This window comes from Stegodyphus dumicola, chromosome 5, assembly GCF_044657685.1.
Source record: "Stegodyphus dumicola isolate Sdum_Otavi_A_Nest chromosome 5, ASM4465768v1".
Taxonomy (NCBI): domain Eukaryota; kingdom Metazoa; phylum Arthropoda; class Arachnida; order Araneae; family Eresidae; genus Stegodyphus; species Stegodyphus dumicola.
Window position 1 is genome coordinate 1,282,807 of NC_140772.1, and position 288,358 is coordinate 1,571,164.

General features: G+C 33.5%; 1 protein-coding gene, 1 long non-coding RNA gene and 1 pseudogene across 14 annotated transcripts; 1 reads left to right on the top strand and 2 right to left on the bottom strand.

Annotated features, from left to right (window-relative positions):
* Positions 1 to 13,334: 13,334 nt before the first annotated feature.
* LOC146997006 (uncharacterized) lies at positions 13,335 to 172,688 on the top strand. Of its 10 annotated transcripts, none has more exons than XM_085816420.1 (5): positions 13,338 to 14,095; positions 28,232 to 28,268; positions 75,026 to 75,088; positions 110,531 to 110,668; positions 171,509 to 172,681. In XM_085816420.1, exon 5 carries the CDS (start codon positions 171,612 to 171,614, stop codon positions 172,443 to 172,445), a length of 834 nt encoding a protein of 277 aa, XP_085672546.1. In that variant the 5' UTR covers positions 13,338 to 14,095; positions 28,232 to 28,268; positions 75,026 to 75,088; positions 110,531 to 110,668; positions 171,509 to 171,611; the 3' UTR covers positions 172,446 to 172,681. The 10 variants fall into 10 exon arrangements, with proteins under 10 accessions (XP_085672553.1, XP_085672549.1, XP_085672547.1 ...); XM_085816422.1 differs by lacking the exon at positions 13,338 to 14,095 and adding an exon at positions 20,543 to 20,618; XM_085816423.1 differs by lacking the exon at positions 75,026 to 75,088 and having other exon boundaries at positions 13,337 to 14,095.
* LOC146997007 (uncharacterized) lies at positions 23,425 to 104,935 on the bottom strand. Of its 4 annotated transcripts, XR_015041055.1 has the most exons (5): positions 104,778 to 104,935; positions 91,782 to 91,916; positions 83,040 to 83,245; positions 66,795 to 67,034; positions 29,046 to 30,133 (listed from the first exon to the last, which is right to left on the bottom strand). It is a non-coding gene; the product is annotated as an uncharacterized LOC146997007 (long non-coding RNA). The 4 variants fall into 4 exon arrangements; XR_015041054.1 differs by lacking the exons at positions 29,046 to 30,133; positions 66,795 to 67,034 and adding an exon at positions 23,425 to 24,786; XR_015041056.1 differs by lacking the exon at positions 66,795 to 67,034.
* LOC146997008 (uncharacterized) lies at positions 125,103 to 127,286 on the bottom strand (annotated as a pseudogene).
* Positions 172,689 to 288,358: the final 115,670 nt, after the last annotated feature.

Sequence of the window (288,358 nt, forward strand, 5' to 3'; positions counted from 1 at the left end):
AATTAAGCGTTTTAAATTACATCAAAAACGTTAGTAAAACTTAGGATCCTTACATACTACCCGCCAGAGTTAATTAGTTTGAAACTGAGGTCTAAAACGACCTTGTTGAAAACTTTTAGCTCTAGAATCTAACGCGAGGCCAATCTTTTACAAACATTTCTCTCTAGAAACTAAATATTAAAAAGTCGTTTTTACATTATCATCTCTATGGACAAGTATTTTCATCTGTACTGCATCTATAAACAGGAGTTTCTTTGTTGAAATCTGGTTCCTTATGGAAGGAAAACTAGTTTAATGAAATGTTACACAATCAAATGGCAAGTAACTTGAATATTTATATTTCTCCTTTAAAATTCATATTTCATTCATGATGTTATTTAATTATCTCCCCGTGCTCTCTGTCTTGTGTTGTAAAGAAAAACACCAAACACGAGCGTGTCTATGTACAAGTGTTCAACACTACCGCCTGCAATCAAAACACTAACGTGTTAAAATTCAACATAACAAGACCTCAGAACACACCTTATATTCATCTCTAAACCCTGAGGTACTATTCTGAAAAGTGGCTAACTCTGAAGTGTAGCGTCAGAGAGCCTAACTACATTCATTCAACCTTTATCACATATTCACAATAATTTGCTCTTTTTACAGTCACACGAATAAGTTAAAATTTTTGGCATTACTCTAATATTTTTACTTTTAACATATCACAATATTTCTTAACTTTTAAGATAACAGTTCACATTGTATATAAGGACATATTAACATGCCGTTAATTTTACGCATTTTAAAACATACATTAGTAGTACATTGTTAACTTCTATTCTTTTCCAAGCAAGTGCCAATTCTACTGCATTGAAATTCTACATTTCAAAAGTCTTTCAGATTAAAACTTCTTTCTTGCCAGAATCTTTTAAATAAAATTTTATACAATAATTTTTACAATTTTCTTAAGGTACCTTTCTCAAAGATTATCAATGCTTTTTCAATATTCAAGTATTTACACATTCCTATAATACATTAATTTTAGTTTTACTCGCGAGTAATTGAAAAACAATACCAAAATAGGTAACAACTCCTTTCTCGCCTTTTTGGCGATAAAGGTAGGCCTCACATGAGGTAAAAATTCTTGAATTCTGCCACTTGCAGTAAGATTGAAAAATTAACTTACGGTTTCAAAGTAACATAAAGTTTTACTTATCTTTGTGATATTCAGACATCCTTTTTTCTGCCCAGTCCTGGAAGGTGGCGAAGACTACTTTCTGGTTGATCTTCCTTCTTGTGCGGGTTCGCCCTTCGGTTCCTTCCTCCATGAGCTTTCTTTTTCTTCCAGTTCGGTCACCCTTGAAGACCTTTTTCTTAGCATCTGCCTGTGGTCTCGGCCGTTTGATGGCAGCTGGTCTTGGCGGAACCGGGACAACTGTCTCTCGTTGTTGCCTGGATCTCGTTGCTGGCTGTTCAAATTTTTCTTGCGTCTTTGCATCTGCAGCTGGTCTTCCTTCATCAATTCGTCGACATTTGCTGCGTAGACTCCTATCCGATGGGTAGATCTTCTGTTTTGGAGCCGTGTTATAGTTGCTGTCATTTCTCCTGGCTTTCTTTGCATTAGTCGTACTTCTCCCTTCTTCATTCTGGGGGTGGTCGTGCCCTCTCTTTTCTGGTCGGTGGAGCGACTTCTTTTTCTTGTTACCTTCAGTTTTCCAACGGGGGAACTTTCTTTTCAATTGCTCCTGTCTACTAATGGCTTGCCCTTGGGATTGTCGTTGTTCCACCTCTGGAGCTTGTGCCTGCCGTGCCGGATCCTGCAAAAGATCTTGAAATAGTGGCATTTTATTACGATTATAAAATGGTTTTATCTGGTCTACGTTTGCGGTGCAGGTTTCACCATTCCTGGCTTTTAACACCACTAAGCATGAGTTACTTTTTCTATGACATATGGTCCTTCAAATCGTGGATAAAATTTGGCAGTTTTATCTTCTGGTGCTGAAGAAAGTTAATGCTTAATTTTTAACACTTCATCTCCTACTTTATAAGTTACTCCCCGTCGTTTCATATCATAATAAAGCTTCTGTTTTCTCTGTGCTACTTCAGTGTTCTTTTTTGCTTCTTTAATTTATTTTTCTATATTGCCCATTTTAAATTCTGGGGCTCTTTGTTGAACATAAAATAATTTATCTAACGGCGTTATAATCTTTCTGCCTAAAAATAACTCAGCAGGAGTTTTGCCCGTCGTATCATGTTTTGCGGTCCAAAGGGCGAAACCTAATTCATTGACATAGTTAACACAGCTTTTATGAAAATTTTTAACATAACTACGGACAATTTTCATTACATTTCTATTGACCCGTTCCGCTATATTTGATTGCGGCCGATACGGGACCATTTTTAAATGGCGTATGCCCAGTTTTTGGCACATGTCTTCAAATACATTACTTACAAATTGAGGACCATTATCCGATATTACTTTTAGGGGCGCCCCGTATTTTAAAATATATTTATTTAAAATAGAATCAGTAACTAATTTCGCGGAGGCTCGTTTTAAGGGAACAATTTCGATCCACTTACTAAAATGATCAACCATAACAAGAAGATAGCGACATTTATTTAACTGACTTTTTGGGAAAGGGCCCAATAAATCGATGCCAATTATTTCATTTGGAAATTCGGATTTAATACTATTTAGAAACCCGGCCGGGCGGAAATTAATATAATTAACTGCTTGACATGTTGGGCAGGACTGGACATACGCCCTTGTTAACTTTTGCAGCTCAGGAAAATAAACTGCTTCGCGTACGCGTTGGATGGTTTTTCGAATACCAGCATGAGAAGCTAAAGGGGAGTCGTGTAACTCCTGCAGTATATTTAATCTAAGACTAGCTGGGATAACAGGTCGAAATTCGTTGTTGGAATTCGTAGTTTTTGTATAAAATAATAGACCATCTATTAGTTCGTAATGGGCCGCCCTATTTCTTATCGCCACAATAACTTGGTGGCTAAAATTTTCAGGATCCTTTAAATAATCATAAATATTTTTAAATTCAGGATCCTTACCCAGTTCGGTTATCACAGTTTCTCGGGAATGTAAGTTACATGCTGTGAGCATTGCCACCTTTACAGTATCACCTTCTTCATCTATTTTTATTCTGGATAGGGCATCTGCTACGATATTTTCCTTTCCGGGGCGTGTGCTTAATTACCAGATTATACTCTTGTAACTTTATTGCCCATTTTATTAACCTTGGGGATAAGTTTTTCCCTGAGTACAATCTAGTTCCCGCCGCATGATCAGAATACACTGTTATTGGATCCTTTCCAAAATAGACTCGTAACTTTTGCACTGCTAACAGAACTGCAAGTGAATCTCTCTCAGTCGCGGAATAATTTCTTTGCGTTTGATTTAAAGTTCTACTAAAAAATGCCACGGGCTTCTGATTTTGCGAAAGTATCGCTCCTACCGCATAATCCGAAGCATCCACTGAAATTTCTAAATTCTCATCGTTTTCAGGAAATTTCAAAACAGGGGCTTGCGTTAATGCTTGCTTTAATTTTTCGAAAGAACTATTGGCTTCGGCCGTCCACGAGAATCTTGCCTTTTTCCTTTTTAATTTTAACAATGGTTCAACAATAGCTGCAAAATCTTTTATAAAACTCTAACTTCAATCTTTGGAAGAGTCAAATTTTTCACAATAACTGTATTTGTATAAAACTGTATTTGTATATAAGAGGACTTTTCTTGGCCTTCGGATTTCCGCACCCTCCCGTCAGCAGAAATCCGTTTTAGTTTAAATTTTCTTTCTTCCTTTCCATGCCTTCCTTGTTTTTCCGCTGGCCTTCAGACTTTTTTTCTGGCTTACTATTGAACTGTCGACGTTCGCCGGTTGTTTTTGGATACTTTTTGGTCCTTGCCCTCTGATTCGATTTGCTTCCGTAGCCGTGTTCTTGCCTTTGCTGTGGTCTTGGCGCACCAAATCGGCTTCGTTGCTCATACTGGCGTCTTCATTCGATGTCCGCGGTTCTTCTACTTTCAAACTGGATTGCTAGCTCAAAAAACTTTTCCAGTGTAGTCGGATTCCATAATTAAATAAAGTCTTGTACTTGGGGTACTAAAGTCGGCAAAATCACTTGGATTATCTCAGGATCCGGACGGTTTCCATACAAGAGTTTAAAGACGTGAATTTTTCTTAAAATAAAGGTGGAAAGATTTTCGATTCGTTGCTGATATATACTGAAGAGTTCCGTTTCTAAACTTGCACGATCTCTTACGACAGGGAAGGCTTTTACTAAGGCAGTCTTAAAATTTTCGTAAGTATAGGTGGGACTTCGCGCTTGAAACAAGTGTCTTCTGCCTATACATTTGAACCAATTAAGCGCTTGGCCCCTCAAAGCGCTGGTAGCTAAGGTGACTTTATGGAACTCATGGACTGGATACAGCATGAAGTGGTCGTCCAATTTTTCCAAAAAACTGGTTACCGGTGAGTTTCCATTAAATGTTGCTTCTGGTTTCATCAATGCGCGCATGGTCTGTACGATGTACCCAAATCCTTCCAGGGCGGCCGCTGGCATTTCTGGATTCTGAGCCGCTTCTGCAGGCAACAAAGGTTCTTCTTGAAACTCGGCCATGGTTATTCTTCTTCGTCGGGCGCCACTATCAGGACTTGTATTCCTCTTTACTTGCTTTGAAAACATGAACTATCCTGACTCGGAACAGGGAGCTTACTCAAGCTATGTTTACTAAATTACGTGATTCAAATCTTATTTATTGCAACAACTTAAACTGTTATGTCACTTTCAATTGCACAAGAGGCCCTTGCTTTTATAACTGCATTTATTTGTGGAACACTTCCTTTTGCAATAACATTGTGTACATACACTCCTCTCTTTTCAATCTACACCAGAGCATATCTGTGATTGTCGACATACACAGGTGAGGGTCCGAATGTAGAAGAATGTAATGCAATATTCGATCTTTCACCGACGTATTTGGTGAAAGTTAACATTCTCCGGTGAAAGTCGACATTCTTTAATTTCGGTCTTTCAAGGTAACATATTTTTATACGATTATATACATATACATATATATATATATATATATATATATATAATATATATAACACTAATTCAGAAGTCAAACAACAAAAATCAGCGTTAATTTACAAAATTTTCACAGGACTAGTTTCGATGGTTTTACCGAACCATCATCTTCAGCTGCAAAACCGCAAATGAACAAGATAGGAAATAATGTTTAGATAAGATAAGAAAGCCTGGACAAGAATAAGCAAGTGGCGTCATCTGTTGGCGAAACCAGAACTAAAACATAATTTCTCTAAAAGCCGAAGGCAAATTTGGATTGGAATTAGGATCGTTAACTAGAACAGAAAGATTTTTATGAATGTGAAATGCCTCTAGAAAATCCAGTTCTCCAATGGAAGATGTTTTTTGAATAATTTTGGCAGCAGAAAAATTGAAAGTGTGATTTTCGGACCAACAATGTTGAGCAACAGAAGACTTCTGTGTTTCCTTTTTCCTAACATATGCCTCATGTTCTTTGACGCGAAATTTTAAGGCTCTCTTAGTTGGCCAATGTAAATTAAACCGCACTGGCAAGGAATCCTATAAATACCCCAGGAATTCATATCCGGAATGGGGTCCTTGAGTTTAGAAGTTGGAATTTTATTGATGGGAGTGTAAACAACCCGAAAGTTAAATTTCTGCAAAATATGTGCAACTTTATAGCTAATTGATGGAAAGAAGGGAATAACAACAGAATTTTTATAATCTCCTAAAATAAGAGTGTGGCTTTTAGTGTGTTGAGATGAGAATTTTTTAACTGCTTGATTAATAATGTTAGGTGAAAAGCCCCTGTCAATAGCTATTGCTTTTAAATAATTTAGTTCTTCATCAAGGGCTAGTTTGGAGGAGCAAACTTGAAGAGCACGGAAAACATAGGAATAAAATGAAGCTAACTTTTGTTTAGTCGGATGACATGATTTAAAGTGTGGTGGAAGGCAAACCGATGAAGGTTTACGGTAAACTGTAGTACTGAAGTTGGATGTGTTGCGTGTGACCAGAATGTCGAGAAACGGAAGAGAATTGCAAGTCTCAAGTTCAAAAGTGAACTGAATAGCAGGATCAATAGAATTCATTGTTGAAAGAACTCTATTTAAATCATCTTTATTACCTTCAAACAGGGTAAAAGTATCGTCTACGTAGCGGAACCATGCCGGGAAGTTTAAAGTTTCAAACAATTTTGATTCATAATAATGCATGTAGATATCAGCCAGGATGGGACTGAGGGGGCTTCCCATGGCTAATCCCTCAGTTTGCTTGTAATATTTATTTTGGAAAACAAAATGTGTTTGTTTCAAACAGAGTTGAGTGAGAGAAATTAGCTCATCAATTTCGATGCAAGAGAAATGAAATTCGCGAAGTCTGGTTTCTAGACATCTTAATGCACCCTCCACTGGGACATTGGTGAATAATGATTTTACATCAAAAGAAACCATGAGTAAATTACGAGGAGAAATGTTTTTAACCTTTTTTACAAACTCTATTGAATTTTTTATGGTGTAAATGTTATTGTCTAATAGAGTGGAAAATCTAGAAACTAAATATTTAGCTAATGGATACGAGGCAGTACCTAAATTTGATACAATAGGGCGGAAAGGAATACCGCTTTTATGAATTTTGGGAAGAACATATAATCTGGCACAATTCGCAACAGATGGGATAAGCGAATGTTTTAAGTTGCTTGAAATGATTTGCGAAGATTTGATCGCAGTTTTTATTTTGGATAAGTCCGAAGGTGAAGGATCTTTAGGGATCGGATTAGCTTAATTTAGCTAAGCTTAATTTTGTTGAATATATGCTTTTTTTTTTCTTTTCAATATTCTTTAACACGAAAAAATATTTCAGTCCCCTCAGTTTTGTGTTAAATGACTTTCACTGTATATCTCTTGCACATAAATCCCTTTCTTACATAAAATATAACTGTAAGTATAGAATAACTAAATAAATTGTAAAGGAAGTTTAATTAGCAACTATGAAATCTTAAAAAAGTACATAGTATGAAATTTATAATGGCAAACATTAAAAATAGATGAAAGTAAATAAAATTTAAATTATAGAATATACTTTATAAAATTAATAATAAGTGGTTAAAATATATTTTTTAATTACTTAAAACATAGAAGTTATTTGGCAGAGATTGTTGGATATGAAATTACTACTTCAAATTTTCAGATTACTATTGTTCATATTTAAAGTCTCAACTTGCAGTCTTAATCCACATAACAACCATTGTAAAAATCACCCGTTATCATATTCCAAAGATCAGCAGCATACATTTTTTTCAAAATCGTGCATAATATTAAATATTGGCTTTTGATAGTCAAGTTGATACAAATAAGATGAACTGTTTTTATGATTTTAGACTAAGTTTATTCTTACATTCACTTATTACAATATTTCATTTTTTATATGCTCGGCTATCCAAAATTTCAAGAGCTTTCCGGATATTTTTTTTGTCGAGTTTTTACTATACATACATTTCAGCATTTACATCGTCAAAATTGCACAGACATATACTTGAAGTGAATTTACTTTTACAGCTAAACACAGGAACTGGAAAACAAAAAGTACTTATTCGGAGATTGTATTTCTTTTTCGTTCATGAAAATCAAAGTTCATTACACAAACATGCATTCACACTGCACAAGCATGTATGGAAATTCTTAATACATTTAGTAAATAAATCAGAAAATATTTTAATGTATAACAAATGAATAGTAAGTAACTAAGCTTTTAGTTAGTAGTTAGCTTTTAGAAGTAGTTAAACTTTTATAAAACAGAGCATAATAACACAGTTACAAAGATATTTAATGTTATAAATTTAGGTAATTTAGTAAATTTCAGTTGTTCATCAAAGCAATGAATTATGAAGTTCCTTGTGTATCTTTATAAATGAACTTTATTGCTGTTTTAAGCAATTAAACAACTGTTCAAGTTATTTTAATAATTTTGAAATATATACACTAAAAGAAACAATAAAATGTATTAATCTATTTGTCAAACTTGATTTTGGCACGAAAGTCTGCAGAATGCTTCGTAGTTTTTAAGCACATAGAGGCACTGCAATTCTTATTCCTTGATCTGAAGTTTTCTGCAATTTTTTTTTTTATTATTTAAATTGCTGTATTGGCACACATATAATTTTTGTATAGTGGCTTCAGATGTGGATAAGTTTTTCAAACACTTTCGTTTATTTTACTGGCGTCGCTGAATTTTGCGATGAAATGCAGCACATTTATTGCCGAGTATCACCTTCCAGACTTTTCATACTGTTAATGTATACATCAGCAGTGAATTATTCTCCTCTTTCCTCAAATACACTACGGCGTTAAACAATAACCATTCACTAAAGATTTTGCGTAAATTTCCACTCATAATAATTTAAATTGCGAAAATCTCACAATTAGCACCTAAACACACTATTCAGGAGTACAATTCTTTCGAAAGCGCACCGTAGTAGTCAAAAGTGGGGTAGGCGTCTTGCCAAACTAGTCGATATTTCCGTGACGTCAAAAATTTGAAAAGTGGGGTAGGGTTTGGAAATACGCGTCTCCTTCCCTATGAGTATTAAGATATAGGTACTTTCGCCTCAGACGAAAGAAAAAAAAATTCTGGGACTTGTATATATTATTTTCCATTTTTACTGTACGATACTGTGTCAAATCTACGATAATGTGTAAAAGATATGCCAAAATTATTAGTTGCTATTATAGCTTATCCAACGAAAACTTCATCTGTGGCCGATATATGGCGTTCTAGTGACCCAGTTATTGCATGAGAAATAATTATTTTTTATTTCATATATTTGTTCATGTGTTTAATTATTTTATAAAATTAACTTTAATATTTTGTTAATATTCATATTTATATTTAAATTTCTTTATGCTGAATGGCAACTAGTTCTAGTTCTGATTCATGATTGCTAGGTTTTGGTTTCAAAACGTTGCTCGTAGCGTCGCATTTCGATAGCTGGAAAATAAAATGCAATAACTTAGCTATTTGTTTATAATTCATGCTGTTACTAGTCATAAATTAATTTTAAACATTAGTAGCCAAGGCTACATCGTGGTGACCCTGATTAATTTTCGAAATGTCAACAAATGACTCTTCTGAAACTGCTATGAAAGATACGATACAGTCACCGGAGCTTCATAAGGTGAGTGTGAAAATACCTCCTTTTTGGATTGATAAACCGGAAATATGGTTTTTTCAAGTTGAAGCTCAGTTCAAACTTAGAAATATCGTTTCAGAAGAAACGAAATTTAATTATTTAGTTTCACAGCTTGAACCTAAGTTCGTCGAAAATATTTGGGACATTGTAACGAACGATAGTGCCACAAAATATTCGGATGCTAAAATTAGGTTATTACATTTATTCAAAGAAAGTGAAAATGTACGGATTAAACGTTTGATTACTGGTATCGAACTTGGAGACATGAAACCAAGCCAACGTTTGCAGAAGTTGAGATCAGTTGCTACTACAGATGTGTCTGAAAATCTAATCAAAACTTTATGGCTGGAGAAGCTACCTGACTCCATAAAAATATATTATTAGTTAGTGATGAAGATGTAACCAAGTTAGCGTCTATGGCAGATAAAATTAGTGATATGAATCGGAAACCAGAAGTATTTAGTACTAATGCTCCTTCTGTTCCCGCAAATGATTTGTTGCAAAGAATTACCTTTCTTGAACAAAAAATTGATCAAGTAACCATTCGCTCAAGACGAAGGGACTCGGATTTACGTAATTCACGTTCACGATCTCGAAGCCAACCTCGTAAACGATATGACCCTACTGGCAAATTTTGTTTTTATCACTTTCGTTTTGGAGCAAAATTCATTCTAGAGAAATGCAAGCCTCCGTGTGCTTGGGTAAAAAACGATTTCAAAAACCAGGAAAACTCGAATCTGCAGTAGGTTCAGCGGCAAACGCTGCTGCAGAAAATATGAAGGATTGTCGCAAATTTCGTTTATTCGTTCGTGACCGAAGATCAAATTTGCACTTTCTTATTGATAGCGGAGCTGACGTAAGCATAATTCCTGCTACTTCACAGAATAAATGTAAAACTGAATATAAACTGTATGCAGCTAATGGCACAGATATTTCCACTTATGGCATAAAAACGCTAACTCTTGATTTGGGATTACGTCGTGATTTTCAGTTTCCATTCATAATTGCTGATGTCACAAAAGGTATTTTAGGAGCTGACTTTCTTCACAAATATAAATTTCTTGTCGATATAAATAAGAAAAAATTAATTGATGGCGTAACACAGCTTTGTGTCCAGTGTGATGTCGCTGCTATTTCCAGTGATTACTCAGTAACCACATTAAATAAATCCATAAAAATTTTCGATTTACTGTCGAAATATCCCGAAATTTCTAAACCTAACCTTTTTCCTACACAAATTAAACATGGTGTTACACATTTTATTTCGACTGTTGGTCAACCCGTTTATTCAAAGGCACGACAGCTCGATCTAAAACGCTTAGCTATAGCTAAAGAGGAATTTAAATTTATGCTTGACAATGGAATAATTCGTCCATCAAACTCCCAGTGGTCAAGCCCCTTGCACCTTGTTACGAAAAAGGATGGTTCATATCGTCCTTGCGGAGACTACCGACGATTGAATGCGCAGACGATACCTGATCGATACCCAATTCCTCGCATTGAAGATTTTCATCATATTTTAAGAGGTACAAATATTTTTTCTAAAATTGATTTATTCAAAGCTTATTTTCAAATTCCCATTGCAGAAGAAGACAAATGTAAAACGGCTATCATCACTCCTTTCGGTTTATACGAATTTAATGTAATGAGTTTCGGTTTAAAAAATGCTCCTGCAACGTTCCAAAGATTTATTCACGAAGTCTTTAGAGGATTAGAATTCGTTTTTCCCTATTTAGACGATATACTCATTGCATCCAATACCCATGAAGAACACGAAAATCACCTTAAATTAGTTTTCGAAAGATTACATACATTTGGGTTAAGAATTAATGTTTCAAAATCTGTCTTTGCTGTTCCCCAAATCGAGTTTCTAGGCTACCTAATTACACCTAAGGGTTCCCGTCCTTTGCCAGAAAGAGTTCAAGCTATTACTAACTACAAACGACCAGAAACAATTCATGAACTTAGAACCTTTCTTGGAATATTTAACTTTTATCGTCGTTATATAAAGGATGCAGCGAAGAATCAAGCATTGTTACATGCGTATCTCAAGGGAGCTAAAAAGAGGGACAAACGTAAAATCGAATGGACTGAAGAAGCTGAAAAACAGTTTGAAACGTGCAAGAATGACCTGGTGAACACGGCACTGTTGTCTTTTCCCAATTCTGAATTACCTCTGGCGTTCTTTACAGATGCTTCAGATACGGCGATTGGCTTTGTGTTGCAACAATATGAAAACTCCTCATGGAAGCCAATAGCATGTTTTTCTAAAAAATTAAGTGATACTCAGCAAAAATATAGCACCTATGATAGAGAACTATTAAGCATATATCTTTCAGTTAGACACTTTAAGCATTATCTAGAAGGAAGAGTATTTACAATTTATACAGATCACAAGCCCTTAATATTCGCCTTTCGTCAAAAACTTGACAAAGCAACACCTAGACATGCTCGCCAACTTCAATACATCTCCCAGGTTTCGACTGATATCAAATATTTAAAAGGTGAGAATAATATTGTGGCGGATACGTTATCTAGAGTTAATGAAATTTCATCGATAGATTATGATAAAATAGCTGATGAACAAACTCAAGATGAAGAACTGAAGAGTTTGCAAACCACTACTTCCTTGAATTTCAAGCAATGTTCTCTACCATCTGGGAAATATTTGTGGTGTGATACATCAACTAAACATGTTCGGCCGTATATTCCTCAGGCTTTCAGAAAACACGTCTTTCAAAGAATTCATGGTTTATCACATCCAGGAATAAAATCGACTATGAAATTAATGACATCAAAATTCATTTGGCCTAACATAAAAAAAGATGTACAGTTGTGGACAAGAACCTGCATTCATTGCCAAAAAGCTAAAATCAATCGGCACACCAAAACAAAATTAGGTGATTTTGAAGTATCACCAGGAAGATTTTCAGTCATCCATATCGATCTCATAGGACCACTTCCACCATCTAAAGGGAATATTTATTGTCTTACTTGCATAGATAGATTTTCGAATTGGATGGAAGCAATTCCTTTAGAAAATATTTCTGCTGAGAACGTCGCAAGAACCTTTTATAGCAACTGGATTGCGCGTTTCGGAACGCCAAGTAAACTCATTAGTGATCGTGGATCCCAATTTAAAAGTGATACATTACGAGCTTTCTCCAAAATCTGTGGCATCAATTTACAACACACTACTGCCTACCACCCCTCGTGTAATGGCAATGTTGAGCGCCTTCATCGAACATTGAAAACAGCATTAAAAGCCCACAACAACATATCTTGGACGGACACGTTACCAACAGTACTTTTGGGTTTGTAAACTATTCAACAGCACTATTCAAGAAGATACCAATCATTCTATTGCGCAAGTAGTTTATGGCCAGAGTCTCAGACTTCCTGGCGAGTTTTTCAGCGAACCAAGTATCCAGACAGCATCGGAGACTTTTGCTAATAAACTCCAGAAACAGATGGAAGTTGTTGGACCGAGACTAATTCGTAAAAATTCATCTGAACAGATATTTGTCCATAAAGACTTAAAAACTTGTTCTCATGTGTTTCAGCGAATAGATCGGATAAAAAAAACCTTTGGAACCTCCTTATGAAGGACCATTTCCTGTTATTGATCGCAAGGACAAATATTTTACTATTAGCACAAAAGGAAAACATGTTAATGTATCCCTGGATCGCCTGAAACCAGCATATATTTTAGCTGAGGAAAATTCTCAGTTGATACAACCTGACTACAGTAATTTGCAGAGACCGGACTCAAATTCGGATGTGAATCAAAAACCTTCTCGCACAGGCAGAACTATACGTTTACCTGTTAGATTCAAGGACTGACTAAATTATTTTGATAGTGGTTAACACTGCAATACTAGTTACTACCTATTTCTCCATCTTCGTAACGTAACTTAGTTACTGGTGGGGGAGTAGTGTAGTGGCCCAGTTATTGCATGAGAAATAATTATTTTTTATTTCATATATTTGTTCATGTGTTTAATTATTTTATAAAATTAACTTTAATATTTTGTTAATATTCCTATTTATATTTAAATTTCTTTATGCTGAATGGCAACTAGTTCTAGTTCTGATTCATGATTGCTAGGTTTTGGTTTCAAAACGTTGCTCGTAGCGTCGCATTTCGATAGCTGGAAAATAAAATGCAATAACTTAGCTATTTGTTTATAATTCATGCTGTTACTAGTCATAAATTAATTTTAAACATTAGTAGCCAAGGCTACAGCGTCACCCCTGATCAACTTCTTCACTACTGAAGACTTTGCACTTTTATTACAAATGCATACGACTTTTCCAGTTTATGGAATTTAACGAACTTTTACAGGTCCTTAGGGGATTGATAAACATGTAGTGGTAAAGGCCCTCGGGTCGAACACTACTTAACGAATAATGATCTCTGATCTCCCCGTTGAATCACTATTATAAATGTTCGTTTTACTTTTCAAACTGTTGCCACCAAATGTTAGAGTCTTGCATTATATTTGAAGAAATTAAATAATGAAAAATTAGAGTAGCTCCTAAACACTATACCATCTGGGGGGCAAGATCTTTTTATTATAAATTAATTTTAATAGAAAAGTTATTTTAACATATGTGCGTTTAAGAAAAAAGAGCAGGGAAAATTTCCCAAAAACGCAAGCACATGAATTTTGGCAGCATAGTTTTGTCGAAAATTGCGCGATTTGGCAACGTTGAAACGTAAAGCTGATTCGCTGGTTGTGTTTGCGCCAATGAACAAATGTGTTATTTACCGTGTGCTTTTCTTTTTAAAAGTTCCGAGACTTCAATGGATATTGATGCGGGTGATGAAGAAGAACGCTTCAAAAGGCTTGCTGTGTATGTATTCACTTATATATATATATTTTCAAATACACAAAATATTGGTAAAAGTTTACAATTGGGTGCCCCTTGTTTTTTGGCGATTCTTTTTTTGATGCCAAGATCGGCACCAGGAAGGTACAATTTCTTGATGGTCGCTACACAAAACAAAAATAAGAAGTCAAAGAATTGTACAGACTCTGTGTCCATGAACACATTGATCTGTTTTCACTTAAAAAAAAATCCTAGAATTGCACAAACTAGGCATTGCGCACTGCCTTAAATTTGCCCATGTACACATCAATCTATTTTCATTTAAATAAAATCAGGAAGCTAAAACAGAGTTAAAACTATCATGGTAACCAGAAGTAAGGTTTCATCGCCAAAATTTAAAAAAGTTGTCGTGAAGCGAAGGGGCACTCAGTTCTACGCTAGAGCGAAAATATTTATATTCGTGATCTGTTTGTATGTAGGAATTCAATATACAATTAAAGTAAAATGTTTGATATCCAAATGTAATCGAATATGTGTAGTTTCCTAAAAAAGTGCCAGAATATTTAAATGTGCGAAACTAAAAGTATAAAATGTTAGTTTCCTTGAATTATGCGTTTTCTTAGTCTTCATTTTACAATAAATCCAGATGTTAAGTATAAGTTCAAAAATAGGCTGACTATATTTTCGTTATGTCACATGTTATATTAAGTTGACCATTATTCTTCAGAACTGTATGTTTAGCTTAAAATGCTCGTTAAAAATGGGACAAAATGCCATAACGCACAAAATACCTTAGATGGAGCTCACACTGTAAATAAACTAGAAGCTCTTAAATTTGTTATTAGTTTGCAAGTAGAAAAAGGGAATTTTTTAGTAAAATTTTTGGTGAATCTTCGGATTATGGTAACTTGGCGAAACTTTGGCGACCATCCCTGCTACAGCAACCTGCTAGTTTTTTTTTTTTTGGATGCCATTTTGTTTTCACGAAGTAAAGCCATGTTTTATTTTATTTTTTTTTTTTACTCAAAATTTTTTCCAACAATCTGCTAGCCGAATTACGCTTATGCTAGAACTTTTATGGAACAAAAGTGCTTAATCATGACGAAGATTAGGTGCGAAATTGGGAGGAAGTGTAGAATCGCCCACTGCTTGCTGCGTTTTTAAGAATTGCATATACACGATATCTATGTACACATCAACCTATTATAACTTAAAAAAAATCCCAGAATTGCACAAAAATGGCATTGTGCACACTTTGGTATTGCGCACACAAAAATGACTTTATCCATGTACACATTGACCTATTTTCACTTAAAAAATAAAAATTAAAAAAAAAAAAAAAATTACAAAAATCCAATTCTTCTTACTCTTGTAAAAAGCACCAAACAAATAAGTGGGCGATTCTGCACTTTAGCAGCGAAATTGTTTCTAAGTGCTTATTAGCTAAAATCCTGTTTGGAATTTTCCGGAAAATGTCACATGACATGTTTCATGATCTCTCATTTCTCTGAGACAAAATAATCTGTGATTCGAACTGTGTACTTCTCAGATTATTGCTAAAATCCTAGCTAGTAACCTTTATCACCTTACTAAAATGTCACCAAACTACCTGTTACCATGTTCCAAAGATTAACCAAATTTTTGAAATGATCTTTCTGAAAATTTCTAAAATCATGTATTTAACAGCTTTTGACACTATAACATATTTTCTGAAGCAGGGCAGAATTTGAAAGGTGAAACCTCTTGGAAAACACACAAAGATGTCTTGTAGAATATAATACAGTATTATCAATTAATTACATAACTGCTTTTCTCTTACTTGAAGCAGAACTTTACTAATCTTGTGAGATATTTAGTCCAAGACAATTTAATTATAATATTGGGTACTTTTCCATTTCGCCGGCGCAAATCTCGCCAAGCAGACTTTATTGGCAGCAACATACAGTATACACATAAAAAATTTAACCAATGTTAGTTTTAAGAATTTTTTATTTTGAAGGCATAAGCATTTTAGTATGGTTTAAAATTTTGTAAAAAACCAATAAATAAAGACAATAAATTTGTAAAAAGACATTAATTTAAGAATTTACTTTGCTTTCATCCTGATTCGCCGGTTCATATCACGTGACCCCAAGTGATCTTATCTCATGTAAACTACGCTACAAAAATATAATTCTCTCAGTAATTATCTACATTCATTTCAAGTTAAATCTTATGGAATACAAGTTCAAATGCAAGAATTATTTTAATTCGTACGAATAGCTTACTCAGAAATTATGTAAAACCGCAGTGCTTTACTTCGCTAGTGCATTCTCATTAGATTTGATGAATTTAACCCTTGATTTTCCTTTTCTATATCTTTGCGTTCAGGTGAGTGGTGTGATTGCATCGTAATTAATTACCGCGAATGGTCTTAGGGCAAAAAATTTAACTATCTTGTAAAAATTCTATGTAATTGTATGTCAGTATTGAAAGAAACAATCAATCTGATAAGAAATGGCTGCGACTTGTTTTGAAAATGAAGGGTAAAAGTTTGCCAGCGAAGATATTCCGCTTGGCATCACTTGTACCATTATTGGCGACTTTATCGTTTGTGCCGGCAAAACGGAAAAGTACCTAATATTATTTTTCAAACTTAGGTATATTTATATTGTAATAGATGAGTAAGAATTAAGGATACAGTGGATATTTAGCTGAAATATGCTAATCAGCCTAAATGCTACTATTTATCCAGTAATGTTAAATATTTAGGAAGAGAAAAATTTCCACACTTTTTTTTAATAATTCAGGATCTTTATTGATTATTTATAATGGGGATATTTCCATTCTATTTTATTTCTTTCTTCCTGTTAAATAGTCTTAAAATTTGTTTTAATTAAAAATAAATAAAAGTTGTAGATTGATAGAAGCTTTCCGTAATGTGAAACAACCTTTCCATGAATACGTTTCTTCCCATAATGTTATGCAATTGCAACTTTAAAATATTAGATTATGTTAATTAAAATTTGGGTAAAATCCTATAAGAGCCCTTGCGACAAACTGGGAGAGTGCAGAATCACCCACTGCTCCGCACGTTTCTCAAAATTGCCAACTTGAAAATAGCAAGTAAAAAAATTGGGGTAGAGTAGACTTTAAGGTACCCCTTGTATTATGGTGAAGTTGTTGTTTGATTTATCACCAAGTTGTTGTTTCATTTATGGTAGCCTGAGTAGTTGAATGTTATGGAAACCCTATTGTGACATAATCAGGTGCATGATTCTGGGAAATTTTGAATCATGGGATGTTTTGTAAGCGTTTTTGTGGTGTGTGTTGGTTTGATTCTTTAGACAGTAGAATGGCCGAATGTAGTAAGATTAATTTGAAGTTTCTGTACAATTTGGAGCAAAAGGGGAAAAGAGCTTTAATTGACTGGTGTGTAAATGTAGGTTTACTTAGTAGCCATTATAAGTGTTTTGTATGTAGGAAGGATATGCGTCTAGTCGAACGTAAAAATCGTTTAGATGGATTTGAATGGGTTTGTAGGAAGAAAAGTTCAGATGGTCACTATGTGAAGTGTTCGATCAGAAAGAGTACCTGGTTTGAAAAAAGTCATTTGAGTATGATTGATATTTTGATTTTTACGTGGCTCGGGGTGTACGAAGCGAACTCGAAAATCATGGTAAGTGAATATTTGCTTTTGGTAGTGCTTAACTATATAACATGTTTTTTCTTTTCTATGTTATTTTATTTTTTGGTTTAAAATGTATTTTATTGAGATTTTGCATTTTTTTCCCCTATATTGTAGAATTTGGTGCTCCTTTGACTTTTTAAGTGTAAATATATCAATGTGTACATGGACAAAGTAAAGGGAGTGTGCAATGCAAGTTTGTGCAATTCTGGGATTTTTTTTAAGTGAAAATAGGTCGACGTGTACATGGATAAAGTTAAAAGAGTGCACAATGCTATTTTTGTGAAATTCGGGGATTTTTTTTTTTTAAGTGAAAATAGATCGACGTGTACATGGATAAAGTTCGTGAAATAATGAAGTATTTATGACCTAAAGGGTATCAAAATTTACAAAAAAAAAAAAAAAAAAAAAAAAAAAAAAAAAAAGAAGCTTAATATTGATTTGTTTGCCTTATTAAACATTTCTCTCAATGCAAGTTGTTTAAGTTGCTCCGTTTGTTGCGCTAATACATTCTCTTTAATTCTGTAGACAGGCATAATCCTTTGCTTAGTTACATTGTTGAAGTCCTGTAACTGCTGTTTCGAGAATTCCGATTAACAAAATTTTCTCGTTGTCAGTAACTTCTCTGTCACTTTCTTCACTATCAGTAGCGTATTTTCTGGATCTAGAACTATACTACAGATTTCGCCATTCATTAATTGATTGATGATTGAGAAGGATTGTCATCACAATGAAAACTTCTTTTATATCATCCTCATTTATTACAGCTTGTCCACATTTCTTTACAAAATCCGTTAATTGGAAAATTTCGCCTTTGTTTTGCTATATCCGAAAACCTTTAAAATTAGTGGCTATCATCATCAAATTTAGCTATCCTTCACTGTACATATTTGGCTATGCATCATGAGCTTGGCGACTAACGACAAGTTGTTCTGTTAAATTTTATCTTGCTTCTATCACGCACTGAGACAATTATGCCTGAATTATATTAGTTTTGTTATTTATCATACTTATGTCTATTTCTTTCACATGCTTAAGGCTTATTAGAGTTCTGAATAAATAAATTCCCACATATATTTCAGCCTTATTGAAGGCCGGCGCTAGATATCTTACCGCCTGATGCAGTCTCTGTGGGTCCTAAATTCTCCGAGTCTCTGCAGCCATACGAGCCCTGGTGCTGGTTCTGGGTTTATGTGAATAACAAATCAATTATTCTTAATTCAAATAGCCATAAATTTAATCTTTGAGTCTGTGAGTATCATCAACAAAATCTATTTTTATCACATGGAAAGAAATGTTTGGTAAATGTTTCCTCGTAAACATTTTTTTAGCACATTTAACTTAAATCTGTAATCATCGCCAAGCGTAATGTCAACATATAAGGTTACCATACACCTTTATTATTCAATTACTAACAAGAAAAATTGGGTACTTTTCCGTTTCGCCGGCGCAAATCTCGCCAAGCAGACTTTATTGGCGACAACAGACAGTATACACATAAAAAATATTAAAAAAATCTTAGTTCTAAGAATTCATTTTTTGAAGGCATAAACATTTTAATATCACTTAAAACTTTATAAAAAGCCGATAAATAAAGACAATAAATTTGTAAAAAGACATTAATTTAAGAATTTACTATGCTTTCATGGTTCAAAATCCTAATTCGCCGGTTTATATCACGTGACCCCAAGCTATCTCATCTCACGTAAACTACTCTACAAAAATCTAATGCTCTCAGTAATTATCTACATTAATTTCAAGTTAAATCTTAATTTGGAACACAAGTTTAAATGCAAGAAATATTTCAATTCGTACGAATAGCTTACTTAGAAATTATGTAAAACTGCAGTGCTTTACTTCGCTAATGTATCCTTATTAGAATTGATGAATTTAACCCATGACTTTACCTTTTCTATATTTTCGGCTTCGGGTAAGAGCTGTGATTGCATCCTAATTGACTTAACTACTGAAAATGGCCTTAGACATAAAACTGAACTATCTGATAAAAATTCTATGTAATTATATGCCAGTATTGAAAAAACCAATCAATCTGATAAGAAAAAGCTGCGACTTGTTTTGAAAATGAGGCGTAAAAGGTTACCAGCGAGAATATTCCTTTTGGCATCGATTGTACCATTATTGGCGACTTTATCGCTTGCGCCGGCAAAACGGAAAAGTACCAAAAATTGTTTAGGCATCGCTACATGAGTCATTACTGAAGTTGTCATGTTTTGATAAACATGCGGTGATGAAAGGAAAGTATAATAAATAATGATTCCCAAGGTTGGCGTCAGATCAATGATGTATCTATGTGGAATGTTTCAGTTTGAGATGTGTACCATAAAGCGGATACGCAGGAATAAAACCAAGTTACTGATCCTGATCGTACATATTTATGCTAAAAGGTTTGTTTCTTCAATAACAATGTATTTCATTTAGTGTCAAAGTGAAATTAAGAATTGGCACACTCCAGATGTTTTATTATGCTCGGAGGGGGGTGGAATCAAATGTGCATGCGTAAAACTTAGGAGAAAAATGTTGTTGGTGGTTTTGAGGTCCGGATTTTAGATCATTTCGGATAATGGACGTCTGGATTTCAGACTTTGTACTGAATTTCTTATTTATTTTGATTAATATAGCAATTGGATTATATGGATGATCTTTAACTTTGTTAGAGATTTCTTGCTGGTAACTTTATGCTTTCTTGACTACTGTTATTATAATGACTTTTGAAATTGCTTGTTTTCATGAATGTGTTTGATTGATTTAGAAATTCTGAATTTTCATCCACAGAGAACCCGTTAGCGCCGTTGCTGTTTTACTCGCCAAGTTCACCTATGGTTGATGGGCGTTGGTTATGAGATATTAAAACACATGGAAGTAAGCCGCGTAAACATGATATTTAAAGAATATAATCAAAGTAATTAAAGAATAAGTAACATAAATTCACGTTAGCAGAGAAAACAATATATTAAGCATACGAAAGTGAAAATTCAAAATTAACTGGTTAAACACGATGCACGAAAATAAATTTGTATTTAATTCAAGTTAGCACAGAAAACAATATGTAAAGCTTAATGGAAGTAGAAAAATCATGTAATATTGAGCTTTGTAATAATGACCCTTTTTCTTGGCAATTTCTTGGGAAAATTGAGATCTGTCTTTGAATATCTTTCAGTATTATAAAATTCCAAAATATTTATGTTTTTAACAGTGCAGTTTCTAAAGAAATTGTGAATTTACGATTAATATCTTCATTGCATAATTTTAAAGTACTTCCAAAACTACGATTGAAAATCCATTATGATCGCATAAATGAAATGAATAGATATTCTCATTTAAATAGAAACTTAATTGCAACTGATTACATAAAAGTTTTTTTAGTAATAAATTATATTCTGCTCTGACTTATTTTTTTAAATTTTATGTATATGTTCATGTATTGCACGAAAAAACCAACATATTAACTTTACATTTGGCATATCGATTTTTATTAAGACTTGCTTTTTTGCATGTAACCAGGGTTCATAGCGGTCCTTATAAGTGCTTATAAGTCCTTATATTTGAAAATAAAATATAAAGGCCCTTATAGGTGCTTACTTTTTCTTTAAAGCCCTTATTTTTTTGTTTTTAGTGCTTATTTTTTGCTTTTAGTGCTTTTTTTTTAATGAACGCGCTATTTTCCCCCTACCAAAGCCGAAACTAAATAAACAACTTTTCTTAATATTGAATGTCAGGTGGTGAATCATACTCCCGGAAATAGCTTTTCCCCCTTTCTCTGCATTAACATAACCTTTGGTGCGCACAAAGAGTACAGACAGGTGCCCGTCGTTATATTGGTCAAAGAATTGCGAAAGCAGTAGAAAATTTCGGTACATTCGGCATTCTTTTCCTCTCACCCAAATACTATACACGTTTAAATTTCTATCCAGATCTTAATAATTTGCATTCTCGTTCCGCTTGGTCAGTTCATATTTGTGTTTATTATGATCATTATGCTTATATTATGAGTATATGTATGAATGTTTATAATAACAGTTGCAGTAACTGCTGAAGTATAGTAAACTTCCAAAAATGGTTGTATTTTAACACAGCGTTTTAGGAATAATACTCGGAATGGCTTAAATAAAGGGAAAGTAATCGAATAGTCAAAATAATTTAATTTTTTTTGGCCAATACATTATATAGTGCGAAGATTGGGAGGTTCTCCCCTTTCTCCGCAAAATCTCAAATATTGAAACTGTTACAAGTTCGCTGCAAAACAAGCAACGGACTTTTTTTTTTTTTTTTGTCACTTTCCAATCTGGATTGAATAGGACTAAAAGTTCTGTGGTCTACCAACCCAAGCGAAGAATGATTCTATTGCGGAAATTTAACGCCGTCTGTTGAAAATTAGAATGAAAAACACCCCAGTTACTCATATTTAGTTCTTTATTCTCCCAATTTCAGCAGCTGTTGATTCCGATTGCGTAATATCACGTAGGGAAGAATTATGGCACACGTATTGTGCAATAACGTTTGCGATATTTCGCAGAGATAATTAATTAATTAATTTTGATGTTCTGTTTGAGATTTGTTTATGAACACTTAAAAGAGTTTTACTGTGCTTGCTAAGCAGAATATTTTTCAGTTCCATTGGTTTATTTTTATATGATTCACATATCAAAATGTCAAAAGCATTTATTTAGCGGAAAAATCTGAAAAGTGGCTACAGTCAACCCCCCCCCCCTCCGTTCCTCTTTTTCAAGTTACGCTCAACTGTCCGAATATTCGCCAGTTTCCAAGTATGCGGCTTAGTTAAGCTTTTACTGTTAAAGGATGACTGCATGAAGCAAATTTCTGTCTTCTGATTTCAGAAATGTTCCTCTTTTTTACTTAAATTACTTTGCTTGCAATATCTGTTAAGAGAAAACTGATATACAATGAAAATTTAGAAAATATTCAGAATTTAGATTTAAATTATTTAAATATTAATATGAGTGGAAAAATAAATTGTATTTATTATTAGGTTCCAAGCAAATACAATAAATATGCCTTATTATTATTTATTTTCTCTATTTTGAACTGAAATTTCATCATTAAATCTTGTAATATAGTTTAGTTCTGCATAGTTTTTTTTTTTTTTTTCTCTCATTGTAAACTAGTTCTGTAAATTGAACTGTTATTTAAAATTTAAAGGGAAAAAAAAAAGTAATTATTTTCTATGGTTGAGGTAATGCTTATTCTCTCTTAATAAATACTGCATTTCTCATATTTTAAATTACAAGTCTAATTAAGGTTATGCAGTTGTGTATAATGTCATTAGACAGGTGCTTATTTTTTTTCTTAAAATGTGCTTGAAAAGTGCTTATTTTTTTAACTAAAATGTGGCTATGAACCCTGTGTAACTCATAACGAGAACCAAGGAATATATCATTTTTTGTGCACTGCTTTGCAACTGATATACAGCTCATCAGCAGCTAAACAGTAAAGTGACTGAACTCTGGTACTGATTCAGAAGTCAAACAACAAGGTAGTTTAGTTAGCCAAGCTAATGGGCAAGTTGTATGATTGTTTTCATGGTATTCCCAATATGTAACGTGGATTCAAACCAGTGTCCTTCAGAAAGACCTCCTTGAAGGCATCTTTTCTTTTAGGCAGATATCTCTCCCATGCTTTTCCATAATTTAAACAAACCCAAATGATGTATGCTGCTAAAAATTTTATTTAAAGTCCATATTTAATAACATTACAAAAATTGCAAATATGGTCCAAGTTAGATCATTTTTAAATGCATATATTTATTTTAATTACACTAATTGTATATATTTATTATATGAATATTTTAAATGTCCATTTTATCATTAATTATTATTAATATATTTATGGACAACATTTCTTTTTTGATTGTTCTGTCCAATGTATCCTTGATTTTAATTTCACATTTAAATTTTCACACCATAATTTTATAAGTCTTCTGAAATTTAGTCACAGTTTCACTCAATTTAACCGCGTAGTTCACAAATGCAGCATAAAAACTATGTTAATATCAGTCACCAAGGATGTATGGATTAGGTTTTTCATGCATAACCATGAGTTTTTGAGTATCCATAAAACTATTCTGTCATTTTAGAGAATCAATAATACTTTTTATTTCAGTTTAATCATCTCTTTGTGTGTCACACCTGAAATCTTCTCAAATGTTATTGTTTTGTTTATTTCATGCTTATGACTGCATAAGAAGACTTAAGTGAAACAAATGTGTCACAAGCAGTGACACTGAGATGTTATTTCACATATAACTGAGAAGTACAGCACTAATTAGCACTGTAATTGTTAAAGAAAGTATCCTGGCTTGTAAAAAGCTTCGTTGCATGTAATGTGAACTTAATAACTTTATCATTTTAAAAATAAGAAGGGTTTGTGTGTACTTAATTCAATATACAAAGCATGTGAGAGCTAGCTGAAAAAGGCATGCTTTTGTGAATATTTTCTAGGGTAAATAGGCTCATGGAAAACCACGAAAATGTCACAAAATTCACAAAACACATACGAAAAAAATAACCTGCACAACCAGCTCGTTTTTCAGGATTTGAGCCGAGATTGAACTACCACTATTCAGCCTTCTTAACCACTCGTAGGACTAAATATGTAATATGTAATATCATGTAATCAAAAGTTAACTATGTGTTGTGTAACAGGATTGCTTTCTCAAGTATCGAGGTAGGAAATACTTAATCTATTCTTTTTTTTAAGTGTTTGGTCATGGTATTATTCATTACATGTACTTTCCATAATTCATATAGAATATTAATATTTCTACTACAAGTGTCTTTTTTAAATTTTTAAGTGTTTTGCTTGTTGATATTCTCAAAATTGTATCTGATAATTAGTATAATAGGTATAAATACAGTAGACATATATAATCGATCAGGAGTGGCTAAACTTTATGTCAGTGAGAACCACAACTGCATATTTACATCATAGGTGAAGTAGGTTTCAGACAGCAAGAAATGTCGATTCCAAACAATCATTCAGTGACAGTCTTAGTTCAATAAAAGCCATGTGCCTGTAATAAATTAATGAATGCATGACTTTTAATACATCCATTTTACATAAACATTTTTTCAATGTTATTTTTATCAATTTACTTGTAAACAGTTTAAAGCATTTTATGTTGAAACAACTGCCTGTCTTTCATAGTATATTTGACAGTGCCAATAATTTTCAGTATTGAAATTCTATTCAGTAGCATTGTTAATAAAACTTTTGAAGAGTCATTTGCACTTGGATTCATTACACAAGTAGTGGTTTGCTCATTTTGATGACTTTGAGTATCCATAAAACTATTCTGTCATTTTAGAGAATCAATAATACTTTTTATTTCAGTTTAATCATCTCTTTGTGTGTCACACCTGAAATCTTCTCAAATGTTATTGTTGGAAAAGCATTAACAATATATTATCTGGTTAAAGTTTTAAGCCATAAATATTGTTTTTCTCATAATTTTAGATGACCATACCAATAATAAAAACATTACTTAATTAATTATTTAAAATGCATATTTTGGCAGGTGATGAAGTCAAAATATTTTATCGGTTGGAAACCTCATGATTCTGTGTGCTTAACGCTACGTTAACAGCCATGTTACCAATTATCATTAACCCCTCTCCCGCCATATTTTCTTCCACAAACTAGCATCTGTCACCGAAAACTTCCTTTATTATATGAAAATATTTCTATCTATTTGTTAAAAGTTCATAAATAATAACGTGAAAATACAAAAAAAATAATAATAAATAAGTGAAGAATAATTTAAATTGGCAAATGCGAACAATGACGGTGATAATTCAACAAAATGAACGTTAGAGGAATGGTTGCAACCTTCTTACAAGCGAATAGGTTGAATCTGCCGGATTACCAGGTTTGAACTATTATCGCCAAAGTTGGCGATGTTTACATTTGCCGGGTTCTTTGCGGAAGTGTTCCGAAATTCTAATTAGATGTAAACAAATTTCATTTAATAATAATTAAATGCCGTGTAAAGCTTCAAACTTATTTTTTTTTTAACTAATACTTAAAAGATCTAACATTGTGGTTCTCAACCTATTTTGCCCTATTCCACCCCTTTCACCATTGCTAGAAGATCATTCCCATCATGCCCTTCCTTTTCAGTACTTGAAAAATGCATATATATATTTATTTAGATTGCTTTTGAACTTACTTTATAAATTAAACCAAAAAAAGTACAGAAAATGTTGGTACCAGGATTCGAATAAAAATAGTTTTTTATATTTATAAACCACAGCTGCCAACTCTGCTTTTTCTTCTGGTCTCCTGGTAGATCACCAAATCTCGATAAACTTGTCTCAGTTGCAACAAACAGGGCGAAAAGAATGACCGGGGTAAGAAACGTTTTTGTTATTATTTTGAAAGGAAAAATCAGTGACAAGATCTTACTTACCATTGTATCATTCATCAAGAAGCGCTTTGTGCTCGACATTTCCAGAAGAAATTTGCAAAGTTATGGAATTCATAATTATATTATTGTTAACCTCATTATTACTACAGCTTTTAATCATCGCCAGTTTAAAGAATTTTTAGTTGAAATGGAGAGCGAGTACTCAGATCTTCTGCTGAATAATAAAGTGCGTTGGTTATCAAGAGGAAATGTTTTGAAATGTTTTGCATCCTTATTAACAGAAGTTAAAGCATTACTCCTTGAAATGAGTGTTTATAATCCAGAACTAATGAATGATCAGTAGATCCAAAAATTTTATTTTATGGTAGACGTTACATCTCATCTAAATCAGCTTAATCAAAAAACTATAGGGAAGAGGTGTGTGTGATTATGGCAAAGCCTCGAGGGCTATCTGCATAAGAGGAGGGATGCCTTCGTGGAGGACTTTCTAAGGGAAACTGGCTCGTTTTTAACACGTTACACATGGGGAAAACCACGAAAATGCCCATGCAGCCAGCCCGTTCGCGGGATTCGAACCTCCTATAGGGAAGAGGAAACACAATTTTTCTGATGTTGGAAGAAGTTATTTCATTTGAAAGCAAATTATCTCTTTCTGCTCAAGATTTTTGAAACAGAAACTTTGGTTCACTTTCCAAGCCTGTTGAAACATTCTCAAGAAAATAGATCTAATATTGACATTTGCCATTTCAAAACAACAGTTTTATGACAGAAGTTTTTCTCAGCAGGTTTCAGGAATTCTGAATCAGCAAAGCAACATTAGCCTTTGTTAAAAAACCTCTTAATACTAGTGCAACGGAATTGCATTTCTCTGTTTAATATTCACATTGGCAACTCTGAAATCAATTGCTGAATTTAAAAAAAAAAAAAAAATTATGAAACTTGAAATTTGAACATTTTAAGTGCTGATGTAGAAACATTGGAGAAAAATAAATGTGTGCTTAGTTCACAGCACAAGTAATCTGGAGAAGGAAAACATGTGGAATAATATTATTCCCGACTCATGTAATCAGCTTAAAAAACTAACGTTTGATGTTTTTCTTATTCGAGTCTACATATTCATACGATCAATAATTTTCAAGCATGAACTTTTTGTCAAGAGTAAATAGAGAAGTCATCTTATTCATGAAAACTTGTAATAAGGCTTAAAATGAAAAACAACATACAAAATGCAAACTTTTCAAGAAGATGCAAGGCCATTGTTTACATTAGTGTTTTGTTAGTCATTATTGCGATTCAAGTTTTTCAATATATTGCAATTCTCTTTTATCAATAAAATAGTATCGTTATTAAGTATAATATCAAGTTTTATTCGACATATATATATAGTTTAACTAAGACTTAAAAACTGAAATATTGAGTTAATTTTAGGGAGTGTTGTGGAGCGAAAAAAGATGTAGTGTTGAGAAAGGTATAAGATGGTTTGGACATATGCAGAGAATGAATGGAAGAAGATACTTGAAAAGAGAATACAAGTATTAATAAATACAGTGCTGAACTGTTGATAATTGACTCTGTTGACTAATGAGTTTGCCTTCACTGGCCAAAGGGATATAAAACTGAACTGAGAGCAAATTGTGTGCCATCTCAAACCTTTTCTGCTGCATGTACTATGCCCTAAAAGGCTGAATTGTTATTATGCCCAACAGTGTTATGTTGTTATATGTAAAGATTTTAAACAATTATTTTTTTGTAACTGTTTCTGAAATTATTAACTTAGTGTTTTATGTTCAGTTTCAGCAGTTTTCTTAGTGTTGATTAAAGAGTTACTGTTTATTACATTTGCTATTCCTTATTACTGCACTAAAGGCTATGATTCTGTATACATTAATTAGCAGCATGTTTAAATTCTTAGTTAAAGGTCTTCAATTTAGTTTCATAATTATTTATTGTATACCTTCTTCATATTCATCTTAAATTTCAGAAGAAATTTACTTCCCAGTTTAGTCCTTTGAAGCAACTTATATGTAAATATTGTATAGCATATTCTGTTATGTACTGACTATTGAAATGCATTTTTATTTCTTTTTTGCAGGACATTTTGCAGTTTGAAGTCTCTATGTACTACTGAGGTAAAAAAATTCTTTTATATCTAATCTGAAAATGAAATATTTTTTCATAGGCAATAAATTCAGTTCTTGACAACTGCATTCTAAATTAGAATTTTAAGCACATGTGAGAAAACAGGAAAGTGCTTTCCAGTATTTAATTTTAAAAAAAGTTGAATTTTTATTTTCAGAAATCATCTTAAATTTATTTAATAAAGATCATGGCAAATGATTCCAAAATTTTTGGTGCATGTTTTACTTGTCCCCAGAACTTTCTGAGTTGTCCTGCTGTGGATAATTTCTACATAACCACTGAATTTCTGTGATTCTGATTAATTCAGGCTCCTAAGAACTTGATGTTTGTGTCATTATTTGATTTTTAGGAAAGTGATTATTCTAAACCTCATGTTTATAAAAAAATTTACTGTAGTTTGAAAATATGAGTCTTGGATGATAATATCAGCGACTCTTTTAAATATAAGCTACAACTTGCTTAAAAGTATCTTATGCAGTTAATGCCACTAGATACCTTTCAACATAAAAAACATCTTCAGAATTATTTTTATTTTTTGCATTTGCTGCAAACATGAAAGAAAAGAAAAATCTTATAATTAAATTTTGTTGCTGTTAAACATTTCTGTAGTAGAAGATAAGCATGTTTAATTTATAATACTTTTTATGTATTGTTTGACATATTTAGAAGTATTAAATATGTATATGATGCACAATTTTGAAATCTACAAAATAAATTTTGTTGTATATAAAATTTAATTATAAATATTGAAGTAAAATAACAGACAATAACATTGCAAAATTAAAAATTTACTCTTACAAACACTTCAAAAAAGTGAGAATAAAATGCATTAAAAATTTAAGCAATATTTTTTATAATTTAAAAAAGTATCTCTTCATATAGTATTAATAAATACAGTACAAAGTTCGAAATCCGCACTAGCCGATTCCGGATTTGGGATATTTCCAAATCCTGTGGGGGGCTGTAAAGTAATGTTGCTTTCTTACATTAAATTCAAACAAATAAATTTGTAACAAGTTTTTATTTTTAAGCAATAATATAATCACCCTCGTTATCAGCAACCTTTTGCCATCTAGTATGCAGATTTCAATCCCAGATCAATAAAAATCAATTGGTTTTTGAGTAAAATATCTCAAGATGGCATTTTGGACATCATCAAAATTTTGAAATTTTTTGTTACTAAGAAAATGTTGTAGGGATTGGAATAAATGGAAATCCGAGGGTGCGATATCGGGCGAATATGGTGGGTGAGGCAGTACCTCCCACCCCAATTCATTATGTTTTTCCAGTGTTCGTCTTGCACAGTCGTGTTGCAGAATGACGCCTTTTCCGTTGACAATCGCCGGATATATTCCAATTAAAGATTGGTTCACTAGATCCAATTGTTCAGAATAAAGGTCTACATTAACAGTTTTTCCAGATTTCAGCAATTCAAAATGAACAATTCCACGAATACTCCACCAAATACCCAGAAGTGCCTTTTCGGGATCTAAACCCTTTGTAACCCCTATTAAAACTGCCTTTTGAGTTTTGGATTATCATATAGGACTTATTTTTCTGTCTCCACTAATCAAGCGATCAAAAAATGGTTCTGTATGGTGCCGTTGAAGCAATACATTGCGTGTGATGGATAGGTTGGCCTTGTTCTCTTCGGACAGATTATGGGGGACTCAGACACCTGCTTTGCTTATTTTTCCATTCTGCTTTAAATGTTTTTGGTCGACCAAGGTTGGTTAAGAGTGTTTGACAGTTCCTCGATTGTTTGACATTGATTTGCGTCCACTTCTGCCCTTAGCATGTTGTTGTCTATCGTTGTTGTCGACATGCGTAGAAACGACATTACTTTTTGGTCCCCCTAATAATAGATCATCAATTTAAATCTGGTAAGATGGCATGCAGAAATTATACAATTAAAATTATGAAATTGTAATTTATGAAATAAAGAACAATTATGATCTAAAGGGTATCAAAATTTACAAAAGAAAGCTTAATATTTGTTTACTTTATTAAACATTTCGTTCAATGCAAGTTGTTTAAGATGCTCCCACAAAAAATTCAAAAAGTTCCTTTTTCTTTTTTCTTGTGTCATATACAGTGGACTTTCCAATGCCATACTCCTCACATAATTTTAAGACGAATATGCCTGTATGCATTTTTTGCAGCAATTCCACATTTTGTTTAATGGACTTCTAAACATGGTTTCGCTTTGTAGATCCCTTTTGTAACTCCAGAATTGGAAACTCTTTTCGACATAATCGAAAGTTCAAGCTTAGTTTTTATAAAATTTCTGTAATAATAACAGTCTGCGAAAATTAATAAACTGGGTCAAATTAGAAGGTCAGGGAGCAGCGCAGTCTGCTACATTAATTTAAAATGCCTTAGAATCAGTAATGATAATTTTAGCCTAACTTAATAGCGTGTGTTATACGTTATTGGCTATGTATCACAAGATTGGCAACGAAACCCAAGTGGTTTCGCTAAATTTTGTCTTGCTCCTATAGCGTTCTGAATGAAGCCTGAATTGTAATAGTTTAGTTTTTTACTATACCTACGTTTATTTCCTGCACATGCTTCAAACTAATATGAGTCCTGAATAAATAAACTCCCACATATATACTTAAGGCTTTATCTAGGGCTGGCGCTTGAAACCGCCTGGTATCGCCTCTACAGGTCCTAAATTCTGCTGCAAAGCGCTTTTGTAAGTTCTAAATTTTAACCATGCCTAAACTTTGGATCCCAGTGCTTTCCCTAAATCATAAATACTTCTCATCCCTTAATTTTGACACTCGGTGCTTTCCCAAATTCCAAAAATTTCAACTTCCCTAAATTCTGCCGTCCAATACACACATATCTATAGTGCAGGACGGGTTTAAAAATTTTGCTTTTAATTTTTAGCCTATTATTATGTTTTTTTTATATGTATGTATATAGGCATAAATAAATGCAACAAAATAAAGAACAAGGTTATAAGGTATTTCTCCCGCCTTCCTAGCATCCCTTCGTGGTATAGTGGTTCTGCATGCTGAGCCGGTATTGTCAGAGGTCCGTGGTTCGATTCCCAGCAAAGGCGTTGTTAAATTTTCATCTTGCCTGCTTCCAGAAAAAAATACCTAATGTCTCTAAAGTGGCGCCCGAATTAAAAGGGTGTTTCATGAGGATTCTCTGCGCCCAGGATTTGGCGATTGGGTCCCCTAAAAACCTCAGTCGCCCTTTCAAAAGGGGAGTATGTAAGGTATTTCTCGTGCCTTCCTAGCATCCCTTCATGGTGTAGTGGTTCTGCACGCTGAGCCGGTATTGTCAGAGGTCCGTGGTTCGATTCCCGGCGAAGGCTCTGTTAATTTTCATTTTGCCTGATTCCGGAAAAAAATACCTAATGTCTCTACCAGGTATAAAATATGAAAGAAAAAAATCTTAAATATACAATGTTCATTAATATATGTATATGTATATAATATCAATATAAATGTTAGGTTCTGAAGCAATTAGAAAATTTTTAATTACTCATACACACACATATATATATACATTTTATAAGCATATATAAAATAAAGCGATTTTTAAATTACTTATATGGTTTGTTGTGGTTTATTTAAATATAGCAAAGCACTCGACGGCTATCTGCCTAACGGTAAGGATGCCTCTGTAGAGGACTTTCTAAGCAAAACTGGATCGTATATGCGTTATACATGGGGAAAACCACGTAAACGCCCATACAACATGAAAATGGATTGTCTGGTCCGCACTTCTTAAGCAGAAGTATCACCAGAGCCAATAGGCTAAGGAAATTTTCAATTTTGGAGCAAGAGCTCAAAGATCAAATAATGCCAATTAGAATTTTTGAAAGACCTAGTTAGAATTTTGAGGTCTTCTGACTAGGAGATGTGTTGGCCTCGCCAACGTCTTTATTGAAAAAATACATTACATAGCATGTTTTTATATTTACAAAACAAATTATTTTTTGAACATAAATTGAGTTATACAATGCAACATAGAATGATAGGAAGAACAAAGTAAAGAATCAATATTAAGTATTACAATAATTAAATGATTAATAACATGGCAAATAAAAGTACAAAGATATTACATGATACGATTGAATTTACAAGTACAGATCTAATTCATTGTGATATGAGTATTCCAATATAAGTACAATAATATTATATAATACAATCAATTTATAAGTACAGATCTGATTCATTATGGTATATGTATTCCATAAAACTTGATAACAAAGATCGTCCCTTGTCGTTCTTAATTAGTTGTTTTAGAGTTTCTAAAGTTATATTTTGTTTGAAAATTTCTCTACGTTTTGTTGATACACTGGAACAGTCTATAATCATATGAAGTGCATCTGCGGATTCACTACCACATTGACACTTGCATGTAGATTCCTTTAGTTTGAATCTGTTAATATAAATCGGAAAGGCTCCGTGATTAGTGATAACTTGATTTAAAAAAAATCACTGAAATGCCGTTTCTCCGAAACATTCGGTAGAAGTGTGAACGTTTGTTGTCCTGATGCTATTACTCATAGGGATCTTGCAGTCTAGGTACGTGTTCGAGTAAATCCCTTGTTTGGCTAGCTCGTCGGCTTTTTCATTGCCGGCAGTGCCTTGGTGTCCTCTTATCCAATGAAGCTTTGCTTTTGTAAAAGCCAGTAATTTCTTTATGGCGATAATGTTCTGATTATAGATATTGTATTTATGGATAGACTTTAAAACAGCCTGGCTATCCGAATATATATGCGCAGGACTGGGGTGTGATTTTAACCATAGTAATGCCGACTTTAATGCTAAAGTTTCAGCTTGATATACTGTACTAGTCTTATCCAGTTTAAACATAAATTGATCGTGACAAACTCCATTCATGAAGGAACAGAAGCCAGCTCCAGTGCCGTCTTCACTTTTTGAACCGTCCGTATAAATTTCTAAACCTTTATTGATTGGAGGCTTGTTGTCCCATCCGAAGACTTGAATATGAGCTGGATGAGAATGCCATTTAGGTACTGGGAATTCAATCTGATCCCGTGAAAGTTCTAAGTCCTCATATTTAAAGTCAGTCCATCCTCGTTTGGTACGTTGGATGATGCTTTCCATGTCCAATTTAAGATCAAGCGGCATAATTCCAGCAATCACTTGAAGAGCTGCAGTAGGGGCAGTCTTATAGCTTTTGGTCATTGCAAGAAGTGCTATGCGTTGTATAGAGTTTGTTTTGTTTCGCATTTTTACCGTAGGTGGGTACCACCAGGCAGGACATGTGTATACTATGGTACGCTCTATTGCACGTTTATAAAGTTCTTTCAGAACTGGTTTGGGCATCCCAAGTAATCTAAGAAGATTGTTCATTATTTTACAAACTTTAGATTTAATATAATCTAGATGAGGTAGCCAGGTAAGGCATTCATCTATGACTATTCCAAGATATTGAATGGATTTTTGTTGCTTAATGGTATGATCGTTCATCTTTATTGTCGGTGCTGAATAGGCTGCACCACGCTTTTTGATTGCTATAAACATAGACTTTGACTTTTCGGGAGAGAATTGAAGTTTGCACTTGAGTGCCCATTCTGATAGTTTTTGAAGCGCCAACTTTGCCTTGGTTTGAATTTGCATATGCATAGATCCTGTTACTAGGAGTGAAACGTCGTCCGCATAAGCTTGGATGTGGATTCCATCTTCAAATTCGAGTTTTAAAGCTATATTCATTACTATATTCCAGAATAGTGGTCCAGAGTTGGATCCTTGTACACATCCTTTTTCTTGTTTTATGGAGTATTGAACATTATTTATTTCATAGATTATATGTCTATTATCCAATAAACTTTCAATAACTTTATAAATATTTAGAGGACATCCCAGATTGCGGAGTTCCTGTAGTAGGAACGGCCACCAAATATTGTTGAATGCACTCTTGATATCCAAAGAGATAACGTTGGTGTAATTATTATTACGTCGGTTTGCTTCTATTTGTGAGACTATGTTGTCCTTGATGGCATCTGCTGAGCATTTTCCCGCCGTGAAGCCATATTGTTGTTCACTTAATTTGGAATTCGATACTAAGAAATAAGTCAATCTGTTAGTGATTAATTTATCATAGACTTTACTCCATGCGTTAAGCAAGCAAATAGGGCGGTAAGCATCAGGAAGCTCACCATTTTTTCCTTCTTTTGAGAATAATACTAATTTCGCTGTCTTCCAGCAGTTAGGAAATATTCCTCGACGGAAGAGTTCATTAAGTAACGCTACTTGTAATTGTGGGTTAGCATAGAAAACTTCAGCTATAATTTCTTTAGATATATTGTCCATTCCAGGTGCTTTGCCTGGATTGAGGGATTTGATAGCATTTTCCACTTCTGGAATCGTAAACGGAACATCATTTATTGAATTATATGGATTCCTTAAGTTGTTACGAATTGTCGTATGAAACTCCGTGTCTTCGCTGATTATATCTTTAGGAAAGTGGTAATCCATTAGGAAACGTATAGTTTCTTCTATTGTGGATGTAGAGGGGATTGCATAGTCCCCTTAGCAATGTCATAGTGTACCCCGAAGGGTGAACTAGGACTTAGACGCTCCAGATATCTTTTCCAGGTTGTTCTTTTGGCTTGCATAAGCTTTCTTTTATAGAGAGCAAGGTCTTTTTCATAGACTTGCTTATAGTGTGCCCTTAGTTCGTCATCATGAATACATTTGTGATAACGCTTTCTCAAAGCGAGGATTCTTTTTCGTAATATTGAGAGTTCCGGGGTCCACCAAGGGACACCTTTGTGTTGAGTTTTAACATATTTTCCCTTGGCGTGGGTTGCCAAGTCACAGTATTCCTGTATTTTCTGAGTCCACTTAATTATAAGTTGATTAAGATCAACTGTATCTTTAGGCAAGTAAGATTCCATTGAACCAAAAAAGTGACCAATTTTTGCCTTCAGTAAGAGCCAATCCATTTGTGTAAGTTTATATTTGACTCTTTGAGTTGAGCTAGAATGTTGATACGTAATTTCAAAAGAGATATAACAATGATCACTTAAAGTGATACAGTCCATAACTTTCCAATTATGAATGAAAGACGTGGAAGAGATTGATCTGGAAGCTGTAATATCAATCCAGCTCTTTCCCCTTGTGCAGTTGTAGGTAGGGGGACCATCCGGATCGTTTTCAACAGCCAGTCTATGCATTGTTAAGAATTCTCTAAGTGTGCGTTTTCTGGGATCCTTGAAGGGGGAGCCCCAGAGCACACTTTTCGCATTTAAGTCGCCAAGGAGAAGAAGATCATGTTGATCGTCAAAGTAACGTTCAGCTAAGTTTAACAGAGTAGTTAAATCTGTTAAGTCCGTTATAGGTTGAGTATAACAGTTAAAAATGGTTATTGTCCTATGTTCAATCTTTAATGTAATAACATTTAAAGTAGAAGAAGCGTAAGTATTCAGAACCGTAAGTCGTGGGTTAACCACCACTGTGGCTGTTTTGGGGTGGTCATTTGGAGAAAAAATGTTTGAGTCGGAAAGCCAGACGGCTTGTCATTGATACAGTATGGTTCTTGAATAAAAATCAAGTCGTATTCAAAGATACAAGTCTTTAGTTGTGCTGTTGCGACATGTGATCTCGCTAAATTAATTTGCAACGCTTTTATATTTTGAATAAGTTCTCTAGCCATAATTGATTTTTCTTCGAAGATCTTCAATTTCTAGCTGTCTGTTAGGACAGTCTTTTGAGAAACTTGAGTGCTGCTCGTCAAGGTGCTTATCACTATTCGCATTTCTTTCTGCACAATGAATACATCTTTGGTAGTTATTGTCACAATTTTTGTGGGAATGTCCCACTTCTCCACAATGTCCACATGCCTCTTCTGTTTGGCATTGTTTAGAAATATGTCGGTATTGGCAGCATTTAAAACACTGCGTTGGTCTGATGTATTCTCTTAAATTGAAACGTTCCCAATTAACGCACAGTTTGCGTAACTTAGTAAGTGTTTGAAAACCTCCGGTGAGGTTTCACAAACCCAATGATTTCCGTTCTTATGCTTGATAGGAAATTTAACCTGTAGGCCATCACCATCGATGCCTTCGTTTTGGGCTAAAATGGCTTCCTTAAGTTCTTCCTTAGTCAAGTCCCTTGGAATATCATATATTATAATTTTAGGAAGCCTACGTGTAGGACGAACAATTTGTAGGTCCTTTTTAAGTTCTGGTACAGTATTTATTTCATTTTCTAGCGTCTCTATGTCTTCCGCTTTATTGGTCTCTATTAAGAGACCACCTTTTGCCTCATTTTTAAGTCTTTTCACTCCAATGTGGAGCTTTGTGGGATCAATAGTTTTTAAGAGCTTCTTTCTGATGTTGTCTGGTTTATCCCCTTCATTTGTGGGGTATAAAATAGTGACATGTTGTTTATCTGGTTTTCTCCATGTTTTGGATCGGTCACGAGCTGGACGTTTAAGTACGTCCGCATAAGAGTCTTTAATGTTTGGCGTTTGATGAATTTGTCCTTCCATGTGTGCCATCTCGACACACTGTTCAGTTAGAAGGTTGAACATCAATTGAAATTGATGTCGAATATCAGCGGCTACTGCCTTGTTTATGCCAGAAGCTTTATTTGTCAATATTGTCTCTAAGGTGGCAATATATGCCTGTCCTTCTTTGAGAATGTCTTTAGAACTCATTTTGATGTAGGTAGAGTTATTCAACGCTTAACTAAATAAGATGCACTGGGTCTGTAGACCGACCTGGTACCCTGGGGTTCACACCAAGTCAGTAAGTAGTAGGCACTTTTGCTCAGGCTTTCGACCCTCCTTGGAGAGGGAGCCCCCCGACCTTGCCAAGGTACCCGAGCACTGGGAAAGCACGAATGAACAGGTGAAACAAATATTCAAAATTATATCAATTTTGCACATTAATATCGCATTTCAATCGCATACAAATCGTATTTCTAATCGCTTTCCCCGGGGAGCGTAAACGCCCATACAGCCATTCCGTTCACTGGAATGCGAACTCCGGACCGAACTATCACTGTTTAGCGGCTTTACCACTCAGACGCTAATGAACCTTCTCCTCACATATACATGCATATATATATTATAATATTTACATGTAGAACATATGTTATGGCGAAATACCGAAATCTGGAGAATGTCGACTTTCACCGGTGAATGTTGAACATATAAGAATATATTTCTTCTCCGTAATTCAGTCACGAAAAAAAGCACTTGAGACTTAAAATAAGAACTTAAAACACACAGTACATTGAAAATGAGAAAGGAAAATAATAGAAGTTAAAAACTTACTTAATTATACAGTGCGTTCTAAATGAGAAAATAAAATAATAGTAATAAAAAGCTTACTAAATTATGTGACTCAAATCTTATTTATTGCAACAACTTAAACTATTATGACTTCTTATGAACTCTCTTTTCGACCTACACCAGAGCATATCTGTGATTGTCGACATAACACCGGTGAGGGTCCGAATGTACAAGAATGTAATGCAATATTCGATCTTTCACCGATGTATGTGGTAAATGTTGTCATTCTCCGGTGAAAGTCGATATTCTCCAATTTCGGTGTTTCACGGTAACATATACGTACACATTAAATTATTAAATTATATTTGCATGTCGATAAATTATATTTACAGGTTGATCATTGATAAAAAATTATAAAATATTGTACGGAATTACTTCGCTTCCTAGATTTTTCGTAAGCTTCATCATATTTCTAAAACAGAATCTAAGTGGTGATCCCATTTGCAAGCTGTTTATATATCTTATTTTTTCTGCACTGAATTATATTTAGAGAATTATTTCACATGATTATAGCTGAAAATGCAGTTTTACAAATGAAGAATTTAAAGGCAAGAAGAGAATTAGGTCCTTTTCTAATTATTCTTGAAGCATTTAAATTAAGAAAAACAAATGGCAGATTAATAGAGATCACTGAAATAAAGTGCTCACAGAGGACAGATTAATATGCAAATAAATTTTAGTTTTCATTAAGTAAAACAGAATTCATCTGGCTTCTGTGAGAAAGGAATCAATCCAAGAAACTATTTTTCTATTTTCGCAATCATAATTTTTTAAAAAAATATTCAAAGAATTCATATTCAAACATTGCAGTCTATTATAATCAGTAATAATTACCTAAAATGCAATTTTAATCAATATTAATTCTCATTTTCTCTTTGATAACCCCTCTTTAGAGTTAAATAGCAGTCACAGCATTTTTCGGCTACATTTTCCTTTATAATATGCTTACGTTTTCATTTACAACTTTTAATACTCTGGGAAAATTTCAGTATGAGAACCCAGAAAATTATTCTTAGTGATGCTAAGATTATTGATCATTGTCATGCCGCTGTGCTTCAAAAGAAATCCTATTGTTTAAAGGTTCATATCCTTAACCTTCCGACGTTCATATCCTGGCCTTAACATTACATTCATATCCTGACCTAAAAATAAAAGCTGCGAGTCAGAATTAAAGGGGTTGCTCATAGGCAACCTTAGTTAAAAAGAAGTTAGAGGAAATGTTAATCAATGCATAATATTATCTTTTGAATTAAACACTAACACACTATTTGATCAAGTTCAAATAGAAAACAGATATTCGGCATTTGATTTGAAAACAGATTAGACTTGCAAACAGATATTCGGCATTTGTAAAGAAAATAAGGATGAATCAATATGAGTTTGTTTTCTGATTGCAAAACCATCTTAAGATACTATCGGATTTAATCTTTAAATTATTCCAATAATATTCAGAATAGTGGGGAGCCACTATTCTTAACTAAAATTCACTAACGCAAATCCTATTTTGGGTTGAAATGATTTTCATTAATTACGTTTTAGAATCTATTAGGTTATTTTTTTATAATACGCCGAGAGGTATTTTTGAAAATGAGCAATGCCTTTTGCCAGGACTCGAACCTGAACCTCTCGAATACGCGCCTAGTGTGCTAACCGTCATACCACAAAGGCATACTGGAAGGAGAGAGAAAATACATTATCCCTTTTAAAGGGCAAATGGAAATTAGGAAACCCGATCGTTAAATCCTGGTTGTGAAGAATCATCGTTCACAACATTTTAGTTCGAGCGCCACTGTAGAGTCATTAGGTTATTTTAAAGGAGCTGTGAAAAATGTGCAAAGGAGTCGCCGGAACTTGAACCTGCACCTCTCGAATACGCGCCGAGTGTGCTACGGTTACACCACGAAGGCATGCAGAAAGGAGGGAGAAAATACCTTATAACGTTAATGAAAAAATACTAAAAATATCTAAAAAGTTAATTTTTTAATTACCTCAGTTTTTGTACTGATAAATGATAAACTATTATAATATGAAAGAACAAAAGGAATAAAATTAATTATTTACTGATATTTGAGAACTCACTTTTTTACTTCCTTGTACGAAGTAAGTTGTAAATAATGAGACAGACAGTGAACGAAGTAAGTTGTAAGTAAATCAAACGAAGTAAGTTGTACTTTTGTAAGAAGTGTCGCAGCCATGAAAATTTTCGGGTATCATATTTCAATGAAAATACCCATATATTAACTGCTATCAGATACAATGAACGATGTTTTTGCATGACATCTGTAGGTAAGAACAGAATAAAGGACTCTTTTTCCCAAAACGGTTTGCAAAAAGGATTTAAAATGGATTCAGGACAGATTTTTTTGTGATGTCTAGATGTACGTATGTAAGTATGTAGCTCGCATAAATCAAAAACGAGTAGACTCAAAACGTTGAAATTTTGTATATGATATAACATGTAGTTGTGCACCTACCTTTTTGGTTGGATTCGGCTGCACCAAAAGTGTATAAATAAGCAAATATACCCACTTTGTAACTCAGCTGCGTGAGCTCAGTTTTTTTTAAAAATAATTTTTATATATTGGTAAATTGTGCATGTTTTGCTTTAAAAATGATTGAATTATGTTGTTCTTATCTCCCAGTTAAAGTTCTTATGCCTTTAGTTAATCTGCATGCAATAGTTGTAGAATTATTAGCTATTTAAAAGTTTTTTAAGTGCGGCTAAGCCTAATTTTTTTTTACTATAGCTGCCATATTTGTTTGCATTTGAAACTTAGCGAAATAGTGAATTCAGTTTCTGCACTTTTAGTGTCTTTTTGCCAAGTGGGACCCAAAGTAAAAGTTTTGTGCACCGAAAAATCTGCCTTCTTGTCGCTGGCATAACTACTTGTTTTTGCGTAGAAACAATAATTTTAATTGTAAAAATTGTTTTTTTTTTAATTGTTTTAATTGTATTTGGTGTTTCAAGTCTCTATATTTTGCAATTTTTAATAAAGCTATTTTGAGGTTTTATGTATTTTTGTCTTGTCGCAAAGTGAGAATTGAATTAATTGAAAGAGAAAACTATCTCTAATGAGAGAGGAAATAAGTTTCAATGAAATGCAGAAAAAAAATGTGCGTATAATTTAATATTCCGCGCAAGGGAAGTCGTGGTCTACATATCAGACTTTTTAATGCTGTGCTTACAACAAATCGTTTGAAATAGATTTTGACAAGTAAATATAGCAGTACAAAATTGGGTGTGTTTCATTCACTATATGCGTAAAGTTCTTGATATTATCTGTATCCATCACATTTAGGAGCTCACTTTCAGTTATATTAATACCAAATAATTCAGTGAAATACTTAAACCAGCTAATTTAATAAAAAAAATTCACACTTGTATTTTCGTACACTGAAAATTTTCTTATCCGTAATATAAAACACAGCACAAGAAATAAATATTTTGCAAAACAGACAATATATATATATATATATATATATATATATATATATATATTAATATTTAATAAGAATAAATCTTATTATGCAAATTTGAAAGGTAGTTCTGAATATTTTTTAATTGGCTGTTACATTGGCGAATGGCAACTGTGTGATGAAATGACTTGAAAAAGTGGTGGCGCTGTCTGTTACAAAAGTAATAACTAAGTACCAAAATTCGCCACATCGCAAGTCACGACAATACCCCTTTCCTGGCTCCCGGCCACTTTATAGTTGAGAAAAACGGGTCATAGCAGTACAGCTGTAAAGTCGCTGAACGCTGGTAGTTTGACCTGGACTCAATTTTGGGCGAACGGGCTGGCTGCATCGGCGTTATCGTCTTTTCCCCCATACATAACGTGGGTATGAGTCAGTTTTCCTTAGACATTTCTCCAGGAAAGTATCACTGCCCTTACTGAGGTAGTGTGCTATGCCGTAATCAAATAAACCAAGCCAAAAATGTGAAGAAAACGACGAAACTGCGATGCAGCTAGGATATGAACCCTGTTCGAACTACCTGTTTTCACCTATTTTTCCGCTTTGCCTCTGGTGAGCTAAATACAATTTGAAATGAATTGTATTAAGGAACTGGCAGAATTGAAGACTTTTAAGATTATATGACTGAATGTTGCTAAACATGATAGAAGCGGTAAAGCCATGTAAGAAATTATTTGACTTTATATGATATATCTCAAGATTTGTAAGCAATAAAAATAAACAATTCTCCCTGAATAAAACAAAAATCGGCTGCGTTTTCTTTCGATCTAGTTCCTTTCCAGTTTGTAGAATTAAGAACTAAATTACGTTTAGACTTTTTAAAGGTTCATGTCGTAACAAGCAAACCTTTTCTTTATGTTTGAACGTAAAGAGCTCTTTGTCCCCGCTAAGGTCTTTGAAATATTAAATTATAAACTGTTAGCTAAAAGTTGATTACGTTCGATTAGTAATTTACTTAAATAAGTGATTAGACAGAAATTATAATTATTTAATCGTCCATGTATGAACTTTTTAAAAGTCGCACAACATATTAAGCAGCAAGTTTTCTGTTTATGCTTCAACCTAAGACAGACAGAAGTCTTTCTTCCCGCAGGGTGTTGATTTTGATTGATGTATTGAGATTACGGTAAAGCACACTAGAGCTATCTGCCTAAGGAAAGGGATGCCTTTGTGGAGGTCTTTCTAAGGGAAACTGGCTCGTATACACATTACACGTGCGGAAAACCACGAGAATGTGCATGCAGCTAGAGGATTCGAACCTCGCCCGAACTGCCAGTGTTCAGCAACTTTTACCGCTCGGCCGCTAGTGGGCCTCTCCTCGCAGGTCGAAAGATCAAGCTTAGAGCGAACAAAGGGAAATTCTGTGTGAGAGAAAGCTAATTGTGCAGCATTTTAATACAGAATTTTTTAAAGACCAGATAAAATACTGCATTAAAAAAATGTTTGATTGGAATGTATTAATTTCTTCTCATTCAAGGCGATTACACTTAATTAACCATTCACTTTTTGTTGGGAATTAACAGAAATATTTCGAAAACTAGATCATTTGGGATACGGTTTATATGCTTTCACTATAAAGAATCAAATTGGAAAAAGGTTAAAAAGTCGCGAAGAAAAGTCTCTTTTCTGTGTTATAAGGGCAAAAAAATATCTTTTACTTATATATGCTATTAAAGAAGTGTGTGTCTTAATACAGTGTAAATTGATGGTTTAAAATTCATTTTATCTGGTAGTATCATTTAACTTTTACAGTGAGTGTTATTTTATCCTACGAGTATCACCCATAAGGAAGGTTTCTTTCTAGCAAGTTGTAAAAAAAGTCGATTGCAAAATTTGTGTCGTATTTTTAACTGCCTACCTTCAAAGTGAAAATCTGATCTTTTGCTTTTGTTTATTATTTGAAAGAAAATTACTAAGTAGTAGCATTATTTTCAAATAATAATTGTGAGGGAAAAAATCAAATAAATATAAATAAAAAAAATTTTGAAAGCATTCAGATTTTACATTACGCCCAAAGGGGCGCTTTTTTAACATTTTGTATGTTACCTTTACTTATTAAATATCATGTTCTTCGCATTTAAACCATAAAATTCAGTTCGTCAGCAATATTGCAAAATAATGTTAAACGGGGCATAGCTTTAGAATTTCCAATACACAGTCTCGCGCTCTGGAGATAAAAATGATTTTTCCTTACAGTCTTGCCGTTGTTCGCTTTGAAATCGTGGAGTTTGTTAATAAAAAATTTGTTAAAGTTTTACAAAATATAAAATCGAGAATTAAACAAATTCTAAATTTCGGCTTCCAAATGCCCATATTTGGGTGGAAATGTTCAGTATTCAAAGTTTGATGACTCTAGGTATTGTTGTTTTATCACAATGCGAGAAACATACAGGGGTTGGACAAAAATATGGAAACACCTTTAAAAAAACATGTTTCTTTGCTTAATATGAGGTAGGAAACCGTTGGCATCCAAAACAGCTTGCAGTCTTCTCGGAATGGATAAATACAGTTCCTGTTTGTTTGCCAAGGGAATATTATACCATTCTTCCTGCAAAACGGTGGCAAGTTCAGATAACGATGTTGGCGGTGGATAACGAGAACGCACTTTCCGTTCCAATGTAGACCACAAAGGTTCGATAATATTCAGGTCTGGTGACTGTGGTGGCCAGGGGAGATGGGACAACTCATCCTCGTGCTCAGAAAACCAGTCCTGGACAATGTGAGCTGTGTGAACAGGGGCTTTGTCATCTTGGAAGACACCATCACCATCGGGGAACAAAGTTTGTACCATGGGATGAACTTGATCGGCCAAAATGTTCACATAAGTCTTGGCAGTCATGTGCTCTGACACAGTTATCATGGGGCTAGCAGAGAACCACGATATGGCTGCCCAAACCATAACAGAACCCCTGCCATGTTTCACTCTTGGCAACAAGCAGTCTGTATTATAGGCTTGAGATGGCGTTCTTCAGACGTAAACTCGGCCAGAAGTGGGAAACAATGTGAAAGAAGACTCGTCAGACCATATTACTCGCTTCCACTGCTCTGTAGTCCAGGCTTTATGACTTAAACACCACCTTTTCCTGTTACGGGCATTAGCATCACTGATGAGTGGCTTCTCAATTGCAGCACGGTCAGCAATTCCCTGTTTATGAAGCTCCCTTCTAATTGTTTTGGTACTCACAGGGTTTAATAACACAACATTCATTCAGGCAGTAACTTTTGCAGCTGTGGTCTTCTTATTTTTCGTCACAATTGCCCTTAATGATCGTCTGTCACGATCACTCAGGACACACTTTCGTCCGCGCTGTGATTTAGCAGATGATGTTTTTCCGCTTTTCAAATATGCGGAATAAATCTTTGATACAGTACCTCTTGAAACACTAAACACCTCGGCTACCTTGCTTACGGAAGCACCTACCATACGTGCTCCAACACTTTGCCCACGTTCGAAGTCTCTTAACTCTGACATAATGCAATGACAACCTCACATAACTACTCCGACAACAACTGAACTGTTTACCACATTTACGAAGTTGTATAGGTGGCGTCAGTAGTCAAAAATGCCAGCGCCACCTACATATTTCATTAAAATCAATCTTTCTTTTCAAACGTGCATTTCACAAGGTGTTTCCATATTTTTGTCCATCCACTGTACATAACATTCATGCAGACTCTTCATTAAATATAACACAACGGGGCTCTAATATTCGGCGGCAACAATTTAAAAAGTGAACCGACATTTATAGTGAGCCAACGTAGAATGCTGAAACGAAATTAATAGTCCTTCTGGGCAAATCGCCTCTTTGGAAAAATAAAAATACAATTTATTACAATGATGGGAACGAAAAGCGGAATATTGGGACATTAATTTATTCAGAAATGCTTATAAGGTATTTCTCCCACTTCCCTAGCGTGCCTTCGTGGTGTAATGGTAGTACGCTGGGCCGGTATTCCAGAGGTCCGTGGTTCGATTCCAAGTGAAGGCGGTTGCATATTTTTGCATCTTTTCTGCTTCTAATTAACCTAATGACTCTACAAGTGACACCCAAATTAAAAGGGTTGTGGATGAAGATTCTCCACACCCAGGATTTGGCGACTAGGTCCCCTAAAACCCTAGTCACCCTTTCAAAAAGGGGAGTATATAATGTATTTCTCCCACTTTCCTAGCGTTCTTCGGGTGTAATGGTTCTGCACGTTGGGCCGGTATTCCAGAGGTCCGTGGTTCGATTCCCGGCGAAGGCGGTTGTTAATTTTTCATCTCTCTGGCTTCCAAAAAATCCTAATGATTCTACATGCTTTATTAATGTCGCTTTTAATTTAGATGATTTTGTAGAGTAAACCATTAGGCCAAATTTTGTCAAATGCGATGTCCAGGAAGCAGGCAACGAAACAAGATTTATTATTAAAAGCTTCTGCAATTTTTTTCTGCTAAAATTGAGAATTAGTTGTTGAATGTCCTTGACGAAAGCCGAATTGATTATTCTGAATGTTGGAGTGGGATCTGACCTTTCAGGTCAGGTCAGGTCATAACGTTATACTTCAAGTTTTGTACTAATAAAAGTACATTACTTGACCTGTTATATTATCCATTAAAGGCCTTAGAAATGTATTGGTGCTTGTCTCATAAGGATGCATGTAAGTAGTAAAATAGATTCCTGAATCACAGTGTTAATTCGAGATGTTGATTACAAAAGTGACATCTATGCCAGGGATGTAATTTCAATTTACTAACGTAAGTCAGAGGTGCTGGTCACGTGTGCTATTTCCGTGATGTTGATTGGCAGAGTCGAGAGATGCTCAAGGTGACATATTTTGCTTTATATTAAAATAAATAATAGACTATTTACAAATCTGATGAATAGAATTGTATTCTAACATTATCAGTAAACTTAGAAAAATATCAGTATGATGATGCTGATGCATGATGATTAAAGAAAAATATAACTTGAGTATAGAGGTGTAGCTGCTAATCGGCCAATACAGTTGCAGATAAATAAGGTAATTCCTTCAATAAAAGTTCATTCAAGGTTCAAAAGAATTGAAGTATAGCAAAAATCTTGAGTAAATACTGAATAATAAAATAATAAAATACGATGATGAGTATATACATATGTTACCAACGAACATTATGATGAATTGTCCTTGGTCTTTTGTACGGCTGTTCTATAATGTAATCGTAATTGCCCATGTTTTTGACGAGATTTGAGGGATGATTTTCGATTTTATTGTAGAATTTATAGACGGTCTTTAGTATTTCTTCGTTAGTTGTGTTAATTTTCATATGTCTATGTAGGACTTCATTTCTTACGAACCACGGAGCACCCAGCATGGTTCTTATGATTTTATTTTGCAATGTTTGCAGAGGCTTTCTGTTCGTGCGTGCTGCTGCTGCCCACTGGCGAACCGTAAAGCATTACAGGACTTATGAGTTGTAAATAGATAATTTTTTTTGTATTTATGCTCAGTTTCGAGTGTCTATTGATTATTGAATATACACTCATAAAAGCTTGCATAGTTTTGGCTTTGGTAGCTTGTGGATGAATTTTAAAATTAAGTTTGGAATCTAGGTTAATGCCAAGATATTTGACTGAGTTATCTGTATTGACCGGTTGATTATTAATGTACAGATGATCGCATACAGGTCTTCTATTAGTGCGTTTGAAGATGATATTAGTACTTTCCTGTGAATTAATTTTAATCTTCCATTTTTGGAGTCAATCTTGGATATTATTAACAGCATTTTGCAATTTGTGTTGAGCATAGGTAAGGTTGATGGATCTAGAAAAGATAGCAGTACTATCAGCATACTGAGCTAACTCAGTACCTGGATAATTTGGGAAATCATTTATATAAATAATGTAGAGATAAGGAGCCAAATTTGCTCCCTGAGGGACGCCAGCATTAATTTTTCTTTTGTTTGAGTAGTCAGAGTTGATTCTAACTTGGAAGTATCTGTTTTGCAGATAATTGAAGATAATGATGATTAGAGCAGGAGGGAAATTGTAGGTAATAAGTTTGAATATAAGGCCAGTATGCCAAACTTTGTCAAATGCTTTTTCCACATCGAGGAAAAGAGCAGCTACTGTTTCCTTTTTATTAAAGGCTTCACCGATCTTTTCAACGATGCGGGAGACTTGGTGAGTGGTGGAGTAATTTTTCCTGAAGCTAAACTGATAAGGAGAAATTATGCTATTATCTTGAGCATATTGTTGCAATCTTTTTTGAATGATTTTTTCAAATAATTTGGAAATAGTAGGTAAAAGAGAAAATGGTGTAACTTGTGGTTAATTTTTTGTCCTTTCCAGGTTTTTTAATGACAATAATAGTAGCAATTTTCCAGACATTAGGGATGTAATTATTCCTCAGGCTGTCATTGAATAAGTTGACAAGAAAGATCATAGCTTTTTTAGGAAGATTCTGTATGGCAGTATTTGAAATTTTGTCATAACCACTGGCTTTTTTAGGATTTAAATGCTTAATCAGATAGAATACTTCAGAGGGAGTGTTAGGAGGATTAGCTGTGCTCCTATTGGAATTAATAAAGTTATGAACTTGTTCTTTAATGTTGTTGTCTTCCGGATGCGAAAAGTTATTTTTGAATTGTTCTTCATAGACATTGCAAATTCATTGGCAATATCTACAGGATGATAAATAACTGTGTTGTTGTTCTCAATAGGTCCAATTTTCTGGTTGGTATTTCTTAGTTTTCTGGCTAATTTTCAAACAGAATGATCTGTATGAGATAAGTTTTCTACAGAGTCGTTCCAGCTGTCTTTTTTAAATTCAAAGATAGAATGATCTGTATGAGATAAGTTTTCTACAGAGTCGTTCCAGCTGTCTTTTTTAAATTCAAAGCATAATTTTTTGACTGTGTAGTCACATCTTTTATAATTATTATGATCTCTCTGGTCTCTAGTTCTCTGCCAGATCTTCCTTAATCTGTTCTTGTTTCTAATTTCTTCTACAATATTGATAGGAAGGGAGTAGTCTTTTTTGGATGAATTTCTAGTTGCTTTATTGATGGCATCCAGAATTTTATTGTTAAATTTAGTAGTTGCTTCTTCTATTAAGTCTGGAGTAGTCATTTTAGCTGCAGCAGAGATATTGTTGTATAAGATATTAAACTAGTATATTTAAAGTCAGTCGAGTTTACTTGAGTAGGCTGTGGGGGCATATAATGCTTAATATTATTCAAAATGAACATAATGGGATTATGATCAGAGTCCAGGTCTGTGATATTGATAAGGTCTGGAATTTGAGGGATATTGCAGGTAATAAGTATGTCTATAACATAAGAGATGTGGTTATTATTAGCCGAAATGTGTGTTGGCTCTGTGGTAGCTAGAATATTGATAGGAGAGTTTTGCATATAATTATACAATCTAACTCCATTACTGTTAGTAAGTCTGGAGTGCCATGCTGGGTGTTTGCAATTTAGATCACCTGCAATGATGATAGGGTATCCCAAGTTGGAGATATAGTCAATTTCGGCAGTATTGATAATTTTTTGAGGTGGTTTGTGCACTGAAACAATTAGATATGGAGTATAATTATTGCTTTAGATTAGGCAGGCACAAGCTTCTATTGTAGAAAAATTTGGCAGAAGATATTCAGTATGTTTGACAGAATTTTTTACAATGATAGCTGTACCTCCTCCACTTTTGTGCATTTTATCATTTCTATAGACTCCATAATTTGCAACTTTGAATTTTTTATTGGGCTTGAGATGTTTCATTGAGTAACATCATATCTAGGTTGTTTTCAAACAAAAATTTAGTATTTTGTAAATGCTGCCTTAGTAAACCATCACAATTGTAGAAAATTATCTTGGTGTAGTTTAGTCTATTAAAATTTGAATAATTTTGGAAATTGTTTGTATTAGTCATTATTGATATTTTTGTAGATCCTGAGTGCTTCAAATCCTACAGTCATTTTGTCAGTGACAAATTTAGCATTACAGAAGTCATCATAAAGATCATATATTGAAGCCATGAAAGCTATGAATTTGTCTAGGTTTTCCCCTGTACGTCGTTCATGCCTGTTATTTATATTTTTTCTCGGGATTGTTCCTTTTTGGCATTAGAATTGGAATTTTTGATGGGATTTATTTTATTTTAAACTTCAGTTGCATATAAGTTAGTGTTTTCAGATTGGTTAGCAGTATCACGTGACCTGTCATAACTTTTTTGAGAGTTTTCTGAGGTAGCATTGCTTTGAATATTTTCCATTTCAGAATATTTAATATTTTTTTATTTCTTCATTGTGGTTATCGTTACTATTTAGATTTCCTGGTCTGCGTGGGCAAGAGATAGAGGATGCTAGGTGCGGTCCCAGGCATAGGATACATTTTGCATTATAATTTTGGGTGCCCTTAAAAGAGCAGAGATGGGATCTGTGATTTTCAGCACATCTTACAAAGAACAGACACTATAGTACCATATGATTCCTGCCGCGCCTGAACACAGCGAGGTGTATTATGACACGCTCGCTGTGTATGATTGTATCGTTGACAGTTATAACACTGGGTAGGCCCAGGTTTAGATTTGTATTTAATAATGCGGACCCATAGTCTTATGATTTTTTCGAGGACTATGGGTCCGCATTATTAAATACAAATCTAAACCTGGGCCTACCCAGCGGTACAACTGTCAACGATACAATCATAGTGATAATTTTTCGCGTTTTCACTCTTCTCATTTAAAGCATAGTTGCTGCAGTGGACGATTTTTCACCAAATATAAACAAATATTTCACTTCTTTTCTCATGATTCACTCTTCCACACATGCAGATGCAACTTTTAAGTAATTTAAGGGGCGTTTTTTTAACATTTTGTGTGTTGCCTTTATTTATTAAATATCGTGTTCTTCGCACTTAAACCATAAAATTCAGTTCAACAGCAATATCCAAAATAATTTTAAAATCAGCATATTTTTAGAATTTCCAAAACACAGTCTCGTGTGCTGGAGTGTTTTTTTTTTTTTTTTTTTTTTTGTTGTTGTTGCCAATTCTCGCTTTGAAATCGTTGAGTTTCTTAATCAAAAAACTCATAAATGTTTTACAAAATATGAAACAGATAATAAAGCAAATTCCAGATTCCCAATTTGGGCTTCCAGTTGCCTATATTCGGATGGAGACGTGCGTTATTCAAAATTGGATGGCACTACGTACCGTTGTTTTATCACAATGCGAGAAACAAGCATACATTTATGCAGATTCTTCACTATTTAATTTCTTTAAATATAATACAGGGCTCTAATATTTGGTGGGAACAATATAAAAAGTGATTCGCCGTTTATAGTGAATAAACGCAAAATATAAAAACGAAACTAACAACCCTTCTTGGCTAACGCCCTTTGGGCTAAAAATGTGTTTATCTGTAGGAATAAGCGCGTTTGAATAGAGTAAGTAAAAAAAAAAAATAAAAAAAAAGTTCAGATTTTAATGATTGCCCAGATGGACTATTTTAAAGTTAATATTTTTTAACAGTAGGAATTATCGATCGAGATGTCCATGGATAACATGGGGACGTTATGTATCTTCTCTATATTTAAAAAATGACAAGGTGTGGAAAGTAATTCTATAAAAGTACTGAATGTTTTTTATTATATATATCATGAACGAAATATGCTTATTTTTTTAAATAAGTCGGATTAAAAAGGGAGGAAAATAATATTTCTCTTAAACAGTTTAGTTTGTTCATGAATAATAGATAGATTAAATATGAAATAAGAATGTCACGTTTGCGAACGGGAACAGACTCGAAATAAATAGAAACGACGCAAAATCTCTTTTCGAGACCAATAGCCCTTTTAAGTAAAAAAAGAGAAAGGTAAGTGGGTACAGGACATTTAGTAATTAAAAATTCAACTATTATTAAAAAAAATGTTTTTTGTAGGTAATACTGTATTAAATCTTTTACGATGAAATTGATAAAACTAATAAAGGATGAAATTAAATAAAACTAATAAAGGAATTAGTTATTTTGTGTATTTAAGTATTTTGTTTATTTTATTTATTTTATCGTTGGAAAATTAAAGTTAAAAATGTCTTGGAACATTGCGGTAATAGGTATGATAAAGAACCAGTTCTGATAGGCTTTTCTTGTAAAACAGCTGGAAGAATTTTAAACTTTTGAAAATATAAGGTTCTAGTTTTTCTTTGTTAAAATGCGTCGAAAAAATTCTGAGATATTTTTTTGACGAGAGAAAATATACAACTTGCTTTTTATAATCGTGGAAAATTGAAGAGAAAAATAAGTGTAAAGTAAGCGTGCATGAAATCTACTAATTCAAAATATTTACTTCGAAATACAGCAGAATTTTTTTTTAAAAAAATAAATTGCGAACAAAGCGTCCAAGGCATTTCAATAGCCGTGGAAGCTGGATCATTAAAAATAATATTAGTAATCTTTTAAAACGATAGCAGTTAAACTGAACGAATATTTAGAAAATCCGCTAATTAAGAAACCGTTGGGCCTATTTTAAGAAAAAATAATTTTCATGACCAAATAACTTGAAATAACCATTTCTCGTTGAAGCGAATTGAAAGGCAAATTTACACTTCGTTAAGATGTTTTGAAAACCTTCAAGGTTCTTCGTATTCAGTCAAATTGTAGGATTTTATGGTAAAATTAACCGGTTATGATTTGAAATTTTACTATTAATCTTTATCAAAATGAAACTTGATGATTATTTAAGTTGATGTTTTGAATGTTTCAGAATTAGAGCTCGCTTACAGTTACATATTATCGCCAGCTCTGCCAGAATTTAATCCGGCTTTAGATATTTTGCTAGCCGACTTTTGAAAAAGCGCGCCGTTATTTACTTAAGTAAACTATTTTGTGTGTAGTATCAGCCTTCTTTACTTGAATTTAAACGCTCAGTTCTATGTTATTTTAAGTACCGGAGGTGGTAGAGTTTCATCTGTACACAAGCAGTGCCTCCTGTTAATTTCAACAGTTCAATAAAAACGTTATTGCCTTAAAAAAAAAAAAAAAAAAAAAAAAAAAAACTTTAAAAAAGACCTTTTTAAGAAACCTTAAAAAAATTTCTGTCATTTGAATTCAAGCTGGAGCGATAACTTATTGTCATTATAATAGGATCTGGGATAGGTCTTACAAGTTTGTTATTGTCTTACAAGTGAAGCTTTTCACATTGAGTTAACATAAGCTTCTATGTAAGTAAAACCCTATGATATTTGTAGGTAAAAATGAAGTCAGCATTTTTGGGAGTGATAGAAATCGAATGGTGTGAGGTATGGAAAAAAAACCCCATATTGAACTTCAAATGAAAATTTTACATTTATAAGGTATTTCTCCCGCCTTCCTAGCGTGCCTTCGTGGTGTAGTGGTTCTGCACGCTGGGCCGGTATTCCAGACGTCTGTGGTTCGATTCCCGGCGAAGGCATTGCTCATTTTTCATCTTGCCTGCTTCCAAAAATGCCTAATGTTTCTACAGTGGCGCCGGAACTAAAAGGGTGTTGGATGAGGATTCTCCACACCCAGGATTTGGCGATTGGGCCCTCCAAAAACCCCAGTCGCCCTTAAAAAGGGAGTGTATAAGGTATTTCTCCCAGCTCCCTAGCTTGCCTTCGTGGTGTAGTGGTTCTGCACGCTGGGCCGGTATTCCACAGGTCCTGGTTCGATTCCCGGCGAAGGCGATTGCTCATTTTTTATCTCTCCGGCTTCCAAGAAATACCTAATGTCTCTACAGGTTAGGTTATAAATATGGTAAAGCGCACTTGTCCAAGGGGAGAGATGCCTTCATTGAGGATATTGTAAGGTAAACTGGCTCGATATGCGCATGGAGTTCAGGATTTACGCCAGCAAAATGCTCTATCTACCGATTAAAAAGAGTCCTGTACCACCTTAGCGCGCGATTTCCGCGAGCGTATTCTATTATAAAATTTGCTTATTTTGGTCCCTTTGTACACTGCGCAAATAAATAAATAAATAAAAATACAAGGACAATTCTAAATCTCCCATTCTACTGGGCCTATTGACGAAATTCAAACTGTATTTTTCATGTCTCGAAAGTGCGACTTATGATATATATTAGATAGAAATGGGAGCTTTAGAGCTGTCTCTTTTTTTTTCCCCAGTGTACATATTTATTTTACTCCCTTTTTACCAGGAATACATACCATATTCCCGCGCATAACAGGCACCTGTAATTTCAAATTGCATTTTTTAATTTTTAGGTATATTCGCTGCATAACGGTGTAGAGTTCTTGGGATTTTTGAAGGAGACATGAAAAATGAGCAGTGCCCTCTCCCGGAGACGTAGCTAAGGTTTTGAGCGCTCGGGGACAACTGAAGATTTTGCGCCCATTTCTGTGTGCAAGAATGGAAAACATTTCATTTTAAAATTCGGTAACATCAATTTGGCGCTCCCTCGTTGCTGCGCTCGGTGACAGATGTCTCCCGCCACTGCCGTCGCCGGGACTCGAACCTGGACCTCTAGATTACGCACCCAGTTGCTAATATACTTCATACTACAAAAGGAAAAAAAAAAAAATGACATCGTATGTTAATTAGCACAAGACACAAAATGTGTTCTAAACCAATGTTTCTCAACCGCCGGTCCGCAAAAAAATATTTGCCGTCCGCGAAATATCCAGCTATGTGTCCAAAAATTGTGCCAATGGGTCGAATTATTAAACTTACCGGTCCGCTAGAACGTACCGAAATATTTTACCGGTCTTTGGAGTAAATCTAGTAGAGAAACACTGTTCTAAACTACAGATAGATATTATTTTTATTATCTTTTTACTTCTGCAAATAAATCTTTCCTTCTACGTAAATTAGGTTTAGAAATTCGATGAATTTGAACAGGCTAGTCTATTGAACATGAAATTAATGGTATATGTCTTTAAACAAATTTTATTCAGCGAAATTTTCTGCAAAAATTTGCATTAAGATCATGTTTATTATATTCATACAAGTGTTTGTGGCTGTAATATCCCAGCTTTACTTCTTGAAAATCGTTAATCGCTCTTTACAATTCAGATGATTTTTTTTTTCATTTAATTCGCATTTGAGAAAAGTTAATTTTTTAAGAGAAGAACTCGGTCTATCTCAAATAATTTATGATAGAAATCTAAACTATAATCACATAACTGAAAACTATTACAAAAAAAAAAAAAAAAAAAAAAATTCCAGCGCACGAGACTGTCTATCGGAAATTCCAACAATATGCTCTTTAAAACATTTTGTGATACTGCTATTGAACAGATTTTTATGGTTTAAGTAAGAACATGATATTTAATAAAGAATAAAGGTAACACACAAAACGTTAAAAAACGCCCCTCTGGACGTAATATAAAAATCTGTTTTTTTTTTTTTTTGAGCCCAAAGGGCGTTAGCCCAGAAGGGCTATTAATTTCGTTTGGCATTTTGCGTCGAAAACTTTAAATGTTCGTTTGACTTTTCAAATTTTTGGCACCAAATATTATCACCCTGCGTTACATTTAAATAAATTATATAATAAAGAATTTACATAAATGTGTGTATGTTTCTCGCTCTGTCTTCAAACAACGGTACCTAGAGCCATCTAATTTTGAATAACGTAATCCTCCCTCGAATATGGGCATCTAGAAGCCCTAATTTGGGATTTAAAATTCATTTTATTATCGATTTCATATTTTACAACACTTTAACGAATTTTTGATTAATAACTGAACGATTTCAAAGCGAGCAATGGCAACACTATAGGGAGAGGGGGGAGCACTTTCATCTCCAGCGCGCGAGACTGTGTATCGGAAATTCTAAAGATATGCTCATTTTAAAATTATTTTGCGTTATTGTTGTTGAATTTATGGTTTAAGTGCGAAGAAAATTTATTTAATAAATAACGGTGACACACAAAACTTTAAAAAAGCGCACCTTAGGGCGTAATGTAAAATCTAAAAGCTTTCAGATTTATAATTAAAAAAAACATCTTTTTTCCCATAAATATTTTTGTTTGCCTGATTCCTAGAAATAAAATCAGGAGTAATAATCACTTTTACTTGGAAATTCTGTTTTCCTTTTACGAAATCGTTTACATTTATCTTATCTAAAAACAATAAATTGTAATTTAAAAAGTTAAACGTTATTGATGCTACAGATTTTCAAATAGTTTTATAAGGTAAAAGCTCCGTTAAAAAGGATGATGTCAAGCAGAATGTAATTGTTTAGTTCATTAAAATCACCGCACTTAGCGTTATTTATTCTCAAGAACTAATAAATTTAGAAAATATTTTAGGAATATAATGATAACAAATTGCCATTTCCTTTATCAGACTGGAGTGAAAAACAAAAAAAAAAGTTCTAGAAATACAATTTTGGAACACGTTGTTTATGTTCAGAGGCTATATTCTCTCGTCAATGTATAAGGCTTAAATGCTTCTGATGAAGTAAAACATGTTAGAGTATTAATAATAAAATACTGTGTAAGAATTTTTTGCAAGCCCTTTTTACTTCCTTGTACGAAGTAAAAAGGAAGTATTGTAATCGCGAAAAGTTTCAGGCAGCATATTTCAACGAAAATATCCATTTTGACCGCTATCGAATGCAATTTAACGATGTTTTTGCGCGATATCTGTACGTGAGGACAGAATAAAATACTCTTTTCCTTCAAAAAAATTATAAAACTGCTTTAAAATTAATTTTGAAGAGAATTTTTCGTCGCGTCTGTACGAACGTATGTACGTACGTGCATGCGTACGTACGTATCTCGCATAACTCAAAAACGAGTAGCCTCAGAACGTTGAAATCTTGTATATAGGACTGCTATAACATTTAGATGTGCACCTCGTATTTTGGTGCAATCGGCCGCACCAAACGTATATTTATATATATATCCACTATGTTACCCGGCTCAGTAATCTCAGTTTCTTTACTCTTATATGTTTGTAAATTGTACATTTTTTGCTTTAAAAATAATTGAATTATGTTGTTTTTATCTTCCGGTTAAGGATTTTATGCCTTTAGTAAATCTGTGTGCAATATTTTTAGAATTATCAGCAATTTTAAAGTTATTTAATTGCCGCTAAGCTTTTTTTAATGGCGGCCATTTGATGTTTACATTTGAAACAGGAGACTAGTGGATTTGTTGCCAATCTAGAGAAACTTAGCTTCGCAACAACAAAGATAACGCCTTCATTTATTATTTAAATCATGCTTAATCCTTTCTGGAATTTTTTCGAGGAAATAAGCGTTTAAAATTTACTTCGTAATTTTTAATATAGATATTTTGAGTTTTTATGTATTTTTGCCTTCTCGCGAAGTGAGAACTGAATTAATTAAATGAGAAACACTCAATCGTCTGTGAAAAACTATTTCTTTTCTTTTCTTTTTTTTTTTTTTTTTTTGCTTAATTTCTTTTATACATCATTCTAGCTTTATTATAGTATTTGAATAGAACATGTGGCAACGATTAGATAATTCTATTCTTTAAATGATATAAATTTTGTGCATTATGAGTTATAATATGAACGAAATATATGAGTTAACTGTTATATAATTATTGGATTATATAACAGTTAACTTAGTTTCCGTTATAAAATTATTATATAAGTTAACTGTTATATAATTATTAATACTGTTAAGTGAACCTAGCGCCAGAGTGTCGCTATGGTAAACAAATACTAGAGTTAATTTTAAAGAATGCATTTATTCTATTGTGGTTTATGCGCTGTCGGCGAAGTAGATTTAATTCAATCCAATAAGTTTAAATGAAATGCAAGAAAAAATGCGTATAATTTAATATTCCAATACAAGGAAGTCATGGTGTACACATCAGATTTTTAATTCCGTAAGAAAGAGAGACTGTAATAAAAAATTCAGATTTTACATTACGGCCACACAGCCGTTTTTTTTTAACGTTTTGTGTGTTACCTTTATTTATTAAATATCATATTCTTCGCACTTAACCATAAAATTCAATTCAACGGCACTATCGCAAAATAATTTTTAAAATGAGCCTATCTTTAGAATTTCCGATATACAGTCTCGCGCGCTGGAGACAATTAGCCCATAGGGGCTTTGTCCCTGAAGAACTATTGTTTTCGCTTTGCGATTTTGCGTTGGATCACTATAAATGTCCGTTTCACTTTTCAAACTGTTGCCACCAAATAAGGAATTGGAACTTAAATTTAAGTAAAAGGTGGTCTGCAGGAATGATTAAATTAAAGATAATTTATTGCAGGATTATTTAAGTCTCAAATTTAACGAAATTTTACTAGAAGTTAAATTAGTTTAATAAGTTGATGTTTAATATTGCTTATTTTTAAAGTTAACTTTAATGCTATAAGTCTGGTCCGTGAAAAATGAAAAGGTGAGGTCCTGATAAATGGGGGGAGGTCATGTTTAGTGGTACAGCTGTAGGTCGCGATGAACGAGGCCAGATTAGATCCGGCGGGCAGTGATGTAAAAAGGAGAGTTAGTTAAGGGTCGCCGGGTTAGGCCCGTGAAGTGCTGGTTAAAGTTTAAAGTTTAAGATTAGAAAGAATTCCTAGTCAAGCAAGCACCTCCGCTTTGGCTTCCTAGGAAAGATGTTAAATGTTCTATCAAGAACGCTCTTAGGTCGCTTAGCAGAGCTGGGGCCCACCAGCGGCCGAGCGGTAAAGACGCTGAACACTGGTAGTTCGTTCCGAGGTTCGAATCCCGCGAACGGGCTGGCTGCATGGGCGTTTTTCGTGGTTTTCCTCATGTGTAACGTGTATACGAGCCAGTTTCCCTTAGAAAGTCCTCCACGAAAGGCATCCCTCCCCTTAGGCAGATAGCCCTAGTGCGCTTTGCCATAATTAAATACACACATACACACACACAGCAGAGCTGGGCTCTGCTGGATTATAGGCAGGAAGTGAATGCAAGACTGGGTTTTCAATCTGAGAAAGTCTATTGAAAAACTTGGCCGAATTTTGCCGAAAAAAGGCATCTAGGGGTAAAATTTTGAGATCGTTATGGAGCACTTCATTCCGGACGAAATAATGAGCATTGGTGAGTATGCGAAGCGTGACGCTCTGGAATACTTGGAGTTTCTTTAGGTGGCTGTTGGCTGCGGTTGACCAGATGATAGCTGCATAGGTGAGGATGGGAAGGATGGTACTGCGATAAAGGAGGATCTTGTTGCTGAGAGAGAGGTTGCTGGTTCGGTTGATAAGTGACATTAGTTGGGTTCTGACAGTTCTTGCTTTGGCTATTGTATAGTTGATATGGGTACTCCAGAGCAGCTTCGCATCTAGATAAACTCCCAGATATTTATAGGAATCCACCCAGGGTATCTCCTCTTCAAATAACCTGAGTGGTTGGAGTTGACTATGGACGTTCCTCTTTCTGGAAAAGAAAACGGTGGCGGCACTTTTTGCGACGTTAATTTTGATTTTCCAGGTAATGAGCCAGGACTCCAAGTCTGTTAAATAAAGTTGAAGGTGATTGAGAGTGGCGTTAAGTGTTGGCTGCTGAGAAATGATGGCTGTGTCGTCCGCACAAAGGGCTAGATCGACACTTGGTGATTGTGGTATGTCATTTACATACAAGTTGAAGAGCGTAGCGCTAAGAATTCCTCCCTGAGGCACCCCCGCCAGGATAGGCCGAGGAGAAGAAACAGAATATTTAACTTTGACAGAAAAGGTACGATTATTGAGGTAAGAGTGCATTATGTGCACGAAATCAGCCGAAATTTCAAGTCGCATGAGCTTGAATAAAATTCCGATATGCCAACACCTGTCGAAAGCCTTTGCTACGTCTAAATAGACTATAGTTGTAGGCTTTCCACTGCGAGATCCTGTGTGAATGATTTCTACTACCCTCAGTAGCTGGGTCTGAGTTGAGTGTTTTGCGCGAAAACCGAATTGTTGAGGAATAATAATATTTCGGTTTCGGCAGAAATCATTCAGGTATCTAAGCAGTATAGCTTCGTAGATTTTACTAAGTGAAGACAGGAGGCTGATCGGTCTGTAATTTTGAGGGACTTTGGGTCCATACCAGGTTTTAGAATAGGAATGACTAAAGCATTCTTCCAGCTATTAGGATAATATTTTAACCTTAGCATTGAGTTAATCAAAACTGCTAGGTAAAATATGAATTTAATAGGCAAATTTTTAATCATGCGATTAGAAATCCTATCAAGGCCAGGTGCTTTTGCAGGGGTGAGATTTTTGACAATTGCAGAAATCTCAGTCATGGTTGTGGTAATGGGTTCCTCAGAATGTGTATCTGAGGAGAGAAATTCTTCAACTTGGTGTTGGACTTCATGCGTGTGCGTTGCACAGGTATCGAACATGAGTCCAGTGTTTAATGAGAATTGTGTTTGAAGACTGTCCGCTATGCGTTCAGCCTTCTCAGTATCTGTTAATGCCATCCGGTCATTGACCGTGCTCATTAGGGGGGGAATGTCATGTTTAGGTTTGCGAAGCCGTGCGCTAGCAACCCAAAGGCTATTGTCAGAAGTCTTTAAGGACTTAAGATAATTTGAGTATTTATCATCTGCGTACTTTTTAATGTCAGACTTGCTCTCATTCTGGATTCTTCGCAGTTGTACTCGAAAGGATTCTAAAAGTGTGTTTTGCCAATCTCTGCGAAGACGGTTTTTAATTTTGATTTTATCCTTAATGAAGTCAGGTAATTTATAGTGATTAGGCCTGAATTTGGGTTTGGAAGCAGCCGTGAACGCACTTCCCAGGGTTTGGTTGAGCCTGTCAATGGCTAAGTCAACCTCCTGATTATCGTTAATTTTGATAGGGGGGAGAATACTATTTTCCAAAACATACCGAAAGTTGTCCCAGTTAGTCGAGACTTGCGCCGGTAAATTTTGATTGATTTTGGTAGTTTTAAGGGTGAGGTGAACCGGATAATGGTCAGAGGACAATTCCGGAATCACTTTGATCGAATAATCTAATGGAATATTTTTAAATAAAGCCAAATCAATAATGGAAGGAGCACCTAACCCCCCAGGAAACTGGTAATGGGTAGGTGAGTTCGGCGCTATAATTTGGGTACGGGCGTCCTGAGCTCAAATTTTGAGTTTATCGCCATAGTTGTTGGCATTGACACAATCCCAACTTCTATGACGGGCATTTAAGTCTCCTGCGATAATCAGGTTATTTGCTACACCACTTAATTTTCTGAGATCAGAGAGAAAGGCAGGTCCCTGTCTCGGAGGCATATAGCAGGACGCTACTGCTATTGGGGGGGGGGAATTTTGAATATGAATTTGAATAATTGTCGCTTCTAGGGCCTCCAGTGGTGGCGTGGGTATTCTAGAATGCTTTAATGAGCGTTTTACATATATGCTAGTACCGCCACCAGCACGAACAGTGTCACTGATGCATACCTCTCTATCATTTCGGTAGCATAACATAATTCGCGATGTTCGCGCTAAGTCCCTCAACCAGATGTACAATCCTGTACGAGGAAGAGGTCCATGTGGTGCTCATTAATAAAATCCCGGACTTCGTGGATCTTGTTCTTTATTCCGTTGGCATTCCAGAACGAAATCAGTAGCTCTTCATCTCTATTTGGATCGTTGAACGTGCTGGTTTAGTTGAGGAGTCCAACGTAGGCCTCGTAGATAAAAAATGCTCGCTCAGGTCCGGTGGAGACTGTCCGTAGCTGAGGCAGGGCATTTCTGAAGGCTTGTAGTAAGGTTTTGTGGTCGATTCCGAACTCAGATGAGATCTGGAATACTCAACGGAGAGTGTCGGTACAGCTGCAGTCCTCAGGAGTTGGGGCTAGAGCCTGGGCCGGTGGTGCTGGCTGTGATGCAGGTCGCAGTGCCGGGGCTTGCTATGTCATACGGTGATCCTCCAAAAAGCGAGTTTTGCGCCAATGTTGGAAACGATCACTTTGTTGGCGACTTATGTATCGGATGAGTGTCATTCGGCCAGCTGGCGTAGAGCCAATTTTCGCATTGTCTTTTAGAAAGGCAAAGCAAGTTTTCGAACCGCGAGAATCCTAAAGACTCGCTTGTGCAGATTATGTTGAACTGAAGAAAATACTTTTCCATTCTCGTATGCAACAAAATCGGTTTAATCCTAATATACGGTACCATGGACTCTGATCTAATGTAAGAATGTCTATGTAAAGAAAGAAAGGTTCCATAGACGTAATGTAAATCAGTTTGCTAGAGTGTCGGTAGAAAGCGGAGGGAAAAACTCGCCAAGGAAAAAGAATGCCAAGGGGATTTGGCGACGGAACCTGACGGCCAGAATTTCCCTTTCCGCGATGTTCTTAGACTTTCGTGATAATTTATACTCGGATTTTCATACTTTTTTTTGCTCAAAATAGCTAATCTATTAATTAATTTACTCGCACAAAAATTATTTTCTTTTCCTTTAAAGGAAATTTAAAACGATATTCGTTTTATGTACTCTTGATAAACTTGACCTTTGAATTTCGCGAGCTCCGGCGACAGATATTTCGCGCATACGGAGCTGTTTCCCTCAACGTTGAGACGGAGCCATTTCTGTTGCAGAGAAGTTTTTTTTATCTTAACAATACATATTTAGTTTATTCTAACCTCCATGTACGGTACACGCAGGATTTAGTGATATTATGATGAGCAGTAACAACAGTTACCTTTTTCTGTCTCTTAGTCTCTGTTTAAGAAGATGTTGGGCAGTAAACCGGTCATTTTGGTGTTGGCGGCAGTTTTCAAAATTCTACCAAGGCCGTAGCAAAGACTAGGATTTTATCGCAAAATCTTTTAAACTTTTTTTTTTTTTTTCATTTTAATAAATGCCTTATTTTTCATTTTGCAGTAAAATAAAAAATCGTAATCAGTCAGTAAAAATAGTAATCGTTTAATCTGACTATATTCGCCAAAATATCATTGATTATGGTAATTCAATTTTTAAGTAATTAACTTCATTTTAATGTTATTTATAGCATTTAATGTTTAAATCCTCTAAATTTATTTATTATTAGTTAACAATACTTTCAAATTTAGGCAAATTTCTCTGGCATAATTCTGAAACTAAATCTAGCAGTATGATGACATACTATCAGGAAATTTAATGCACATATTTTTGTTTATGTATGCTGCTAAATAAATATAAAATACCTGAATTTATTTTAAAATATCATTAAATAGATTTATTTATTTCGTTTAGCTGCAAAATGTCTGCAAAAAAACTCGTTTTTTAATCCAGATCGGGCAGATTCTAATCTCAATCTTCAGTGGAGAAAACAGCTCCTATTATAGCTATAATAGTAATTCTTTCAGGATTTTATTATATAATGCCTCTGATGCAATTGACAAACTTTTGTGTTTACAAATGGTACTATAATTAATTTACTTCTCAGCGCAGCCAACACGCACTATGCGAATAGACTGGAATTTTCTCAAAACACACCTGGAAAATCTGGAAAAGTCGGAATTTCATTATATATATATATATATATATATATATATATGGATATGGTATGTGTGTGTGTGAGAGAGAGAACACGTTTTAATTCTAGTTTGCAGTACATACGGGATTCGGCGGCATTATGTGTCATTTTGGTGTTGGCGACGATTTTTAAAGTCGCGTCAAATGCTGTTCCGTATACTAGGATTTTACCTAGAACAGGGTTTCTTAAACTGTAGGTCACGACTCCCGTGTTGGTCGCGGGACCTGCAGTAGGATGTTGCCAAAATTTTAGCAGTTTTGATATTTCTTTAACTTAATATAATAATTTTACAGTTATCAAATATTTTTACACAATGTATCTGAAAATAAAAAAAAGCTAGACAATACAGACAAAGGGAAAAACGAAAACGTTTCGACGCATTCTTTTTATAATATAAACGTTCATTTTCCTTGCTTTGCACGTGAAGCTGTCATTTCGTTTGTTACATATTTAAAAATTTCACATCGTTCTATGTCTTAAAATTAGAAATTAAAGGGAATGACCTGAAACTGCAATAGTATATTACAGTACAAGTGAAAAAAATTGAGAGTTTCACTCACGCGTGTGTCTTATTTGCGCAATACTTATGGAGTCCCACAAAATTTGTGTAAATATTACGGGGTCCTGAGGTTTAAATGAAAGTTTATTGCAAGGTGGTAGTAGAAAGTTTTCCCTGCCATTTATATAACCGTACTTGCTACAATAAGATATCCCGCCTCTCCCGAGTAGCTAGTCAAATTATTTCGTTTGTCTAAAACTGAAGTGAAACTCATTTCAATTTAAATCTGACAGTTTTCGGAAGCGAAGTGTTTGTTTTAGACTAAAAAAATCACCAGCATTAATTGAAATGGTAACAAAGGATTCGAATTTGCAATGACCAATGCCTTTATCCCCACATCATCAAAGAATTATTTTTATCGCCAAAAAGAGGGTTCCGCAAAGAGGTAAAATTTAGTGCCAAATGTTAAATTTAACAAGAGTAACTGCCTTCTACAGTGAAAAAAAGGTAAAAACACTGAAGGACTTAATTTAGTAAATTTTTTTGTGTCAAAAAAGGGCCAGAATCAATTTTGTGAGGGGTTACATCATGAATTTTGACAAGCATCGACGTTTCCTTGATCAGTGGTTGTTAACAAGAGCAGAGTGAAAACGCTCGAACTTTATGTCGCCAAGTGCTTCGGGTCTGGGAGGGGGCCGAAATTTACAATTAGCAAACGGTGCAAATCCATCCAATGAAATTTTAGTGTAATTTTTAACTGATTTTTCTGATTGGCTAGAAAGGGCACATGACCGTTCGCCACTGACTTCGCGACGAAGTGCAAAAGCTTTACGGCTCATACTAAGGCTATACACATTTTCTCGTTTTAACGAAATCGTGACCTCTCGATATGGCTCGTACTAAGCAGACTCCCCGTAGCGAAGCGGTTCCACCGGATAAAGGTATGGATCCTGTTGCGGACACCTCGAATGCGACGGCCACTGATATGGACCAGGACAATGCTGGTCACGTTCTTACGGAGCTGGAAATTGCTACACTCCGACAAGAAATCGTTGAAGTAGAAAGGAGCATTACTACCTATTACGGAACCATCCGGTACTTATCGGCCAACAGACCAGTCACGGACACGGACTATCATTCGGACATTCTGAAAAAGGAGATAGAAAAGAAGAAGACTCTGCTGGATCAGCTGAGGGGTAAGTTGACTATTGCTCTTTCCCATGCAAGCATTACACAGCCAATCACACAACAGAAACGCAAACCACGTGATAATTCAGTCAGTGACGACGACACGGAAGGATTCAAAAAACCACACAAAACTGCTAAGGTACCCGTAAATGTTGCACCCAACAGTATACCCACCCAAAACAGCTACACAGCACTCTCGCAACCTGACACTCATTCCACCCAACCCACAACACAAACTAACAGCTCGCAAACACCAGATACAAGACTTCCCCAATATAGCACACCTACACCAATTATGGTTAAGCCGATAGATGGCGCCACACACAACCAGTGCATCAAGATACTCGCTACACTGACTAATGCTACATTTTACGCCAAAATAAGTGGAGAATATCTCAAGTTACTACCATCAACAACAGATGATCACAGACAACTCACCACAGACTTACAAAAACATAACATCGAACATTATATCATTACACCCAAGCACAAACGCCCAATTAAAGTAGTTATCCGAGGCTTACCCATTACCACTGACACACATGAAATTTCCACGGAACTCACACACCTCGGATACAATGTACACAAAGTAGTACAACTCACAAGATTCAAAACCAAACAACCCATGCCACTATTTCAGATACAACTCATGCCAACACCAAACATCGACAAAATCTACAGTGAAACACACCTAGGTATGTTCATTATCACAATTGAAAAATACATCAACAAAAACATTACACCACAATGCCACAACTGCCAACGCTTTAATCACTCATCAGACAATTGTTTCTTCTTACCTAGGTGTGTTAAATGCGCACAACAACATAAAACAACAGACTGCCCAACACAAGGTAAATTAGATAACCCCACATGCGCAAACTGCCAAAAAAATCATCCAGCTTCCTACCGCGGTTGCGAGAAATTCCCCAAAAACAGAAATACAAATAACTCACCAAAACACACTTTTACACAAAGCAATAGCACCCCAAATTTCACACAAGGCAGAACATACGCACAAGTCACTTCCAACAATACACAAGACACTAGAAACCAGACACCCAACACTACATCTAACGCGAACATTTTCACCGACATTTTCTCCACACTAAAAGAACTCAATAATATTTTCGGCCACAATAACATATTTAAATTCTTTTCTACTCTCAAAAATAACTTACACCAATTAAAAGCAGCAGATACACCCATGGGAAAACTATTAATTCTATTTACAATATGTGAGGAAGCCAACATCTTTAACTAAAAAAAAAAAAAAAAAAAAAAAACTCTTGAATTTATCGTTAACCTGTGATTAAAATACACCTGCTTGCATGAGACCCCTCAGCTCTATTTCCAAATTCCAACTTTTGCTCCCATTGGACATCACCACCCACATGACCTAAAGGTTTCAAGATTTCTCTCCGCCCATCGACGCCGCCCTCTATGCCTCAGCGCAGCGACTTTCAACCTAGGAGTTAGCCTCCGAATACTTCTCCCCAAGTGCAGGTATCGTCAAATTATCTTTCAACTGGACTGTATGTCATCTATTGCTTATCATTCACTCTGCCTACAGACCCATAATCACTCTGCCGAACAACTATGCTCACAAAGTTCGAAAAGTGACGCACCCTCGATCGGGATAGGACCCTTCCGTCCAGGCGCCCGTTGAAACGAACCTGCCGGTTCAAGGATGATACTAAGGCTATACTAAGGTTTCAAGGTTCTTTAATATACTAAGGTTAGGCCAGGAACGGAAAAAGCGTGCCATTGGTTGCTGGTAGTGACGTCACCCGGGAGACAGGACGCATCGGCCGACGCGTCTGCTACATGATTTTGGTAATGGAAAAAATGTAAACTAAAGCAAAATGATCATTTTATATGTGGTAGATACACCGGAAATACCGGGTATATACTTTCCGATTAAGTATTTTGTTAAAGAAAATGTTTATTTTATGCATAGAATTCGTACGAATGCTGAAAATAATTATAAACATTAAATTCTTTTCGTAAAGGGAAGCCTTAGAAAATGAAAAACGATATTTAAGTTAACTAAGGGAAATAAATATTGTAAAACAAGGTATTTTTCAATATTTTTTCGTAGTATTGTTTGCACTAAATAAATTTTGTTGAACAGAACACATGATGGCATAACTGCTAAGACCATGGTAAAAACATAATAAAAAAGTATTGTTCTATTTATTTTCATTGCTCATGCACTTTTTTTAATACAAATGAACTTTGACATTCCATGAGAAAGATATGATCGTGATTTTCAGTTTAATTTACATATCTCAAGCAAAAATATATATAAAAAGATTTGACTTAACAAATTCATATTTAAATACCATAAAATTGTACAAATTTCTTAATATCCGTCATTATACTTTTAAATAGTATACTTATCACATTCTTTTTAAAGTGAAAAGTCACTTCATACTGATTCACTTCAGATTTTAGCAGAAGTGCATATTTTTTCAGTATAATCTAAAAGTACTCTTATAACCCCTTACACTCCCAAGATTTCTATATAACATTTATCCTGACGTGATTATTTGCTATAGTAAATAATCTTCGATATCGGCATCCTATTCTTCCTTCCATACATTAAAAATGGAACAATTAAAATACATTTTCTTAGACATATACGCATAATAATAATAATAATAAACTTGCCATACATCTTAGTTTCAGCCCACCAGCAGCTGAGCGGTAAAGTCGCTGAACACTGGTAGTTCGGTCCGAATCCCGCGAACGGGCTGGCTGCATGGGCGTTTTCGTGGTTTTCCTCATGTGTAATGTGTATACGAGCCAGTTTACCTGAGAAAGTCCTCCAAGAAGGCATCACACCTATTACGCAGATAGCCCTAGTGTGCTTTGCCATAATTAAATACACCACCACATCTTAGTTTCAATTCAGCCTGTACACAAATTAAATATTTTTAATTACTAATGTATTTTTATCAGGTTGTTTCTTAAAATACTTTTGTTATACTCAAAATATGTGTTCAATATTAAATTATTTTTCTTTCTCTTATAATTAAAAACAAGTTATATGGAATCAAAATTAAAACATATGCAGCAGTTAAATAACACTGAAGAGTATCTACTTACTCTTTCGCTATTTGTATTCTAGCATTATACACAGATTTGTTTTCCTTCAGAGTCAGCTATGTGTAAGTTCACTTAGTTATATCAATTAAATTACATCAGACATATGCATCAGTTAAACAACATTGAAGGAAATATGTTGCTCGCTCATCGATGTTTGCATCATAGTGTGGTCGAGAAATTGTTCTTTCTTCTGAAGCATGTATCAGTTTACTTAGTTCTCAATGCTTAACCCAGACATTGCTTCAATACATAGAATTACTTTTGGGATGTAAAGAAAGTAACCAAAACATGTGAATTAACTTGGATAAGCGAATTTATCAACTAATCATTCAGGTAGTCACTATTGGTAAACACGACACTGAGATTAAATATCTCGCTATAAGTCTCCTTCATAAAAGGAAAATTATGATAAAATGAATAGCACATATTCTGGCATTTTCGATGTTGAAATTATCTGCTCTTTTGCAGCGAATAGTCCATAATTTACGATTACTTGGAAAACGATGGTATGTGATGCCTTGACTTTTAGTTTTCCTTCTATAATTCTGACACAACGCTATAACACAACTTGCCATTTCCGACTAGGTATAAAAGCAAATTAACAACACAAATCAAATGTATCCCAGATCAAATGCAACGAATGTAAACAAACGCCGAGAACTAACGACTGTCACCCACATGACGTCATGCGCAGGTGGCATAATTTTCTCCCTGCACTACGCATCGCTCTTGGGCCCCCCCTGCTAAGGTTTAGAGGAGCCTTAGCTCATACTAGACTTTAACTTTGTTGGATCTAGGTGCTATTCTTGCGATTATAAATTCTCTATATATTTTTCATTGTCTAATTTGATCTAATTTTCTAATTCTTTTTAAGATCTTTAATAGCTTTCTGTTTGATATATTTTTTGTATAATTTTCTAATTCTTTTTAAGATATTTAATCTTAAATATCTTTGTATTTTTGATTTTTTTTAATATAATTTTCTAATTCTTTTTAAGAATCTTTAATATTTTTGTATTTGATATATTTTTTATAAATTTTCTAATTCCTTTTTCAGATATTTTATCTTTGTATTTGATATATTTTTTTATATAATTTTCTAATTCTTTTTCAGATATTTAAGCTTTAATATCTTCGTACATAACTAACCTTACTAACATTTGTATATAAATACTAATTTTTCTTACTAACTATTAACATTTGTATATAATATTTTTGTAAATAATCTTTGTAATAAATACTTTTTTTCTTGCCATTAAAATTTTTGTATTGTAGTATATATATTGTAATTTACTTGTGTAATAAAAATAAAAATTTCTGAAATGGAGTCCGAGCCTTTCAGCTCCAGGTAATGTATATTTGCGTATTTATATTGTTTTATTTATTTTTTAGCACTTCACTCGGTTTGTCGGTACTACCAATGTCCCGGTTAAATCTTTGTTGATGAAAATTAAATTATCTGCATTAAGTTTTTCATAATAAACTGTAGTTAAATTCTTTTAATGTATTGCATCAGTCTATTCTATTGGTTATCTATTTAATTAAGTGTTAATATTTGTGTTTAATTTTTTACATCAGTAATTGTTACTTAACGAAAGTTCATCCACTCATTAGTATGTACATGATTATTAATTTTATTTTCATCGTATTTAAAAGTACAGTTGGCGTCGTTTGATTTGCGTAACGTTTGTCTAGAGCTATTTTGTTAACTATATATATCGTTGAGCATAGCAGCAGAATTCAATTAATTTACTATAAATATAACTATAAACGGATAAATCGATGCTTTCACAGTATATTAGGAAAAGGAAACAATTGGTTTAATCCTCTGTTTGAAACAACGCAGCAAATATAAAATTAGGGTGTGAAGTGCAGAATCGCCCACTTATTTGGCGCTTTTTACAAGAGTAAGAAAAACTGGATTTTTGTCAATTTCCTTTGACTTTTTTACATCAATGTGTACTTGAACAAAGGAAGATGCACATTGCCGATATTGTGCAATTCTCTGATGTTTTTTTAAGTGAAAATACGTCGATGTGTTACCGGATAGGGTAAATCATCTTTATATGTCACAAATTTCATTTACATGATCAGCGCAAACTGATGCAAAACGGTGATATACAATCTTTTCTAAATTTGAAAAACTGAGATTTTAGTTGGAAAATGAGCTAGACAAGTTAAGGTACTGCTAAAATGCAGCTTTGTATTAACAAAACACAGAATCACAATGAACAGTATTTCGATAGACTTGCTTTCGATCGAATTTCGGATCCTTTAAATTCGGTGATATCGGAAAAGCTGTGATAGAAGTGGCGGTACGCCTCAATGCCGTATAGGCTATCTATCTTGTCCGGAAAAGGTCTAATATTTTTTGCCGATTTGAATATTTTTTTTAAAGTTTGTTCAGCATATTGTGAATTTCAGAAATGTTGCATGAGTATATGAACACAAGATTCATGTAATGAGAAGTGCAGTGCATATGGATTGCTTTTGGAGCAAAAGCTTTAATCTGAGCTCCAATTCCCTTTTTTATCACGTTACCTGCTCCATCATAACTCATAGCTAATGTTGCTACCATCTAACCCGGATTTTGAAATTATTGAGATTATAGAATTATTATTGAGTGGACCTGTAATCTTAGCTAGTCTGAGAAAATGTAGGATGTCTTTCTTATCTAATATTTTTTGACTGTTCACAAATCATCTTGTACACCATCATAAAGTTTCCTTATTATTTGAAGTGACTTCATCAGTTATAATGGAATAAAAGTGAGCAATGGTATTGCTGTATGGGAAAAAAATTTCTTTACCTCTAGCACGCAAGGCTATTGGAAATTTTGAAGATAGGCCTTTTTTAAATATTTTTTTTATATAGCTGTTTACTTGAATTTTATGTGATTTATGTACGAAGAACAGGCTATTTGAGAATTAAAGGTAACACACAAAACATTAAAAGAATTCCCTTTGGGTGTAATATAAAATTTGAAATCTTTCAGCTTTTATTTTAATATTTTTAATTTTATAATTTTTTCTAAAGCACAAATGTGAATTACCCCAGAAGGGCTATTAGTTTCAAAATGGAATTTTGTGTCAAATCACTTTAAATGTCCGAAGCACTTTTCTAATTGTTGTCACCAAATATTATCACCCTGTATCATATTTCATGAAACTAAATAATGATAATTTGCATGAACATATGTATGTTTACGCATTGTTGAAAAACAATGTTGCCTATAGTCATTAAATTTTGGATAACATAGTCCTCCACCCGAACATATAGGCACTTGGAAGCCTGAATTTGGAATTAACATATTTTTATTATCTATTTTATACTTTGTAGAAATTTAACAAATTTTTGATTAAAAATCATAGTTTTAAAGTGAGCAGTGTAATTATTTTACATTTTGTAAAAATTTAACTAATTTTATATTGTAAACTGAAATTTAATAAAAGTAGTTAAATAAGAAATTAAAAGATCCAACTCAGTAAGTCAGAGCCGGAACAGCTAATGAAGGTTATGAGACTGTGATATTACTTTTGGTTTTGTGAAACGAAGGATTACTAGGATACTTTCAGATTGAAGTTCTGTAGAAACAAAAGTTTAAGTACCCTCCCCCTTTCTGAAGCTCTTTATTTGTTTATTGACTTTTGCTTATTAAAATGTCACTAAAGGAGATATGAGCAGAAAAACGTACATTCGGAGTTGCGATTCGTATGTTACGCTGTAAGAAAGAAACGTAGTGCCAGAGTGTCACTATGGTAAATAAATGTATTGAAAGTAAAAGTGTTATTTTCTGTAATGTGTGTGGTGTTATTTTATTGTGATATATAGCTATTCATGAGAAATAGAATAATTCAATTCAAGTGTGTTTGGTGAATTGAATTATTCTATTTCTCGTCAATAGCTATATATCGCAATAAAATAACACCACACACACATTACAGAAAATAACACTTTTACTTTCAATACATTTATTTTCCATGGCGACAGTCTAGCGCTAGCTTTCTTTCTTACAGAGTAACATATGATTCGCAACTCCGAATGTGTACAACAAGAATCAAGTTTATCGAAAATATATTTCAGCGGCGATTCTAGTGGCGCATGCGCTATTAGACAAGATTCTGCTCTGTCGCCAAGTATTTCTCAGCTAATACAAAACAAAGCCACTGTACTGAAGATAACACAGTTCAGTGAAAGAGTCTCTAAATGTCAATTACATTTAATGTTGCTGACGCAGACTCATTTTGCGTAGGATGCATATTCATAAATCGTTTCAGATGAACATACACTTGTTCGTGGTGATTAGAGAACCTTTCTTCTAGTAATGAAAAGGCTAATTTATAATTAGAGTCAACTATGGATATTGACTGAACAATACGATTAGCATCTCCTCTTAGCTCAGATTTTAAGTACTGTAATTTGACCACATCTGTTAAATTAGGATTTGAATCAACACTGGCTAAAAAATATCTTTAAGTGAAAGCTACTCGTGTAAGTTACCCGAAAACGTTGGCAAAATAATTTTGGATAATTTAACATTGACCTAAGCATTCGTGAAAACCAAAGGTTCCTATTCAATTTCTTTGGAAAGCTTAGCTAATTTACGATTTAATTCGACTTCTACATCTAAGACAATATCGTCAATCTCTTCTTTCTCTTTTACATAAGCATCAATACAATCAAAAGTCTTTAATCCGGACTTGTCAGGACTTCAGCGATTCCAGATTATCGGTTTTCCCGGATTATAGATCATCAGTTTAAATCTGGTAAAATGGCATGCATAAATTATAAAATTAAAAATATAAAACCGTAATTTATGAAATAAAGAGCAATTATGATCTAAAGGGTATCAAAATTTACAAAAAAATCTTAATATTTATTTGTTTACTTTATTAAACATTTCTTTCAACCCGCGCATGCGTAAAGCATACATTATGCATAGAAATTAGAAAATTGCAACCAGAAAACTATTTGATGTGTATTCGTGATATTTATAATGACGAGGAATTTGATTTAAATCATATCAAAGAGGGAGCAAATCGAGATGAAATACTACATTTAATAAGGAATTATAAGCCGATTAAAATAAAAACATCTGCCATGAAGATGAGGATAGTGCTGAGAGATCAATTTCCAGTTCATTGCACGCCGTGACGTCCCCCCCCCGCAGAGCAGCTTGAAATTGATAAACAGATTTTGGAATGGTTAGAGAAACAAAGGATATGCCTTTATCCATTTTTTGCAGCAATTCCACTTTTTGTTTGATGGACATCGAAACATGCTTTCCCTTTGTAGATTCTTTGCAGCTCCAGTATCGGAAATTGTGTTTGACATAATCGAAAGTTCCAACTTACTTTTATTAAATTGCTCTAATAGTCTAAAAGAAAATAATAAGCCGTATCCAATTAGAAGATTAAGGAACAACACAATCTGCAACATTAACTGAAATAGATTATTTTAGCTTAGCTTATACCGTCCGTTATACATTAAACGCGCATGCGTAAACGTATTATGCATATGCGTAAACGCATGCGCGGAAAATTTGTAGCTTTGAGGTCCGGATTATAGATCATTCCGGATTATGGATGTCCGGATTAAAGACTTTTGACTGCACTTTCTTCAATACATAACCCGAACAAAGAATCGAAATTGGAATTTATCTTTGTCTCGAACACTTTAAACTTATTCTTCAGCACTTCCAAATCACTTCTTTGGATATTTTTGTCGGCAACGTTTTGTTTTAACTTTGTTTTCAATGTATGTTTTTTCGCTGATATCTCCTTTAGTGACCTTTTAATTACCAAAAGTCAATAAACAAATAAAGAGCTTCAGAAAGAGGGATGGTACTTACTTTTTTGTTTCTACAGAACTTCAATCTGAAAGTATCCTATGTAATTCTTCATTTCACAAAACCGAAAGTAATATCACAGTCTCATAAACTTCATTAGCTGTTCCGGCTCTGACCGCCTAAACAATTAATTAAACAACGTTGAACAATTTAATTAATTGTAACAAATTGCCTCAGGCTCTTTTATAAGTATTAGTTTATGTTTTATAAAAATTTAGCAAATTTTTGATTAAGAAACATATTTTTAAGGCAAGCAGTGTAATTAATAAAACATTTGTATTTTAAGTGTGCAAGACAGTCTGTCTGAAATTGTAGCTTTTAAATACTTTTAGTCCAAAGTAGCATTAGCCCAAACATCTAATGATTGTCTGTAAATGAAAAAAATTGCCCGTTTGGACCTAATTTTTATCCTATAAAATCTGAGATTGTTTTCATTATTTATTTGAGGGGTACTGAACCCAAGGTTTGCATAACTTTTCAACCACAAGGTTTGTGCTTACATTATTTTCTTATTTTTTATAAAAAGTTTTAGAAAAGTATTTAAAATAAATGGATCTTATATCGAGTTAAAGAAAGTGCTTACAGATTGTATTTTTTAAATAAGCTACTTATCTTTAAGATAAATGCTATTATTTTTTTATGATGACAATAATAGGAAAATAAGGGGAATAAAGTCTCCTGAATATTTCTTTTTGCAGAGTTATTTATATTAAAATAAATTTCATAATCCTTAATTTTATTTGCATGAATTTCACATATTTCATAAAAAAACAGATGCATATTTGTATCCTATAAAATAATTTGTTAAAATTCTACAGGATATTTGAGTGGGCTTCCCAGACACTGTTATTTCATAAAATAACAAGCAAATATTTATATTGTATACATCAATGCCTTTAAAGATTACGTTATTTCATGTAATTGTAAGATACCTGTTTAAGTATTTATTCCATGCTAAAAGAAATTATTTGTAAATTAGGTGATATTAATTTCTTTAAAAGTAATTCATGGGTTCAGTGCAAATTGCATTTTATTTTATAGAAGAAATTTTGTTTCACAAACTTTTTGCATACACAAAGCTTTCGGTCGAAGGCTTCTTAGTATTTTTCGGTTTCGGCACGAAAATCGCCTACAGGTCGGCAGATAGTGTGGCTGGATACGAGGTTTTTATTTATGAACCTCGCGCTGTAACATCTTTCTCTATTGATTGCTATTTCCCTACTGCCAGTTGCCGCATTCATTCGAAACCATTTCGTATTTATCAAAATCTGACAAGAATATTCTGCGTGTCGTGATTTGGAAAGCCATCTTTCAATACGAAATAATCCGTAGATACACCTAGAAGATTAAAGGTGCCATTTAGTTGTTGAGTTATCGATGAAATGGTTTCATTTCATGGTTCTTGGACTATAGTTTAAGCCTAATTTTCTATCACGAATGAGGCCCACCAGCGGCCGAGCGGTGGAGTCGCCGAACGCTGGTAGTCGGTCCGAGGTTCGAATCCCAGGAACGGGCTGGGCGTTTTCGTGGTTTTCCCCATGTGTAACGTGTATACGAGCCAGTTTCCCTTAGAAAGTGCTCCACAAAGGCACAGGCAGATAGCCCTTGAGGCTTTGTCATAATCACACACAATCATGAATGATGCCTTTTCTTTGTCAAAATTTTATTGCAAATTTTTCATCTCTGGCAATTTCTAAATAGATAGATTCGACACACTTTTAAAAAGTTTAAAAATTATACCAGTATTTCAGTGGTAAATTAAAATTTAGAGCTATCTAAATTTATGTGCAGTCATAATTCACTTGCATTTAGAAGTATCTAAATTTATGTGATGTCAATTTATGATTTAAATGGATGTGTGTGCCAAGTTTGGTGCTTTTATGCATGTACTGTCACTGTGGTTTATTATGGTCTCGGTAATAAAATTGTACCTATTTTTGTTTATTATAGGAATGCGAAGCGCCCAAGAAGAGGATGTGAGCAAACAAGCCCTGTGGATGTGGAGGCTGAGAGGTAAGATACCAATTTTTTCTCTTGGCTTCTTTTTTTTTGTTATTGTTGCTTCTTTGTCTTTGAGTATGGTAGTAAAGTCATGCTGCGATAATGATGTTAATGTCACACTGCGACTTTTGTATAACTTCACAAAGTGACATAAATTTAATTGCTTTAAAGCAGCGGTTCTCAACCTTTTGACTAACACATACCATCTAAACAAAAATTTAAAAACCTTAGTACAACCAGTATAATTATTGTACATTTTATAATACTTATTCAGTTTCTCAATATAAATAGAAAAAATAAACGTTTTGCCATTTGCACAAGCTATTGGCTATCTGTATTAAATAGGCACACATAAAAAATATTAATTAAGAATTGGTTACCATTTTAATTATCAAAATTTAAGTTATATACTTAAATTTAGTGTAAAATTTGGGCCTGTTTAAGAGAGATCAATTTCTTTGTCTGGCCTTATTTCACTTAGCTTTAAGTGTGATCCACTTTTAATTTTATTCTGTATTTATTTTTCAAATAAAACATGGAAGAAAATCCTTGTTCACACAAATAGGTTGTGCGAAAAGGCAATAAAAATTTAGCTTTATTTGAAATGCCTTTAAATTCTTTTTTTCGGTGTAGCCAAAAGTTGTTATTTATGAAATCTTCAGTGGAAGTGCAATCACAGGAATTTTCTAACAATTGTTCTTTTTTTCTTCATAGAATTTTTGAACTTTGTTTCTTTGCCTACCACCTATTTTTTATCTTGTGTACCACCTGTTGAGAATTGCTGCTTTAAAGATCTGTGTGGGTGTCGCACAGTGTTACATTAGTTTAATCAGTATAATGTCGCAATAGCAGTATTTCAGACATCTCCTCCAGTAAAACTGATAACAGCAGAAAAGCGTTTTATTGATCCAGTAAGAAGTTACTCTTCCAGTTATTAAAATCTTACTGGAATCTTTGGAATTTTTTAATTATTGAATATAGTCATCACAATCATATCAGATTTCCTCAGTGATTATTGTTATATCTCATTGTATTGAAATTATATAACAGATGCGTTTATGATTCATTTACATTTTTATGTAAAACTTTGCTCTCATAAATTGCTATAAAACTATATGCTCATAGTTTTTGTGTATCACTTTTGTGTACTTGCGTGTATTGCTATAAAACATATGCTAATAGTTTTTGTGCAAATAAAACTTACATTTCTTCATTCAAATATTTAGTATAGCCAATAACTACAGTGAGCATAGTTATGTTAATGAAATTAAGCATATAAAACAATTTGTTTTCCAATAAATGTAAGAAAGTTTTAAATAGCAAATTTTCTAGTGTATAAGACGCACTTTTTTTCTTTGAAAATAAGTCGGGAAAAAAAGGAGGTGCATCTTGTATGTCGATACTCAGTTTTTGATTGCATTAATTTCTGGAAATTTCCTCTTTTTTTGGTGTTATGTGATTTTTTTTCTTGTTTCCTTGCGATGTGTGGGAATATTACAGTTACGGAGAGCTTAGTAAATGTGCATCTGGCATGAAAACTGCAATTTTTGCGAACGACTTTTAAGTGTGGGAAATTTCAACTGTTTGGTGTTTCTTAAGTTTGTTGGCAAATTATGGTTCAAAAACAACGTTGAAATTGCTGTAACAAAGCATGCAAGCTGGATGCAGGCTTCAAATTTTGAGGTTACACCATCAAGAAGAAGGGGAAGGCCTAACATTTGGAAAGTTTGTGAATGGGTCAAAGCATCTTGGGATGCTGTGAAAACAGAGGCAGAGGTTAAATCATGTATGAAGTGTGGCATTATTAATACACTGGATGGTACAGAGGACAATCTGTTGTATGAGGACTCGAATGCTGATTTAGGAGAGGTTTCAAGTGACTTTTCATTTAGCTATGGTGATGAGTGTTTAGGTTTTGATGAAGAAAATTAAAAGCTCTTCCCCAGATGAATTGTGGGTATAAAGTATTACTTTGTATTTATATTTAAAATACTGTAAATTCATTATAATGAAATGTGTATAAAAAAAGGGGGATGTGCCTTATGCGCCTGCAAATACGGTAATAAAGATATAAAAATATCCATTCACTTAAGAGAAACTTAAATTCATTTCCTGCAAAAATTTTAAAAGATCCTTTTAATATATTTAATGCAGCCTTTTCTTAATTAATAAGAAGTTAATATTGTTAATAACATATTTTATTTATATCGGCAATTCTGTCAATGTATACATGTTTTTCGAATGGCCTTTCATCGAATTTTACAAAATATGACTCGTATTCATAATATAAGTTTACAATGTCTCCTTCAGCCTCATGAAATTAAACAAAATATGCATTATTATTATAAAAAATTATAATGCTATTATATGCATTGAGATGAGCAGTGACTGGCAAGAGTTTTAAAGCTATTTATTAAATTTTAAATTACTTTAAAATTGAAAGAAAGCTCCAAATTTTTAAATAGGTACTAAACATTTTGATGATTGTTTGATTTACTATTTTGAAGCTTTATTATTTATCATTTATACTTTTATTATTTTTGAAACTCGGACGCTTCCAAACATATGAATTTATAATACTTACAATTCAGTAAAAACAAATACAAACTTAAAATTTTAGATTCTAAGCTGTCAAGACAGCTTCTGTACACAAAAGTACTCGCTGTTATACACTCATGTCCATAAATTAAGGATAATGCAAAATCAGGCAAAGGAAAAGTTAGAAGCAAAACAAATTTGACTTATTTGTAAAGCTTATTTATTAAACAAAAGGTAAAGAGCAAAAACAGATGCTATATGTTTGATATTATTAAAAAAATTAGCGATTTTTTTTCTCCCTGGAGCAAATTACCAAAAAAAAAAAAAAAAAAAAAAACTTATTTACAAAAAACCAATATTACATGGTTGGTTTGATTGTTAATACATTGTATGTCTCCCAGACGATGCAATACAGTCCGTACAACGCCTAGGCATCTGAGTATCAAATTATCGATCTGATCTTGGGGGGATATTACATCACTCAAAAAGCAATGCACTCCGAAGTTCCGGTAGACATGTAGAAGGAGGTTGACGGGCTGCAACTCGTCGGCCAAGCATGTCCCACACGTGTTCTACTGGTTCAAGTCTGGTGAGAATGCTGGCCAGTCTGTACGGGTGATATCCTCCGATTGAAGGCATTCGCTTACGATATTTGCACGGTGAGGACTGGCGTTGTCATCCATAAACAAATTGTGTGCCCATGGCACCCCGAAACAAATGTACATGTTGTTCCAGAATGACGTCCCGATAGATATGGCTTGTCATGATTCCAATTTGAACATGAAGGTCAGTTCTGGAACCCAGAATAATTCCACCCCAAACAAGCACTCCTACACCACCGTAACGGTGTCGTTCAATGATGCTTTCTTGGTGGTAACGAATACCTGGAGCTCTCCATATGAAAGTCCGGCGAGAATCAGACTGCAAGCTAAACCTGGACTCGTCGGAAAACATCACACAAGCCCACTGTTGAAATGTCCACAGTGCATGCTCTCTACTCCAGGCTAACCGCAGGCGACAGTGAGTTGCAGTAAGTGGAACGCATCTGACAGGTCTACGAACATATAAACCAATCTGCCCTAAGCGTCTGTACACGGTCTGCCTTGAAATTGTCGTACCAGTGGCTGAAGAGAGCTGATGAGGCAGGTCTCAGGCTGTGCTCCACCTGTTTGTTTTGGCAGTAACTGCCAAATACCGGTCCTTATTCGGCGCTGTAACTCTGGGGCAACCTGTGCTGTAACGTCTACTCACATTACCATCATCTGGGAATCGTTGCCAAAGCCTGGAGATGACACTCTGGGCAATTCCAAGTTTGTCTGATACTTCCAGTTGGGTACGCCCACATTCCAGACGGCCGATAATTCTACCACGTAAAAAATCATCCAAATGCATCCTTTGTCGGTTATTGCACTGAAATGCTTATAAAGCCCCTGCGAACTATTTGGTTATTGCACTGAAATGCTTATAAAGTGCCTGCGAACAATTTTACTTCTTTGCCTGTATTCGTTATATATCACTTTCTTACATTCTCGTCATTGTGAAGTACCATCGGTGTCATCTGGTTACTTCCTAAAATTTGCATATGATTCTTGAAGATGTGTGTAGTGATGTTACAGGTGATATTTTAGTATATTTTAGAGTTCGATTTCCGCGTGACTCCGAATTATCCTTAATTTATGGACATGAGTGTAGTAGCAACTTTGTTGCAGCATATTTTGGGTGCCCCCATGCTGCACAGACACTATACATTTACCACCCACCAACCTTTTTGAGATTAACTGTTATAGTAGCACCTTTCTTTTCAATTGTTGCAGGGAGATGAGTTTGCACTATCTCTAAAAAATACATTAAATGGAAAATTTACTTGTGAATTTTTAATTATAATTACTGCATATTTAAACAGAAAGTCAATTAATTAAAAACCATAACATTTTTGCGATGCAACTATCACACGGAGGACGAGTCCAAGGATTTTCAAGTTCTCTTTCCCTACGATCAGCTTCTTGAAAGAACTTTTCGGCTTGCAGCATATTTTGGGTGCCCCCATGATGCACAGACACTATGCATTTACAACCCCCGAACCTTTTTCGAGATTCGAACCCGAGTGCTTTGGTACGGCAGTCGGCCTGATCGAGCGGTAAAATATAATGTAAAAGAACAAAGCTTTACTTAATTCAGCTCAATTACTGACAAATGGATAGATAACAAACTAAGTAACAATACATCATAAAAATTAAATAGCAGAACAAATGAGGATTAAACATCATTTTAAGAATAAAAAAAAGTTAGACATTTTAAATAACATTTTAAACATTTGCGATCAGATAAAACTGCTATTTTATGTTGTCTTCTAATTCATTTAAAGTCTTCTTGACATAACAGGTTCATACACTAAATATATTACTCTTCCTTCATGCATTGGGATATCTTTCCAGATGCTAATATCTACCTGCTTTATTTCTTCTGGGATGGTCACATATGCATTTAGTAGCACTATGCACTATTCATGGAAGTCTGGTCTTATTTTATTCGATTTTTTGAATAATTAAGATTTGACTCAGGCTGAGAGCTACGGGTGCTGGGTGTGACTTAATTTGGCAGATTTCATATTATACGTAATGTAAGTTATCAAGATATTTTGTAAATGATGATGTACATAAAAATATATTTATAAATGTTGACTTATGTAAAATAACCTATGATAACTTCAGGGATTTAAATGCCCCCCTTTTTTTTTCACTTACCCAACTGTACTCTTCGGCTAGCGTGTCCGACATCACTTCAAAATATTTGTTACGTTTACTATTAATATGTTTACGTTAGTCTCCTTTAACATTAATATGTTTCAATTCATTGACCTAAATAAATAAATATATAAATAAAAATTGACTTTAATCTATAAATGCATAACCAACAAGATTTCTTATTCTATCATTTAAGAAAATTATTTCAACTTCACAGAACACTCAAGAAATCTAACTTTCCTCAAAATAAAATGCAAATGTAATGGAAACTTATTTATAAAATAATAACGTTTTCATTGCTTTGAGTTCCATATTTGTATTTTAGTACATTTTCTGCAGTTAGTTTTTATATAAAGAAAATAAGATAATACTGAAATAGAAAATTTCATTTAAGCAAAAACGTAACAGAAATTACTTTATAAAATGAAAATGTGTGCAAAAAGTAAACAAAATAAAAAAAAAAAAAAAAAAAAAACTATTAGGATTAATGTAAAATATTATTTTACAATACCACAGGAGCTATGTTGTTGAGAAACATTCTCTCTAAAAATTGAAGTTCTAATTCAGTTTTTAATTGGAATATATTTAATTCTGAATTTTTCGGTTGATTGCACAGTTAGGAGTTTTCAGCAACTCCACCTTTTCTTGCAATATTTGTAATCTACTTGATAAAGAATTTAAATTTTTTAAGATTAGATGTTGAAGTTCTGCGGAAGAGAAAAGGTCAGGGTATTACATATTTAATTCAGAAGTCAAACAACAAAAATCAGCGTTATATTTACAAAATTTTCACAGTGACTGTTTACTGTGAAAATTTTGTAAATATAACGCTGATTTTTGTTGTTTGACTTCTGAATTAGTATTTATTCGGCGTGTTATTGTGTCTTTATTACATAATTATTCTAAAAACCTGAAAACAGAACACTTTTAAAAAATTGACTATTGGCAAATTCAGAAAGTTACTGTTAAAAAATTTCTAGCTGCGGTAAGATAGATTTCCCACAAAGCAGGTTTAGGATTTGCTAGATTTGGCGAGAAATCACCCATTTGGCAACATCTTTCAGCGAAATTGGCAATATGCCGTAGACGGATGGAGAACCATTTAGAACGAGTTCTTACTGGTTTGACTTAGAATGTTCTCGAATGCATGCTAAAAGCTATATAAACCCTGCCTGTATGCGGAGTAGCAGTAGTATCTCGAGTCTATCGAGTTGATTTTCAGTCTAGTATTGAGTTGATTGGGGAGTGCGTAGAGAGAGTCTCTTAATGTATCGCGAGTTAGTGCATCATCGAGTCTTATCTTGGAGTGTGTTGAGCTCCAAGAACGATTGAACTGAGTCAGAAGCTGTATTCTAGTGCTTATTGTGGAGTGCATCGCGAGTTGTAGCGTCGAGAATCTCGACAGTACGTCGAGTTCTGAGAAGACTGAACCTAGTCGGGAGCTGTACTCTAGCACTTTGCTGTGAAGCTGTCTTCACTGTTATAGCCTAAAGGCTCTGTTGCTGATTGTTTCAATGTGCTTGTCGCAGTTTTTGGACGACTGTAAACATGTTTTTGGAGATGTCCTGAATAATACTGGCAAATACATTGTGTGTTTATTAAGTGTCATCGTTAATCACTCCAAATTGCATGAACCTGTACAGGAATGCAACAGTACGAAACCTTTATTGGGTCTTTCTGATGAGCCTGCTTTTGGAGTATTAGTCCTCAGATTTGCAGTGAGGACTAGCTAAAACAGATGCAGAAAATTCTGGTTGAAAATATTTTCCTTGTGTGCACTCTGGTAGCAATGGCAAGCACAGCTCTGCTAGCTTTTTTACTATAGTACTACTTTTTTACTGTTTTTTACTTGTTTACTCTTTTTACTCATCTGAAGAATCGGAGAATTTAAATCGCTGGTGTTTTTTTTTTTTTTTTTTTGTTGTTGTTGTTGTTGTTTCCGCACCAAATTCTGCACTTTTCGATGTCTGAAAACTTCATAGCCAACTTTAACTTTTCTATGCCTTTTTCACTGAAAATTTTAAATTTCCGTTATCACTCATAAACAATAATTTAACATAAAGCAAAAAGAATGAATTAAATAATCGTTTAATGTTAGATTAAACATCTAAATGTTCTAGCAGCATTTATTTGCTCATGTATAATTATCGAAATATTTGATGTAAAATTAAATTAACAGTCATGGCTACATTATTTTATAAAATTCTGCAAATTTCAGATATTTTGCAATAATTTATTCAATAAATAAATCAAATAGAATTTTTATGGTTTCGAATTGTAGGATTATACTATTTCATTATTTTTCCACTGCAAAATTAAGGTGACCGAATAGATTTTGAGAGCATCAAATTTGTATAAAAAAAAATGCAGTTAAATGTTAAAGCAAATATATATTATATCCTGATATGATTGTTAATTTTTGAATTTTTTAATACATGCATTCCTATTTTTAAACAACTAGTCTGGTAATTAAAATAATGTTAAGATTCAAAAACCAAACTACCAACTCGTACTAATAATTTATGGATAAAAGTACTAAAAATGGAGATGTTACTATATTTTAAAAATATTTTGGTACTGATGTCATTCATAACAGCATTTTCCATGTTCTATTCAGCTTTCTAAATTATACAGTGAGAAAAATGAGCAACAAGAACACATAATTATAGAAAATATCATACTTGTCGATGCAAAAATTTAGAGAACCCGGTGAAATTGCCAAAGTTCTCAATAATCTGGGGCTTGATGTGATGCAATCATTTTGTTCAGTTTGATTCATTTTTTCATATTACATATGTCATTTATCCATATCAGCCCAAAACCAAGAATTTGGCACCGTTTGTACACCTTCATCAAATTCAGCAATGTAAAAGAAACTCTTGAAAAGCTAAAATAATTATTTTAGGTATTTTAGGTAAATTTAAAATAGATCAAGTCTTAAAATAAATAAAAAAGCACTATTTCATTCAAAATATTTCAGGTTCAAAGCATAAGTTTAGAGAAGAACAATTTACAAATAGATTTGAGTTTTAATACAATTTATTCCTGTGTTCTTATTAAATATGCATTACTGTTCTTTTTTAATCGATACAGATTTAAGTTTTGGTAGAGGGATAATTTTTTTTTTACTTTGGTGTAATAAAGGCGTTTCTTCGAAAACATAAATTGGAAGAAATATTCTTGATGAATACTTACAAAATAATCTCTCTCTCTCTTTATTTATTTATTTATTTATTTTTAAATCTTAAATGATCATAAACAGCGTTTTTGTTAAAAATGCTATCTGTAAAATTTTCTTTAGTAAACACCAGCAAAATGGAAACTGCCCTAACATAATTAGAATTTTATTTATTTTATTAATGTATGTATAATGATGTATCTAAGTATGAAATCAATTAAAAATCAGCTTGCCATTTAAAAAAAAGCCTTGCTTTTATCAATTAACCCAAGTACATTTAGAAACAAATTTAATTGGTTTAATTATTCAGAGATTACTTTTAAGGAATGACTATATAGAAAATATTTCATATGAAATAAAGTTGCAACACTTAACTAATAGGATCACGTTCATTATTCTTTGCAGAACTTTATTGACATAGCTAATTTTATCTGCATATACATGTTTATGAATTAAATGTATATTCAACTGAGTAAAAGGAAATAATTATTTAATTTAAATTTTGTATATTTTGCTCTTTAAACAACCTGTTATTAGTAGTATATTCTGAGGCAGGAAAGTGATGTTCTATTTTTATTGCATTGCATGATTATTTTCGTGTTATTTAAAAAAACATTAGCAAGCCTTGTGAAAACATAATCGAGTATATTTAGTTATCAATTAAATAAATTACATCATCAATTAAATAAATTACACAGACATCAGAAGTATGCAACCTGATAATGTAATGAAAGTATGTAGCATTTATGAAAAATTGTGGCTCGAATTGAAAGAACAGGAAATTTCTACAAATATTCTCATATTTAGAGTTGATTTTGGACTGACATCACTTTCATGAATTATTAGTTTTTTCTTCTTGATTGGTATGATGTCTCTTTCATCACTTGAGTATTCGTGATACGATTCTGCTTCAATAGATGATAAATTAGGGGAGATCTCACATCGACTAGACTTCACGATGAAATCCATAATTAACAATTGCCTGTTGTTTTTTTGTCCCCCTAAATCTTTTTAAACATCCGTATATAGATTTAAACACTTACTAAGCTCCCCTTGGAATCGGAGATTTCATTCGACATTTGTGTCATATTGTAAAAAATGATTACCTAATTTTCTTCCCAATTCAAGTCCTACACTGATGACTTTAGCTGTGAATGCAGCTGGTTCAGATTGGTCTTCATCATGTTTATTTGTTTCATGAATCATGTTAACTAACTCATCCTCATTTAGTTCTTCATCAACCATTATTCCTTTAATATATGCTTGAGCTAAATCCTCAAAACCTTCTCCTACTACAGTTTGAGCCAATTTAGTGATCTGAGAATATTCACACTCTAATGGTAATCTATCATTCTCATCTTTAGCAACATCCAGCGTATTGCTTTCCAGCATGCGTTGAGCATTGATTGTTTAATCTGAGTATATGACAGTCCAACACAATCTAAGATTGTAAATTTCTTCCAAGCATCCATAAGAGTAAGATTCATTATTCTCCATTTTTTCTAAAATATACCTAAAGGTTTGTTTGATATACACAATGTTGTAAAAGCCAGAAAATATTACTTGATTCAATGGCTGTAATAAAGAAGTTGTATTTTTTGGGCAAAAAGACTATTTCTACTTTTTTGTGTTGTAAATTTTGAAGATGACCAGGTGCATTATCTATTAAAAGAAGAGTCTTAAAAGGCAATCCTTTTTTACCTAAATAATTTTTGACATCTGGGACAAACATGGTAAGAAATCATTCATTGAACCTTATGGCAGTGACCCGTGCTTTCCTGTTAGGCATCCAATAAAAGGGAAGGTTATTTATATTTGTTCCTTTAAATGAACATGGTGTTTTTGATTTGTTAATAACCAATGGTTTCATTATATAATTGCCTGAAGCATTGCAACAGAAAAAAATTGTATGACTTTTCACTACCTTATGACCACTAGCTGATTTGCAAGGTACAGTCAAAAGTCGTTAATTCGGACACCTATAATCCGGAATGATCTATAATCCGGACCTCAAAGCTAAAAACTTTCTGCGCATGTGCCGCGTTAGCACATGCGCACAGGCGTTTTACGCGAGCGCGTAAGAACTTGACTACTGCGCATATGCGTGTGAGCAAGCGCAGAATACGTTTTCGCCTGCGCGTTTAATGTATAACGGACGGTGTAGGCTAAAATTATCTAATTATCTATTTCAGTTAATGTTAATGATTGCGTTGTTCCTTAATCTTCGAATAGGATCCCGCTTATTATTTTTTGCAGACTGTAAGAGCAATTTTATAAAAGTAAACTTGAACTTTCGATTATGTCAAATAGAATTTCCGTTTCTGGAACTTCCAAAGGATCTACAAAACGAAAGTATGTTTCAATGTCCAACAAACAAAAAGTGAAATTGCTGAAAAAAATGGATAAAGACATGAAGAATGTGACAGAGAGGTTAGTGAAAACGAAAAAATTTCCATTGACCAGTTAGTCGGTATTCTCGGCACAGCAATTAACGGGACTTGAACAGCAGAACTCTTTAACTGAAAAGAAATTATGTCTGTTTATAGAATTAAAGAGAAAGTATTAGTATCACATAAAATGAAGCAACTTAATCAACTTACATTGAAAGAAATGTTTAATAAAGTAAACAAATAAATATTAAGCTTTTTTTTTTGTAAATTTTGATACCCTTTAGATCATAATTGTTCTTTATTTCATAAATTACGGTTTCATATTTTTAATTTTAGAATTTCTGCATGCCATCTTACGAGATTTAAACTGATGATCTATAATCCGGAAAAATCGATAATCCGGAATCGCCGAAGTCCCGACGAGTCCGGATTAACGACTTTTGACTGTATTTTTTTTTTTTTTTTTTCAGAACAACGTAGACACGTCAGCATTGAAGATCTGATCAGAAATGTAGGAGATCGTGGCAATTGATTTCAGCAAATTTTGCTGGATATTGTTGTTACATTCGAATCAGCAGATGCACTTTCTCCTTTCAATCTTAGATTATGTAAAGAATGCCTTTGTTTAAATATTATTAAATCTCTCAAACCAACCATGACTTGTGGAAAAAGATACCTTTTTTTCATCTGACAAAGTCGATAGTGACCGATTCTTAAGTGCTTTATAAATTTTTAAAGCCTTGTTTCTAATAGCATCAGTATCAATTGGAATCCATTTTAAATTTTCGTCTTCTACCCATATCTAATTCTTTTTCTAGTAGAGTCTTCATTTTTTTTTTTTAATTGTCCTTATTGTGGCTTCATTCATGGAGTAAAATTTAGCAACATTTGTTACTCCTTCTCTATTACATAGATGATCTAATATTTTAATTTTTGCTTCTAATTTCATTTTTGATTTTTTTTTAAAAATCGTTTTGGCATTATAATACTTTAAAAAATTTACATAAATTATAAAAAATGCCACAAAAACTATAAATGTTGAAAACTTGCTAGTAAACATTCAGATATGTAGATAAAAATGATGTAATCCTTGCTGCTAAAATACTGATACTGCATTAGTTCGCGTGAACCATATAATTTAAAATTTTACTGTTATGAAATACATATACATACTATTGAGATTCTCCTAACACGGGGAATCCCCATCCTTGTTGTTGCCACCAGTGTTACCAAAGAAATGAGATTAAAAAATGACTTCAAATGTATGTATTTGCATTTATGCAGCAAATACTATTTTACTAAGTTTTTGAAATCTGTTAATTTTTAAACTGTGTAAAACTGAAATCATGTAAAACAGGTAAGTACTGTATAAATCGAGGGATAGGTGTATTTCCACGAGATGTTAATACATCAGAACTTTAAATGTCTGTACATATATACTTGAAGATGAAATCCTGCAAAGTTGACAAATGTTTTTAGGAAAATGAAAATTAAAATGGAAATACAAATTTAAATTTCAATAAATTTGACTTTCTTATCGTCAAGACTGCACTTGCATTGTTTTAGAGTGGAATTCATACAGAAAAGCTTCTAATTTCAAAATTGTCGTGTAGTTTTTGTAGTAAAATATATTCCTGTTTCTAACTTTTCCAGGTCTAATAAAGAATACTGCTTTAACATATGGTTAAATAAAATGAAAAGGCATGATCTTTTGTAGTATTTGTAATAATTTGTCTGTCATGTTACCACAAGTTTTTGTTGGTGTTAATTGTTTTTTATTTTCATTTTTTACTCAGAATTGCAGAATTCCAGGTCTTTAAATTTCTAAAAGATAAGCAACAAAGCATAGTATTTAAGAAAAATTTTTATTATTTGCACTTCAAATGCCGCATATGTCAACTAAGTTTAAAGTTATATATTTTAATACAGAATTAAAAAGAATTAACACCAACGTGCTGCTAATTTGTGTGTGTCCAGTGAATTAGAGGAAAGACCATTCTTAATGCCCATCAACCATGATTTACCAACAATGCGAGAAACAGGCCATCTTTGGAAATCAGAATTTATTTTAGCAACATAAACGTTATTTATACTAGATTTGCATTTGCTGTCATGTAAGTTTTTGATGGGCTTCTGAAACAAAAGAAAATATTTGTTGGTGGTATGATGAAATAAAATATTTGATACTAATACTCTCCGACTGTCATCTAAAATCACACAATCGTTTCCTTTGTTGAAACAATTTATTGTGAATAGGTTTTCTTTTCCTTTTTTATTTGGACATCTGCAGCTTCATTTAGAGTATGCCCTTCCTCGATGAACTAATGTTCAGTTGTAGTGGGTTCCTGGGCATAGCCTTATCCCAGTGTAGTAAGTTAATACTTTTACGAATGTTAAAGAAATAATGTTGCTGAAGTTCGTAAAAATAAAAATTCGAAGAGCAGTTATGGCAGTGAAATGAAATGAAAGCAATTGTGACATTATAATCAGTAGTAATGGCAGAGTTTGCAGCAAATATAAGATGATGAGTTTTGAAGTTAAAACCTAGAGCTAGTTGGAGTGTGAGCAGCAGAGGCAATCGGGGGCGGAGAGAGAAGAAAAAGCCCTTTTCTTCTTTTTTCTTCCCCCTTTCCTCGACTATTCAAGGCTGAATGGTTCAGTAGTCAGGTGGTAGGCGGGAGCTTGTTGAACTTCTGTTGGCTGGCAGAGGAGTAATCCTATTGGGTGAAGTGTGATTTACAGTGTGCTACGGGGAAGGCCTAGGCTGTTTTCAATCCATACTCCTTTAGAAGGGTACAAAGACACACATCATTTCCAGGTTCCTGGGTTGTACCTTATCCTGTGTATAGCACGTGAAATACACTGGTGTGCAAAAATTAAGGACGAAGTCGAAAAATTAGCATATCAGCTGAACGAAGAGGCAGAGCGGACAGAAAGACCAATCCCGAGATTAAGTAAGGTGATCTACGGTAGCACTTGCGCAGATATGCAGGTAGACATAATGGGGGAGTGTCTGAGTTGTATAAAGCATGTTCTCGGTGAAAGATCAGTATTTCTGGCAAAGAGATTGCACACCGTATAGCAGTTAAAATCACACTGAGTTGCTGCCTCGGCGAGAAATGGCGAATAATCAATCTGTTAGATGACATCTGGATGCTTTTACCCGAGGTCATTGGGAAGTTGGAGGAAGGCCGCCGTGTGACAAGTGTGGCTGCAGAGATCGGAATTGCTCACAGCATCGTTTCACGACTTTGGAGACAATTTAAAACTACAGGAACAGCTATCCGGGGGTTTAGTAGTGGTTTTAATTTTCCCAATTTTTGGTGCTAAGCTAGGCAATTAGGTATATTACAATAATTAGTTAAAGAATAATTAATTAGTTTTTTGGGTCTTTTTTAAACTGGTGTAAAGGCCCTTATTTTCGTGAGCCCGTCGTAATCGCAAAAATCAAAGCTTTGCGAAATACTTTTTTTTTCCCCCAACTTTACTTAAGTACTTTTAAAATTTTTCAACTTTCTGTTCTGTTCATATAAAATTCGTGAAATTTTCAACTCGCGAAATCACCGATATATTCATTTTTGTGAAAATTACGGCCTGCAAAAATAAGGGCCTTTACAGTAATTAAACGTTTATCAAAAACCTTTATTGTATGTCTCTGAGGATGGTTTTAGGCCTTTTCCTGTGTTCTTCGGATTTGATATGATTTAAAATTGGTATTGTGGACTTGTTTGCCCTGGTTATATCATTGTAGAATTTTTGACTGGAGGAACAACTTTTGGTTGTGGTGGTGTAGGTAAATTTTGACTTGAAGTGCTTCGTTGATTTACAGTGTTAACTGCATTCTGGACATAATTAGTATCGTTTTCAGGGTCCAGAGGACGAAATATATTTTTCATGGCAATGAAATTTGATGCATCTCTAAGAATTACAGTTTTTTAAAATCTGTTTTACACGGGAACCGATTGTCCGATTTTGATGCGGTTTCCTGCATTCAATAGCAATTTCATGCTCCACAAATTTTATATCTGCATCTCAAATAGGATGCAAGTTGTAGGAAAATGCTTTTGAAAGCAGCAAGCCGCATCAAAATCACACGACTCGAAAGTTAATGATCCATTTTGATGCGTTTTGCTGCTTTCAACTGCAAATGCATGCCCCATCATTTTGATATAAGTTTTATGTCTGTATCTCAATTAGGGCGTAATTTCGCCGGGTTGTCTGTCTATACCAGGGTTTCTTAAACTGGAGTCGCTGGACTTGCAGCAGGGGGTTGCCTAGAATTTTAGCAGTTTTGATATTTCTTTAATTTATTATAATACTTTTACAATTACCAAATATTTTTACATAATACAATACATCTTAAAATAGATATGGCAATACAGACAAAGAAAAAAAAAAATGAATCCGTTTCGACGCCTTCATTTTATAATAGAAACGTTCATTTTTCTTGCTTTGCACGTGACGCTGTCATTTCATCTGTTACTTATTTAAAATGTTCACATTGTTCTATGTCTTAAAATTAGAAATTAAATGTAGTGACCTAAAACTGCAAGTGTACAAAAGAAAAAATTGACAGTTTCACTCACGCATGTGTCGGATTTGCGCAGTACTTATTGGGTTCCACAGAATTTTTGTAAATACAGTCAAAAGTAGTTAATCCGGACTCGTCGGGACTTTGGCGATTCCGGATTATAGATCATCAGTTTAAATCTGGTAAGATGGCATGCAGAAATTATACAATTAAAAATATGAAACCGTTATTTATGAAATAAAGAACAATTATGATCTAAAGGGTATCAAAATTTACAAAAAAAAGCTTAATATTTATTTGTTTACTTTATTAAACATTTCTTTCAACAAGCACATGCGTAAAGCATACATTAAGCATAGTCGAAATTAGAAAATTGCAACCAGAAAACTATTTGATGTGTACTTGTGATATTTATAATGACAAGGAATTTGATTTAAATCATATCAAAGACGGAATACATCGAGATGAAATACTACATTTAGTAAGGAATTATAAGCCGAATAAAATAAAAACATTTGTCCTGAAGATAAGGATAGTGCTGACAAATCAACTTCCAGTTCATTGCGCGCTGCGATGTCCCCCCCGCAGAGCAGCATGAAATTGATAAACAGATTTCGGAATGGTTAAGAAACAAAGGATATGCCTTTTTCCATTTTTTGCAGCAATTCCACTTTTTGTTTAATGGACTTCGAAACATACTTTTGCTTTGTAGATCCTGTACATATTAGTAAATATATATCGGAAATTCTGTTTGACATAATCGAAAGTTCAAGCTTACTTTTATAAAATTGCTCTAACAGTCTGCAAAAAATAATAAGCCTGATCCAATTCGAAGATTAAGGAACAACGCAATCTGCAACATTAACTGAATTAGATAATTTTAGCTCAGCTTATACCGTCCGTTATACGTTAAACGCGCATGCGTAAACGTATTATGCGCATGTGCACAGGCAAAATCACAGCCGTAAAGGTCTTACGAGCACACGTAAACGCGACGCATGCGCAGAAAGTTTGTAGCTTTGAGGTCCGGATTATAGATCATTCCGGATTATGGGTGTCTGAATTAATGACTTTTTGACTGTATTATGGCGTCCTGGGAATCGCAAAAAATTCTCAGTGGTAATAAGGTATTGCAACTGAAAAATATACTATACGTATGTATGCCTTATAGGCTTACCATCCTCGTGGTTAGAATTAGCGTTTGAATTATCCGAGATTTCATGTTGTTTTCTTTTTATATTTAACTTAAAATTATCATTAAAAGCATTAGCAAGGCTATCTAAGGGTTTTTTTAGCATACTGAGATATTTAAAAACACACTTACCCTTAAGGGGCTCCAGTACTTTCAATGTATCACAGTTTGCTTTTGCCGTAAGAGGTGTATGCTGGTCCATGTCCGATGCGACTCGTACAGCATCCAATTGTTGCTTGAGGAGACGAGTATTCTCAATCTTAGCTTCTAAGGGGATGATTTGAGTATGGAACGAGTTAAGAGAAGATTAAGAGACATATCTTAAAATAATATGTCCAATTGTATCAAAATATTAGCAGTTTACAGCTATAAGGTGAATTATTCAGTATAATGATTTTTTAATGTTGACACTGATGGCAAATTGCTGCTAGAAATTCTGTGGTTTAGAGATATATAATCGTCCAGAATATAATATTTCATCACAATTATTCTTTTTCAAAGTAAAAAAATAAAATTTACAATAAAGCTTAGAACTAACATGAAAACTAATAGATAGTTCTTGTAACTATGCAATACATCTGGATTTATATCATAAAAATATTTTTCAATAAATAATAGATCAATAAATAAGTATCTTAATATTTTATTCATACTTACAAGCCAGATGATGGGTAACAGGTATAAGAACACACCTCTATTTTCCATGCAATGCAGAAAAATACATAGTAGCTTCATCTGCCAAACGGTCTAGTACATTTATGCAGCATTGTTGTCTAACAAGACTCCAGGTAACTCGAGAATCATGGGAATATTCCAAGTAAACACCACTTTCCCATTGAAATTTTTAAATTTCAGTCACTTAAATCTAATATCCATACATAATTTACATAATCTTACCACATAAAAGATTAATCATTATTATAATTAAAAGATTTACTTCAAAAGATATTTTACAAATAGATATTTTAGATAGGAGAAAAACATATTTATTATATATGCCTTGTACAATGACTAGAACTTTAATCACTTAAGTGTAACTAAGCAGATGGAACAAATAAATATAATACTGGTTTTTGAGTAAATGGAATCTAATTTCAAATTTTTAAACAAAGTAAGGGGGGTATCAAAGTATCAATATACGACAATTCCAATAATGAGTATAAGGATGGTACCTTACTCTAGATATAATATTACATGAATAATTAATTTTTATTAATCATGTATAAATATTCCTTTCTTTAGTTTTGTTAGTCAAAACATACTTTTATTTTTAATTATTAACTGTACAATGTTTGTCATTTCACAGCAAAATGCATTGTGAAGGAAATACATAAAGTCCATGCGGTGACCAGACAAAAGGACGAAAGTGCACACGACAAAAGCCCACAAAAATGACCCCACTGGGATAATTGCCCACGCGACTAATACCCACACCGATGAAAGCGCACATTGATGAAAGCCCACACAGATAAAAGCCCACATAGATAGAAGGGCACGCTGATAAAAGTCCACACTAACAAAAACCCACACCGATATATACGTCATGAATAGAGATAAAATAAAAAATAAATGAATAAGAAATAATTGAACAATAAATTTAAGTAGCGGAACACATTTCATTTTCGTCTCCGGCTGAATTAAATTCGTATATATATATATAGTACAGAGAATCAATCAAAATAATATAATTAAAAACATATACATGTATGTATCTTTGTTTTTATATTTACGCAAGAAATGGAAGTGCCTTTGTATAAGTGTGACAAAGGGAGGTGAAAGGGAATACTGGCCACACAGCTTATTTTAATTCTACAAAATTATAAGGAGTATAATATGTATGTAAATTTTCATCATATACAGAGAATAATTTATGAATAATTTAACACTACAGAAAATTTTGCATTATATGAATTTAATATGGAGAATTAAAGCCGAACTTTCATTTTAACGAAAAAAAAATAAAAGTACAGTATTCTATTATGATTAAGCGCAAACACCGTTTTAATGGTGAATAAAAAGCATGGTTTCAAATAATCCAGTTAAATTTTGACAACTTGGATTTTACATAAATTAATTTCATTCCCACTTGAAATTTAATTTTTTTAATCATAATAATTACTCGTAAAATTTTTCAGGAAGTCATAGTTATTTTGGATTTCCTGAAAATGTGTGCTGGTTTTAAGTGGGCATTCGTCTTGTGGGCTTTTGTCATGTAGTTTTCTAACTGGCCGCTGGCTATTCAGGCAGGAAACCATTGCCTTCCTTTTCTTTTGCCCCCAGCTGTGTGAAAAAGCAGTTAAAGAGAGGAGAGCCTTGCTTAATTGCTTTATTCCCTATGGAACCTGGGGCGCCAAAGAAGGCCTCAGAAGGGAGGGTGTGGCAGGAGAACAATTAAAGAGGATTTTAAATGTTTTTTGTTAGTTACCTACTAGAAAATAACATTATCTGAAATTCCGCTTGTAACTGAAGTTAACCCCTTTCTTACATTTCTTTAGTATAGTTCTTGAATAACCTTTTGTCTAAGGATTTAGTTAGAATTTCAATTATTTTAAAAATTTCAATAATTGGAAAATGAAAGGAATTAAATATTTTTTAACCATTTTTAAAGGGATAATTCACTGTTTTTGCAGTAAAACTGCAGAGTGGAAAAATATGCTAGTTCCTGATTTGATAGTGTCTCTAACAACTTTTTGATGAACTAATTAAACATGCTTGTTATTATATCAAAGCCATTGTTTAAAAGTAAAACTACTGAACTATTTCTAAAAACATTAAATTATTACATATATTAAAATTTACGTACAAGTAATATTTTTCATTTTAACTTTCATATGGTTGAAAACGCAACCATGTGAAAGTTAAAATGAAAAATATGAAACCGTAATAAAAGTTAAACTATTCGAATAATTTTAATAACACAGGTTTCTGAACTTAGCAACAAGAGGATTTAAGAACCATGAGCCCAGCGTTGTAAGAAAAGTAATCTTGCACATTAAAAATAATTTTTATTTCAATAAAAATATTATATTACTCGATTAACTGTAAACGCTTAAAAAACAGTTCATTTCAATTTACCGTAATTATTTATATACAAAAACTTTGATTGAAGCAAATTTAAACAGCATTTAGAAACTGAAAATTCACTGGAACACTTCTTTTGTGGGTTTTATGCTGTTATTATGTGTTGAATATTATTTCGCCTAGATTAAGAAAAAGAAACTCATAACATGTAAAAATTTATTAGGTAGAAAAACTATCAAATTAAGGTCATTTTCTTCTCCTCGAAGTGCATTGATTTCCTTATACGAATTTCATATTCTGACAGCACAGAAATAGTGGCCACATATCTTGTAGGAGGTATTTCTTAAAAGCCTCATGTGTTGACGATCAAGTAGAAAAAAAATGTTTTGTTATGGAGTTACGTTTTGAATAACTTTTTTCTTCTATTGAATGAGTTCAAAGTTTCTAATATCTTGTTTTCTAGCATGAAATGTTTCACCAGTTTTTAAGGTTCTTTTCTAAGATGGTGGTGTATTTATTTAATTATGGCAAAGCACACTAGGGCTATCTGCCTAAGGGGAGGGATGCCTTTCGTGGAGGACTTTCTAAGGGAAACTGGCTCGTATACACGTTACACATGGGGAAAACCACGAAAACGCCCATGCAGCCAGCCCGTTCGCGGGATTCGAACCTCGGACCGAACTACCAGTGTTCAGCGACTTTACCGCTCGGCCGCTGGTGGGCTCTTTTCTAAGAATAATTCTAATTCATTAAGCAGAAGTTAGTAAGAACAAGTAAGGTGTACTTCAAATTTGATCTCTTAGGTTTATTAGGTCTGGCTACCAAATAACTGTTTTTGAATTCAACATCAAATTTTAAACATTTATTTTTTTTTAAATTTGTGTCTTTTATTTTCAAAAAACATGCACGTAATCCGAAGTTTCTGTGACAAAAGTTAGTATAAGAAAAGTGGGACAAATTAAATTATCTGTATATTTAGTCACTATTAAAAACGAATTCTGGCTAGACTATGGGTCCTCAATCAGGAGGAATAGCCCTAAGGGGAATTTCAAAGTTTCAGAGAGTAATTTAGTCCACCTTTTCTTTACGTATTAAGTATTTAGATTTAGTTTATGAATACAAAAAAGAACATTTATTCAAATTTTGGTATTTACCAACATGTTTGATACTTGTTTAATTTACTTAAAAAATAATCCGTATTTAAACAAACACATATCTACTTTTCAAGTTTTGGGAAGGAGAGGTTGAATGATCATTTAGCAATGGTGGAAAGGGTATATGGGGAAAAAGCTGGTGAGAATCACTGGTCTAGACTGAGCCAACTTGATTTAAATTTAGAATTTTATACTCTATATAGAATTTTATACGAATCTTTAGTTCTTACTGTAGAGTCATTAGGTTATATATATATATATATATAATGTTGTATGATCTTAAATCCATTTAGTGCGAATACAAGTTATTATTACTTGCGCAATTGCTGCAAAGTTAGTTAATAATAATTTATTTCCTATACAGTATTGATTAATTGATTATATTATCTCCCGAGTTTAATTAAAGTAGAATTATTTTAAAAGTGTGAATCTATACTGTATATAGGTATACAAAGATACACATACATATACATGTATGTGTATCTTTGTTTTTATATTTACGCAAGAAATGGAAGTGCCTTTGTATCAGTGTGACAAAGGGAGGTGAAAGGGAATACTGGCCACACTGCTTATTTTAATTCTAAAAACTGGTAAGTTATAACTGGTAAGTTACTGGTTAATACTGGTAAGTTATATTTTGAAAGATGTTTTGAAGTAATTTGAAAGCAAAATGTTAATAATGTTTTAACGGGGACTGGAGTTAAATCATCACGAAGAATAAAATTTCAATTGTAAAAGGAAAATTAAAACATGTAATCATTGTCATTGATCGAAAATTAGTTGACTTTTCAAGGGAATCAAACCAACTCCCGTTCAATGAACAATAATTGATAAAAATACGTAAATACGAAAGTGTTTCGTCTGGTGTCCGCCGACAACATCGCGGCAAAAACATCGCGGAGGAAAACGTCGCGGAGAAAACAACGCAAGGCGAAAACGTCGTGCTACAAAACATCGTGGGAGAACACATCGCAAAGAGAAAAACATCGCAGTTCTAAAACATCGTGGTACAAAATATCGTCGTCGAAAATAAAGCGGTTCAAAAACTTCGCAATTTAAAAACATAGTCGTCGAAGATATCGTGATAAAAAATAAAGTATCTACAAATCATCGCATGACGATAACATCGCAGACATGCTTTTTTCAGACATGCTTTAATAACTGTAAATGGATATTCCCATAATGATTCGTGAGCGCAAGAGGGTAAGAAGGATAATTTTTACTTTCATATTTTTTATTAATACATTTTTGCTGAGAAAATAAAAAGGAAACTTAAGCATAGAAAATTAATGCAACTTATAGCACTTAATAGAATTTTAAATCAACATAGTTAACTAACAAAGACCATAATAAATTATTTTTAATAAAGATTTTACAGGTAATTTTTCATAAAAAGTATAATCTATTAAGTTGCATTTAATTTTCTATGCTTAAGTTTCCTTCTTATTTTTTCAGCAAAAATTTATTAGTTAATAAAAAAATGTGAAAGTAAAAATTATCCTTCCTTACATCACTTGCGCTCACAAATCATTATGGGAATATCCATTTACAGTTATTAAAGCCTGAAAAAAGCATGTCTGCGATGTTATCGTCATGCGATGATTAATAGATACTTTATTTCTTACCACGATATTTTCGACGGCGATATTTTTAAACTGCGAAGTTTTTGAACCGCTTTATTTTCGACGACGATGTTTTGTACCACGATGTTTTAGAACTGCGATGTTTTCTCCCACGATGTTTTCGCCTTGCGTTGTTTTCTCCGCGATGTTTTCGTCCGCGATGTTTTTGCCACGATGTTTTCGGCTGTAACCGTTTCGTCTTTACTCGAGTTATAAGTTAAAGCCAAACCGGCAATTCTAGTCAGGCCAAATATTTCCGCGAATAGAAGGAATTATGAACCAATGCTGATATTCAAAGAACTTATTCTTATGAAGCATTTTAGTCAATTCAATTTGGAGTAAAAATCAATTACTGTAGAGAAATCCTATTTAACTCGAGTAATCGTCCCCGACACTTTGATGTTTATGCATTTGAGTACTATATTATTTGTAGAAATTAAACATTGGAAATTGTCATTATGAAATCGAATTCAAAGTAAAGTTGAAATAAACATAGAAGATTATAAAAAAAGATAAATAATGCAAAATTTGTAAAAACAAATCAAAGACAATATAAAAATAATATAAAAAATAATATAGAAAATAATATAAATAAGATCAGTGAATGTACATGAAGATATAAAGGCCAGAAAAGGTATTAAGTAACTGTCTATTAGCTCTTGGACAGTGAAAATGCTTTTTTCCTTTCTTAAATTCTTAATCATTGCGACACGACAATTAGCCAGAAATTAATTAATTTCCATTCACTAGTATTTTCAAAAAAATCTTAACAGATGGTGTCTCTCAGATAAGAACTCCACAAAATACATCCCTCAAGAATTCCAAGTCCCACCCACTACCATAAATTACTTCACCCAAGTTTTACCGACTGATATTATTCAAAGCCCCTACTGCCGTTAAGAATTTTCGGACACCCTACACTTCTGAGTCAGACACGAAGAGAACACTTTGCCAACTCCCCCACTAGAAAGAATGTAAGTTACTTAATACCTTTTCTGGCCTTTATATCTTCCTGTACATTCACTGTTCTTATTATATATTATTTTCTATATTATTTTTTATATTATTTTTATATTGTCTTTGATTTGTTTTTACAAATTTTGCATTATTTATCTTTTTTTATAATCTTCTATGTTTATTTCAACTTTACTTTGAATTCGATTTCATAATGACAATTTCCAATGTTTAATTTCTACAAATAATATGGTACTCAAATGCATAAACATGAAAGTGTCGGGGACGATTACTCAAGTTAAATAGGATTTCTCTACAGTAATTGATTTTTACTCCAAATTGAATTGACTAAAATGCTTCATAAGAATAAGTTCTTTGAATATCAGCATTGGTTCATAATTCCTTCTATTCGCGGAAATATTTGGCCTGACTAGAATTGCCGGTTTGCCTTTAACTTATAACTCGAGTAAAGACGAAACACTTTCGTATTTACGTATTTTTATCAATTATTGTTCATTGAACGGGAGTTGGTTTGTTCCCCTTGAAAAGTCAACTAATTTCCGATCAATGACAATGATTACATGTTTTAATTTTTCCTTTTACAATTGAAATTTTATTCTTCATGATGATTTAACTCCAGTCCCCGTTAAAACATTATTAACATTTTGCTTTCAAATTACTTCAAAACATCTTTCAAAATATAACTTACCAGTATGGATGCACGCTTTTAAAATAATTCTACATTAATTAAACTTAGGAGATAATATAATCAATTAATCAATACTGTTTAGGAAATAAATTATTATATATATATATATATATATATATATATGCGGGAGAAAGGAAAAATAAGCAATGCCCTCTTCGAGACTCGAGCCTGGATCTTTCGAATACGAGCCAATTGTACTAACCGTTACACCATGAAGGCATTCTAGAAGGAGGGAGAAAATACCTTATTTACTCCCCCTTTTAAAGGCCACTGGGTATTAGGGGACCCAGTCGTCAAATCTTGGTGGAGAAGAATCGTCATCCACCACCTTTTTTTTAGTTCAGGCATCATGCAGGAGATATGAAAATTTAGCAATGTGCTTGCCTGGACTCTTAACTTGAACCTCTCGAATACGCGCCGAGTGTGCTAACCATTACACCGCGAAGGCATGCTGGAAGGAGGGAGAAAATACTATCCTGTTATGTATTATTTCAGCCTGTACTGTCAATTCTACTTTCCGCTTCCTCACCCGGATGTAAATAAGTTAGTAAGTAAACATGTTTAGAATGCAAATGAGTGAAGAGTATTTATGGCGAAGCTTTTGCGATTGAAAGGAATTGCGAGAATTGGCTATGTCAACTTTTGCTGTCAGGGTTTAGCCGTTGCATTAAGTGCACCAGTAAGTTAATTTTCTGAAAAGGCCTGTTAGGCTAATCTTGAAATCCTCTATTTATTACCTTGAAAATTTAGGTTTATTGGTTGTGCTGATGCTTTAGCAACTCAATATTTTGTCGATTGAGTTGTTAAAATATCAACACAACAATTTAAGTATTGTTGTATGGTTGTGCTGAAACTTTAGCAACTCATTCGTCAATACTGAGTAGCTAAAGTATCAGCACATCTGTACAACAATATTTAAATGTAAGCAGTAAGCATAAATATGCAGAATGAAGTAAGCTTTGTAAACAATTTTATAGCTAACTTAATTTTGATAGCAAACACTCATGTAAACAGATCATGTTTGCAAACACGCCCTAAAAGAACATCATCTACATCATGCCTTTATCTACTGCAATATGCAATGTCCTGAAAGATGATGCCTGTACCATTACAATAAATAATGCCATAAAACATATACATGTACAACTATGTATCGCTATATATATCATGTAATGTAATGCATTTTAATTTAACGCCCGACGGTGCAGAACTTGCGGTGTTGGCTGGAGTCACAATTTCATTGTGACTCGAAGACGCCGGAATGTTGTTGTTTTTCTAGTTTGTGTTTAGAGCTAATGTGTACTTACTTCAGGTAAATATTAGGTGGCTCCTTTACTTCTACGTAACATAACATCACAAGCAGTAGTCTATATGTTAAGCACAAGGTGTACTCTTGAATAAAAGGTTTCAACCTTTAACCTTATTCTATTGTTACTGAACATCAAGTTGATTAGTGAGTTTGGTTTGGTTTAGTGTATGTGAGCACAGCAAAGCCTCGAGGGCTATCTGCCTGAGTAGAGGGATGCCTTCGTGGAAGTCTTTCTAAGAGATACTGGCTCATGTACAAATTACACATGGGGAAAACTACGAAAAGGCCCATGCAGTCAGCCCGTCTGCGGGATTGGAAACTCTGACTGAACTTCCAGTGTTCCACGACTTTACCGCTTGGCGGACTCTTTTGACTAGTGAGAAGTCACCAGCAATCTTACAGAAGGTCATTGACAGTTTGCATGCTCCTGTGAAGGATTATAACTTGTTTGTTAGCTCCATTCTTGAAGCTAACATTCAAACATAAAATTCTATGTTTTACTGGGGTTAGTTTCATAAAAAAAATTTCTATTGATTTCAAAAGAGAAAAAAAAATTGAGCATTTTTTGAGATAAGAATAGTTGAGATAAGCAGTATGCATAACAACTTACATATGTTACATTCTAAACGTGAAAAAAAATTTTTTGATTGGTAGAACGTATCTCATCTAAGACTTAATCATTTATTTTGGATTCGCAAAACTTTCTAGACATTGTTCCTTTGAAAATAAATCTGAGAAATATCAGAAAAAATAAATAATTAGTTAGACAAATAAAAATTAATAAATAATGGAGTAAAAGCTGTACATTAAGCAAGCGTCAGTCATCCAATTCTCAAGCTTTTCATGTAGGCACAAGGCTCAACAGCGGCTAAGCGGTAAAAAACATGGAGGTAGGAAGTAAGATGGAGTCGCCCTAAACAAGTTTCTCCGTACCCTGCTCTGAAGCACCGGCGATCCCTACGTGGTGACCAAAAAATTGGGTCATTTACCATTGAGTTCTATGGGATTTGACGCGTTCTGGTGTAAATATTTTGTAATTACGTCGCAAATATACATATAAATGTATATATTTTCTTTTTCTACAACACTTCAGAGTCCTAAGTATGTGAAAACAACATATTTTTAAACAGCATTTCATTCTGAACTGAATTAAATGCTATACTTTTCACAGGACGGTTTAATTTGAATGAAATATTTTCACAAGTTTTCGTTAATTACATTAGGAAAAAAAATTAAGGTAATTCGATTTTATTCGGTTAAGGTACAAAAATTAAGATCAAAGTTTATTGTATTATTAATATTAAAATTATGCATTATTTCTTTTCTATTTATAGAGCTTCTTCCTAAAATTCTTTCTTAAATATGACATGGTTTTTTGGCTTCTTTTAAATCGAAAAATGTAAGTCAATTTATAATTAATGCTCTATTCGGTTCATTTTAAATTAGAGAATTATTAGGAATTAGCGAAAAGGGAATAATTCTTTTAATTATACTTATCAGATTTTTTTTTTTTTTTTTTTTTTTTTTTTTACCCTTCATTTCAACAATACATATTCCAAAACTCTTTATTACGTTCTTAAGTGCACATCTCATAGCATTTGCTTTACAATACCTTTTAGCAGATTGCTTTCCAATATGAACAATTCTTGCTTAAATAATTTTATAACGTATTTGTCAACAGAATTTCAATTTATGTTTACAATTCAATATTAAAGTTATTATATATTTAGATAACATTTATAATCATTATAAATTAGATACATTTAATCATTAGATTTCTTCACAGTACTTTCACAGTTGTTTATAAGTGAATAAATTCTTCATTTCAAATACATTTATAAATAATTTAATGAATATTTAAGTATTTTGTCAAAGGCAGATATATGCTTTTTGCAAGCACGTGCATAAATACCCATACATATTTCCTATTTATCATTTCCGGCATGTGCAAATCTTTAATTTCTGTGCATTCACTATATTTTTCGTGTAAAGTAATTTACACTAATTTAGCATACACCCGAAAGTTTTACATAAAAAATATATATGAATATAATTTGAATGAAAATTATAAGTATTATTTTTAATACCCACTCAAAGGTCAGTTTTTCTACAAAATTCCTCCATGATGGCATCTATCTCTTTAGGCAGATAGCCCTTGCATGCGTTGCTCTATTTAATAAAAACTTAATCTGACCTATGTGCCTAATTACAAATATTTTAACATACATAATTTTATATTTACATTTAGCCATCAAGTTTCAAACTTTTCAAATCTTCTAGAAAATAAATTTTGGCAGATCTCTTTTAGCAATTTTCTTAAAATCTATATTTTTGTAGTGCAACAGCTTAGAATTTTATAAAACAAATTCATGATCAAAATCGCTGTTGTTAGTTATCGAAAAATAACCAAGATGCGATTTTTGCGTAAATGTCAGTAAACTATACAAATTGCTATTATCCATCACACTATGAATGTTTCTTTCATGCGAAAGTGTCCCTTTTTCGATTTCTATGGAACTGTCGTGTGTCGAAATACTATCAGAATCTTGTCAAGCGAGCTTCTGAATGTAAACAAAGAACACCCCGTCTGGTGACCCAAGCTTCAAAGCAGTGCTTCACTTCTACCGCGGAATGGCCCCTCCTCCCTTTCCTACCTCCATGCTAAAAAACGCTGAACACTGGTAGCTCGGTCCGGGGTTTAAATTCCGATGGAAAGGCTGACAGCATGGGCACTTTCGTGGTTTTCCCCTTGCGTAACATGTGTACGAGCGAGTTTCCTTTAAAATGTCCTCCACGAAGGCATGCCTTCCCTTGGCTTAGTGTCATTTCGTCCGTTCTCTTTTCATGCCGAGTTTGAAATAGTGTCGTTCGTCTGCTGCCATTCGCACTTATTCTGTCTTTCCCATTTCATTCGATGTTCGAAAAGTCACATTATGATTAAGAAAAGATATTATTCAAACGAACTGACCCTTACTACTTTGACCTAAGTTAGCCTTTGTGTTCTAATATTTATTAAACATTTTCTTTAGATAAATTTATTCTGAGCAGAATAATGAATTTCAGACATGTTCAAGAGGTGTGTGTTTGAATGTAATTCCATTTTTGTCATATAGTGTCTTTTTTTTCAATTTCACATACTTCTAAATAAAAATAGAACGCCTGTTCCTGTGCTTTGACAGAAAATCAAAATGTAGCAAGTGTATAACGAAGATGTACATGTTTTATTAAAAATATAGCGAGCCCTCTATAACGCAACCGTTCATGGTTTTAAAGGATTTTGGTTGTAGATATGGTGATCTTAGAAATGTGATATTCACTGGCAATGTTTGTTTATGTTCACAAAAAATACAGGTTTCTTTCAAAAGGTGACCTCTTAGAAATGTCGTCAATAGATATAATTCACTGTAATTATTTTCTAATGGATAATGGAATTAATTTAATCTAATGTCTAGAAAACAGCTATTTACCGTAGGGAGATTTAAAAGCACTATAACTGTAATTAAGAGCACTGTAATTGTTCCTTCACAATCAGCTGTAATATAAGATTAGCTGGTTTCTGTGTATTTTTCATGTTATGTAACTGATATCCATAAATCTTGAACAAATATACAGCAAATGCAAGAGAAATTATTAAAAAATTACAATTTGAAACATTAATACTATTTTTCTATTACTATATATAATACTATTAATGAATGATGAATTTATATAATATGTATACTTAGAATCTAAAAGCGATGAACTTTGATGACTCTATAAATATATATTTATGTAGTTACAAAATTTTATTAGATGTTATTATATGCATAGTTCTTTATAATCTTCCCAATCTCTAATGAAATGTTACATATTTATTACTACAGTTTGAGATGATTTTACTTAAATTTGTAGATATGCTGACTTCTGAGAGTTGTTCCATCCCCACCCAAAATAAATAAATAAATAAAATAAAAATTAAAAACACTATTCCGAATTGCTGTAGTTTAAAGATTAAGAGGTTACATTTGGAATTCATTTTTTTGACAGGGTGTCAGCTGACAATTTTAATTTATTCTGAAGTCGAAAAGAAACTATTTCTAGAAAATCACCAAATTATAATTGTTACATTCAAAAAAGCTTTCAGTGAGAAATATGTTTAAACTTTGATAATAAGCTCAGTCTAAAGTAAAGAATAAAGTATCTCTTAGCCAAGTTTTCATTGTGCTTAACTGTTTTAATATTCCTAAACTAAAAAGGAACTAAAATGAACTAAAGGAAAAACTAAAAAGAAATTTAAAAAAAAAAAAAAAAAAAAAATCTGAAATGTTTCAGATTTTAAATTACGTCCAAAGGGGCGTTTTTTAACATTTTGTGTGTTACCTTTCTTTATCAAATATCATGTTCCTCGCACTTAAACCATAAGATCCAGTGCAACAGCAATATCGCAAAATACTCGTAGTTTTAAAACGAGCATATCTTTAGAATTTCCGATACAGGGACTCACGCGCTGGAGATAAAAATGTTTTTTCTGCACAACGTTGCCATTGCTCGCTTTGAAATCCTTGAGTTTGTTAATCAAAAATTCGTCAAAGTTTTAAAAAATAGGAAATCGATCATAAAACAAATTTCAAATTTCAAATTTGGTCTTCCACATGCTCATATTCGTTGGAGGATTACGTTATTCAAAATTCGATGACTCTATGTACCATTGTTTTATCACAATACGAGAAATATACATACATTTATGCAGATTTTTCATTATTTAATTTCTTCAAATATAATGCAGGACTCTAACATTTTGTGGCAACAGTTTGAAAAGTGAACCGACGTTTATGAGTCCGACGCAAAATGCCAAAACGAAACTAATAGTCCTTCGGGATTCAAATCCCTTTGGACTAAAAATAAAATTCAAGTGTTTTTAATTAAAAAGTTAATGGTTTTAATAATGAAACATAATTATATTTAATCTCAGTCATATTACCTTAAAAATGGCATGTGAGAAACTCCGCAATGATATTTTTCATTTTCACATACTCATACCAAAGTTAAATAAGTAAATAAATAATAAAATGCAATTTCAGATTTATCATCCAAACGTTATAGCTAATCACTTAATCAGAGAGTATAAAGTTTGCTTTCAATGTAATAAATTAAACAAATAAAGAAATGATAAAATACAAACTAGACATATATTTGAAACATTGAAATTCAGATTTGAGTACTCCATTTATTATAATTAAAATTATAAATACACGATTTAGTAATAAAAAAATAAGCCCCTTTTATCGGCGTGTGCTTATATCTGTGTGGACTTTTATCAATGTGCGCTTTCATCGCTGTGGGTATTTGTCGCATGGTCAATTATCATAGTGGGCCTTTTTTTTTGTGGGCTTTTGTCTGTTAACCAGTCCATGCATATCATTAAAGCTTCTTTTGATAAACATTAAACATAACAGTAAATGGCAAAAAATAAAAATTATCTAATATAAAGTATAACTGTGTGTGTCAGTAAGATAGAATAAGAAACAGACTGTTGTTTAATGCAATGAATAAGTAAGAATAACAAATAGTTTATAAAATACACACCATAATACGTGTACATCCAATGCACATTAACTTTTTGGAAAATTTTGGAATGTGTATATTGAAATCACTTGTGAAATGCAGAGTTGCCAACTCTCCCGATTTAGGCGGGAGACTCCCGATTTTCGACCGCTCTCCCGCCAATCCGATTTACAATATATTTCTCCCGACTTTTTCTCACGAATCTTTTAATTTTTCTGGGGGCTTCATAGTTCGTGCTGGTCTTTTCTGTACAGAATTTCCATGACTATCATTTCCAGGTTCTTCATTTATTTGTGGATACTCGGTTGGCTTTTCCAATGAATTGTTATCATCGTGTTCATCATCACTGTTGGATGGCAAAATTTTCTCAGCTTCTTCATCTGTTGTATTATCTTCTCTATAGTATCTGTCAGTTATTTCTGAATTATTTACATTTCCATTAGTTTGTTCCTTATAAAAAATAATAAGTTCTTCTAATATTTTATTTTTATCGAATTTTAAATAATTTTCTTTTAGTAAAGGTGATCTATGTTTCTGTTCATCAAATTTTACATCCCTCACTTCTTGAATTTTATTTAGTTCAGGGCTATAAATTTTGTATGCTTTTCTCTTCATGCTATAGCCTATCATAATTCCTTTTTTAGCTTTTAGATCCATCTTTCTATGTTTCTCTCGTCTTATATGAACATATGCTTCACATCCAAATCTTGTAAGATAAGTAATGTTAGGCTTGCGTTCTTTATATAGTTCATGTGGTGTAAACCTTTTATCATTTTTGTGACTCCTGTTATTCACATGTACAGCTACCTTAACGCTTTCAGACCAAAATTTTATCGGTAATTCTGCATCAATTAACATAGTTCTAGCAGATTCAATTATAGTACGATTAAAACCTTCAGCTTTTTCGTTACTTTCCAGAGTATAAGGCGTTGTAAGTTCATGTTTAATTCCCATTTTTTCAAAAAAAAAAAAAAAACTTATATTTTTAGCTAAAAACTCACTACCATTATCACTACGAATTCTTTTTAGTTTGTTTCCTGTATGTCTTTCTACTTGAATGATAAGTTTGATTAGAGCTTCTCAAGTTTCACTCTTCTTCTCAATTGTTATCACAAATATGAAATTACTGTAATCATCTACCACTGTTAAAAAATAACAGCTTCCATCTATTGATTTCTTAATTGGTCCAACTAAATCTATGTGCCATAATTCTAAAATATCTTCAGATTGCTTAAATTTCACACTTTTATAAGATGTTTGTGTTATTTTACCTAATGTATAAGGTTGACAATTGTTTTCAGAAATTTTTACATTTTCTAACCCAATGACCGATGAGTGTTTTTTCATTTCTATCAGCCTTTGATAATTTATATGACCTAGTCTCTGATGCCATAGTACATCATTAACATAACTAATTTTAGCTTCTTCAACAATATTTCCTTCAACTTCAAATTTATTTCCATTTCTGTTAGCTATATATAGAATGTTTCCCTGTTTATGATCACTTCTGCTTTATTCTTGATAAAAATTACTTTTAAATCATGATCTACAATTTTTGATACTGACAGCAGATTTTCCCTTAAATTCGGTACTTGCAGAACATTTTCTATCAGTTCTTATTTCTATCAGTTTGCATTTTAATGTTACCAATACAACTCTATTTGATCATGGCCCCTTTTTCAGCCGTCATTATTTGTCGTTCTTCATCTTTAAAATGAGTAAATATTTCTTTATTAGTTGCCATGTGAGATGTGGCTCCTGAATCAATAATCCATTTAATTTTTCTATTCTGTTGTTCATTTATTTTATTCTTTCCATCATTTCTATCTTGATTAAGATATGTGCTTTCTATTTTCTTAGGTACTTCAAATAAGCATGTAGCTGATTCATATTCTCTTTCCTTGACATTCTATAAGTTTTATTTGTTACATTTCTCTGCTGTCGGTGTTCTTGTTTAGTTTTCATTTTACATTCAGTTGATTTGTGGCCGAATTTTCCACAGCAAAAGCATTTTATAATATTATTATTATTTCGACATTCTTTTATTAATTGTCCTAATTTTCCACAATTAAAGCATCTTCTTTCATATTTCGATTTTATCCAGTTTTCTTTTGCCTTAGAACTTACTTCTATTTCTTTTCCTCTTTGTTTATTTTTTCCTTCTGTTTCTTTTAAAGCTTGTCTAATTGAAGCTAGATCTTTCTCTTTATTGCTTTTAATAATTTTAACATCAAATTCCTTTCTAAGTCCTTCTAGTATGAAGTAAATTAATTCTTTATCTCTTATTTCATCTCCAACTTGAATACTTTTACTTTAGAATTACAGCTCTATTCATATAATCATCTACTGATTCATTTTGAGTCATTTTCAGTTGAACTAATTCTATTTTACATTTGATTTGAATATCTTCTGTTCTTGCTGTGGGCCCACCAGCAGCCGAGCAGTAAAGTCGCTGAACACTGGTAGTTCGGTCCGAGGTTCGAATCCCGCGAACGGGCTGGCTGCATGGGCGTTTTCGTGGTTTTCCCCATGTGTAACATGTATACGAGCCAGTTTCCCTTAGAAAGTTCTCCACGAAGGCATCCCTCCTCTTAGGCAGATAGCCCTAGTGTGCTTTGCCATAATTAAATACACCAAATGAATGAAATGTCTGTTCTTGCCGCCATTTCATTTTTGATTTTTTCCCATAACTTCTTTGCGTTCTTTTCATTCGCATGTTTTAACGCTTGTGGAGCTGTCATAGTTTGATTCATTATATTTCTTGCTATCGCGTTATTATCATCCCATATTTCCCAAGTTTTTATTTCATTTTCGAAATTAACATCATCCTTTTTATATGGTTTTGGTGGTTCATCAGCTTCTATCATACTTCTCCATATTTTTAAACTTTTTAATTCACTTTCAATTCTGTTGGCCCAAATAAAATAATTATCATCACTTAATTTTTCTGTATGACTCAAATTTATCATATTATATGCCGTATTTTCTGATTTATATTCACTAATTATAATACAAGTCTAATTTTTCTCTTAGAGAAATTGGCGATTTTGTTAAGCCTAAACAACATTAATGTTCTGAAAGTTATAATGAAACTCTCCGTCTTCCAGATACATTTTTAACTTATTCATTTTACAATTTACTATCAATGTTGCCAAAATATTAAAACTTAAAATTATGCTTTATAAACAAATACTATCATTTTTTCCCCTAAATCTTTGTAAACATCCTCATATTGATTTAAACTCTTACTAAGCTGCTATTGGAATCGAAGAGCTCGTTCAACATTTGCGTCATATTGCAAAAAATGATACCTAATTTTCTTCCCAATTCAAGTCCTACGCTGATGACTCTAGCTGTGAATGCAGCTGGTAAGAATTGGTCTTCGTCATGTTTATTTGTTTCGGGAATCATGTTAACTCATCCTCATTTAGTTCTTCGTCAACCATTTTTTCTTCAATATGTGCTTGAGCTAAATCCTCAAAAACCTTCTCCTCCTATAGTTTGGGCCAATTTAGTGATCTGAGAATATTCATACTCTAATGGAAATCTATCATTCTCATCTTTAGCAGCATCCAGCCATATTGCTTTCTAGCATGTGTTGAGCATTGATTGTTTAATCTGAGTATATGACAGTCCAACACAATCTAAGATTGTAAATTTCTTCCAAGCCATCCATAAGTGTAAGAGATTCATCATTCTCCATTTTTTCTCAAATATACCCAAAGGTTTGTTTGATATACAATGTCATAAAAGTCGGAATTATTACTTGATTCAATGGCTGTAATAAGGAAGTTGTATTTTTTGGGTAAAAAGACAATTTCTATTTTTTGTGTTGTAAATCTTGAAGATGAATAGTCGCATTTTCAATTAAAAGAAGAGTCTTAAAAGGCAATCCCTTTTTACTTAAATAATTTTTGACATCTGGGACAAATATGTTTAGAAACCATTCATTGAACGTTATGGAAGTGACCTATGCTTCGAGATTGTAACACGAATCTTTGGCATTCGGTAGCATTACTAGATGAAGAGTCTGTGCTAGCAGCTAGATGAATATGCGTTTAGACTAACATGGGAACAATGGTTATACCTAAAAAGGGAGAAAATATATATTATAAATAATTCTGCATGAATTAAATGTTTTAAATTAGCTATATTGTGAATTTTTATTTAACTGAATTATATTCAAAAGTTAAAAAAATTAATCTATTGCTTTGTTATTAATATTATTAATCTGTTTCTTAATGTCTTAGTTTATTCATCAGTAGGAGACCAAATAACTTTAAAACATAATTATCTTGTATTTTTTCGAATGGCCATAGGCTAGTAAATGTGTTAAAGTAAAATAACATAAAAATTGCATTTCAAGACTATTGGCCCATTTGGGCTAATAAATTCATCTCTAATTTCTATGATGCTAACTATTTTCTTGATCCATTGAGTATTTCTGTAAGAAAAGAGTATGTATTAATGTTATTATAATTCATACTGTAGTTTTTACAATTGCTGAACAGTATTCTTTACAAATTCTTCTGTTTAAACGAATTATAATATAATACTGTGTAATTTAGGCCAGGCAGGATGTTAGACTCCCTGTCGTTTCAAAACCTGGTGGCGTAGGAGGTGATGTGAGGATCCAGAGGAGACACCACCGATGTCCCCTCGAGTTGGGACTGAGACACAAAATGTGCCTCCAAGGAGCGACCTGGGTAAAATTAATACTTTATTTTAACTTTTTCTTTTTGTACTTTTCATGAACAGCTTTCTTTTATAAGCTAAACGTTTGGAATAGTAATTTTTCCATCTTTTCTCAATAACAAACTCTTTTTAGAAAAGGCCTGGTTAATTTCAAATTGCGTTAATAGGGAATCTTTCATAAACTAGCAACAAGCATTCCAGAATTCCTTTGTTATTAAATTAATTTTGTCCCTTGTGCTGAGAAAGGACTATGATTTGACACAAGATGCTTCCTAACTGCATAAATAAGACATTTTTCTTAAATCCTTTATGAAAGTCTTTTTCTATTGAGTTGAATTGAATTTATGAATTTTTGTGGAATTTTTGCATGCTAAAAACAGACTTTTTTGTTTTACATGATGCTAAATTTGACTTTTGAGTGCCATTTTTTTTTAATACAGTTGCAAAATGTATTGCAACTGTATTCAGGGACTACTGTAGTTCTCTAGGAAAAACGATTTGACGATTTAAATGAGCATCTGAGATGCTGCAATTTCTTCTTGGTCTATGATATCTAAAATAAATAAAATAACAGCATTGGAAAATTTTGCAGATTTTATGTCCTTCTAGGAAAGTGAATTTTTATATTATACTGATATATGACATGCTTTTATAAGATGGTAATGTTCTTTTCCATGTAAAGTCATTAAAAATGGGAATCTAAAATATTTTTTGTTTTATGGAAGAATTACTTTTTCCAATATCTACAATTAAAATAATTTTGCAGATTATTTTTCTTTGACTGAAACATGTTTACTACGGGTTGAGAAGTGAATAGAGTGTTTATATCAAACATTTAACTGTATAGAAGTTTGAAAGTGATTTCAAATATCAATACTGCTTATATTTCCTTTCAAAGAAAAACCTTTAGCTGTCCCCATTAAATTTTAAAATATTTGCCAGAAACAAGAATACTGCTTGCACTGATTAAGAAAAAGCAGAGCTTTTTGCCAACTCTCTCAAAAATCAGTTCAAGCCAAACGTTTTTCCAGCTAACAACCCTCTGGATCAAGAAATTACGAACTTCATGACTGATGGGATTTCCTCCCCAAAGAATATCACACTTTACCTCTCCACCTGAAGACCTCATGCAGCTCATTAAGCTAGATAAATTAATTACTAATATATTTCCACATATTTGCTTTAATTCCCACATCTAATGATGAACTTGCAAATCAGTCATTTGCCTGATCCATATGGCAAGCCGCCACTGCCTGTCACTTACGATATCTGATAAGAAAAATCAAACATTTATTTAAGAAATTAAAATTTTGTATTATTTCATGTTTCCATTAAAGTAGGGGTTTTCAACGTTTCACGCCTGAGAGCCACATGGATAAATTCATAAAGATCCGCGGGCCACGTGTCTGACAAAAAAATAGTGTAGTCTGAAAATTTATAAAAAAGGGAGCTTTGTTTTGTAAGACTATAACTCATTCTAGCCAAAGATATAGTGTTACAGATTTGCATATATATATATATATATATATGACTTTTTGGAACCAAAACATCAAATGGAAATTGAATTAAAACGTTTTGGAACTTTTTTTTAACTATGAAAAAAAAAGCGTAAAGATGATTGTACGGAACGATGTTACAAAATGCATTTACAATAAAAAAAGAAAACAAATTACATTACTGGCGGGATATGGTAGATACTTTAGTTTTAAAGTAAAATTTGACGTTGTTTTTGCTTGATTAGAGCTTCAATATCTGGTTTAATCTGTCTTGCTGAGTTTCCTCCAAATGTCTGTTTGTCAGCCGTGTTCTTGTTTTCGATTTTAGGATTTTAATTTTACTACAGAGCTGTTCACATATGTAGGTACTGCCAAAGAAAGAAGACAAGAAGTGTGTATGTTTACGAATTCCCTGGATACTTGTCTTCGGTCACGTACTTCGAATAAAAATTAATTAGTGTAGGATTTTCAAGAAACTTGTGTTTTACTGCAGTCACACTCTAAATCTATAAATTCTAATTGAAGTTCAGGTGAAACACTTGCAACGTCTACTGAAAATGGTAAGGAGAACAATCTAATTTCATTTTTACGAAAATCACAAAATCTGCTTTTGAATTGAAATTTGAAATGCATTGTACATAATTATTTGTATTCCACGCTGTAGAGTTCTTTGCACACTCCACCAATTTTAGAAAAGTGAGTGGGATTCTTATTTAACTATTGACTTTCCCAGAGGATTAATTTTGTATTAAAAGCTTTTTACAATATAACAAAGATTATGAACAAGTAGATCTTTTAATTAAGACGCAATAAAACGTCGAACAAATATAGTAGGCGATACTTTTACCCTGTTTGAAGGTAATAAAGATGATTTAAATAAAGTTCTTTCAACAATGAATTCCATTGATCCTGCTATTCAATTCACTTTTGAACTTGAGACTTGAAAATCTCTTCCGTTTCTCGACACTCTAGTCACACAAAACACATCCATCTTCAGTACTACGGTTTACTGAAGCCTTCCACCTCACTTCAAATCATGTCATCCGACTAAACAAAAGTTAGCTTCATTTTATTCCTATGTTTTCCGGGCTCTTCAAGTTTGCTCCTCCAAACTATCCTTTGATGAAGAACTAAATTATTTAAAAGCGATAGCTATTGACAGGGGCTTTTCACCTAACATTATTAATGAAGCAGTTAAAAACTTCTCATCTCAACACACAAAAAAGCCCACTCTTGTTTTAGGAGATTATAAAAATTCCGTTGCCATTCCCTTCTTTCCATCAATTGGCTATAAGGTTGCACGTATTTTGCAGAAAATTGACTTTCGGGTCATTTATTCTCCGATCAATAAAATTCCGAGTTCTTTACTCAAGGATCCCATTCCGGATATGAATTCCTGGGGTATTTATAGGATTCCTTGCCAGTTTGGTTTAAATTACATCGCCCAAACTAAGAGAGCCTTAAAATTTCGCGTTAAAGAACATGAGGCATATGTTAGGAAGAAGGAAACACAGAAGTCTTCTGTTGCCCAACATTGTTGGTATGAAAATCACAATTTAAATGTTTCTGCTGCCAAAATTATTCAAAAAGCATCTTCCATTGGTGAACTGGATTTTCTAGAGGCATTTCACATTAAAAAAATCTTTCTGTTCTAGTTAATGACCCTGATTCCAATCCACTTGCCTTCAGCCTTTAAAGAAATTATGTTTTAGTTCTGGTTTCTTCAACAGATGGCGCCAGTAGCTTGTTTCTTGTCCTGGCTCTTCTTGTCTTATGTTTTCATTATATCTTATCTCGTTCATTTGCTCTTTTGCAGCTGAATATGATGGTTCGGTAAAACCATCGAAACTAGTCCTGCGATATTTGAAAATATAACGCTGATTTTCGTTGTTTGACTTCTAAATTAATATAGGTAGATCTTTTCCCTGTAAGCGGTAGTTCATATCATTGAGATGACCTGCAATGTCTGCAAGAAATGCAAAGTCTCTCAACCATATCTCATCACTGAACTCGTGAATAGAGTTTCCTTTAGATTCCATGAATTGTTGAATTTCGCTCTTCAAACAAAACAGACGCTGAAGCATCTTTCTTCAAGAGTGGACAAGATCAAACAAGAGTGGCCTCAACCAAGGTACTTCCACATAATACACAACATCACCATATTCAGCTTCCAAATCAATCAAGAACTGTTCAAATTACCTGTGATTAAGTCCTCTAGACCGAATGAAATTAACCACTTTTACAACAACACTCATCACATTGTTCAAAGTTTGAGAATAACTTCTTGCACAAATTTTCTTGAAGAATGATGCAGTGGAAAATCATCATAGTATTATTTCCACTAGCCTTCATATGAGATATGAGTAATGTTCTTAATTTCATTTTGTCTCCAGTCATAGATGTAGCACCATCCGTGGTTATAGCAGATATATTACCGAAGTCAACATTACATTTATCCAAAGTTTGTGTTAGACTGGAATATAAATCCATTCCTCGTATTGTACTTTTAAGTGCAACAACTCTGGCTTATTCCTCTACTATTGTGAAGTCTCTATCAACGCAACGAATAAAAATGGTTACTTGTGCAATATCTAAATTGTTGCATCTGTCGATTCATCTATCGCTACAGAATAAGACTCAAATTTTTTGCATTTACATTTTAATTTTCTGAATATATCTCTTGCGAGATCCTATATGCGCTTGGCTACTGTCACACCAGACAAGCTAATATTCGATATGACTCGAAAGCCAAAGTACATCAACTGCACTCTGAAGACATTCTTTTGAAATTCTCCATAAGAAAATGGTTTTCCACCCTTAGCAATTTTTCTGCTATTACGTAACTAACACGAACACTATTTTCATATTCTTTATTCGCTGTGGTGAAGAAAGACTGCTGAAAATTTAGTTTTGATTTTAATTCACTCACCTTATCACTTCGAAAATGACCTTCCAGTGCAGAATGTGTCTCACTGTGCTTAGTATCATATCTCTTAATGTTGTATTCCTTCATCACAGATACACTGCCGTTGCAAATAAGGCAAACTGCCTAAAATTCGTCATTTTCAGAAAATTTTACCTCAAATAATATGAGGCATGTCAATAAAATGTTTTAAATATCAAGAATAGGAGGGATTTTTTTTTACGAGAAAAAGCTGACAAGGCAAGTTTTCTTGAAATCAAAAATTCTTCAATGTTTCTTCAAATTCAAATGTGGGGCCACTAAAACACCTTCAGCGGGCTACGGGTTGAAGAACCCTACATTAAAGTAATGGCAACAACATCGAGTTAATTTGCTGACTTGTTTGACATTTTATACATAAAACATTATAATAAATTCAGCGGCAATGATTAGACCCCATAAAATTTGAGTTACTTTCGAAGTTTGAGAAAATAATGAATTAATGTTCATTTCGATTGAAGTGGTTGCCATTTGTATGAGGTTTATTATGCTGAAAGCCAGCTTTGAACTGCGACCGCAATGGTTAAGTGTGGAGCCATATTTCTGTGACCCTTCACATGCGCATCGCGATTGCACTAATACCTGCTCTACTATTTCTTTGGTTATTTCAACGTTCATCTGGAATCTCTCCGCTTAGTTTTGTACAATAACTTATAGGAATAACTATTCATGCTCGATTCAAAACTGTTCGATAATTTTCTAAAATGTTTCAAAATTTATCTTTGTATGTCTGAAAACGGACGACATTCGCATTTTCAGACTTGTCTTTAACAGAGACGATTTCAACGAGGAATATCTTCTATACTTCAAAATCTCCTTATAAGTTGGCTGTGATTCGTATAATATATATGCGTTCCAATGCAAAACACAACGAAAGACCATATTAGTCTATGAAAGTCAATATTACGTAAAATGAAATAAAAAAATTACAGTGTTCAGCGTTAGTAACAATTATTATGTCACTGGAAACTGCATATGTGTGCCGACAATAAAATAATCACCAGTATATGAGGCGAATGAAGAAATATGGTGAAGTGAAAAGTGGAAAAAAGGTTAAAAGCAGTAAGAAAAAAAATTCAAAGGTTTCAGATTTTAAATTAATTAAAAATTTAATTGCGTTAAATTACTTTTTTAACGTTTTCCTTATTTTTTAAATATCATGTTCTTTGTATTCAAACCATGAAACTCAGTTCAACAGCAATATCACAAAATAATTTTTAAATGAGTATATCTTTAGAAATTCCGATACAGAGTCTCGTGCCCTGGAGATAAAAATGTTTTTCTTTCGCACAGTGTTGCCACTACTTGCTTCAAATCGTTTAGTGTTTTGGTCAATAACACGTTGAAGTGTTTCTGAACAAGAAATTGATAATAAAACAAATTTCAAATTCAAACTAGGGCTTCCACATGCCCATATTCTATGGAAGATTACGTTATTCCAAATTTCAATGGCTTTAGGTTACGCTATTTTACAGTGCGAGGAATATACATACATTTATGCAGATTCTTCACTATTTAATTTCTTTAAATATAATATAGGGCGATAATATTGGGTGGGAACAATTTGAAAAGTGATTCGCCGTTTATAGTTTTTAACGCCAAATGCCCATGTACTTTAAGTTTACATTTCTCAGCTTTAAAATAATACTTTTATTCTATTTGGGTCTTTCAAGATGACGTATTTATCTGTTTTGGAAAATTTCAAGATGCAACATTATTTGACACATCTTTTCAAATCAAGAAAGTATCTCTGCCCTGAATGCTGTTGATGTGTAGTTGTAAAGAATATCCAGTTGCGTTGATAATATTGTATGATACTTCAGTATTCCTTTCTGCAATGGCAATGAAATTCAAGTACTTATTTAACGTTCAAAATTGCATTTCTTGTCAATTTTTTGTCAGCAGTGTATTATACAAGCAAATAAATATTTACTTAATTATATGTAGTTGAAGAAAGTCTGTCGAAGAGAAACCTTTATTTACAATGTATTGATTATACATTACGGTTGCAAGTAATGAGGTTTTCTATTCGTTCAATTTATATCTTTAAGACAAAAATATACCCACTGGCAAAATGATTTGTGTAACATAATATGTATATTATTTGATTATGACAAAGCATGCATGGGTTGTCTGCCTAAGGGGAAATGTCTTCTTGGAAGGAGTTTTAAGGGAAACTAGCTAGTATATTCCTTAAACAGTAGACAAATCATGAAAACGCCGATGCAATCAGCCCGTCTGTCTAGAATCGAGCTCAGGTCGAAGTACCAGTGTTCAGCATCATTATTGCACGGCTGCTCATAGGTCAATGTAGCTGGATAACACAACAACTCTGTTTTCACACCATCTATATATATAAAGAAGAAAATTTGTGCGTTTCTCACCAAACTTTCTACAATTGTTTTCTGGGTCTTGCAAAGGTCGACCACCACTTTTTTCCAAAATGAAGTAGCTAAAATCAGAGATATTAATTAAAAACTTGGGAAAATGATAATTTTCGCCCTAATATTTCCGAGTGGCAACCCTCTCGCAATCAAATCCTAGAGATTATTAATAAAAAATTTCTAAGTTTGACAATGAAATAAAAATAGAATTGCCAAACATTAAATACATTATTCCCGATTCCAAAAATCCGTGGTAAGCCATTTCGACTGGTCCCATCTTCTTTCGAATTTAATCAGCTGACATACTAATTAGAAACTCTGAAAGCGCTGATTTTCGCACACATTTTTCCGAGTGGCAACAGTCTCGAGCTTTGGAGATAAAAATGCTTTATTTCGAAGTGTTGCTACCGCTCGCTTTCAAATCATGGAGTTTTTTAATAAAAATTTGTAAGTTTTACAAAATCTATACATATAAAGAAGAATGTATGTTTGTTTGTTCATGTTATTAATTTCTGATGAATAAAGGTCAAGATTTTGCCACATTTAATCAACTAAAATTAATTATAGGTGAAATATTGAATGGAAATTAAGCTTTTAGGACTATTTGATAAGAAAAACAAAAATCATTCAAAACTGCGTGCCATTGTTGCTGATATAATGAAACAGAATTAGCTTATTTTTCTATCGAAAATTTTTATGTGGGTTCCATATCGCATCAGACTGAAAAATGTATGAATGTGAATTGTACTTTTTTTTATCATTTTTAGAGAAGGATTATAGCGGTATTACAGATCTGTGCTGTTAGATGCATTGCTCTCAATCCAACTTGTACTTCCGCTAATCTCAAAATAAATTTGCAAGTTTTATTCTTTTGAAACTAGTTGAATTTTATCTGCAATCCACGTTTACATGGAAACTTTGAAAGAGAAATTAAAGGGCCTGTTTTATACCTTGATGCAGATATAAGGATACTGCACATAGCAGGTAATTCTCAGTAATCTGAAATACTTCCACAATGGATCTTTGAGAACTTTCCTAATTAAATACCTAATTAAGGACCAACGATATAAATTTCCAAGCACCTACTATCTTAAATATCGTTTCATTCCACGCGCTTTACCAGCTCATATCAAGTGAGATGTAATTAGTACTTTGACACATACGTGATTATACTGAGTTTCTGCTGTTGAGTTCTAGAGCCAAGTGAACCTGAATAAGAGTTAGGGGGGGAAATGCTTAATGTTGTAACAATTCTGAGGAAACATTTATGTGGAACAAAATTTAAAAGAGTATAAACAAACATGACACTCAGAGAGCAACTCTAAATTATTATTAGGTCCCAGGCAAAATTTCTGTATATGGAACATGAGTCGTTTTCTTAGAAATGTTTCTACTGTTGGCTTTTTCGGAGGGAAGGAGAGTTTCGAGTTACTTGAGGGTTTTGGTTAGTTAAACGAGACAGTCCGAATTTCAATGTGCTACCTGTTATTAAATGATTTAGCTTAAAGAGCTATTTTGAGCTGTGATTTACATGGTTATTGGATGAATGCTTAAACTTTCTAAAAAATCTTTTTAGTATCATAATTATAATACCTGAGACATGTTGTTCTGTATAAAGGAAAAACGGTGACAGATATCAGCGATAGAAAACTAACAGCAAAGTGATTTGTTGAGGCACTTGTGTTGAAAGCGACCTCTGTTATTTATAAAAAGAATGATTATCCTATCTTAACGTTGAGCTTCTATTCAGAAAACTATGAGATTTCTTTTCTACCTTATTTTCTATTACGTGATATCAGATATTTAGAAGAGATCTGTTTGGCAAAATATACTTTAACAAAAAAAAAAATTTCTTCCATCAATCTCAATAGTGGCTTCTTTGGACCTTGCACGAAAGAGACTGAGTGGGCCGGACTTGTGTTCTTCACATCTCGGAAGAATATCATGTGATGTACCAACAATTTACGTTGTGTGGTATTAGCGTTTCATAATACAGCCAAACCCCAAAACACACGCCAAAATAATAGTAATACATATTTATCTTGTGAGTAAAATTGAGAAGACTTGGACTGTTGATGCTTTAAAAATGAATTAGGTATAAAAGATTAGGCATTAAAAATTGTTTGCTGTATTATTTTATAATTATTTATCTAGTTATTCGAATTTTTCAGTTTTTAGCATTTGAAATCATTTGTATACTTTGTTTCAGAAATTTCTTGCAAATATTTCTGAAGAAGTAAGGATTCTGAAACTGAATTAATTTCATGTAACGGTTATATTAAAAAACGAAAGATGATAAGAAGCAATACTTTTTTAGTTTAATTAATTAACTGCTGGAAAACACAAACTGCAATCATTATTCCAGCTCCAATAAAAGTAAAATATAATTATCAAAATAAAATATTCTAGCAACGATAATAACGATAAGTCATATAAATAATTAAATATATAACTTCAACTCTTTGAACAAGATTTGTATCTGTGATTGTAATCTTATCCAAAGATTTGTAATTTTTGAATAAGATGTAAATTTTCAGAGGCCGGACTCATGTTAATTTTTAATGGTAATCAAAGTAATGTGAAAGTGGACTAAAAGGCAATAAAATTTTAAAATATCTCCCAAATCTGTATACAGGAGGACTGGACTGGTTCTGTTAATTGGCAAGAAAACTTGATCATGCTTTTATTGTCGCAGATAATTTAAATATAATTCTAAAAAAGCTTTCCTTCCATGCAAATGTTATTTCTTGCTTGGTGTTATTTATAACAAAAGTGCTTTTATTGGGTTACAAACTTTTCCATTTGTGCATTGTTTTGTTGTTAACATATGATATATGCACACCTTTCTTCTTGCTTGTTTATACTATAGATATAGCGCAACTTTTATAAATTATGACAGCAAATATTGTAAGAATGTAAAATAATAAAAGAAGTGTTATTTCAGCCCCCTCAAAAAAGGAAAATGCATACTTAGCAATATTTTACCCTTTATTAAACTTTACAACTCAGTACATCATACATAATTAGAATAATCATCCTACATAATTAGAACAGTCTTTGAGTTGTAAGCGTCTTATTAATAATGGAGGTAAACCCAGTTGAAAGGCATCTCTTTCTACATTCTGAAGTCTTTTCCTGATACTAATGTAACACAAGTTTTCCAGCGTATGACACTGCTTGGATTTATCATTTATATATATAAGCATCTTAATGCTTTCTTCATTTCCAGAGATTATCAAATTATTTCTCCAATTCTGTGTGCATAATTTAGCACCAGCAATTATAAGTAAATCCACAAATCTCTGGCTACCTCTTCTACATGCATAGAACAATGGGGTAAAACCATACTCATCACGCCTGTCGATTTCAGCTCCAGAAATGAGCAATTTTCGCACTAAAATTTCTTGTTTTTCGATAACTGCCAAGTGAAGAACAGTACTACCCAACCTAGTGGCATTAACGTCACATCCCCGTTCTATGAAGAGCGTAAATAAATCTGCATATGAATATTTTTCACTACCTGAATTTATTTCATCGAAAGCAGATCTGAATACAACAAACATCAATAATGTTGTTCCGATATCATCGGTGAGGTGAATCTGAAAAAAGAAAAAGTTTAGAACTTTGTAAAAGGGAAAATATTTTAATAATAAAAAAATTACAAAAGCATACAAAAATAATTGATAAACAATAAAGTCATAAAAATGTCTATTTTTCATCTGAAGAAAATCCACAGCTGTCAACAATGAAATCTCAAAAACTGGAGATTTTTGTAACGTGATTGAAAACCAGTAGAGTTAGCATCTATGAAAACCCTAAATATGAGCAATCTCTATGCAAGATATACAGAAAAATGTGGTTGAATATTTCCCCAACTGAATTAAATAAAAAAACAAATGCATGTCCAGTAATTAACAATATGGATACAAAGCATTATTAGAAATTCCTTTTCGTCAAGAAAATAATGCATTTATTTATTAAAACACAGAATTTTTCTAACAAAACACCTAATAGTTGTAACATTTTTGACCCTTAAAAGAAATTTCACTGCTGAAAATGCAGCTGTGAAATGAATTGCTTAATTTCTAACTTAATTTGGACCTCACCATCGTTACTGAGATTTTCCAGGTACTTTTTTTTTCCCCTCGATTTTGTACTAAAATTGGAGGAAATTGTATATGTCTCAAATGAAGAATTTCAAAGTAAAGAAAAATGAAGTTAAAGAATGAGAGGGGCGTTCTAAAATACAATTTTGAAAAAATAAAAATGATAATATAAAATTAAATTCAGTAGGTAGGCAAGCATATAATAAAAAAAAGACATGTAAATTTTATTATTATCCTCAGTATTGTAACATGAATGGCATTTCACATCAAGAACAAAATATTTTAACACTAGTATATGTGTCTGTCACAGCTCTGTTATTATATGATACATGCAAACAGTTAGAACTGGATAAACCATTTAGCAAAATAAGCATATTTTTAGGGCAACAAGGAAATGGTCATTAGGAACAAAACGTCGTTAGAAACTCGAGGAAAGGATGTACTTTTAAAGGAAAGGATGCAGTAAAACTGGCATAAAAAAAAATTTATGCCAGTTTTACTGTGGATTGAACCAAGACCAAGAAAGAAGAAATGGGGGGGGGACAAGTAAATGTATATGAGGCTTAGTCTAAATCTGGGTCTACATATTTTATATATACAGTATGTATATATAAAATAATAATAATCTTCATAATATGCACATGGAAATGTAAATTTTAAAATTTAGTTTAATTAAATATTTATTTTATAAGGCAAATGGATAATTTTAAGAAAAAAATTGAAAATTATTTTGAGTTTTCTTTTTCTGTGTGACAAGTGAAATATCTGTTAAGAATCTATGATAATTATTTAGGAAGATCAAATTAGATTCAACATTTCAAACCTAACAATTTTTATTTCATCTTCACCTCCAAACTACACACGTGCACCATCGCGCGCGTTCGACGACTGACTCTCTCCTTGAGAATCGGGATAGAATTTTGTGGTCTGTAATTATATGCTGCCATCTCTCAGCTGTTCTGGGGTTAAATTGGTATGATATTTTTTTAGACTTTTTCAAATAAGATAAACCACAACAAGAGTATCCCCCCAGTGAACAAGCGAAGTGAAAGAACGACAGTATTTACACATACATAGCATAAACAAAAGGGAATTGGGATGCTGGGTTGTGTCAGTTGCTGAAATCACTTACATACATGAAATTAAATAAAAGTAGAAAACAAAATAAAGTAATACAGGTTAAATCTAATTGACATGAATAAATGAAAATAAAGGTTTTTCAGTTCTGAAATTTGTAGAGAATAATTGTGATATGATGAACATTGAAAATCGAGTAACTCAAGAGTAATTATGATCAAGTTAACCAATTTCTGTGATGAGTCTCTTGCTAAATTTCACAATTCATCCAGATTTTGTGGTTTTGGAATTGTTGACAGAGTTTCCAGTAGTATTTCCTGGGACTTTAGGTTCATGCTCGTGAGGAATTTGTTGTATTTCATCATTATATATGAATGCAGGTTTCACTCTGTCTAGGGAAACATTGCTTTGCCTGACATTTATGGATATTTTTATAACTTTGTCGCTTCGACTTATGACTTTGTGGGGACCTGTATATGGTTGAGTGAGCGGTGGTGTTATTTTGTCCACACGAAGGAAAACATGTGTACACTTTTGCAATTCTGGGTGCACAAAGATTCTTGTTTGGTGATTTTGGTTGGGAAATGGCTTTAACTGCTGCATTTGTGCCTGGAGTTTCTGCACATACTCATAAGATGGAGTTGTATTTTGGGCACTTTGGGAAAATAAATCTGCTGGAAGTCTTAGTGAAGTTCCATACACAAGATCAGCACTTGATGCTTGTATGTCTGTTTTAACAGCAGCTCGAATGCCAAGGAGAACTGTTGGTAATGATTCAGTCCATCTTGGGTTTTCATGGGCTTTTAAAGAATTTTTCAAGACTCTGTGAAAACGTTCTACTAAGCCATTTGCTTGGGGATGAAAGGCTGTAGTACGAATTCTTCTTGTTCCCATAATTTGTGTGAGCTCACTGAACAGAGGTGACTCAAACTGGCGACCCTGATCTGTGGTGATGGTAGATGGGCATCCAAAGCGGGATATCCATCCTTCGAACAAGGCTCTGCATGCTGTTGCTGTTGTCATATCAGCGATGGGTATCACTTCAGGCCATCTGGTGAACCTGTCGATGATGGTGAGGCAGTACATTTTGCCCTCTGAAGGAGGCAAGGGTCCGATTAAATCCACATGCAGATGAGAAAATCGTGCGTCTGGTGTAGCAAATGTACCCAGAGGTGTTTTTGTGTGTTTGTGAACTTTGGATCGCTGGCATGCATCACAACTTTTTACCCAGTCTTTAATATTCTTTTTCATATTGGGCCAAACATAGCGAGCAGAAATTAATTTGCAAGATCCTGTTGTTCCTGGATGCGAGAGGTTCTGAAAATGGTCAAACACTATTTTACGAAAAGATGCTGGCACAATAGGTCTTGGAATTCCGGTTGATACATCACAGATGAGTTCTGTTGCTGACACTGGGCTGGGCATGGACTTTATTTCTAGTGAATGATTGCTGTTTTGCAGATTTTGTAAATCATCAGCTTTCTGAGCGTGACTAAAGGCTTCAAAATCAAGAAATGAGGAATTTGAGATGTTGTTTATCTCAATTCTGGATAATGCATCTGCAACGCTATTATTAACACCACTGGTATGACGAATGTCAGTGCTAAACTGAGAAATGAAATCAAGTCGACGCCATTGGCGCGGACTGCACTTCTCTGAATTTTGCTTAAAGGCGTAGATAAGAGGCTTTTGATCAGTGAAAATGATAAAGTTCCGACCTTCGAGCATGTGCCGGAATCTCTTCACCGCAGTGTAAATGGCCAATAGTTCTCGATCATAGGTGGAGAATTTTTGTTGACTGTTGGTGAGCTTAACAGAGAAGAATGCAATCGGTTCCCAGTTGGTTGTGTTGAGTTGCATCAAGGAACCATCAACTGCCAGGTCACTGGCATCAACCCAAACACTAAGTTTGGCTCCTGGAATTGGGTGACGAAGAAGAGTTGCGGTAGCTAGTGAATTTTTGGCATCTGTAAATGCCTGTTCGCTAGCCTCAGACCATTGAAGTGTTTCTTTGGGATCGTTTTGTTTAGGTTTTCTGCTCTTTTTATTATTTTTGATACCTTCTGAAAATTTATTTAAGGGTGCTAATATGTGTGCTGCTCTAGGAACGAAACGTCTATAGAAATTGAATAGACCTAAGAAGCGTCTTAATTGAATTATGGTAGTAGGTTTAGGAAAATTCAAAATACAGTCTACTCTATCTTTCAGGGGTTCTGTTCCTTCTTCAGATACTTTGACACCTAAGAAATTTATTGAGGAAACACCAAAAACACACTTAGAAGGTTTAAGGCTAAGGCCATAATTTTGCAATCTTTCAAAAAGTATTCTTAGATGCGAGATATGCTCTTCCTCAGATTTAGATGCTACTAATATATCGTCTACGAATGCATAAACAAATTTTAAATCTCGAGTAACTTCATTGATGAATCTTTGGAATGTGGCTGCAGCGTTACATAGGCCAAATTGCATGCGACAGCTTTCAAATAAGCCGAAGGGGGTGATTATAGCACTTTTGTGGATATCATCAGGATGTATAGGGATTTGATGATAGGCTTTAATTAAATCAAGGTACGAGAAAATTTTGCAGCCATGTAGTTCAGAAGTAAAATCTAAGATATTAGGAATGTTATAATTATCTTTTATTGTTTGTGCATTGAGGGCTCTGTAATCTCCTACAGAACGCCATTCCGTGCTGTCCTTTTTAGGGATCATATGCAAAGGTGATGCGTAGTTACTTTTTGAAGGACGAATGTGGCCTAATTCTATCATATTTTGGAATTCTTCTTTGGCGATTCGTAGGCGGTCTGGGGCAAGACGTCGTGCTTTAGCAGTGACGGGAGGTCCTGTGGTTTGGATGTGATGCACTACTGTGTGCTTAATTTCTTGGTCAGCACGGGGTGGTTTTGTGATTTCTGGAAATTTTAATAATAATTTATGGTATATACTGTCGCCAGATACTGTCTTTATTGAATGTATTGCACTAACTCGTAAACTGCATTTAGAGCCAAGATTAGTGTTACCGTCGATTAATCTTTTTGTGTGGAGGTTAGGCATCAAGTTGAAATTATACAAAAAATCTGCACCAATAATAGGGGTTGAAACACTGCCGACAAGAAAGGTCCATCTGAATATGCGTCTTAAACCTAAGTCTAAGGAGAGATTTTGGCTAGTGTAGACGGAAATTGGTGTAGTGTTTGCTGCTGAAAGGGTCATTTGGATGCGATTTCGCCTTTGCAATGCTGTTGCTGGAATTATAGATACGTCAGAACCCGTGTCGATGAGGAAGTTGACATTTGTGCGCGCATCTCTAACAAAAAGGCGACGAGAATTGGAGGGCAAGGCTGTAGTCGCCGCTATGCCTCGCCTGGGCCGTTTTTTGAAAATTTACAGGGCGGGGTACACTTTATAGCTCTCTCACCAAATTTAAGGTGGTACCAACAGGTATCAAACTTGTTTTTATTTTGAGAGGGGCTGCGTTCTCTTTAGCCGCGATATTTATTCTGACTACGAGTGCGGCGACGATCACGCGAGATATTATCGATTCTTACGTGCAATTTTTTTATCTCTGCGAGTAAACGTTCTTCAATGGAATCTGAAATATTAGCAGAACAAATATTTGTGGCACTTACCGCTACAGGAGATGGTGATACATCGATGACACGATCCGCAACTTCCGCAGCTTTATCCAAGGTTAAAGGCGTGTTCGCTGCGAGTATCGACCTGTACGAAACTCGGGATATGCTGTAAAAACAGTTAGCATTAGTTCATCGGAAATGCTGTATGACTCAGCGCGTCGTCGCATTATGCGTAAGAGTTCACTTGGCCGGCGATCTCCCAACTGTTCGCCGCCGAGGAGTTTTTTCATTTCTTGATGCGTCGATTCTCCGCACCGCTTGATTAGCTCAGTTTTAATGTGATTGTAAGGATCCGTGGAGTTGGGGGCTTTGATTACATCTCTCACAATTGATGCGGCTTCGGCGGGCAGGTGCGAAACAATGTAATTATACTTCGTGCGAGACTCCGATATCGCTTTCGGTGTTCCCAATTCAAATGTTGCTTCGCACATAGTGAACCATAGTGAAGGATCGGCGAAGTTGTACACAGGTATCTTTACTGCTCCGATTATTGCTGTTCCTTCAGTCATTTCCAGTCACGTGGCTAAGTCCCAAGTAATATGTAAAAAAAAAGAGAATTTTTTTTTTTTTTTTCCCGTGCAAATATTAGTTTAAAACAATAACTCTTGGTTGCTGCAAGGCCGGGTCACCATTGTTAAGAATCTATGATAATTATTTAGGAAGATCAAATTAGATTCAACATTTCAAACTTAACAATTTTTATTTCATCTTCACCTCCAAACTACACACGTGCACCATCGCGCGCGTTCGACGACTGACTCTCTCCTTGAGAATCTTGGGATAGAATTTTGTGGTCTGTAATCATGTGCTGCCATCTCTCGGCTGTTCTGGGGTTAAATTGGTATGATATTTTTTTAGACTTTTCCAAATAAGATAAACCACAACATATCTAAAAGAAGTTACTTCATCCTTATACCAAGCATTTTAGGCCACTTTCTGTGGCACATGTTTGCATGATTCCTGAGTTTTGCAGAATTACATAGTTGTTGTAAAGAAAATAAACAAATCATTTAAAAAAACAGTGCAATGAATGCAGTAATGTATGAATGGCAACATGTCTTTTGACCAGGTCTGGCACTAGTAGGAATTTATTCACTCAGTGGCTAAATATATTATGCAAATCAGATCATATTCACACTACATACCTAGGAAAGGAAAAAAGTTAATTCCCTTCCAGTCCTACTATTATTTTTTGTAATAAAATATTATAATTGTGTAACCAGTTTTTCATAAATTTCAGATTCACATGCTTCACTAAACCATCTAAAAGACCGAGACAAAATTATTGTCATTCAAAATACAGACAAAATTATGTTTAAACTCCCCCCCCCCAATTCACCAGAACTAATACTAAGTTCTGATTTCTTTGCAACAGAACGCTTTTAATTCTGTGTAGGAAATCTTTGCCTTTCTTTTAAAACACTGACAAAATTTATAAAAAAATACCTTTCTGTCAAATTTTTTAAGTCTGGTTTAACCCTTTGCGACACGCATATTTAAAATATATTTTAATCTTTAAAAAAATGCCTTAGAATAAGTCAGATGGACTTACTTAAGTGCCTTTAAGGCTTGAAAAAAATTCTGCGCTTTTATTTTTTACGGTGGAAGGTGGGATACCATTTGTCCCACCATGCAACTAGCACATGTCTTATAGCATATTGGTGTATAGCAGGGAAAAAAAATTATATGTGGAATGAATAAACAAAATAAAGCGTGCATTCTAAAATATTCATAATAAACACACTAAAATGCATTTTGTACTTATTGCATATATGCATGACTTGTAAAATTTTGCATATGCACATTTTGCATGTAGTATATATTTAATATTTTTAAATTTTAGGAACAAAAGAAAATATTTTCTTGAATATTATTTTAAGATTAAAATTTGATACTCGTACATATGATACTAAATAAAATATTAAAATTGGCACTTGATTCAAAAACATTTATATATGACTAAAATTGAAAAAAAAGTCACTTTCATGAAACTTTGAAAAACATGTTATTTCATTCTTTTGTAAGCATAGAGGCACTTCACATGTTTCACACATGCAAAATGTTCGTCGTTATTCTTTCGATATGCTGCAATATGCACATCTTCTCCTGCTCGTTCTCTTTGGCGTTTTACTTACATTTTTTAGTGTCTTTTCTGGTTGTACGAACGGGTTTTTAGTTTTATTTGAACTGGGGATTTCAGTTTTCTTTTCAGCTCTTTCTTGCCTGCAAGTGCCATTAGACCTTCTGTAACTGAGAGAAGAAAACCTTTCATTGTTTTTACATCATGATCAGGTTCGCGAACAAACTTGAATAAATGTGTTTACTATACTCGCATCTAAAAAGTAAAAAAAAAAAAAAAATCATGTGCCACCATTTCTTGCTTTTGCGGTCTATTTCATATAGTCCTTTCAGTTGATCAATCAGTCGACATATCCCATATTCTTATTGTATGAAATAATGCTGTTTGGGCACAGTACTTTTTTTTTTTTTTTTTTTTTTTTTTTTTTTGTCTTTCCATCTCGTTCCTTTCTATTAATTTCTTTCATTTCAGTTGCCTTTCCAGGCAAGACAGGATAGAAACGGATCTTTTATCCTTCCATTTTATGCAATAAATTGAATCATCGCTAACTGAAAAGTCTATATATCCTCTTGACATAAATTTGTGGGTAGATACTTCCGATTCATATTTACAGTGCCACATGCATAGATGCATCTGTGTCTTTAAAAAGCGAAACAAATTATGACTACTTCCCTTTCTTCTTCAGCAATAACTTCAACCTCAGTTATTCTCTCCTGGATTTCAATTTCATCTGAATCAGAAACTGACATCTGAAGCATTTGAGTCGCAATCAGATGGCAATTCAGCAAAAAGATCCAAAGCTTCCTGAGTTGTTAATTTTTTCCTAGACATTTTAGCACATCAGAGCATACAACGGATGTAAAAGCGCGCGCAATCACGAAAAAAGTAGATGCAAAAAAGAAAAAAAATAATCGTGAGTGCTGCCATCTATTGAGCGGAAATTCAAGTGTGTGGTGGGACAAATTTTAACCCACTTATTTCAACTGCAAAATTAATGTTATAAAATATTGAATACAATTAAGATTTTTGAAAATAAAGTACTTTTGAATATTAAAAAGTATCATACATATCATAAACTGTATACCAAAATTTTTAAAATATTGAAAAATGCGAGATACAGAGATATCACTCTTGTGATCCTATTTTGAATATTTTTTGCTTATAAACTTAAGCCCTGGTATAGTAGTAACATCTACTGAGAAAAATAATAACTAAAATAGATTATTTTTAAAAGATTAGAAAATTTCTAACGGAAATTGCTAACTGAGAAAATAAATATTAATTAGGTGGGGCATATATTGACCCACCATGCCGCAAAGGGTTAAGTAATTTATTATGCATGAATTGCATTCTTATATAATTTTTTAATATTATAAAAGCTAATATAATATAGTACAGTCAAAAGTCGTTAATTCGGACACCCGTAATCCGGAATGATCTATAATCCGGACCTCAAAGCTACAAACTTTCTGCGCATGCGTCGTGTTGACGCATGCGCGTAAGACCTTTACGGCTGCGAATTTGCGTGTGCGCGTGCCCAAAATACGTTTACAAATGCGCGTTTAATGTATAACGGACGGGATAAGCTAAGCTAAAATTATCTAATTATCTATTTTAGTTAATGTTGCAGATTGCGTTGTTCCTTAATCTTCGAATTGGAGCAATTTTATAAAAGTAAGCTTGAACTTTCGATTATGTCAAACATAATTTCTGATATATATTTACTAATATGTAAAGGATATACAAAGGGAAAGTATCTTTCGGAGTCCATTAAACAAAAAGTGGAATTGCTGCAAAAAATGGATAAAGGATTTGTTTATCTAACCATTCAGAAATCTGTTTATCAATTTCACGCTGCTCTGCGTGTGTGTGTGGGGGGGGGGGACGTGGCATATCCTTTGGATAAAGGCATATCCTTCTTTTATCTAAACTTTAACGTTTGTTTACCTAAACTTTGTTTATCTTTAACGCCGCGGAGCGCAATGAATTGGAAGTTGATCTGTCAACACTATCCTTATCTTAAGGGCAGATGTTTTTATTTTATTTGGCTCATAATTGCTTACTAAATGTGGTATTTCCTCTCGATGTACTCCGGCTTTGATATGATTTAAATCAAATGCCTCGTCATTATAATTCGCTTCCAATAGCGAAGAAAGTGACAGAGGTTATTGAAAACGAAAAAATTTCGATTGACAAATTAGTCGGTATTCTCGACACAGCAATTATAGGATTTGAACAGCGGAACTTTGTAACTGAAGAAGAAATTATGTCTGTTTATGGAATTAAAGAGAATGTATTATCACATAAAAAACGAAGCAACTTAAACAACTTACACTGAAAGAAATATTTAATAAAGTAAACAAATAAATATTAAGCTTTTTTTTTTGTAAATTTTGATACCCTTTAGATCATAATTGTTCTTTATTTCGTAAATTACGGTTTCATATTTTTAATTTTATAATTTCTGCATGCCATTTTACCAGATTTAAACTGATGATCTATAATCCGGAAAAATCGATAATCCGGAATCGCTGAAGTCCCGACGAGTCCGGATTAACGACTTTTGACTGTAATATGCAAGACTGTCTGAGTTTTACTCCAGTAAAGTATTCATCTGAGAATTTATTACAAATTTTATGAAGGTTGATGATATATTTTTATTTCAAATATTTTATTTCACTTTTTTAAACATGAAGTGGAACAAAAATTTCATATTATTCATGACATTATTAAACTACCTTCTCTATGGTTTTGCTGACCTCAGAGTATTGAGCTAATACTTTAATTCGAAAGCCTCTTATACTATTCAGTCACTTATAAATTACTCCTTTTATCCTTAATTAATTTAAATTTTAAATGTTGGCATGTCTTTTGTGTAAAGCTTAAACTGTAATTATATAATTTCAACATTTTAGGCATTTTAAATTTGTGTGTGCATTAAAACAGTTGTCAAAGCACACTGTTATAATTCTTGACACTATATTTAAATACAATTCATCATAGAAAATTTTTTAAAGAAAAAGTTTATTGTGTTAAGGCTATTGAAAATCTATACAATAATTTTTTAGTAAAAATCTTTTCCTTTATGCATATAATTTCTAAGTAAATATTTTTGTTTTTAAAAAATTATTAAATAGATGCAAAGTAGTTTATGAAAAGTCAGTTATTAGGTTATTAGAGGAAGAAAATTTGCGTGGCACAATATATAGAAATGTGTAAATCTTTTCTGGGGAAATTTTAATCAATTTAATAATATCAATGTTTGTTGAAAAAAAAAAATGTCATTTTATTATGAGGAGTGGAAATAATAAAATTGTATGCTTTAATTTGTGCATTTTCTTATTTTTATGTGCAGTATGTACTAATTCTGTAAAATATAAAAACATGACTGCACTTAGTTGAAACATGACTGTTTAAGGAAATCGGTTGTTTTATAAAAATTTGTGAATTTAACAGATTTTATTGTTTGAAATAATTAGCGAAATTATTGTATTATGAAGATGCATAAATACAATTTTTGAATGAAATTTTAACATGCATTTGTATTATATTTATATAAAAAAACAAATTTACTTTTTATTGAGATAATTATGTCCATCTTTATTTTTTGTGTATCTCTTACAACTAAAAATATTTTATCAGAAATGCTAACTTTCCATAAAAGTTCTATTTTATTAGAACTGAGTATTTTTTTAATTGTTTTTTCTTTATATATTGATGAGCCAAACTACATTTGCATGCAAAAATATTTTGTTTTATGTATTTTAATACATTTTTCTCATTTTATTGAACATTTGTAATTTAGAATAAATTATACACAGTTCTTGGCTATGTTGACCCATTCTGGCATAATCTGTTATAACTTTCATCATGTTAGGTTATATTTCTGTGTATTTGTTTTACACATTAACTCAGTATATTCTGCTTAATTCTGCAGTTTCATCTTATGTTATATTTTGATGATAAAATCTAAGCATTTTGCTTTTAAATGATCCTCTATGCACTTGAAATGTTATTCATATTTTTGAATAAATTTGCTACCATTTGTGAAAAACATTTTTTCGCTTATGCATCTCCAGTAGGTGGAGGGAGGGCACTGAATAGGGCACACTGCTCATTCCCTCACATATATGCATTAGACACTCATCAGCTGAGCTGTAATACACAAGTTTGGACCGCAAGGAGAAAAAAAAAAAAACTTTTATGCTCAGCCAGAAATGAGAGATATTACTGGTGCATTAAAATTAAGTCACCAATTCTTGTCTCTCTTTGACTTTTTTTTTCTGATGTTAGAAATCATCAACCTCACAGGACTGCCAGCTCCAGCAGTTTACTAATTATGACTGAATTTGCTACTTCAACATCGTCTGGAAAACTGGATGAGAGTTATTGAGCGCCAACACTGTGTGATATGATTTTAAAGCTTCTCTTTTCAAAAGAGATCTTTTGTAAATCAAAAATGAACTTCTTAACCACAGTAAAATCTGTTGCCTTCATCATGCATTCTTTCTTGACTGCATCAATTCCGACATGAGAGCTTTCAACATTTCTATGAACTCTTTTTGTTGCCTAGGGCAGATGGATTTATTGGATACAGCGTCCCACCTCCCGTGGAAAAGAAATGTTGTCTGCTTCCCGTAATGTGCCTGCGACCTCAAGTCATGTGGAAAGAAATCTGTTTTCGGCAAAAATAATATCGATGCCCCCATTCCTCTGCAGTGTCACCTTTATATGTTCCCAAAGAAGGTGAGACTCTACAAAATCGTAAATGTTTAGGAGAATGTTCCTGAATGTTCCATGACTGGCACAGCAGAGAACGGGCTGTCAGTGCCTTTCGGTGCAAAAGAACAACTTCCACTTAAGGTTGTCGTATGTGGCTTAATCAGTGGATGAAAACTCTGACTCCACCAGAAGCAAAATACAGATCAGGGAAGCAAACAACCAGCAGCTGTTTCAGGTGTCAGCACTTTGGGCATATGCAAACTGGATGTCCTAACCATTCTGGATGTCTTTACTGCTTATCATGTACCTGCAAGTTCCCAGGAGATGCAAAATACCTGCATAAAATGTAACTCATACAAATTTGGTGACTTTTACAAAATGTCCTTTCCATCACAGCCATAGCTGGGAAAATTCCAGCTTCAACTGAAAGCCTAGAGTTTTGGACTTTATCGAAACGACTCCCGAAAATCGAGGCAAACTTTGTCGAACAATTTGAAAATAAGGAATTTGACCAAAATTTCGGTTTTAAGGTCCTCCACGATTTAGGACTTTCTGTGCAAAATTTTAGAGACTGTAAAATTGTGTTCACTTATGTTTGGCGAATTGTTTCGAGAAAAAACTGTAAAGGTGTCGACAATTTCCATAATAATGATTCGCCTGGACAGTTCCTGAGCAAACAGGCAAGAAGTGCCTATCTGTATTGATTTTTCATACCCCCCCCAACAGAGGAATCAAATCAGGTACATTTTACTGCCAGACTCCGTAAGAAACACTCTGAATGTCTGCGAAGTATCACTGCAGCTGTGATTTGCCTAAGTTTGTAAGTTCACTGTGTGTTTTCGTAGCAGTTCCTTTCTAGGTTAACTACCTGAAAGGCAAGGACACTTATTATGAAAGAGAACACTTATTTGTTATTTAACTCAGGACTTGCAGTCTGCATTGTTCAAATGTATGTTTCCTTGCTCCTGCTGACAGAAATACTCACAATGTATTTCTAACATTACTTAAGCAGGAGAAACTGTGTTTCGAGATTCCGTAGTATTTAAGTGGGAGAAACTGTATGTATTTCGAGCTCCCATAGTATTTGTTTAATACTTATTGATACAGGTACATGATGGCAATGAGTTTTTGCATCTATTATCTTTTTGTATTGTGTTAAATAACTGATGTTTGTGACAAATTCATCACTCCCCAGTGATCTGTATTGTTTAAACATGTACAGAAAATTTATGTAAATGAATTAAAAAAAAGAAATGTGAATAGATGAACATGTTTTAGAAGGCAAATAATTTTGTGTATTTAATAAATAACCAATTTTTTAAAGTTTATTTATCTTGATTAATTTTCAATTTAAATATTGAAATTTTTATTAACTTTTTCTGCTGTTGATAAACATTTAATGCTCTGAACATTCATATTTAAAATAACTTTCTATTTTTAACATTTTAAAAATTTATATTATATGAAATTATATATAATTCTTTTATTTTTAGAATTATTTTGATTTAGAAAACTAAGAAATCGGGAGATAAAGATGAAATTTGTCACAAAAAAAAAAAAAAAAAAAAATCTCCAAGATATATGTTGTCTTTGTTATTGATATTTGTTGTTATATCTGATCATGTTTTTCTGCTTGCAAAAGTGCAACTTCATTTGGCATTTCTGTGTAAATTAGAAGCACTAAATAACAACATAATGCTTTGTAATTTCAATATTGAGAATTGAATTATTATTCAGAATGAATAATTCCTAAAATTCAATATTTCAGAATTGTGCCATGAAATGTTTAATTTTCTTAATTTGGAAGCATTATTTTACAAATATTTTGAAAAAGGAGAAAAATCTTTTCAATACTTTATATTTCTTACATTTATATTTTTTGCCTCCTCCTTGAAATTTTCCAATTAATATCTAATGTTAATTAGTTGTTAAAAGAAGATATTTTTGAATTTGATATCTGAATTTTTTGTTTTCTGTGAAAAAAAAAATGGATGCAAAAAAGTATGTCACAAGACATATTTTTAAGATTTTAAAATTTATTCTTTTTGACAATTACAGTCAGTTTTCGAAGAGCTATTATTAGATTTATTCTGAATTTTATTAATTGCTTTATGTTGTTCAATATATTTAATGCAAGATATCTTGCACTAAACAGTAGGTATGACAATGACAGCTATTTAAAAAAAAAGAAAGAAAGAAGAAGCATTTCTTGTGGAAAAAAATTATTTCTAATTATAATTTTCTCTGTTACTGAGAAACGTTAATTCCTAATATTAATTCAGAAGTTATTAATATATTTTTATTTTCTAAATCTGTAAACATTATTTAACAAAATAAAGGTTTTTTTCATATTTCCAAGAGTTTTATTAAAAAAAAGCAGGAAGTGTGGGAACATTTTTCTCAATTTATTATTTTTTTTTCTAATCATAGAATTGCTTCTGTCTTGAAAATTTCTCATTAATAACTAATATTCAGTAATTGTTAATATGAATTAAATTTATTACCTCAACATTTTATTTTATATATCTGAAAATTATTACAACAAAATATTGCTTCAGAAATAAATTTTATATGTTGTGGAAAAAAAATTAAGGAGGTTGGCAAAATTGTCTGTTATTATGTAAACCAAACCCTGGTACCTTGTGTTACTATGGAAATGCATGTATTACCTAAGAATTACGTAGAAAAACTTTGCATCTATTTCATATTTCATAAGAAATATATTTGATATTTTTTGTTGTAATTATATATTTGTGAAACTTAAATTTACATAGTATTAAATACTACATTTCTCTGAAAATTTCAAATGGGAAATGACAGTTTTGCATTTTAAAGCTGGGCTAATTTTTAGCATTCAAGAAGTATTTCAGGTCTTGTATTTAATTTTTTTTTTTTTAAATAAGATCTTAGGCTAAAAAATGAAGTCTAAGAGGATTTTAATATTAGTGTTTCAACCTATAATTAATTGTTTTTTGTTAAAACCCATGAATTTTTATGCAGGATAAATCAAAGCACAGGATAAAAGAAATCCACTTTTTTTGTTAATTTTTTCCTTTAAATATAAGACCATGTGGAATTTTTTAAAACTTTTCTGTTGTCTTTCATTCTGAAATACTTCATTTAGCTGTGAAATCTGTAGAGTTCACAGCTAAGTGTTAAGGAAAAATATAATTTTTTATTCTTACGTGCCTTAACGTTTAGCTTTAAACAAATTATGCTTTCAAAAACATTCTGCATATAATTTTTAATTGTAAAACAGTATATTATTTTAATATTAATAATATATTAAATAATAAATATATATTATTTTATATATTAAATAATAAAAATATATTATTTTAATTATAAATAAGTATTTTGTAAGGAGGCAAAGCTAATCTTTGAGGAGTAGTATGCATGTGCATCAAACTCTCTTCAGAGGATAATGCACCTGATGAAAGGGAGACATGAAGTAATTTTCTTCCTTCAATTCCTTTGTTCCTAAACATCTTTCATGTTTTTTTTTTTTTTTTTTTTTTTTTTTTTTTTTTTTTTTTTTTTTAATCAGCACGATTCATACAATAAAATTGATGAAATGCAATTTTCACTACAGGAGAGGGGGGAAAATAATGCTTCAAAATAATTTTATCCAAGTTTTTTAAAATGGTTAGTTAAGGTAAAAGAATTGTTGTAAAATACGTTTTTGTGAAAAACTAGTCATAAAATGATATTTTATTAAAAAAAAATAATTGTGAGAAAGGAGGGGAATCACTTTTTTCCCTTCATAGATATGTACTGTGAATTTGATCAATTTTGCATTGGAAATTTCTTCATGAAGGCAGTCCTTTTCATCAGTCAATATCATGTATCATGTCAGTGTCATGTATCAAGAAAAGGACAAGTCAAACAAATTTAGATGAAAAAACAAATTAATTATAGAAGGACTGTATCCTGTCCTTTTTAAATAATTTATTTGCATGTTGTTATCGAATATTTTGTCTAATATTCATGAGGAACTAGATTGAAAGTTTTAAAACTTGAATGTCTGAAACATAAAAATACCCTTTAGCTTAGAGAATTAAGAGAATTAAGTTTATTAATTACGAGAATTAAGATGTAGAGAATTAATTTTTAGTTCATATATATTTTAATTGTGTAACTATATTACTGAGATACCAGATAAATCATTTCAAGGGAATAATTTATTAGTTTAGTCTTAAACAAATCATTTCTACCTCTCCATGTGCATATTGTTTTTATTTAACATTTTGGGGCACAAATGATAAGCCTTAATAAAGATTTAAAAATGTGCGTTTTTGCTTAACTAATGAAAAGGCATTCTGTGAATTGAATTTGCAAGGAGAAGGAATAATTTAATTGAACATTGTGCAGGTGTTATTGAAATAAAACTCAAAACAACAGTTTTTAATTTATATAGGGAGAATAATTTATAAAATTTCTAAAACATTTATTTTGGTAAGTTGTAAAATTTCTTTACAAATAATTTTATGGAAGGATTGCATCCATTCACTTGCTAATAGAAAATGTTGATTTTTGTTTTAGAATAAATTTAATTTAAAGCAGTTTTCTAATTTCTCCACCAAATACTCAAAACTAGGCTTGAGTTTTCACATGTGTTATCATTTACCCAGGCTTACACATAGCATGTGAGGCATGAATAATCATGAGATATTTAAGAATTAAATCTTAAATGATTTTAATTATTAAATAATAGTTGCATTCATTCCGAACCCTTCTTACGTAATTTTTTTAAAAAATTGATAGCTTAATATCTCTGTTGCAATGAAGTGAATGAAAAATCCGACTTTTTCACTTTAGATCTATATTTGAACTATTTGAAAGAAAAGTACTCTGAGAATTTCTGCTTTTAAATTGTGTTTTATATTTATGCTTATGAGAATTACCCCACTTTAAATTTCTACACTTTTTTTCTGCATTCATCATTTTCATTTTGCTGAGCTACTGTCTGTGTACTATAGCAAGTTACTTTATTATGATTAGCTTTGTCCTTACTGTTCAGTAATCTTAAAAATTATTTACAGTACATGTGAATATGAAGTTCATAATAGTTGAAGATAACAGAGCATGCAGTTATATCAGTATTTCTATGATAGGGAGAGGTTCTAAAATCACAGATTCATAAGTGAAAGCTTTTATATTCTGTGTATAAAATCTCAGGAAATTGTACAGATAGCCTTAAACGATTTTTATTTTTAGTCTTTTCTTCTTATTTTGATTTTTAATGTATTCCCCCCACCCCATATTTAATGTGAGTGATACTGTTTATTTTTCAAAATGAAAATAAGTCTATGATTTTAGCAGACATTTTTGAACAACTTATTTTTCTATGCATAGACCTGATATGCAGTTCTGTTCTAATATATATGAATAAATGTTCTGATATGAATATTTCATCCTACAACCCCTCAAGGCAAATCAACAGTTATATATTTAATAACTTTAGTTATTATGTGTTTTTGTTTCTGGCTTTCACAGGAATAACACCTTTTCTAATAAAAAGCTATGTTTGAAATTTATATTGTTGAAAATATTTAAATGTCCGCTGAAAAATTATATAGTTAAAATATAAATAAGTAAACAAAATGAATAAACTTTTAAAATGACTTTTTCTAAATTATAAATAAAAAATATTTGCTCTCTATGGTTGCTGATTTAAGTCAAAGATTACTGCATATTAATTACCGTATTTTTCGGCGTGGGACGCCCACCAGTGTATAATGTGCATCTATAATTTTACGCTAGATTTTTAAATTTTTGTTTGTATATCTGTATAACGCGCCATTCGAACAATAATGTACTGCATTGACAAGTCTTAAGAGGAACAATATGTGTGTGGGTTAAATGCTTGAGGGAGTAAATATTCCTGCAAAGAGGATGGATTCAATGCAAATGTCCAAAAGAATGCTATGGTAGGGTTTCGAGAGAAGGTGGATATAATCTGGAGAAAGAATGCACTTCCAACACGAAAGAAGTCATGGAATTAGATTTCAGATGTTTTCTCTTTCTGTGAAGCTGTGATTTTCAAGTGAACATCGAAGGTTTTAGTTGAAATACAGTTGATCTTGTGTTAATTTTAGTAGTAAATATGGTTCCTGCAAAAAACACACTGCTAGTTTTAAATGCAAAGTCATTCAGTTTGTGAAAGAAAATGGAAATTGTGCTGCAGCAAGGGTGTTTGGTGTTGGTGAATGATAATGATTCACCAACAATGATGTTTGTTTATGTACCAGATTTGCAGTGACGGTGAAGATAAAACAGAAATCGATGATGTGCCTGAGGATATAACGGAATACCAGCATGTTGAACATTTTATGCTATCCGATAATGAAAAGATTTTAAATTTAAGAGGTATGTCATTTCTTTTAAAACAGTATAAGTAAACACAAAAATGTAACTTATGTATGCCGATTTTTTTCCATATTTTTAATTTATTATTTTTATATCCGTCGTGCACTCGTATAACATGCACTCGTAAATTTCAATCATATTTTTGGCAAAAGTGCATGTTATACGCTGAAATATATGTTATGTACTGTGTAGAAATACATTACTTGCCATTTAATGTCAGAATTAATAATATAGCTGCTAAAAATAGAACATATTTTGGGTTTCATATGTTAATTATACCAAAATGTATCATATTTGCATAAATTTATACATTTTGAGCAGAAGGCTTAAATAAGGAGGGATAAATATTATTAATTCAGTAATAAGAATAGAAAATAGGCAGAATATAATTGAACATTTAAAAATTGATACTTATTGGAATGAACTATGCTTCAATGCGTATGTTACTTTGTACATGAAATACTAATGACAATTTTAAATAATCAAAATGACAGTAAAATTTAATACATCAAAGGCAACCTCATGGACAGAGGACTGCATATCTAGTAGAATAAAATATTGTTAGTTCTGTCTTGAGACAAGTTTTGGAATTTTATTGTTGAGAGACTTTAATAATGAATAGTCTTTTAACAAATTTTTAATTCTTTTTTCAATTAAAATAATATGAGATTAAGCATAAATATGAAATTCTGAGACGACAATCATTTTAAACTGCTTAATATGTATTAAAGGAAAAGATTTGTCTATTAAATAGTTGATATTTTGAAATATGTAATTATAAAATTAAATTAAATAAAAATGTAAAAATTTATTTTGCTGCTGTCATAAAAGAAATACAGGAATTCATAATTTGTTTCACCTTTTCAACAACATCTCTTCACTGAATATATAAATATTCATGATAGCTAATGATATCCAATTATCTACATATCTTGTTTACTAATCACCAGTTTACCAATTATCTTGAGAGTTTATTGCAATGTTTTGGTATCTGAATGTAATAATTATGATGGATGTAGAATTTTTGAAATATAAACCAGGTTACAAAATGCTATAAAATAAAAAAAGAACATTTATTAACACAATGTAAAGAGGAATAAATGGACAGTCAGCAGCACTGCATGACCGAAAGTGTAAATCAGTCCGGAGAATACAGCAGCACTGCTATGATGACGTGGCTATTTGACATGGCAGTAATGAGCCATCTTCATCACTTGTAATATGCTGCAAATGTGGGTAAAAACACAGATCCCATGTGGCACACAGCCATCACACCTGTCCTGAAGAAGTGGATTCTTAATTAACTTGCTTGAAATAGAACTTGAGCTTACAAGAGCAAGTCCATGTTGTGCTGGATATATCTCTACTATTCTTTTTAATGGCCATGTAGCTGGGAAAATGTCACCTTTTAGCAGAATAATATCACCAATTTCCAGGAATGACCATTCTCATCTGGATTTCAGCATATGCAAGCATTCACTGTGCCATCTCTCTTCTTCATCTTCTTTATTTTCTGCAACAGAAACCTCATGGAATGAAGGGGAGGCCTGATACAATCACATTCAGGAACACTTGTAGTAGTTTCTCATAATTCTTTCAAAGTTCACTCAGTTTTCTCTTTGCTGCAATAAAGTTACTTCCTTATCACAGGAAATGTGAATGTAGGCAGGAGAATTAACTTGCTTGAAATAAAACATGAGCAGTAATTGTTACAAACACAAACAAGTCCATGTTGTGCTGGATAAACCTCTACTATTCTTTGTAATGGCTGTGTAGCTGGGAAAGTGTCACCTTTTAGCAGAATGATATCCCCAATTTCCAAGATTGACCATACTCATCTGGATTGCAGCATTTGCAAGCATCTCTTCCAGAGCTTTATTTTCTGCAACAGAAACTTCTTGGAATGAAGGTGTGAGGCCTGATAAAATCACATTCAGAAACACTTGTAGTAGTTTCTCGTAATTCTTTCAAAGTTCATTCAGTTTTCTCTTTGCTGCAATAAAGTTACTTCCTTATCACATTAAATGTGTCAGGTATGCCTTGGCTTGCAGCAAACCTCTTGAATGCAACAGTCAATTGTTAAATCTCAGACAGCTTCTTGGTGAGCTGTTGTTAGCTAGCTGTTGTTGCCATGCAAACGAATACAGTCAAAAGTCTTTAATCCGGACTCGTCGGGACTTCGGTGATTCCGGATTATAGATCATCAGTTTAAATCTGGTAAGATGGCATGCAGAAATTATAAAATTAAAAATATAAAACAGTAATTTATAAAATAATGAGCAATTATGATCTAAAGGGTATCAAAATTTGCAAAAAAAAAAGCTTAATATTTATTTGTTTACTTTATTAAACATTTCTTTCAACGCGCGCATGCGTAAAGCATACATTATGCATAGCCGAAATTAGAAAATTGCAACCAGAAAACTATTTAATTTGTATTCGTGATATTTGTAATGACCAGGAATTTGATTTAAATCATATCAAAGACGAAGTACATTGAGATGAAATACTACATTTAATAAGGAATTATAAGCCGAATAAAATAAAAACATCTGCCCTGAAGATAACGATAATGTTGACATATCAACTTCCAGTTCATTGCGCGCCGCCACGTTCCCCCTCCCCCCCCGCGCAAAGCAGCGTGAAATTGATAAACAGATTTCCGAACGGTTAAATAAACAAAGGATATGCCTTTATCCATTTCTTGGAGCAATTCCACTTTTTGTTTGATGGACATCGAAACATACATTCGTTTTCGTAGATCCTTTGGGAGCTCCAGCATCGGAAATTCTATTTGACATAATCGAAAGTTCAAGCTTACTTTTATAAAATTGCTCTTACAGTCTGTAAAAAATAATAAGCCGGATCCAATTCGAAGATTAAGGAACAACGCAATCATCAACATTAACTGAAATAGACAATTAGATAATTTGAGCTTATACCGTCCGTTATACATTAAACGCGCAGTGAAAACGTATTCTGCGCTTGTGCACACGCAAATGCGCAGTCGTAAAGGTCTTACGCGCACGCTTAAACGCTTATGCGCATGCGCAGAAAGTTTTTAGCTTTGAGGTCCGGATTATAGATCATTCCGGATTATGGGTGTCCGAATTAACGACTTTTGACTGTAATACAGCATAGCTGTTAGCAGTCCATTTACCATGTCCTTAGTTAAATTTTAAATCATTGGGACCGTATAATTAATACTACAGTTAGCAAATGGCCCTTATAATTTGCAAACTATGCATTTTGCTTTGAAACTTTTAATAATTTTCTTTGCTCCATTGATACAACAGTTGTGTTTTAAAATGGAATTTACCACTATACAACTTGCATATGGAATTTCATTCAGCTCAATCAAGAGTTCATCCAGTCTATTAGGAGACTGAATAATAAATGAATGGTTAGCATTATAATTTATTCTAGTATGCTGAATACAACCTGCCACTTGTAGGAGGCTGTCTTCAAAAAAATTATTTGATGCTGCGAACACTATAACTTTCAAAGGTTTCTTGCAACTTAATAATTGTATGCCATCTTTAAAATGCACTTACTATACCCACAATACTAAATAATGCCTTGATGCTTTTCTACATTCCAAAGAGTTATAGGGAAATGTTCACCCTTGAAATTTGGCAAACAGTTTTGTATCTTTTCGATAAGTGCTATTTAAGAAAGTACTTAAAGTTTCAATTTTTAAACTGTGTCATGAAAGTATGGTATTAGTTCTCTTTTCAATCAATGCATCTGATCCTCAGTGATGTTACAGAATTCAAAACTCAGTCAAATTCAAGGGGCCTCTTTTACCACCACAGTCAGTTTATTTTGAGCTTTTCTAACAGACTCCCCAGGAAGCAAGGTCTGTTGGGTATAATTTTGATGGAATGTAATTCTGATCGAGACCTCAGTAAAACTCCGAGATTTCCGTACTTCAGTTAACAGTAAATGTTTTTCATCTGCGACAAGGTGATGATAACCTTATTAGTGCAACAACATACCATGCAAAGATTTGAAACTTATAGTAACTCAGAATATTTTGAATGGAACCAACAAACTTTGATAGCATTCAGTTCTAATCTAGGAAAAGAAGAATAACTGTAGTTATGACAGCTATTGTAATATTAAGTTCTTGCTGTTATAATTAATCACTTTTTGGTATGCAAAATCTGATGCATTACGAAATGTATCTCAACTGCATTGTCTGGAAGTGAATGCATCTAGGAATTTTAATATACTGAAACTTTATCCATTTTTCATTAATACTATTAGGAACCAGATCATACCAATCACTATCGGAAATCCAAAGATGTCGATACGTAATCTCCATCGCTTTTACAGCTATTGAAAGGTTAAAAAATCTCCGATGATTGTAATTGTAATTTTCTTCAACAGCCAAGACTGTCTTAATCCCATTATATAATAATGTTGAATCAGATTATAATTTCAACAATTTAGACAATTTATTAGGCATAATTTGCACATTGAGAGAACCAGTTTCCTGGTTCAACAAATATTGGCTTTAGGAAAAGCTAATTGGTTCACCATTTCCTTAGTTTAAACCACTTCTTTGGTTCCTTAATTTCTTTAGTCACCTGTTTCGTAGCTTCCAATATATAAACTGCCTACAAGTATCAAAAGCCTTTTCAGTGCTTTTCAATCTAAAGAAAAGATCATCGCATAGAAATAATTTCTTATTATCTCTGATGCGTGGCGAATCTTTTTCACCATCCACTGGAATTGTTTCAAAGTATCATTGGCAGAAATGAAAAGGAGGCATGAAATAAGTTACCATGATTAATCGATCCCATACTTCTGAATCTTTTTCCCCCACTCACTGCAATTGTTTTAAAGTATCATTGGCAAAAATGAAAAGGAGGCATGAAATAAGTTACCATGATTAATCGATCCCATGCTTCTGTTCTGCGAAGCATTTCTACCTTCTTTAGCTATAAGAATGTGCTCATACAATTCGGCAGTATCAGACATAAACACTACAACATGTATTATGAAACTTCCAAGTACCAAAACTAATCCCACTTGATAGTTAGTCCTACAAATAATATGGAATTCAAAGACTTTCCTTTATATTAGGTTTAGAAAAACCATAGCACTATTTGGTATAAATGCAGAATGTTGAGGAATGTATTATGCATTATCAGGTAAACCTGTGTGTTAAATTAACTAGACTCATAGACTCAGTTTTTCATAATCGGACATGTATTCTTTATAACCTTTTTACAAACTAGGATTTCACTTAAATTTGTGATCAATGGCAATTAAGTGTGAAATTGCCACTTCTTTATATTCTCTCATATTTTCAGCAGAATCTCAAAACGGAAGCTTCACGAAGAGTCTAATCAGAATTCACTTTGAAAAGCTTTAGATGATATTTCTCTTTGTGTGCTAGCACTGTAACCCTTTGAAGTAACTCACTAGTTTCCCAAAACCACTTCAGGGCTTTGTCAGTGTTTAACTCAGTCCAAAAGTTGTCTAGTGCAATTGCGGTTTCATTATCACGAAATGTGTTTCGAATTCTTCCAGAAAGTACTCAACCAAAATATGTGTGTTGTGCCACTACTGAATTTTTATTTATACCTGGCAACAAAAGGCAAATCCATTATAACTGCCAATAAAAATGTCAATTTTTCTCACTATATTCAATATCAGCTAACAACAGAATCTTCAGATGACAGAATATTATGATCCGTATGCCTCGGTGGAAGAGGAGAGGTAACTTATTTAGCATAACACTCTCTTGCAGAATGAAATTTTAGAATCATGAGCGGAAAAGCACATCTGGATAAACAGTAGATAGAGCATAACTTCTTTTCAGTGGTAACTTCAGTGTACAAGACTCCAAAATAAAGCTGCATTCATTACCAGTATGCAGAACAGAACAACTGTGCTGGTTTCCCATTCTATCAAGTGCTTGAATGATTGCAGTGGGAAACAATACTTCTTATTTTTTCCATGTTAAGCTTTAAATTATAAGAATTTGAGATCACAACTGGATTTAAGTCAGCTGTAAAAAAACTGACTTACTGTTCTCATGTAGCAGTGTGTATTACTTAAATTTCGAAAAACTAATGCAAGTATGTTAAGTACCACAGAGGCAATTAAAGCATGGATTATATATTTTTTATGTTATCTTTCCCTCTGTTACATCTAATTCCTTAAATTTAAATATTTTAATGGTACCCATTCTTTAAACAAATAAACATAATTTATTCCTTTACATTGATAAGAAGCAATTTTATTTGCACTTGTATTAGAAATACATTGGCATTTTCGCTAAGGTCTCTTTTCATGCTCAGTATTACAAATTTCTAATGAAGCACATCTATTACTTAAATTCTAAGAAGCTGTCACATAAGGAATGTCAATAGCTACTTTCTGAGACCATAAATAATGAGTATTGGAGCCTACGTTTTGACACAAAATAAATATTAAAACAACTGTTCTCTTGTAGAAGCTTCTACATGCAATGAATATAAGTTCCGAATTATCTCATTAGAAACATCACCCTAACACTGTAAGCTTGAATGATTTGTTACTGGTTAATCTGAAAAAGTTTTTAATAAAGATATTGTTATCTCTTTTTGTCATTATATTGCTTGAAATCGTTGTATTTTCAAAAATAACAGTTACCCACTGATTAATATAATGTACTTTAAATACCCAAAATATTACCTGCCTTATTAAATCTACCTTAGCAGCTAGAAGCATCTCTCATTGGTCTTACTGGGATACTGCACATCTACTGTATCTACATATATTATATATATAAAATCTTGTGGCACTTTGCATGTAATATGCAGTTCTTCTGTATAAAGTCTGAAACTTTCTGAGTGAAAATTCACTTTGCAGCCCATAGCTACCATATCGAGTTAACATTAATCTAAAACAAATGGCCACTGTAAGATACATAATCTGCTAATTACTGTAATGAAAGTCGGTACAGAACAGGAAGTCTTTTTTGGAGAAGTTTTCTGTTACGAGAAGTTGATTCTCTCACAAGTGGGATGGAGTTGGAAGTTATCTTGTCTATAAGAAGATGTCCAAGACTGTGGCCAGTAATAGACACTTAGTAAGGTATCAGGATGGTAAGTAACATCATCATATTTTCATCTATTTCGCAGAGTATATAGAGAGCAGTAAATGCTTTTACCAATTTCTACTGCACTTCTACTTTTTATATAGCCTTAAGAATAGAAATAATTTTTTATTGCTTTGAATGTTTAAATGCACCTTGAAGATTGAATATCTAAAAATTTTTAAAAAAAATTAATAAATAATTACTTTGAATGTATGTTCATTCAAATTAGAAATATTTGTGTTAATTATATATTTTTATCTAATTCACAAAGTAGCAAAAATAAGTGTCTGTCTTAATTGCTTAAAGCAAAACCAGGAAACACAATTTACTGCAAAACGAACTGCATCTGTGTCATCTATCCTTTTCTCAATTTAAGGGAACCACTTACTATATATGTATTTAAAAGAAGACTGTTAATTATTTAAAAATTTTTAATCTGTTTGTTTTCAGTCCCAAATTTAATTAAGTAGAAACCTATATTCATATAGAAGAGCATCTTATTGCTAGAAACTAATTAATAATAATATAAGAAGTAAAATATACTTCTTATATTGGTGACGGTATCAGGTTCAATGTTCTGTCTTACTTTTTTCGGGAACATGCAAGGACCTGACTCGGAACAGAGAGCTTACTAAATCTATGTTCAATAACTGTGGGAAGTAGACAGGATACACAAGAAGGGTATACAAAACCCTTTGTTTTTCTCTCTTTACAATAATTTCCGTACTTCGGAATACAAAGACCCACTACTTGTGGTCTAAACGTAAGAATATAAAAATATTAAACTAAACTCTAACTTAACTTTGGAATAATAAACGTGGAAGATTGGCCTTATATTAACAGGAAGCCGTATGTAGTACAGAGAACTGTTAACACTACAGTACGTTTAAAAATTATCACGAGGATTAAACCTCTGGCCTGGAAGCCAACCAGCAACTGAGTAAAACTTCTAAGGTAAGCGGCCTGCTTCGACTAACTCCATCCTCTCTCTCGCTTGGCAAAAAGCCACAACTTAAGTACTTGGAGTTCGCCAGACAAATTTTGCATAAATAAGTTAACGCTTTTAATTCTGGCCGGAAGTAGAAAATAAGAAGTGATAGTAAAGATTTAAAATAAAATAAACGTTAGTAAAACTTAAGATCCTTACATACTTCCCGCCAGTGTTAATTAGTTTTAAACTGAGGTCTAAAACGACCTTGTTGAAAACATTTAGCTCTAGAATCTAACGCGAGGCCAATCTTTTACAAACATTTCTCACTAGAAACTAGAAATTAAAAAAAAAAAAGAAATTTGTTTTTACAATAGCAGCTCCAAGGACACGCAATTTTTCATCTGTACTGCATCTAAACAGGAGCTTTTATTCAAATCTGGTTCCTTCCAGAGATCTGGAAGGAAAACTAGTTTAATGAAATGTTACACAATGAAATGGCAAGTAACATGCATATTTATATTTCTCTTAACATTCTTATTTTATTCATGACTATTTTAATTATCTCTCCCCGTGCTCTCTGACATGTGTTGTAAAAGAACACCAAACACGAATGTGTTTATGTATACGTGTTCAACACTTCCTCCTACAATCAAAACACTAACGTGTTAAAAATTCAACATACCAAGACCTCGTAACACACCCTAACTTCAACTCTAAACCCTGAGGTACTATTCTGAAAGTGGCTAACTCTGAAGTGTAGCGTCAGAGAGCCTAACAACATTCATTCAACCTTTAACACATATTCACCATGATTTGGTCTTTTTACAGTAACACGAATAAAAAAAATTTTTAACATTACTTTCACTTTTACCATATCACAGTATTTCTTAACATTTAAAATAACAGTTCACATTGTATATAAGAACATATTAACATGCCGTTAATTTTACGCATTTGAAGACATACATTAGTAGTACATTGTTAACTTCTATTCTTTTCAAATCAAGTGCTAATTCTTCTACATTGAAATACTACATTTCAAAAAGTCTTTCAGACTAAAACTTCTTTCTTGCCAGAATGTTTTAAATAAAATTTATACAATAACTTTTACAATATTTAAGTCTTTACATATTCCTATTATACATCAACTTTTGTTTTACGCGCGAGTAATTGAAAAACATAATACCAAAATCGGTAACAACTCATTTCTCGCCTTTTTGGCGATAAAGGTAGACCTCGCATGACGTAAAACTTCTTGAAATCTGCCACTTGCAGTAAGAATGAAAGATTAACTTACGTTTGCAAAGTAACATAAAATTTTACTTATCTTTGTTATATTCGGACATTCTTTTCTGAGCCCAGTCCTGGAAGGTAGCGCAGATTCTCGTTTGTTTTATCCTCCTTCTTGTGCGGGCTCGCCCTTCAGGGCCTTCCTCTAGAAGCTTTCTTTTTTCTCCAGTTCGGTCACCCTTGAATACCTTCTTTTTCGCCGCTGCCTGTGGTCTTGGCCGTTTGATGGCAGCTGGTCTTGGCGGAACCGGGAGAATCATTTCGCGTTCCTGCTTGGACCTCGTTGCTGGCCGTTCAAATTTTCCTTGTAACTTTTCCTCCCCCGCTGGTGGCCCTTCCGCAGTTCGGCGACATTTGCTGCGGAGAATCCTGTCGGATGAGTAGATCTTCCGTTTTAGAGCCGGATTATAGTTGCCGTCATTTCTCCTGGCTCTCTTTGCATACGTCGTCCTTCTCCCTTCTTCATTCTGGGGGTGTTCGTGAGCTCTCTTTTCTGGACGGTTTTTCTTGTTACCTTTAATTTTCCCACGGGGAAACTTTCCTTTCACTTGCTCCTGCCTCTTAATGGCTTGCCCTTGTACTTGTCGTTGTTCCACCTCTGGAGCTTGTGCCCGCCGTGTCTGCCGTGCCGGATCCTGCAAAAGATCTGTAAATATTTGCATTTTATTACGATCATAGTAGGGTTTGATTTGATCAATGTTTGCGGAGCAGGTTTCACCATTCCTGGCTTTTAACACTACTACAGCGTGAGTTATTTTTTCTATGACATATGGTCCTTCAAATCGTGGAAAAAATTTGGCAGTTTTATCTTCTGGTGCTGAAGAAAGAGAATGCTTAATTTTTAACACTTCATCCCCTACTTTATAAGTTACTCCCCGTCGTTTCAAGTCATAATACAGCTTTTGTTTTCTCTGTGCTACTTCAGTATTCTTTTTTGCTTCTTTAATTAGTTTTTCTATATCACCCATTTTAAATTCTGGGGCTCTTTGTTGCACATAAAATAATTTATCTAACGGCGTTATAATCTTTCTGCCTAAAAATAACTCAGCAGGAGTTTTGCCCGTTGTATCATGTTTTGCGGTCCTAAGGGCGAAAGCAAATTCATTGACATAGTTATCCCAGCTTTTATGAAAATTGTTAACATAACTACGGATAATTTTCACTATATTTCTATTCACCCGTTCCGCTATATTTGATTGCGGCCGATACGGGACCATTTTTAAATGACGTATGCCCAGTTTTTGGCACATGTCTTCAAATACATTACTTACAAATTGAGGACCATTATCCGATATAACTTTTAGGGGCGCTCCGTATTTTAAAATATATTTATTTAAAATAGAATCAGTAACTAATTTCGCGGAGGCTCGTTTTAAGGGAACAATTTCGGTCCACTTACTAAAATGATCAACCATAACAAGGAGATAGCGACTTTTATTTAACTGACTTTTTGGGAAAGGGCCCAATAAATCGATGCCAATTATTTCATTTGGAAATTCGGATTTAATACTATTTAGAAACTCGGCCGGGCGGAAATTAATATAATTAACTGCTTGACATGTTGAGCAGGACTGGACATACGCCCTTTATAACTTTTGCAGTTCAGGAAAATAGATTGCCTCGCGTACGTGTTGGATAGGTTTTCGAATACCAGCATGAGAAGCTAAAGTGCTGTCATGGAGCTCCTACAGGATATTTAATCTAAGACTAGCTGGGATAACAGGTCGAAATTCGTTGTTGGAATTCGTAGTTTTTGTATAAATTAATAGACCATCTATTAGTTCGTAATGGGCCGCCCTATTTCTTATCGCCACAATATCTTGGTGGCTAAAATTTTCAGGATCCTTTAAATAATCATAAATATTTTTAAATTCAGGATCCTTACCCAGTTCGGTTATCACAGTTTCTCGGGAATGTAAGTTACATGCTGTGAGCATTGCCACCTTTACAGTATTACCTTCTTCATCTATTTTAACTCTGGATAGGGCATCTGCTACGATATTTTCCTTTCCGGGGGTATGCTTGATTACCAGATTATATTCTTGTAGCTTGAGTGCCCATCTTATTAACCTTGGGGAAAAGTTTTTCCCTGAGTACAATCTAGTTACCGCCGCATGATCAGTGTACACTGTTATTGGCGCCTTCCCAAAATAGACTCGGAACTTTTGCACTACTAACAGAACTGCAAGTGCCTCTCTCTCGGTCGCGGAATAATTTCTTTGTGTTTGATTTAAAGTTCGGCTAAAAAATGCCACGGGCTGCTGATTTTGCGAAAGTAGCGCTCCTACCGCATAATCCGAAGCATCCGCTGAAATTTCTAAATTCTCATCCTTTTCAGGAAATTTCAACAGAGGGGCTTGCGTTAATGCTTGTTTTAATTTTTCGAAAGAACTATTGGCTTCGGCCGTCCACTAGAATCTCGCCTTTTTCCTTTTTAATTTTAACAATGGTTCAGCAATAGCTGCAAAATCTTTTATAAAGGACCTATAATATGAACAAAGTCCTAGAAAAGAAGAGAGCTTCTTCGCCGTGTTTGGAGTCGGATACTTTTGTACAGCGATTATTTTTGATTCGTCTGTCTCTATTCCTTTCTGAGATATTTTGTAACCTAAATATTTTAATTGAGGGGCTGCAAATTTGCACTTTTCGACATTAACTTTTAGACCGGCTTCATTTAATAAAGAAAACACCTGTCTTAAATCCTGTACATGTTGGTCGAGATTATCACTAGTAATAATGATATCTTCTAAATAGATAAATGTGGACTTTCCATGAACAGGCCTTAACACAATGTCCATATATCGCTGAAATGTTGCCGGTGCCCCTGAAAGGCCAAATGGCATACGCAGAAATGCATAAGTGCCAGACGTGGTTATAAAAGCAGTCTTAGGCACGTCCTCAGGCCTAACCCCTATTTGAAAATAACCAGTCGTTAAGTCTAAAGTCGTCATATATTAGGTGGATGTTATGTTCCTTAGAATTTCTTCAATAATAGGTAACGGATATACCGGATATTTAGTTATGGAGTTTAATTTACGGTAGTCAATTGCGAATCTCCACCTTTTTGGATGTGTCAATGGATAGTCATTATTTTTCTTACATAAAACCACCGGGCTAGCATAACTACTTGAGATGTGCGTTATGATCTTTTTACGTAGCTTATCGGTGATATGCCATTCTATAATTTTTTCCTTATTCTTATCATACCAGTATGCTTTGTGGCGAACTGGCATTGAATCTCCGGTGTCAATACTATGGTTAGTAACCTGAGTAAATCCTGGAATATCACTAAATAACGAAGCAAATTCACTTACCACTTGTCGGATTCTTCGTTGCTCTTCATTAGGCAGGTGGTCAAGGTTTAATATCGGCGGTTCAGCCTTTTCTTCACGAACTGGTTTCATTGTCAGCTTAAGGGACGCTTCTTAAAAATCTAGCGTTGCTTGTGCCTCTGAAAGAAAATCTATTCCTAAGATAATATGTGCTTGCAGATTCTTTACTATGAAAAACATAACCTTTACTTGTTCGTCCTTGATACGGACATACAGCGGTAATTTACCTATACACTTACATCTTTCTCCTTGCGCTGCTAACACTGTCGTATTATCCGAATTATATATACGATATTTACGAAAATACTTCCTAAAAAAATCTTCTGCCACACAGGAACACTGCGCGCCTGTATCCAGGAGTGCGGTGGCTGGGATATTATTCACCAACACTTCAATCTTCGGAAGAGTCAAATTTTTCACCATTACTGTATTTAACTTGAAGGAAGAGGGGTTTTCGTGGCCTTCGGATTTCCGCACCCTCCCGTCAGCAGAAATTCGTTTTAGTTTAAATTATTTTTCATTTCCGTGCTTTTCTTCTTTTTCCACTGGCCTTGAGACTTTTTTCCTGGATTGCTATTGAACTGTGGACGTTCGCCGGCTGTTTTTGAATACTCGGGTTTCCTTGCCCACTGATTCGCTTTGCTTCCGTAGCCGTGTGCTTCAGTTTGCTGTAGTCTTCGCGCACCAAATTGGTTTCGCTGTTGATAATGGCGTCTTCTTTCAATGTCCGCCGTTCTTCTACTTTCAAACTGGATTGCTAGCATAAAATAACTTTTCCAGTGTAGTCGGATTTCTTAATTGAATAAAGTCTTGCACTTGGGGCAGTAACCTCGGCAAAATCACTTGAATTATCTCAGGATCCGGACGGTTTCCTAACAAGATTTTGAAGACGTGAATTTTTCTTAAAATACAGCTTGAGAGATTTTCGATTCTTTGCTGATATATGCTGAAAAGTTCCGTTTCTAGTTTCGCACGATCCCTTACGACAGGGAAGGCTTTTACTAGGGCAGTCTTGAAATTCTCGTAAGTATAGGTGGGACTTCCTGCTTGACCCAAGAGACTTCTGCCTATACATTTGAACCAATTAAGCGCTTGGCCCCTCAAAGCGCTGGTAGCTAAGGTAACTTTTTGAAATTCGTGCACGGGGTAGAGCATGAAGTGGTCATCCAATTTTTCCAAAAAACTGGTTACCGGTGAGTTTCCATTAAATGTTGCTTCTCGTTTCATCGAAGCGCACATGGTCTGGACGATGTAACCAAATCTTTCCAGGGCGGCAGCTGGCATTTCTGGATTCTGAGCCGCTTCTGCAGGCAGCACAGGTTCTTCTTGAAACTCGGCCATGGTTATTCTTCTTCGTTGGGCGCCACTCTCAGGTTCAATGTTCCGTCTTACTTTCTTCGGGTATATGCAAGGACCTGACTCGGAACAGAGAGCTTACTAAAGCTATGTTCAATAACTGTGGGAAGTAGACAGGATACACAAGAAAGGTATACAAAACACTTTATTTTTCTCTCTTTACAATAATTTCCGTACTTCGGAATACAAAGACCCACTACTTGTGGTCTAAACGTAAGAATATAAAAATATTTAACTAAACTCTAACTTAACTTTGGAATAATAAACGTGGAAGATTGGCCTTATATTAACAGGAAGCCGTATGTAGTACAGAGAACTGTTAACACTACATACACGTTTAAAAATTATCACGAGGATTAAACCTCTGGCCTGGAAGGCAACCAGCAACTGAGTAAAACTTCTAAGGTAAGCGGCCTGCTTCGACTAACTCCTTCCTCTCTCTCGCTTGGCAAAAAGCCACATCTTAAGTAACGGCGTTCGCTACACAAATTTTGCATAAATAAGTTAACGCTTTTAATTCTGGCCGGAAGTAGAAAATAAGAAGTGATAGTAAAGATTTAAAATAAAATAAACGTTAGTAAAACTTAAGATCCTTACATAGGTGATGCAAAACCATTTGCAGGTATAACTGACGCCAAACCATATGGTTCATTAAATATAGAAAAATTTGAGTGTGTTGGACATATTCAAAAACGAATGGGAATATGGCTACGCAAATTAAAACTTGAAAGAAAAAAAGTAAAATTAAATGACGGTAAAATCTGTCTGGGAAAGAGAGACTAACAGATAAGTTAATAAATGAAATAACTTCGTATTATGGTAATGCGATTAGAGAATATAATGAGTCTGTTAGTGATATCAGAAAAGCCATTTGGGCAATTTACTACCAGAAAATATCGAGTGATGAAAAGCCGATTCATGACGTTTGTCCTACAAATGAAACCACATGGTGCAAATACAATATAGCTAAGCAAAATAAAGCTGATTATAAGCATATAAATTCTGAACCAGTCGCTGTAATGGAGGCAATAAAGCCAGTTTTTATAGATTTGTCACAACCTTCGTTATTGAGACGTTGCCTTGGCGGCAAAACACAAAATAATAATGAATCATTTAATTCCTGAATTTCGAAATTTTGTACAAAGACATGTCGTGCTGGTAGTAGGATAGTTCAAATTGCTGGAAATGAAGCAGTGATTGCTTTTAACGAAAGGTCTGTTGGTAGACATTCTGTAATGAATGAGCTACAGCTTTTTAGAAGTAAGTTTTCTATTGAAGGATTTTTACAAATCGATAACAAGAGAATAGATAACGCAGAAAAGAAAGGCTTGTCAGAAACAAAACAACAGCGTAAACTTGAAAGGCAGCAAAAAATGTCAGAAGTGCAGGCCTCCATAAAAATGATGGGGATGTCTATTGTGCTGGTGCGTTTTAATTTGTAAATAAAATTTTAGCAGTTTAGCATACAATTTGAAGTAAGTCGTAAAAGATTTTTTCACACATGTTAAATAATATGTATATTATACAATATAATACATATCATATGCTTAAATGCTTGAGTTTATTTAACTAAAGTGGTTATGTAAAAATAAATTTTTGTGCAAATATGCTACATGTATTTTAATATACGGCTATCACTCTGTCATGGTAATGTATATAGCAAAGTAAATTTAACGTGTTTCATACTAACAAAAGCTTCTGCAATTTATTAGGATTTATACTTTTTAAATGTATTTTGAAAATAAATATACTATGCACTTTATTATTAGAAAGTTATATACTGAAGTATTGGCATTAAAACTCAAATTTCTTAAAATACGGTTTTTCGCAGTTGTATACATAGCATTTAAAGTATGCTAAAGTTACATTGTGGAAGAACTATTAAATGTTTTATATGTTTGATATATAGTAATGTATTACAGAGAACTTGAGCTAAGACATTTGGCTAAGACATTTGTCTATAAGTAAATTCTTATTTGTAAGGAAGTTTTAGTTTTATCATTCTTAGTCGATATGTTATACTTCGATGAATGTAGCAGTTTAGCATACAATTTCAAATAAGTCTTAAAGGTTTTTTTCCCACCTATGTTTAAATAATGTTGCATAATATGATACATATCATATGCTTAAATGCTTGAAAGTACTTAACTGATGTGGTTATGTAAAAATAAATTATTTGTTCAAATATGCTACACGTATTTTAATACACGGCTATCATTCTGTCATGGTATTTTATATAGTATGGTAATTTTAATGTGTTTCATATTGACAAAAGCTTATGCAATTTATTAGGATTTATACATTTTAAATATATCATTTTGAAAATAAATATACTATGCACTTTATTATTAGAAAGTTGTATACTGAAATATTTGCATCAAAACTCGATTTTCTTAAAATGCATTTTTTCCCAGTTGTATACATAGCATTTAGAGTATGCTAAAGTTACTCTGTGGAAGAACTATTAAATGATTTATATGTTTGATATACAATAATACATTACAGAGAACTTTACCTGAAACATTTGCCTATAAGTAAGTTCCAGTTTGTAAGAAAAATTTAGTTGTATTATTGATAGCGTAGAAGTTTCAAATCATTTTTAGTTGATATGTTATACTTTGATGATGGCAGCTTATTTTACATTAATTATGCTTATACCAACTATTGGAAATTATATAATATTACAATATCTCTCAGAACATAAGCATTTTATATATTTTATAACAAGAGAAGTATTTAAAAAAAATATTTACATTAAAACTTGATTATCTCAAAACATAAATTTTCACTGTTGCGCGCATGATGTTTTAAAAACGGTTCTTGGTACACACTTTAAATTTAATGGACTTCTTTATATGAGTATTATCATCTAACTGAACCAAAAAATATATTGAATATTTTAATAGTCAAAAATTTTACGCATGGAAATATTAAAAATTTTTTATTAAAATGCATTGTATAAATTTCTTAAGATTTTTGGTTCACAGTAGTCTTTAGATGCTATACAAGCTGTATATTAACTATGAAGTTAAAATATATAACAGAATGTTTTAAATTGTGCACGCAAAGTGGGAGTATTACGTGAACATATAAAAAATTACCTCACAAAGAAGATTAAATTATAAAAACATTTGTGGCAACACAAACTATTTGCTTACTAATTCAGCTGTGCTATGTAGTCAGCTGTAAAAAACTGGAAGTAATAGCTTTAAAAATAAATATGCTATCCCAATTCTTACAACAGGATCATATTCAGAGATTTTGAGGGTTTTAAGGTGTACGAGACCCCTTAACGTAGTTCAATGGAGAACGTGATGCAACCACTTCTCATTCCCCAATGACTTTAGCTTTGGCACTTACGTTTCAACCGTCACAGGAATGACGGCCTTGATAATTCAACGAAAGAACATATTATTAGTACTCATTTCGTGCTCTTAACGTTCTTAGCATATTTCATAATGCCTTACCGGAAATTTCTGTTTTCAGCTATAATCCTGGAAGGAAAAGTTCTGTTCATGCTGGTTCTATCATCTCGACTTGAGGTTTTGGATGATGGTAAATTACTCATGTATCGATTGTTATACTAAGGGAACTCTATTTTTATGCCTCATGATTGAGAAGTCCATTATTGCCACCAACCATAACCGAAATCTGAAAGGATTTTATGTGGGACTTCTCAATATCTGGCAATCTCTGGCAAATTCCGCTCAACATCCACGATTTGTTTTCGTGACTTCTTCCTGATTAGCAGCATTATCTTCTGTGTCCTAATGTGTTCTGCAGTTCTTTCGTAAGTGTTCATCACCACTGCAGTTCTAGCATACTAAGGTCGCTTTCGTCTGACGTCTGTTCCGCCTTAAGACACTTACTTAAGTGGGTAGACTGCCTGGACGAGCTGTCACTTGTCCACTAACTTCTGGGTTAGAGTAGTTCCGATTGGGCAATGGTGTGTGCAAGTTTCTGAAAGGACTGCCACGTTTTTCATGGCGTACACTCTAGGCATTTTTTAAATCCTTGAGATCCACTATTCGCAATTGTTTCTATACCTCAGGTTCCCGTATGCCACCGAGGAAGTATTTCATGGATTGTACTTCACGTATTTCTGTTGAGCAGTCAAAAAAGGAGAGATGGGAGAGCATTTCCATAACAATGCCGAGCTTCTGGATTATTTTGTTGAGCTTCTGCTGTCGAGATATTAACTGCAGCCTTCTGTAGTCTTTTAAACACTTCTTAGTAGAGCTTTCGCGTACCGGGTACAGCATCAAAATCTAGCCTCTGGGTTTCTAGAAGAGTGGGATCGATATCGTCTTCTTCTATTCTCAGAGAAGCTGCGAAATTACAGGTTTGTCTTCGGAATCCTACCCATTTCCATTTGGAGCTATACAGAACTGAGCCTTGTACATATGTCACATGTTTTTTCCATCACACGTGGAAAGCATGACAAAATGGGTCGGAAAACATAGGTACCTATTTAAAGGTATCAGAATCGTCTCCAGTTGTCATTATGAATGTGTTAAAGCTGTCAGATTCTTTGGCGACAACAGCAGAGACTTTGTCATCGATTTGTTGTTCGACATCAGAAACTCTTCCTTTGATTTGTAGTTTGACAGCATTAACTCTTTCTTTGATTTGCTGTTTGACAGCAGAAACAAGTTCTCCAGTTTCTCTAACTCTCCTTTCGACCATGTTATTTCTGCTTTCAAAATCCTCGAAAATCTTCTACTGTTGTCTTTTATTTCTTCTTGACAGGCTTAAGTATCAATTTTGGATAGATTCCATCTTTCCTTGAACTGGTATTATTTCCCCTTTCCCTATTTTGTTGGACGCATTTATCTCTTCTGTAAAGGAATCAACCTCTCCTTTTATATCTTCCTGGAACGCAGCAAAGACTGTCACAAGCTGCCTCAGATGCTCCTCAATTGTTCTTGTCACTAGCATTCTGTCCTACTTCTAACACCCAAAATTGTTCCTGGCATAAAGGTTCGTAAAGCATGCGGAAGAGCTGGTAGTTTGTTAGAATTTATTTGTCCCGAAAAAACACTAAACAATTCTGGAGTTTTTCGAAAAGTACGAGTAAAAAATATAATTCCAAAAATATACGAAATATAAAGGAACACTGCTAGTAGTTATCACTTTAAAGTGCTGAGAATGATGAAGAAAATACGATGAAAAGCGCACGTAAAGAGCGAACATAAATCTGTCAATACTCCTTACTCTATGCTGAACTGCAGAGTTCAGAACTGAAGTTCATTCTGGTCTTATCTCATTTTCTCACTCTCCATACCAAAAGCCCGAAACTGACAAAACTGTTGGACGTTCGAAATTTTGGAAGAGAAAACAAATGAAGCCACAAGGAAAAATCTACATGGCTTATAATGATTGTCACATTAAAAAAAGGAGTTCTAAAGTATAACGCCAACTAAGGGCGTTACAATAATTTTTAAGCTCCGACCTCTCTCCGTCAAGACATGGAGAAACTACTGATGGTGTGAGTGAGAGAGAAGCAGCTTCAAGGAGGAATCTTAACACAAAGCATCTTTTGTGAGAAGGCACTATTACGAGTTATTTACGAGCGATTTACGGTTATTTTCTAAAGAAGATCCCACACACTTCTACAAACGTGGAATCGGAAGACCCGTTTAAAGCCAGTCGGGGCTGGTTTGACAACTTTAGGGAAAGGACCGACCTTCACTCCGTCGTCAGGCATGGTGAGGCAGCAAATCCGGATGTAAAGGCAGCTGATGTTTACATCAAAATGTTTTCCGAACAGATAGTAGCCAAAGGATACATCCCCCCAGCAAGTCCTCAACTGTGACGAGACAGGGCATTTCTGGAAAAGGATGCCGAATAGAACTTACATAACGGCAGAGGAGAAGATGCCAGGTCACAAACCCATTAAGGATAGATTAAATCTAGCAATTTGCGTCAATGCGAATGGCGACTGTAAAATCAAGCCTCCGTTAGTATACCATTCGGAAAACCCCAGAGGCTTTAAGTCATATAATATTTTAAAAGAAAACCTGCCAGTTATAATTTTAAGAAGATATGTGGAGGGCAAATCCGAAGGCGTGGGACAGAATGAACTTCTTTGTGGAGTGGATAATTCTGGTGTTCTGTTCTGGTGTTGGCCTCGACAATGCCCCTACTCACCCATCAAATCTCGAAGATGATTTACTCGAAGAGTTCAAGTATATAAAATTTCGCTACCTACCACCCAACACCACTCCTATCCTGCAGCCCATGGATCAGCAGGAGATTTCTAATTTTAAGAATTTGTACACCAAGCACATTTTTCGCCGCTGCTTTGAGGTGACAGAGAACACAAACCTTACCATTCGAGAGTTCTGGAAAAACCACTTTAACATCGTGATGTGCCTAAGAATTATTGTTCAGGCCTGGCTGGGTGTTACAACGTCTGCATGGAAGAAGCTGTGGCCTGAGGCTGTAGCTGAAAGAGAATTCGAAGGATTGGAACCCAAAGTGTCAGTGGTAGAGGAGCTTGTTTCTCTGGGAAAATCCATGAGTCTGGAGGTGGAGGAGAGAGATGTGAACGAACTCGTAGAGGAACAGTCTCAGGAGCTGACAACCGAGGAGTTACACGATCTGCATTTGCAGCAGCATACGGTGGTTCAACGAAAAATTAGTTTTGAAGAGGAGCCAGAGATGGAGGAGGTTATCCCTGCAAGAGATATAAAACAGATCTTGAGAATGTGGGATAAAGTTGTAGAGTTCGTAGATAAAAATCACCGCGAAAAAGTTGCAACTAGTCCTAAATCGGAGTTGTTCAACGAAACTTGCCTAACTCGATTACGCAATACCTTGACAGGTAGGAAGAAACAAACCTCCTTGGACAGTTTTTTTAAACGATCTGCGGGTGAAAATGAGCAGATCATGACAAAAAGAGCGAAGACCAGTGACAAAAATTAAGCGCTTCCGTAGGCACTTTTTCTTTTAATTATGTTTTTATAGAATATGTATTTGTTATTTATAAATAAAGGTTTCTTCTTGTTTTTGAATAAGAAACTACATTTTTCTTATTCAAAAACACTTAAAAAAACAGCTGAGGTCGTGTTTTGGGAGCTGGAACGGATTAATGGCATTTCGATTACTTTCAATGCGGAAAATTCCTTTGAGATACGAGCAAGGTTACGAAACATATTAAACTCGTTTGTCGAGGAACCACTGTACTTAATTATATAATCGTTAGCAAGCAGATAGTAATAAATAATTTTAAAACTGTGCTGCTATCAATATACAAATTATGTTGACTAGTATAATTAATTTAGAATTATGCGAATACATATAATATAAGATGATGTATGTTACTACAGATACGTGTTAATATAATACATATATAAGTCTGTGCATATATATGAAATCATAATTCTTTTTATACCAGTTAACAGTTAGAATTACTGAACAACCATGAAAGGTTCCCCAAGAATGAAATATGGTGTAACAATGAACACTTAGTTTAGAAATTCGATTCTATTATATATTGTTGTAAAAGTCATTGTAAGAGTGAAAATTCTTCATTCTGCCTTAATGCGATTTTTTGCGTTTAATGCGTTGTTTGGAGATTTTATGATCCCGAATTATATTGATGTGATATATTAATACAGCATTTGTAGACATACGTTTTCTGAGAAACGAGTCAAGGCGATTGATTTTTTGTAAAAATTTGGATTTATCCTTATTTTATTGACGTGCACCAGCACAGAATTGAGAATGGCTTGTGCTATGCTTCGATGGATGAAGAAGCGTTTGTAAGTAATGAATATTATGAACGTTTGAACATATTTAAATGAATAGTATTAAAAGTATATATTTACTTATATCATATACTAATAGTTTATGGTAAATTTTTCATTATAAATCTCATCACAGTTTCATTTCTCATTCTATTGCATTTCTATAGCGGTACATAAATTTTGTGGTTTACATATTGTAGATTGCATCAGTTTTGCAGCGCAATTTATTCCTCGGTATGTTACTTGTAGTGTTATTAGAAATTCCATTATTTTTGTATTTTTTCTGCAATTGGTAGTATCTGATTAGGAAATTTATGTTTTATTTCAAGATATATATGAAGTTGGTTATATCAAGTGTTAAATAAACGTTGTTATTCGGGCAATAGCGTTAGCTCTTTCGAGATAGATAAATGCAATTCTTATTTCTTAAATACTCAAGATATAAAGACACACTCGAATAGTAGATTCACTCACTTTACGTTTTTTAAGGGTTATATATATACATTAAAGCGTGATCAAAACAACCATTGACGAGTAGTCTTGGCGTAATTCGTATTCATACCAAGATTATCCATTTCTCAAGGCAATAATTTTTGTTATTTTTGCTAAACCGTTTACGAAAATATAATTTTCCGAATCCTGAACTCTTATGCATGGAAAGGCAGCTTTTAAGATATTTGTTATGCAATATGATGCAAAATTCGTATTTTTAAAACAGTGATGTATATGTTCTTTTTTTAAAATTCTGCCAGTATATAACATTATATAACATTCTTGTGTTATCACCATTTATAGTTGTCGCTTGCTGTACAGCCTGCTGAATACATTTTACTTTCTAGGTATCTACAATTACATCGTGTTGTTTCGGTACGAACAGGGGCGAAGTATTCATCACTTAGATACATTTAAAGATAATTAATTAATTTTTTTCTGATTTTGATATCTATAATATATAGACAGGATTACTGATAAGAAATTTAAGAAAATAGTAAATGAAGAAGTAAATAGAAAAATTTCTTTCAGGTATTGTGAGATGTCAATATAAACTTCATACATTTTACTAGGGGGCTGTTGACAAAGCATAATCTTTACTATATATGTCTACGAGCTCTACGTATACAGTGTGTTGCTCAAAGTAAACTTCCTGCATTGTGAAGAGTACTACGTGTATGTCGTGATGTGTTCATGCGAAGCTTGTTTCCTCGTATGAGCTCTGCCTCTTCGAACCGAAATTGTCCGTAATCTGCAGCGTCTTGAGTTGTTTATGCAGCTTCTTGAGCTGTTCTGGTATTTCCTGTCGAATCTGACGATGACGCGGACAGTCTTGCATCCTTCGTTTACTTGCGACTTCTTCCCGTCATCGCGCATATTCTTTTGACGTTCCGCTTTCCTAATGGGCCTCCGTTTCGCTTCTGCTTACCTTTCCGGAGCACGCAGTGATTCTTTTTTTTCTGAAGGTCTTTTGCGTCTACTACTAGTTTCTGATACAGTTTGAGCCAGCGAAGTTTCTTGAGTTGTTGCTTGTCTGCTGGAACTCCTATTCGTTTCTTCTTCAGTTTCTTGAATGCGTAACCTTTCTTGTCACTATGCTTGCCTGCTGAGTTTCTAGTTGTATCTTCATTCATTTTTGAAGCATGCAAGTTTTCTTCTACTTGCCTGCTGAGTCTCCTAGTGCTTTTTACTTCATTTTTTATGTAGCTCGCTGTAACATTTGTGCTGTCTTCTTGCGTTCAGACATTTTAGTAAATTGAAAAAAAAATTATGTAACTGTAGTAAAGTAACATTCATCTAAAATATGTTAAATACCTACAGAAGTTTAAACTTCTACTCAGAAAGGAACTATACAATAAAAGAAATTAAATTTTTATAAATAAAATTAGAATAGCATAAAATGCATAGAAACATTTCATTATGAAGAAAATGTATTCATTCTTTCCAAGCAACCAGCTATTCGTAAATAAATTTTTCTTGCCAAGTCAGGAAACAAAGAACTTTGACACTTGGGGTAATACATTTGAAGTTATGATTTAAATTTATTTTAATATAACAAATTTGCAAAATCTCAATAAAAGAATTAACGTAGCGATAGCATATCGTGTCACGTATCTAAAGGTGAAACATAAAAGTTGCCAAAAGCAGCTATTCATTTAAAATACTGAAATTAACGAAATATTTTTCGACATACAGTGATGTTATATGGAATCACGTGCTTTCTTCAACTCAGAATATAACCGTAAATAATAACAATAAGTTTCGAGTTTGGCAATACTATTTATTTCATATTTTTTTAAATTAAAAATTTCTCTTAAACAATACGATTTGAGAGTGAGAAGAGCCATCATTTTTCTAAATAAAGCAATTTGATCTCCAGCGCTTTCCGAAATTTTATATAACATCTCGAGTGATAGTCGTAGGAAGATAACAATAGTCGAAAAGTTTTACCAAGAATTTTTGAAATCCGAGGGTACCTCCTTCTAAACTCAAATCTCCCCCCCCCCGTTCCGGAGGATATGATGTTACGAAGAAAAAAAAAAAAAAAAAAAGAGGCAAAATCCCACATATATTTAAACTGCTGACTCCTGTTTACAATATTCAATTTCCTTTAAAAACATTAAGCTTCATTTAAATAAAAGGAAAATAAATTCACACATTTTCCCTAGCTTTCAAGCTTTTATTGTACTTTTAAATATTCTTTTTGTCACTGTTGCGCAAGTTTTCCGCGGCGTCATTAGGAGCCGTAGGTCGAAAACATATAAGAATCATTGCTGTAAATAATGATCATATGATAAATTGCATACATATGCGATTCTTTTGATTAGAATTTGAGTACAATTCTTTATACATCAGCTACTATGCCCCTTTATGTAACGACAAGGATTATTTTCAATGATTATCCGATGAGAATGATTCTTTACAATGATTATTTGATGACAAAGATCATTTGCAAAGAATATTAAAGCCGATGACTACGATTACTTAAATAGAATATGCATGTCATTCGATGACAACGATTATTTCCAAAGAATCTTCGATCACGTCACTATTGTATATCGCTATACTTCTGGGTTTGGGGGGGGGTTGTGTATTATACTACGGCCCTGTAATTAAGCGTTTTAAATGACATCAAAAACGTTAGTAAAACTTAGGATCCTTACATACTATCCGCCAGAGTTAATTAGTTTGAAACTGAGGTCTAAAACGACCTTGTTGAAAACTTTTAGCTCTAGAATCTAACGCGAGGCCAATCTTTTTCAAACATTTCTCTCTAGAAACTAGATATTAAAAAGTCGTTTTTACATTATCATCTCTATGGACAAGTATTTTCATCTGTACTGCATCTATAAACAGGAGTTTCTTAGTTGAAATCTGGTTCCTTATGGAAGGAAAACTAGTTTAATGAAATATTACACAATCAAATGGCAAGTAACATGAATATTTATATTTCTCCTTTAAAATTCTTATTTCATTCATGACGTTATTTAATTATCTCCCCGTGCTCTCTGACTTGTGTTGTAAAGAAAAACACCAAACACGAGCGTGTCTATGTACAAGTGTTCAACACTACCGCCTGCAATCAAAACACTAACGTCTTAAAATTCAACATAACAAAACCTCAGAACACACCTTATATTCATCTCTAAACCCTGAGCTACAATTCTGAAAAGTGGCTAACTCTGAAGTGTAGCGTCAGAGAGCCTAACTACATTCATTCAACCTTTATCACATATTCACAATAATTTGCTCTTTTTACAGTCACACGAATAAGTTAAAATTTTTGGCATTACTCTAATATTTTTACTTTTAACATATCCCAATATTTCTTAACTTTTAAGATAACAGTTCAGATTGTATATAAGGACATATTAACATGCCGTTAATTTTACGCATTTTAAAACATACATTAGTAGTACATTGTTAACTTCTATTCTTTTCCAAGCAAGTGCCAATTCTTCTGCATTGAAATTCTACATTTCAAAAGTCTTTCAGATTAAAACTTCTTTCTTGCCAGAATCTTTTAAATAAAATTTTATACAATAATTTTTACAATTTTCTTAAGGTTCCTTTCTCAAAGATTATCAATGCTTTTTCAATATTCAAGTATTTACACATTCCTATTATACATTAATTTTAGTTTTACTCGCGAGTAACTGAAAAACAATACCAAAATAGGTAACAACTCCTTTCTCGCCTTTTTGGCGATAAAGGTAGGCCTCACATGAGGTAAAAATTCTTGAATTCTGCCACTTGCAGTAAGATTGAAAAATTAACTTACGGTTTCAAAGTAACATAAAGTTTTACTTATCTTTGTGATATTCAGACATCCTTTTTACTGCCCAGTCCTGGAAGGTAGCGAAGACTACGGTCTGGTTGATCTTCCTTCTTGTGCGGGTTCGCCCTTCGGTCCCTTCCTTTAGCATCTGCCTGTGGTCACGGCCGTTTGATGGCAGCTGGTCTTGGCGGAACCTGGACAACTGTCTCTCGTTGTTGCCTGGATCTCGTTGCTGGCTGTTCAAATTTTTCTTGCGTCTTTGCATCTGCAGCTGGTCTTCCTTCATCAATTCGTCGACATTTGCTGCGTAGACTCCTATCCGATGGGTAGATCTTCTGTTTTGGAGCCGTGTTATAGTTGCTGTCATTTCTCCTGGCTTTCTTTGCATTAGTCGTACTTCTCCCTTCTTCATTCTGGGGGTGGTCGTGCTCTCTCTTCTCTGGTCGGTGGAACGACTTCTTTTTCTTGTTACCTTCAGTTTTCCAACGGGGGAACTTTCTTTTCAATTGCTCCTGTCTACTAATGGCTTGCCCTTGGGATTGTCGTTGTTCCACCTCTGGAGCTTGTGCCTGCCGTGCCGGATCCTGCAAAAGATCTTGAAATATTGGCATTTCATTACGATTATAAAATGGTTTTATCTGGTCTACGTTTGCGGTGCAGGTTTCACCATTCCTGGCTTTTAACACCACTAAGCCTGAGTTACTTTTTCTATGACATATGGTCCTTCAAATCGTGGATAAAATTTAGCAGTTTTATCTTCTGGTGCTGAAGAAAGTGAATGCTTAATTTTTAACACTTCATGTCCTACTTTATAAGTTACTCCCCGTCGTTTCATATCATAATAAAGCTTCTGTTTTCTCTGTGCTACTTCAGTGTTCTTTTTTGCTTTTTTAATTTATTTTTCTATATTGCCCATTTTAAATTCTGGGGCTCTTTGTTGAACATAAAATAATTTATCTAACGGCGTTATAATCTTTCTGCCTAAAAATAACTCAGCAGGAGTTTTGCCCGTCGTATCATGTTTTGCGGTCCTAAGGGAGAAACCTAATTCATTGACATAGTTAACCCAGCTTTTATGAAAATTTTTAACATAACTACGGACAATTTTCATTATATTTCTATTGACCCGTTCCGCTATATTTGATTGCGGCCGATACGGGACCATTTTTAAATGACGTATGCCCAGTTTTTGGCACATGTCTTCAAATATATTACTTACAAATTGAGGACCATTATCCGATATTACTTTTAGGGGCGCCCCGTATTTTAAAATATATTTATTTAAAATAGAATCAGTAACTAATTTCGAGGAGGCTCGTTTTAAGGAAACAATTTCGATCCACTTACTAAAATAATCAACCATAACAAGGTGATAGCCACTTTTATTTAACTGACTTTTTGGGAAAGGGCCCAATAAATCGATGCCAATTATTTCATTTGGAAATTCCGATTTAATACTATTTAGAAACCCGGCCGGGCGGAAATTAATATAATTAACTGCTTGACATGTTGGGCAGGACTGGACATACGCCCTTGTTAACTTTTGCAGCTCAGGAAAATAAACTGCTTCGCGTACGCGTTGGATGGTTTTTCGAATACCAGCATGAGAAGCTAAAGCGGAGTCGTGTAACTCCTGCAGCACATTTAATCTAAGACTAGCTGGGATAACAGGTCGAAATTCGTTGTTGGAATTCGTAGTTTTTGTATAAAATAATAGACCATCTATTAGTTCGTAATGGGCCGTCCTATTTCTTATCGCGACAATATATTGGTGGCTAAAATTTTCAGGATCCTTTAAATAATCATAAATATTTTTAAATTCAGGATCCTTACTCAGTTCGGTTATCACAGTTTCTCGGGAATGTAACTTACATGCTGTGAGCATTGCCACCTTTACAGTATTAACTTCTTCATCTATTTTTATTCTGGATAGGGCATCTGCTACGATATTTTCCTTTCCGGGGCGTGTGCTTAATTACCAGATTATACTCTTGTAACTTTAGTGCCCATTTTATTAACCTTGTGGATAAGTTTTTCCCTGAGTACAATCTAGTTTCCGCCGCATGATCAGAATACACTGTTATTGGACCTTTCGAAAATAGACTCGGAACTTTTGCACTGCTAACAGAACTGCAAGTGCCTCTCTCTCAGTCGCGGAATAATTTTTTTGTGTTTGATTTAAAGTTCTACTAAAAAATGCCACGGGCTGCTGATTTTGCGAAAGTACCGCTCCTAGCGCATAATCCGAAGCATCCACTGAAATTTCTAAATTCTCATCGTTTTCAGGAAATTTCAAAACAGGGGCTTGCGTTAATGCTTGCTTTAATTTCTCGAAAGCACTATTGGCTTCGGCCGTGGACGAGAAAATTGCCTTTTTCCTTTTTAATTTTAACAATGGTTCAGCAATAGCTGCAAAATCTTTTATAAAACTCTAACTTCAATCTTTGGAAGAGTCAAATTTTTCACAATAACTGTATTTAACTTGAAGAAAGAGGGCTTTTCTTGGCCTTCGGATTTCCGCACCCTCCCGTCAGCAGAAATCCGTTTTAGTTTAATTTTCTTTCTTCCTTTCCATGCCTTCCTTGTTTTTCCGCTGGCCTTCAGACTTTTTTTCTGGCTTACTATTGAACTGTCGACGTTCGCCGGTTGTTTTTGGATACTTTTTGGTCCTTGCCCTCTGATTCGATTTGCTTCCGTAGCCGTGTTCTTGCCTTTGCTGTGGTCTTGGCGCACCAAATTGGCTTCGTTGCTCAAACTGGCGTCTTCATTCGATGTCCGCCGTTCTTCTATTTTCAAACTGGATTGTTAGCTCAAATAACTTTTCCAGTGTAGTCGGATTCCTTAATTAAATAAAGTCTTGTACTTGGGGAACTAAACTCGGCAAAATCACTTGAATTATCTCAGGATCCGGACGGTTTCCATACAAGAGTTTAAAGACGTGAATTTTTCTTAAAATAAAGGTGGAAAGATTTTCGATTCGTTGCTGGTATATGCTGAAGAGTTCCGTTTCTAAACTTGCACGATCTCTTACGACAGGGAAGGGTTTTACTAAGGCAGTCTTAAAATTTTCGTAAGTATAGGTGGGACTTCCCGCTTGACCCAAGAGGCTTCTGCCTATACATTTGAACCAATTAAGCGCTTGGCCCCTCAAAGCGCTGGTAGCTAAGGTGACTTTATGGAACTCATGGACTGGATACAGCATGAAGTGGTCATCCAATTTTTCCAAAAAACTGGTTACCGGTGAGTTTCCATTAAATGTTGCTTCTGGTTTCATCGATGCGCGCATGGTCTGTACGATGTACCCAAATCCTTCCAGGGCGGCAGCTGGCATTTCTGGATTCTGAGTCGCTTCTGCAGGCACAACAGGTTCTTCTTGAAACTCGGCCATGGTTATTCTTCTTCGTCGGGCGCCACTATCAGGACTTGTATTCCTCTTTACTTGCTTTGGAAACATGAACTATCCTGACTCGGAACAGGGAGCTTACTCAAGCTATGTTTACTAAATTACGTGATTCAAATCTTATTTATTGCAACAACTTAAACTGTTATGACACTTTCAATTGCACAAGAGGCCCTTGCTTTTACAACTGCATTTATTTGCGGAACACTTCCTTTTGCAATAACAGTGTGTACATATACTCCTCTCTTTTCAATCTACACCAGAGCATATCTGTGATTGTCGACATACACCGGTGAGGGTCCGAATGTAGAAGAATGTAATGCAATATTCGATCTTTCACCGACGTATTTGGTGAATGTTAACATTCTCCGGTGAAAGTCGACATTCTTTAATTTCGGTCTTTCGAGGTAACATATTTTTATACGATTATATACATATATATATATATATATATATATAATATATATAACACTTTAAATTGCACAAGAGGCCCTTGCTTTTACAACTGCATTTATTTGTGGAACACTTCCTTTTGCAATAACAATGTGTACATATACTCCGCTCTTTTCAATCTACACCAGAGCATATCTGTGATTATCGAAGTACACCGGTGAGGGTCCGAATGTAGAAGAATGTAATGCAATATTTGATCTTTCACCGACGTATTTGGTGAATGTTGACATTCTCCGGTGAATGTCCATATTCTCCAATTTCGGTCTTTCACGGTAACATATGTTTATAAGATTATATATATATATATATATCGTGTATATATATTGTTTATATATATATATATATATAATCGTTTATTGCAATGCATTGTCGGAAACGCTTTCCTGGCCCATAGTGACGAAAGACAACACAAGAAAAATATGGTACGAACATTGTAAAGATATTTTTTTATTTTCCTTAGCGCAGCGGAAACCAAGAAATAAGAACAAAAGCAGGGGATCGCCATCAAAGAAAGTATTCGAAAGTTCCTTCGGAACGTATCCTAAACATGGGTTTGGTAGAGATAGTCCAGTGCATTGTTCAGCAAGATCACGAGAACTAACTTGCATTATCAGTTCGTCTCGGTGTACTTCAACACATAAGTGCACGAAACCCCAGTTAGAAGTCCAACAGGAACTTGTGGCACATATTGTGGCAGGTGCTGGTAAAGTCCTGGGGATGCACGGTATTTTCCAGAGCATCTCATGTTGGATGTACGAGAGATGGGATACCCGTAACAGGGTGCAGGTCGTAATTTCGAACACCTTTTTTGAGGTCCATAAGTGTCTAATTTTGTTCCTACTTTTTAATTTCTCTTGTGCTAAGCGTAACTGGTGTCCGATCTTTCTTGTGTTTTGTGTTGTTTGCACCGACCAGGAAAGTGTTTTCGGCCATGTTTTGCCATTTAATTTTTCGTCATCGTCGTCTCTCTCATATATGTGTATAATTACATATGACTCAAGTGTTGCTACTATATGATGACATTTACAAACACGGTGTTTAAAATGCTACATATTCCCATCCGAAAATATCTTTTTCTTTTCCTCTTGCCCTTCAAACAAGATATATGTGTCCTTCATTGCAAAATTACCTGGAACTTTAATTTTTCTTTTTTCGAGGACAATGGAGAGCATATTTCAGTATAGGCAGCTGTCAATATTCAAACATCAAATTGTAAAAGCCATTAAAGTGTGGCCGAAATGATCAGAAGGGCTAAATTCGCATAAGGATTTAGGAAATACATTTTGAATGATTTTGTAAATTTTCCTTCAATAAATTTAATGCAACAGGCAAAAGAAATTACAGGGAACAATAAATATAGGAGAAAACAGGTATATCTTTTCCTAATTTACTTTGATTTGATTGATTTCTTTCTTTCTTCCTGTATAAATAAATAAACTTTAAGAATGCAACTGAAGAATGAGAATAAAAGTTTCAATTGAAACAAATGGTGGCAAAAATCCTAGTGCGGCTCTGATGGACTACGAAAAAGACCAGCAATATGATCCGAATTTTGAATAACGAGAGAAAATTTGAAATCTGTGCAGCCAGCGATGCAAAGAGACTCGTTAAAATACAGGTTTGGCTGATTCAGAAAGAACGTTACGTGTATATCTTCTAAAATGCTTTTTCCATCCTTTGTTTGTAGTTGTTTCCCTTTTCATTTCAGTTTCCTTTTTTCCTCCTATTTTGCAATTTTCGTCATTGTTTCCCTCTGTTTTTAAGCCACCTGTTTATTATTTCTGTTATTATTATTGCAACTTATGTAAAAATTAAGTAAGGAAAAGTAAGGCACTGAAACTTTTCAAATTATTACGCTCTACGTGAGATTCATGGAGGCCGCTTATTGCATACAAATAACGCAAAATACTTTAACTTATCTGCTTGGCTTTAGGTCAGAACAACGAAAACAACAAATTCACCCTTTGTAGAAAACAATTCTGCCAGGCAATAATCTACGGGGAGTTTTTTCCCTATGAAACTGAGCCAAAAGTGTTATATAGTATCTAAATATGGAAGTGTTGTACATGTTAAACGTGATCGTCATTGCATTACTTTCACTATTTTACTAATGAAATAAAGATATACCGATTTTTTTGTAGATTGGAAAATCCTCCTTGTGATCATGAAAAGGAGCAAAAACTGGAAAACGAGAAAGAACTGGAAAACGAGAAGGAACTGGAAAAGAAGCGAGAACCGGAAAAGATGCAAAAACTGGAAAAGAATCAAAAACTGAATAAAAAGGAAGAACAGGAAAAGAAGGAGAAACTGGAAAAGAAGCAAGAACTCGAAAACAAGAGAAAACTGGAAATGACACAAAAACTAGAAAAGAAGCAAGAACTGAAAAAGAAACAAAAGCTGGAAGAGATACAAAAACTAGAAAAGAAGCAGGAACAGGAAAAGATACAAGAATTAGAACAGAAGCAAGAACTGAAAAAGAAGCAAAAATTGGAAAAGAAGCAAGAAATGAAAATGAAACAAGAGCAGAAAAAGAAGCAAAAACTGGAAAAGAAGGAAGAACTGAAAAACAAACAAAAACTGGAAAAGCAACAGAAACTAGAAAAGAAGAAAGAACTGGAAAAGAAGCAATTACTGGAATGGATTCAAAAACTAGAAAAGAAAGAAGAACTGAAAAAGAAGAAAATACGGGAAGGAATACAAAAACTAGAAAAGAAAGAAGAACTGAAAATGGAGAAACATATTGAAGAGATGCTAAAACAAGCACACAAAAATGAACTGGAAAGGCAAAAGTTGAGGGAAAAATTGCAAAAACCAAAAAAGAGAGACCTGAAAATGAAGAAGGAACTGGAAAAAATGCAAAAACTGGAAAAGAAGCAAGAGCCGGAAAAGATGCCAGAAATGGAAAATATAGAGGAGTCTGAAAAGACGCAATACCTGGAAAAGAAGCAAAAAACGGAAAAGATTCCAAATCTGAAAGACAAGCTGGAACCGGAAAAGAACTGTCAAACCCGAAAAGGAAACCGGTTGAACTGCGAAAAGAGCCAGAACTGGATACCGACTGTAGAACGATTGATTTAATGACCAAACGAAGCAAGACCCGGAAAAGAAAAATAGAACAAATAAATCATATACCTGCTTCATTTTACCAAAATTTATTATCAACAACATTTTTATTATCAAGAACTTTATGGTGTTCTTAGTATATGGACGGCATTTGATAATATTTTGCTCGGTAAGTGTAACTACTGATATATTATAAGCTAGTAATTAGTCATGCTAACTTTAAGATACCAGTATTATTTTAGCAGCAACTAAGTACACTCTTTCGTAGTTCAGATCTATGTTTTCAGTGCCTTTCATGGCTGCGAGGTCTTCCGGTTTTACCTGGAAAGTCACAGTTTATTGACTTTTTTAACACATAGCTTTACACATGACAATATTTTTCAACAATAAATTTATGTTGTGCTACTGGCTTTAAATTGTGCAAATAAATATTGCACGGCATATCTTTCATAATTGAACTCATGAAATTAATTTATACAAATTTCATTTTAAAATTTGTTTGACCCTGAGCTGTCTTATCCAACTGCAGATATTCATAGAACTTTATATAAAGGTTCAAAGAAACGTTCAAAAAGGAATGTTTATCCACTTTTAATTATGTGTTAATCAGCATGATTTGCATTACTAAGATTGTAATTCTAAACAAACTAAAAGCTATTGTAGTATGTACATTAGCTTTTCATTTGCTTTCACCTTGTTTAAATTCAGTCTGACATACCACAGTTTCCGTCTCTACTCAGGATTTTTTCAGTGTAAAAATTCAAGATTACAAATTGAAATGAGCGAAAGAAATAACTTTTAAAATGTGTGTATACATTACATCAGAATCATAATATAATTAGATAAATAAACTGAATAATATGTTATAAAGCGAATTTATATCAATTTCGATTTCTTTCAAAATAGAAATTCCTTCGCACCTCATAAATCTCACAGAAACTCTCGGTTTGTGATTCGTGAGCTTTAGTTTTTTATATTTGGAATTTGGCAGCAATATGATTCACTGTTACGATGCAAATTCTTGCTCACAAATTGGTTATCTAACTAGAAAATGGTATAATTAAAATAAAATGAGTATTATTAGATGGAAATGTTGGTTTCCTTTGCGTTTATCTGAATGGTATCGTATATATAAACCTGTTGGAGACGTTTTTTTCCCACACATCGAATAGAGACACATAGTCACATATTACAAATAATATGAATACAAGAATATAGTGTAAGATGAAGCTCTACCACATTTCTCTATTACTTAAGAAAGAAGATTTGTTAAAGCATTACAGGATCATACTCTGATGGATCTCGCCGTTCTGTTTCATTTTCTGCCCTCGAAAACACATTATCTTAGTACAATAGATTACTTTTGAAGGAATGGATTATTTGAAAACATTGTAACTGTAAGAATTATTCTCTGACGTTATTACTGAAAAAGCGGCTGAGAGCATAATCTTTGGCTATGCGCTTTAAGCTGTATTAAAACCATTTTGAAATGTAAGGCCTACAAACTGAAACGTAACTTTATCTTATTTCTGTACTATTCATTAGAGTTATATACATTCCCATCAATAGATACTGAATGGCTAAATATTCTGCTTACCCAAATCAGTTAATTTTTTTCTCTCTTCTTTTTCTTAATTTTAATTAGTCCGGAAAGTAAAGCTATAGAGAATTTCACTTCTTCATTAGAAATCTGATTTAGAATTTTGTTTTCGGAGATAAAAGTTTGAATTCTTTATCCCTTTTCTAAACACAAAGATTGAAAAACGTAACATCGAAATTTTGAAAACATTTATACACTAATAGAAGGGAAAAAAAACAGAATATAATGCTTCAGCAAGCATGTAAATATCTCTATCACTTAAGTTTCAGCTATGTTTGCTATAGTATATTCAGGCGTATAAGGCGCACTTTTAAAAGAAAATGCAAGATTGAAATTTATGGGTACGCGCTGTACGCCAGCTATAAAAATGTTATGTTTAGAAATATGGAAAAAGTGATTAGAATTAGATAAAATTAGATTTCTGCGTGTAATTAAATGCTTTTTATTTAAGAGAAATAACATAGTTTATGTACTTAAAAATTTTCGTTATCGGATTCTGTTTCATTTTCACCTTCACCTCTGATCCATACTTGCATAGACAGATCCAAGTTCCTCATATACGTCTCAATCTATAACTTCAAGCACATCATCGAATTCTGTTTCAGTTTTGCCGTAACTTTTACTCTGATCCACACATAAATAATCATCTTTCGTTGCATCTAGACCGTCAGATATACCACATAAATTAAACGGGTTTAATTTTATTCCGTGATTTTATTATCTACTGACACACTATTTATGCACTGACATGACGTATTTGGTCTCCATTTGTAATTAGTTTTTTCACCTTCACTTTTGTTCGAGTATTCCACTAACGTTTAAAATATTCTATCGATGATTTATTGACATATATGTCTAATATATGAACTAATGGCAATAATCCGCCTGGATAAACTGTCATATCTGTATAACACTCTTTCAACAACATATTTGTGCCACCGTTAGATGGAGGATGAACATGTCCCAAAGTATTAGACTTTCTGGATTATCTGAGCCAAAAGGAAGCTTTTGCCAAATATTTCTTATCCACAGTTTCACAACATTTTTCTCCGCCGATCATTTCTCGTGAATACGGATGAAAACACTTTCGGGAAACTGCACTTCAGCAAAGTCTTTCTTTTCAAGATATCGATGAGCTTTTAATTTCGTACGGTCGGCTAAGCAGGAGATCAGTACGGTGAGGTGAGATTTCTCGTTGGCCTATTGATTTTATGTTAACCGTTATTTTTCTTTCATATCATTGTTTCTTTATCTCCTACTATATCAAAACTTCAGGAATGACATCGATATTTGCAACACGTGATAGTAAATAAAGTTTAACATATTTTTAAAAACTCATCAAAGTTTTATCTCTATATTTTCGAAGCCTTTGAAAAAATTTTATCTCTTTTTCTTGGAGAACTGAATTATTCCGTGAAGTAAATCGAATACACAACCTCAGTTTGCTTTAGAGTTTTCACTTCCATTTGCACTCGTTTTTTCTATTTTTAAGGCAAAGAAACGTACGCTATTTCTTGTTACAATTAATCCATTCTAGTGATGATGGGGATTTTCTACAATGCAGTTTCCAACACTTTCGCCGACGGTAAGCTATTTCATTACTTCTTTATGCAATACACATTTATTCTTTGGCGCAATAATCATTGTAAAATTTCATGCCTCTTCCACTCGTGTACGAAGCATTCACGAAAACCATCCTGCATGATTTCCATTTTCTTTCGCAAACTGAATGACTTAACATTTGAAACTTGCATAGTGTTTGTTTCGTTCGGCGAAAGCCATAACTGCTGGTGAAGAAAGCACTGGATGAACTACACTTCACTAAAATCAAATGTGATATCGTTAAGTCTTTGATGTTGACATCAGAACCACGGCTTCAAATGACTACAGAAAGAAGAAACATGACTCCTAATTCCGCAAATTCACTTTGGTCGAAAGTGCACTCTTATCCAAATGATGTTCCTTATTTCTCGAAGTCCTAGAATAACATTCTCTTCCACATCCAGAATGAATACAAATCACCTCCTACCTTGAAGAAATATTTTCCCCGATAATCATTTCTCCTGCGCACCACCTTATCGCTTGCCAAACTGCAATGTTTCCGCAATTGACATATTTGCTCGTGTTTCCTAAGGTATGAAATAATCAAGAAGAGCTGTTGCGAGATATGATGTTTTTGGTATTGCCAAACCACCATGTGTATTTTATTGCTTTCTTTATTTACTAAAGACCTGATGCATTGTAATTAAGCGATATAAGAACTTGATTTATATGCGATTACGTTTTCTTATACAAAATGTTCCAACAAGGTGCTTATGGGTTGTAATTTCATTTATTCAAAACTCAGTCTAGTTATATTTATAAAATTTTCAATAGCAAACGAAAGTTTTAAGAAAACAGTTTAAACGTTTTGGGTCAAGATACTTTTCAAAAAAAAGTCTAATCCAAGAATTATTTATATGAGAAATTTTATGTAAAAACAAATGGCGCACATTTTTACGTTTGAAATTTACTGGCATATTCCATGCCAAATTTAGTAAGAGATTTCAGGTTTTTACCAGCTATAGGAAGTCAAGGATTTCTAGAATAATTTACAAAGTCAAGGACGAGTTCTGTCTATTGTTAATTGGTATTTTCATTTCCAAAATAGAACATTGAAAATTAAATTTTGAGAGAAGTCTTTTTAATTTTTTTGGCACGCTGCATAATGAGTTCATTTCAAAAAAGCTGAAAATAAAAGTATCAGTTTTCTACATTTTACTAATTATTCTTTTCTCCAATACCTAGACTTCATTTCGGAAACTTTCCTTTTGGTTATAAGAAATAAATCACAAAACAATTGACTGATGTCAATCGAAATCAGACGGAGATACTTATGTTCAAAATTATTTCATAACGAGTGCAAACTTTTTCCTCATAAAATTATGAGTGTCGGAGAAACATATGAAGAGCTAGGCTTCGTAATTTTTACAAAACAAATGACTTTAAATTTAAAAGTACCAAAGCGCAAACATTTACGTTTTTCAAAACACATTTGTACTTGCAAGTCAATGCCTACCACAAACGACCAAGATCCGGTCTGAACTTTTGCAGACAGTGCACAGACATGCGTTTCGAGTACCTTTCATTTTGGTTATTTGCGTATGCCATGTAACCTTCTCAAATATTCTCATGCTTGTGACTCAGAATTGAAATATCATTTTAACTGATATTTTTATGTGATGTGTAACAATAATTTTGTTTATTTTTCAGGATGAAGATTCAGGCCCCCTTTGCGCATACCGACTGTAATTTGAATAGCCAGTTTACAATAACAAGCTTAATAGTAACCGACCGTCATAGGAAGACGCCCGAGGCTTAAAGGAACGCGAATCTCTATCAAAGTTGCAACTTGTGTAAATGCAATTTTGACTTTTAAATTCTTTTATTTTCCCTTTCTCGTGTCAAAAATGTTTCTTTCTTCAATATTTAGTTTAATAACGTGAAACTTTAATTTAAATTTTTCTTTTCCCTATTTTTACTTTAAAAAGATTTTAAGTTCTTTCATTTTACAAAAGTAATACTGATTTTAAAAACTATAAATATTTCCTTTTGGTTTTTTATTTTAAAAAATTGCTTTTAAATTCTCACTTTATTTATTTTACAGAAATGTTATATACTCTTATAAGCTAAACATATTTCTTTTTTGTATTTCCATAAATGCCATTTTTTCAAAAAATATTTTACTCCTTTTCATTAAGGGGTGTTGGAAACCCTATAGCAACAATGGTGAATTGGCAATTTTTGGATTACCTTTTCTGAAAATCTGCTGTTCTTACAGGCTTGAAGGTTTTTACGTAATTAAAGTACATCTATCACCTCGCGCTCTTACAAGCACGAGGCAGGTTCGTCTATGCGCTCGCCATAGTAGGAAAATAATCTCTATCTTTGAAATTTTATCCTCTAATTTATTACACATAACGGTACACAATATACAATAAAACAAATATCACTAGTATAGTATACATTTAATTATATACATAATATAAGGCGTGCAAAACATGTTTTAAGTAATCTCAACTATATACATAATATAAGGCGCGCAAAACATGTTTTAAGTAATCTCTTTCCACACGGCATGGCTGCCGGTCCAATCGCTAAAGTACCAAGTCTCGTATTCACGCCACCAGCCTGCCTCGATCGGTTTTTCCGAGGAATCTCGAACTTTTTTAATACGGTGTCTTTAATCATAATATAGTTATTTAAATCCATTTCATCGAGAGTCGCGATCAAATTTTTAACTTTTTTTTTTAAACTCTGCAAAATAATTTTCCCTTCTTCAGAAATTTTATAGAGATTAAGAATCACTTCAGCATGATGTAAAAAGAACGGCCATTTCTCAGCTTTCGATGGTGGGTCAATCATAACTCCTTTCATTATTTTCAAATGTTTCAATAATCGTTTCCCTTGCTCTAAGAATCTCCTATATCTTGATAAAAATAAGAACCTTAATTTCTGATTTCCATATAAAATATACTTTCTCGGTGTCTACTGGCTTTAACGCCTGACATTCGAATCATGTTATTAACAGACATAAAAACAATTATAATTTTCCAAGTTAATATGGTTAATATATAAATTAAGAAGGACTTACCTTTGATCCCGATAGTGAAAATATCGAACGAAGAGCACAACTTGACGCTGTTAACTTTAATCATGAGCACACTGCAGTGCCACGTAACTTGACATGATTACAACACGGTAATTCACATTATCCCTGATTTAACTTTTCATGATTTCACTAGGATGATGAACACTGATGATCCCATTTTACCACTCACTGGCTGTTAACTTTTTAGCACATCACGCTTTCACAAATCGGATGAATTTATTCGCACACATGGCCCTAAACGCGCCATTTTCTTTCGTCATAAAAATCTTCTCTCATCGTAGATCCATTCGTGAACTATCACCGAATTTCATTTTATAACTTTCAGTAACTTTTTACAACCATATTTATTTATTATTTTCACTATTTAGTGATTATTTTCACTATTTAGTGATTTCCTTTTTCACAATCTTATCCTATCGACTGCGCCGATTTGCACCTCGCGCCGTTTCAAGTCCGAGGCGGGTTCGGTCATTTCTCATGCACTCGCCATAATAGGAAAATAATCTCCATCAGCTTTGAAATTTTATCCACTAATTTATTAAACAATACACAATAAAACAAATACCACTACTATACATTTAGCTTAAGTTATCTCTTTGCACACGGCATGACTGCCGGTCCAACCGCAAAAGTCACAAGTCTGGTATTCTTCCCACCAGCTTGCCTCCACTCTGTTTTCCGGCGTAACTACGTCCCTTCCTTTAACCGTCTTTCGCCCCTCGCGGATAAAATGTTCTGGAAACGTCTTTCGCTAAGGGAAGTAACATCACAATACCTAGCTGAATATACTGAAAAGAGCTTTTTTATCATTTTAAATTTTAGAGTATTTTACAGTATATTTTGTTACGCATAGTAAAATTTAGCACTGATTATAATCAAAAGCTCTTTTCGGCAAATATTTGGAAGCGTAGTAAATAAGGTATAAAAATTTCAGATACCTGTGAGCAGTAGTTCTTGAGAACAGGTACTACATCGAGTATAAAAAATCACGTTCGGGGGAAAACGCGATTTTGTGTAAAAATTCTCAATTATCAAAGTATTCAATGACAAATTAAAGCTAGATTTTGTACAGTCCTAATTTTCATAGAGATTAAAGAACGGTGTTTTAAGAAAGCTAAAATTGTAGAGAATTTGAAAATGCAAATATCAGAAATCCTCATTTTATGAAATGTTTTGGCTTTCATCACCCCTTCAACTATTCTATTCTTTAAAGTCCTTTCTCTTTTTTTTCTATTCTGGTAAAACTTGATATATAAATTTAATTCTTTGTCTTTTAATTTTTAATTTTATATCTCTGGTCGCATTTCTCTTTAACGATTAACATTTTGCATTTGGCTTATTATTATTATATTAAAATTATGCAAAATGAACAAACAGTAAATAATGAGATGCTCAATTAAAAACAAATACAGATTTAATGATAAAAGGGAAATTTTTAATGTCATTACAAACAAGATTTCAAGGGGTTCAAGAGGCCGTTGCCTAAAAAAAAAAGAAAACAATTCGTCGTTTCCGGAAGAAATGAAACTTTAAAAAATATTTTCGTTGTCACAAAAACCAAACTTTTTGAAACATTACGTTATTCAAACTCTTACGTCACTTCCGAGTGTCACGTTATCTAAGATGGCATAGGTTTCGGCTACGTACCCAAGCCTCTGGCATCTCCTGAGGGCGGTTGGTTACTTAGTGATGAAGAGTATGAATAATTGAGTAGGATGATAATAAAACTTTAGGTGATCGGGCTTTGTATCTAGGTGAAGTTTTTTTATTCTGACGACGACTTCAATGATGATGATGAAGATGATACATAGGATGGTTTAGAATGACTGATGTGATTTGGGTGATGATGGTTTATCTTATTCTGACGATGATCATGGTGACGCGATATACATGATGATTAAAATGACGATGTGTATTAAGTGATAATAAATATTTAGATGAATTTGATGGTGACATAGTTTTGACTGATGACGATTTTATACATGATGTGAGAGTGATTTATATAATACTTTAGAGGAGTTAGACAATAAAGACGATGATTAAATGAGGATGAAGAAGATGATGATTTGGTTGATATTGCTTTCTATTTAGATGATCTGGAAGATTATGATTTATCTATCTCGACGATGATAATGGTGATGATGACATATACGACGGTTTAAACTGAAGGTATGATTTCGATGATGATGATTATTTAAATGATGGTTTTCAATTATCTGGTGATAATTTTATAATTTCTTTCTTGGTTATTCAGATAACAATTTTGATGGTGATTTAGAAGTTTGAGGTGATGAAGACGATGATCAAATGAGAATCATATTGTTGATGGTGGTGATTTAGATGATACTGCTTTTTATTTAGTTGATTTGAGCTATAATGATTTATCTTAATTTGGCGATATTTTCAATGACGATGATGATGATAATATATATATATATATGATGGTTTAACATGAAGATGTGTTTTGGGTAGTTATGCTTAGTTAGATGTCTTAGATTAGCAGATGAAGTTGATTGGATTTAGAAGGAAATTTATATATATGATGATTTCAATGAGTTAGATATTGATTTAGATGAAGGTATATTCATTTGATAATGATTATTTAAACAATAAGAGGGTCGTCCGAAAAATTACTTTGCCGTAAACCATAAAAAACAAAGTCTTATTACCTGGAAAAACCTATTGCAAAAGATACAGCTATATTTCTGCTACTTCTCAGCATAAGAAACATCGGAACTATACCAATTGTCATAGCGTCGGTTACCTTTTTCCATTAGAGTGTCATAGAAGTCTGTCGCCTGGGAAGAAAGGCAGCCCGTCACATTTGTCTGCAACATTTCACCTGTAGGAAAGTGTGCCCAGACAAGAACGTCTTCAGGTGCAATAACACGTGGAAGTACTTAACAGCAAGATCGAAGCCATAGAATGGATGGTCAGACATCTCCCAGCGAAACGTCTGCAACATATATTTTGTGGAATTTCCCGTATGCGTCCGATGTTGTCGTAGGACACCACAACACCAGCACTGAGCATCCCAAACCATTTGTTCTGAATGGCTCTTCAGATGTTCTCTAGTAAAGCGCAATAAAGATCAGCTTTCACCGGAGCACCACTCGCCAATACGTCAATGAGCAGAATGCCTTTACTATCCCTTCAATTTCCTTGCATAGACTGAGGACTTCAATTTCCGTGCATAGACTGAGGATCGTCCGGCGCGTGGATCCCTGTGACGCCAATCAATTGTGAGTTGCTGTTTTCTGTGGTGAAGTGAGCTACCCACATCTCATCACCTGTAACGATTCTGTTAAATTGCGTTCAATAAACTGATTTATGTATCTGCTGCCTCTAGTTCTTTGTGTTTAAGTTTTGAGTATTCGAAATGGAACTCAAATACAATCAATCATATATATAGATTACATATCAATTCATATATTTGAATTAAATACATATTTACTTACCGGCCCGAAACTTTCTTAACACGTTGAGCGCGGCGCCGGTCTCTGGGGATTGACAGTGAACTTTCCGTGTGGCCGGCGTCGGTCCCTGGGATTTAGATGATACTGCTTTTTATTTAGTTGATTTGAGCTATAATGATTTATCTTAATTTGGCGATATTTTCAATGACGATGATGATGATAATATATATATATATGATGGTTTAACATGAAGATGTGTTTTGGGTAGTTATGCTTAGTTAGATGTCTTAGATTAGCAGATGAAGTTGATTGGATTTAGAAGGAAATTTTCGTTTGCCTGGCGTCGTTCCACGGAACCGACAGTATAAGTTAAAAAATAAATATAGTCTCAATGAAATGTGATCAAATTTAGCATTAATGAAATGTATTGAAACATTCTAAACAAAAACACGGCTTAGCTTTAAGGCTTAGCTCGCTGCCGGCTGAACGGAAAGGACAGCAAATTCGGCGCCGAACTCAGCGTGTTAATTAGAAAGCTACCGCTCGGCCTTAAAAACGCACAGCAGTTTGGTTTAAATAACCATTGATAACACTATTCTATAACGTTCTTTCTATAACGTATTATTCTATAACGTTCTTTCTATAACGTATTATTCTATAACGTTCTTTGTACGTTAAAGTACATATAGCACAAGAGTGTGCAAGGAAACTGATATATAACAAATTTATTTAATATTTTTCATATAATAAGGATAATTTCAAACTGTAATCATAATTCTAAAAATCCATGACATTATCGAATTGAGACCTGTTTCGATGTCAGATATATCTCGTAATGAAATCTGATATTTTTTGAAATTTAACAACTAATTTTTCGAGGTATTTGACAGTCCAATCTGTATAAGTTTCATTTATTTGTTTAAATGTTTGTAAAGTGTTATCACAGATTTTCATAAAAAAGGGTGTGAGAGATAATTGATAAAATTGATAGATAGAAATGGAGGGAAAGTATGAATTTGTTCAGAAACCTAAACGTAGTATTTGTGAGATTTCTCGCACAGCCAAATTATAATTGTTTTGTTATTTCTTTTTTTTCATATTTAATTTTTTAAATTAATTTCTCAAAGTTTGTCATAATTTATGTGACTCAACTAGGTACGAAAAATTGATTCGGAATGTAAAAGAAATATATGTATTCTGTAACATTATTTTTTGTAAAGTTTAATTTTTTTTAATTAACAAGGTCTGTAACCAATGTTTGCACTTATTTAATGCACGGAGTTCCAAGCAGTTTCACTCATCATCCTACAAGCTGCAATAAACACAAAAACACAACTCTGAAAATGAAATATTCTAACAAGGATTGTAAAGCCAAAGGCATATAACTAGTCTCCTCTGTATGCTCAGATCATTCAATATGATTTCTCTCACAGCTTATACATTTTCAGATGAGTTACTCACGTTCGTTTTTAAAGGTAATCAAAATAATGTAAAACTGCAATTAAAAAGATTAAAATTTCGACAAATTGACTAAATGAAATATATATTCGCTGGTCGCTTAAAATTGCTTCAACGGTACCTAGTTCCAAATTGCAAGATGGGTATTCCACACACGGATAATCGAGAATTAGTATAACATTCTACAGCAAAACATTGCAAATTCCGTGCTTTTTTCATATAATGCATTCATGCTGTCAGATTTATTATGTCTAATCTTATAATATTATTGTAAAATTACGGCCGCTAGAAATCATTCCTTGAAAATGAAGGCCCCTTGCCACCTTCTTGATGACTAATTTCAAATGGATAATTCAAACGTGGCGAAAAGAGAAATATTAAAATTTTCAAAAATTCGTGTTTACGGTTTTTTAATACCTAGATTTACCACTGCTAACTAATATTATGATATAATAATATATTAATAATTAGTCAAATGAAATTTATGTGGCTTCGTGTCAACCACTTGGTATTTTTAACGCTGTGTTTGAGCAAAAACAGAATATTGTTTATTTAAGCTATAATAAACATCCTACAGTAACATTTAGTTATTGTACATTGTTTTTTATCAGCACTTACGAGCTGAAGTTTCGTCTTATTAAACTATCCATATTGGTGTTTTTCATGCTCCTATATTGTTTTTGTATATAAATAATGGAAATTACAATTGGGATGATCAGTTCCATAAAACTCTCAGTATTCTGCAATCCTAACCACATGACCAATGGTGCCCCAAACATACAAGAAACAAACAGGTATTTACAAGTAGGAATGATTTTCGAAACGTTTGCTTAAACTCAAAACAAAAGGGTCGAATCAAAATGTTAATGTTTCATAAAAATGTGCAGGATAATGTTAGATGTAAAGCCTGTTTTCGTTTCCCTGGCAGACGTACTAGGAAGTTTCATAAATGAAAGTTTTCTCTTTTGGTGGGATAGTGGCTGTGACCTATACATCGAGCATTCATTGCTGGACAGTACGTGTATAATTACAGATAGATAGAGATAAGTAATTAATAGAGTATTTGACATATATAAACTCATCATTCAGATCTTCGAAAGTGTTCAAATAGTAAAAACACGATACCGTATGCTTTCACCACTTCACTTGTGATGTAGACTATGCCCATATGAGGTACTTCTCCCTGTTAGAGTTAACTAAATCTTAGCTATTGAAATATAGCATTTTCAAATTCTTTCCATTTGAATTTAACATGAATAATTTTACTCTGATCTCTCTCTTTCTTTTCTGTTTGTTTCTTACTTCTAGCCATCTATATCCAGTTCTATATCTTCTACTTGTGCCTCTGATATTTAATGTAACGGCATTTTGCTTTAGAGTAAATAGATTTAAATTAATTAAAAATTACATTCCTATTTTCAAAATACTTTTATTAATATTTCAAGGTAAACATTTTGATATTCGTCAAATGGAACTCGAACCTAAAATTTAATTTTTATTAAATCTTTAATCTATTTCCAGCACTATGCATAAAAATGCCCTTTCTTGTTAAAATAACGAAACTGATTTTAGATTTACTAGTAATGAATCAAATTGCAAATTGCTTAGTTGACATTTTTCAGCTCTCAGAATACATTCCATTTAACTATGCAGTAAATCGAATGATTGTTTGCAGTTAACAATATGTAAAAAGCTGTTTGGGCCAGGTCGAGAAACAGGTGGTTTACATCTGGAGGAAACGAATTTTTGACAATGTCTATATACTATATATAAACGAATAATTAGAAACTTCCGCGTAATGCTCTTATGAAATAATTCACTGTATATTAGAAAAGTACGAGAAACAGACGCATATTTTTTCAAATGAAAAAAATCGAAAAATTATGTGCTTACTAAAATCAAAAATCTCAGGCGAACAACAAATAAGGCCTTGTAAGGCCTTATGTATTGTTCCTTATAAGTTATGTGAATTTCCTTATAAGGCCTATTAAATTATACACACTTTTTGCTGCTGATCATTTAAATTTATTTCTTCGAATTGCTCTTTCAAACTTGAATACCCGATTCCTAAAAGAAAGTTGCTGATTTTGAAATAATGTATACTGCTTAATTTTGGTCGTGCGTTTATGAATTTTTTCTAATTTTATTTCTTTATTAGCGGAAGTACCCGATGTCAATTAAGTTAGATTGAAAGCAATGTATCTAACAACAGAGAGAACGATACCGTTGTAATCCTTCTCTAACGATGTAAAAATTACGATTCATAGTTATACATTTTTCAGTCTGGTGCGATATGCAACCCCACATAAAAAATTTCGATAGAAAAATATAATTCTCTCTCATTGTATCAGAAGCAATGTCACTCAGCTTTTAGTGATTTTCGTCTTTCTAATCAAATGGCCATAACAGCTCAAGTTCCATCCAATATTTCACCTATATTCAACTTTAGTCGATTCAATGTCGCAAAATATTTATCATAATTGATGAGAAATCAATAACGCAAACAAACAAACAAACACACAAACAGACATTCTTCTTTATATATATAGGTTATGTAAAATTGACAATTTTTTTTATTAACAAAATGTAAGATTTGCAAGCGAGCAGTAGCAACACTTTTCGAAATAAAACAATTCTATCTTCAACGCCGGAGACTGTTACCACTAGGAAAAATGAGTGCGAAAATTAGAACTTTCAGAATTTTTAATTAGTATTTTCGCTCATGAAAGTGGTTAAGATGAGAATAGTCGAAATGGCTTCCCTCGAATTTTCGGAATCGGGAATAACGTATTTAATGTTTGGGAAAGCAATTTTTATTTCATCTTTTATCTATTTTCGTATTTTAACAAACTCTAGCATTTGAAAGAGAGCAATGGTAACAATTTTCGAAATAAAGCAGATTTTCGTCTCCAGCTTGCGAGACTGTTGCCACTCGAAAAATGAGAAAGAAAATTATCGTTTTTCCGAGTTTTTATTTATAGCTCTGATTTTAGCTACTTTTTTTTTTTTTTTTTTTTTTTTTTTTTTTTTTGAGAAACGTGACGTCGACCTAATTGTAGAATGTTTGGTGGTGATAGCTATAGTAGTGACCGAGTTATGAGAGGACAAACACACAAACTTTCTTCTTTATATACTATATAGATAACAAGTATGAAACTTTCCCAAATGTAAGTATACGAACCGCGAGACTGTATTAAAATTTGGATTTACTTATTTGTCAAAAAAGAATTTTTTTAAAAATTTGACATCGCCAAAACATGAATATTTTCGTGATTTCAAAACATTTCCATAACTGGAAGTATATTACTACAAGCAACGATCGCAAAAATAAAGGTCGTGTAGGGACTTTTAAGCCGGATAAAGGATGTTGGTGTACATATACGTGAGCATATACATATACGGTTGGTACAGCTAACCTGCAATATAAAGAGAGAAGCAAGCCTACTCTTTAGAAAATTTCAATATTCTTCGGCTAATCGTTTTTGAGTTATGCGAGATACATACACACATATATTATATCTACATACATACAGAGAACACGAAAAAATCCCTTTTAAATGCATTATAAAATATACTATGAAAAGGAAGAAGTCTTTATTCTGTCCGTATGAGATGTCGCACAAAAATCATCCAAATGGATTCAGATATGGACAAAATGGATATTTCCACTGAAATGTGATACTTGAAAATTTTCGTAATTATAATACTTCCTTTATATTGTAAAATGCAGTAATAAAATATTACCTAAATGGGAAATCTTAAATAGATGAGAATTAGTACCAGAATTCCACAGCTATACTTTTAAGAAGTGGTCGTAAAAAAAAGTGGTTCGCTGAGAACTTCGTTCTAAAAGTTCAAGCAATAACTAAAACATTTTCGAATAAATTGTGTGTGAAAACTGTATGTCTCGTCGTTCAAAAGTAGTGGACTGTAAATTCACTTGATGTTCCCTCAGTTTAGAACCCAAGAAACCTCAGAGTCATAATGTTGACCGAAACTACTTTATTGGCTTTCAAACATTAAGTTGGCTGAGGAACGGCGAAGAACACTTTGACACCTCTGACTTCAGTAGCGGCTCACCAAGTAAACTCGGGAGAACCTCTGCTTAGTTGAAACTCACAGCAAATTAAAAGCTCTAAACCCGAGCTTTACGATCCTAACAAATTTGTGTCTGCGCCTCTCCCCGGTACAAAGAGAGAAATACAATTTGCGTAACATAGAACTAAAATATTTAATCCTTTGCGGCGCACTGTACGTTAAAGTCGGAATTTCAGCAAGAAACGTTGTATTCAGTCTATTTAGTCCTAAATAAGTATACAGGTAAAATTTTGTAAAAATTGCACTTACCGTTTTAATTCAGTGGGTGTTCCATGAGGTGGAACACTGCGCCGCCAGAGCTTTGAAAAGTGCGACTAAGCGAGCATTGGAGTGAAGCACGAAAATGAGTAGAAGCTTTGCATAAGAATGAAAAAACTCTGTATTATGGCTGTATACATGGTTTCCTGGATATACACAATATTCTTGAATATATACGGATAAATGAGATACATATCTACATACACAAGTCCTATATACAAAAATGTTTATAAATTTTCCTATTTCTTATCTTCGTGAAATTGTTCAAAGCAAGTCACACCTTTTTGATGGAAGCACAAACCAACTAAGATTAAAATAATTAACTACGATTAATATTAACAAAAAAGAAAAATAAGCTTATAATATATAGATACACGAAAAATATCTACACAATTATTGAAAATAAACGGGAATGAGACTAAAAAGGCAGCAAAAATTTCGCGTAGGTCTAAGTAAAGATGAGTCAAGCTACTAATGAAATTCCCGCCTAAAAACTACCCCCAAAAATTTCGAGATGCCAATATTAATGCTTTCATAACACAAAAACCACCTCGCCCCTCAATGCTGCTTTGTTTGAATTCATTCCCTCCCCAAAAAAAATCAACAGAAAACGAAAACAACGGATGTTCTCTCCTAAGAGCACACATGTTCTTATTAGTAACAGCATGAGATTGCTAAAGGCGCAGTGTTCCCGCTAATGGAACACCTGGTTTTATTCAATGATTCTGCGTATGATTTTTGTATGAAAGATTAAAAAAATAATTTGGAGTACAGCCAGCAAAATTATGCCTATTTTTCTCCAAATAAAATTTTTATATCATTAAAAAAATAGAGAAAATTACTTGAAAAAATGGATTTTAATAACACATAATAAATTAACGTTATGTGTCTCCTTGTGATATGCTGCTATCTACGGTTTAAAAAGAAAAGTTCAAAGTATATTATAAAAGCATTTTTATCTATTTACGGTTGAATTTAGAGGCTTTCGAAGCGATTCAATTTGGGTGTTCCATGTAGTGGCACACTGAGACACAAAAGCTTAACCATATTTTAGAATCATTTATAAAAATATATAAATGTAAAGTTAAATATAAAATATTCGTTTCAAAGCGATCGTTGACGATTCCATATCTCTTTAGTCTTCCGTTGATGAGGTCATCTTAGAGAGACATTGTGAAAAACCTATATTTACTTATTTTCTCAGAAACATCGGTCATCTTAGGATGGTAATCGACAAGAGGATTTATTGTACCTATATTTTCTTTTTGTAAAATTCTGCGTTTACATTTTCTAGATCTAAATTTAAATTTGATCTTTCTCAAAAAAATAGTGTGAAAATGAATGCATTTCCGTTAATAATCTATTCCGTTAATAACTCTATCTGGCTTTAGGGGTCCAGAGGTAAAGTCGTTGAACGCTGGTAGCTAGACCCAGCACAAAAACACGCTGCTTGAGAATTTTGTGGTTTTTCTAATGTGTAATGTGCGTACGAAACTTTTCCTGAGAAAGTCCTCCCCAAACGCTTCCCTCCCCTTAGGAAAAGAGCCCTAACGTGCTCTTCCAATAATCCAATAAATATAAATACGGTACTGAAATATTACGTAGTTCATCCTGACTTGTGTCATCACAACTAACGAATCGCAACATGCAAAGGATACTTATATAAAAGGATTACTTTGAAGAAGCTGAAGGAAAAAGAACAAAAGAAGTCTTAATTTTATTCAAAGAACATAATATTAGAAATTTCAGACATGCATAAAACTTTTAAATACATTTAATCTAAAATAAATGCTCCTTTTCCCTTTTTTAATTTTTTAAAAATATATTGTTCATGAAGAACTGCCAATACAACTTTATGAAATGACTTAATTAAATAATAACGTTTAATAGTTAAGTAAATAAATTTAAAATTCTCTTAAAATAAAAATTAAATACTGCGTAGTACTCCCATACGTATCATTAATTTTCTACTTCCTTTCAACTTTTCAATGCAAGAGTTCCTTCTTGGATTTTTAGCAAAAAATTATTAAAGGAAATATATGAAATATAGAGGTAAAAATATTCCTCATTCTTACTCGCACCTATAATTCATTACTCGAATACGCACCAGCACCTTTTAAATGTAGAAAAGATATATCTGCAGATTAATCGTCATGCGATTATTTTATTTACTCTCTTTTATAGGAATATATTTTCCACGACGATATTTTTAAACTGCGAAGTTTTGGAACCTCTTTCTGTTCTTCGTCGATGTTTTGTACCACGATTGTTTTCTTCGATGATGTTTTAGACTTACGATATGTTTTCCTGCCTTCTTTTCTCCCACATGTTTTCTACAACGAAGTTTCCCTCTTACGTTGTTTTCTCCGCTACGTTTTCGTCCGCGATGTCTTCGTCGGACCTCCTAGAATTCACTCGCAAGCAAGCGAAATAATCGTTCCATTTAGACTCTTGTCCTTCGACAAAATAATACCTGGCCCATTATGGATTAATGCAAATGTACAGAGACGTATAAGATTATGGGGTTCATTTAAAAATGACTTTTCAGTCCACTTTCATATTAGTTTGATTACCATTAAAAACGAACATGAGAAAGGTGTCTAAAAATTTGCGTCTTATAATTAGGAATTTTTGAATAAGATTACAATCAATTTTTTTTTTCTTATGGTTGGCACTTGCCTATGTCGGCATCGTCCTGCCCTAAGGCCAGATCGGTAGTCTCTTTATCATGGAGGCGCCTAGTAGGCGGGCCATCATTGCCTCCTATGAAGGGACAGACAATTTTACATCCATGCCTTCTCCGGGATTCGAACCTCGATTTCGAAAAAGGCTTGCAGCTACAGATTTGATTTTATTCATGATTTATCATTATAGTCGTTAGAATATTTAATTCTCACAATTAAATATTGTTTTTTTTTTTTTTTTTTTTTTTTTTTTTTTTTAGCTTGTACAACGATGATTCAAATTTTAGTGTTTTTCCAGCATCAAAGCGGTTGCGCACATTGATTACAGACATGTTGTTTAAAAAAATAAAATTTACGAAAAAAAAATGCAGATCAATTTTTTAACAGTGGGAATCAATTTTTCGTAACTATTTCAGTAGTGTCAGTTAATTCAGACTTGTAGAGATTAATATTCAAATATTAAAACTGAGACTCGGTCTTTCAGAAAGCCTCACAAGTACTTTCTCTCTTTCCATAACAATGTATGTTATTGTCGTTATGATTGATCAATACCAGTATTGATCACCGATAATTTTTAAGAAAATCTGTGATAACGCTTTACCGACTTTTAAACAAAGGAATGAAGCTTATACAGGGTGAGCTGTCAAGTACTTCAGAAACTGTGTTCTTAAACGTTTAAAAATATTTCATATCTTTTAATGAAATACATCTGACACTGAAGCATGTCTCCATTCGATGATGCCACCGATGCTTGAAATTATATTCACAGTTTCAGCATGTTTATAATAAAAATTGTAACCAATGTGCTACTCACTAGTTTTCTCATATACTCCTGCGCTTTATGTACTTTAAAATTACAAACGGCTACAACTGTGTCTCTGTTCACCTTGTTTATTTAATCAAACTACTTTGTCTTTAACTGACAGAGTGTTGGCTTTATAGTAATATATACTTATCACACTTCTGCTGCTTTGTTTTGTGTTTAAAATGTTTCTTCAGTTTTATTTGGACCGTAAACGCTTCAAGAAAGTAATTCAGAAATCTGATTTAGAATGTGCGTGTTGATGATTGACTGATTCAAATTCTTGATTATTTTCTGATTAGATCTCATTTGCGTCTGCAAAAAGTGCCAATAATTAGGTAATAAATCTATGCAGACTTTTCGTCAGAACTCGTTGGTATGCAAGTAAATAAAATGCTTACACAAATGAATAAAATACTCCTCATATTACCATTTCGACGTTTCATATACAGATAATTTGACTAAAACCTGATAATAATTTATATTTTCTCTCTCATTGTAATGTTTCTTTATACTTTTATAAACGTTCTTCCAAATAAATGTTTCCACAAAATTATTACAATAGGTTCTCAAGCATTACCCTCTTAACCTTCTAAAACCGGGCCGAAATTCTCATATTATAGCTTTCAGACCAGCGCAATCCGAAACAGTTTTGCCCCCTCTTTGACATTTTCCTAATGAGAAAAGTCGTCAGTTCCCCTCCATGGATGAAGTAAAATTTACATGTTTGTCGGACGCCTACGTCCCATAGTAGAGGAGTTGCTAGATTTGCAATTTTTTCGATGATTATTTTGCTTTCATATTTAAGTGAAAGCAAAATTCTAAATAAATAGTGCATAAATAAATGTGCAGTACTGGATGCATATCCAGTGCACACTTTATTTAGAACAAAATGTATGCAATGTTTATATTTCATTCACTATTTCTAATCAATCTCGTAAATAATTTGTGAATTTTTTAACTTTGTTTTCACTCTTCATTTATATTCGCGTATTTTCGTATTAGAAATTAGCAAGCGAGAACAAAATTTAACAAAATATAGTAAATACAGACTAGATCTGTAAGTCTGCAGGCCGGAATGCGATTTTTAATAACATATTTTCATTAATAAAATAATGGTAATGACTAATTTAATGAAATAATAATAATAATATTTATTACCATTAGATGATTAGAATGAGATTCAATACAAATAGATTTTGAGATGAACTTACAGCAATAATAAAGCTTTACATAACAATAACAGAGATTTAAATCTGCTTTTTTCGATAATTTTGTTATTATAATATAAAAATCAAAATCCGAGATACATTGGTTGCGTTTAATAATTAATTTTAACAAATATTACATTGGACTATCAGGCAAAGAAGGTATATCTTTAACGAGAATTTTTCTTTGTAAAATTGGCTTTTGTTTATGTTAGCCGAGAAAAAAATTCGTGACTTATACATGCAATCATCAAAAGAATTTTGAGAACAGTTTTAAATGTTCATGAAGAATTAATTATACGTCAATTTCTTTCCATAGGTAGAAATTTCGTCTAAAACTATCGTTATATCCAAAAGTTGAAGTCTATTTCATTTTCAACGAATATTCTATTTGCACATAATATATTTTCCAATTTATTTTAGAAAGAGTAATCTTTCACGTTTTCAAAAGAATAAGGAAATATTGGGTGTTGATACCATGTAGTAAATTTGTTTTTTATATTTCTTCCAGTAATGAAAACGATTACCCTGCAATATTTTCAAAGCAAAATTAAGAAAACCGTTTACGCCAAATTGTGCATAAAGTATCTTCTCGTGTATATTTTTATTTAAAGTGTGGAATTTTCTCTTTGAAAATATCAAAAATCATGAAGAGCAAAATTAATTCATGAGAAATAACTTTGAAATGCAATAATTCCATTGTAATATGACATAGTGGATAAAAGTGCAATACAGTTTATTTATTCACAAACAATCCCCCTCATATGCGTAATTTATGTACTGTCGATTGAGAAATATAGGTTAGTAAATTAAACCGGTTAATTCAATACTTTTCCTTTATCAATATTTTTACCTGCTCTTCAGGAAAGCGGTAAAGGTGGCTGAACACTTATAGCTCGCTTGGATTTGAATCCCGGATAAATAGTTGGAGTCATGGTTTTTGTGTAACGTAAATGCAAGCCAGCTTCTCTTAGAAAGTCCTCCGCGAAGACATAACTCCCCTTATACAGGTAATCGTTGGGTGCTTTGATGTAATTCAGTAAGCGAACAAATTAATCCAATCAATACCGAAGAACGGGTTGATTACATGTGGAGTTTTCCACCAGGAATGTAAATGCGAGCAATTTTCTCTTAAAAAGATTTACACGAAAGCATCCATTCCCTTAAGCAGATAGCGTTCGCGTGCTTTTCCGTAATCCAATCCTAATTTTCATACATTTAGTAGTAAGTTGACATACACCTTATTACAGACAAAATAACAACTTTTTTAAGATATTTTTTTATCAACTTGTCTGAATTCTCTCTATCTCTTGAAGAGTATAAGAATTTCAGCAAATAAAACTGGCCAAAATTTTATAACATTTAACTGATGTTTTGATTCAGTTTAGAAGTAACGTGAGCTTTACTGATATTTAAATATTTTTTGGCAGATCTCATCATAAAAGAGGGTGTAAAGATAAATTGATTTTATTTAATTTACAATCAATGAAAATCATTGAAAGCAATCACTGAATGAATGAAAATCAGAAAAACTATTATGCATACAATTGTCTCTTATTTATCTCCTGATAAATCAGACAAAATTGCCTGCATAATAGAAGCACTTTGAAAGAGTTGACAGTTCTTAAGGGTTTTATGCACTCCACAAAACAATGTCAAAATAAAATCTTATTATTCATAAGTATGAAAAGGAAGTAAACGAGTAAACGATAAAAACGGTTTTACCTATTTTCTAGAAGGGCATTAAATCTAAAATATTAATCTATTCTTATTTGTTATGATTAAAGAACATTAAATATGGTAAGCTTAAAGAGCGTGCAAAATCGCTGACGTTTTAATCATAGCAAAAGTCAGTACTAAAAAAAATAGCATTAAAATTATGAGACAGATTGAGAAAGAGATGGCCTCTATTTAATTTTCAAGTATATTGGCGCGAGACGAAACCTGCGGTTTTTGCCAAAATGTAGCTAAACTGATAAGAAGAGGGAAATAATGCGTAGCCAGCGGCTACTCTGAGCAGCGACAATGGACCACCCAAAGATCTACAGATAGGCGATTCTCTAAAATGGGGAGGGCATGGATGGTACGACAGTTGTACCGATGCCGGCGTCTGAGAAAGTCATTCTCCTTGTACAACTGCTGTACCAGCCGGCTTCGAGAGGTTAATCGCATTTACGTTTACTCGGCTGGAGAACTCAGTAAAGGACTTCTTACCACAATGCCCACAGTTGGATAATCTTCGGTTTCTGGCAAGTACTATCTTAGCTATTAAAAGGCAGCAGACCAACAATAAAGTGCTATTCACATTCAATGTTCGCATGTTTAGCTATTGTCTATTTTGCCTTTCTGCTCACTTTTCGAATATTTGATTTTGAGTGAAACGATCGTTAAGATAGTAGGTGCTTTGAAATTTATAATCATTCATCCTTTGGTATTTAATTAGGAAAATTCTCATCGGAAGACTCAGTGTGAAAGTAATTCAGCGAACAGGGAAGTACTGCTATATGCGGTAGAATTACATTTGCATAAAGGTATAAAACCGGCCCTTTAAAAGAGCTTCAACGTTTTCATATGAACGTGTATTTCTGTTGAAATTCAACTAGTTGCATAAGCACAAATCTTCATAATTTATTTTGAGATGGTGGAAAAACAGTGCTGACGTGTTATCAAGCTAAAAAAAAAAAAAAAAAAGGAGGACTGTGCTATATCTCCCGTTCTACTGGGCCGATTGACAAAACTCAAACTGCGTTTTTCATGTCTCGAAAGCGCGACTTAGGAATATATTAGATTTATACATAGCACTATTCTAACGTAGGAATCTAACATAGGCATGTGTTGAAATCTTACTCCAGCTTTGGATTAGCGTGAAACGTGATTGTTTACAAGCTCTTTTGCGATTTCTAAATTTCTTTTGACTTTTTTGAAGGTGTTTTTATTATAACATTGCAGTTTTTGTTTAGTATTTTTATCACCTGATAATTATGGAAAATTGTGAGGAAGATGTAAAAAATAAAAGATCTTATATTCATCGACCAAAGAAAAGAAAGTTCCAGGGAAATCAGCATAATGATACAATGAATAAGAAGTGTGGTGTCAGTTCTTCGTTTAAAAAATTAAATAGTGACACTGTTTTGCCACCAAGAGATAAAGATAACTTTAGAGCCTAATTTTAGTGGTTATAGACTATTTGATTTGGATATCCTATTTCAATGTATTGAAAATAATTTATGTTGTAAAATTTGTAATGTTCATTTAAGTGAACTATTTCATCATGGTTTAAGCTCAAAATTTGAGTTACTATGCTCAAAGTGTTCATGTAAAAGAACTTTCAGAAACTCTAATATGATGGGTGTCCGAAAAAATATATCAGAGCTAAACAGAAGATTTACGTATGCAATGCGAACTCTTGGTCAAGGGAAAGCTGCTATGCAGAAATTCTGCTGCGTTATGGATCTCCCTCCTGTGATTGCACATCGTTCTTTCAAATTCGTCGTTAAATGTGACTGTAAGTGGAGACGGTACATGGAAGACTCGAGGACATACGTCTTTGGTTGGAGTCTGTTCCGTAATAGGGTCAGAAAGCAACACAGTAATCGATACAGAAATACTGTCTTTATATTACAAAGGTTGCGAGTCATTTCTAGGAAATGGCGTAAGTGAACACAAGGCCTGTTTGGAGAATCATGCTGGTTCTTCAGGAAAAATGGAAATGAATGGAAAGATAAACAATTTTTCATGTTCCATGGAAAAAAGAGGTGTAAAATATACTTCTTATATTGGTGACGGTATCAGGTTCAATGTTCTGTCTTACTTTCTTCGGGAACATGCAAGGACCTGACTCGGAACAGAGAGCTTACTAAAGCTATGTTCAATAACTGTGGGAAGTAGACAGGATACACAAGAAGGGTATACAAAACCCTTTGTTTTTCTCTCTTTACAATAATTTCCGTACTTCGGAATACAAAGACCCACTACTTGTGGTCTAAACGTAAGAATATAAAAATATTTAACTAAACTCTAACTTAAGTTTGGAATAATAAACGTGGAAGATTGGCCTTATATTAACTGGAAGCCGTATGTAGTACAGAGAACTGTTAACACTACAATACGTTTAAAAATTATCACGAGGATTAAACCTCTGGCCTGGAAGGCAACCAGCAACTGAGTAAAACTTCTAAGGTTAGCGGCCTGCTTCGACTAACTCCATCCTCTCTCTCGCTTGGCAATAAGCCACAACTTAAGTACTTGGCGTTCGACAGACAAATTTTGCATAAATAAGTTAACGCTTTTAATTCTGGCCGGAAGTAGAAAATAAGAAGTGATAGTAAAGATTTAAAATAAAATAAACGTTAGTAAAACTTAAGATCCTTACATAGGTGATGCAAAACCATTTGCAGGTATCACTGACGCCAAACCATATGGTTCATTAAATATAGAAAAATTTGAGTGTGTTGGACATATTCAAAAACGAATGGGAATATGGCTACGCAAATTAAAACTTAAAAGAGAAAAAGTAAAATTAAATGACGGTAAAATCTGCCTGGGAAAGGGAGACCAACAGATAAGTTAATAAATGAAATAACTTCGTATTATGGTAATGCGATTAGAGAATATAATGAGTCTGTTAGTGATATGAGAAAAGCCATTTGGGCAATTTACTACCACAAAATATCGAGTGATGAAAAGCCGATTCATGACGTTTGTCCTACAAATGAAACCACATGGTGCAAATACAATATAGCTAAGCAAAATAAAGCTGATTATAAGCATATAAATTCTGAACCAGTCGCTGTAATGGAGGCAATAAAGCCAGTTTTTATAGATTTGTCACAACCTTCGTAATTGAGACGTTGCCTTGGCGGCAAAACACAAAATAATAATGAATCATTTAATTCCTTAATTTGGAAATTTTGTCCAAAGACATGTCGTGCTGGTAACAGGATAGTTCAAATTGCTGGAAATTAAGCAGTAATTGCTTTTAACGAAAGGTCTGTTGGTAGACATTCTGTAATGAATGAGCTACAGCTTTTTAGAATTAAGTTTTCTATTGAAGGATTTTTACAACTTGATAACAAGAGAATAGATAACGCAGAAAAGAAAGGCTTGTCAGAAACAAAACAACAGCGTAACCTTGAAAGGCAGCAAAAAATGTAAGAAGTGCAGGCCTCCATAAAAATGATGGGGATGTTTATTGTGCTGGTGCGTTTTAATTTGTAAATAAAATTTTAGCAGTTTAGCATACAATTTGAAGTAAGTCGTAAAAGATTTTTTCACCCATGTTAAATAATATGTATATTATACAATATAATACATATCATATGCTTAAATGCTTGAGTTTATTTAACTAAAGTGGTTATGTAAAAATAAATTTTTGTGCAAATATGCCACATGTATTTTAATATACGGCTATCATTCTGTCATGGTAATGTATATAGCAAGGTAAATTTAACGTGTTTCATACTAACAAAAGCTTCTGCAATTTATTAGGATTTATACTTTCTAAATATATTTTGAAAATAAATATACTATGCACTTTATTATTAGAAAGTTATGTATTTAAGTATTGATATTAAAACTCAAATTTCTTAAAATATGGTTTTTTACAGTTGTATACATAGCATTTAAAGTATGCTAAAGTTACATTGTGGAAGAACTATTAAATGTTTTATATGTTTGATATACAGTAATATATTACAGAGAACTTTAAGACATTTAGCTATAAGTAAATTCTTATTTGTAAAGAAGTTTTAGTTTTATCATTCTTAGTCGATATGTTATACTTCAATGAATGTAGCAGTTTAGCATACAATTTCAAATAAGTCGTAAAGGTTTTTTCCCACCTATGTTTAAATAATATTGCATAATATGATACATATCATATTCTTAAATGCTTGAAAGTACTTAAGTGATGTGGTTATGTAAAAATAAATTATTTGTTCAAATAAGCTACACGTATTTTAATACACGGCTATCATTCTGTCATGGTATTTTATATAGTATGGTAATTTTAATGTGTTTCATATTGACAAAAGCTTATGCAATATATTAGGATTTATACTTTTTAAATATATTATTTTGAAAATAAATATACTATGCACTTTATTATTAGAAAGTTGTATACTGAAATATTTGCTTCAAAACTCGATTTTCTTAAAATGCATTTTCTCCCAGTTGTATACATAGCATTTAGAGTATGCTAACGTTACCCTGTGGAAGAACTATTAAATGATTTATATGTTTGATATACAATAATACATTACAGAGAACTTTACCTGAAACATTTGCCTATAAGTAAGTTCCAATTTGTAAGAAAAATTTTAGTTGTATCATTGATAGCGTAGAAGTTTCAAATCATTTTTAGTTGATATGTTATACTTTGATGATGGCAGCTTATTTTACATTAATTATGCTTATACCAACTATTTGAAATTGTATAATATTAAAATATCTCTCAGAAAATAAGCATTTTATATATTTTATAACAAGAGAAGTATTTAAAAAAATATTTACATTAAAACTTGATTATCTCAAAACATAAATTTTCACTGTTGCGCGCATGATATTATAAAAACGGTTCTTGGTACACACTTTAAATTTAATGGACTTCTTTATATGAGTATTATCATCTAACTGAACCAAAAATTATATTGAATATTTTAATAGTCAAAAATTTTACGTATGGAAATATTAAAAAATTTTATTAAAATGCATTGTATAAATTTAGTTCTAAATAAAATGAGAATTTAACATGAAATTCTTAAGGTTTTTGGTTCACAGTAGTCTTTAGATGCTATACAAGCTGTATATTAACTATGAAGTTAAAATATATAACAGAATGTTTTAAATTGTGCACGCAAAGTGGGAGTATTACGTGAACATATAAAAAATTACCTCACAAAGAAGATTAAATTATAAAAACATTTGTGGCAACACAAACTATTTGCTTACTAATTCAGCTGTGCTATGTAGTCAGCTGTAAAAAACTGGAAGTAATAGCTTTAAAAATAAATATGTTATCCCAATTCTTACAACAGGATCATATTCAGAGATTTTGAGGGTTTTAAGGTGTACGAGACCCCTTAACGTAGTTCAATGGAGAACGTGATGCAACCACTTCGCATTCCCCAATGACTTTAGCTTTGGCACTTACGTTTCAACCTTCACCGGAATGACGGCCTAGATAATTAACGAAAGAACATATTATTAGTACTCATTTCGTGCTCTTAACGTTCTTAGCATATTTCATAATGCCTTACCGGAAATTTCTGTTTTCAGCTATAATCCTGGAAGGAAAAGTTCTGTTCATGCTGGTTCTATCATCTCGACTTGAGGTTTTGGATGATGGTAAATTACTCATGTATCGATTGTTATACTAAGGAAACTCTATTTGTATGCCTCATGATTGAAAATTCCATTATTGCCACCAACCATAACCGAAATCTGAAAGGATTTTATGTGGGACTTCTCAATATCTGGCAATCTCTGGCAAATTCCGCTCAACACCCACGATTTGTTTTCGTGACTTCTTGCTAATTAGCAGCATTATCTTCTGTGTCCTAATGTGTTCTGCAGTTCTTTCGTAAGTGTTCATCACCACTGCAGTTCTAGCATACTAAGGTTGCTTTCGTCTGACGTCTGTTCCGCCTCAAGGCACTTACTTAAGTGGGTAGACTGCCTGGACGAGCTGTCACTTGTCCACTAGCTTCTGGGTTGGAGTAGTTCCGATTGGGCAATGGTGTGTGCAAGTTTCTGAAAGGACTGCCACTTTTTTCATGGCGTACACTCTAGGCATTTTTTAAATCCTTGAGATCAGCTATTCGCAGTTGTTTCTATACCTCAGGTTCCCGTATGCCACCGAGGAAGTATTTCATGGATTGTACTTCACGTATTTCTGTTGAGCAGTCAAAAAGGAGAGATGGGAGAGAATTTCGATATCAGTGGCGAGCTTCTGGATTATTTTGGTGAGCTTCTGCTATCGAGATATTAACTGCAGCCTTCTGTAGCCTTTTAAACACTTCTTAGTAGAGCTTTCGCGTACCGGGTACAGCATCAAAATCTAGCCTCTGGGTTTCTAGAAGAGTGGGACCGATATCGTCTTCTTCTATTCTCAGAGAAGCTGCGAAATTACAGGTTTGTCTTCGGAATCCTACCCATTTCCATTTGGAGCTATACAGAACTGAGCCTTGTACATATGCCAAATGTTTTTTCCATCACACGTGGAAAGCATGAGAAATGGGTCGGAAAACATAGGTACCAATTTAAAGGTATCAGAATCGTCTCCAGTTGTCATTATGAATGTGTTAAAGCTGTCAGATTCTTTGGCGACAACAGCAGAAACTCTGTCATCGATTTGTTGTTCGTCATCAGAAACTCTTCCTTTGATTTGTAGTTTGACAGCATTAACTCTTTCTTTGATTTGCTGTTTGACAGCAGAAACACGTTCTGCAGTTTCTCTAACTCTCCTTTCGACCATGTTATTTCTGCTTTCAAAATCCTCGAAAATCTTCTACTGTTGTCTTTTATTTCTTCTTGACAGGCTTAAGTATCAATTTTGGATAGATTCCATCTTTCCTTGAACTGGTATTATTTCCCCTTTCCCTCTTTTGTTGGAAGCATTTATCTCTTCTGTAAAGGAATCAACCTCTCCTTTTATATCTTCCTGGAACGCAGCAAAGACTGTCACAAGCTGCCTCAGATGCTCCTCAATTGTTCTTGTCACTAGCATTCTGTCCTACTTCTAACACCCAAAATTGTTCCTGGCATAAAGGTTCGTAAAGCATGCGGAAGAGCTGGTAGCTTGTTAGAATTTATTTGTCCCGAAAAAACACTAAACAATTCTGGAGTTTTTCGAAAAGTACGAGTAAAAAAATATAATTCCAAAAATATACGAAATATAAAGGAACACTGCTAGTAGTTATCACTTTAAAGTGCTGAGAATGATGAAGAAAATACGATGAAAAGCGAACGTAAAGAGCGAACATAAATCTGTCAATACTCCTTACTCTATGCTGAACTGCAAAGTTCAGAACTGAAGTTGATTCTAGTCTTATCTCTTTTTCTCACTCTCCATACCAAAAGAGCGAAACTGACAAAACTGTTGGACGTTCGAAATTTTGGAAGAGAAAGCAAATGAAGCCACAAGGAAAAATCTACATGGCTTATAATGATTGTCACATTAAAAAAACTATAAGCTGTATTTACAGTGGTACCTCGATATACGAGTGCCCCAACGTACGAGTGTTTTGAGACAGGAACTACCGAGCGAGCGATGTTTTTGCTTTGAGACGAGAGCAAGATTTGAGATACGAGGAATCGCACACTACACCGCTGTACACGACCGCAACATGCGCGCGCATGTAGGTGTCGTGTGCAGCGTCTAACAGTTTCTCCCACCTCAGACTAGTCCTCAGTCTGAGTGCTTGTTTCCCTCGTTTTGGAAGCATTTTTGATAAGTTGGGTTCGCGTTTTTTGCTTTTTGTACATTTAGAAAACATTATCATATTTGTTTTTATAAACCTGGGTCCAAAGAAGAAGATGATGTCTATTGAATTAAAGTGTTAAATAATAGAAAACCATGAGCAAGGTGTGCGAGTAATTGACTTGGGGAGGATGTACAGCGTAACACATCAATGATATTTACTGTGCTTGAACAAAAGGAGTTCTAAAGTATAACGCCAACTAAGGGCGTTACAATAATTTTTAAGCTCCGACCTCTCTCCGTCAAGACATGGAGAAACTACTGATGGTGTGAGTGAGAGAGAAGCAGCTTCAAGGAGGAACCTTAACACAAAGCATCATATGTGAGAAGGCACTATTACGAGTTATTTACGAGCGATTTACGGTTATTTTCTAAAGAAGATCCCACACTCTTCTACAAACGTGGAATCGGAAGACCCGTTTAAAGCCAGTCGGGGCTGGTTTGACAACCTTAGGTAAAGGACCGACCTTCACTCCGTCGTCAGGCATGGTGAGACAGCAAGTCCGGATGTAAAGGCAGCTGATGTTTACATCAAAATGTTTTCCGAACAGATAGTAGCCAAAGGATACATCCCCCCCAGCAAGTCCTCAACTGTGACGAGACAGGGCTTTTCTGGAAAAGGATGCCGAATAGAACTTACATAACGGCAGAGGAAAAGATGCCAGGTCACAAACCCATTAAGGATAGATTAAATCTAGCAATTTGCGTCAATGCGAGTGGCGACTGTAAAATCAAGTCTCCGCTAGTATACCATTCGGAAAACCCCAGAGGCTTTAAGTCATATAATATTTTAAAAGAAAACCTGACAGTTATAATTTTAAGAAGATATGTGGAGGGCAAATCCGAAGGCGTGGGACAGAATGAACTTCTTTGTGGAGTGGATAATTCTGGTGTTCTGTTCTGGTGTTGGCCTCGACAATGCCCCTACTCACCCATCAAATCTCGAAGATGATTTACTCGAAGAGTTCAAGTATATAAAATTTCCCTACCTACCACCCAACACCACTCCTATCCTGCAGCCCATGGATCAGCAGGAGATTTCTAATTTTAAGAATTTGTACACCAAGCACATTTTCCGCCGCTGCTTTGAGGTGACAGAGAACACAAACCTTACCATTCGAGAGTTCTGGAAAAACCACTTTAACATCGTGATGTGCTTAAGAATTATTGTTCAGGCCTGGCTGGGTGTTACAACGTCTGCATGGAAGAAGCTGTGGCCTGAGGCTGTAGCTGAAAGAGAATTCGAAGGATTGGAACCCAAAGTGTCAGTGGTAGAGGAGCTTGTTTCTCTGGGAAAATCCATGAGTCTGGAGGTGGAGGAGAGAGATGTGAACGAACTCGTAGAGGAACAGTCTCAGGAGCTGACAACCGAGGAGTTACACGATCTGCATTTGCAGCAGCATACGGTGGTTCAACGAAAAATTAGTTTTGAAGAGGAGCCAGAGATGGAGGAGGTTATCCCTGCAAGAGATATAAAACAGATCTTGAGAATGTGGGATAAAGTTGTAGAGTTCGTGGATAAAAATCACCGCGAAAAAGTTGCAACTAGTCCTAAATCGGAGTTGTTCAACGAAACTTGCCTAACTCGATTACGCAATACCTTGACAGGTAGGAAGAAACAAACCTCCTTGGACAGTTTTTTTAAACGATCTGCGGGTGAAAATGAGCAGATCATGACAAAAAGAGCGAAGACCAGTGACAAAAATTAAGCGCTTCCGTAGGCACTTTTTCTTTTAATTATGTTTTTATAGAATATGTATTTGTTATTTATAAATAAAGGTTTCTTCTTGTTTTTGAATAAGAAACTACATTTTTCTTATTCAAAAACACTTAAAAAAACAGCTGAGGTCGTGTTTTGGGAGCTGGAACGGATTAATGGCATTTCGATTTCTTTCAATGCGGAAAATTGCTTTGAGATACGAGCAAGGTTACGAAACATATTAAACTCGTATGTCAAGGTACCACTGTACTTAATTATATAATCGTTAGCAAGCAGATAGTAATAATAATTTTAAAACTCTGCTGCTATCAATATACAAATTATGTTGACTAGTATAATTAATTTAGAATTATGCGAATACATATAATATAAGATGATGTATGTTACTACAGATACGTGTTAATATAATACATATATAAGTCTGTGCATATATATGAAATCATAATTCTTTTTATACCAGTTAACAGTTAGAATTACTGAACAACCATGAAAGGTTCCCCAAGAATGAAATATGGTGTAACAATGAACACTTAGTTTAGAAATTCGATTCTATTATATATTGTTGTAAAAGTCATTGTAAGAGTGAAAATTCTTCATTCTGCCTTAATGCGATTTTTTGCGTTTAATGCGTTGTTTGGAGATTTTATGATCCCGAATTATATTGATGTGATATATTAATACAGCATTTGTAGACATACGTTTTCTGAGAAACGAGTCAAGGCGATTGATTTTTTGTAAAAATTTGGATTTATCCTTATTTTATTGACGTGCACCAGCACAGAATTGAGAATGGCTTGTGCTATGCTTCGATGGATGAAGAAGCGTTTGTAAGTAATGAATATTATGAACGTTTGAACATATTTAAATGAATAGTATTAAAAGTATATATTTACTTATATCATATACTAATAGTTTATGGTAAATTTTTCATTATAAATCTCATCACAGTTTCATTTCTCATTCTATTGCATTTCTATAGCGTAACATAAATTTTGTGGTTTACATATTGTAGATTGCATCAGTTTTGCAGCGCAATTTATTCCTCGGTATGTTACTTGTAGTGTTATTAGAAATTCCATTATTTTTGTATTTTTTCTGCAATTGGTAGTATCTGATTAGGAAATTTATGTTTTATTTCAAGATATATATGAAGTTGGTTATATCAAGTGTTAAATAAACGTTGTTATTCGGGCAATAGCGTTAGCTTTATCGAGATAGATAAATGCAATTCTTATTTCTTAAATACTCAAGATATAAAGACACACTCGAATAGTAGATTCACTCACTTTACGTTTTTTAAGGGTTATATATATACATTAAGGGCGTGTTCAAAACAACCATTGACGAGTAGTCTTGGCGTAATTCGTATTCATACCAAGATTATCCATTTCTCAAGGCAATAATTTTTGTTATTTTTCCTAAACCGTTTACGAAAATATAATTTTCCGAATCCTGAACTCTTATGCATGGAAAGGCAGATTTTAAGATATTTGTTTTGCAATTTGATGCAAAATTCGTATTTTTAAAACACTGATGTATATGTTCTTTTTTTAAAATTCTGCCAGTATATAACATTATATAACATTTTTGTGTTATCACCATTTATAGTTGTCGCTTGCTGTACAGCCTGCTGAATACATTTTACTTTCTAGGTATGTACAATTACATCGTGTTGTTTCGGTACGAACAGGGGCGAAGTATTCATCACTTAGATACATTTAAAGATAATTAGTTAATTTTTTCTGATTTTGATATCTATAATATATAGACAGGATTACCGATAAGAAATGTAAGAAAATAGTAAATGAAGAAGTAAATAGAAAAATTTCTTTCAGGTATTGTGAGATGTCAATATAAACTTCATACATTTTACTAGGGGGCTGTTGACAAAGCAAAATCTTTACTATATATGTCTACGAGCTCTACGTATACAGTGTGTTGCTCAAAGTAAACTTCCTGCATTGTGAAGAGTACTACGTGTATGTCGTGATGCGTTCATGCGAAGCTTGTTCCCTCGTATGAGCTCTGCCTCTTCGAACCGAAATTGTCCGTAATCTGCAGCGTCTTGAGTTGTTTATGCAGCTTCTTGAGCTGTTCTGGTATTTCCTGTCGAATCTGACGATGACGCGGACAGTCTTGCATCCTTCGTTTACTTGCGACTTCTTCCCGTCATCGCGCATATTCTTTTGACGTTCCGCTTGCCTAATGGGCCTCCGTTTCGCTTCTGCTTACCTTTCCGGAGCACGCAGTGATTCTTGGTTTTCTGAATGTCTTTTGCGTCTGCTACTAGTTTCTGATACAGTTTGAGCAAGCGAAGTTTCTTGAGTTGTTGCTTGTCTGTTGGAACTCCTATTCGTTTCTTCTTCAGTTTCTTGAATGCGTAACCTTTCTTGTCACTATGCTTGCCTGCTGAGTTTCTAGTTGTATCTTCATTCATTTTTGAAGCATGCAAGTTTTCTTGTACTTGCCTGCTGAGTCTCCTAGTGCTTTTTACTTCATTTTGTCTGTAGCTCGCTGTAACATTTGTGCTGTCTTCTTGCGTTCAGACATTTTCGTAAATTGAAAAAAAAATTATGTAACTGTAGTAAAGTAACATTGCATCTAAAACGTTAAATACTTACAGAAGTTTAAACTTCTACTCAGAAAGGAACTGTACAATAAAAGAAATTAAATTTTTATAAATAAATTTAGAATAGCATAATATGCATAAAACATTTCATTATGAAGAAAATGTATTCATTCTTTCCAAGCAAAAAGTGATTCTTAAATAAATGTTTCTTGCCAAGTCAGGAAACAAAGACCTTTGACACTTCAGGTAATACATTTGAGGTCATGATTTAAATTTATTTTAATATAACAAATTTTCAAAATCTCAATAAAAGAATTAACGTAGCGATAGCATATCGTATCACGTATCTAAAGGTGAAACATAAAAGTTGCCAAAAGCAGCTATTCATTTAAAATACTTACATTAACGAAAGATTTTCGACGTACAATGACGTTATATGGAATCACGTGCTTTCTTCAACTCAGAATATAACCGTAAATAATAATAACCATAAGTTTCACGTTTGTCAATGCTATTTATTTCATATTTTTTTAACTTAAAAATTTCTCTTAAACAAACTCTACGATATGAAAGTGAGAAGGGCCAACATTTTTCCAAATAAAGCATTTTGATTTCCAGCGCGCTAGACATCGGCCACTTGGAAAAATGAATGCGAAAAATTAGCGTTTTAAGAAATTTTATATAATATCTCGAGTGATAGTCGTAGGAAGATAACAATAGTCGAAACGTTTTACCATGGATTTTTGAAATTTGAGGGTACCTCCTTCCAAACTCAAATTCCCCCACCGGTTCCGAAGGATATGATGTTACGAAAAAAAAAAAAAAAAAAAAAAAAAACAAAGAGGGAAAAACCCGCATATATTTATATTGTTGATTACTCTTTACAATATTCAATTTCCTTTAAAAACATTTAGCTTCATTTAGATAAAAAGAAATTAAATTCAGACATTTTCCCTAGCTTTCAAGCTTTTATTGTATTTTTAAATATTCTTTTTGTCAGTGTTGCGCAAGTTTTCCGCGGCGTCATTAGGAGCCGTAGGTCGAAGACATTTAAGAATCATTGCTGTAAATAATGATCATATGATAAATTGCAATACATATTCGATTCTTTTGATTAGAATTTGAGTGCAATTCTTTATACATCAGCTACTATGCCCCTTTATGTAATGACAAAGATTATTTTCAATGATTATCCGATGAGAATGATTCTTTACAATGATTATTCGATGACAATGATTATTTGCAACGAATATTAAAAGCTGATGACTATGATTACTTAAATAGAATATGCGATGACAACGATTTTTTCCAAAAACGCTTCGATCACGTCTCTATTGTAGTATATCGCTATACTCCTGGGGTTGGGAATTGTACTACGGCCCTGTAATTAAGCGTTTTAAATGACGTCAAAAAAGCCACTGAGCCAGATATTTTATTAGTAACTGCTGCGCATTGGGATCGAAACCGTTATTTAAATCTTCTGAATAAAATTTGGGATAATTCCTTCTACGTCAGAAAATAAAGCAATTTGTAACACGAATTTCAACAAAATTACATGCATCGAATAACAGGATTACTTAAACGGAAAGAACAGTACAACAAATCGCTCTTTGCAGCTCGGCTTTTGTCCGACACTTGTTTTTCAGTTATCGTATCTACCCATTTGAAGATACCATGTGAAGAATCCTTTTTTAGTGTGCAAATTAATTAAATGTATGTTACGTATATATATGGAGATATTTTTTCGAATTAGGAAAGCACCAACTTCTTTTAACGGAAACAACCGAGACATTAAATTCAGTCCAATTTAATTTTTCATCTAAATCATTTCTTAATTGCAAAAGTTCATATTAATTTTCGTTGCAAAGGAGACTAGGTGTTGCTGCAAACAAATGAAAACATCATAAATTTATTGAAGTCAACAGCAGAAAAGTGTTAAACAATTAATAGATTACTTCAGTGAAACATAATTGCATTTAAACGTATTAAATTGTTTTCAGCAGATGTAATAATCAGGAAGATCCGAAGAGATATTGTGCGTTTAATATTTCTTTTTTTTCGCTAAATTTTTATACATTTCAGTTAACGTGTAAATCTATGTTTTGAACACATGGCCCGTTAAGTGAAGAAGTCTGTGGGAAGGCAATTTTTAATCCTGTGCGGAAATTGTCCAAACGATTGATCATTCATCGGCTCAGCATACGCAGCCATAAGGTTGAGAGCCCAATCATTGCTTAGTTGCGCTCGACTGGAAATTTGATCAGCCTGGTCAACGGAAGCCACGGTTTAAAAAATTTACATGTTCTTAAATACTTGCTTATTAACTCTTGTAATATGATTAGATACTTATAGTCACAGTTCTATCACTTTCAATAATATATTTCATAAATTGTTCAAGTGCAGACACACACTTCATATTGTAGAAAAAACATTCTCTGGAATTTTTGATGCAAATCCTAGTTTTCTTTTTCTAAGAATGGAAAGTAATGGAGAGTGCCATTTATAAAGCTTAGGTTTTGCTAGATTTTCAGGTTTTTCGCGCTCGCATTTTACGTGCCTTCTTAAGAATCTCTGGAAATAAAATGGAAACTTTCCATGATTTGTTGCCAATCTAATTGGAGAAAATAATGTATTCTTTATAGGGATACTTGCGGAAAGTAACTGAGGAGCAATCTTCTTGTATCTGCCTCGTCCCATCCTGTTTGTTATTTTATCAAAACGTGTTTGGAAATTTTTTTCCTGATTGCAATGTTTGATCTGAGATGATAGATGTCAATCAGACCTTCTAATATGGCATCCTGAGCTGCTGATGCCAGCAGCTTCATTTCCTATTATACCTGTATATCCTCATAATGGAATTTAGGCTAATAAGACGAATATTCATTTCCATATTTACTGTTTTTTGAAGATTTTGAATAAGTAAAGCTATTTTCTTCGTGGAACATAGCGCCTTTAAAAATCTTTGACAAAAATGCAAAAATGTAATGTAAAAATGCTCGCAAAATGTGATTTACTACTTTTGACAAAAAACGTATAAATAATCATTTATTAAATTAATGAATTCAAACATATGAACATATATATTTAATAAAATAAAAATATTTCAGCGCAAATAATTATCGACGTATATTTGAAGAAGAAGAAGAAGCAAAAATATACTTCAGCGAACAATTACTAGAAGAATTGGATCCGCAATGTTTAAGATTGCAATACGTGTCGGAGACGTAAGTCATTTCGGAAAAAATAATAAAACAAAACATAATGTTTCATGTCCAGTTTAATTATACGTTTAATAATTTTTTGACAAAAACGCTGGTCTGGAAAATAATACGTTTTCAGATTTGTAATGCGTAATGTTTTTTCATTCCTTCATTACAAAAATAGATTATAAATGTTTAAGTTGGAAAATCACATTGTGAAGAATTCAAATTTATTGTAATACCTTTTGATTATGAGGAAACTTTATTGCATTAACTAATGAAATACCTAAACAGAAAGCTAATATACAAAATACACGTGTTTAAACGGCCAGTTTGTAAAATTTGTGAATGAGAAGTAAGTGTGAAATAGTTGATATAATTAGAGTAACAAAGACAAAAAGGACTTTATGTTTATAAATAATATGCATATATATATGTATGTAAAACAAATTAAGTAAACACTGAAATCCATCCCATACTCTATTCGGAACAAAACTCATATAAATTGTTCTCTTCACCTGTTTCTGTTAGACTATATATTTCTAGATTTACAGAGATTTATGATATTATTTAGCTATAGTCTTGAGAATTTACTCATGAAACATAATAAAAATTTCGAGATTCTAACTTTTCATTGCAATTATTTTTTTAATATATAATATTAAATAATTTTGAATTAATAACAAATTAAAAAATAAAAATTAATTAATTAAAATATATGTTTATGTATATATATATATATATATATATATATATAATATATGTATATATATATATATATATATATATATATATATAAATATATATATATTTAAACAAATTTAAATTCTTAACAAATACGTATAAAAGTAAAAAAGTAAAAAAATAAAAATATAAAAAAGCAAATTTAAATTCTAAAAAAAGGAAAAAAGCCAAATAATTTAAAATAATTTAAAAATATGCAAACATGTAAACGATTTAATTCTCGAACTAATCTACAATATCATTTAAATTCAGAAGCATAAGCAAATCAAGTGCAAAATCTATCTATGAAAAAAAATCTAATATTATATATCCCCATCACATGATTTCAGTTAAAGATGATGACTTAGCTAAGTGGGAATATAAATTTTCCTGAAACAAATATTTCTCTTACTAAACCACAATATTGTAGAACTATGCATATTTTTCTATCTCTGTCAACGCTGGCACGGTATTCCTATCTCTGTCGTGCTACTTTCTTCCTATTCCAACAATATGAGAAATATAAATATTCTAGAAATAGGTAAGTTTAGAATTTCAAATGAATTGGGGGCGCAAATGTGAATTGAAATAAATCTGAATATTTTATCTTATTCATCTGCCAAATTTGCTCTGTATTATAGATCAATATGTGCGATCAGAATTCCTAACATTAATTCACACACACACACACATATGCATATATATCTATATATATACGTTTATCGTATATATGTTACGGTGAAACACCGAAATCTGGAGAATGTCGGCTTTCACCGGTGAATGTCAACATTCACATAGTCGCTTGTTGTATGTCCGAAATATTTTTCAAAAACACTTATTTCTGACTTACACCGGTAAATGTCGACATTCACCATCTACTAATGGTGAATGTTGAACACATAAGAATATTACATTTTCTTCTCCGTAATTCGGTCGCGAAAAAACGCACTTGGGACTTAAAATAAGAACTTAAGAATATAAGAACTTGAAACACACTGTACATTCAAAATGAGAAAGGAAAATAATAGAAGTTAAAAATTTACTAAATTACGTGATTCAAATCTTATTATTTGCAACAACTTAAACTATTAGGACACTTTCAATTGCACAAGAGGCCCTTGCTTTTACAACTGCATTTATTTGTGGAACACTTCCTTTTGCAACGAGAGCGTGTACATATACTCCTCTCTTTTTGACCTACACCAGAGCATATCTGTGATTGTCGACATACACCGGTGAGGGTCCGAATGTACAAAAATGTAATGCAATATTCGATCATTCACCGACGTATTTGGTGAATGTTGACATTCTCCGGTGAAAGTCGACATTCTCCAGTTTCGATCTTTCACGGTAACATATATATATATATATATATATACGATTATATATATATAATTTATTTCCTAAACAATATTGATTAATTGATTATATTGTCTCCTAAGTTTATTTAAAGTAGAATTATTTTAAAATAGTGAATCAATACTGGTAAGTTATATTTTGAAAGATGTTTTGAGGTAACTTGAAAGTAAATTGTTAATAATGTTTTAACGGGGACTAGAATTAAATCATCATGAAGAACAAAATTTCAATTTTAAAAGGAAAAATTAAATTAAAAACATGTAATCATTGTCATTGATCGGAAAATAGTTGACTTTTCAAGGGGAACAAACCAACTCCCGTATATATATATATATATATAATCGTTTATTGCAATTCATGATCGAAAACGCTTTCCTGGCCCCATAGTGACGAGACACAACACAAGAAAAATAGGGTACGAACAGTGTAAAGGTATTTGTTTATTATTCTTAGCGCAGCGGAAACTAAGAAATAAGAACAAAAACAGGGGATCGTCATCAAAGAAAGTATTCGAAAGTTCCTTCGGTGACTTCCTCTCGGGATACGTCAACACATTATTGCACGAAACCTCTGTTAGAAGTCACACAGGAACTTGTGACACATATCGTGGCAGCTGCTGGGAAAGTCCTGGGAATGCACGGTATTTTCGAGAACATCTTATGTTCGATGTGCGAGAGATGTGATACCTGCATCAGGGTGCAGGTCGTAATTTCGAACACCTTCTTTCAGGTCCATAAGTGTCTAATTTTGTTCCTATTTTTTAATTTCTCTTGCGCTAAGCATAACTGGTGTCCGTTCTTTCTTGTGTTTTGTGTTGTTTGTACCGGCCAGGAAAGTGTTTTCGGCCATGTTTTGCCATTTCATTTTTCGTCATCGTCGTCTCTCTCATATATGTGCATAAATACTTATGACTCAAGTGTTGCTACTATATGATGAAATATACAAACACGGTGTTTAAAATGCTACATATTCCCATCCGAAAATATCTTTTTTTTATCTTCTTGCCCTTCAAATAGGAAATATGTGTCCTTCATTGTAAAATCTCCTGGAACTTTAATTCTTCTTTTTTCGAAGTCAATGGAGAAATTATTTCAGCATAGGCAGCTGTCAGTATTCAAACATTAAATTGTAAAAGCCATTAAAGTGTAGCCGAAACGCTCAGAAAGGTTTAATTCGCATAAGGATTTAGGAAATACATTTTGAAAGATTTAGCAAATTTTCCTTCAATAAATTTAATGGAACAGGCAAAAGAAATTACAGGGAACAATAAATATAGGAGAAAACAGATATTTCTTTTCCTAATTTGTTTTGCTTTGTTTGATTTCTTTCTTTATTCCTGTATAAATAATAAAACTTTAAGAATGCAACTGAAGATGAGAATAAATTTTTCAATTGAAAACAAATGATGGCAAAAATCCTAGTTCTTCTTGCTGGACGACAAAATAGACCAGCATTATGTTCCGAATTCGGAATAACGAGAGAAAATTTGAAACCTGTGCAGCCAGCGATGCATGACTTAAATGAGGAAACTCGGAGATATTTTAATGATGTGTAAGGTTACCTCTACTGGATAATAATAAGAAATGGTAAAATACGTAAGGAAATTATACAAAAATTGAAGAAATTTAAAATATCTGGCATGCGTAAGAAATAGTAATTGATTCAAAAAATAAATGAATCCAAAGCTTTCAAACTTATACTCGTTTAAATACAGGTTTTGCTGATTCAGAAAGAACGTTACGTGTATATCTTCTAAAATGCTTTTTCCATCCTTTGTTTGTAGTTGTTTTATTTTTCATTTCAGTTTCATTTTTCCTTCTATTTTGCAATTTTCGCCATTGTTTCCCTCTGTTTTAAGCCACCTGTTTATTATTACTATTATTATTATTTCAACTTATGTCAAAATTAAGTAAGGAAAAGTAAGGCACTGAAACTTTGCAAATTATTACGCTCTACGTGAGATTCATGGAGGTCGCTTATTGCATACAAATCACGCCAAATGCTTTAACTTTTCTGCTTGGCTTTAGGTCAGAAGAACAAAAGCAACAAATTCGCCTTTTGTAGAAAAACATTCTGTCAGGCAATAAATCTACGGGGAGATTTTTCCCTATGAAACTGAGCCAAAAGTGTTATATAGTATCTAAATATGGAAGTGTTGTGCATGTTAAACGTGATAGTCGTTGCATTACTTTCACTTTTTTACTACTGAAATAAAGATATACTGATTATTTTGTAGATTGGAAAACCCTCCTTGTGATCATGAAAAGGAGCAAAAACTGGAAAACGAGAAAGAACTGGAAAAGAAGCGAGAACCCGAAAAGATGCAAAAACTGGAAAAGAATCAAGAACTGGATAAAAAGGAAGAACATGAAAAGAAGGAGAAACTGGAAAAGAAGCAAGAACTGAAAAACAAGAAAAAACTGGAATTGACACAAATACTAGAAAAGAAGCAAGAACTGAAAAAGAAGCAAAAGCTGGAAAAGATACAAAAACTAGAAAAGAAGCAAGAGCAGGAAAAGATACAAGAATTAGAAAAGAAGCAAGAACTGAAAAAGAAGCAAGTGCTGAAAAAGAAGCAAAAACTGGAAAAGAAGCAAGAACTGAAAATGAAACAAGAGCAGAAAAAGAAGCAAAAATTGGAAAAGAAGGAAGAACTGAAAAACAAACAAAAACTGGAAAAGCAACAGAAACTAGAAAAGAAGCAAGAACTGAAAGAGTAACAAACACTAGAATGGATTCAAAAACTAGAAAAGAAAGAAGAACTGAAAAAGAAGGAAAAACGGGAAGAGATACTAAAACTAGAAAAGAAAGAAGAACTGAAAATGGGGAAACAACTGAAAGAGATACAAAAACTAGTAAACAAAGAAGAACTGAAAAGTCAAAAGAAACTGCAAAAAATGCAAAAACTAAAAAAAAAAAAAAGAACTGAAAAAGAAGAAGAAACTGGAAAAAATGCAAAAAACAACAAACAAAGAAGAACTGAAAAAGAATAAGAAACTGGAAAAAATGCAAAAACTGGAAAAGAAGCAAGAGCCGGAAAAGATGCCAGAACTGGAAAATATAGACGAGTCAGAAAAGACGCAATACCTGGAAAAAAAGCAAAAAACGGAAAAGAATCCTCATCTGAAAAACAAGCTGGAACCGGAAAAGAACTGTCAAACCCGAAAAGGAAACCGGATGAACTGCGAAAAGAGCCAGAACTCGATAACAACTGTAGAACGATTGATTTAATGATCCAACGAAGCAAGACCCGGAAAAGAAAAATAGAACAAATAAATCATACACCTGCTTCATTTTACCAAAATTTATTATCAATAACATTTTTATTATGAAGAACTTTATGGTATTCTTAGTATATGGACAGCATTTGATAATATTTTGCTCGGTAAGTGTAACTACTGATATATTATTAGCTAGTAATTAGTCATGCTAACTTTAAGATATCAGCATTATTTTAGCAGCAACTAAGTACACTCTTTCGTAGTTCAGATCTATGTTTTCAGTGCCTTTCATGGCTGCGAGGTCTTCCGGTTTTACCTGGAAAGTCACAGTTTATTGACTTTTTTAACACATAGTCACATGACAGTATTTTTCAACAATAAATTTATGTTATGCTACTGGCTTTAAATTGTGCAAATAAATATTGCACGTCATATCTTTCATAATTGAACTCATGAAATTAATTTATACAGATTTCATTTTAAAATTTGTTTGACCCTGAGCTGTCTTATCCAACTGCAGATATTTATAGGACTTTATATCAAGATTCAAAGAAACGCTCAAAAAGGAATGTTTATCCGCTTTTAATTATGTGTTAATCAGCTTGAGTTGCATTACCAAGATTGTAATTCTAAACAAATTAAAAGCTATTGTAGTATGTACATTAGCTTTTAATTTGCTTTCACCTTGTTTAAATGTAGTTTGACATACCACAGTTTCCGTTTCTACTCAGGATTTTTCTAGTGTAAAAATTCAAGATTACAAATTAAAATGAGCGAAAAAATAACTTTTAAAATGTGTGTATACATTAAATCAGAATCATAATATAATTAGAGAAAAAAACTGAATAATATATTATAAAGCGAATTTATATCAATTTCGATTTCTTTCAAAATAGAGATTCCTTCTCACCTCACAAATCTCACAGAAACTCTCGGTTTGTGATTCGTGAGCTTTAGTTTTTTATATTTGGAATTTGGCAGCAATATGATTCACTGTTACGATACAAATTCTTGCTCACAAATTGGTTATCTAACTAGAAAATGGTATAACTAAAATAAAATAAATATTATTAGATGGAAATGTTGGTTTGCTTTGTGTTTATCTGAATGGTATCGTATATATAAACCTGTTGGAGACGTTTTTTTCCCACACATCGAATAGAGACACATAGTCACATAATATAAATAATCTGACTACATTACTATAGTGTTAGATGAAGCTCTACCACATTTCTCTATTACTTTAGACTGCGAAAGATTTGCTAAAGCATTACAGGATCATACTCTGAAGGATCTCGCCGTTCTGTTTCATTTTCTTCCCCCTCGAAAACACATTATCTTAATACAATAGATTACTTTTGAAGGAATGTATTATTTGAAAACCTTGTAACTGTAAGAATTATTCTCTGACGTTATTACACAAAAAGCGGTTGAGAGCCTAATCTTTTGCTATGCGCTTTAAGATGTATAAAAGCATTTTGAAATGTAAGGCCTACAAACCGAAACGTAACTTTATCTTATTTCTGTACTATTCATTAGAGTTATATACATTCCCATCAATAGATACTCAATGGCTAAATATTCTGGTTACCCAAATCAGTTCTTTTTTTCCTCTCTTCTTTTTCTTAATTTTAAATAATCCGGAAAGTAAAGCTATAGAAAATTTCACTTCTTCATTAGAAATCTGATTTGGAATTTTGTTTTCCGAGATAAAAATTTTAATTCTTTATCCCTTTTCTAAACACAAAGATTGAAAAACGTAACATCGAAATTTTGAAAACATTTATACACTAATAGATTTAATTTTATTACGTGATTTTATTATCTACTGACACACTATTTATGCACTGGCATGACGTATTTGGTCTCCATTTGTAATTGTTTTTTTCACCTTCACTTTTGTTCGAGTATTCCACTAACGTTTAAAATATTCTATCGATGATTTATTGACATATATGTCTAATATCTGAACTAATGGCAATAATCCGCCTGGATAAACTGTCATATCTGTATAACACTCTTTCAACAACATATTTGTGTTATCCGTTAGATGGAGGCTGAGCATGTCCCAAAGTATTATACTTTCTTGATTATCTGAGGCAAAAGGAAGCTTTTGCCAAATATTTCTTATCCACAGTTTCACGACATTTTTCTCCGCCGATCATTTCTCTTGAATACGGATGAAAACACTTTCGGGAAACTGCACTTCTGCAAAATCTTTCTTTTAAAGATATCGATGGGATTTTAATTTCGTACGGTCGGCTAAGCAGGAGATCAGTACGGTGAGGTGAGATTCCTCGTTGGACTATTGTTTCTATGTTAACCGTTATTTTTCTTTCATATCATTGTTTATTTATCTCCTACCGTATAAAAACTACTGGAATGACATCCATATTTGCAACACGTGATAGTAATTAAATTTTTCCATATTTTTAAAAACTCATCAAAGTTTTATCTCTATATTTGCGAAGCCTTTGAAAAAATTTTGTCTTTTTTTCTCGGAGAACTGAATTATTCCGTGAAGTAAATCGAAAACACAAACTCAGTTTGCTTTAGAGTTTTCACTTCCATTTGCACTCCTTTTTTCTATTTTTAAGTCAAAGAAACGTACGCTGTTTCTTGTTACAATTAATTCATTCTAGCGATGATGGGGATTTTCTACAATGCAGTTTCCAACACTTTCGCCGACGGTAAGCTATTTCATTACTTCTTTATGCAATGCACAGTTATTCTTTGGCGCAATAATCATTGTAAAATTTCATGTTTCCTCCACTCGTGTACGAAGCACTCACGAAAACCAAACTGCATGATTTCCATTTTCTTTCGCAAACTGAATGACTTAACATTTGAAACTTGCATTGTGTTTGTTTCGTTCGGCAAAAGCCATAACTACTGCTGAAGAAACCACTGGATGAACTACACTTCACTAAAATCAAATGTGATATCGTTAAGTCTTTGATGTTGACATCAGAACCACGGTTTCAAATGACTACAGAAAGAAGAACATGACTCCTAATTCCGCAAATTCACTTTGGTCGAAAGTGCACTCTTATCCAAATTATGTTCCTTGTTTCTCGAAGTCCTAGAATAACATTCTCTTCCACATCCAGAATGAATACAAATCACCTCCTACCTTGCAGAAATATTTTCCCCGATAATCATTTCTCCTGCGCACCACCTTATCGCTTGCGAAACTGCAATGTTTCCGCAATTGACATATTTGCTCGTGTTTTCTAAGGTATGAAATAATCAAGAAGAGCTGTTGCGGGATATGATGTTTTTGGTATTGCCAAACCACCATGTGTATTTTATTGCTTTCTTTATTTACTAAAGACCTGATGCATTGTAATTAAGCGATATAAGAACTTGATTTATATGCGATTACGTTTTCTTATACAAAATGTTCCAACAATGTGCTTATGCGTTGTAATTTCCTTTATTCAAAACTCAGTCTAGTTATATTTATAAAATTTTCAATAGCAAACGAATGTTTTAAGAAAACAGTTTAGACGTTTTGGGTCAAGATACTTTTCAAAAAAAGTCTAATCCAAGAGTTATTTATATGAGAAATTTTATGTAAAAACAAATGGCGCACATTTTTACGTTTGAAATTTACTGGCATATTCCATGCCAAATTTAGTAAGAGATTTCAGGTTTTTACCAGCTAAAGGAAGTTAAGGATATCTAGAATAATTTGCAAGGTCAAGGAAGAGTTTTGTCTATTGTTAATTGATATTTTCATTTCCAAAAAAGAACGTTAAGCATTAAATTTTGAAAGAAGTTTTTTATTTTCTTTTGGCACGATGCGTAATGAGTTTATTTCAAAAAAGCTGAAAATAAAAGTACCAGTTATCTATATTTTACTATTTATATCATAATAAATAACTTACTAATTTAAAATTTATTTATAAAAAAGATTTTACTCCCACAAAAGCCGTTTTATCCATTTACGCCAGTTTGGGCACTTTTCTACTGCATATGCCTTTCATCAAATTGTACACGCTCTGTCCACAAAATATTCACTCGCTCTTTATTTGTGCAACCGTGGATATACTTCAATTAATAATCTGTTTTAAATGACGCAACTTTTTGTCTTTTCGAATAATAAACGGTTATTATTGCACAAAGTACGAAATCTGACTAATTATTTTTCCTCCAATACCTAGGCTTCTGTCTAGGTATTTGGTTATAAGAAATAAATCACAAAACAATTGACTGATGTCCATCGAAATCAGACGGAGATACTTATGTTCAAAATTATTTCATAACGAGTGCAAACTTTTTCCTCATAAAATCATGAGTGTCGGAGAAACGTATGAAGAGCTAGGCTTCGTAATTTTTACAAAACAAATTATTTTAAATTTAAAAGTACCAAAGCGCAAACATTTACGTTTTTCAAAACACTTTTGTACTTGGAAGTCAATGCCCACCACAAACGACCAAGATCCGGTCTGAAATTTTGCAGACAGTGCACAGTCATCCGTTTCGAGTATCTTTCATTTTGGTTATATGCGTATGCGATATAACCTTCTCAAATATTCTCATGCTTGTGACTCAGAATTGAATTATCATTTTAACTGATATTTTTATGTGATGTGTAACAATAATTTTGTTTATTGTTCAGGATGAAGATTCAGGCCCCCTTTGCGCATACCGACTGTAATTTGAATAGCCAGTTTACAATAACAAGCTTAATAGTAACCGACCGTCATAGGGATGCGCCCGAGGCTTAAAGGAACGCGAATCTCTATCAAATTTGCAACTTGTGCAAATGTAATTTTGACTTTAAAATTCTTTTATTTTCCCTTTCTCGTGTCAAAAATGTTTTTCTCTTTAATATTTAACTTTACCAACGTGAAACTTTCATTTAAATTTTTCTTTTCGCTATTTTTACTTTAAAAAGATTTTAAGTTCTTTCATTTTATAAACGTAATACTGATTTTAAAAACTATAAATATTTCCTTTTGGTTTTTTATTTTAAAAAATTACTTTTAAATGCTCACTTTATTTATTTTACAGAAATATTATATACTCTTATAAGCTAAACATATTTCTTTTTTGTATTTCCACAAATGGCATTTTTTAAAAAATATTTTACTCCTTTTTATTAAGGGGTGTTGGAAACCCTATAGCGGCAATGTTAAATTGGCCATTTTTGGATTACCTTTTCTGAAAATCTACTGTTCTTACAGGCTTGAAGGTTTTTACATAATTAAAGTACATCTATCACCTCGCGCCCTTTCCACCACGAAGGCAGGACGTCTATGCACTCGCCATAGTAGGAAAATAATCTCTATCTTTATCCTCTAATTTATTACACATAACGGTACACAATATACAATAAAACAAATATCACTAGTATAGTATACATTTAATTATATACATAATATAAGGCGTGCAAAACATTCTTTAAGTAATCTCAACTATATACATAATATAAGGCGCGCAAAACATGTTTTAAGTAATCTCTTTCCACACGGCATGGCTGCCGGTCCAATCGCTAAAGTACCAAGTCTCGTATTCACGCCACCAGCCTGCCTCGATCGGTTTTTCCGAGGAATCTCGAATTCTTTTAATACGGTGTCTTTAATCATAATATTGTTATTTCAATCCATTTCATCGAGAGTCGCGATCAAACTTTTAACTTTTGTTTTTAAACTCTGCAAAATAATTTTCCCTTCTTCAGATATTTTATAGAGATTAAGAATCACTTCAGCATGATGTAAAAAGAACAGCCATTTATCAGCTTTCGATGGTGAGTCAAACATAACTCCTTTCATTATTTTCAAATGTTTCAATAATCGTTTCCCTTGCTCTAAGAATCTCTAAGAATCTCCTATATCTTGATAAAAATAAGAACCTTAATTTCTCATTTCCATATAAAATATACTTTCTCGGTGTCTACTGGCTTTAACGCCTGACATTCGAATCATGTTATTAACAGACATAAAAACAATTATAATTTTCTAAGTTAATATGGTTAATATATAAATTAAGAAGGACTTACCTTTGATCCCGATAGTGAAAATATCGAACGAAGAGCACAACTTGACGCTGATAACTTTAATCATGAGCACACTGCAGTGGCACGTAACTTGACATGATTACAACACGGTAATTCACATTACCCCTGATTTAACTTTTCACGATTTCACTAGGATGATGAACACTGATGATCCCATTTTACCACTCACTGGCTGTTAACTTTTTAGCACATCACGCTTTCACAAATCGGATGAATTTATTCGCACACATGGCCCTAAACGCGCCATTTTCTTTCGTCATAAAAATCTTCTCTCATCGTAGATCCATTCGTGAACTATCACCGAATTTCATTTTATAACTTTCAGTAACTTTTTACAACCATATTTATTTATTATTTTCACTATTTAGTGATTTCCTTTTTCACAATCTTATCCAATCGACTGCGCCGATTTGCACCTTGCGCCGTTTCAACTCCGAGGCGGGTTCGGTCATTTCTAATGCACTCGCCATAATAGGAAAATAATCTCGATCAGCTTTGAAATTTTATCCACTAATTTATTAAACAATACACAATAAAACAAATACCACTACTATACATTTAGCTTAAGTTATCCCTTTGCACACGGCATGACTGCCGGTCCAACCGCAAAAGTCACAAGTCTCGTATTCTTCCCACCAGCTTGCCTCCACTCTGTTTTCCGGCGTAACTACGTCCCTTCCTTTAACCGTCTTTAGCCCCTCGCAGATAAAATGTTCTGGAAACGTCTTTCGCTAAGGGAAGGAACATCACAATACCTAGCTGAATATCCTGAAACGAGCTTTTTTATCATTTTAAATTTTAGAGTATTTTACAGTATATTTTGTTACGCATAGTAAAATTTAGCACTGATTATAATCAAAAGCTCATTTCGGCAAATATTTGGAAGCGTAGTAAATAAGGTATAAAAATTTCAGATACCTGTGAGCAGTAGTTCTTGAGAACAGGTACTACATCGAGTATAAAAAAATCACGTTCGAAAAAGGCGATTTTATGTAAAAATTCTCAATTATCAAAGCATTCAATGACAAATTAAAGCTAGATTTTGTACAGTCCTAATTTTCATAGAGATTAAAGAATGGTGTTTTAAGAAAGCTAAAATTATAGAGAATTTGAAAATGCAAATATCAGAAATCCTCATTTTATGAAATGTTTTGGCTTTCAACACCTGTATTCTATTAAATTAATATGTTTCACAAACTATAATCAATCAACAAATGAACTGTATTCCTACACTTTTATTAAATTACACTTGTCAGCGATGCAAAATAATTGATACAAAATAAGCGAGCCATTCTACATGGCTGTCACAAACACAATTCTATCAATCAATTATCTTGTTGCCACACATAAAGTTCAAAACTAAAGGAAGAAAAGCAAAAGGAATTTACGCTGTTTGCAACAATAAAATGAAGCAAACGATACTCACATAAACAACACCCCTTCAACTATTCTATTCTTTAAAGTCCTTTCTCTTTTTTTTTCTATTCTGGTAAAACTTTATATATAAATTTAATTCTTTGTCTTTTAATTTTTTATTTTATATCTCTGGTCGCATTTTTCATTAACGATTAACATTTTGCATTTTGCTTATTATTATTATATTAAAATTATGCAAAATGAACAAACAGTAAGTAATGAGATGCTCAATTAAAATCAAATACAGATTTAATGATAAAAGGGAAATTTTTAATGTCATTACAAACAAGATTTCAAGAGATTCAAGAGGCCGTTGCCTAAAAAAAAAGAAAACAATTCGTCGTTTTGACATGAAACTTAAAAAAATATTTTCGTTGTCACAAAAACAAAACTTTTTGAAACATTACGTTATTCAAACTCTTATGTCACTTCCGAGTGTCACGTTATCTAAGATGGCATAGGTTTCGGCTACGTAACCAAGCCTCTGGCATCTCCTGAGGGCGTTTGGTTACTACACCTGTACCAAAGATAGTGAACTTCCGGTGATATCCTTCTGTCTGTACCTGAACGAAACTGGCTCTTTTTGACGGCACTCTAGCGAAACACTAAAAAATCATGATTTAAATAATTTAACTGGTATTTTAAGGACGAGGATTTAGATTAACTGCTGATGATTTTTTATTTAGGTGATCGTGAGTATATGGTTTAATGATGAAGAGTATGAATATTTGAGTAGGATGATAATAAAACTTGAGGTGATTGGGCTTTGTATCTAGGTGAAGATCTTTTATTTTGACGACGACTTCAATGATGATGATGAAGATGATACATAGGATGGTTTAAAATTTTGTGATTTGGGTGATGATGGTTTATCTTATTCTGACGATGATCATGGTGACGCGATATACATGATGGTTAAAATGACGATGTGTATTAAGTGATAATAAATATTTAGATGAATTTGATGGTGACATAGTTTTGACTGATGACGATTTTATACATGATGTGAGAGTGATTTATATAATAATTTAGAGGAGTTAGGCAATGAAGACGATGATTAAATGAGGATGAAGAAGATGATGATTTGGTTGATATTGCTTTCTATTTAGATGATCTGGAGGATTATGATTTATCTATCTCGACGATGATAATGGTGATGATGACACATACGACGGTTTAAACTGAAGGTATGATTTCGATGATGATGATTATTTAAATGATGGTTTTGAATTATCTGGTGATAATTTTAGAATTTCTTTCTTGGTTATTCAGATAACAATTTTGATGGTGATTTAGAAGTTTGAGGTGATGAAGACGATGATCAAATGAGAATCATATTGTTGATGGTGGTGATTTAGATGATACTGCTTTTTATTTAGTTGATTTGAGCTATAATGATTTATCTTAATTTGGCGATATTTTCAATGACGATGATGATGATAATATATATATATATGATGGTTTAACATGAAGATGTGTTTTGGGTAGTTATGCTTAGTTAGATGTCTTAGATTAGCAGATGAAGTTGATTGGATTTAGAAGGAAATTTATATATATGATGATTTCAATGAGTTAGATATTTATTTAGATGAAGGTATATTCATTTGATAATGATTATTTAAACAATAAGAGGGTCGTCCGAAAAATTACTTTGCCGTAAACCATAAAAACAAAGTCTTATTACCTGGAAAGATCTATTGCAAAAGATACAGCTATATTTCTGCTACTTCTCAGCATAAGAAACATCGGAACTATACCAATTGTCATAGCGTCGGTTACCTATTTCCATTAGAGTGTCATAGAAGTCTGTCGCCTGGGAAGAAAGGAAGCCCGTCACAGTTGTCTGCAACATTTCACCTGTAGGAAAGTGTGCCCAGACAAGAACGTCTTCAGGTGCAATAACACGTGAAAGTACTTGACAGCAAGATCGGAGCCATGATGGTCAGACATCTCCCAGCGAAACGTCTACAACATACATTTTGTGGAATTCCCCGTATGCGTCCGATGTTGTCGTAGGACACCACAACACCAGCACTGAACATCCCAAGCCATTTGTTCTGAATGGCTCTTCAGATGTTCTCTAGTAAAGCGTAATAAAAATCAGCTTTCACCGGAGCACCACTCGCCAATACGTCAATGAGCAGAATGCCTTTACTATCCCAGAATACCGTGCACATCAATTTCCGTGCATAGACTGAGGATCGTCCGGCGCGTGGATCCCTGTGACGCCAATCAATCGTGAGTTGCTGGTTTCTGTGGTGAAGTGAGCTACCCACATCTCATCACCTGTAACGATTCTGTTAAATTGCGTTCAATAAACTGATTTATGTATCTGCTGGCTCTAGTTCTTTGTGTTTAAGTTTTGAGTATTCGAAATGGAACTCAAATGCAATCAATCATATATATAGATTACATATTAATTCATATATTTGAATTAAATACATATTTACTTACCGGCCCGAAACTTTCTTAACACGTTGATCGCGGCGCCGCTCTCTGGGGACCGACAGTGAACTTTCCGTGTGGCCGGCGTCGGTTCCTGGGGACCGGCACTGGAATTTTCGTTTGCCTGGCGTCGTTCCACGGGACCGACAGTATAAGTTAATAAACATAGTGTCAATGAAATGTGATCAAATTTAGCTTTAATGAAATGTATTGAAACATTCTAAACAATAATACGGCTTAGCTTTAAGGTTTAACTCGCTGCCGGCTGAATGGAAAGGACAGCAAATTCGGCGCCGAACTCAGCGTGTTAATTGGAAAGCCACCGCTCAGCCTTAAAACGCAGAGCAGTTTGATTTAAATAACCCTTGATAACACTATTCTATAACGTTCTTTGTACGTTAAAGTACATATAGCACAAGAGTGTGCAAGGAAACTAATAATTAACAAATTTATTTAATATTTTTCGTATAATGAGGATAATTTCAAACTGTAAACATAATTCTAAAAATCCATGACATTATCGAATTGAGACCTGTTTCGATGTCAGATATATCTCGTAATGAAATCTGAAATTTTTTGAAATTTAACAACTAATTTTTCGAGGTATTTGACAGTCCAATCTGTATAAGTTTCATTTATTTGTTTAAATGTTTGTAAAGTGTTATCACAGATTTTTATAAAAAAGTGTGTGAGAGATAAATGATAAAATTGATGGATAGAAATGAAGGGAATATTATGCATTTGTTCAGAAACATAAACGTAGTATTTGTGAGATTTCTCGCACAGCCAAGTTATAATTGTTTTGTTAAATTCTTTTTTTCATATTTAATTCTTTTAAATTCATTTCTCAAAGTTTGTCATAATTTATGTGACTCAACTAGGTACGGAAAATTGATTCGGAATGTAAAAGAAATATATGTATTCTGTAATATTATTTTTTGTAAAGTTTATTTTTTTTTAATTAACAAGGTCTGTAATCAATGTTTGCACTTATTTAATGCACGGAGTTCCAAGCAATTTCACTCATCATCCTACAAGCTGCAATAAACACAAAAACACAACTCTGAAAATGAAATATTCTAACAAGGATTGTAAAGCCAAAGGCATATAATTAGTCTCCTCTGTATGCTCAGATCATTCAATATGATTTCTCTCACAGCTTATACATTTTCAGATGAGTTACTCACGTTCGTTTTTAATGGTAATCAAAATATGTAAAACTGCAATTAAAAAGATTAAAATTTCGACAAATTGACTAAATGAAAAATATATTCGCTGGTCGCTTAAAATTGCTTCAACGGTACCTAGTTCCAAATTGCAAGACGGGTATTCCACACACGGATAATCGAGAATTAGTATAACATTCTACAGCAAAATAATGCAAATTCCTGGTTTTTTTCATATAATGCTTTCATGCTGTCAGATTTATTATGTCTAATGTTATAATATTATTGTAAAATTACTGCCGGTAGAAATCATTCCTTGAAAATGAAGGCCCCTTGCCACCTTCTTGATGCCTAATTTCAAATGGATAATTCAAACGTGGTCAAAGGAGAAATATTAAAATTTTCAAAAATTCGTGTTTACGGTTTTTTAATACCTAGATTTACCACTGCTAACTAATATTATGATATAATAATATATTAATAATTAGTCAAATGAAATTTATGTGGCTTCGTGTCAACCACTTGGTATTTTTAACGCTGTGTTTGAGCAAAAACAGAATATTGTTTATTTAAGCTATAATAAACATCCTACAGTAACATTTAGTTATTGTACATTGCTTTTTATCAGCACTTACGAGCTGAAGTTTCGTCTTATTAAACTATCCATATTGGTGTTTTTCATGCTCCTATATTGTTTTTGTATATAAATAATGGAAATTACAATTGGGATGATCAGTTCCATAAAACTCTCAGTATTCTGCAATCCTAACCACATGACCAATGGTGCCCCAAACATACAAGAAACAAACAGGTATTTACAAGTAGGAATGATTTTCGAAACGTTTGCTTGAACAAAACTCAAAACAAAATAAAACAAAAGGGTCGAATCAAAATGTTAATTTTTCATAAAAATGTGCAGGATAATGTTAGATGTAAAGCCATTTTTCGTTTCCCTGGCAGACGTACTAGGAAGTTTCATAAATGAAAGTTTTCTCTTTTGGTGGGATAGTGGCTGTGACCTATACATCGAGCATTCATTGGTGGACAGTACGTGTAAAATTAGAGATAGATAGAGATAAGTAATTAATAGAGTATTTGACATATATAAACTCATCATTCAGATCTTCGAAAGTGTTCAAATAGTAAAAACACGATACCGTATGCTTTCACCACTTCACTTGTGATGTAGACTATGCCCATATGAGGTACTTCTCCCTGTTAGAGTTAACTAAATCTTAGCTATTGAAATATAGCATTTTCAAATTCTTTCCATTTGAATTTAACATGAATAATTTTACTCTGATCTCTCTCTTTCTTTTCTGTTTGTTTCTTACTTCTAGCCATCTATATCCAGTTCTATATCTTCTACTTGTGCCTCTGATATTTAATGTAACGGCATTTTGCTTTAGAGTAAATAGATTTAAAATAATTAAAAATTACATTCCTATTTTCAAAAAACTTTTATTAATATTTCAAGGTAAACATTTTGATATTCGTCAAATGGAACTCAAACCTAAAATTTAATTTTTATTAAATCTTTATTCTATTTCCAGCACTATGCATAAAAATGCCCTTTCTTGTTAAAATAACGAAACTGATTTCAGATTTACTAGTAATGAATCAAATTGCAAATTGCTTAGATGACATTTTTCAGCTCTCAGAATACATTCCATTTAACTATGCAGTAAATCGAATGATTGTTTGCAGTTAACAATATGTAAAAAGCTGTTTGGGCCAGGTCGAGAAACAGGTGGTTTACATCTGGAGGAACGAATGTTTGACAATGTCTATATACTATATATAAACTAATAATTAGAAACTTCCGCGTAATGCCCTTATGAAATAATTCACTGTATATTAGAAAAGTACGAGAAACAGACGCATATTTTTTCGAATGAAAAAAATCGAAAAATTATGTGCTTACTAAAATAAAAAATCTCAGGCGAACAACAAATAAGGCCTTGTAAGGCCTTATGTGTTGTTCCTTATAAGTTATGTGAATTTCCTTATAAGGCCTATTAAATTATACACACTTTTTGCTGCTGATCATTTAAATTTATTTCTTCGAATTGCTCTTTCAAACTTGAATACCCGATTCCTAAAAGAAAGTTGCTGATTTTGAAATTACGTATACTGCACAATTTTGGTCGTGCGTTTATGAATTTTTTCTAATTTTATTTCTTTATTAGCGGAAGTACCCGATGTCAATTAAGTTAGATTGAAAGCAATGTATCTAACAACAGAGAGAACGATACCGTTGTAATCCTTCTCTAACGATGTAAAAAATACGATTCATAGTTATATATTTTTCAGTCTGGTGCGATATGCAACCCCACATAAAAAATTTCGATAGAAAAATATAATTCTCTCTCATTGTATCAGAAGCAATGTCACTAAGCTTTTAGTGATTTTCGTCTTTCTAATCAAATGGCCATAACAGCTCAAGTTCCATCCAATATTTCACCTAATTTCAACTTTAGTCGATTCAATGTCGCAAAATATTTATCATAATTGATCAGAAATCAATAACGCAAACAAACAAACAAACACACAAACAGACATTCTTCTTTATATATATAGGTTATGTAAAATTTACAAATTTTTTTATTAACAAAATGTACGATTTGCAAGCGAGCAGTAGCAACACTTTTCGAAATAAAACAATTCTATCTCCAACGCCCGAGACTGTTACCACTAGGAAAAATGAGTGCGAAAATTAGAACTTTCAGAATTTTTAATTAGTATTTTGGCTCATGAAAGTAGTTAAGATGAGTATAGTCGAAATGGCTTCCCTCGAATTTTCGGAGTCGGGAATAACGTATTTAATGTCTGGGAAAGCTATTTTTTTTCATCTTTTGTCTATTTTCGTATTTTAACAAACTCTAGGATTTGAAAGAGAGCAATGGTAACAACTTTCGAAATAAAGCAGATTTTCGTCTCCAGCTTGCGAGACTGTTGCCACTCGAAAAATGAGAAAGAAAATTATCGTTTTTCCGAGTTTTTAATTTATAGCTCTGATTTTAGCTACTTTTTTTTTTTTTTTTTTTTTTTTTTTGGAGAAAAGTGACGTCGACCTATTCCGGGAACGATAAAAGAATTGTAGAAAGTTTGGTGGTGATAGCTATAGTAGTGACCTAGTTATGAGAGGACAAACACACAAACTTTCTTCTTTATATACTATATAGATAACAAGTATGAAACTTTCCCAAATGTAAGTATACGAACCGCGAGACTGTATTAAAATTTGGATTTACTTATTTGTCAAAAAAGAATTTTTGTTAAAATTTGACATCGCCAAAACATGAATATTTTCGTGATTTAAAAACATTTCGATAACTGGAAGTATATTACTACAAGCAACGATTGCAAAAATAAAGGTCGTGTAGGGACTTTTAAGCCGGATAAAGGATGTTGGTGTACATATACGTGAGCATATACATATACGGTTGGTACAGCTAACCTGCAATATAAAGAGAGAAGCAAGCCTACTCTTTAGAAAATTTCAATATTCTTCGGCTAAACGTTTTTGAGTTATGCGAGATACATACACACATATATTATATCTACATACATACAGAGAACACGAAAAAATCCCTTTTGAATGCATTATAAAATATATTATGAAAAGGAAGATGTCTTTATTCTGTCCGTATGAGATGTCGCACAAAAATCATCCAAATGGAATCAGATATGGACAAAATGGATATTTCCACTGAAATGTGATATTTAAAAATTTTCGTAATTATAATACTTCCTTTATATTGTAAAATACAGTAATAAAATATTACCTAAATGGGAAATCTTAAAAAGATGAGAATTAGTACCAGAATTCCACAGCTATACTTTAAAGAAGTGGTCGTAAAAAAAAGTGGTTCGCTGAGAACTTCGTTCTAAAAGTTCAAGCAATAACTAAAACATTTTCGAATAAATTGTGTGTGAAAACTGTATGTCCCGTCGTTCAAAAGTAGTGGACTGTAAATTCACTTCATGTTCCCTCAGTGTAGAACCCAAGAAACCTCAGAGTCATAATGTTGACCGAAACTACTTTATTGGCTTTCAAACATTAAGTTGGCTGAGGAACGGCGAAGAACACTTTGAAATCTCTGCCTTCAGTAGCGGCTCACCAAGTAAACTCAGGAGAACCTCGTCTTAGTTGAAACTCACCGCAACTTAAAAGCTCTAAACCCGAGCTTTACGATCCTAACAAATTTGTGTCTGCGCCTCTCCTCGGTACAAAGAGAGAAATACAATTTGCGTAATATAGAACTAAAATATTTAATCCTTTGCGGCGCACTGTACGTTAAAGTCGGAATTTCAGCAAGAAACGTTGTATTCAGTCTATTTAGTCCTAAATAAGTATACAGGTAAAATATTGTAAAAATTGCACTTACCGTTTTAATTCTGTGGGTGTTCCATGAGGTGGAACACTGCGCCGCCAGAGCTTTGAAAAGTGCGACTAAGCGAGCATTGCAGTGAAGCACGAAAATGAGTAGAAGCGTTTGCATAAGAATGAAAAAACTCTGTATTATGGCTGTATACATGGTTCCCTGGATATACACAATATTCTTGAATATATACGGATAAATGAGATACATATCTATATACACAAGTCCTATATACAAAAATGTTTATAAATTTTCCTATTTCTTAGCTTCGTGAAATTGTTCAAAGCAAGTCACACCTTTTTGATGGAAGCACAAACCAACTAAGATTAAAATAATTAACTACGATTAATATTAACAAAAAAGAAAAATAAGCTTATAATAGAGAGATACACGAAATATATCTACACAATTATTGAAAATAAACGGGAATGAGACTAAAAAGACAGCAAAAAATTCGCGTAGGTCTAAGTAAAGATGAGTCAAGCTACTAATGAAATTCCCGCCTAAAAATTGCCCCCAAAAATTTCGAGATGCCAATATTAATGCTTTCATAACACAAAAACCACCTCGCCCCTCAATGCTGCTTTGTTTCAATTCATTCCCTCCCCAAAAAAAATCAACGGAAACAGAAAACGAAAACAACGGATGTTCTCTCCTAAGAGCACAGATGTTCTGATTAGTAAGAGCATGAGATTGCTAAAGGCGCAGTGTTCCCGCTAATGGAACACCTGGTTTTATTCAATGATTCTGCGTATGATTTTTGTATGAAAGATTAAAAAAATAATTTGGAGTACAGCCAGCAAAATTATGCCTATTTTTTCTCCAAATAAAATTTTTATATCATTAAAAAAACAGAGAAAATTACTTGAAAAAATGGATTTTAATAACACATAATAAATTAAAGTTATGTGTCTCCTTGTGATATGCTGCTATCTACGGTTTAAAAAGAAAAGTTCAAAGTATATTATAAAAGCATTTTTATCTATTGACGGTTGAATTTAGAGGCTTTCGAAGCGATTCAATTTGGGTGTTCCATGTAGTGGCACACTGAGACACAAAAGCTTAACCATATTTTAGAATCATTTATAAAAATATATAAATGTAAAGTTAAATATAAAATATTCGTTTCAAAGCGATCGTTGACGATTCCATATCTCTTTAGTCTTCCGTTGATGAGGTCATCTTAGAGAGACATTGTGAAAAACCTATATTTACTTATTTTCTCAGAAACATTGGTCATCTTAGGATGGTAATCGACAAGAGGATTTATTGTACCTATATTTTCTTTTTGTAAAATTCTGCCTTTACATTTTCTAGATCTAAATTTAAATTTGATCTTTCTCAAAAAAATAGTGTGAAAATGAATGCATTTCCGTTAATAATCTATTCCGTTAATAACTCTATCTGGCTGCAGTGGTCCAGAGGTAAAGTCGTTGAACGCTGGTAGCTAGACCCAGCACAAAAACACGCTGCTTGAGAATTTTGTGGTTTTTCTAATGTGTAATGTGCGTACGAAACTTTTCCTGAGAAAGTCCTCCCCAAACGCTTCCCTCCCCTTAGGAAAAGAGCCCTAACGGGAAAAGAGCCCTTCCAATAATCCAATAAATATAAATACAGTACTGAAATATTACGTAGTTCATCCTGACTTGTGTCATCACAACTAACGAATCGCAACATGCAAAGGATACTTATATAAAAGGATTACTTTGAAGAAGCTGAAAGAAAAAGAACAAAAGAAGTCTTAATTTTATGCAAAGAACATAATATTAGAAATTTCAGACATGCATAAAACTTTTAAATACATTTAATCTAAAGTAAATGCTCCTTTTCCCTTTTTTAATTTTTTAAAAATATATTGTTCATGAAGAACTGCCAATACAACTTTATGAAATGACTTAATTAAATAATAACGTTTAATAGTTAAGTAAATATATTTAAAATTCTCTTAAAATAAAAAATAAAAAACTGCGTAGTACTCCCATACGTATCATTAATTTTCTACTTCCTTTCAACTTTTCAATGCAAGAGTTCCTTCTTGGATTTTTAGCAAAAAATTATTAATGAAAGGAAATATATGAAATATAGAGGTAAAAATATTCCTCATTCTTACTCGCACCTAGAATTCATTACTCGAATACGCACCACCACCTTTTAAAAGTAGAAAAGATATATCTGCAGAATAATCGTCATGCGATTATTTTATTTACTCTCTTTTATAGGAATATATTTTCCACGACGATATTTTTAAACTGTGAAGTTTTGGAACCGCTTTCTGTTCTTCGTCGATGTTTTGTACCACGATTGATTTTTTCGATGATGTTTTAGACTTACGATATGTTTTCCTGCCTTCTTTTCTCCCACATGTTTTCTACAACGAAGTTTCCGTCTTACGTTGTTTTCTCCGCTACGTTTTCGTCCGCGATGTCTTCGTCGGACCTCCTAGAATTCACTCGCAAGCAAGCGAAGTAATCGTTCCATTTAGACTCTTGTCCTTCGACAAAATAATACCTGGCCCATTATGGATTTATGCAAATGTACAGAGACGTATAAGATTATGGGGTTCATTTAAAAATGACTTTTCAGTCCACTTTCATATTAGTTTGATTACCATTAAAAACGAACATGAGAAAGGTGTCTAAAAATTTGCGTCTTATAATTAGGAATTTTTGAATAAGATTACAATCAAATTTTTTTTTCTTATGGTTGCCACTTGCCTATGTCGGCATCGTCCTGCCCTAAGGCCAGATCGGTAGTCTCTTTATCATGGAGGCGCCTAGTAGGCGGGCCATCATTGCCTCCTATGAAGGGACAGACAATTTTACATCCATGCCTTCTCCGGGATTCGAACCCGAGCCCTTCGGTATCGCACTCAGTTTTCCCTAACCACCATAACGCTAAAAAAGGCTTGCAGCTACAGATTTGATTTTATTCTTGACTTATCATTATAGTCGTTAGAATATTTTATTCTCACAATTAAATATTGTTTTTTTTTTTTAGCTTGTACAACGATGATTCAAATTTTAGTGTTTTTCCAGTGTTTTAGTGTTCAAAGCGGTGCGCACATTGATTACAGACATGTTGTTTAAAAAAATAAAATTTACGAAAAAAAAAATGCAGATCAATTTTTTAACAGTGGGAATCAATTTTTCGTAACTATTTCAGTAGTGTCAGTTAGGTCAGACTTGTAGAGATTAATATTAAAATATTAAAACTGAGACTCGGTCTTTCAGAAAGGCCTCACAAGTACTTTCTCTCTTTCCATAACAATGTATGTTATTGTCGTTATGATTGATCAATACCAGTATTGATCACCGATAATTTTTAAGAAAATCTGTGATAACTCTTTACCGACGTTTAAACAAAGGAATGAAGCTTATACAGGGTGAGCTGTCAAGTACTTCAGAAACTGTGTTCTTAAACGTTTAAAAATATTTCATATCTTTTAATGAAATACATCTGACACTGAAGCATGTCTCCATTCGATGATGCCACCGATGCTTGAAATTTTATTCACAGTTTCAGCATGTTTATAATAAAAATTGTAACCAATGTGCTACTCACTAGTTTTCTCATATACTCCTGCGCTTTATGTACTTTAAAATTACAAACGGCTACAACTGTGTCTCTGTTCACCTTGTTTATTTAATCAAACTACTTTGTCTTTAACTGACAGAGTGTTGGCTTTATAGTAATATATACTTATCACACTTCTGCTGCTTTGTTTTGTGTTTAAAATGTTTCTTCAGTTTTATTTGGACCGTAAACGCTTCAAGAAAGTAATTCAGAAATCTGATTTAGAAAGTGCGTGTTGATGATTGACTGATTCAGATGCTTGATTATTTTCTGATTAGATCTCATTTGCGTCTGCAAGAAGTGCCAATAATTAGGTAATAAATCTATGCAGACTTTTCGTCAGAACTCGTTGGTATGCAAGTAAATAAAATGCTTACACAAATGAATAAAATACTCCTCATATTACCATTTCGACGTTTCATATACAGATAATTTGACTAAAACCTGAATTTATATTTTCTCTCTCATTGTAATGTTTTTTATACTTTTATAAACGTTCTTCCAAATAAATGTTTCCACAAAATTATTACAATAGGTTCTCAAGCATTACCCTCTTAACCTTCTAAAACCGGGCCGAAATTCTCATATTATAGCTTTCAGACCAGCGCGATCCGAAACAGTTTTGCCCCCTCTTTGACATTTTCCTAATGAGAAAAGTCGTTAGTTCCCCTCCATGGATGAAGTAAAATTTACATGTTTGTCGGACGCCTACGTCCCATAGTAGAAGAGTTGCTAGATTTGCAATTTTTTCGATGATTATTTTGCTTTCAAATTTAAATGAAAGCAAAATTCTAAATAAATAGTGCATAAATAAATGTGCAGTACTGGATGCATATCCAGTGCACACTTTATTTAGAACAAAATGTATGCAATGTTTATATTTCACTCATTATTTCTAATCAATCTCGTAAATAATTTGTGAATTTTTTAACTTTGTTTTCACTCTTCATTTATATTCGCGTATTTTCGTATTAGAAATTAGAAAGCGAGAACAAAATTTAACAATATATAGTAAATACAGACTAGATCTATAAGTCTGCAGGCCGGAATGCGATTTTTAATAACATATTTTCATTAATAAAATAATGGTAATGACTAATTTAATGAAATAATAATAATAATATTTATTACCATTAGATGATTAGAATGAGATTCAATACAAATAGATTTTGAGATGAACTTACAGCAATAATAAAGCTTTACATAACAATAACAGAGATTTAAATCTGCTTTTTTCGATAATTTTGTTATTATAATATAAAAATCAAAATCCGAGATAAATTGGTTGCGTTTAATAATTAATTTTAACAAATATTACATTGGACTATCAGGCAAAGAAGGTATATCTTTAACGAGAATTTTTCTTTGTAAAATTGGCTTTTGTTTATGTTAGCCGAGAAACAAATTCGTGACTTATACATGCAATCATCAAAAGAATTTTGAGAACAGTTTTAAATGTTCATGAAAAATTAATTATACGTCAATTTCTTTCCATAGGTAGAAATTTCGTCTAAAACTATCGTTATATCCAAAAGTTGAAGTCTATTTCATTTTCAACGAATATTCTACTTGCACATAATATATTTTCTAATTTATTTTAGAAAGAGTAATCTTTCACGTTTTCAAAAGAATAAGGAAATATTGGGTGTAGATACCATGTAGTAAATTTGTTTTTTATATTTCTTCCAGTAATGAAAACGATTACCCTGCAATATTTTCAAAGCAAAATTAAGAAAACCGTTTACGCCAAATTTTGCATAAAGTATCTTCTCGTGTATATTTTTATTTAAAGTGTGGAATTTTCTCTTTGAAAATATCAAAAATAATGATGAGCAAAATTAATTCATGAGAAATAACTTTGCAATGCAATAATTCCATTGTAATATGACATAGTGGATAAAAGTGCAATACAGTTTATTTATTCACAAATAATCCCCCTCATATGCGTAATTTATGTACTGTCGATTGAGAAATATAGTTTAGTAAATGAAACCGGTTAATTCAATACTTTTCCTTTATCAATATTTTTACCTGCTCTTCAGTAAAGCGGTAAAGGTGGCTGAACACTTATAGCTCGCTTGGAATTGAATCCCGGATAAATAGTTGGATTCATGGTTTTTGTGTAACGTAAATGCAAGCCAGCTTCTCTTAGAAAGTCCTCCGCGAAGACATAACTCCCCGTATACAGGTAATCGTTGGGTGCTATGATGTAATTCAGTAAGCGAACAAATTAATCCAATCAATACCGAAGAACGGGTTGATTACATGTAGAGTTTTCCACCAGGAATGTAAATGCGAGCAATTTTCTCTTAAAAAGGTTTACACGAAAGCATCCATTCCCTTAAGCAGGTAGCGTTCGCGTGCTTTTCCGTAATCCAATCCTAATTTTCATACATTTAGTAGTAAGTTGACATACACCTTATTACAGACAAAATAACAACTTTTTTAAGATATTTTTTTATCAACTTGTCTGAATTCTCTCTATCTCTTGAAGAGTATAAGAATTTCAGCAAATAAAACTGGCCAAAATTTTATAACATTTAACTGATGTTTTGATTCAGTTTAGAAGTAACGTGAGCTTTACTGATATTTAAATATTTTTTGGCAGATCTCATCATAAAAGAGGGTGTAAAGATAAATTGATTTTATTTAATTTACAATCAATGAAAATCATTGAAAGCAATCACTGAATGAATGAAAATCAGAAAAACTATTATGCATACAATTGTCTCTTATTTATCTCCTGATAAATCAGACAAAATTGCCAGCATAATAGAAGCACTTTGAAAGAGTTGACAGTTCTTAAGGGTTTTATGCACTCCACAAAACAATGTCAAAATAAAATCTTATTATTCATAAGTATGAAAATGAAGTAAACGAGTAAACGATAAAAACGGTTTTACCTATTTTCTAGAAGGGCATTAAATCTAAAATATTAATCTATTCTTATTTGTTATGATTAAAGAACATTAAATATGGTAAGCTTCAAGAGCGTGCAAAATCGCTGACGTTTTAATCATAGCAAAAGTCAGTACTAAAAAAAAAATAGCATTAAAATTATCAGACAGATTGAGAAAGAGATGGCCTCTATTTAATTTTCAAGTATATTGGCGAGAGACGAAACCTGCCGTTTTTGCCAAAATGTAGCTAAACTGATAAGAAGAGGGAAATAATGCGTAGCCAGCGGCTACTCTGAGCAGCGACAATGGACCACCCAAAGATCTACAGATAGGCGATTCTCTAAAATGGGGAGGGCATTCATGGTACGACAGTTGTACCAATGCCGGCGTCTGAGAAAGTCATTCTCCTTGTACAACTGCTGTACCAGCCGGCTTCGAGAGGTTAATCGCATTTACGTTTACTCGGCTGGAGAACTCAGTAAAGGACTTCTTACCACTATGCCCACAGTTGGATAATCTACGGTTTCTGGCAAGTACTATCTTAGCTGGTAAAAGGCAGCAGACCAACAATAAAGTGCTATTCACATTCAATGTTCGCATGTTTAGCTATTGTCTATTTTGCCTTTCTGCTCACTTTTCGAATATTTGATTTTGAGTGAAAGGATCGTTAAGATAGTAGATTTATAATCATTCATCCTTTGGTATTTAATTAGGAAAATTCTCATCGGAAGACTCAGTGTGAAAGTAATTCAGCTAACAGGGAAGTACTGCTATATGCGGTAGAATTACATTTGCATAAAGGTATAAAACCGGCCCTTTAAAAGAGCTTCAACGTTTTCATATGAACGTGTATTTCTGTTGAAATTCAACTAGTTGCATAAGCACAAATCTTCATAATTTATTTTGAGATGGTGGAAAAACAGTGCTGATGTGCTATCAAGCTAAAAAAAAAAAAGGGGGGGGGAGGACTGTGCTATATCTCCCGTTCTACTGGGCCGATTGACAAAATTCAAACTGCGTTTTTCATGTCTCGAAAGCGCGACTTAGGAATATATTAGATTTACACATAGCACTATTCTAACATAGGCATGTGTTGAAATCTTACTCCAGCTTTGGATTTGCGTGAAACGTGATTGTTTACAAGCTCTTTTGCGATTTCTAAATTTCTTTTGACTTTTTTGAAGGTGTTTTTATTATAACATTGCAGTTCTTGTTTAGTATTTTTATCACCTGATAATTATGGAAAATTGTGAGTAAGATGTAAAAAATAAAAGATCTTATATTCATCCACCAAAGAAATGAAAGTTCCAGGCAAATCAGCATAATGATACAATGAATAAGAAGTGTGGTGTCAGTTTTTCGTTAAAAAAATTAAATAGTGACACTGTTTTGCCACCAAGAGATAAAGATAACTTTAGAGCCTAATTTTAGTGGTTATAGACTATTTGATTTGGATATCCTATTTCAATGTATTGAAAATAATTTATGTTGTAAAATTTGTAATGTTCATTTAAGTGAACTATTTCATCATGGTTTAAGCTCAAAATTTGAGTTACTATGCTCAAAGTGTTCATGTAAAAGAACTTTCAGAAACTCTAATATGATGGGTGTCCGAAAAAATATATCAGAGCTAAACAGAAGATTTACGTATGCAATGCGAACTCTTGGTCAAGGAAAAGCTGCTATGCAGAAATTCTGCTGCGTTATGGATCTCCCTCCTGTGATTGCACATCGTTCTTTCAAATTCGTCGTTAAATGTGACTGTAAGTGGAGACGGTACATGGAAGAATCGAGGACATACGTCTTTGGTTGGAGTCTGTTCCGTAATAGGGTCAGAAAGCAACAGAGTAATCGATACAGAAATACTGTCTTATATTGCAAAGGTTGCGAGTCATTTCTAGGAAATGGCGTAAGTGAACACAAGGCCTGTTTGGGGAATAATGCTGGTTCTTCAGGAAAAATGGAAATGAATGGAAAGATAAACAATTTTTCATGTTCCATGGAAAAAAGAGGTGTAAAATATACTTCTTATATTGGTGACGGTATCAGGTTCAATGTTCTGTCTTACTTTTTTCGGGAACATGCAAGGACCTGACTCGGAACAGAGAGCTTACTAAATCTATGTTCAATAACTGTGGGAAGTAGACAGGATACACAAGAAGGGTATACAAAACCCTTTGTTTTTCTCTCTTTACAATAATTTCCGTACTTCGGAATACAAAGACCCACTACTTGTGGTCTAAACGTAAGAATATAAAAATATTTAACTAAACTCTAACTTAATTTTGGAATAATAAACACGGAAGATTGGCCTTATATTAAGAGGAAGCCGTATGTAGTACAGAGAACTGTTAACACTACAATACGTTTAAAAATTATCACGAGGATTAAACCTCTGGCCTGGAAGCCAACCAGCAACTGAGTAAAACTTCTAAGGTAAGCGGCCTGCTTCGACTAACTCCATCCTCTCTCTCGCTTGGCAAAAAGCCACAACTTAAGTACTTGGAGTTCGTTAGACAAATTTTGCATAAATAAGTTAACGCTTTTAATTCTGGCCGGAAGTAGAAAATAAGAAGTGATAGTAAAGATTTAAAATAAAATAAACGTTAGTAAAACTTAAGATCCTTACATACTTCCCGCCAGTGTTAATTAGTTTTAAACTGAGGTCTAAAACGACCTTGTTGAAAACATTTAGCTCTAGAATCTAACGCGAGGCCAATCTTTTACAAACATTTCTCACTAGAAACTAGAAATTAAAAAAAAAAAAGAAATTTGTTTTTACAATAGCAGCTCCAAGGACACGCAATTTTTCATCTGTACTGCATCTAAACAGGAGCTTTTATTCAAATCTGGTTCCTTCCAGAGATCTGGAAGGAAAACTAGTTTAATGAAATGTTACACAATGAAATGGCAAGTAACATGCATATTTATATTTCTCTTAACATTCTTATTTCATTCATGACTATTTTAATTATCTCTCCCCGTGCTCTCTGCCATGTGTTGTAAAAGAACACCAAACACGAATGTGTTTATGTATACGTGTTCAACACTTCCTCCTACAATCAAAACCCTAACGTGTTAAAAATTCAACATACCAAGACCTCGTAACACACCCTAACTTCAACTCTAAACCCTGAGGTACTATTCTGAAAGTGGCTAACTCTGAAGTGTAGCGTCAGAGAGCCTAACAACATTCATTCAACCTTTAACACATATTCACCATGATTTGGTCTTTTTACAGTAACACGAATAAAAAAAATTTTTAACATTACTTTCACTTTTACCATATCACAGTATTTCTTAACATTTAAAATAACAGTTCACATTGTATATAAGAACATATTAACATGCCGTTAATTTTACGCATTTGAAAACATACATTAGTAGTACATTGTTAACTTCTATTCTTTTCAAATCAAGTGCTAATTCTTCTACATTGAAATACTACATTTCAAAAAGTCTTTCAGACTAAAACTTCTTTCTTGCCAGAATGTTTTAAATAAAATTTATACAATAACTTTTACAATATTTAAGTCTTTACATATTCCTATTATACATCAACTTTTGTTTTACGCGCGAGTAATTGAAAAACATAATACCAAAATCGGTAACAACTCATTTCTCGCCTTTTTGGCGATAAAGGTAGACCTCGCATGACGTAAAACTTCTTGAAATCTGCCACTTGCAGTAAGAATGAAAGATTAACTTAAGTTTGCAAAGTAACATAAAATTTTACTTATCTTTGTTATATTCGGACATTCTTTCCTGAGCCCAGTCCTGGAAGGTAGCGCAGATTCTCGTTTGTTTTATCCTCCTTCTTGTGCGGGCTCGCCCTTCAGGGCCTTCCTCTAGAAGCTTTCTTTTTTCTCCAGTTCGGTCACCCTTGAATACCTTCTTTTTCGCCGCTGCCTGTGGTCTTGGCCGTTTGATGGCAGCTGGTCTTGGCGGAACCGGGAGAATCCTTTCCCGTTCCTGCTTGGACCTCGTTGCTGGCCGTTCAAATTTTCCTTGTAACTTTTCCTCCGCCGCTGGTGGCCCTTCCGCAGTTCGGCGACATTTGCTGCGGAGAGTCCTGTCGGATGAGTAGATCTTCCGTTTTAGAGCCGGATTATAGTTGCCGTCATTTCTCCTGGCTCTCTTTGCATACGTCGTCCTTCTCCCTTCTTCATTCTGGGGGTGTTCGTGAGCTCTCTTGTCTGGACGGTGGAACGGCTTCTTTTTCTTGTTACCTTTAATTTTCCCGCGGGGAAACTTTCCTTTCACTTGCTCCTGCCTCTTAATGGCTTGCCCTTGTACTTGTCGTTGTTCCACCTCTGGAGTTTGTGCCCGCCGTGTCTGCCGTGCCGGATCCTGCAAAAGATCTGTAAATATTTGCATTTTATTACGATCATAGTAGGGTTTGATTTGATTAATGTTTGCGGAGCAGGTTTCACCATTCCTGGCTTTTAACACTACTACAGCGTGAGTTATTTTTTCTATGACATATGGTCCTTCAAATCGTGGAAAAAATTTGGCAGTTTTATCTTCTGGTGCTGAAGAAAGTGAATGCTTAATTTTTAACACTTCATCCCCTACTTTATAAGTTACTCCCCGTCGTTTCAAGTCATAATACAGCTTTTGTTTTCTCTGTGCTATTTCAGTATTCTTTTTTGTTTCTTTAATTAGTTTTTCTATATCACCCATTATTAATTCTGGGGCTCTTTGTTGCACATAAAATAATTTATCTAACGGCGTTATAATCTTTCTGCCTAAAAATAACTCAGCAGGAGTTTTGCCCGTTGTATCATGTTTTGCGGTCCTAAGGGCGAAAGCAAATTCATTGACATAGTTATCCCAGCTTTTATGAAAATTGTTAACATAACTACGGATAATTTTCACTATATTTCTATTCCCCCGTTCCGCTATATTTGATTGCGGCCGATACGGGACCATTTTTAAATGACAAATGCCCAGTTTTTGGAACATGTCTTCAAATACATTACTTACAAATTGAGGACCATTATCCGATATAACTTTTAGGGGCACTCCGTATTTTAAAATATAATTATTTAAAATAGAATCAGTAACTAATTTCGCGGAGGCTCGTTTTAAGGGAACAATTTCGGTCCAATTACTAAAATGATCAACCATAACAAGGAGATAGCGACTTTTATTTAACTGACTTTTTGGGAAAGGGCCCAATAAATCGATGCCAATTATTTCATTTGGAAATTCGGATTTAATACTATTTAGAAACTCGGCCGGGCGGAAATTAATATAATTAACTGCTTGACATGTTGGGCAGGACTGGACATACGCCCTTGTTAACTTTTGCAGTTCAGGAAAATAGACTGCCTCGCGTACGCGTTGGATAGGTTTTCGAATACCAGCATGAGAAGCTAAAGGGCTGTCATGGAGCTCCTACAGGATATTTAATCTAAGACTAGCTGGGATAACAGGTCGAAATTCGTTGTTGGAATTCGTAGTTTTTGTATAAATTAATAGACCATCTATTAGTTCGTAATGGGCCGTCCTATTTCTTATCGCCACAATATCTTGGTGGCTAAAATTTTCAGGATCCTTTAAATAATCATAAATATTTTTAAATTCAGGATCCTTACCCAGTTCGGTTATTACAGTTTCTCGGGAATTTATTGTACATGCTGTGAGCATTGCCACCTTTACAGTATTACCTTCTTCATCTATTTTAATTCTGGATAGGGCATCTGCTACGATATTTTCCTTTCCGGGGGTATGCTTGATTACCAGATTATATTCTTGTAGCTTGAGTGCCCATCTTATTAACCTTGGGGAAAAGTTTTTCCCTGAGTACAATCTAGTTACCGCCGCATGATCAGTGTACACCGTTATTGGCGCCTTTCCAAAATAGACTCGGAACTTTTGCACTACTAACAGAACTGCAAGTGCCTCTCTCTCGGTCGCGGAATAATTTCTTTGTGTTTGATTTAAAGTTCGGCTAAAAAATGCCACGGGCTGCTGATTTTGCGAAAGTAGCGCTCCTACCGCATAATCCGAAGCATCCGCTGAAATTTCTAAATTCTCATCCTTTTCAGGAAATTTCAACAGAGGGGCTTGCGTTAATGCTTGTTTTAATTTTTCGAAAGAACTATTGGCTTCGGCTGTCCACTAGAATCTCGCCTTTTTCCTTTTTAATTTTAACAATGGTTCAGCAATAGCTGCAAAATCTTTTATAAAGGACCTATAATATGAACAAAGTCCTAGAAAAGAAGAGAGCTTCTTCGCCGTGTTTGGAGTCGGATACTTTTGTACAGCGATTATTTTTGATTCGTCTGTCTCTATTCCTTTCTGAGATATTTTGTAACCTAAATATTTTAATTGAGGGGCTGCAAATTTGCACTTTTCGACATTAACTTTTAGACCGGCTTCATTTAATAAAGAAAACACCTGTCTTAAATCCTGTACATGTTGGTCGAGATTATCACTAGTAATAATGATATCCTCTAAATAGATAAATGTGGACTTTCCATGAACAGGCCTTAACACAATGTTCATATATCGCTGAAATGTTGCCGGTGCCCCTGAAAGGCCAAATGGCATACGCAGAAATGCATAAGTGCCAGACGTGGTTATAAAAGCAGTCTTAGGCACGTCCTCAGGCCTAACCCCTATTTGAAAATAACCAGTCGTTAAGTCTAAAGTCGTCATATATTTGGTGGATGTTATGTTCCTTAGAATTTCTTCAATAATAGGTAACGGATATACCGGATATTTCGTTATGGAATTTAATTTACGGTAATCAATAGCGAATCTCCACCTTTTTGGATGCTCCAAAGGATAATCATTATTTTTCTTACATAAAACCACCGGGCTAGCATAACTACTTGAGATGGGCGTTATAATCTTTTTACGTAGCTTATCGGTGATATGCCATTCTATAATTTTTTCCTTATTCTTATCATACCGGTATGCTTTGTGGCGAACTGGCATTGAATCTCCGGTGTCAATACTATGGTTAGTAACCTGAGTAAATCCTGGAATATCACTAAATAACGAAGCAAATTCACTTACCACTTGTCGGATTCTTCGTTGCTCTTGATTAGGCAGGTGGTCAAGGTTTAATATCGGCGGTTCAGCCTTTTCTTCACGAACTGGTTTCATTGTCAGCTTAAGGGACGCTTCTTAAAAATCTAGCGTTGCTTGTGCCTCTGAAAGAAAATCTATTCCTAAGATAATATGTGCTTGCAGATTCTTTACTATGAAAAACATAACCTTTACTTGTTCGTCCTTGATACGGACATACAGCGGTAATTTACCTATACACTTACATCTTTCTCCTTGCGCAGCTAACACTGTCGTATTATCCGAATTATATATACGATATTTACGAAAATACTTCCTAAAAAAATCTTCTGCCACACAGGAACACTGCGCGCCTGTATCCAGGAGTGCGGCGGCTGGGATATTATTCATCAACACTTCAATCTTCGGAAGAGTCAAATTTTTCACCATTACTGTATTTAACTTGAAGGAAGAGGGGTTTTCGTGGCCTTCGGATTTCCGCACCCTCCCGTCAGCAGAAATTCGTTTTAGTTTAAATTATTTTTCATTTCCGTGCTTTCCTTCTTTTTCCACTGGCCTTGAGACTTTTTTCCTGGATTGCTATTGAACTGTGGACGTTCGCCGGCTGTTTTTGAATGCTCGGGTTTCCTTGCCCACTGATTCGCTTTGCTTCCGTAGCCGTGTGCTTCAGTTTGCTGTAGTCTTGGCGCACCAAATTGGTTTCGCTGTTGATAATGGCGTCTTCCTTCAATGTCCGCCGTTCTTCTACTTTCAAACTGGATTGCTAGCATAAAATAACTTTTCCAGTGTAGTCGGATTTCTTAATTGAATAAAGTCTTGCACTTGGGGCAGTAACCTCGGCAAAATCACTTGAATTATCTCAGGATCCGGACGGTTTCCTAACAAGATTTTGAAGACGTGAATTTTTCTTAAAATACAGCTTGAGAGATTTTCGATTCTTTGCTGATATATGCTGAAAAGTTCCGTTTCTAGTTTCGCACGATCCCTTACGACAGGGAAGGCTTTTACTAGGGCAGTCTTGAAATTCTCGTAAGTATAGGTGGGACTTCCTGCTTGACCCAAGAGACTTCTGCCTATACATTTGAACCAATTAAGCGCTTGGCCCCTCAAAGCGCTGGTAGCTAAGGTAACTTTTTGAAATTCGTGCACGGGGTAGAGCATGAAGTGGTCATCCAATTTTTCCAAAAAACTGGTTACCGGTGAGTTTCCATTAAATGTTGCTTCTGGTTTCATCGAAGCGCACATGGTCTGGACGATGTAACCAAATCTTTCCAGGGCGGCAGCTGGCATTTCTGGATTCTGAGCCGCTTCTGCAGGCAGCACAGGTTCTTCTTGAAACTCGGCCATGGTTATTCTTCTTCGTTGGGCGCCACTCTCAGGTTCAATGTTCCGTCTTACTTTCTTCGGGTGTATGCAAGGACCTGACTCGGAACAGAGAGCTTACTAAAGCTATGTTCAATAACTGTGGGAAGTAGACAGGATACACAAGAAAGGTATACAAAACCCTTTATTTTTCTCTCTTTACAATAATTTCCGTACTTCGGAATACAAAGACCCACTACTTGTGGTCTAAACGTAAGAATATAAAAATATTTAACTAAACTCTAACTTAACTTTGGAATAATAAACGTGGAAGATTGGCCTTATATTAACAGGAAGCCGTATGTAGTACAGAGAACTGTTAACACTACAATACGTTTAAAAATTATCACGAGGATTAAACCTCTGGCCTGGAAGGCAACCAGCAACTGAGTAAAACTTCTAAGGTAAGCGGCCTGCTTCGACTAACTCCTTCCTCTCTCTCGCTTGGCAAAAAGCCACATCTTAAGTACTTGGCGTTCGCTACACAAATTTTGCATAAATAAGTTAACGCTTTTAATTCTGGCCGGAAGTAGAAAATAAGAAGTGATAGTAAAGATTTAAAATAAAATAAACGTTAGTAAAACTTAAGATCCTTACATAGGTGATGCAAAACCATTTGCAGGTATAACTGACGCCAAACCATATGGTTCATTAAATATAGAAAAATTTGAGTGTGTTGGACATATTCAAAAACGAATGGGAATATGGCTACGCAAATTAAAACTTGAAAGAAAAAAAGTAAAATTAAATGACGGTAAAATCTGTCTGGGAAAGGGAGAATAACAGATAAGTTAATAAATGAAATAACTTCGTATTATGGTAATGCGATTAGAGAATATAATGAGTCTGTTAGTGATATCAGAAAAGCCATTTGGGCAATTTACTACCAGAAAATATCGAGTGATGAAAAGCCGATTCATGACGTTTGTCCTACAAATGAAACCACATGGTGCAAATACAATATAGCTAAGCAAAATAAACCTGATTATAAGCATATAAATTCTGAACCAGTCGCTGTAATGGAGGCAATAAAGCCAGTTTTTATAGATTTGTCACAACCTTCGTAATTGAGACGTTGCCTTGGCGGCAAAACACAAAATAATAATGAATCATTTAATTCCTTAATTTGGAAATTTTGTCCAAAGACATGTCGTGCTGGTAACAGGATAGTTCAAATTGCTGGAAATGAAGCAGTAATTGCTTTTAACGAAAGGTCTGTTGGTAGACATTCTGTAATGAATGAGCTACAGCTTTTTAGAGTTAAGTTTTCTATTGAAGGATTTTTACAACTTGATAACAAGAGAATAGATAACGCAGAAAAGAAAGGCTTGTCAGAAACAAAACAACAGCGTAACCTTGAAAGGCAGCAAAAAATGTAAGAAGTGCAGGCCTCCATAAAAATGATGGGGATGTTTATTGTGCTGGTGCGTTTTAATTTGTAAATAAAATTTTAGCAGTTTAGCATACAATTTGAAGTAAGTCGTAAAAGATTTTTTCACCCATGTTAAATAATATGTATATTATACAATATAATACATAGCATATGCTTAAATGCTTGAGTTTATTTAACTAAAGTGGTTATGTAAAAATAAATTTTTGTGCAAATATGCCACATGTATTTTAATATACGGCTATCATTCTGTCATGGTAATGTATATAGCAAGGTAAATTTAACGTGTTTCATACTAACAAAAGCTTCTGCAATTTATTAGGATTTATACTTTTTAAATGTATTTTGAAAATAAATATACTATGCACTTTATTATTAAAAAGTTGTATACTGAAATATTTGCATCAAAACTCGATTTTCTTAAAATGCATTTTTCCCAGTTGTATACATAGCATTTAGAGTATGCTAAAGTTACTCTGTGGAAGAACTATTAAATGATTTATATGTTTGATATACAATAATACATTACAGAGAACTTTACCTGAAACATTTGCCTATAAGTAAGTTCCAATTTGTAAGAAAAATTTAGTTGTATCATTGATAGCGTAGAAGTTTCAAATCATTTTTAGTTGATATGTTATACTTTGATGATGGCAGCTTATTTTACATTAATTATGCTTATACCAACTATTGGAAATTGTATAATATTACAATATCTCTCAGAAAATAAGCATTTTATATATTTTATAACAAGAGAAGTATTTAAAAAAATATTTACATTAAAACTTGATTATCTCAAAACATAAATTTTCACTGTTGCGCGCATGATATTTTAAAAACGGTTCTTGGTACACACTTTAAATTTAATGGACTTCTTTATATGAGTATTATCATCTAACTGAACCAAAAAATATATTGAATATTTTAATAGTCAAAAATTTTACGCATGGAAATATTAAAATTTTTTTATTAAAATGCATTGTATAAATTTCTTAAGATTTTTGGTTCACAGTAGTCTTTAGATGCTATACAAGCTGTATATTAACTATGAAGTTAAAATATATAACAGAATGTTTTAAATTGTGCACGCAAAGTGGGAGTATTACGTGAACATATAAAAAATTACCTCACAAAGAAGATTAAATTATAAAAACATTTGTGGCAACACAAACTATTTGCTTACTAATTCAGCTGTGCTATGTAGTCAGCTGTAAAAAACTGGAAGTAATAGCTTTAAAAATAAATATGCTATCCCAATTCTTACAACAGGATCATATTCAGAGATTTTGAGGGTTTTAAGGTATACGAGACCCCTTAACGTAGTTCAATGGAGAACGTGATGCAACCACTTCTCATTCCCCAATGACTTTAGCTTTGGCACTTACGTTTCAACCGTCACCGGAATGACGGCCTTGATAATTCAACGAAAGGACATATTATTAGTACTCATTTCGTGCTCTTAACGTTCTTAGCATATTTCATAATGCCTTACCGGAAATTTCTGTTTTCAGCTATAATCCTGGAAGGAAAAGTTCTGTTCATGCTGGTTCTATCATCTCGACTTGAGGTTTTGGATGATGGTAAATTACTCATGTATCGATTGTTATACTAAGGGAACTCTATTTTTATGCCTCATGATTGAGAAGTCCATTATTGCCACCAACCATAACCGAAATCTGAAAGGATTTTATGTGGGACTTCTCAATATCTGGCAATCTCTGGCAAATTCCGCTCAACATCCACGATTTGTTTTCGTGACTTCTTGCTGATTAGCAGCATTATCTTCTGTGTCCTAATGTGTTCTGCAGTTCTTTCGTAAGTGTTCATCACCACTGCAGTTCTAGCATACTAAGGTCGCTTTCGTTCGACGTCTGTTCCGCCTTAAGGCACTTACTTAAGTGGGTAGACTGCCTGGACGAGCTGTCACTTGTCCACTAGCTTCTGGGTTGGAGTAGTTCCGATTGGGCAATGGTGTGTGCAAGTTTCTGAAAGGACTGCCACTTTTTTCATGGCGTACACTCTAGGCATTTTTTAAATCCTTGAGATCCACTATTCGCAGTTGTTTCTATACCTCAGGTTCCCGTATGCCACCGAGGAAGTATTTCATGGATTGTACTTCACGTATTTCTGTTGAGCAGTCAAAAAGGAGAGATGGGAGAGAATTTCGATATCAGTGGCGAGCTTCTGGATTATTTTGGTGAGCTTCTGCTATCTAGATATTAACTGCAGCCTTCTGTAGCCTTTTAAACACTTCTTAGTAGAGCTTTCGCGTACCGGGTACAGCATCAAAATCTAGCCTCTGGGTTTCTAGAAGAGTGGGACCGATATCGTCTTCTTCTATTCTCAGAGAAGCTGCGAAATTACAGGTTTGTCTTCGGAATCCTACCCATTTCCATTTGGAGCTATACAGAACTGAGCCTTGTACATATGTCACATGTTTTTTCCATCACACGTGGAAAGCATGACAAAATGAGTCGGAAAACATAGGTACCTATTTAAAGGTATCAGAATCGTCTCCAGTTGTCATTATGAATGTGTTAAAGCTGTCAGATTCTTTGGCGACAACAGCAGAAACTTTGTCATCGATTTGTTGTTCGACATCAGAAACTCTTCCTTTGATTTGTAGTTTGACAGCATTAACTCTTTCTTTGATTTGCTGTTTGACAGCAGAAACACGTTCTGCAGTTTCTCTAACTCTCCTTTCGACCATGTTATTTCTGCTTTCAAAATCCTCGAAAATCTTCTACTGTTGTCTTTTATTTCTTCTTGACAGGCTTAAGTATCAATTTTGGATCGATTCCATCTTTTCTTGAACTGGTATTATTTCCCCTTTCCCTCTTTTGTTGGACGCATTTATCTCTTCTGTAAAGGAATCAACCTCTCCTTTTATATCTTCCTGGAACGCAGCAAAGACTGTCACAAGCTGCCTCAGATGCTCCTCAATTGTTCTTGTCACTAGCATTCTGTCCTACTTCTAACACCCAAAATTGTTCCTGGCATAAAGGTTCGTAAAGCATGCGGAAGAGCTGGTAGATTGTTAGAATTTATTTGTCCCGAAAAAACACTAAACAATTCTGGAGTTTTTCGAAAAGTACGAGTAAAAAAATATAATTCCAAAAATATACGAAATATGAAGAAACACTGCTAGTAGTTATCACTTTAAAGTGCTGAGAATGATGAAGAAAATACGATGAAAAGCGCACGTAAAGAGCGAACATAAATCTGTCAATACTCCTTACTCTATGCTGAACTGCAGAGTTCAGAACTGAAGTTCATTCTGGTCTTATCTCATTTTCTCACTCTCCATACCAAAAGCCCGAAACTGACAAAACTGTTGGACGTTCAAAATTTTGGAAGAGAAAACAAATGAAGCCACAAGGAAAAATCTACATGGCTTATAATGATTGTCACATTAAAAAAAACTATAAGCTGTATTTACAGTGGTACCTCGATATACGAGTGCCCCAACGTACGAGTGCTTTGAGATAGGAGCTACCGAGCGAGCGATGTTTTTGCTTTGAGACGAGAGCAAGATTTGAGATACAAGGAATCGCACACTACACCGCTATACACGACCGCAACATGCGCGCGCATGTAGGTGTCGTGTGCAGCGTCTAACAGTTTCTCCCACCTCAGACTAGTCTTCACTCTGAGTGCTTGTTTCCCTCGTTTTGGAAGCATTTTAGATAAGTTGGGTTCGCGTTTTTTGCTTTTTGTACATTTAGAAAACATTATCATATTTATTTTTATAACCCTGGGTCCAAAGAAGATGATGATGTCTATTGAATTAAAGCGTTAAATAATAGAAAACCATGAGCAAGGTGTGCTAGTAATTGACTTGGGGAGGATGTACGGGCGTAACACATCAATGATATTTACTGTGCTTGAACAAAAGGAGTTCTAAAGTATAACGCCAACTAAGGGCGTTACAATAATTTTTAAGCTCCGACCTCTCTCCGTCAAGACATGGAGAAACTACTGATGGTGTGAGTGAGAGAGAAGCAGCTTCAAGGAGGAACCTTAACGCAAAGCATCATATGTGAGAAGGCACTATTACGAGTTATTTACGAGCGATTTACGGTTATTTTCTAAAGAAGATCCCACACACTTCTACAAACGTGGAATCGGAAGACCCGTTTAAAGCCAGTCGGGGCTGGTTTGACAACTTTAGGGAAAGGACCGACCTTCACTCCGTCGTCAGGCATGGTGAGGCAGCAAATCCGGATGTAAAGGCAGCTGATGTTTACATCAAAATGTTTTCCGAACAGATAGTAGCCAAAGGATACATCCCCCCAGCAAGTCCTCAACTGTGACGAGACAGGGCATTTCTGGAAAAGGATGCCGAATAGAACTTACATAACGGCAGAGGAGAAGATGCCAGGTCACAAACCCATTAAGGATAGATTAAATCTAGCAATTTGCGTCAATGCGAATGGCGACTGTAAAATCAAGCCTCCGTTAGTATACCATTCGGAAAACCCCAGAGGCTTTAACTCATATAATATTTTAAAAGAAAACCTGCCAGTTATAATTTTAAGTAGATATGTGGAGGGCAAATCCGAAGGCGTGGGACAGAATGAACTTCTTTGTGGAGTGGATAATTCTGGTGTTCCGTTCTGGTGTTGGCCTCGACAATGCCCCTACTCACCCATCAAATCTCGAAGATGATTTACTCGAAGAGTTCAAGTATATAAAATTTCCCTACCTACCACCCAACACCACTCCTATCCTGCAGCCCATGGATCAGCAGGAGATTTCTAATTTTAAGAATTTGTACACCAATCACATTTTTCGACGCTGCTTTGAGGTGACAGAGAACACAAACTTTACCATTCGAGAGTTCTGGAAAAACCACTTTAACATCGTGATGTGCCTAAGAATTATTGTTCAGGCCTGGCTGGGTGTTACAACGTCTGCATGGAAGAAGCTGTGGCCTGAGGCTGTAGCTGAAAGAGAATTCGAAGGATTGGAACCCAAAGTGTCAGTGGTAGAGGAGCTTGTTTCTCTGGGAAAATCCATGAGTCTGGAGGTGTAGGAGAGAGATGTGAACGAACTCGTAGAGGAACAGTCTCAGGAGCTGACAACCGAGGAGTTACACGATCTGCATTTGCAGCAGCATACGGTGGTTCAACGAAAAATTAGTTTTGAAGAGGAGCCAGAGATGGAGGAGGTTATCCCTAAAAGAGATATAAAACAGATCTTGAGAATGTGGGATAAAGTTGTAGAGTTCGTGGATAAAAATCACCGCGAAAATGTTGCAACTACTCCTAAATCGGAATTGTTCAACGAAACTTGCCTAACTCGATTCCGCAATACCTTGACAGGTAGGAAGAAACAAACCTCCTTGGACAGTTTTTTTAAACGATCTGCGGGTGAAAATGAGCAGATCATGACAAAAAGAGCGAAGACCAGTGACAAAAATTAAGCGCTTCCGTAGGCACTTTTTCTTTTAATTATGTTTTTATAGAATATGTATTTGTTATTTATAAATAAATGTTTCTTCTTGTTTTTGAATAAGAAACTACATTTTTCTTATTCAAAAACACTTAAAAAAAACAGCTGAGGTCGTGTTTTGGGAGCTGGAACGGATTTATGGCATTTCGATTACTTTCAAATCGGAAAATTGCTTTGAGATACGAGCAAGGTTACGAAACATATTAAACTCGTTTGTCGAGGAACCACTGTACTTAATTATATAATCGTTAGCAAGCAGATAGTAATAAATAATTTTAAAACTGTGCTGCTATCAATATACAAATTATGTTGACTAGTATAATTAATTTAGAATTATGCGAATACATATAATATAAGATGATGTATGTTACTACAGATACGTGTTAATATAATACATACATAAGTCTGTGCATATATATGAAATCATAATTCTTTTTATACCAGTTAACAGTTAGAATTACTGAACAACCATGAAAGGTTCCCCAAGAATGAAATATGGTGTAACAATGAACACTTAGTTTAGAAATTCGATTCTATTATATATTGTTGTAAAAGTCATTGTAAGAGTGAAAATTCTTCATTCTGCCTTAATGCGATTTTTTGCGTTTAATGCGTTGTTTGGAGATTTTATGATCCCGAATTATATTGATGTGATATATTAATACTGCATTTGTAGACATACGTTTTCTGAGAAACGAGTCAAGGCGATTGATTTTTTGTAAAAATTTGGATTTATCCTTATTTTATTGACGTGCACCAGCACAGAATTGAGAATGGCTTGTGCTATGCTTCAATGGATGAAGAAGCGTTTGTAAGTAATGAATATTATGAACGTTTGAACATATTTAAATGAATAGTATTAAAAGTATATATTTACTTATATCATATACTAATAGTTTATGGTAAATTTTTCATTATAAATTTCATCACAGTTTCATTTCTCATTCTATTGCATTTCTATAGCGGTAAATACATTTTGTGGTTTACATATTGTAGATTGCATCAGTTTTGCAGCGCAATTTATTCCTCGGTATGTTACTTGTAGTGTTATTAGAAATGCCATTATTTTTGTATTTTTTCTGCAATTGGTAGTATCTGATTAGGAAATTTATGTTTTATTTCAAGATATATATGAAGTTGGTTATATCAAGTGTTAAATAAACGTTGTTATTCGGGCAATAGCGTTAGCTCTTTCGAGATAGATAAATGCAATTCTTATTTCTTAAATACTCAAGATATAAAGACACACTCGAATAGTAGATTCACTCACTTTACGTTTTTTAAGGGTTATATATATACATTAAGGGCGTGTTCAAAACAACCATTGACGAATAGTCTTGGCGTAATTCGTATTCATACCAAGATTATCCATTTCTCAAGGCAATAATTTTTGTTATTTTTGCTAAACCGTTTACGAAAATATAATTTTCCGAATCCTAAACTCTTATGCATGGAAAGGCAGATTTTAAGATATTTGTTTTGCAATTTGATGCAAAATTCGTATTTTTAAAACACTGATGTATATGTTCTTTTTTTAAAATTCTGCCAGTATATAACATTATATAACATTCTTGTGTTATCACCATTTATAGTTGTCGCTTGCTGTACAGCCTGCTGAATACATTTTACTTTCTAGGTATCTACAATTACATCGTGTTGTTTCGGTACGAACAGGGGCGAAGTATTCATCACTTAGATACATTTAAAGATAATTAATTAATTTTTTTCTGATTTTGATATCTATAATATATAGACAGGATTACTGATAAGAAATTTAAGAAAATAGTAAATGAAGAAGTAAATAGAAAAATTTCTTTCAGGTATTGTGAGATGTCAATATAAACTTCATACATTTTACTAGGGGGCTGTTGACAAAGCAAAATCTTTACTATATATGTCTACGAGCTCTACGTATACAGTGTGTTGCTCAAAGTAAACTTCCTGCATTGTGAAGAGTACTACGTGTATGTCGTGATGTGTTCATGCGAAGCTTGTTTCCTCGTATGAGCTCTGCCTCTTCGAACCGAAATTGTCCGTAATCTGCAGCGTCTTGAGTTGTTTATGCAGCTTCTTGAGCTGTTCTGGTATTTCCTGTCGAATCTGACGATGACGCGGACAGTCTTGCATCCTTCGTTTACTTGCGACTTCTTCCCGTCATCGCGCATATTCTTTTGACGTTCCGCTTTCCTAATGGGCCTCCGTTTCGCTTCTGCTTACCATTCCGGAGCACGCAGTGATTCTTGGTTTTCGGAAGGTCTTTTGCGTCTGCTACTAGTTTCTGATACAGTTTGAGCAAGCGAAGTTTCTTGAGTTGTTGCTTGTCTGCTGGAACTCCTATTCGTTTCTTCTTCAGTTTCTTGAATGCGTAACCTTTCTTGTCACTATGCTTGCCTGCTGAGTGTCTAGTTGTATCTTCATTCATTTTTGAAGCATGCAAGTTTTCTTCTACTTGCCTGCTGAGTCTCCTAGTGCTTTTTACTTCATTTTTTATGTAGCTCGCTGTAACATTTGTGCTGTCTTCTTGCGTTCAGACATTTTAGTAAATTGAAAAAAAAATTATGTAACTGTAGTAAAGTAACATTCATCTAAAATATGTTAAATACCTACAGAAGTTTGAACTTCTACTCAGAAAGGAACTATACAATAAAAGAAATTAAATTTTTATAAATAAAATTAGAATAGCATAAAATGCATAGAAACATTTCATTATGAAGAAAATGTATTCATTCTTTCCAAGCAACCAGCTATTCGTAAATAAATTTTTCTTGCCAAGTCAGGAAACAAAGAACTTTGACACTTGGGGTAATACATTTGAAGTTATGATTTAAATTTATTTTAATATAACAAATTTTCAAAATCTCAATAAAAGAATTAACGTAGCGATAGCATATCGTGTCACGTATCTAAAGGTGAAACATAAAAGTTGCCAAAAGCAGCTATTCATTTAAAATACTGAAATTAACGAAATATTTTTCGACATACAGTGACGTTATATGGAATTACGTGCTTTCTTCAACTCAGAATATAACCGTAAATAATAACAATAAGTTTCGAGTTTGGCAATACTATTTATTTCATATTTTTTTAACTTAAAAATTTCTCTTAAACAATACGATTTGAGAGTGAGAAGAGCCATCATTTTTCTAAATAAAGCAATTTGATCTCCAGCGCTTTCCGAAATTTTATATAAAATCTCGAGTGATAGTCGTAGGAAGATAACAATATTCGAAAAGTTTTACCAAGAATTTTTGAAATCCGAGGGTACCTCCTTCTAAACTCAAATCTCCCCCCCCCGTTCCGGAGGATATGATGTTACGAAGAAAAAAAAAAAAAACAAAGAGACAAAATCCCACATATATTTAAACTGCTGACTCCTGTTTACAATATTCAATTTCCTTTAAAAACATTAAGCTTCATTTAAATAAAAGGAAAATAAATTCACACATTTTCCCTAGCTTTCAAGCTTTTATTGTATTTTTAAATATTCTTTTTGTCAATGTTCCGCAAGTTTTCCGCGGCGTCATTAGGAGCCGTAGGTCGAAAACATATAAGAATCATTGCTGTAAATAATGATCATATGATAAATTGCATACATATGCGATTCTTTTGATTAGAATTTGAGTACAATTCTTCACACATCAGCTACTATGCCCCTTTATGTAACGACAAGGATTATTTTCAATGATTATCCGATGAGAATGATTCTTTACAATGATTATTTGATGTCAATGATCATTTGCAAAGAATATTAAAGCCGATGACTACGATTACTTAAATAGAATATGCATGTCATTCGATGACAACGATTATTTCCAAAGAATCTTCGATCACGTCACTATTGTATATCGCTATACTTCTGGGTTTGGGGGGGTTGTGTATTATACTACGGCCCTGTAATTAAGCGTTTTAAATGACATCAAAAACGTTAGTAAAACTTAGGATCCTTACATACTATCCGCCAGAGTTAATTAGTTTGAAACTGAGGTCTAAAACGACCTTGTTGAAAACTTTTAGCTCTAGAATCTAACGCGAGGCCAATCTTTTTCAAACATTTCTCTCTAGAAACTAGATATTAAAAAGTCGTTTTTACATTATCATCTCTATGGACAAGTATTTTCATCTGTACTGCATCTATAAACAGGAGTTTCTTAGTTGAAATCTGGTTCCTTATGGAAGGAAAACTAGTTTAATGAAATGTTACACAATCAAATGGCAAGCAACATGAATATTTATATTTCTCCTTTAAAATTCTTATTTCATTCATGACGTTATTTAATTATCTCCCCGTGCTCTCTGACTTGTGTTGTAAAGAAAAACACCAAACACGAGCGTGTCTATGTACAAGTGTTCAACACTACCGCCTGCAGTCAAAACACTAACGTCTTAAAATTCAACATAACAAAACCTCAGAACACACCTTATATTCATCTCTAAACCCTGAGGTACTATTCTGAAAAGTGGCTAACTCTGAAGTGTAGCGTCAGAGAGCCTAACTATATTCATTCAACCTTTATCACATATTCACAATAATTTGCTCTTTTTACAGTCACACGAATAAGTTAAAATTTTTGGCATTACTCTAATATTTTTACTTTTAACATATCACAATATTTCTTAACTTTTAAGATAACAGTTCACATTGTATATAAGGACATATTAACATGCCGTTAATTTTACGCATTTTAAAACATACATTAGTAGTACATTGTTAACTTCTATTCTTTTCCAAGCAAGTGCCAATTCTTCTGCATTGAAATTCTACATTTCAAAAGTCTTTCAGATTAAAACTTCTTTCTTTTCAGAATCTTTTAAATATAATTTTATACAATAATTTTTACAATTTTCTTAAGGTACCTTTCTCAAAGATTATCAATGCTTTTTCAATATTCAAGTATTTACACATTCCTATTATACATTAATTTTAGTTTTACTCGCGAGTAACTGAAAAACAATAACAAAATAGGTAACAACTCCTTTCTCGCCTTTTTGGCGATAAAGGTAGGCCTCACATGAGGTAAAAATTCTTGAATTCTGCCACTTGCAGTAAGATTGAAAAATTAACTTACGGTTTCAAAGTAACATAAAGTTTTACTTATCTTTGTGATATTCAGACATCCTTTTTTCTGCCCAGTCCTGGAAGGTAGCGAAGACTACTGTCTGGTTGATCTTCCTTCTTGTGCGGGTTCGCCTTTCGGTTCCTTCCTCCATGAGCTTTCTTTTTCTTCCAGTTCGGTCACCCTTGAAGACCTTTTTTTTAGCATCTGCCTGTGGTCTCGGCCGTTTGATGGCAGCTGGTCTTGGCGGAACCGGGACAACTGTCTCTCGTTGTTGCCTGGATCTCGTTGCTGGCTGTTCAAATTTTTCTTGCGTCTTTGCATCTGCAGCTGGTCTTCCTTCATCAATTCGTCGACATTTGCTGCGTAGACTCCTATCCGATGGGTAGATCTTCTGTTTTGGAGCCGTGTTATAGTTGCTGTCATTTCTCCTGGCTTTCTTTGCATTAGTCGTACTTATCCCTTCTTCATTCTGGGGGTGGTCGTGCTCTCTCTTCTCTGGTCGGTGGAACGACTTCTTTTTCTTGTTACCTTCAGTTTTCCAACGGGGGAACTTTCTTTTCAATTGCTCCTGTCTACTAATGGCTTGCCCTTGCGATTGTCATTGTTCCACCTCTGGAGCTTGTGCCTGCCGTGCCGGATCCTGCAAAAGATCTTGAAATAGTGGCATTTTATTACGATTATAAAATGGTTTTATCTGGTCTACGTTTGCGGTGCAGGTTTCACCATTCCTGGCTTTTAACACCACTAAGCCTGAGTTACTTTTTCTATGACATATGATCCTTCAAATCGTGGATAAAATTTAGCAGTTTTATCTTCTGGTGCTGAAGAAAGTGAATGCTTAATTTTTAACACTTCATGTCCTACTTTATAAGTTACTCCCCGTCGTTTCATATCATAATAAAGCTTCTGTTTTCTCTGTGCTACTTCAGTGTCCTTTTTTGCTTTTTTAATTTATTTTTCTATATTGCCCATTTTAAATTCTGGAGCTCTTTGTTGAACATAAAATAATTTATCTAACGGTGTTATAATCTTTCTGCCTAAAAATAACTCAGCAGGAGTTTTGCCCGTCGTATCATGTTTTGCGGTCCTAAGGGAGAAACCTAATTCATTGACATAGTTAACCCAGCTTTTATGAAAATTTTTAACATAACTACGGACAATTTTCATTATATTTCTATTGACCCGTTCCGCTATATTTGATTGCGGCCGATACGGGACCATTTTTAAATGACGTATGCCCAGTTTTTGGCACATGTCTTCAAATATATTACTTACAAATTGAGGACCATTATCCGATATTACTTTTAGGGGCGCCCCGTATTTTAAAATATATTTATTTAAAATAGAATCAGTAACTAATTTCGAGGAGGCTCGTTTTAAGGAAACAATTTCGATCCACTTACTAAAATAATCAACCATAACAAGGTGATAGCCACTTTTATTTAACTGACTTTTTGGGAAAGGGCCCAATAAATCGATGCCAATTATTTCATTTGGAAATTCCGATTTAATACTATTTAGAAACCCGGCCGGGCGGAAATTAATATAATTAACTGCTTGACATGTTGGGCAGGACTGGACATACGCACTTGTTAACTTTTGCAGCTCAGGAAAATAAACTGCTTCGCGTACGCGTTGGATGGTTTTTCGAATACCAGCATGAGAAGCTAAAGGGGAGTCGTGTAACTCCTGCAGTATATTTAATCTAAGACTAGCTGGTATAACAGGTCGAAATTCGTTGTTGGAATTCGTAGTTTTTGTATAAAATAATAGACCATCTATTAGTTCGTAATGGGCCGCCCTATTTCTTATCGCCACAATATATTGGTGGCTAAAATTTTCAGGATCCTTTAAATAATCATAAATATTTTTAAATTCAGGATCCTTACTCAGTTCGGTTATCACGGTTTCTCGGGAATGTAACTTACATGCTGTGAGCATTGCCACCTTTACAGTATCACCTTCTTCATCTATTTTTATTCTGGATAGGGCATCTGCTACGATATTTTCCTTTCCGGGGCGTGTGCTTAATTACCAGATTATACTCTTGTAACTTTAGTGCCCATTTTATTAACCTTGGGGATAAGTTTTTCCCTGAGTACAATCTAGTTCCCGCCGCATGATCAGAATACACTGTTATTGGACCTTTCGAAAATAGACTCGGAACTTTTGCACTGCTAACAGAACTGCAAGTGCCTCTCTCTCAGTCGCGGAATAATTTCTTTGTGTTTGATTTAAAGTTCTACTAAAAAATGCCACGGGCTGCTGATTTTGCGAAAGTACCGCTCCTAGCGCATAATCCGAAGCATCCACTGAAATTTCTAAATTCTCATCGTTTTCAGGAAATTTCAAAACAGGGGCTTGCGTTAATGCTTGCTTTAATTTCTCGAAAGCACTATTGGCTTCGGCCGTGGACGAGAAAATTGCCTTTTTCCTTTTTAATTTTAACAATGGTTCAACAATAGCTGCAAAATCTTTTATAAAACTCTAACTTCAATCTTTGGAAGAGTCAAATTTTTTACAATAACTGTATTTAACTTGAAGAAAGAGGGCTTTTCTTGGCCTTCGGATTTCCGCACCCTCCCGTCAGCAGAAATCCGTTTTAGTTTAATTTTCTTTCTTCCTTTCCATGCCTTCCTTGTTTTTCCGCTGGCCTTCAGACTTTTTTTCTGGCTTACTATTGAACTGTCGACGTTCGCCGGTTGTTATTGGATACTCAGGTTTCCTTGCCCTCTGATTCGATTTGCTTCCGTAGCCGTGTTCTTGCCTTTGCTGTGGTCTTGGCGCACCAAATTGGCTTCGTTGCTCATACTGGCGTCTTCATTCGATGTCCGCCGTTCTTCTATTTTCAAACTGGATTGTTAGCTCAAATAACGTTTCCAGTGTAGTCGGATTCCTTAATTAAATAAAGTCTTGTACTTGGGGAACTAAACTCGGCAAAATCACTTGAATTATCTCAGGATCCGGACGGTTTCCATACAAGAGTTTAAAGACCTGAATTTTTCTTAAAATAAAGGTGGAAAGATTTTCGATTCGTTGCTGGTATATGCTGAAGAGTTCCGTTTCTAAACTTGCACGATCTCTTACGACAGGGAAGGGTTTTACTAAGGCAGTCTTAAAATTTTCGTAAGTATAGGTGGGACTTCCCGCTTGACCCAAAGGCTTCTGCCTATACATTTGAACCAATTAAGCGCTTGGCCCCTCAAAGCGCTGGTAGCTAAGGTGACTTTATGGAACTCATGGACTGGATACAGCATGAAGTGGTCATCCAATGTTTCCAAAAAACTGGTTACCGGTGAGTTTCCATTAAATGTTGCTTCTGGTTTCATCGATGCGCGCATGGTCTGTACGATGTACCCAAATCCTTCCAGGGCGGCAGCTGGCATTTCTGGATTCTGAGTCGCTTCTGCAGGCACCACAGGTTCTTCTTGAAACTCGGCCATGGTTATTCTTCTTCGTCGGGCGCCACTATCAGGACTTGTATTCCTCTTTACTTGCTTTGGAAACATGAACTATCCTGACTCGGAACAGGGAGCTTACTCAAGCTATGTTTACTAAATTACGTGATTCAAATCTTATTTATTGCAACAACTTAAACTGTTATGACACTTTCAATTGCACAAGAGGCCCTTGCTTTTACAACTGCATTTATTTGCGGAACACTTCCTTTTGCAATAACAGTGTGTACATATACTCCTCTCTTTTCAATCTACACCAGAGCATATCTGTGATTGTCGACATACACCGGTGAGGGTCCGAATGTAGAAGAATGTAATGCAATATTCGATCTTTCACCGACGTCTTTGGTGAATGTTAACATTCTCCGGTGAAAGTCGACATTCTTTAATTTCGGTCTTTCAAGGTAACATATTTTTATACGATTATATACATACATATATATATATAACACTTTAAATTGCGCAATAGGCCCTTGCATTTACAATTGCATTTATTTGTGGAACACTTCCTTTTGCAATAACAGTGTGTACATATACTCTTCTGTTTTCAATCTACCGAAAGTCGACATTCTCCAATTTCGGTCTTTCACAGTAACATATGTTTATACGATTATATATATATATATATATATATATATATATATATATATATATATATATATATAACACTTTCAATTGCACAAGAGGCCCTTGCTTTTACAACTGCATTTATTTGTGGAACACTTCCTTTTGCAATAACAATGTGTACATATACTCCGCTCTTTTCAATCTACACCAGAGCATATCTGTGATTATCGACGTACACCGGTGAGGGTCCGAATGTAGAAGAATGTAATGCAATATTTGATCTTTCACCGACGTATTTGGTGAATGTTGACATTCTCCGGTGAATGTCGATATTCTCCAATTTCGGTCTTTCACGGTAACATATGTTTATAAGATTATATATATATATATATATATTGTTTATATATATATATATATATATATATATATCGTGTATATATATTGTTTATATATATATATATATATAATCGTTTATTGCAATGCATTGTCGGAAACGCTTTCCTGGCCCATAGTGACGAGAGACAACACAAGAAAAATATGGTACGAACATTGTAAAGATATTTTTTTATTTTCCTTAGCGCAGCGGAAACCAAGAAATAAGAACAAAAGCAGGGGATCGCCATCAAAGAAAGTATTCGAAAGTTCCTTCGGAACGTATCCTAAACATGGGTTTGGTAGAGATAGTCCAGTGCATTGGATAGTCATAGTGCATTGGATAGTCATAGTGCATTGGATAGATATTTGGTAGAGATAGTCAGTTGGATGTGCGAGAGATGGGATACCCGTAACAGGGTGCAGGTCGTAATTTCGAACACCTTTTTTGAGGTCCATAAGTGTCTAATTTTGTTCCTACTTTTTAATTTCTCTTGTGCTAAGCGTAACTGGTGTCCGATCTTTCTTGTGTTTTGTGTTGTTTGCACCAACCAGGAAAGTGTTTTCGGCCATGTTTTGCCATTTAATTTTTCGTCATCGTCGTCTCTCTCATATATGTGTATAATTACATATGACTCAAGTGTTGCTACTATATGATGACATTTACAAACACGGTGTTTAAAATGCTACATATTCCCATCCGAAAATATCTTTTTCTTTTCCTCTTGCCCTTCAAATAAGATATATGTGTCCTTCATTGCAAAATTACCTGGAACTTTAATTTTTCTTTTTTCGAGAGCAATGGAGAGCATATTTCAGTATAGGCAGCTGTCAATATTCAAACATCAAATTGTAAAAGCCATTAAAGTGTGGCCGAAATGATCAGAAGGGCTAAATTCGCATAAGGATTTAGGAAATACATTTTGAATGATTTTGTAAATTTTCCTTCAATAAATTTAATGCAACAGGCAAAAGAAATTACAGGGAACAATAAATATAGGAGAAAACAGGTATATCTTTTCCTAATTTACTTTGATTTGATTGATTTCTTTCTTTCTTCCTGTATAAATAAATAAACTTTAAGAATGCAACTGAAGAATGAGAATAAAAGTTTCAATTGAAACAAATGGTGGCAAAAATCCTAGTGCGGCTCTGATGGACTACGAAAAAGACCAGCAATATGATCCGAATTTTGAATAACGAGAGAAAATTTGAAATCTGTGCAGCCAGCGATGCAAAGAGACTCGTTAAAATACAGGTTTGGCTGATTCAGAAAGAACGTTACGTGTATATCTTCTAAAATGCTTTTTCCATCCTTTGTTTGTAGTTGTTTCCCTTTTCATTTCAGTTTCCTTTTTTCCTCCTATTTTGCAATTTTCGTCATTGTTTCCCTCTGTTTTTAAGCCACCTGTTTATTATTTCTGTTATTATTATTGCAACTTATGTAAAAATTAAGTAAGGAAAAGTAAGGCACTGAAACTTTTCAAATTATTACGCTCTACGTGAGATTCATGGAGGCCGCTTATTGCATACAAATAACGCAAAATACTTTAACTTATCTGCTTGGCTTTAGGTCAGAACAACGAAAACAACAAATTCACCCTTTGTAGAAAACAATTCTGCCAGGCAATAATCTACGGGGAGTTTTTTCCCTATGAAACTGAGCCAAAAGTGTTATATAGTATCTAAATATGGAAGTGTTGTACATGTTAAACGTGATCGTCATTGCATTACTTTCACTATTTTACTAATGAAATAAAGATATACCGATTTTTTTGTAGATTGGAAAATCCTCCTTGTGATCATGAAAAGGAGCAAAAACTGGAAAACGAGAAAGAACTGGAAAACGAGAAGGAACTGGAAAAGAAGCGAGAACCGGAAAAGATGCAAAAACTGGAAAAGAATCAAAAACTGAATAAAAAGGAAGAACAGGAAAAGAAGGAGAAACTGGAAAAGAAGCAAGAACTCAAAAACAAGAGAAAACTGGAATTGACACAAAAACTAGAAAAGAAGCAAGAACTCAAAAAGAAACAAAAGCTGGAAGAGATACAAAAACTAGAAAAGAAGCAAGAACAGGAAAAGATACAAGAATTAGAACAGAAGCAAGAACTGAAAAAGAAGCAAAAATTGGAAAAGAAGCAAGAAATGAAAATGAAACAAGAGCAGAAAAAGAAGGAAAAACTGGAAAAGAAGGAAGAACTGAAAAACAAACAAAAACTGGAAAAGCAACAGAAACTAGAAAAGAAGAAAGAACTGGAAAAGAAGCAATTACTGGAATGGATTCAAAAACTAGAAAAGAAAGAAGAACTGAAAAAGAAGAAAATACGGGAAGGAATACAAAAACTAGAAAAGAAAGAAGAACTGAAAATGGAGAAACATATTGAAGAGATGCTAAAACAAGCACACAAAAATGAACTGGAAAGGCAAAAGTTGAGGGAAAAATTGCAAAAACCAAAAAAGAGAGACCTGAAAATGAAGAAGGAACTGGAAAAATTGCAAAAACTGGAAAAGAAGCAAGAGCCGGAAAAGATGCCAGAAATGGAAAATATAGAGGAGTCTGAAAAGACGCAATACCTGGAAAAGAAGCAAAAAACGGAAAAGATTCCAAATCTGAAAGACAAGCTGGAACCGGAAAAGAACTGTCAAACCCGAAAAGGAAACCGGTTGAACTGCGAAAAGAGCCAGAACTGGATACCGACTGTAGAACGATTGATTTAATGACCAAACGAAGCAAGACCCGGAAAAGAAAAATAGAACAAATAAATCATATACCTGCTTCATTTTACCAAAATTTATTATCAACAACATTTTTATTATCAAGAACTTTATGGTGTTCTTAGTATATGGACGGCATTTGATAATATTTTGCTCGGTAAGTGTAACTACTGATATATTATCAGCTAGTAATTAGTCATGCTAACTTTAAGATACCAGTATTATTTTAGCAGCAACTAAGTACACTCTTTCGTAGTTCAGATCTATGTTTTCAGTGCCTTTCATGGCTGCGAGGTCTTCCGGTTTTACCTGGAAAGTCACAGTTTATTGACTTTTTTAACACATAGCTTTACACATGACAATATTTTTCAACAATAAATTTATGTTGTGCTACTGGCTTTAAATTGTGCAAATAAATATTGCACGGCATATCTTTCATAATTGAACTCATGAAATTAATTTATACAAATTTCATTTTAAAATTTGTTTGACCCTGAGCTGTCTTATCCAACTGCAGATATTCATAGAACTTTATATCAAGGTTCAAAGAAACGTTCAAAAAGGAATGTTTATCCACTTTTAATTATGTGTTAATCAGCATGATTTGCATTACTAAGATTGTAATTCTAAACAAACTAAAAGCTATTGTAGTATGTACATTAGCTTTTCATTTGCTTTCACCTTGTTTAAATTCAGTCTGACATACCACAGTTTCCGTCTCTACTCAGGATTTTTTCAGTGTAAAAATTCAAGATTACAAATTGAAATGAGCGAAAGAAATAACTTTTAAAATGTGTGTATACATTACATCAGAATCATAATATAATTAGATAAATAAACTGAATAATATGTTATAAAGCGAATTTATATCAATTTCGATTTCTTTCAAAATAGAAATTCCTTCGCACCTCATAAATCTCACAGAAACTCTCGGTTTGTGATTCGTGAGCTTTAGTTTTTTATATTTGGAATTTGGCAGCAATATGATTCACTGTTACGATGCAAATTCTTGCTCACAAATTGGTTATCTAACTAGAAAATGGTATAATTAAAATAAAATGAGTATTATTAGATGGAAATGTTGGTTTCCTTTGCGTTTATCTGAATGGTATCGTATATATAAACCTGTTGGAGACGTTTTTTTCCCACACATCGAATAGAGACACATAGTCACATATTACAAATAATATGAATACAAGAATATAGTGTAAGATGAAGCTCTACCACATTTCTCTATTACTTAAGAAAGAAGATTTGTTAAAGCATTACAGGATCATACTCTGATGGATCTCGCCGTTCTGTTTCATTTTCTGCCCTCGAAAACACATTATCTTAGTACAATAGATTACTTTTGAAGGAATGGATTATTTGAAAACATTGTAACTGTAAGAATTATTCTCTGACGTTATTACTGAAAAAGCGGCTGAGAGCATAATCTTTGGCTATGCGCTTTAAGCTGTATTAAAACCATTTTGAAATGTAAGGCCTACAAACTGAAACGTAACTTTATCTTATTTCTGTACTATTCATTAGAGTTATATACATTCCCATCAATAGATACTGAATGGCTAAATATTCTGCTTACCCAAATCAGTTATTTTTTTTCTCTCTTCTTTTTCTTAATTTTAATTAGTCCGGAAAGTAAAGCTATAGAGAATTTCACTTCTTCATTAGAAATCTGATTTAGAATTTTGTTTTCGGAGATAAAAGTTTGAATTCTTTATCCCTTTTCTAAACACAAAGATTGAAAAACGTAACATCGAAATTTTGAAAACATTTATACACTAATAGATTTAATTTTATTACGTGATTTTATTATCTACTGACACACTATTTATGCACTGGCATGACGTATTTGGTCTCCATTTGTAATTGTTTTTTTCACCTTCACTTTTGTTCGAGTATTCCACTAACGTTTAAAATATTCTATCGATGATTTATTGACATATATGTCTAATATCTGAACTAATGGCAATAATCCGCCTGGATAAACTGTCATATCTGTATAACACTCTTTCAACAACATATTTGTGTTATCCGTTAGATGGAGGCTGAGCATGTCCCAAAGTATTATACTTTCTTGATTATCTGAGGCAAAAGGAAGCTTTTGCCAAATATTTCTTATCCACAGTTTCACAACATTTTTCTCCGCCGATCATTTCTCGTGAATACGGATGAAAACACTTTCGGGAACCTGCACTTCAGCAAAGTCTTTCTTTTCAAGATATCGATGAGCTTTTAATTTCGTACGGTCGGCTAAGCAGGAGATCAGTACGGTGAGGTGAGATTTCTCGTTGGCCTATTGATTTTATGTTAACCGTTATTTTTCTTTCATATCATTGTTTCTTTATCTCCTACTATATCAAAACTTCAGGAATGACATCGATATTTGCAACACGTGATAGTAAATAAAGTTTAACATATTTTTAAAAACTCATCAAAGTTTTATCTCTATATTTTCGAAGCCTTTGAAAAAATTTTGTCTTTTTTTCTCGGAGAACTGAATTATTCCGTGAAGTAAATCGAATACACAACCTCAGTTTGCTTTAGAGTTTTCACTTCCATTTGCACTCGTTTTTTCTATTTTTAAGGCAAAGAAACGTACGCTGTTTCTTGTTACAATTAATCCATTCTAGTGATGATGGGGATTTTCTACAATGCAGTTTCCAACACTTTCGCCGACGGTAAGCTATTTCATTACTTCTTTATGCAATACACATTTATTCTTTGGCGCAATAATCATTGTAAAATTTCATGCCTCTTCCACTCGTGTACGAAGCATTCACGAAAACCATCCTGCATGATTTCCATTTTCTTTCGCAAACTGAATGACTTAACATTTGAAACTTGCATAGTGTTTGTTTCGTTCGGCGAAAGCCATAACTACTGCTGAAGAAAGCACTGGATGAACTACACTTCACTAAAAGCAAATGTGATATCGTTAAGTCTTTGATGTTGACATCAGAACCACGGCTTCAAATGACTACAGAAAGAAGAAACATGACTCCTAATTCCGCAAACTCACTTTGGTCGAAAGTGCACTCTTATCCAAATGATGTTCCTTATTTCTCGAAGTCCTAGAATAACATTCTCTTCCACATCCAGAATGAATACAAATCACCTCCTACCTTGAAGAAATATTTTCCCCGATAATCATTTCTCCTGCGCACCACCTTATCGCTTGCCAAACTGCAATGTTTCCGCAATTGACATATTTGCTCGTGTTTCCTAAGGTATGAAATAATCAAGAAGAGCTGTTGCGAGATATGATGTTTTTGGTATTGCCAAACCACCATGTGTATTTTATTGCTTTCTTTATTTACTAAAGACCTGATGCATTGTAATTAAGCGATATAAGAACTTGATTTATATGCGATTACGTTTTCTTATACAAAATGTTCCAACAAGGTGCTTATGGGTTGTAATTTCATTTATTCAAAACTCAGTCTAGTTATATTTATAAAATTTTCAATAGCAAACGAAAGTTTTAAGAAAACAGTTTAAACGTTTTGGGTCAAGATACTTTTCAAAAAAAGTCTAATCCAAGAATTATTTATATGAGAAATTTTATGTAAAAACAAATGGCGCACATTTTTACGTTTGAAATTTACTGGCATATTCCATGCCAAATTTAGTAAGAGATTTCAGGTTTTTACCAGCTATAGGAAGTCAAGGATTTCTAGAATAATTTACAAAGTCAAGGACGAGTTCTGTCTATTGTTAATTGGTATTTTCATTTCCAAAATAGAACATTGAAAATTAAATTTTGAGAGAAGTCTTTTTAATTTTTTTGGCACGCTGCATAATGAGTTCATTTCAAAAAAGCTCAAAATAAAAGTATCAGTTTTCTACATTTTACTAATTATTCTTTCCTCCAATACCTAGACTTCATTTCGGAAACTTTCCTTTTGGTTATAAGAAATAAATCACAAAACAATTGACTGGTGTCAATCGAAATCAGACGGAGATACTTATGTTCAAAATTATTTCATAACGAGTGCAAACTTTTTCCTCATAAAATTATGAGTGTCGGAGAAACATATGAAGAGCTAGGCTTCGTAATTTTTACAAAACAAATGACTTTAAATTTAAAAGTACCAAAGCGCAAACATTTACGTTTTTCAAAACACATTTGTACTTGCAAGTCAATGCCTACCACAAACGACCAAGATCCGGTCTGAACTTTTGCAGACAGTGCACAGACATGCGTTTCGAGTACCTTTCATTTTGGTTATTTGCGTATGCCATGTAACCTTCTCAAATATTCTCATGCTTGTGACTCAGAATTGAAATATCATTTTAACTGATATTTTTATGTGATGTGTAACAATAATTTTGTTTATTTTTCAGGATGAAGATTCAGGCCCCCTTTGCGCATACCGACTGTAATTTGAATAGCCAGTTTACAATAACAAGCTTAATAGTAACCGACCGTCATAGGAAGACGCCCGAGGCTTAAAGGAACGCGAATCTCTATCAAAGTTGCAACTTGTGTAAATGCAATTTTGACTTTTAAATTCTTTTATTTTCCCTTTCTCGTGTCAAAAATGTTTCTTTCTTCAATATTTAGTTTAATAACGTGAAACTTTAATTTAAATTTTTCTTTTCGCTATTTTTACTTTAAAAAGATTTTAAGTTCTTTCATTTTACAAAAGTAATACTGATTTTAAAAACTATAAATATTTCCTTTTGGTTTTTTATTTTAAAAAATTGCTTTTAAATTCTCACTTTATTTATTTTACAGAAATATTATATACTCTTATAAGCTAAACATATTTCTTTTTTGTATTTCCATAAATGCCATTTTTTCAAAAAATATTTTACTCCTTTTCATTAAGGGGTGTTGGAAACCCTATAGCAACAATGTTGAATTGGCAATTTTTGGATTACCTTTTCTGAAAATCTGCTGTTCTTACAGGCTTGAAGGTTCTTACGTAATTAAAGTACATCTATCACCTCGCGCTCTTACAAGCACGAGGCAGGTTCGTCTATGCGCTCGCCATAGTAGGAAAATAATCTCTATCTTTGAAATTTTATCCTCTAATTTATTACACATGACGGTACACAATATACAATAAAACAAATATCACTAGTATAGTATACATTTAATTATATACATAATATAAGGCGTGCAAAACATGTTTTAAGTAATCTCAACTATATACATAATATAAGGCGCGCAAAACATGTTTTAAGTAATCTCTTTCCACACGGCATGGCTGCCGGTCCAATCGCTAAAGTACCAAGTCTCGTATTCACGCCACCAGCCTGCCTCGATCGGTTTTTCCGAGGAATCTCGAATTCTTTTAATACGGTGTCTTTAATCATAATATTGTTATTTCAATCCATTTCATCGAGAGTCGCGATCAAACTTTTAACTTTTGTTTTTAAACTCTGCAAAATAATTTTCCCTTCTTCAGATATTTTATAGAGATTAAGAATCACTTCAGCATGATGTAAAAAGAACAGCCATTTCTCAGCTTTCGATGGTGGTCAAACATAACTCCTTTCATTATTTTCAAATGTTTCAATAATCGTTTCCCTTGCTCTAAGAATCTCTAAGAATCTCTTATATCTTGATAAAAATAAGAACCTTAATTTCTCATTTCCATATAAAATATACTTTCTCGGTGTCTACTGGCTTTAACGCCTGACATTCGAATCATGTTATTAACAGACATAAAAACAATTATAATTTTCTAAGTTAATATGGTTAATATATAAATTAAGAAGGACTTACCTTTGATCCCGATAGTGAAAATATCGAACGAAGAGCACAACTTGACGCTGTTAACTTTAATCATGAGCACACTGCAGTGGCACGTAACTTGACATGATTACAACACGGTAATTCACATTATCCCTGATTTAACTTTTCACGATTTCACTAGGATGATGAACACTGATGATCCCATTTTACCACTCACTGGCTGTTAACTTTTTAGCACATCACGCTTTCACAAATCGGATGAATTTATTCGCACACATAGCCCTAAACGCGCCATTTTCTTTCGTCATAAAAATCTTCTCTCATCGTAGATCCATTCGTGAACTATCACCGAATTTCATTTTATAACTTTCAGTAACTTTTTACAACCATATTTATTTATTATTTTCACTATTTAGTGATTTCCTTTTTCACAATCTTATCCTATCGACTGCGCCGATTTGCACCTCGCGCCGTTTCAAGTCCGAGGCGGGTTCGGTCATTTCTCATGCACTCGCCATAATAGGAAAATAATCTCCATCAGCTTTCAAATTTTATCCACTAATTTATTAAACAATACACAATAAAACAAATACCACTACTATACATTTAGCTTAAGTTATCTCTTTGCACACGGCATGACTGCCGGTCCAACCGCAAAAGTCACAAGTCTGGTATTCTTCCCACCAGCTTGCCTCCACTCTGTTTTCCGGCGTAACTACGTCCCTTCCTTTAACCGTCTTTCGCCCCTCGCGGATAAAATGTTCTGGAAACGTCTTTCGCTAAGGGAAGTAACATCACAATACCTAGCTGAATATACTGAAAAGAGCTTTTTTATCATTTTAAATTTTAGAGTATTTTACAGTATATTTTGTTACGCATAGTAAAATTTAGCACTGATTATAATCAAAAGCTCTTTTCGGCAAATATTTGGAAGCGTAGTAAATAAGGTATAAAAATTTCAGATACCTGTGAGCAGTAGTTCTTGAGAACAGGTACTACATCGAGTATAAAAAATCACGTTCGGGGGAAAACGCGATTTTATGTAAAAATTATCAATTATCAAAGTATTCAATGACAAATTAAAGCTAGATTTTGTACAGTCCTAATTTTCATAGAGATTAAAGAACGGTGTTTTAAGAAAGCTAAAATTGTAGAGAATTTGAAAATGCAAATATCAGAAATCCTCATTTTATGAAATGTTTTGGCTTTCATCACCCCTTCAACTATTCTATTCTTTAAAGTCCTTTCTCTTTTTTTTCTATTCTGGTAAAACTTGATATATAAATTTAATTCTTTGTCTTTTAATTTTTAATTTTATATCTCTGGTCGCATTTCTCTTTAACGATTAACATTTTGCATTTGGCTTATTATTATTATATTAAAATTATGCAAAATGAACAAACAGTAAATAATGAGATGCTCAATTAAAAACAAATACAGATTTAATGATAAAAGGGAAATTTTTAATGTCATTACAAACAAGATTTCAAGGGGTTCAAGAGGCCGTTGCCTAAAAAAAAAAGAAAACAATTCGTCGTTTCCGGAAGAAATGAAACTTTAAAAAATATTTTCGTTGTCACAAAAACCAAACTTTTTGAAACATTACGTTATTCAAACTCTTACGTCACTTCCGAGTGTCACGTTATCTAAGATGGCATAGGTTTCGGCTACGTACCCAAGCCTCTGGCATCTCCTGAGGGCGGTTGGTTACTACACCTGAACCAACGATAGTGAACTTCCGGTGATATCCTTCTGTCTGTACCTGAATGAAACTGGCTCTATTTGACGGCACACTAGCGAACACTAAAAAGTCATGATTTAAACGACGATGATTTGAATAATTTAACTGGAATTTTGAGGACGACAATTTAGATTAACTGCTGCTGATTTTTTATTTAGGTGGTCGTGAGTATATGGTTTAGTGATGAAGAGTATGAATAATTGAGTAGGATGATAATAAAACATTAGGTAATCGGGCTTTGTATCTAGGTGAAGTTTTTTTATTCTGACGACGACTTCAATGATGATGATGAAGATGATACATAGGATGGTTTAGAATGACTGATGTGATTTGGGTGATGATGGTTTATCTTATTCTGACGATGATCATGGTGACGCGATATACATGATGGTTAAAATGACGATGTGTATTAAGTGATAATAAGTATTTAGATGAATTTGATGGTGACATAGTTTTGACTGATGACGATTTTATACATGATGTGAGAGTGATTTATATAATACTTTAGAGGAGTTAGACAATAAAGACGATGATTAAATGAGGATGAAGAAGATGATGATTTGGTTGATATTGCTTTCTATTTAGATGATCTGGAAGATTATGATTTATCTATCTCGACGATGATAATGGTGATGATGACATATACGACGGTTTAAACTGAAGGTATGATTTCGATGATGATGATTATTTAAATGATGGTTTTGAATTATCTGGTGATAATTTTATAATTTCTTTCTTGGTTATTCAGATAACAATTTTGATGGTGATTTAGAAGTTTGAGGTGATGAAGACGATGATCAAATGAGAATCATATTGTTGATGGTGGTGATTTAGATGATACTGCTTTTTATTTAGTTGATTTGAGCTATAATGATTTATCTTAATTTGGCGATATTTTCAATGACGATGATGATGATAATATATATATATATGATGGTTTAACATGAAGATGTGTTTTGGGTAGTTATGCTTAGTTAGATGTCTTAGATTAGCAGATGAAGTTGATTGGATTTAGAAGGAAATTTATATATATGATGATTTCAATGAGTTAGATATTGATTTAGATGAAGGTATATTCATTTGATAATGATTATTTAAACAATAAGAGGGTCGTCCGAAAAATTACTTTGCCGTAAACCATAAAAAACAAAGTCTTATTACCTGGAAAAACCTATTGCAAAAGATACAGCTATATTTCTGCTACTTCTCAGCATAAGAAACATCGGAACTATACCAATTGTCATAGCGTCGGTTACCTATTTCCATTAAAGTGTCATAGAAGTCTGTCGCCTGGGAAGAAAGGCAGCCCGTCACATTTGTCTGCAACATTTCACCTGTAGGAAAGTGTGCCCAGACAAGAACGTCTTCAGGTGCAATAACACGTGGAAGTACTTAACAGCAAGATCGAAGCCATAGAATGGATGGTCAGACATCTCCCAGCGAAACGTCTGCAACATATATTTTGTGGAATTCCCCGTATGCGTCCGATGTTGTCGTAGGACACCACAACACCAGCACTGAGCATCCCAAACCATTTGTTCTGAATGGCTCTTCAGATGTTCTCTAGTAAAGCGCAATAAAGATCAGCTTCCACCGGAGCACCACTCGCCAATACGTCAATGAGCAGAATGCCTTTACTATCCCAGAATACCGTGGACTTCAATTTCCGTGCATAGACTGAGGATCGTCCGGCGCGTGGATCCCTGTGACGCCAATCAATTGTGAGTTGCTGTTTTCTGTGGTGAAGTGAGCTACCCACATCTCATCACCTGTAACGATTCTGTTAAATTGCGTTCAATAAACTGATTAATGTATCTGCTGCCTCTAGTTCTTTGTGTTTAAGTTTTGAGTATTCGAAATAGAACTCAAATACAATCAATCATATATATAGATTACATATCAATTCATATATTTGAATTAAATACATATTTACTTACCGGCCCGAAACTTTCTTAACACGTTGAGCGAGGCGCCGGTCTCTGGGGACCGACAGTGAACTTTTCGTGTGGCCGGCGTCGGTCCCTGAGAACCGACACTGGAATTTTCGTTTGCCTGGCGTCGTTCCACGGAACCGACACTATAAGTTAAAAAATAAATATAGTCTCAATGAAATGTGATCAAATTTAGCATTAATGAAATGTATTGAAACATTCTAAACAAAAATACGGCTTAGCTTTAAGGCTTAGCTCGCTGCCGGCTGAACGGAAAGGACAGCAAATTCGGCGCCGAACTCAGCGTGTTAATTAGAAAGCTACCGCTCGGCCTTAAAAATGCACAGCAGTTTGGTTTAAATAACCATTGATAACACTATTCTATAACGTTCTTTCTATAACGTTCTATAACGTATTATTCTATAACGTTCTTTCTATAACGTTCTATAACGTATTATTCTATAACGTTCTTTCTATAACGTTCTATAACGTATTATTCTATAACGTTCTTTGTACGTTAAAGTACATATAGCACAAGAGTGTGCAAGGAAACTGATATATAACAAATTTATTTAATATTTTTCATATAATAAGGATAATTTCAAACTGTAATCATAATTCTAAAAATCCATGACATTATCGAATTGAGACTCGTTTCGATGTCAGATATATCTCGTAATGAAATCTGATATTTTTTGAAATTTAACAACTAATTTTTCGAGGTATTTGACAGTCCAATCTGTATAAGTTTCATTTATTTGTTTAAATGTTTGTAAAGTGTTATCACAGATTTTCATAAAAAAGGGTGTGAGAGATAATTGATAAAATTGATAGATAGAAATGGAGGGAATATTATGCATTTGTTCAGAAACATAAACGTAGTATTTGTGAGATTTCTCGCACAGCCAAGTTATAATTGTTTTGTTAAATTCTTTTTTTCATATTTAATTCTTTTAAATTAATTTCTCAAAGTTTGTCATAATTTATGTGACTCAACTAGGTACGAAAAATTGATTCGGAATGTAAAAGAAATATATGTATTCTGTAACATCATTTTTTGTAAAGTTTAATTTTTTTTAATTAACAAGGTCTGTAACCAATGTTTGCACTTATTTAATGCACGGAGTTCCAAGCAGTTTCACTCATCATCCTACAAGCTGCAATAAACACAAAAACACAACTCTGAAAATGAAATATTCTAACAAGGATTGTAAAGCCAAAGGCATATAACTAGTCTCCTCTGTATGCTCAGATCATTCAATATGATTTCTCTCACAGCTTATACATTTTCAGATGAGTTACTCACGTTCGTTTTTAAAGGTAATCAAAATAATGTAAAACTGCAATTAAAAAGATTAAAATTTCGACAAATTGACTAAATGAAAAATATATTCGCTGGTCGCTTAAAATTGCTTCAACGGTACCTAGTTCCAAATTGCAAGACGGGTATTCCACACACGGATAATCGAGAATTAGTATAACATTCTACAGCAAAACATTGCAAATTCCGTGCTTTTTTCATATAATGCATTCATGCTGTCAGATTTATTATGTCTAATCTTATAATATTATTGTAAAATTACTGCCGGTAGAAATCATTCCTTGAAAATGAAGGCCCCTTGCCACCTTCTTGATGCCTAATTTCAAATGGATAATTCAAACGTGGCGAAAAGAGAAATATTAAAATTTTCAAAAATTCGTGTTTACGGTTTTTTAATACCTAGATTTACCACTGCTAACTAATATTATGATATAATAATATATTAATAATTAGTCAAATGAAATTTATGTGGCTTCGTGTCAACCACTTGGTATTTTTAACGCTGTGTTTGAGCAAAAACAGAATATTGTTTATTTAAGCTATAATAAACATCCTACAGTAACATTTAGTTATTGTACATTGTTTTTTATCAGCACTTACGAGCTGAAGTTTCGTCTTATTAAACTATCCATATTGGTGTTTTTCATGCTCCTATATTGTTTTTGTATATAAATAATGGAAATTACAATTGGAATGATCAGTTCCATAAAACTCTCAGTATTCTGCAATCCTAACCACATGACCAATGGTGCCCCAAACATACAAGAAACAAACAGGTATTTACAAGTAGGAATGATTTTCGAAACGTTTGCTTAAACACAAAACAAAATAAAACAAAAGGGTCGAATCAAAATGTTAATGTTTCATAAAAATGTGCAGGATAATGTTAGATGTAAAGCCTGTTTTCGTTTCCCTGGCAGACGTACTAGGAAGTTTCATAAATGAAAGTTTTCTCTTTTGGTGGGATAGTGGCTGTGACCTATACATCGAGCATTCATTGCTGGACAGTACGTGTATAATTACAGATAGATAGAGATAAGTAATTAATAGAGTATTTGACATATATAAACTCATCATTCAGATCTTCGAAAGTGTTCAAATAGTAAAAACACGATACCGTATGCTTTCACCACTTCACTTATGATGTAGACTATGCCCATATGAGGTACTTCTCCCTGTTAGAGTTAACTAAATCTTAGCTATTGAAATATAGCATTTTCAAATTCTTTCCATTTGAATTTAGCATGAATAATTTTACTCTGATCGCTCTCTTTCTTTTCTGTTTGTTTCTTACTTCTAGCCATCTATATCCAGTTCTATATCTTCTACTTGTGCCTCTGATATTTAATGTAACGGCATTTTGCTTTAGAGTAAATAGATTTAAATTAATTAAAAATTACATTCCTATTTTCAAAATACTTTTATTAATATTTCAAGGTAAACATTTTGATATTCGTCAAATGGAACTCGAACCTAAAATTTAATTTTTATTAAATCTTTAATCTATTTCCAGCACTATGCATAAAAATGCCCTTTCTTGTTAAAATAACGAAACTGATTTCAGATTTACTAGTAATGAATCAAATTGCAAATTGCTTAGTTGACATTTTTCAGCTCTCAGAGTACATTCCATTTAACTATGCAGTAAATCGAATGATTGTTTGCAGTTAACAATATGTAAAAAGCTGTTTGGGCCCGGTCGAGAAACAGGTGGTTTACATCTGGAGGAAACGAATTTTTGACAATGTCTATATACTATATATAAACGAATAATTAGAAACTTCCGCGTAATGCTCTTATGAAATAATTCACTGTATATTAGAAAAGTACGAGAAACAGACGCATATTTTTTCGAATGAAAAAAATCGAAAAATTATGTGCTTACTAAAATCAAAAATCTCAGGCGAACAACAAATAAGGCCTTGTAAGGCCTTATGTATTGTTCCTTATAAGTTATATGAATTTCCTTATAAGGCCTATTAAATTATACACACTTTTTGCTGCTGATCATTTAAATTTATTTCTTCGAATTGCTCTTTCAAACTTGAATACCCGATTCCTAAAAGAATGTTGCTGATTTTGAAATAATGTATACTGCTTAATTTTGGTCGTGCGTTTATGAATTTTTTCTAATTTTATTTCTTTATTAGCGGAAGTACCCGATGTAAATTAAGTTAGATTGAAAGCAATGTATCTAACAACAGAGAGAACGATACCGTTGTAATCCTTCTCTAACGATGTAAAAAATACGATTCATAGTTATACATTTTTCAGTCTGGTGCGATATGCAACCCCACATAAAAAATTTCGAGAGAAAAATATAATTCTCTCTCATTGTATCAGAAGCAATGTCACTCAGCTTTTAGTGATTTTCGTCTTTCTAATCAAATGGCCATAACAGCTCAAGTTCCATCCAATATTTCACCTATATTCAACTTTAGTCGATTCAATGTCGCAAAATATTTATCATAATTGATGAGAAATCAATAACGCAAACAAACAAACAAACACACAAACAGACATTCTTCTTTATATATATAGGTTATGTAAAATTGACAATTTTTTTTATTAACAAAATGTAAGATTTGCAAGCGAGCAGTAGCAACACTTTTCGAAATAAAACAATTCTATCTCCAACGCCCGAGACTGTTACCACTAGGAAAAATGAGTGCGAAAATTAGAACTTTCAGAATTTTTAATTAGTATTTTCGCTCATGAAAGTGGTTAAGATGAGAATAGTCGAAATGGCTTCCCTCGAATTTTCGGAATCGGGAATAACGTATTTAATGTTTGGGAAAGCAATTTTTATTTCATCTTTTATCTATTTTCGTATTTTAACAAACTCTAGGATTTGAAAGAGAGCAATGGTAACAACTTTCGAAATAAAGCAGATTTTCGTCTCCAGCTTGCGAGACTGTTGCCACTCGAAAAATGAGAAAGAAAATTATCGTTTTTCCGAGTTTTTATTTATAGCTCTAATTTTAGCTTTTTTTTTTTTTTTTTTTTTTTTTTTTTTTTTTTTTTGAGAAAAGTGACGTCGACCTAATTGTAGAAAGTTTGGTGGTGATAGCTATAGTAGTGACCGAGTTATGAGAGGACAAACACACAAACTTTCTTCTTTATATACTATATAGATAACAAGTATGAAACGTTCCCAAATGTAAGTATACGAACCGCGAGACTGTATTAAAATTTGGATTTACTTATTTGTCAAAAAAGAATTTTTTTAATTATTCGACATCGCCAAAACATGAATATTTTCGTGATTTAAAAACATTTCGATAACTGGAAGTATATTACTACAAGCAACGATTGCAAAAATAAAGGTCGTGTAGGGACTTTTAAGCCGGATAAAGGATGTTGGTGTACATATACGTGAGCATATACATATACGGTTGGTACAGCTAACCTGCAATATAAAGAGAGAAGCAAGCCTACTCTTTAGAAAATTTCAAAATTCTTCGGCTAATCGTTTTTGAGTTATGCGAGATACATACACACATATATTATATCTACATACATACAGAGAACACGAAAAAATCCCTTTTAAATGCATTATAAAATATACTATGAAAAGGAAGAAGTCTTTATTCTGTCCGTATGAGATGTCGCACAAAAATCATCCAAATGGATTCAGATATGGACAAAATGGATATTTCCACTGAAATGTGATACTTGAAAATTTTCGTAATTATAATACTTCCTTTATATTGTAAAATGCAGTAATAAAATATTACCTAAATGGGAAATCTTAAATAGATGAGAATTAGTACCAGAATTCCACAGCTATACTTTTAAGAAGTGGTCGTAAAAAAAAGTGGTTCGCTGAGAACTTCGTTCTAAAAGTTCAAGCAATAACTAAAACATTTTCGAATAAATAGTGTGTGAAAACTGTATGTCCCATCGTTCAAAAGTAGTGGACTGTAAATTCACTTGATGTTCCCTCAGTCTAGAACCCAAGAAAGCTCAGAGTCATAATGTTGACCGAAACTACTTTATTGGCTTTCAAACATTAAGTTGGCTGAGGAATGGCGAAGAACACTTTGACACCTCTGACTTCAGTAGCGGCTCACCAAGTAAACTCGGGAGAACCTCTGCTTAGTTGAAACTCACAGCAAATTAAAAGCTCTAAACCCGAGCTTTACGATCCTAACAAATTTGTGTCTGCGCCTCTCCCCGGTACAAAGAGAGAAATACAATTTGCGTAACATAGAACTAAAATATTTAATCCTTTGCGGCGCACTGTACGTTAAAGTCGGAATTTCAGCAAGAAACGTTGTATTCAGTCTATTTAGTCCTAAATAAGTATACAGGTAAAATTTTGTAAAAATTGCACTTACCGTTTTAATTCTGTGGGTGTTCCATGAGGTGGAACACTGCGCCGCCAGAGCTTTGAAAAGTGCGACTAAGCGAGCATTGCAGTGAAGCACGAAAATGAGTAGAAGCGTTTGCATAAGAATGAAAAAACTCTGTATTATGGCTATATACATGGTTTCCTGGATATACACAATATTCTTGAATATATACGGATAAATGAGATACATATCTACATACACAAGTCCTATATACAAAAATGTTTATAAATTTTCCTATTTCTTAGCTTCGTGAAATTGTTCAAAGCAAGTCACACCTTTTTGATGGAAGCACAAACCAACTAAGACTAAAATAATTAACTACGATTAATATTAACAAAAAAGAAAAATAAGCTTATAATATATAGATACACGAAAAATATCTACACAATTATTGAAAATAAACGGGAATGAGACTAAAAAGGCAGCAAAAATTTCGCGTAGGTCTAAGTAAAGATGAGTCAAGCTACTAATGAAATTCCCGCCTAAAAACTACCCCCAAAAATTTCGAGATGCCAATATTAATGCTTTCATAACACAAAAACCACCTCGCCCCTCAATGCTCAATGCTGCAATGAAACCGGTTAATTCAATACTTTTCCTTTATCAATATTTTTACCTGCTCTTCAGGAAAGCGGTAAAGGTGGCTGAACACTTATAGCTCGCTTGGATTTGAATCCCGGATAAATAGTTGGAGTCATGGTTTTTGTGTAACGTAAATGCAAGCCAGCTTCTCTTAGAAAGTCCTCCGCGAAGACATAACTCCCCTTATACAGGTAATCGTTGGGTGCTTTGATGTAATTCAGTAAGCGAACAAATTAATCCAATCAATACCGAAGAACGGGTTGATTACATGTGGAGTTTTCCACCAGGAATGTAAATGCGAGCAATTTTCTCTTAAAAAGGTTTACACGAAAGCATCCATTCCCTTAAGCAGATAGCTTTCGCGTGCTTTTCCGTAATCCAATCCTAATTTTCATACATTTAGTATTAAGTTGACATACACCTTATTACAGACAAAATAACAACTTTTTTAAGATATTTTTTTATCAACTTGTCTGAATTCTCTCTATCTCTTGAAGAGTATAAGAATTTCAGCAAATAAAACTGGCCAAAATTTTATAACATTTAACTGATGTTTTGATTCAGTTTAGAAGTAACGTGAGCTTTACTGATATTTAAATATTTTTTGGCAGATCTCATCATAAAAGAGGGTGTAAAGATAAATTGATTTTATTTAATTTACAATCAATGAAAATCATTGAAAGCAATCACTGAATGAATGAAAATCAGAAAAACTATTATGCATACAATTGTCTCTTATTTATCTCCTGATAAATCAGACAAAATTGCCTGCATAATAGAAGCACTTTGAAAGAGTTGACAGTTCTTAAGGGTTTTATGCACTCCACAAAACAATGTCAAAATAAAATCTTATTATTCATAAGTATGAAAAGGAAGTAAACGAGTAAACGATAAAAACGGTTTTACCTATTTTCTAGAAGGGCATTAAATCTAAAATATTAATCTATTCTTATTTGTTATGATTAAAGAACATTAAATATGGTAAGCTTAAAGAGCGTGCAAAATCGCTGACGTTTTAATCATAGCAAAAGTCAGTACTAAAAAAAATAGCATTAAAATTATGAGACAGATTGAGAAAGAGATGGCCTCTATTTAATTTTCAAGTATATTGGCGCGAGACGAAACCTGCGGTTTTTGCCAAAATGTAGCTAAACTGATAAGAAGAGGGAAATAATGCGTAGCCAGCGGCTACTCTGAGCAGCGACAATGGACCACCCAAAGATCTACAGATAGGCGATTCTCTAAAATGGGGAGGGCATGGATGGTACGACAGCTGTACCGATGCCGGCGTCTGAGAAAGTCATTCTCCTTGTACAACTGCTGTACCAGCCGGCTTCGAGAGGTTAATCGCATTTACGTTTACTCGGCTGGAGAACTCAGTAAAGGACTTCTTACCACAATGCCCACAGTTGGATAATCTTCGGTTTCTGGCAAGTACTATCTTAGCTATTAAAAGGCAGCAGACCAACAATAAAGTGCTATTCACATTCAATGTTCGCATGTTTAGCTATTGTCTATTTTGCCTTTCTGCTCACTTTTCGAATATTTGATTTTGAGTGAAACGATCGTTAAGATAGTAGGTACTTTGAAATTTATAATCATTCATCCTTTGGTATTTAATTAGGAAAATTCTCATCGGAAGACTCAGTGTGAAAGTAATTCAGCTAACAGGGAAGTACTGCTATATGCGGTAGAATTACATTTGCATAAAGTTATAAAACCGGCCCTTTAAAAGAGCTTCAACGTTTTCATATGAACGTGTATTTCTGTTGAAATTCAACTAGTTGCATAAGCACAAATCTTCATAATTTATTTTGAGATGGTGGAAAAACAGTGCTGATGTGTTATCAAGCTAAAAAAAAAAAAAAAAAAAAAAAAAAAAAAAAAAAGGAGGACTGTGCTATATCTCCCGTTCTACTCGGCCGATTGACAAAATTCAAACTGCGTTTTTCATGTCTCGAAAGCGCGACTTAGGAATACATTAGATTTATACATAGCACTATTCTAACGTAGGAATCTAACATAGGCATGTGTTGAAATCTTACTCCAGCTTTGGATTAGCGTGAAACGTGATTGTTTACAAACTCTTTTGCGATTTCTAAATTTCTTTTGACTTTTTTGAAGGTGTTTTTATTATAACATTGCAGTTTTTGTTTAGTATTTTTATCACCTGATAATTATGGAAAATTGTGAGGAAGATGTAAAAAATAAAAGATCTTATATTCATCGACCAAAGAAAAGAAAGTTCCAGGGAAATCAGCATAATGATACAATGAATAAGAAGTGTGGTGTCAGTTCTTCGTTTAAAAAATTAAATAGTGACACTGTTTTGCCACCAAGAGATAAAGATAACTTTAGAGCCTAATTTTAGTGGTTATAGACTATTTGATTTGGATATCCTATTTCAATGTATTGAAAATAATTTATGTTGTAAAATTTGTAATGTTCATTTAAGTGAACTATTTCATCATGGTTTAAGCTCAAAATTTGAGTTACTATGCTCAAAGTGTTCATGTAAAAGAACTTTCAGAAACTCTAATATGATGGGTGTCCGAAAAAATATATCAGAGCTAAACAGAAGATTTACGTATGCAATGCGAACTCTTGGTCAAGGGAAAGCTGCTATGCAGAAATTCTGCTGCGTTATGGATCTCCCTCCTGTGATTGCACATCGTTCTTTCAAATTCGTCGTTAAATGTGACTGTAAGTGGAGACGGTACATGGAAGACTCGAGGACATACGTCTTTGGTTGGAGTCTGTTCCGTAATAGGGTCAGAAAGCAACACAGTAATCGATACAGAAATACTGTCTTTATATTACAAAGGTTGCGAGTCATTTCTAGGAAATGGCGTAAGTGAACACAAGGCCTGTTTGGAGAATCATGCTGGTTCTTCAGGAAAAATGGAAATGAATGGAAAGATAAACAATTTTTCATGTTCCATGGAAAAAAGAGGTGTAAAATATACTTCTTATATTGGTGACGGTATCAGGTTCAATGTTCTGTCTTACTTTCTTCGGGAACATGCAAGGACCTGACTCGGAACAGAGAGCTTACTAAAGCTATGTTCAATAACTGTGGGAAGTAGACAGGATACACAAGAAGGGTATACAAAACCCTTTGTTTTTCTCTCTTTACAATAATTTTCGTACTTCGAAATACAAAGACCCACTACTTGTGGTCTAAACGTAAGAATATAAAAATATTTAACTAAACTCTAACTTAACTTTGGAATAATAAACGTGGAAGATTGGCCTTATATTAACAGGAAGCCGTATGTAGTACAGAGAACTGTTAACACTACAATACGTTTAAAAACTATCACGAGGATTAAACCTCTGGCCTGGAAGGCAACCAGCAACTGAGTAAAACTTCTAAGGTTAGCGGCCTGCTTCGACTAACTCCATCCTCTCTCTCGCTTGGCAAAAAGCCACAACTTAAGTACTTGGCGTTCGACAGACAAATTTTGCATAAATAAGTTAACGCTTTTAATTCTGGCCGGAAGTAGAAAATAAGAAGTGATAGTAAAGATTTAAAATAAAATAAACGTTAGTAAAACTTAAGATCCTTACATAGGTGATGCAAAACCATTTGCAGGTATCACTGACGCCAAACCATATGGTTCATTAAATATAGAAAAAATTGAGCGTGTTGGACATATTCAAAAACGAATGGGAATATGGCTACGCAAATTAAAACTTGAAAGAAAAAAAGTAAAATTAAATGACGGTAAAATCTGCCTGGGAAAGGGAGACCAACAGATAAGTTAATAAATGAAATAACTTCGTATTATGGTAATGCGATTAGAGAATATAATGAGTCTGTTAGTGATATGAGAAAAGCCATTTGGGCAATTTACTACCACAAAATATGGAGTGATGAAAAGCCGATTCATGACGTTTGTCCTACAAATGAAACCACATGGTGCAAATACAATAAATCTAAGCAAAATAAAGCTGATTATAAGCATATAAATTCTGAACCAGTCGCTGTAATGGAGGCAATAAAGCCAGTTTTTATAGATTTGTCACAACCTTCGTAATTGAGACGTTGCCTTGGCGGCAAAACACAAAATAATAATGAATCATTTAATTCCTTAATTTGGAAATTTTGTCCAAAGACATGTCGTGCTGGTAACAGGATAGTTCAAATTGCTGGAAATGAAGCAGTAATTGCTTTTAACGAAAGGTCTGTTGGTAGACATTCTGTAATGAATGAGCTACAGCTTTTTAGAATTAAGTTTTCTATTGAAGGATTTTTACAACTTGATAACAAGAGAATAGATAACGCAGAAAAGAAAGGCTTGTCAGAAACAAAACAACAGCGTAACCTTGAAAGACAGCAAAAAATGTAAGAAGTGCAGGCCTCCATAAAAATGATGGGGATGTTTATTGTGCTGGTGCGTTTTAATTTGTAAATAAAATTTTAGCAGTTTAGCATACAATTTGAAGTAAGTCGTAAAAGATTTTTTCACCCATGTTAAATAATATGTATATTATACAATATAATACATATCATATGCTTAAATGCTTGAGTTTATTTAACTAAAGTGGTTATGTAAAAATAAATTTTTGTGCAAATATGCCACATGTATTTTAATATACGGCTATCATTCTGTCATGGTAATGTATATAGCAAGGTAAATTTAACGTGTTTCATACTAACAAAAGCTTCTGCAATTTATTAGGATTTATACTTTCTAAATATATTTTGAAAATAAATATACTATGCACTTTATTATTAGAAAGTTATATATTTAAGTATTGGCATTAAAACTCAAATTTCTTAAAATATGGTTTTTTACAGTTGTATACATAGCATTTAAAGTATGCTAAAGTTACATTGTGGAAGAACTATTAAATGTTTTATATGTTTGATATACAGTAATATATTACAGAGAACTTTAAGACATTTGGCTATAAGTAAATTCTTATTTGTAAGGAAGTTTTAGTTTTATCATTCTTAGTCGATATGTTATACTTCAATGAATGTAGCAGTTTAGCATACAATTTCAAATAAGTCGTAAAGGTTTTTTCCCACCTATGTTTAAATAATATTGCATAATATGATACATATCATATGCTTAAATGCTTGAAAGTACTTAAGTGATGTGGTTATGTAAAAATAAATTATTTGTTCAAATAAGCTACACGTATTTTAATACACGGCTATCATTCTGTCATGGTATTTTATATAGTATGGTAATTTTAATGTGTTTCATATTGACAAAAGCTTATGCAATTTATTAGGATTTATACTTTTTAAATATATCATTTTGAAAATAAATATACTATGCACTTTATTATTAGAAAGTTGTATACTGAAATATTTGCTTCAAAACTCGATTTTCTTAAAATGCATTTTTTCCCAGTTGTATACATAGCATTTAGAGTATGCTAACGTTACCCTGTGGAAAAACTATTAAATGATTTATATGTTTGATATACAATAATACATTACAGAGAACTTTACCTGAAACATTTGCCTATAAGTAAGTTCCAATTTGTAAGAAAAATTTTAGTTGTATCATTGATAGCGTAGAAGTTTCAAATCATTTTTAGTTGATATGTTATACTTTGATGATGGCAGCTTATTTTACATTAATTATGCTTATACCAACTATTGGAAATTGTATAATATTAAAATATCTCTCAGAAAATAAGCATTTTATATATTTTATAACAAGAGAAGTATTTAAAAAAATATTTACATTAAAACTTGATTATCTCAAAACATAAATTTTCACTGTTGCGCGCATGATATTATAAAAACGGTTCTTGGTACACACTTTAAATTTAATGGACTTCTTTATATGAGTATTATCATCTAACTGAACCAAAATTATATTGAATATTTTAATAGTCAAAAATTTTACGTATGGAAATATTAAAAAATTTTATTAAAATGCATTGTATAAATTTAGTTCTAAATAAAATGAGAATTTAACATGAAATTCTTAAGGTTTTTGGTTCACAGTAGTCTTTAGATGCTATACAAGCTGTATATTAACTATGAAGTTAAAATATATAACAGAATGTTTTAAATTGTGCACGCAAAATGGGAGTATTACGTGAACATATAAAAAATTACCTCACAAAGAAGATTAAATTATAAAAACATTTGTGGCAACACAAACTATTTGCTTACTAATTCAACTGTGCTATGTAGTCAGCTATAAAAAACTGGAAGTAATAGCTTTAAAAATAAATATGTTATCCCAATTCTTACAACAGGATCATATTCAGAGATTTTGAGGGTTTTAAGGTGTACGAGACCCCTTAACGTAGTTCAATGGAGAACGTGATGCAACCACTTCGCATTCCCCAATGACTTTAGCTTTGGCACTTACGTTTCAACCTTCACCGGAATGACGGCCTAGATAATTAACGAAAGAACATATTATTAGTACTCATTTCGTGCTCTTAACGTTCTTAGCATATTTCATAATGCCTTACCGGAAATTTCTGTTTTCAGCTATAATCCTGGAAGGAAAAGTTCTGTTCATGCTGGTTCTATCATCTCGACTTGAGGTTTTGGATGATGGTAAATTACTCATGTATCGATTGTTATACTAAGGGAACTCTATTTTTATGCCTCATGATTGAGAAGTCCATTATTGCCACCAACCATAACCGAAATCTGAAAGGATTTTATGTGGGACTTCTCAATATCTGGCAATCTCTGGCAAATTCCGCTCAACACCCACGATTTGTTTTCGTGACTTCTTGCTGATTAGCAGCATTATCTTCTGTGTCCTAATGTGTTCTGCAGTTCTTTCGTAAGTGTTCATCACCACTGCAGTTCTAGCATACTAAGATTGCTTTCGTCTGACGTCTGTTCCGCCTCAAGGCACTTACTTAAGTGGGTAGACTGCCTGGACGAGCTGTCACTTGTCCACTAGCTTCTGGGTTGGAGTAGTTCCGATTGGGCAATGGTGTGTGCAAGTTTCTGAAAGGACTGCCACTTTTTTCATGGCGTACACTCTAGGCATTTTTTAAATCCTTGAGATCCACTATTCGCAGTTGTTTCTATACCTCAGGTTCCCGTATGCCACCGAGGAAGTATTTCATGGATTGTACTTCACGTATTTCTGTTGAGCAGTCAAAAAGGAGAGATGGGAGAGAATTTCGATATCAGTGGCGAGCTTCTGGATTATTTTGGTGAGCTTCTGCTATCGAGATATTAACTGCAGCCTTCTGTAGCCTTTTAAACACTTCTTAGTAGAGCTTTCGCGTACCGGGTACAGCATCAAAATCTAGCCTCTGGGTTTCTAGAAGAGTGGGACCGATATCGTCTTCTTCTATTCTCAGAGAAGCTGCGAAATTACAGGTTTGTCTTCGGAATCCTACCCATTTCCATTTGGAGCTATACAGAACTGAGCCTTGTACATACGCCAAATGTCTTTTCCATCACACGTGGAAAGCATGAGAAATGGGTCGGAAAACATAGGTACCAATTTAAAGGTATCATAATCGTCTCCAGTTGTCATTATGAATGTGTTAAAGCTGTCAGATTCTTTGGCGACAACAGCAGAAACTCTGTCATCGATTTGTTGTTCGTCATCAGAAACTCTTCCTTTGATTTGTAGTTTGGCAGCATTAACTCTTTCTTTGATTTGTTGTTTGACAGCAGAAACACGTTCTCCAGTTTCTCTAACTCTCCTTTCGACCATGTTATTTCTGCTTTCAAAATCCTCGAAAATCTTCTACTGTTGTCTTTTATTTCTTCTTGACAGGCTTAAGTATCAATTTTGGATAGATTCCATCTTTCCTTGAACTGGTATTATTTCCCCTTTCCCTCTTTTGTTGGAAGCATTTATCTCTTCTGTAAAGGAATCAACCTCTCCTTTTATATCTTCCTGGAACGCAGCAAAGACTGTCACAAGCTGCCTCAGATGCTCCTCAATTGTTCTTGTCACTAGCATTCTGTCCTACTTCTAACACCCAAAATTGTTCCTGGCATAAAGGTTCGTAAAGCATGCGGAAGAGCTGGTAGCTTGTTAGAATTTATTTGTCCCGAAAAAACACTAAACAATTCTGGAGTTTTTCGAAAAGTACGAGTAAAAAAATATAATTCCAAAAATATACGAAATATAAAGGAACACTGCTAGTAGTTATCACTTTAAAGTGCTGAGAATGATGAAGAAAATACGATGAAAAGCGAACGTAAAGAGCGAACATAAATCTGTCAATACTTCTTACTCTATGCTGAACTGCAAAGTTCAGAACTGAAGTTGATTCTAGTCTTATCTCATTTTCTCACTCTCCATACCAAAAGCGCGAAACTGACAAAACTGTTGGACGTTCGAAATTTTGGAAGAGAAAACAAATGAAGCCACAAGGAAAAATCTACATGGCTTATAATGATTGTCACATTAAAAAAACTATAAACTGTATTTACAGTGGTACCTCGATATACGAGTGCCCCAACGTACGAGTGCTTTGAGATAGGAGCTACCGAGCGAGCGATGTTTTTGCTTTGAGACGAGAGCAAGATTTGAGATACAAGGAATCGCACAC

Bases quoted from the DNA above. Each gene is read 5' to 3' on its own strand.
- LOC146997006 (XM_085816427.1), top strand. From the start codon at position 171,612: ATGCAAAAACTGGAAAAGAATCAAAAACTGAATAAAAAGGAAGAACAG.